Source organism: Tamandua tetradactyla, chromosome 6 (genome assembly GCF_023851605.1).
Source record: "Tamandua tetradactyla isolate mTamTet1 chromosome 6, mTamTet1.pri, whole genome shotgun sequence".
NCBI lineage: Eukaryota > Metazoa > Chordata > Mammalia > Pilosa > Myrmecophagidae > Tamandua > Tamandua tetradactyla.
Genome location: NC_135332.1, coordinates 33792597 through 34080954, shown reverse-complemented (window position 1 = coordinate 34080954; position 288358 = coordinate 33792597). Strand labels below are relative to the sequence as shown.

The 288358-nt window shown below is 37.0% G+C and overlaps 1 long non-coding RNA gene across 1 annotated transcript; it reads left to right on the top strand.

Moving 5' to 3' along the window:
• Positions 1-146772: 146772 nt before the first annotated feature.
• Positions 146773-287972, top strand: LOC143685943 (uncharacterized). The gene is made up of 3 exons (XR_013176809.1): positions 146773-146910; positions 147504-147544; positions 287790-287972. It is a non-coding gene; the product is annotated as an uncharacterized LOC143685943 (long non-coding RNA).
• Positions 287973-288358: the final 386 nt, after the last annotated feature.

Below are 288358 nucleotides of genomic sequence, written 5' to 3'. Positions count from 1 at the left end.
TGCATCATATCTCTGTAAAAATAATCTAATAAAATTGTTTCCACCCTACAATATTGAATCAGGATTAAAAGAAATGGCTGCAAAGTAATTTGGGCAGTGAATAAAAAGTATTTGCAAAGTCCCCTTGGGGGGCTGGGGGGAAAGGAGGAAATATACAATGTCTCCATTTGAAGAATTCCTAATATTTTTGCAAGCAATAGGGACAAACAAATCAGTAAACTGAGCCCTCAGTCTTGGGATGTGCCCTATGAAACTTATTTCTGCAAAGTATAGGCTAAGCCTACTTATAATTAGGCCTAAGAGTCACCCCCAGAGAACCTCTTTTTTATTTTTTTTGCTCAGATATGGCCTTTCTCTCTAAGCCATCTCAGCAGGGGCACTCACTGCTTTCCTGTCTATGTGGGGAGGTAAGTGGATAAAAAAGGATGGCCCAGCTATATGCTATCCACAAGAGACTCACTTTAAAGTCAAAGATACAATAGGTTGATGGTGAAAGGATGGAAAAAAAAAAATGAAATTCAAGTAGTAACCAAAAGGGAGGTAAGGTGGATATTCTAATATTGGATAAAATAGATTTTAAGTCAAAAACAGCTATAAGAAACAAAGATGGTCATTATAAACTGATAAAAAGGATAATTCAACAGAAAGGCATAACAATTATTAATACATATGCACTGAGCATCAGAGTCCCCAAATATATGAAACATATTTTCAGAGATAAATTGTAAATCTCCCAGGGGTGTAAATCTCCCTGGCAACATGAGATATAACTCCCAGGATGAGCTGGGAGCCAGCATCATGGGGTTGAGAAAGACTTCCTTACCAAAAGGGGGAAAAGAGAAATGAGACAAAATAAAGTTTCAGTGGCTAAAAGATTTCAAACAGAGTCAAGACGTTATCCTGGAAGTTATTCTTATGCGTTATATAGATATCCCTTTTCAGTTTATGGTGTATTGGGGTGGCTAGAGGGAAGTACCTGAAACTGTTGAGCTGTGTTCCAGTAGCCTTGATTATTGAAGATGATTGTATAATGATATAGCTTTTACAATGTGACTGTGATTGTGAAAGTTTGTCTGATGCTCCTTTTATCCAGGGTATAGACAGATAAGTTTTAAAAAAATGGATAAAAGTAAATAAATAATGGGAGGATAAGGGTAAAATAAATTGAGTACATTGAAATACTAATGGTCAATGAGAAGAAGTTGTAAGGGGTATGCAATGTATGAGTTTTTTCTTTTTTCTTTTTATTTTCTTTTGCTGGAGTGATACAAATGTTCTAAAAATGATCATGGTGATGCATACACTGCTATGTGATGATATTGTGAACCATAGATTGGACACCATATATGAACTGTATATGTGTGTAAAGATTTGTCAATAAAAATATTAAGAAAAAGAAGAAAAAATGGCTGCTCCCACAAGATTGGATCAGAATTAAGACATGGCTTATCTGCAGTACATAACACTTTCAAACTGGCACATGAGGTGTTCTATTCAATATTGTGAGTGTTGTATTGATGTCTCCTACTATTAATGTAGAGTCATCAATTTATCTCTGAAAATATGTTTCATATATTTGGGGACTCTGATGCTCAGTGCATATGTATTAATAATTGTTATGCCTTTCTGTTGAATTATCCCTTTTATCAGTTTATAATGACCATCTTTGTTTCTTATAGCTGTTTTTGACTTAAAATCTATTTTATCCAATATTAGAATATCCACCTTACCTCCCTTTTGGTTACTACTTGAATTTCGTTTTTTTTCCCATCCTTTCACCATCAACCTATTGTATCTTTGACTTTAAAGTGAGTCTCTTGTGGATAGCATATAGCTGGGCCATTCTTTTTTATCCATTCTATCAATCTCTGCCTTTAGGCTAGAGAATTATCATTATAGTTAATGTAGCACTTTCTTCTTCAATTGTGTTATTTAACCTTTGTGTGTCTTATGCACTTTTTTGCCCCTAAATCCTTCTGTTAATGACAATCTTTATATTTATTTGTTTTGTGTGTGTGTGTGTGTGTGTTGTACCATATTGAGTGCCTTATGTTTTCTATCTGGATATATTTTTCATCTGTTTTCCTTGAGGTAACCATGAGGGTAAAATTTAACATTCGAAATATATGCCAATTGTGTTTGATTTGATACCAACTTAACTTCAATAGCATGCATGTATTCTTTTCCTGTACCACTTTATCCTCTCATCATTTTTTGTACTTGTTGCCACTTATATCTTTGTACATTGATGTCCCAAAACATAGATTTATGATAATTTTTATGCATTTGCATTTTACCACAGGTAGGAAGTAAGAAGTCGAGTTACATGCCAAACAATAAACTTCAATAATATTGGCATTTATAATTACCCAAATGTTATCTTTTCTCCCAGTCTTTATTTCTTTATGCCATTTTGAACCACTGTCTAGTGTTATCTCCTTTCAGTCTGAAGAACTACCTTTATCCTTAATTGTAGGGCAGATCTAGTGCTGATTAACTCCATCAGCTTTTGTTTATCAAGACTGTCTTAATATCTCCCTAATTTTTGAAAGAAAGTCTCCCTGAATATAACATTCTTGGCTAATGTTTGTTTTCTTTCAGTGATTTAAGTATTTCACCCACTGCCTTCTTGACTCAAAGGTTTCTGATGAGAAACTGGCACTCAACCTAATTGGGATCCCCTTGTATGTAACACATTACTTTTCCCTTGCAGCTTGTAGAACTCTCTTTGCATCTGATGGTGTAATCCATATATGATGGGCTGTATTTATCTGCCGCGTCCTCTTTTTCCTCCCCGGTTTGACACAGTTCCCTGGAAGGAAGGGCGGTGGCAAGGCCTTCAACGCCCCAAAAGAGGACGAGGCATAAAATGGTGTAATAGAAAAATACTGGGATTAACAACACTAATTGTGTGTTTCTTGTTGCTGGATGTGCTCCAAGCATTATATCAAAACGAATCAGAAAGCAAAAGAATTGGAAAAAATGATACAAATTGTACAAATTGCAAAACCTTGTTAATGGCTGTTTGGAAAAAATTAGTTTGGGACGCCCCCATTAAGCAAGTCATGCTGCAGATACAGCAGGCAGAAGTGCTTTTAGAACAAGTCACAGAAAAGTACCCCATAGAAAGTAAACACTTACAATTTAAAAACCCTGCATTGAGCCATCCTGGAAATTTACTCCCCCACCACGGCACTGGTCCATTGCTATAAAACAATAAAAAATCTAAGCAAACAATGTAACCTTTTAATCAAAACAAGCTAACCTTTAACCAGATTAAAATAGGTCTTGACATATTGCCTCACCTGTAGAATAATAGGAAAAGAAAGTCTAAACTGGGGCGGGCCGCGGTGGCTCAGCGGGCAAAGTGCTTGCCTGCTATGCCGGAGGACCTCGGTTCGATTCCCGGCCCCAGCCCATGTAACAAAAACAAAGAAACAAATTACAATAAAACAAGAAAATGTTTAAAGATGTTTCCCTTTCTTCCTTCCTTCCTTCCTTCTCTCTGTCTTAAAAAAAAAAAAAAAAAGAAAGTCTAAACTCAGAAAACTGCAAACACAATGTCTGTGGTTTAAGCCAATATCTTGCTGCTATTAAAATCTTGTGTAAGTGTTCCTAAGAAAATCAAAACGTGTACTTTCGCTTTGCTTCCCTGAACCTGTAACTTTACCTAAAACATAAGCCATGACACAACCATGATTCTGTGATACCTGTTTCCTTGCCAAAAATAAGGGTATAAAATCAGTTAAGCAAAAATAAACCTAAGCAACTCTTCTCAGAAAAAAATTCTCTAAGCTGTCTCTTGGTGTTCTTCTCGCGCCGACGACCCTCCACACCTTCAAGCCCGTTCCCTCTGCTGCGGCTGGACCGCGGCATTTATCATTGTGTATATATTGTTTGGTGTTCTTAGGAAATCTTGCATGTGCATATTCACATGTTTTGCTAAGTTGAGGAAGTTCTCTGTCATTATTTATTTGAATATTCCTTCTCTCTCTTTTTCTCTTTCTTTTCCTTCTTGGACTCCTGTGTGTATGGGGTTTTCTTGTCTATGTCCCAGAGGGACCTTAGGCTATTTTTGCTTTTTATATTTCTTTTTTCTTTCTGCTCCTCACCCTGATTCACTTCAGGTGTCTTATCTTCAAGTTCATTCATTCTTTCTTCCACCAGCTCCAATCTGCTCTTGAAGCCCTCCCATGCACTTTTCATTTCAATTGTTAAGGTTTTCAACCCCAGTAGTTCTGTGTGCTTCCTTTTTTTAAAATTTCAGACTCTTTACTAAGACTTTCATATTGCTTATTCATCATTTTCCTGATATCCTTTGCTTGTTTCTCCACCATCTATTTCATCTCCTTGAGCATTTTTTGATATGTCCACCTTCTCATCTTCTTCGTTGGTGTCTTCTGTATTTTTATCTTCCTCTGTTGGATGGGCTATTAGTTCCTGTCTCTTTGTCTTGTAGTCTTTTCTGGCAAACTGTACACTTGAACATTTTTAAATGTAATGCTGGGATTTATGCCCTGAGATGTCTGTTTCTTGGTTTTGTAAACAGCTGATGATAAGAAAGAGATTTCCTTGAGCTTCAGCCCTCCTATCAGGAAGGTCTGCCAAAGGGGAATGCAGTATGCAGGGTTTTCCCTCTCCTCTGTCTTGTCCTAGGATTTTGCTTCTAAAATTTTTTTGAGATCCACCATCTCTCAGGAGACAGACTTCCCTTTCCCAGGTGTTTGATTCTGGCAGACTTTTATCCCAGACTGTCCATCTCTATAGTCTTTTATATTCCTTTGTTGTCACAAGCTACTTTTGCCTGGAGGACAAATTCTAGGAGGAGGACACACTTTAGAGAACTTTTGTCTCAAGTCAGTCTTTCCCAACCAAAGCAGGATCAGGGACGCACAAGGAGGTGCAGACTGGCTCCAGTGTACACTGTGGAGATCAGGAAGGCCACAAAGAAATTTTACCACGGCTCCCCAAAACTGAGGTTTCCTGAACTGCCCAGAAAATGCAGCCCTTCAACTAGTTGTTGGCTGTAAGTCAGAGTAAGAGCAGCATCTTTAAGTGTCTACCTCCACCACCCCCAATACAAAGGGTTGAAACAATGGCTGGCTGCTGCCACCTTTGTCCGGATGGGTTGAACCAATAGCTGCTCTTAGAGCTGGGTCCCGAGTTATCCGAATTTGCTAATCAAAAGCCATGATCAGTGATCAGCCACAAACACTCTGTTCTTAGGGAATAGGGTTGTAGTTTCCTTTCCATCACCAGCAAGATAGCCAGGGGCTGGACTCCATGGTGGCCTGCTGCAAGAATGGGAAATAGGTGCCAGGAGCCACCACAGGAAGACAGCAATTTTCTGTTCTTTGCCATAATTTATCAGCCTCTTCCTTCTTCTCTTCCCTGGTTGCTGTACATCCAGAGTGTCAGAATAGTTGCTACAAGTAGTTCCTGATTGTTTAACAATTGTTTTGGTGGAAGTTATGAGTCCTGGAGATCTCTCCTCAGCCATCTGGCCACAATTCCTTTTTTTTTCCCCTATGGCTTTGAGTAAAAGTTGCATTCCTCATAATAGGCCAAATGGCTGTATTTCACCTGACCCCTTCTGCTCCTCTTCTCCCTTCATTCATTCTTGTCCAGCCATGTTGGCCTCTTCACTCTTCTAGGAAAATAAATGGCATGTTTCTCCGTGAGGCCTTCACACTTGTGATTGTCTCATTTGGGACACTTTCCAGCTTAAGTTGTTTTTAATTCCCTCACATTTTCCAAGTCTTTATTCAAAGGAATAAACTCAAGGAAGCATATCCTGACCACTCTTGTTAATATTTTCTATGTTATTCTTCATTTCCCTGCTGAATGGGGGAAACTGTGGGTTTGATAGAATTTGTGGGGAAATAAGCACTTCAACTTTTACATAATTAACTTTTCTACCAGTTACCAAATAGTTGAGTACTCAGTTGTATTTACAAATCTGGGGTCAAGAGAAGTCAATCTGGGTTTATAAATTTGGGAGTCGTGGGCCTAGAGGTATATTTACAGCCACTGTATGCCTGAGGTTACTGAGAGAGTGTACACAGAGAGGAGAAGGAAACCAAGAACTGAACACTGAGTACCCAATTTCAAGAGGTTGGCAGAAGGGAAAAAGTCATTAAAGAAAAATGAGAAGGATGAACTAGAGAGACAGGAGAATAGCCAGGGCATTGTGCTGTCATAAAGGCTGGGATACCATAATATATGGAGGAGATAATGATAAGCTATATCAAATACTACTTATAGTTATTATGACCTTATGAATGCCAAACTGGGGCATTGTGAAAGCAAGAGTAATCCCCATATTGGACAACGACTGTAGAATAGGATTCTGTTGGGAAACCAAGGCCATATGGTCATGCTTTAATAAGTAAAGTAAGATGAAGACTGAGAAATGACCAGTGGGTATAGCAATGTGGAGGTGGCTGTGGCAGTACAGACAAGAACAACTTTGGAAGCTGTAGAGGTAGAAAGAATATTGGAAATGGGTTTAAAAAAGACTAGGACAAGATAAAATATAATTGAATAGCTCCATGCATTTCCCCCCCCCAAAAAAAACAAACAAAAATTCAGCAAATGTCGTTGTAATAAAGGGATTCTCACATGGAAAATAATGAAATATGACTCTGCCATACAGCATACAAAATATATACACATGTATAGTTGAATATGTAGCTGTGTATATAGTTGAATTTGAGTGCTATTCAAATTTCTTTACAAATTACCTATTTTGAAGGTTAACTTTTAAATTTTTTAGTCTGTTACAGAACAGTGCTTCTGTAACGTACGATAAAATAAATAAAATTAGTAGAAATAAATGAAATAAAACCAAATACATGCAAAAATACAAGAACTATTTTATTGTTATCTGATTCTACTGATATATGAAATTATTCTGTGTGCTTACTCTCAATTTATATTTATCTCAGCATAGACTAGTACTCACAGTTCAGAGACTAGAACCGGTCTAAAGGCTACATACCAAGTGGAACACTGATACAAACAAATCTTTTGGGAGACAGAGAAAACTAAATCCAATTATTGTATTTTATAGCTGAGGATTGCTATCTTGAAATAGTGTCTATTTTTCTTTTTTATATTTTCCTAAAATTTTTAGAGATAATTAAATATGATCTTAATATATATGATTTTGTATTTTTGGACAGTGTATATCCTTGATGAAAATAGGGACACCTTGAATCAAATATATAGTGGCCACAGTTGGTCCTCCGCCCAAGGGCCCTTGGGTTCCTCTTGCTATTTCTTTGCGCCTACCTTCAGCATTGATATAAATTTGCTTTTAAAACTCTGTACCGCAAACCATTTGTAAGATACTGTGCTTTGGCTACTGGAACTACTTTGCCCACAAAAGGCCTGGAAAATTGTTAAATCCTAAAGTGCAGGTGTAAAAGTATGAAATGAAAGCCCAGACCCTTTGCTTCCAGTAGGAACATTCTGAAATACAATTCACTGCTGACCTCTCACTGGGAGCAGGCAAAGGGTGGGACTTTTCCTGGAATCTCACGCTTAGCTTCTTCCCTTCCCTACCTTGTGTTTTCTGTTTTAATTTTTTTGGGGGGTGGGGCATTTCTAAAAGAACCACTTACATGTGAATCCTCATCTCAGAGTCTACTTGTGGGGAATCTGACAATACATAAGTAAGCTACTATGATTTCATTATAGGGTCTAAACAATATATATATATATTATATATCTAATATAATCAATTCTTAAATCTCTTTAATAAAATATGAACTACATAGACATGCAAGGGAAGTTTTATTTATTAATAAACTTTTATAGTTTTATTTAAGGTGAAATTTTTCTTTTGAGCAAGAGGTTAGTTTTGTATTTAGAACTATAATATGGACTATAATCAATGTATTTTTTTTTGCTGTGCTGTGGATATTTTCATTGGTGTTTTGATTTTTTTTCTCCTAGTTAACAATCTTATGCACAAATATTTGCATTTCACAATATGCATACATTATTTATTTATATGCCATTATTTCAGTGAAATATATATATTATATGAACACAATCAAGTATAGCTTATAAAACCCAACATATACATGGGGGAAATAATTATGAATTACTTTTTCCCTTGGACTTTTGCAGTCAAACTAGATTCTAGTGGAAATTGAACAAAATTGAATGTAATTTACTTGATCTGCAACCAATTTAACTTTTATATAATAAGCTCAAGGCTCAAGCTGTGAATGCCTTATAGTGTTTTACTTAATGTAGCTTTAATAATATGAATTACTTCTGCCTCATTCTTAAATATGCTTACTTAGGAGCAAAAAGGTCATACACTGCTACAATGCTGGTTAATCTAAAGCACTGGACTATTATTAAAAAAATTGGATAGGAACCCATAAATTACTAGAACGTGTTATGATGTTGTTGCCATTCATTATAAATAATCTTTTACCTGGGCATTTTAAGATGTTCTTAAACATACCTTAAGAAAAAATATATTACAGTTAGTGAGAGACTTTTATAAGGTTCTAATACATCATTAAATCCATACTCTGCCAGTCTTCCCTCTGCTCTGGTACCTGTCACATACTTCTGGATGAAAACCTATATCACTTATGTCCAAAGGCCAATTATGGAGAAGGAAGCTTCTGTCTAATGCAGACTCTGTTTCTAGCTTATTGGGAAAATCACCATATAAAGTTCAGAGTGTTTCCTACTACAAAGGAATGTTTGTATGACAAAAAGGGAACTATACGGAAAAAATATATATTATTTGATAGAACCATTGAAAAAATCTAAGAAAATCATCCTTTTACTGTTTTGCGGACTTGCCATGTGTAGAATTCTCATGACTTTGCTAGGTTATGAAATTCCCAAGCATTTCAGCAATAAAGTTGTATTACACTCAACAGCTGTGGGAAAATATGCCCTAAGTTCTCTTACCATCATTAGGGTTAGGGTTAGGGTTAGGGTTGGGTTACTTCCCAACCCTAACCTGGCTCAAAAGGGAATATTAATGTTAAAATCTAGAAGTCTGGCATTTAGACCTTCTGTAATAATCAGGTAGGTTTGGGTATACGCAGAATGTAAAGAATTTGAAATATTGTAAGACACCAACCCTATAGTTTGCATAAACATCTGGGAAGGTTATAACTGCGCCTGGGCTCATAAAACTTCAGTGATTGCCAGAAAAATGCAACAGTCACATCGCAGGATACGAGTCATGTTTTTGTTGCTGTTGGTGGTATTTGTTTGCCTCTTTGTTTTTGTTTTACACTGAAATGATCACAAAAACTGGGACATTCAAACTCTTTTATAGACGGTTTAGCTTCCTGATTCCCAATGACCCTCATCAAAACAAAGGACAGGAGTGGCACTGTGCAAAGCCTGAGGAGCATTTCTTTGCTGTTCTAAATGCATTGCTAGATTCTTTTGGCCCCTTCTAGCATTCCTGAGTATTCACTGCTAAACCAGACATCCCAGGTATTTTACCAGGCCTAGGTAAAATGCTTCTCTGAATTTTCTGTTTATTCTTTATCTAGGGATTTTGATAATGAATTTGCCTAAGGACCAAAATTATAAATCCGTTTTCCCAGAACTGACAAGTTACGATTATTCACTGACACACTAACTCAAGGTGAGTAATAACTGAGTTGATTCTATGTGAGCCAGGAAGTGTGGCTCCCTGACAGGAGCTGACATAAATGTGGCTAATCTGCCCCTTCCAGAAAGAAAGCGAAGCTCCTCTGAAGATGAGAAAGTTATAAACAGTTTTCTAAAGACCAGATCTTATTTGGGCAAATAACTTAAAAGATAACCCCCTTAAGCAATAGTTAACATTACTCTGGAGGTGAATATCTTTTTAAAACTGGTGGTAGGAGTGGAGGGAATGATTGATTATGGATTACCCAAGAGACTAATGAGCCAAATAACATCCTAAAAGTGTGTTACCTACACTATCTACCTTTGTCCTAGGAAAGGTAGCCAGAGCAGTCTGAGTCATTCAGAAGTCTGAATTTTCTTTAGAACAATGGAACTAATCCCTACCACTTAGGGCAGGTATGTCCATTGGTGTTTGTTTTGGTTTCCCAGCAAGTGTGTGCCTTTCTCTCCTATATGCAACCTACTGTCTTTGATTCCTTTATTTTAGTAGCAAAAAGACACAACACTTTAACAGGTCCAATATGTTTTAAAGTGTTGAGTAAAAACATAAGCTAAAAATGACCTAATTCAGTGCCTCAGCAGTTAAAAATAGAAAGCTACACAGGCTTTAGCTTCAAATATAGCTAGAATTTTCATATCAATTACAGATTAATCTTTACATTTATGGTACATTAGGTTGTCATGATTTGTGCCATTACATTTATTTTCCATCCTTATTCTACTATTTGTGGTTTAAGCTTGTGGACTTTAAAAACTTCCACAATATTGAAATTCTTTTGCACATTTCCTATTAAAGAACACACATAGAGACCAGTACTATACTTGATGAAAGCCTACCTTTTTCTATAAATAACATTTTACTCAACTTTCATTTGTAGTTTACATAATGCAAGATTTGGGGCTGTGGGCGGGCCACAGTGGCTCAGTGGCAGAGTTCGCACCTGCCATGCCAGAAACCCTAATTCGGTTCCCATTGCCTGCCCGTGTAAAGAAAAAAAGATTTGGGGCTGTGCCACACTTTGTAGTATTACCACAAAATCATTTTAAGATTCATAAATGGGGAACATTTAGACTAGCTAAACTGAAAGATGTGCTCAATTCTTAGTGGGACAGACTAGTAAACAATAGGGATGGAGCAGAACGAAGGGTAGAAAAAATTGAATATAGTCCTCGCTCCTGAAGAAAAACATCCAATAAAACAAGTTGGAATGTACAGAGAGTAAAATTTATTTACACTTGAACCAGTAGTGGTATTAATTTGGTGGGCAGGAAGAGGTTTTTTTGTCTAGATAAACAGCACTCAAGTAAGAACAGTGGCCATACTATGATTCTGGAAATCCTCCAGGTCAGAATTCTAGCCTAGCAAACAAATGGGTTGTTAGGGAAATGGGATTGAATGCCAAGTGGCAAGGGTTTGGTGAGAGCTAAGTAGATGTCCAAGGCATTATTCAGCCAGGGTATGCTCAAGTCAGGGATCCTCATTTGCATATCCTTCCTATAATCTCAAAAACAGCCAGTGAGGAAATGGGAATTTGATTTTTTTTTTCAAAAATAACAGTCCCGGGTTCAGGTGGGTTATTTTTGCAAAGCTATTGGTAGAAAGTGTAATAAAAGGATATACTTGAGTCAAAATTGAGGAGGAAAGCTCAGTCATAGAAGGGGTACCGTGGGACAAAGCCAAGCTGTAAACTCATAATAAAATGACAAATACTAAGAGTATTTGGAACAGATGAGAAAAGAAGGTGCAGTGTAGGACACAAGAAACTAGCTCAAGATACAGACCATCATGAAGTAGGAAATTGTTGCTTTAGATCAGGCTTTTTGGTTTAAAGACTCGGAACTGGGCAGATATGAATCTTGGGTGGGTGACAGAGAATTTGATTATCGCATGAGTAAAAGTGAAATATAGTACTACAAACTAGGTGAACCTAGTAGAAGTTAAGGGAAATCACTATTTCCTGAGCAAGTGGAAGCCACAATTCACATGAGAAAAAATTTGGCAGATGCAATTCCTGTGACTTTTCCAGGTCAATTCAAAAGGACATCCATCCCAAAAGAACAAAGTAAACATTTGAGAGTATGAACCATGCAGCAAAGCTTCTTAGTTTTGAACCCTAATGCTGACAACTTCTGTGTTAATCTGGCAGGAGACTTTCGACAGTTAATTCCAGCTCTCTCCAACTGGGAGATGTGTAGAAGGTTTTTATAGAAAATGAATGGGCTACAGCTAAAGGTGAGTGGGCTCTATATCATCAGCTAATAAGGCCGGGAAATAGAGAACTGACCAAATATTGGCCAGTTATTTTCCCACAAAGATCCTATGTTCAAAGTTTCTACTAAGATATATATGTAGCTATCAGAACCATATTTCCACATTCACCCACCTCAAATCCACTGTCCAATCAATTACTCTTCTGAAATGTATCTCAAGTCTGCCCATCTTCACCACCCACATTCCCTCCGCCCTAGATGCTCCACCTTGACTTCTGCAATAGCTTCACAATTCTCTCTCCTTTCACTCTTGCCAAGTACCCTGCCCTCATAATTAATTTTGTCTATAATAGCCAGAGTGATTTTAATGGATATAAATCAAGTCATATCACTTTCCTATATACAATGTTGGCTTCCTGATGCACTCAAAAAAAGATCCTCATGACATTCTACCTAACTGGCCTCTGCTGCTCTCTTTGATGCCATCTCCTGACATTCTCCTCCTGGCTTACTGTACTTCTGCTAAATTGCCCTTTCAGTTTCTAGAAAAGGCCAAAGGTCCATCCGCATGGATGCCTCTTCCCCTAGCTCTTAGTATGGTTGACTGATTTACCTTAAGGTTTAGGCTCAGGTGCTGCTCTGTCAGGCCACTCCTGATCTCCTTCCAGTTAAGGGATTCTCTATCATATCAACCAGTGCTTCATTTATTTATAACAATCCAAATGCATCTGTTTACCTAGTTGTCTTGCATCTCCTAACAATAAAATACAAGGTCAAGGATGTTATCTCTTATCCTACTGTACTAACTCCAGTTCCTTGAGTACTGAATGAGTGAATAAAATGAATGGATGGAATGATTACAAATCTCATTTCCACTTTTAAGTTAAGAGATTCATTGTGATATTTGTTCATCCTTAAGTCTCCATTTTTCAATGTAGGCAAGCTACATTGAAAATAGTTTGATATTTTTATCTTAATTCCAAATGTCCTACAAATTAATGCCAACTAAATAGTAAAAATAGCTATGTGTTAGGCACTGCTTAACCACTTTATACATACTGGTTTATTTAGTCCTCTTTGCAACATAATAAAATAGGTGCCACTATTATCCCCATTTTAAAGATGGGAAAAAAATGAAGGACTGATTGTTTAATATAGGAATGAATTGTCAGCATTAGGGTTCAAAGCTAAGGAGCTTTGCTTCATGGTTCATATTCTCAAATTTATAATTTTTCTTCTTTTGGGTTGGATGTAAGAGGTGGAGAAAAGTAGGATACTCCAGAAGATCATAAATATAAAGAAATGCTGTGCTTACAGAAAGGAGCAGGCTGGATTTGAATTCGCCTGGAATAGTCACAGCAATTGCATTTGCTAGAGCCTTCACATGTAAAGAATTTAGATAATTCTAACTTCACGTACCTGAGATTTTCTTTTATGTAAGGAGTAGCAGACAGAACCGGTTGTGTTTATATGATACACAGATTTTTGTATTGTTCTTGGACTGTGCACTAAGATTTTGCTTTTATAATGCCTATAGTCACTTGAAAGATTCAATAAAAATATGACTTTGTGTCAGGCAATGGGATGTACTTTATTGTCTTCTTCTGAAATTATGATATTATAATACAGATTAAAATTAAAAAGGGGTAGAGAAAGGTAGGATGCTCCAGGAGACCATAAATATAAATAAATGCTATACTTACAGAAAGGACCAGGCTTGTCATTGTGTTCAGCCATATTACGGATTTTCATAGGGTCGTGGGTATCTGAGTTAATCAAGTTGTTCTCAGGACTTTGGGAGCCATTGCTTCAGCATTAAATTTACACTCATGTTAAATGCGAAGCTATGCAGAGCCAGGCATAGACAGGAATGCAGAGGTTTCTGATCTTCATTTTACTATTTCTAGGTGGTTTTTTTTTTTTTTTTTTTTACCTGTGACACTGTGAAAAGCAGCTTAACATGAAGTCTTGAACCTTTTAAAGTGTTAACTGCCTGAGATATAAAGAATCTGAAAAACGACACTGAGTCTGCCAAGGCTTTTCTTTAACACTGCATGTGGACCTGGCTAATTGCTGACTTACCTCTCCTCCGTAGGGTGAGAAAATGGGATTCATCTGGGAGGGTTCTAATAGAATTACCAGGGATGAATAGTGGGTTCTGAGGGCCAAGAAGTCCTTAACCAAGAGCTGAAGGAATAAACCCAGGTTCTATTTCTAGGGAAAGGGCGAAATCCCCAAACCAGGGAGAGTATTATGTAGAATGCTGGAGTAATACGACGGGGGGGTCTACAGTTGATGCTAGAGGGAATTTAGCTAGTTACACATCTTAAAGGGCAGGGGTATGGAGTCACTGGATGTTACTAACAGGACTTGGGTACATTGTACATTTTTTTTCCCTCTCTCCTATTTTGGTAATTCAATTTATGTTTACTTATCCGTGAATAGGACCCCTTAATTATAAATTACAACCTTATTTCCTTAGAGCGCTTTTAATAAAGATAGGAAGATAGATACAGATCATCATTCATCTTTCCTCTATTTGATTCATATCTGTTAATGTATGGACCCAAGTGGCACCCGTGATGCTGAGATGTCAGGAATCTCAGAAACTTTGTCAGGAATCATCGAAATATATTGTATATTAGACTGTGTCAGGATTCCAAAAGAAGAAAATATGATTGCTAAATTTGTCCACATAAAGAAAAAATTTGAACTGGGGGCAAAGAACACATTTCAGTCTTTCCTACTCCAGATAATTCTACCCTAAGTATTAGATTTCAGGTGTGGGTTGTTATGGTAATGGCCAGTAGCTGCAGAATGGAGAAGAAGACATCAGGAAAATGTTGCAATACAGAAGTGGTAGCTTTTCTAATGTGTCACCAATACGTGCCCCTCTGTTGCACATTATCATCGCTCTGGCATTATCACATTAACCTGTTAACATTCTAGAGCAAACACCTTCCCTGTAACAGGCAGAGGTGAGAACTGCAATCGTAATAATAAAATCAAGTTTTCAAATGGGTTAAGTGAGTTTAAAGTGAAAGGAGGCAGCTACCCAGATGCTGTCTCTATTTTAAACACCTGGGAATTTCCAAATATGGGAATGACTAGTGGACTTTTTTAACGTTAAAGTCATACGTTGCCTTTGTATAGATTAATGGCAAGGGAAAGATGTGAACATTTAAAGATTGCTTGGCTTGCTGCATTTGAAAACTCTGCCTGGTAAGGTAGTATGAAGAGGCCTAGCCTTCTTTATGGACCTGACAGAACCATTTGCTCAATCTAATTCACCAGAGCTGCTGGAGTTTCCTCAGAGTCTTTGGTTGATTTGTTTTGCTGTGATTTAACAAGGGAAATAGGACCGAAGGGGGTTTAGGACAGTGTCTGGCCCAGGCTAAGTCCGCTGTATGGTATTAGTAGTAGTAGTATTAGATTCTTCCATCTCAATTTATATGTTCAGAGAATAGGTTTAAAATCCTCATAAGCGACTTCTATTTCCAGTTTAAGTCTGGGATTGTCTGGATAAGGGCCAAGAATTCCCCAGTATTTGCCAAAGGTCACCACATTACACAAATAAATGCAGATTGACTGAAAATCCTGCATAATATGGAATCTTTGGGATATACAATGATTTATTAGTTTCCAGAAATTCCTGAAAGTCAGACAATGACTAATTATGCATAGGACATGGAATCATTCAGAGTCCTTTAATTTATAGCACCTTTCTCATGGAGGTTTCACCCTCTGTACCTATTGCTACAGAGATTTCTTGAACCATAATCAGAGAAAAGTAAGCTCGCAATAGTTTGAATTGAAGAATCCAAGAGATGCAGAAGCTAACCAGATGTTATTTAGAATTTACCAGCATTGAAAAGCAGTCCTTCCTTTTCCAGATGCCAGTTTCTGAGCCTGGGATCTCTGGGTAAGGAACGATGAAATCCACCAACACTGCTCATGGGTTCTATCCCCTTTCCTTTATTGAAAGTAAACTATTTCAGAGACAACACATGTCCCTTGACATCACCTTACAAATGGTTTTAAAAATAAGGCTATAAAATTTGTATCTAGAACTCTAATAAATCATGTAAAGCTATGTCCACATATTGAATAAATAAAGAGGTAAATGGGCCAAGAAAAGTCACCCAGTACTTCCCAAAGTGCAGTCCCTTGGATTGTCGCTGGTCTACAAACTGCTGTAGGTCTGTGATGAGATAAGTATAAAAGTTGACAGTAAGCAAGGAGAAAAGCTGTACAGCAATTGCACACTGCCGTGGTATCCCAAAGTGTTATTGTTTTCTTTGTAATTTCCTTCATTTCATTTGACCATAGTTATTGGTTTATGAGTGATTGCAAATTAAAAATTTTTTTTTTTTTTAATGAGAAGTGAAAACATAATGAAGGAAACTGAGAGTAGAATGGGGAAGGGTGGGGCAGGGTATAAGCTCAGTCATTGAGTACTAGGAAACAGTCCAGTGCCTCCTGCCACTTTGCCTGTGACCCACAATGAACTCCATGCTCTGGGCTAGCTAGGTTAGCCTGGTTGCTGGGATGGGCTGATCAATGTGGGCTGACTCCCACACTGAGATAAAACACATCTCCTAGCAAGACCGCCAGCACATTCCTTCCCCTTTTCCCCCAAGAATATGAAAACATTCACCGGAGACAGCTTGACTAGAGCACATATGCTTTATGGCGCTGCAGCACTATCTGTTCCCAGTGGGGAAGGGCAAGGTCCTCCACTGAGCCCGAGAGGTTTGCTCATACACCACCTCCCTGCATCTTCCTGCCTCAAATTGACATCTACTGGCCACAGGGAATTGACGCCCACTATTAAAGCTGATCTTGCCTTGTCCCTTCCCTGTGTGAATAAATGCTCTTTCACCCCATGCCTGTGTGATTGTGTTTTTGCTGGCAACCCTTAAACCTCAGAAGCATGCGATGGGTTGGGCCTCTTAGACTCCTGTTCCTGGGTGCAGGCATTGTTATGCTCTTTGCTACCTTCCATGTGATGAGTCTCACCTCTCGAGGTGATAAGTGGTGCCAGTCTTCTGACCAACAAGTACTGAGTCAGATTCACCTTTAGGAGAAAGCATAGGAATGCCCATGAGAAGGTGGGGCTCCTTTGATAGCCAGTCATAGGGTATTCACACCTATTTCTTAGCTTGAAATTTATGCTCAATTATGGAAATGTTGGCCCTAATATGAACCCTTCAAATGCTCCCTCCACTCTAAGCCTTTATAATTTGATCATTTTAACCCTCAGACTGTTGCTAGAGGTTTCAGCTGTACACCTGGTCCCTTTAGTGGTGACAGTAGAGCCCTTGTTTTCCTACCACACACTTCATCTGCGTCATCTGTGAACTCAAGTAGTTGAAGAAACTCACTGGAATGACATATAACCTGGTTAGTGTTGCTTTTTTTCTCTTTGGAGAGCTTTAGCTCCATTTTCCAATGTTTCTTCATTTTTCTAACTCTCACCTGCTACTATCAGTAACCTGACTTCAGCTTTTTTGTTCCTTTTCATTTCTTGAGGTTTTCAAAACCACTAGGGGCTGGTGCATTTCTTTTTTTCCATATGCTCATATACAGACCCTTGTGAATTTCTCAATTCCTGGACTTCTATAAACAAAGATTGTCCAATTTCTGGTTCCGATTGTCCTGCAAAGACACAAGAGAGTTAGGAACTATAGCTTTGAACTTTGAGAAGGTGAAAAGCTATTCATCTGTTTCCTGTAGTGTCTTGATTTTATTTTCAGGGAGCAGATTTCAAGCTGACCAAAAATTGTTCCATAATGTTTCATTTTGCTTTATGGGAGACAGCTTGTTCTATTCAAAATAGCATGCATTTTGGAGTCAGTGGATCTGGTTTCAAACTGTTCTGTGCAGCTTACCAGGTCACTAACTTTGGGCAATTTCCTCTATCTCTGAAATACAGGTTACTGTTTTTGCTTTGTTCTGTCTTTCAAATATATAAAATTGGGCTCATAATATCTGTTTTTCAAAGTTATAGTGAAGTCAGTTGGGCTCAAATGTCTATTTTTCTAGATTATAGGCAATAATTTGCTTTATAAATACCCAACGTATATGATTAATCTTTACTTAAATGTTAATTACCATAAACTGAAACATAACTTATTAGATAAATGTATATGCTTCTAAACTTCTGATTGAATAACTCTTTAGCGATGGACAGCAATAGTTGAGACAGATAAAGAAGGTTTTTCTCATGGAGGCAAGAGTTCACAGATAAAAGAAGGGCTTGTTCTCAATGTCACATGGGAATGATAGATGGACTTAGAGTGACTGTATGGTCCAAATGAAAATAAAAGTGACTGCACAGTTTTTATTCTTCTGGTTAATTCAGAAAAGCCTGGAGGAGGAACACCTGAATATATTCACTAAAATATATTCTTCATTCATTCACTAATTCATTCATTACTATTAAGTTAAACAAATTTATAAGCAGCATTACAAAGATTTTTATACCAGAATTCACCAAAACCTCTCTGAATGTCCTTTATAAAATATCACAGGAAATCTTTTATGTTGTAAACATCATTAGTGACGTAAGAATCTGTGATTTTCATTTATTGATCTTTCATAGAGTAAGTCAAGTGAAATTGGCAAAGTTAAATGGAATTTGTAGGAACATTTCCCATTTCCCCAAGTTCTCTAGTGTAAAATACCTAGTTAAAAATGTTAAATTATATCGAGGGGCAAGATTAGTTGATCTATCCAAACCTTTGTAGCGAAAATACATTCCAGTACTAAGTGTTTCTTGGTTAAAAATGGCTCGCTGGTGTAAAATAACAGTATCCATTTTTTGAGTTACTAACTTTTTTGTGTGAAATGCATGACTACACATTATTAAATGTCCCTTTATTTTATTGTCTTAAGCCGCTATAAATAGGTATTCACTTTTCGCTGTAATGAGAAAGGCTACTAATCAATAATTATCCACCTGCATTCAAAATGAGCAATCTTCAGAATTATATCTCTGTACTTGAACATTAAGACCCAGAGGCAGATATTACACTGTCTCTTATTGTTGAAAGATGCTCATAAAAACATAGGAAAGGTGAGATACATTTCCATTTTATTGGTCTTCATTATTTAATATCTGTCTACTGCAGTTTCCAAGTTCATTGAATTGAATTATTTTAGAGTATATAAAGTATATAAATTTGGAGATGGAAAATCTATTTTAGCTTCCTGTAAATAACTGCCCTGGGTGATGATACTCTTCATTTACAGGTTATGATAACTCAGATGAAAATAGTTTTTCATAGAGTTGATCAAATTTCATCTCCTCTAGACTGAATGGAAGAACTTTTAACAGTTTAAGAACACCTATAAAATGTAAAGTAAGGGACTGAAATGGGTATGTTAAGTTAGAAAGACACAGGCAACTTTTACAAACTTTGTTGTTCTTAATTTTGCCATGTTAAAGTTTTCAAACTTTAAAAAAACTTTACAAACCTTTTTTTAAAGCACAAACTTTTAAAAAATTATTAAATACAATAAGATATTCTTAATGATTTTTAAGCATTTTGGTATCAAAAAATATATTTGATAAATACAAAAATGAGGGGTAAACTTCAGATACAAATTAATTTGTTTCATAACAGAAATGTTCTTCTTTAAGTTATTCCTTCTTTTTAGTTGTAAATGTTCAAACCTACAGAGAAGTTGAAAGAATTATAAAATGAATATTTTTTTTAGTTTCACTAATTATTAATATGTTAACACATTTCCACTCAATCACTCTCTATATAAAGAAATGAAGATAACTACTTTATTTATGTCGTTTCTTTTACTTTGCTTTTGCTAAAATATTTTAAAGTGAGTTTAGACAGTATGATGTTTCATCCTTGGATAATTCAAAGTTGATAACATAAAAATAGCAACATTTTCCTATGCAACCACAATACCATTATCACCTTAAGGAAACTACTTTAATATTATCATCTAATAAACAGTACACATTAAATTTCCTGACTTGTCCCCAAAGTGACTTTTAAAACTTATTTTTGTTTGTTCAGTTGCTTTCTTACCGTGTTTGGTTTTATATTCTGAGGGCCAATCAAGGTTTATCTATTAACAGTAGAGATTCTATTTTTATGTTCCATATAATCCAATATCCATTGTGCTTTTGTTAGAACATCTTTTCAAAGAGAATAGAATGTTTCTGACCAAAACTAATAGTTGGTTAAATGGTGAAAAAAATTGATTCATTTATCCAGTTGATGATCATTATTGAAGGTCTATCATGTACTACAATATTTCTAGGCTTTAGAATAGAGTGGTGAATAAGGCAGAAAAGTCCTTGTCTATACAGAGCTTGGCTTAGGTAAAATAAGAAATATAGATGCGATGACAGATAGATGACAGATAAATATAACAGCAAATAAATCAACAAAATATAAGATATTATATATCTTATGTATATATATGTATATATAATATAAGATATTATATATACATATTATATATAATATATAAATATATTATATAGTATATATGTCTTTTATATTTTTTATATATATTTGTTTCATATAATGAAAAGTACTATGAGAGATTGAAATAGGGTAAAATGATAAAACATGCTTTTGCTCTCTGCTTTGCATAGGCGATTAGAAAAGGGTACCTTTAAGGAAGTGATATTTGAGCTAAGATCTGAGCTGGGAGTAGAGTTTTCCAAGGGAACAGCAAATGCCAAAGGGCTGAGGCAAGATGAATTTATCGTATATGCTAAGACAGGCGTGTTTATATGATACGATCCAATGGGCAATTCTCGTTGTGCCTTCTATGGGAGATATTCTACTGTGTGGAGCCTGTTATCATGATGCTCCTTTCTTTTAGAGAAAAAAACAGCACACCCTTCTCTTCGAGAGCATTGGTCTGGTGGGAATAGACCCAGAAATACTCTACAGACTCTGAAACAACTTCACACTCTACACATGTCCAGTTTCTGGCACTAAAAGATGGTAAAGTGAGAGAGAATGACCAAATATCAATACACAGAGGAGAGGAGATATTTTCTCAGAAATTAATCTGTTAACAACTCCTTTCCATTCTCTTCCTATATTTAAGGAAAAGGCAAGTAATTCTCTAGGGCAGGGATGAAATATCAGATCCAGACAAGAATTAGTGGAAGACCACGAGGGGAAATAGAATTCATGGGAAGTGGTGGAAGATACCAAAATACATCAGTTACAGGAGATAAAGGCCATGAGCCTAGACCGTCGAGAGAAATCTAACATCTCTAACAGCTATCGCGAAATCTAGGGGACACTAAATTTATAGGAAGCTATTTGAATACAGAAGTATAGCTATGAAAGTAGGGGCAATCAGCAAAGGTTTGAAAGGAGCTCAAATCTGGGAAGATAAGCTGGATCAAGAATTGGGGATTCTATTCTTCCTCATTCTTATAGGAATCCATCTTTACTTTCTGGGTCACCATATGAATTTATGACTTCAGGGCTTAAAAACCAATAGATTTGGGTTTTGCTTTTGCCTTTAACACTTACTAGCTATGGAATCATTGCCAAATAGCATGATTGCTTAAGCCTCAATTTCCTAGTCATGTCTATGCATCTACCTTCATAGAACTATTGTGAGAATAAAGCATAATAAGAGTTATAAAACATTTAGCATTGTACCTGGCTGGGCTATCAGCAAGCCCCATCCTTACCTCTATGTTCTTTATCTCTTTTTAAAATTAAATTTTAACAAATTTCCAATCTAGTTTAAGCATTATTTTAAAGATTATTTTGGAGAATTGCAATGTTCTGGCAATACTATAAAATATGATCCCCATTATTTCTTTTGAAAATCCCTTTCCATAGGAAAAAAAAACAATTTATATTACAAATATGAAGGTTTTCTAAATTTAGAAAAAGGAAAAATGTTAAAATTAAATGACAGAGATTTTGTTACAATGCATACAAATATCCTGAGGTGTGTAGAGGAACTAGGGAAAATTAAGTCAATTCTTCAGGAATAGTTCTTGACTGTAATGCTGCAAAGGAATATCTTCTACTGCAGAGCTTCTTGAGTGCTGTGGGAACCTATTATCTGAATGAAACTGCCCAAATCCAAAAGGATAGTGGTAAGAGGTATGGACATTTAAAAGAGACCTTGCTTTTAATCCTGATTCTGCTGTGTTCCTCACTGTGTGAACTTGGGGTGGCAATGAATGCCCAATGAGACAACTATCCCTCTAGATTTCAGTTTCTGCATTGGTCAAACATCATGATGGTCTAGCAAAGCCCAGAACATAAAGGCTCGAGCATCAAAACCAGTTGGAAAATATGTTTTGTTTTGCTTTGCTTTTATAGTCATAGTGTTTTAAAATTTTAAGAGTTAGCATCTTAAAATTAGTGTATATCACATAAATATCTGAATTTCTGGGTAGCCTTGAAAAATTGAATGATCTGGTAAAGTCAGGCCAATTCTCTATTTGCCAGCAATTTTTTGGAAACGGTATGTGGCCTCTAGTGCCTCCCACTCAAAATATACACAGTGTGTCTGGCCATGCAATTTGAAACTGTGACCTGAACTAAAGGATCCCTTAGTTTCTTTCAATTGTGATTTGCAGGTGCTATTAATGTCAATGGAGATATAATAGTCAAGTTAAAATAACACTAAGTTTTGCATGGTGGAAAGCGCAAGAGCTGAGAAGCCACAAGAAAGGGGACTTTTCTGCACTTTGTGTCCACCACTTTAATAATAGGTACCAACATTCAGTGAGCCTAATATCTTGAGTTAGGTAATCTGTGAAGTGCTTTACAGGCATCATCTCATTATCTGGCTTAAACATCAACAACCTACACTTTTCACATGGTGAGATGTGCTTTGGGAGGTAAAATAATTTTAGCCAGACTCATACCAGCAACAGTACAACTAGGCCTAGAACTCTGATGTCTCTTTCTCTAGTCTAGAAGTTGAACTTCTGATCAGTAATCTGTAGCATTGCTCATTTAGTACTCATGTACACTTGGGAAACTTCACTATGTTCTGCATCTCTGTTTTTTCACTTTTAGCTGGGGAGTAGTGTTGTCTACCTTATCGATTGTTTCTGAAGAGTAAATGATGCCTAATGCATGAAAAAGTCAAATAATATGAATTGGCATATAATGGAACCCAACAAATATTTATACCTAATCCCAAACTAGGTACTTCCTCAGTATCCAGACTGACTCTGGTATAGAATTGCTCTGGACTGCAAAGCGGCTAATGGTTACAGGAAAAATGCCTTAGGCTTCACTGCTGTTAGAGCAAAGAATTATTTACCGACATTAGAAAAATAGCATCAGGGGATCTGCCTAGAATGGAATGAATAAACACATTCACCATCAAGTGTCCACTTTGAGAGCAACAGTTTTGAATAAGCACCAGGTGGACGAACAGCATGTGTAAATCTGCCATCGATCCACAGACTTATTCAACTCAAAACCGAGTCTGGACACCTGAGACTCAGAGTTAGAGCACTGAAGCTATGAGAGTCAGCATTACCCTGTTTAAAAAACTGAAAAAGTGATTAGACATTGTCTAGAGATGTGAATGAAGCTTGTCTGGATAGAACTAAGATAAAACAGAATACTGGGCAAAGGGTGACATGGTTCATGCTTTCAAACTTCATCCTTTGTGTGAGATCAAAGGGAGAGATATTTATTTGGTGCAAAATTTATATTTTGGGTAGCATTATTTGATTTAACTTGTATGGTCAGTTTACTTGAGTACCATAATTACATGGAATCTTGAATAGGGCATGAGATCTTGTTGGTTGTACAGGTTAGTGTGATGCCCTGCTATATCCCAGAGTAATTTGTACAGAGAATAAAGAAGTATTACAAAGTCCCCTTGGGGGACTGGGGAGAAAGGAGGAAATATTCAATTTCCCCTTCTGAGGAATTCCTGATATTCTTGCAAGCAGTGGGGACAACCAAATCAATAGGTAAGCCCTCAGTCTTGGGATGCACTCCTATGAAGCTTATTCTTGCAAAGGAGAGGCTAAGCCTACTGATAATTATGGTCTAAGAGTCACCACCTGTGCTGGTTTGAAAGGATGTATGGACCCTAGAATAGTCAGGTTTTAATCAAAATCCCATTTCACAAAGGTAGAATAATCCCTTTTCAATACTGTATGTTTGAAACTGTAATCAGATCATCTCCCTGGAGATGTGATTTAATCAAGAGTGGTTTTTAAACTGGATTAGATGATGACATGTCCCCATCCATTTGGGTGGGTCTTGAGAAGTTTCTGTAGTCCTATAAAAGAGGAAACATTTTGGAGAATGAGAGCAATTCAGAGAGAGCCAGAAAAGAACGACATAGCCACAAGAGCCCACAAGCCAGCAACCTTTGGAGATGAAGAAGACAAATGCCTCCCTGGGAGCTTCATGAAACATGAAGCCAGGAAAGTAGGCTAGCAGATGATGCCTTGCTCACCATGTGCCCTTCCAGCCGAGAGGGAAACCATGACTGTTCACCATGTGCCTTCTTGGATGATAGAGAGAGACCCTGGACTTCATCGGCCTTCTTATTTACTGTTTGGCCCTATACAGAAAATATTCCCCAGACTTTGCTTTGGTTCAATACTATAATCTTGTTTCAATGTCATTTCTTCATCTTCCTTTTGGTAAGAAAGAGAAAATTCTGGGGCTTACAGGAGCAGAAAATAATTAGCAGAGAAACAAGGGGAGATATTCCAGGACAAAGAGGGGAGGAAATGAATGACCCAGTGACTGTCCCTACTGCCACTGGGAGCCAAACCTTGGACTCATAACAGCTTTGAAGCCATTTGCAGGAAATCTATTCCTTACAGATGGTCTGCAGGGCATGTGGCCTCACGGAGAAGCGCACAAGAGAGGACTCCCTGAATAGGATATCAGGACCTGGGTAAATCTGTTGAATTTCCAGATTCAAGCACAGCTCAGTTGTTTCAACTGACCCGATTAACAGGAAAAAGAGTTGACAAAATTGGCTTTTAACCAGAGCATAGATTTGATTGTATTAACAGAAAAGCTGATCATGGCAGCCAGGAACAAATATACCTGCCTCAAACCCTAATTTATGCTTTGATGTTAACAAAAACTGTTCTTTTTTTTTTTTCCACAAGCCATACCCAGAGATATTTCATACCTAATCATAGAAAGGTAATTTTATTGAATCTAGCTCCTTCTCAGTACTAAAATGACAGTGAACAGTATCACTGAATCTGAAGATTGAAACGGAACTAGAGTATAAACCAAAACAGGCCTCAGACTCCAGCTAAGACAAGAGCAAATGCCTTCCACTGCGCCACCACATTTTATTTTGTCTTGTTTGTTTGAAATTGCAACTCTTCTTTCTCCTGCTCCCTTTACATATTAAAAACATAAATGAGATCCAAGCTATTTTTATTTGTAAAAAATCCCGAAGTGTTTTATATCCAGAAAACCAATTTTAATCTTAATACAAAGGTGCTAAAACAAATCATAGAAGAAAAACCCAGATCAGGGTTCAGTGAACAAGGGCCCAGGGTTCAAATCCCACCTCTGTCCATTTCTATATGACCTGTGAGTTAAGAATCATTTTTAAATGGTTGAAATACAGGACTATTTCATGGCATGCGAAAATCATATGAAATTCAAGTTTCAGCATCTAAATAAACCTTTTTTGGTATATATATATATGCCTAATTATTTACTTATTGTATGTGGCTGCTTTTTTTTTTTTTTTCTTTATTTGCATGGGCAGGCACTTGGAATTGAACCCAGGTCTCCAGCATGGCAGGCAAGAACTCTGCCACTGAGCCACCATGGCCTTTCCTATATGTAACTGCTTCTAAGCCACAGTGGTAGAGTTGAGTTATTGAGTCAAAGACTATGGCCTACAAATCTGAAAATATTTGCTATATGTCCCTTTATAGAAAAAAGGTTGCAGACCTCTGGCTTAGAGTCTTATTTATGATAAATACTATTCCCACTTGTAGCCTGTTATTCTAATTTTTGCTTCTTCTCATTTAATGCCATTTATTACTTAGGGATCATGAACTAGCACACATAATTTTTTCAGGAAATGTATTTTACAATCCAAAGTCAATTATTCAACAAATACTTATTTATTCAGAAACCTTTGGTGCAATAATGAAAATAGGCTCCCTATACTGGTAACAAAATCCAATGCCTCTGAGTTTACTGGAAACAAACATTAAAAATATGTATTTCTTTTTCTTTATCTGCATTGTCAGACATAGTGCTTTGGCATGTAGGAAAAGCTTTTGAATGTTTGTGAATGAATGGCCATATGGGTACTAGCCCAAGGTAATACAGTCCAGTAGATGAAACAAACATGTAAGAAAAATTCTAACAGACTTTCCTAAGAGTCATGAAAGGATATGGAGCACAGAAGAGTGTGGTGACATCTGAGATGGACTGTGAAGAGCAGAAAGTATATAAGGACCATCTAATTGATTTTCAGAACGATGTGGGAGATGATGTAATACTGGGCTTTGGAAAGAAGAGTCTTGGGGTGTACCAAGGTTCTGGGTTGCAGAGACTAGAGACACTCATCAGGAGAGAGAACCAGCAACCAGGCACAGAAGGAAATGAATTAGCTGTGCACAGGTAATCAAAGTCAGTGAGGATATTCTGGCAAGCAGAGAATTGTCAGGGCTTCCTGGAGTTAGGTGACAGACTTTCTAGGAAGCAAGGCAGTAGCCAAAAAATCTGGCAGCAGTAAAGCACATGACAAGGTCTCAACAAAGGAGCCTGAATTTCTGAGACAGGCCTCCATCACCTCACCAATGAACCAGAATCCAGGGTCTAGCAATCATGATGATAAGAGACAGGTGTCAGTCTAGACAGACAAGATGATGTCTGGCAAGCTCAGCCAGAATACACAATTATGAGGAGTCCTGGGATAGATAAGAAGCAGAGAATATGTGACACAGGCTAGCTGCAAGGTAGACTGTGTTAGAAAAGTTCATCAATAGGAAATAGGGACTTTTCTACTACCAGCCTATGAGTCAGGCAGCAGCCTAGTCACTTAAAGGACTCACAAGATTAATACCCAACCAATAGGAACTATAGTGTCCCAAGTAAGTGACCAAGATACAGGGCAAAAAGACAAAGAGAAACATTAGAATTGAGGTTGATGGATGACGTTTGTCAAAATAGTTCAAGCACATGCCTAAATATTATACTTGGGAAACAAAGAGGGCAGTAAGAAACAAGTTTGACTTGATATACACTCATTGGGTTACTGAACTGAGAATATTGACATGTCCTTTGGCCATGGATAATGTTGATTCCAAGCCTGTCATTAGACTTAGGACACAGTTAAAACCCATGTGCCGTCATTGCAGAGGTTGTCAGCAAATTGAGATAAAAAGCTGAAGGAAATTTAAAGACTTATAAACCAAATGAAAACAATAGAAAAGTTAATAAGCTGGACAATAATTGAATTATGGCAAAAAATGTCATCAGATTGCAAAGAAGAATATGTCAAATGCAGTGATCATCATATACCATTATGAGTTGCTTCATTCAACAGAAGCCTGCTGTATTAGCTTTACGGTCCCTTCAAATTTATTTAGTAAATTGACAAATAGCAACAACAAACAAAAACTGTGTTTAAAATTTGAAAAAAAAGAATGCCCTTGTGAATAGAATTATGAAAGAGTTACCAATAGTTTTATTGGGTGCTTTTACAAAAGGAAAGAAAGGAACATACTCAGAGTTTAAAAGGAAAGAGTTACACAAAGAGTGTTTAAGAGGTCGGTCCTTGAGTGTCTTCTATTAAAAAATGCTAACAAATGATCTGGATGAAGTAATAGAATATATATATTAAAATATTTAAAATTGCTTTATATAATCTAAAGCTGGAAGGGAAAGCTAATATGATAGAAGAAAACATTAAAATAAAAACCATTAACAAGAGAAAATGACACTTGGCAGTAGCTTATGTGAAGGAGCCTTTAGGTGAGCATAAACTTAATGTAAGCTGACAACATGATGTAGTAGCTCAAAAAATGTAATGCAATTCCAGACTACAGTAACAAGAAGGTGGGGTAATAAGCCCATTGTATTTTTCAAAACGTGGAGTATCATTTCAATTCTGGGACTCATAGCATAAGCAGAAAAAAGACAAACTCAAGTCTGTCTATAATATGGCAGCAAAATGAGTGACCACTTTAAATGCTATGCATATGGGATGTAATTTGCATATCTGGTGTTCCATTCTTCATGGAAGTTCCTATTCCCCTTAGAAGTTCCTATTTCTCATTTAAGTAATGCTGGTGGGGTTCTCAGCTATGGAGTGCTGCCCCTCCCAGGTGTGGTGATTTCACCAGTGATGGCCAAGGTCTTCCTTGATTGGTTTTACTCTTGGGTACTGGAAGAAATAAGAGCTCTTTTCTTTTCCCTTTGCAGTCCATTTAAAGTACTGTCCTTATGGTTGCTAGATGGCATGTTTCTCATGGTTGATAAGCCTGCAGGAGAAAGTAGACAAGCACAGATGGAAAAGCAGCGCTGTGCAATGCTTTGCTTTCCTTCTGACAGTATTTGCTTCATGAAGTCAGATACACCTTCAGGCTTCATGAGTCTATAATTTGGCTTATTTGTGACTAATACTTTATTAATTTTTTTTGGGGGGTGCATGATCCTGGAATTGAATCTCTGCATGGAAGGCAAGCATTCTACCACTGAACTAATACTTTTTTAAAAAAATTGTTTTGCAATAACTTTTGGGGAGAATTTGTTCATATACACGGGCCTTCTATGAAGTATTTTGAGAAGGGAAAGGAGGAATGAAAAGAGACATGAAGAAAATTTCATTTGTCTTCTGTACTAGCACAAAAAACAGCAGAACCTATTTTTATATGCATGTAAATAACGTATTTGAAATTGAGGGTTTTATCAAAGGAAAGGTTTTTGCCTTTGCATGGCCCACACAAATGTTGACATTTTAGGTTTCATTTAGGATCTGTGTGGCAAAATTGTTTTAGGCAAGGGCATCTAATTGTTTATAATTTGACAGGTAATATCCTCCAATCAATAAGAACTACATGACCTTCACGAATAAGGTTTGTTTCAATGGGTTTATTTTGCCTTCAGCTTAAAATGTCCTGACTCATGTAATAGGTCATCTGAAAAACCATTAAAAAATAATAAGAAATTACAAAGGAGAACTAAGATTACTCCATTCACAGGTTTGAAGAATTGGAGTCCTGATGATGGGATAGGATTTGGAGTCCTGAGGAAGGAATAGATTTGGACTGCATCCACTGGGGGCAAGGTCAGAGTCAAAGGCTTTGAAATTCTCTTAAAGAAAGTCTTGTGTAACATATAAACTTTCTAACAGACAGACCTTACTTAACTTGAATTATTGAGACACAATTTGGATGCATGCATGCATGATATTTTTCTACCTGCTAGAGGAATCTCAACTCTTAGTATATAAGAACATATACTTCATGAGAAGGGAAACTTCATGAGACATTTGAGAGCATTAACTGTTCACTGTAGCGACACAGTATAATAGAGAAAACTTAGGCAAAAGGAAACTTGGGTTCAAGTTTTATTGCTGCCATTTCTTTACTCTGTGACTTTGGATAAGATACTAAACATTTCTAGGGTTCATATTTCTCTTGTTTTAAATCAGGAGATGATCTAGATAAAGTTTAGCATTAACTTTATAATGATTCTCCTGTGACTATCAAGAAAGGGTAAATTTTGGATAAGTAGAAGAGAATGAATAACGCATTGCAAGAGAGAAGAACTAGAAAGCTGTGAGTCTGAGTTAGGAATGCTCATGCAGTTTTAGGAGACAAAGTAAAAAGTCTAGGCTTGTGATTAGGGACAGGATTTTTCAAATTAGAAGGAAATGACTTGAACAATTATAGTGCACCCAGATTTGTAGGGCATACCAACCTAAACAGGGGCATTGATTTTTAAAGTAAGTGGAAATAGGAATCCAGTATTTTAGGACAATTGAGTGGCAATATGAAAGACAGGTTTAAGAAAAAGATGGGTCAGGAGTTCAGGGTAACTAGGAGATGTTAAGAAGTTATCCCACACTTTGTGGGAATAGGAGAGGGAGAAAATCAGAAGAAATAAGAAGGTGAGAATTTGATGACTAAATACAGAGAAGGGAATAAGCAATTACCGTGGAGGCTGGGGAAAGTGATACCATTGATAGAAACAATCAAGTTAGGAGAAAGGGGAGCTGCTTTTAGTTCGAAAATGCTAAGCATGAATATGAGTATGTGGAAAGTAATGCTCTTAAAGAACACCCAAACAGAAGTGCTTAGGAGTGAGGTGGGGCTGAAATATTGTATTTAAGTGCAAGTTTATCAGAGAAAGCTTGGGGCTGTCCTGAATAAAAATAATAAAAACGGTTGTACTCTCTGAGGAATTTAGTGTATAGGAAAAAGAAAAGAGGGAGGAAAGAATATAGGCATCTCTGCTGGACCCTTGAAATCAAATTTTTCTCTGAATAGGGGAAAAGAAACAATAAAATAAGAGGTGTTTGCTGAGTCAAGTCTCCTGCTTATTTCCTAAGTATGTGCTGGTTACAGAGTTTGATCAAAGCATTAATATGAAAGCTATAAGATCCTATCACATCATGAGAAACTCTAAACTGCCCAGGAAAGATAAGCTCCGGCTCTCGAAGGAGAACACATAGTTTCAGAGGTAGAAAGTGAAAAAGTACCAAACTTCAGAGAAGTTTAAAAAGAGAGAGAAAGACAACTGGTTCTTCTCATTACTTTTGCATTTAAGAAAATAAATCAGTGAAAAATAGAATGTTTCAGCATGGCTATCTCTTGAATGAGCAACAGCACAGATGCTGGCTTTAAACAAGAATCTTTGTTTAGATTCCATAGACTCCCACCCCTTCGTTCAATATTAAGAAATACGTTCGGCCCCCATGATTGAATCATGTCCCCCAAGAAGATGTATCCAAGTCCTAACCCATGTCTTCTGGATGCGAACTCATTTATAAATGGAGCTTTGAAGATTCTATTAACACGAGGGCAAACTGTTTGGTCTTAGTTCGATAAAACAGGAGTCCCTGGACATGGAAGTAGTAGCCAAGGAGGAGAGAGAGGAAAAGATCACCATGAGATGACAGTTGCCAGCAAGTCAGCACCAAAACTTGAGCCATAGACTTCAGAAAAGGTTTAAGTTGGGGATTGAATCATGTCCCCCCATGATTCAACATGTTTGGGTCATGTTGGGTCATGTGACCCAAAAGTCATGTTTGGGTCACATTCCCTGGTCTTCTGTATGTGAACTCACATGGAAAAAGGGCCTTTGAAGATCTTATTAAAATGTGTTCAAACTAAATAAGGGTGGTCCCTAATTCAATATGGCTGAAATCCTTATAAGCAAAGGAAATCAGACAGACAGAAGGCAAGGGGAGCAGCCAGAAGCTGGAAGTGAATGAAACCTGAAAAAGAAAGATGTCACCATGTGCATTGCCATGTGACAGCAAAGCCAAGGACCAAGGATGTCCAGCAGCTAGCCCCGGAATGCCATAGTTTTCAGGGTAAAAACATTGCCTTGCTGATGCTCTGATTTGGGGCTTCTCCTAGCCTCCAAACCATGAACATATAAAATACCTGTTATTATTCCAACCCATTGCATTGTATTTGTTTTAGCAGCTAGGAAATTAAAACAGTATGGCATGCCAATATCTTGCTTTTGGATTGTTTTGCCACAAAATGTGAGGGCCACCAAACTGTGAGATAAAACATTCCTTTTGCTTATGCCAGCCACTGTGGTATAATTAGGCTTGGCAGTCCTAGCCAACTAAGACCACCTCTCCCCCACCAGGCTGAATCCCACAATATCAAAATTCACCTGGACTGGGGATGTGTAAAAGAGAAGGTAGATTTATGAAAATTGTGTCTGAGACCAAGCAACACCTACGTAAAGCACAATAACCAGGGAAAGGTGAGAAAATTAAGTCAGGTATTCGGCTGCTCACCCTCTGTGATGCCAAGTGTCACTGACGGTGGTATAACTTAGCTGCCCACATCAATGACCAGCATCATCAAGCAGAATGAAAAGGATTACATTTTAAACAGTGTCCTAGCTTGAAGCTATTATGTAACCCAGAAAAGCGATTTCTTTTTAATCTTAATCCAGTCTTGTAGGGGGCAGGCTTATTGTATGGTGGTGTCTTTTGATTAGATTGTTTCCATGAAGATGTGACATGCCCAATTGTGGGTGTGGCCTTTTGATTAGAGATGTGACCCCGTCCATTCAAGGTAGGTCTTAATTAGTTTACTGGAGTCCTTAAAAGAGCCAACAGAGAGCAGAGAGTTCAGATGCTGGAAGAAAGCTCAGACAGACGTTTGGAGATGCAGAAGATGCAAGAAGCCCCAGGAGATGTCAGAAGCTGAGAGCAATTTGAAAGCAGAAGTCAGGAGGGAAGGATAGCAGACATAGCCATCCATGTGCCTTCCCATGTGACAGAGGAACCTGGGACAGAGAAAATGAACCTTTCTTCCAAGATGTTATCCTCTTGTTGATGCCTTAATGTGGACATTTTCACAGGCTTAGAATTATAATTTGTGACTTAATAAATCCCCTTTATAAAAGCCAACCCATTTATTGTATATTGCATACTGGCACCTTTAGCAAACCAAAACAGACCATGACCCACATGGGAAATCCTTTACATCATTTCTTTTGGGGGTTCTGAATTAAGCTTTGATCCTTATCTAAATGGTGGACAGCTTATTTCCCTCAGTAAATAAAGGTGATTGTTGCAATAATGGAGGGGGGGTTAATAATGTAAATTACTAGTGACTAGGGCTGATTACCATGATTGCCTTTACCACAAACTGTGTTCTTTGGACAAGGAAGGAATTGGGTTGAGGGAGGAAGAGTAATCAACTAATGTTTATTTTATACCTGTTGTATAAGTGCTTCTGTTTATGGTATTCTATATTAACCTCTCTCTTTACTCCCTATATAAATGTAATAGGTTGATCCTACTAATCAATAAGAATGCAGATAATTCAAGGAAAAAAATAGGCAAATAAGATTGGCAGACAACACATAATAACCATTTATGAAATAATAATAATAAGCAAAATCATCATCCTCATCATCATCAGTGAGAGTATGGGCAGAGGTGAGCTGATAAACTGACTCTCATGAAAAAACCCTTTGTTTGTAATACTTGTCAATTTCTGTGGTGTGAATACCCTCACCATTGCCAATTCCAAGCTGCAACATGAAATCACTGAAAACAGGATTGACAAAAGATGCAGAATTCGCTCTCATGAACTGGTTTGAGCCAATGCCAGTCCATCACTAGTTGTGAGGAAATGGACACCCTCAGCAAGTTTGCTAGCACATTTGTTTTGGTATGCAATTTTGTAATAATGTCAAAATTATTAAAATAAATACCATTTGATATAGCAGTTCAACATCTCTGTATCTATACATGGAAATTCTTGCCCAACAGGCTAAGGTATCAGAGGCTGTATCTATAATTATCTCTACCCAATGGAGATGTTTCTTTTGCAGCCTTGTTCATAATAATCAAGTTGCATCAATAAATAAAAGGTTATATGAACTTACATCTATACTGTGAAGAATGAAACAATCATAATTAATGAAAAACACATGGGAAAGTAAGAAAGAAGAGAGAGATTTGGAAGAATGCATACTTAATTATTTCAGGAAAGTTTTGGGGCAAGAAGATATGATGGGAAACTTTCAGATTTACTCTTCAGATTTCTGCATTATTTGATTTGTTAAAGTAAATCATTTACTTTACAATAAAAACATTTACATAAAAACATTTGCCATACCAGCTTGTGGGAAAAGTTGATTTTTAAATTTTCAGGAATTTGCAAGCCAGTAGTTACACACAGCCATTATAAAAAATAAAATTATATAACTTAGAATTAGTGCTGAAGCTGGAAGAGGTTTTAGTTTAATGAGTACAATTTATGTGAAAGTAAGAAATAGCTTAACAGTTCACATCATGTGTAATGATAAATTTACTGGCAAAAGAGCAAATTGGGAACTTGTCAAATCATTGCTGAATTGCAACCACAAGCTGGCTATAGATACAAAAGTTATTTATTTTTTTAGCCTAAGTATTTTGGGCCTAAATAGCGTAGTTCATGAAAATAGGTTTGAAAAAAACAATGAGGGTAGGAGAAAAATGGTGTAATATAAATGACAGGAAAAACCATAGTTATACATGGATACATAAGATTTATTTTTAAATTTTCCTTCACCAAACCCTGACAGAGCATGTTGGAGACAAAGCAAATGTAAGGTTTCTTCTCCTGGGTTTAAAAGCTGATAAGTGGTCTAAAATAAAGCAAGCGAAATTTAAATCCATTCAGAATTTGTGCATTTAGTACCTGCTATTTACTAGGAACTGGGTCAGGCAGTGAAGATGTGAAGATGAGAAAGATCCCAACATCACGAAAAGAAGGTTATTACTATAAAATCTGATAAATTCTGCAATACAGATGAGAACATGCTAAGTTAGTGCTAAGTGTAATTGTGTCATGGTCAGTTTCATGTGTCAACTTGGTCAAGTTGTGGTACCTGTTTGTCTGGTTGGGCAAGTGCTGGCCTGTCTGTTGCAATGATGACACTTCATAAAATTAAATCATGATCATGTCAGCTGCATCCACAGCTGATTCCATTTGTAATTAACCAAAGGGGAGTGTCTTCTGCAATGAGTGATGCCTGATCTAATTATTGGAAGTCTTGTAAGGAAGATTCAGAAGAGACAGGCTCTATTCCTGCTTTGGCTGGTGAGCCTGTCCTGTGGGGTTCGTCTAGACCCTCCATCGAAGTCATTGGCTTCACAGCCTGCCCTGCAGATTTTGGATCTGCATTCCCACAGTCACATGAGATACTTTTATAAATTTTATATTTGTGAGTGTTCCCTGTTGATTCTGTTTCTCTAGAGAACCCTAACTAATACATTTTGGTACCAGGAGTGGTTCTTAAGAAACAGAATCTTAAAAATGGGTTTTTACGAATGGTGTTCTACTCTGACTGGACTCAAAGACACTAAGGACTCTGATTCCCATAATCAGACTGCTACTCCCAATCCATGGAGTGAGTTGGCAAAAGAGATAGTCAAAATATCACCATTCAATTCTCCTAATGCTTTGCTTCTATTAAGCCAGGCTCTGGGAGATAATGTTTTTGACACCTTTACAGAGTTTTGTAGAAATAAGAGTTATAGAGATGTTGGTTGTTGTTAGATACACTGGCTACATTAAGGAGTGAAAGGGATGGGCTTAAGGCTTCAATCGAGAAGCTTAAGCACCGTCTGACAGATGTAGATGTTTCTATGAGTATCCTGAAGGAAAATTTTATTTCTTGTAGCCATAGACTTGAGATCTCTGAAAATCAGACTCAGAATCTTATTGTTAAAGTAGCAACTTTACAATGTAAACTGAAATTTCAATCTTGCATGGTGTCTGCAGTTAAAGTAAGGGCATTGATTGGAAAGGAGTGGGACCCTGAAAAATGGGATGATGACATATGGATTGATAATGATGTCGGTGGTGAGGTTGAAACCCTAGATCATGCTGAGTCTTCTCTAGATAACCCTGTAATAGTTTGCCCTGAGGACGTAACTGCCCCACCTCCAGCCTGCCTTGAGGAGTTGGCCACCCAACCTCCCCATGAAAGGATTAACCCTAGAGTGATCGTTCCTGTTTCACCAGATGAAACTGCAAATGAAGGCCCTGAAGCAAATGGCTTGGAAGATATTTCTAATTCTTTTCATGACCCACCTCTACCATTCCTCATTTCTTCCAAACCTATAACTAAAGTCCCAACAGGCCCCTAAAGGTGAGGTACAAAGTATCACACATGAGGAGGTACATTATACTCCAAAAGAACTGTGTGAGTTTTCCCATTTATATAGGCAGAAATTAGGGGAATATGTGTGGCAATGGATTTTAAGGGTGTGGGATAATGGTGTGAGGAATATAAGGCTGGATCAGGCTGAATTTATTGATATGGGCCCACTAAGCAGAGATTCTGCATTCAATGTTATAGCTTGAGCAGTTAGAAAAGGTATTAACAGTTTGGATGGTTGGTTGAAACATGGATCAAAAGGTGGCCAACATTACCTGAGGTTGAAATGCCAGAACTGCCCTGGTATAATGTAGATGAGGGGATCCAGAGGCTTAGAGAGATTGGAATGTTAGAGTGGATTTATCATGCAAAGCCTACTCTTACACCCCAAGAATTTATGGAAGATCCACCTTTACCAGAATGGTGAGAAATAAATTTGTGAGACTAGCACCATCATCCTAAAGAGCTCTGTGGTTACACTTCTCTGTAGGTCAGATATTACTGTAGGAACTGCTGTCACAGAGCTGGAATCCTTAAGCACAATGGGCATAATGGGATCCCAAGGTGGCAGAAGCCAGGTGGCAGCACTTAACTGCCAAAGACAAGGTAGACGCGGCTATTATAATAGACAGCAAACCCAAAGCAGGTGTCAAAATTATATGACACACAGAAATTTGTAACATTGGCTAGTAAATCATGGGGTACCTAGAAATACAATAGAAGGGCAGTCTACTAAATTCTTGTTCTAGCTGTATAAACAAAAGAGTTCTAGGTCAAGTGAACAGAAGTCTAACCTGAATTACAAAAACACAGAGTCATGGCTCCTTAATCAGTTTCCAGACCTGAAACAGTTTACAGACCCAGAGCCCCTTGAATGAAGGGGAGGCCAGGTCCCTTTGGAGGAGAACCCTGTTACACTGCCACAAATTTATATTGTTAATCTTCCTCCAAGCCTTCCCCAAGGAGAGTGACGGCCTTTTACCAGGGTAACTGTGTATTGGGGAAAAGGAAATGATCAGATATTATGGGGATTATTAGACACTGGTTCAGAAGTGACATTAATTCCAGGGGACCCAACATATCACTCTGGTCCACCAGTCAGAGTGGGGGCTTATGGAGGCCAGGTGATCAATGGAGTTTTAGCTCAGGTCTATCTCACAGTGGGTCCAATAGGCCCCCGGACTCATCCTATAATTATTTCCCCAGTTCCAGAATGTATAATTGGTATAGAGAAACTGGCAGAATTCCCATATTGACTCTCTAACTCATGCAGTGAGGGCTTATAATAGTGGGAAAGGCCAAGTGGAAACCACTAGAACTGCCCCTACTGAGCAAAATAGTAAATCAGAAGCAATACTGGATTTCTGGAGGGATTGCAGAGATTACTGCCACTCTTAAGGACTTGAAAGATGCAGGGGTGGTGATTCCTACCACATCCTCATTCAACTCTCCTATTTGGCCTATGCAGAAAAGAGATGGGTCTTGGAGGATGACAATGGATTATGATAAGCTCAACCAGGTGGTAACTCCAATTGCAGCTGCTGTTCCAGATGTGGTACCATTGCTTGAACAAATCAATACATCCCGTGGTACCTGGTATGCAGCTGTTGATCTGGTAAATGCTTTCTTCTCAATAGCTATTAGTAAGGACCACCAGATACAGTTTGCTTTCAGCTGGTAATGTCTGCAATATATTTTCACTGTCCTACCTCAGGGGTATATCAACTCTCCAGCCCTATGTCATAATCTTGTTCGCAGATTGTTTCTGCCTCCCACAAGACATCACACTGGTCCATTATATTGATGATATCATGTTGATTGGACCTAGTGAGCAAGAAGTAGCAACCACTCTAGATTTACTAGTAAGGCATTTGCATGATGGGAGATAAATCCAACAAAAATGCAGGGGCCTTCCACCTCAGTGAAATTTTTAGGTGTCCAGTGGTGTGGGACATGTCAAGATATCCCTTCTAAGGTGAAGGATAAGTTGCTGCATCTGGCCTCTCCTACAACCAAAAAGGAGACACAATGCCTAGTTGGTCTTTTTGGATTTTGGCAACAACATATTCTTCATTTGGGTGTGCTACTCTGGCCCATTTATTAAGTGACCAGAAAAGCTAATTTTGAGTGGGGACCTGTACAAGAGGAGGCTCTGTGACAGGTCCAGCATTCTGTACAAGCTGCTCTGCCACTTGGGCCCTATGATCCAGCAGATTCAATGGTGCTAGAAGTGTCAGTGGCAAATAGAGATGCTGTCTGGAGCCTTTCTCAGGCCCCTATAGGAGAATCACAACGCAGACCCTTAGGATTTTGGGGCAAAGCCTTACCATCTGCTGCAGATAACTACTCTCCTTTTGAGAAACAGCTTTTGGCCTACTACTGGGCCTTAGTAGAGACTGAACGCTTAACCATGGGCCACCAAGTTACCGTGAGACCTGAGTTGCCTTTCATGAGCTGGGTGTTGTCTGACCCACCAAGCCATAAAGTTGGGCATGCACAGCAGCACTCTACTGTAAAATAGAAATGGTATATACGAGATAGAGCCAGAGCAGGTCCTGAAGGCACAAGTAAGTTACATGAAGAAGTGGCACAAATGCCCATGCTCTCCACTCCTGCCACACTACCTACTCTTTCCCAGACCAGAGTTATGGCCTCTTGGAGAGTTCCTTACAGTGAATTGACTGAGGAAGAGAAAACTCGGGCCTGGTTTACAGATGGTTCAGCACGATATGCAGGTACCACCCGAAAGTGGGGTGTCCTTGAAGGACAGTGGTGAGGAGAAATCTTCCCAGTGGGCAGAATTTTGAGCAGTGCACCTGGTTGTTCATTTTGCGTGGAAAGAAAACTGCCCAGATGTGCATTTGCATACTGACTCATGGGCTGTTGCTAATGGTTTGGCTGGATGGTCAGGGACTTGGAAAGACCATAATCGGAAAATTGGTAACAAAGAAGTCTGGGGAAGAAGTATGTGGATAGACCTTTCTGAGTGGGCTAAAAACATGAAAATATTTGTATCCCATGTGAATGCACACCAGAGGGTGACTTCAGCAGTCATATAAGATGACTGGTTCTGTGGATACCAGTCAGCCTCTTTCCCCAGTAACTCCTGTCATTGCCCAATCGGCTCATGAAAAAAGTGGTCATGTAGGTAGGGATGGAGGTTATGCATGGGCTCAGCAACATGGCCTTCCACTAACCAAGGCTGACTTGGCTACAGCCATAGCTGAGTGCCCAATCTGCCAGCAGCAGAGACCCACTCTCAGCCCCCAATATGGCACCATTCCCTGAGGTGACCAGCCAGATGGTGGCAGGTTGATTACATTGGACCACTCCCTTCATGGAAGGGGCAGCAATTTGTTCTAACTGGAATGGACACATACTCTGGATATGGGTTTGCTTTCCCTGCATGCAATGCTTCTGCCAAAACTCCCATCCATGAGTTTACAGAATGCCTTATCCATCATCATGGTATTCCACATAGCATTGCTTCTGATGAAGGAACACACTTCACAGCAAATGAAGTGTGGGACTGGCATATGCTTATGGAATTCTCTGGTCTTACCATGTTCCCCAACATCCAGAAGCAGCTGGATTGATAGAACAGTGGAATGGCCTTTAGAAAACTCAATTATGGTGCCAACTAGGTGGCAATACCTTGAAAGGCTGGGGTAATGTTCTCCACAAAGCTGTATATGCTCTGAATCAGCATCTGCTGTATGATGCTGTTTCTCCTATAGCCAGGATCCATGGGTCCAGGAACCAAGAGGTAGAAATGGGAGTGGTACCACTCACCATTACCCATAGTGATCCACTAGGAAAATTTTTGCTTCCTGTCCCTGTGACCCTGAGCTTTGCTGGTTCCAAAATGGGGAGTGCTTCCTCCAGGAGAAACAACAATAATTCCATTGAACTGGAAGTTAAGACTGCCATCTGGTCACTTTGGGCTATTTATGCCTCTGGATCAACAAGCCAAGAAGGGGATTACATTATTGTGTGGGATGATTGACCCTGACTATCAGGAGGAAGTAGGACTGCAACTACATAATGGAGGTAAAGAAGAGTTTTCTTGGAATATAGGAGATCCCCTAGGGAGTCTTTTAGTACTACCATGCCCTGTGATTAAAATCAATGGAAAACTGCAACAACCCAATCTAGGCAGGACTACCAATGACTCTGAAACTTCAGGAATGAAGGTTTGGGTCACCCCACAAGGCAAAGAACCACAGCCAGTTGAAGTGCTTGCTGAGGGTAAAGGGAACATGGAATGGATAGTGGAAGAAGGTAGTGATAAATATGAACTTCGACCACGTGATCAGTTATAGAAATGAGGACTGTAATGCTGTTTTGTCCATGTTGTACTATTTAAGTTGTAAGATATCAAGTTTAAGAATGAATGTTGCCCAAGGATTGGCACCCTGTTCTGGAGAAATTTAATGTGTTTCCAGGTATATGCAGGAGAGTTGAATATTGTTAGGTAAAAGAAAAAAATGTGTGTTTCATTGTTTTTATTTGGAGACTGGGTATGGTTTAAGGTGATATATATAGCTGCCAAGTTGACAAGGGGTGGACTGTCATGGTCAGGTTCATGTGTGAACTTGGCCACGTTGTGGTACCTGTTTGTCTGGTTGGGCAAGTGCTGGCCTGTCTGTTGCAATGATGACATTTCATAGAATTAGATCATGACTACGTTGTCTGCATCCACAGCTGATTCCATTTGTAATCAACCAAAGGGGAGTGTCTTCGCAATGAGTGATGCTTAATCTAATCATGGGAAGTCTTATAAGGAAGATTCAGAAGAGACAGGCTCTATTCCTGCTTCGGCTGGTGAGCCTCTCCTGTGGAGTTCGTCCAGACCCTCCATTGAAGTCATCGGCTTCACACCCTGCCCTGCAGATTTTGGATCTGCATTCCTGCCATCACATGAGACATTTTTATAACTTTTATATTTGTGAGTGTTCCCTGTTGATTCTGTTTCTCTAGAGAACCCTGACTAATACAAACTGGAAGACTGTGTCAGCTTAAATAAAGGAGTGAAAAAAGATATGTTTTAAAAATGAAATGAGAATGTTTCAATCATATGAAAACAAAAGTACCCTTTTGTAGAGTCAGGAGAGAAAAACAGAACAATTGGTATCTACTCAATTGACAGAAAATTGTGGTTAATTCTTATTCCCATGGAAATTTTCACATAGAAAGTTTAAATGTAGGAAAACTATTCTACAACATTAACATTACGCATCCTAGATACTTACATATTTTCTTATCTATTTTTGCTGTGTCTTTTATAATTTCTAAAATTTAGCAAGCCCTTCCCTACTAGCAAATATTAAATGTTTGGCTGCTACTGAAAATGGTAAAATGCTGCATCACATATCTCTTCAAGAAAAAAGATGAGAATATGATAATTGAAAAAAGTGAAGAATTATTTCCAAGTTAAAAAACAAATCCTTGAGTGTGCCAAGTATTTGAGACTTCTAAACTATCCTCTTAATGGAGAATACATATTGATCCCAGGGAGAAAATATCAGTAATGACTTGGTGGAAACCAACAAAAAAGAACCATATGCATTCATGATTGGGGGAAAAAATTAGTGTTTCTAAATTTGAAGGAGCTGTAAGTCAACTTTTTATTCCCCTAAATTTGGGGTAGTAAGTCAACTCTTATTGTGATGCATGCCAACTTAGATGCTTTTAAATTTTAAACCAAAATAAACTCCTTGAAGATAAGTAGTAATTCTTTCTTTTTGTCTTTTAACAAAGGAACAAAGTTAATAGATAAAGTATACTGAAAGTTATTAATACGTTACATGTTTTTAATTAGCTTTGTCTTCAGAAATTATAATTAAATGCCCATATTTTTTCCATCTTTCACAATCTTTATTTCATTCTCCTCTAAATTTTCCATATGTGCCTGCATTTTTCCCATTTCTTTTTTCCTCTATCTTCTCTCTCTCTCTCAATTAAATATATTACCTTTGCAATTGTGAGTTTTCTTTACAACAGTTGAGGGTAAAGGTGTAAGTTCTTGACAAGATTTTACTGTCAGCTTCTATGAAGAAATGAAAGTGTAATATTTGTGTGTGATTGTGCTATACAGCAGCAAAAATAATTTTCTGAAAGATTTCTTCATTTTAAACTTTCATGGAAGAATAACCTTATCCATAATCTTGTGGTATTTAAAAAATATATTTACTTCTACATAAATTATAAACCCCACTGTAAAGATATACTCCCACACACATATACAAATACTATACATTCATTTACATTAACCAATTAAATTTTTACAGAAATCAATTATTTACATAAATCAATTATTTTTACAGAAAATTATTTGTTTTCTGTTTATCTATATTTTTATTGTTTCCAGCATTTCTCATTTCTTCATTTACCTCTGAGTTTCCCATCTGATGTAATTTTCCTTTATTGTATAGAATACAATTTTAACATTTTTTGAGCACATGTCTGCTGGTCACATAATCTACCTACTTGCATCTATCTTCATATTCTTTAATATGTCATAATTTTTTAGAATGTTTTTGTTTTCTAGTTGATGGTTGTTTTTTCCTCTCATTTAAAAATATTATTCCATTGTATTCTGGTTTGCTTTGTTTATGTTAAAATGTCTTATCATTGAACCCCTCAGCATATGGATCATTTATTTGACTGCTTTAAGATAATGCCTTTAGTTACACTTCTCAGATATCTGACAATCATATGCCTTGGTGTGGTTTTCTTTATGGGTAAGGTTCATTGAAATTCTTTGATTTCTGGATTTGTATACTTTCATTAAACTGGAGGGGAAATTGGCCATATTTCTTCTTCTATTTTTAAATTTTCTAACCTAATCTTCTCTTCTCTCATTTAAGGATTTTAGTTATACACATGTTAGATGATTTATCATTCTCCCTTAGGTCTGTCAGCTCTTATAAAAATTTTACTCTTTTTCCTTTCTGTGTTTAGTTGAATAGCTGTTATTGTCCTCTCTCTATTTGGGCTCTCATTGTCTATGCCACAGGCAAGTATGTACCTGCAGGCAAAAAGAAAGGGCAATTTGGGAACTCATTTAATTTGTTTATCTTCTCTCAAAGATCAGAGTCACATATTGTTTGTTTGCTAATGCCTAAAAACTCATTTCTTTTTTGCTTAGTTTTATGTTGATTTTTTCAATTTTAGAAATTCTATGTATTTCTTTTTTAAAGATTCTCTCTACTGGGATTCCCCATCTGCTTATTCATCATGCCCATATTTCCCTTAAGCCTTTAATATGTTTGTAATAGGTGATATGAAATTCTTGCCCCTAAATCCATCATCTTGTATTTTTGTCTGCTTCTAATGGCTGGTTTTTCACATCACTATGAGTTGCATTATCTTATTTATTTCCCTGCCATTTTAAATATATTATTCCAGATGCTATATTTTTAGTGTCTGGATTTTACAGTCCTTCTTGATTGAGTCCCACATGAATAGATTCTTAATTTAGTAGTGATCAACTTGATCTTTTCTTTTTTTTTTTTTTTTTTTTTTGCGTGGGCAGGCACCGGAAATTGAACCCAGATCTCCAGCATAGCAGGCAAATTCTGCCACTAAGCCACCGTCCTACCGCCCAACTTAATCACTTTTTATGCTAATTTTTATGAATTCTGAGAATCCCCTCCTGGCTAGATTAGCCCTACTACTTAGTTCAGTACTTTCTGGAATTTCCAAGGTATTAAAAAAAAGGGGGGGGGGGATTCTTTGATATGGCTAATGAAAAACGAAACGTTTTCCAGCTTTGTGAGAATTCTAGAAATTATTTTGCTTATAGCATCACAGTATTTATTGATTCCTTTGTAGTTGCTCTTTCCCCAATGGTTTCACTTATCTGATCAATCCCATAGTCTCTTTTCCACAAATGTACCCTTATGCAAATTCCAGAGCTGCTTCTCTGAACAACTTATTTTTCTGTGCTATACTGCCTGTTGTAGTTTGCAATCTGCCGGAATGTGATATACCAGAAATGGAACAGCTTTTAAATAGGAAAATTTATTAAGCTGCAAGTTTACATGCTCTAAGGACATAAAATGCCCATATTAAAACAAGGCTATGAAAATACCCAATCTAAGGCATCCAGGGAAAGATAGCTCAGTTCAAGAAGGCCAATGACATTCAGGGTTTCTCTCTCAACTGGAAAGGCACGTGCAAACATGAAAAGATATACTAGCTTTCTCTCCCAGCTTCTTGTTTCATGAAACTCCCCCAGAGTCATTTTCCTTCTTCATCTCCAAAGGTCTCTGGCTGTGTGGGCTCTAAAGCTTTTTCCAAATGGTTCCTTCTTTTAAAGGGCTCCAGTAAGCAACCCCACCTTGAATGAATGGAGACACATCATCATGGAAACAATCAAAGAGGACCCAACCAGCAATATTGAATGAATATTAAAGGACATAGCTTTTCTGGGGTATACAACAGATTTAAACTGGCACATTCCATCCTTTGCACCCCCAAAAGATAGGTTCTTTCCAGATGTGAAATACATTCTTTCCATAATAACATCAGAAAGCCTTAAACTATTTCAGCAACAATATAAATAGAAAACAAAGTCAGAAACAGTACAAAAATCTCAGCAAAGTTAGTTACAGGTATGGTCTGTCCTAAGGCAAAATTACCCTCTGGCTCTGGCCCTGTAAAACTGAGATCAGGTTATTTGCTGACAAATACAAAAGCAAGACAGTCATAGAACAAATATTCCTATTTCCAAAGAGAGAAACTGGAAGGAAAACTGGGGTCACAGGACTCTAATATTTCCAAAAACCTGCAGGGCAGAAAGTCCATTCGATTTCCAAGTCAGAGTCATTTATCTTCGGGGCTTTAGACAGCAGCACCCTTTCCAAGGTCTTACACAAAGTCCCACCCTTTCCAAGGTCTTATACAATGGCCCACCTCTCTCCAAATGCAACCTTGGGGAAACTGAGGAGACCACCTTTTTCTTGGCTCCACCCTCTCCAAGCCTCAGGGCCACACCCATGTTCTCTGCCGTCTCCAGGGCACATGCTCAATCCCTCTATGTGGTGGCAGCCAGGCTGCCAATCCCCAAGGAATGTGCTATATACTTTCCAAGGCCTGAGCTGGCATGAATGAATGCACTGCAATGTAGTGGAAGGCCCACCCTCTGCCTTCGGGGCAAAGTCACCCTCTACAAGTGCTTGGGTTGGTACACTCTCCTCCCCTGAGATTTTTTTACTTCAGACCTTCATCTCCATGGTTCTGCCTCTGAAGACATTTTTCCTTCATTTTGTCTCTTTGCAGAGACTTTTAGTCCAGACTGGCAGCAGTTGGTTCCATTTATACAGATCCCACAACACTCTTGTTGGCTTTCTATGCAATATGCTCGGATCATGCCCATCAGACAAAAGGAGTTTCCACAAATCCCTCCTAGATAACTCCATCTCCAATCTTGGCTTCTTCTGAAATGCCTGAGTGGTTCCATGTTTGGTTAAGTCCTTACATGGGGTGCTATTCTCTGGGGTCTCTCTTTCTGGAAGCCCAGAATTTTCCAGAACATCAATTTCTGGTTTCTTTGTATCCAAGAGTTCAGTTCTCAGCTTATCTCTTTCCTGTCACATTTCATTCTAAGCTGCAGAGAGAAGTCAGACTGCACTTTCCACATTTAATGTGGAAATCGCTTCTGCTAAATATCCAGATTCAAAGCTTTTAAAATCTGCCTTCCATCTTTGGAAGTCAATTTTGTCAGATTACTTGCCACTTTAAAACAAGGACCACCTACCTTCCAGTTTGCCATATCACATGCCTCATTTCCATCTAAGACCTTGTCATAGGTATCTTTAGAGTCCACATTTCTACCAGCAGTCTCTTCAAAGAACTCTAGGCCTTCTCTGTTAAGCTTCTCACAACTCTTGCAAAACTTCCCCTTATCCATTTAAAAAGCTTTTCCAGCATGTTTGGTGTATGCAAACCACAGCAGCACCCCACCTCTCCAGTACCAAAATCTGTTTTAGTTTGCAAACTGGCAGAATGCAATATATGTGAAACAGAACAAGTGTTAAAAGGGAAATTTATTAAGCAGCAAGTTTACATGCTCTAAGGCCATAAAATGTCCATATTAAAGCAAGGTTATGAAAATACCCAATCTAAGACATCCAGAGAAAGATACCATACTTTGGTTCAAGAATGCCAATGACATTCAGGGTTTCTCTCTCAACTGGAAAGGCGCATGCAAACATGGCAGGATCTACTAGCTTTCTCTCCCAGCTTCTGGTTTCATGAAACTCCCTCAGAGTCATTTTCCTTCTTAATCTTCAAAGGTCTCTGGTTGTGTGGTCTCTAAAGCATTTTCCAAAATGGTTCCCTCTTAAAGGGCTCCAGTAAGCAACCCCACCTTGAATGAGTGGAGACACTTCTCCATGGAAACAGTCAGAAAGGTCCCACCCAGCAATACTGAATGAAGGTTATAGGACATGGTTTTTCTGGGGTACACAACAGATTCAAACTGGGACACTGCCCCACAGAAATCCCAATTGATTCCATTTCCTCAAACCTAGCTTTCTGGCTCCTCATTATAGCAACTCACCACATTGTGTGTGTTTTCCTGTTCTTCATGCTGTTATCAGTAATCTAAAGGCAGAAGCCAGGGTGTGTTTTGGGTTTATGTAATTTGTTCCTCATTCCTCAGGGATTGCAGCACGTGCAATGTTAGACACTGTTGTCCAGTGTCTAAAAACTTTTATTGCCTTTATTTTAGCCAATGTTATGTCTGCTTATAGAAGAAGGGTTGGAGACAGAAGCCCCTTTCCCTCACACTTGGATGACTAATACACTGGATGTGTGCCTTTGTTTTGGAGTTGTTTTTACTGAACATTTTGAAATTATGATAGCCTTTTGTTCTTCTGACCTCAGTTGAGTATAATTTTTGCCTTTGTAGATGATTGTTTTTGTTCTTGCTGACTTTTATGAACTTTTTCTTTGGTATCTGTAGCATCCCTATGATTTGCATGTATATATATATTTTTATTGATCAAACCTTATTACACTTATTCTCCCTGAAAATTGATGCCATTTTACAATTCTGTAATATAATTGAGACATGTTTCTTATTACCTATTCTTTTTTTTTCCATTTTGGGGGCATTTCTATTATATGAATGCTAGGAAATCTTATTCTCTTGCTTAATGCTTTATTGATTCTCTTTTATATTCTGAATATTTTATCTTTCTCTCCTGAATATTGGTTAATTTCCTTAATATTTCTTTCACATCTCTAATTCTCTCAAATTATACCTAGCCTGAAGTTTACTTTGTTAATTATCTCTAAATTTATTTTAATTATACTCTCTCTCCCCATATATATATATATATACACATATCTATACATATATTATATGTATATATGTATATATATTATATATATATATGTATATATATATTACATATGTATTTGTAGTTTTTTCCTGTAAAAACCTAGTTTTTGTCATATACTTGGATTTTGATGTTTTGGATTTTATCAGTTTGCTCATTTAATTAATGACTTATTTCATATTTATTATCTGAAGTGATTCAGAACAATACTGCTACTTGTTCTGGCATCTGCCAAACCTTCTTCCTGACTGATTTCCACAGTGCACTGTGATTTTTCTTTGTGAGATAAATTTTAGTAGGCTTTTTTCCCCACACTGTAAATTTCAAAAGACCAGTATTGTAGAAGTGATCCTCCAGAACTGTTTTATTTTTGCTTTTAACAAGTCCTCTACTGTAATACCAGCCAATGATCAGTACTTATAATATTTACTTTGTGAGTACTCACATTATGTAGGTAATGTATTTTCTAAATCAACTTAATTGGAACATAATTTGCATACAGTAAACTATACCTATTTTAAGGTTATTGTTCCATTCATTTGACAAATGTTTATATCCATGCAACCAACACAAAAATCAAGATATGGAATATTTCTGTCACCCAAAAATATGCTCTGATTTCCCTTTGTGTTGATTCCTCCAAATCATCCTGACTTCTTTTTCTTACTATGTTTTAAGAGTCATCCATGATTTTGAGTGTATCCTATATAGAATTAATTTCTTTATATTCTTGAGTAGTATTTCATTTCTTAGATATACTACACTTTGATTAACAATTCACCCTTTGATAGACATTTGCCTTGTTTCCAATTTGTGTCTATAATTAGTAAAGCTCTTGTGGAGATTTATATAAGTCTTTGTATATGCATATACTTTCAGTTCCCTTGGATCAATACCCAAGTTTGAAAATTCTGGGCTTTAGGATAACTATGTGTAATTTTATTTAAAAAAAAAAAAAAGCCACATTGTTTTTCTGTTGTGGTTATATAATTTTACTTTACCATCAGAAATATTTGAGATTTCTACTTGTTTCACATCCATTTCAATGACTATGTGGTAGTATCTCATTGGGAAAATGTGCTGGTTTGAAACTTTTATGTACACCAGAAAACGAATGCCATGTTCTTTCAATCCGTTCCTGTGGGAACAGACCTATTGTGGGTGGGACCTTTTGATTAGGTTGTTTCAATTGAGATGTGACCCACCCAATTCAAGATGGGTTTTAATCCTTAATGGAGTCCTTTATCAGGATAAGAGACTGAAAAAAACCTGGAAAGCAGAGAGAGAAAAACACCCAGAGAAAGCTGAGAAAGAAAAGCCCTGGAGATGCTAAGACAGGATGCATGGAAGCTCAGAGAGGAACTGAAAACAATGAGACTAGGGAGCTAATAAACAGCAATGCCAGCCTTCTACCTTGTTGCCAGAGGAACCCTGGATGCCACGGCCTTTCTTCAGAGAAGGTATCATTCTGCTGATGCCTTAATTGAGACATGTTCATGGACTTAGACCTGTAAATTTGTAAACTAATAAATACTCATTGTAAAAGTCAGTTTTTGGTATATTGTATTCTGGCAGCTTTAGCAAACTGAAAGAGGAAATTTTTCTTTTTTAATAAAGTTAACATTTACTTACAGGAAAATTTACTCTTAGCATTTAGTTCTGTCTGTTTTGACAAGGGTGTAGAATCATAGAATTATCACCATTGGCACTACAATGAACACATAGAGTCGCTTGATAACCCCCCAAACACCCATATGATCTTTTGCTAGACCACCCTTCTCCACTTCCAGCCCCTGTCAGCTACTGATCTGTTTCCTGTTTCTAGTTTTGTCTTTTCTAAAATTATATAGTATGTAACCTTTTGAATCTGGCATCTTTCACTTAGCATATTACAGTTGAGATTCATCCATAGTATGTGTGCATTAGTGGTTACTCCTTTTCTTGGTGAGTAATATTTATTTATATGAATTTTATCAATTCACCAGATGAGGGATGTTTGCATTGATTATAATTTTTGGAGATTAATAAATAAAGATGGTCTAAATACTTACATATAGGTTTTTGTATGACCATATGTTTTTCTTTCTCTAGGGTAAATACTAGAATTGCAATGTTAGAATTGGAATTAATGAGTTATATGGCAAGCATATATTTAATTTTATAAGGAACTACCAAACTGTCTTCCAAAATGCTTTGCATTTTGCTTTCATACCAGTTAGTTTTTCCACAAACTTGTCAGCACTTTATATTGTCAGTTTTTCTGCCATTGTTTTGTTTTTAAATTTTAGCCAGTCTTATAGGTGTGTAATGGCTTCTGATTGTACTTTCAATTTGCATTTCCTTAATGACCAATTTTCTAATAATATTGAGCCATTTTTATGTGCTTATTTACCATCCATAAATTTTCCTCAGCAAAATTCTGCCAAATCTTTCGCTGGTATTTTTATTGAGTTGTTTACCTTTTTATTATTGAATGCTATTAGTTTTAAAAATATTCTGGATGGAAGTTATTTCTTGGGTAGATATGCAAATATTTTCTCCCAGTCTGTGACTTGTCGTTTAATTCATTTAACATTGTCTTTTGAAGATTAGAAATTATTTTCTTCTTCACAGGTTATATACCCCATGATACATTTGGCAAATTGCTATTTAGCAGCCAGACATGCAAGGAGGACCTCTATGCAAATCTCTGGAACTCTTTTTCTGCATAACTCCCTCTTCTATTCCGCAAATTCTAGTCATCTCCACCTTCAAGCACTCTTGATTTCTGTCTCTTCAACTAAACCAGATTGTTGTGATCTGCTTGGGATCACCCTTCATTCACTGCTGCTGAAAAGGGCTTCTAGGCAGAAAACTGGGGTCATTATAGGGGTCACCCTATAATTTCCCTTAGTAATTACACTTGTATGCTACCTATTATCCAATGTTTGAATATAGTTGTTTCATACATTTTATCCAGTTTTAAAGCTGTTGTAGCTGAAGGGTAAATTCAGTCTATTACTACGTCATGGTCACAAGCGGAAATCTCAATTACGTGAGTTTGTTTCGTGTTATGTATTTCTGCTTGGTGTTGTGACTTTTTGCAGACTTTTTTACACCAACATCCAAAGGTTTATCATTTTCCTGGAATTAGATGGAACTTCTCTATTTCTTCTGTCTTCAGGAATGTAAAATATTTGAAGTCCCAGCCAAATTAGAATCTAATTTTCTAGGTCTTATCTATTATATTCAGTCTGCCATTAAAACAACAGATTGCTAGAAGGTATGACCTATTTAATTGTTGAATCATCCCATAACGTTCTTGCTTTCCATAAAGAGCACAGATGATCATCATGCTCTTTCTGTCTCTCTTTGTAAACTCTTGGAGTTACTTCTGTAGGGAGGCAGGTCCTTTGCCAGATATAATTTTTAACAAAATCATTATCACTACCTTTATTATACCTTCCTCCCACCAGAAGCATCAGCACTAGCTGGCAGATTTCCACTCTTGAGATATCTGGAACTGTAACCCATGGGCCCCTATCCAAACTCAGTGACACTAGCGACAGCTCTGTAGCTTCCCTTCCTCAGACGGCTGAATTTCGTTCCCATGGTATCCCTCATCTAAGTGTCTAAGTGTTAATAATTCTAACCTCTTCTTTTTTGTTGCCTCAACTAAAAGAACCACTTTCACTTTTTAAGTTGCTATCCCCCTCATGTGTTAATGTTCCCTTTCAGTTATCTAGTTAAATTTCTTATTTTGGCTTTTCTTTGTTCAAATAATTTGTGTTTTTTCTCCTGACTGATAGAGAGATTGGAACCAGCAGTGGTTCCAGGAAACCGACTCTCAAAAAGGAGGTTTGAGATGTTTGGTCTTGTCCTTGGGCTTGAGCACAGTGCTGTATGTCTCGCCAATTGGAAATGGAGCGTTCCCAATCTGGGACATGCTGTGACAACACAGCTAATCATCACCTGTTGTACATTGTGAGAACATGTTGCTGAAAAAGTGCTTTGAGGCTGAAGTAACTGCTATATTTAACTGTTACGGTGATAATTATGAGTACAAGCATTTTGATTTGGAATGGAATCTTCTGAGTGCTCTAGAGTACTTATGATGCTGGATAGCACTGGGCGTTGTCTGAGCAATCGAGACCTCAACCAAGGGGTGGTACCATCGAGGGTTCTTCAACTCAGTCACAGTAAAGAATTCAAGGAGTAGTCAGTATGTACATTCAGTCCAAACTCAATGCCGGAGAATCCCAGGAGTCCTAGGCTGGATGGTACAGAGCTCCCGGAATTCTCAGCTGTGTGCTGAAGAGCCATTGGAATTCTCAGAGAAGTTTACACCACAACCATGGACTGACACAGTGAAGGTCCTTCACTCAGCCACAGTAAAGAACTCAAGGACTAATCACTGTATACAGCCAAAGAATCTAAGGACTAGCCAGTGTGTACAGCTCCACAACTTTAATCGGTAATGAAAGTACATGCTCAAAAGAAGATGAGCATGGGCATTCTTCAGAGTAGAAGAGGTCAGGATCCTTGAATTATAAGGTCTTGGGGAGGCCCTTCCCCCTCTGGGTATGCTAATGAAGGATTGATGAGTTACAGTTTTCATTGGTTCTTTTCTGGTGCAGACCTGAGCAAGAGCTAGGTGTGTGGGGGCTAGATGTGCATGCCCAAAGGAACTTTTTTTATGGGGCCACTTCTCCTTCCCTCCTCCCCTATCCAACCAACCTCAGTTACAGAAAGAAAAATGAGAAGCTGATGTGTTTAAACTCTCAGCTGAAGTCACAGTCAGAAAACCTGAAAGTGTTTTTAAGAGCCCTATAAAATCTCTTTGTTCTTGTTTAAATAGGCTGATATTGTTTAAAATCAAACACAAAGTTTAATTGTGCAGGGTAAAGAATTATGTCAATTGAATGCAAGCTTTACCAAGTCACTCATGTGAAAGAGCATTGAGTAGGAAAAAGAAGCTGAGAATCTCAACCCTTAAGCCTTCCTTGCCAGTGGGAGCAGCCTTCTCCTGTTAGGAGACTTTAAAACCTGGGACATCAGAAAAATAGTACATCAGAAACAACTTTGAATGACATTGTACATTCTTTTTCTCAAAATGACAAACCAAGATGTGATAGCAATGTTCTTCATGGTTGGGCATGCTCTTTTATTAAGTGTTAATCCTAGGTTTAGAAATCCAAAATAGGAAGGTGTCAAGACCAGTGTATAATTGGAAAAACTCTAAAATGTGTCACATTTGAGGAGTTTAGATTTCTGTGTTCTACCTTAGTTATTATGGGTTACTGGCATAGCATTTGGGAAAATAATCTTAGCTTTTAGGAAGTAAAGGATCATGGCAGACAAAATTTCTCTTATTTCTCCTGTCTCATCACATAATCTATCTAACCTCATGATTTTCTTGACTAGTTGTTCTGTTTCCTGCTAAATCACTAAATCTATGCCATTGCTATAAGTGAGGGGTTAGGATTTAATGAATGGTTATGACTACTGAATCATTATGTAATTTTTTTTCTTTCTGAATATTAGACAGAGAGGAAATACCTGAAAACTCTGAACTGTGATAAAGCTGCCCTGATCTCTGATGTGATGATTGTAATAATCCTTATCGTATGCCTTTGTGACTGTAAAAGCTAGTACTTCTTTTATCCTTTTTTGTTTTCAACTTTAAAAACTTTATAAGGGCAAAAGCCCTAATGCTAATGAAGGAACATCAACCATTAACTGGTTCTAGTGCAGTTTCATTCCTTTATGTTAGTAAATTAGTTCTGCCTATACCTGCTATTGAGATAACTCTGTCTCCCTTTCTGCTTACACTTGCTATTGAAATCCTAATAACTTCATCTCTCCTTGTTAGAATCTATAAAATCCTTGAACTCCCTAGACATGGGAGACAGATTTTTAGGCCATTAGGCCATCTGACCTCTTGCTTCACACCTAGCAATAAACTCTTCTCTCTTTGAAACCCAGGCATCGTAGGAATTGGTCATTTGAGCACATCGGGCAGGAAATCAGCCATCTTTGTCCGGTAACACTGCCATCTCGGGTGCAGCTGCAGTGCATTTTCCGGGTCTGTTGCAGTTAAATACATAATCATGACTCTTTCCTTGCCCCTTCTTCAATGAAGAACCCAAAGACAGTGTGCTGGTATGAATCTACTATGTACCCCAGAAAAGCCATGCTTTTCTAATGCATTCTTATGGGGGCGACCTATTATGGGTGGGACTTTTTTATTAGGTTGTTTCCATGGAGGTGTGACCCACCCAATTCAAGGTGAGTCTTAATTCTTTCTTGGAACCCATTATGGGAGAAAAGCTCAAAAGAAAATGTTCCAGAGAGAAGCAAGCAGGGCCCATAGGATCTGAGAGAGCTGTTTAAAATCAAAAGCAGGAGAGGAGAGCAGATGTCACCATGTGCCTTCCCATGTGACAGAAGAACCCCATATGCCAACTGTCTTTCCTCAGAGAAGGTATCTTCCCCTTGATGCCTTAATTTGGATGTTTTAATGGTCTTAGAATTGTACATTTGTAACCTAAGAAGTCCTCTTTGTAAAAACCAACCCATTTCTGGCATATTGCAGTCCAGTAGCTTTAGCAAAGCAAAACAGAATGTCTGCTTTTTACGAACAAAGACTTATTTTATTTAATGTTCTTGAGGTAATTGGGGAAAAGTACAAAGAGACTACATATTAGACTCAGGAGACTAAAATTCAAAACTCAGTCTTACCCACCTCTTTGTCAATAAAAAATTCTTCTCCAAAATTTTTATATGAATATTATCACTATCTACCCACAGTATTACTCTGAATAATAAATGAGTTACCTCATATAACAGTAAGTGACCCAAATGCTGACACATAGTAAGTTATTAATGAATTAATTATTAATTAAAATGGGGTATAGATGAGTTTGTCATTATGGGTAAGACAATCACTGTCCTGTGAAGCTCATTCTAAAATAAACAAGTTGCTATTTAATATGACAAATACCATAAAGCTATTGAATTATTCATAATACTAGATGATTTATAATCAATTAACAATATTTACTCAATGTATCTTGCCTGTTATATACTCTGAAGAATAAGAGGATATGGAAGGGGCATTTATAAATAAATAGGGGTTATTATAATCCTTGATTTCAAGAATCTTATAATCTATCATTTTTATATGGGAGTAATTTCCCATTCCCTCCCCCAGCTTACTGTCAGCACTTTGAGGGTAGAAGCTTTGTAAATAAGATTTAGCATGTAAGCCATCTCTTGTAAATATTAGGATTTCAGTAAATATTCTGTAAAAAAATTAATAACTCCAGTAAAATGTAATGAATTTTTTTTTTTACCTTGAGGTCAACTTGTTTAAAAAAAAAAAAAAGGTAGAGCAACCACTCTAATTATAATAGGGGAAAGATTATTTGGGGGAATCTAGTGCCTGAACAAGAAAATTGTTCAGTCTCTTGAATGGGAGAAGGTAAAGTCCTAAGGTACTCAGAGATGAGGTAAAAGGATCAGCTTTATAGAATTCAAATTCAAATGGCCAAGAGTTATGAGAAGAGCCCAAGAACAAAGGACTTTCTATTTATTCACATTCATGGCAAGTTTTAATCCATTATTATGCCTGATTTTATGCCACCAATGTGATTTTAGAGAGTCTGGACAGGGATCACAGAACTTTGAAATGTCTTAGTTTGTGATAAGAAATCAGAGATTCTGGCATCAAATGATGTCACCATTTAAAATACTGAATAGTTGTTTTAAACAAAAATAGTGGGATGATTTTTTGTGAATGTCTGACCTAATTCCTCCAAGGACAGAATCTTTCTTGTTAAAATAATAGTGTAGCTTGTTTTATTGATCAACAAAATGGGTCAAATAAAATTTTTGCTGTGACAAATGTACTTAACCCTGCAAATCAATAGAAAATACACACTAGTGCTAAATATTTATCTTTTCAGCTAACTTCTCTTTTCATTTTCAGAAATCAAAAGCATTAAAATTATCATTTAAATCCAGATATTTCAATATGATTACTATAAATTAGTTTGCATAAGCCTATAAATCTGAGTATAAAAGAAACACTTGATAAACTCCAATCAAGAGAAGATCAATGATGAGAGGTGAATATTTTCTTATCAAAGCTGTTAAAAACACTAATCTGAATGACTGAATTAATAGCTTTGAAAACAGTGCATTCAGTAGTCTACCAGTCAAAACAGTTCTGTGTGTACTCAGTGCTGGAAGAGAGATTAGTTAATAATGAATTAAAAGCTAATATATACAATTCTATCATTTTAGAAATGCTAAGTGGTTTTCATATTTGAAAAACCATGCATAACAATAGCATACATTAATATCAAATGTGTAATTTTAATGCAGTTTGCAAAATATTGTTACCTGGATAAAAATTCTAAAAATGTTTTTAAAATTAATCTGGTATTAATATACCAGTAAAATCTTCATCTCCCTTCAAAACAATTTTTAGTCCTGTTGTTCCAGGTCGTTAGTACTCTATACTCATATAAAAATAAAGTAATAATTTAATTTTAAGAAATTATATGAAGACTTATTTTCCAATAATTTATCCTCCCTCCATACTGGTAAATGCCCATTGGACTCAATGACTTTTCATATCTCTCTGTAGTTACATGTCTGAAAACTAAGGCAAGAGAAACACAATCAACATTTGAGAAGAATGAAATAATTCATTCATAACCCATATGTAAAATTGACTCAATTTGAGTGGAAAATTCAGGAAAAAATCATGATAGTTATGGAGGGTATTTTTGTTTCCTAGCTGCTAGAATGCAATATATCATAAATGGAGCAGCTTTTCAAAACGAGCAAATTTGAAGTTGTAAATTTGCAGTTCTAAGGTCATGAGAATGTCCAAATTAAAGCAAGTCTATAAAAATGTCCAAATTAAGGCACTGACGAGAGGTTACCGTCACTCAAGAAAGGCCGGTATAGTTCAGGGTTTCTCTAGCAACTAGAGGCACATGGTGAACATGGTGATGTCTGCTAGCTTTCTCTCTAGGCTTCTTGTTTCATCTCTAAAGGTCTTCTTCATCTCTAAAGATCGCTGGTTGGTAGACTCTGTGCTCTGGTTCTCTCCTCATTTTAACAAAGGGAACTCTTTCCAAAATACTTCCTCGGTTAAAGGGTTCCAGTAAACTCATCAAGACCTACATGGAATGAGTGGAATTACATCCCTCTATTCAAAGTTAATACCCACAATTGGATGAGTCATATTTCCATGGAAACAATCAAAAAGCTCCCAGCCAGCAATATTAAATGAGGATTAAAGGACATGGCTTTCCTGGGGTCCACGACAGATTCAAACCACACAGTAGGCTATTTTGAAAATGTACCCTTCTTGGGAAATGGGAGAAATATTTACTTAGCTTACTTAGAGAGATAACTGTTTCATAAAATACTCATAAATTAATAGACAATGGAATAAAGTTAGAACTAATCTTCTCAATTTATAGACTAACTAGTGGTAGGACCTTGGGGAAGTTGCTTTAACTATCTGGGCTCAGTTTTCTTATTTGTAAAAAAGGGAAAAATAATCATACCACAGAGCTGTTATCAGAGATAAATGAGTCAATATCTGTAAAGCACTCGAGTGCCTTCCACATAGGGAACATAAATTTACACGTGTTAAATAAAAACGTAAAGACCCAGAGATTGAATAAATAAAAATAGGATGGAGATAACAACGGAATGTTTAGGGACTAGCCCAACAGCATATGATTTGTGATGAGAGGCCATCACGGAACCTCTCCCAAGTTTAATAGCAAGATGAGCCTCTTAATTACTCCCAGCTAATTAAATTGATGAGAAAAAATAAGAAAAAAAAGTGGCTAAATAAAGTAAGATATAAGGATTAAATTGCCCATAACTGATCCCTGCCGCCTCTTCTCCCAGAATTGTGTTGATCTCCTATAGAACAGATAATTTTAGGACATGGGATCTGCTCAATGGAAGCCAGATATAGCAACGTGCTTAAGGCGGTATCCTGGTGGAATACTGAAGCAGTAGATCAGATCTGGAAGCCACATCATATAGACATAGCTGCATGTCCTAGACTCTTGACCATGGCAGGGATGGGATTGGTACTCCAACTAAGGGTTGGCAGCTATGGTTCTGCTATTTCATACTGCTATACCCACAAGGCTTGAATCCAAGCTACTGACCATGCTGAGTGAGGTGGAACTGCGCTTCCTCAATCAAGCAGATTAACAGCTCCACAAGTCAACAGCCAGAGGCCATGACCCAAACTCTGATACTCCATCTTGCTAAATTCCCATGTTCTGCCATAGAATGCAGTGATCTATGGAGCAACCACACACCAGCTACAGCCCTTGTTTCTGTGAATTTTTACTTTAAGCATTTGCTATCTGATAATTCAATCTTGTTTGCTTGAAAAAGGTTTTAAGCAAATCCAAAGCCTGACTCACTGGCCTCCTTCACATTTTCAAAAGCTTTAATGAAATGTGTAGAATGTAAACTCTCACACAATGCTGAAGTCAGAATATTGTAGGCCACTACCCATGTTCAAACGTGAGTAAAAACTCGGAATGTGGTAGTACTAAGAGCAAAGTGACAGTCCCAAGAAGATGGATTCAGTCACGATGGTTAGAATATCAGAGGAGTTTTAATTCCATTAGTGAATGAATAGAGGTGATGGAAGGAAAGAAAAAAGGAAGGCAGGGAGAAATCCTACTGACTTCCTCTGGGTTGGCGTGACTCTAAATTAGGGCATAAGTGATGAAGAAATGATATCCTTGTGCTGCTTGCAACTTTAGTACTTGATAAAGTAGTATAATTGGAAGGAATGTCAATACAGAGGATTGAACAACTCCTTAAGAATGAAGTCCTGGACCTTCTAGTCTATAAGAGTTTATTTATTCACTCATTTATCTGTTCAAAAAATATTTTCTGAAGATATATGATGCCTTTGGTGATCTTGGCATTATTGAAGAAACCAAAAATTCCCTTCCTTATATAACTTTTATTTTAGTGAGGATATGCAAATGATGATTCCATTTTTATTTATATTTATGTATATGTGTATATGTGGTATACTGACATATGTTTATGTGTGTCTTTATACACACACACATACACAAACACATCAACTGTATCATATGTCAGGTGGTAATAAAGGATAAGAGAAAAACAAAGCTAGATAAAGTAATAGAAAATGTCACAGTATTTCAGAAGAAGTCCTCTGAAATTGCTAATTTTGAGCAGAGGTTCAAAAGAAGAGATAACTGGGAGCAGAATGTCCTAAGTAGGTGCAAAGACTCTGGGACAGGAGAGTAAATGCTGCGTGAACAGAAAGTAAGTGAGGACATAGATGTCATAGTTAGCCAGGAGTAAGGTAAAGGTGTGCTAAGAATTTCCTTTTCCATGCTGTGTAATAAGGGCAACAACTGAAAGATTTTCAATGAGAATTGATGTGATATAACTGACTGCATTTTTTAAAAGACCATTCAATAGTCTGTGGAGAGAACAGATTAAAAGATGCTGGTAAAATAGTTCAAATTAATGTTGACCTGGGCCACAAGGGGGAGCACTGAAGATTGTGAGCAGTCATCAATTCTGAATATAATTTCTAAAATACAGCTAACAGGATTTGCTGCTGGATTAATAAGGTCATCCTAAAAAGAGTTTTCGGTACAATGATGCTCTGCTCTTGTAAATGTGAATGACAAATTTAACCTTCAATATGAATATACAAATTAATGCTTGTTATTAGACTGAATAAGAAATTACATATTAATAAGAAATTACACATCAGATTAGTTATCTGTGACCAGAGTGTTTAGTCCAAGTTTCAGAAATTTCATAGAATGCTAAAATAGTGAAATGAAAAAGGGCATATAACACCATAGGAGAAAGAAGAAAAAGAAATATATGAAGAGTCCCTTCCTACCTATTAGCATATTAAAGTAAATTTTATGAAAAATAATCTGTCAAAATAAAGAAAGGTGAAAAAATATAGTAGAAAAAATGGATTCTGTATTAACATTGCTATTTAAATGGTGAACAGGTAAATTATTTTCAAGGAGGGATGGATTTTTATGATTTAGAATGGGCAATATGGACCTTAGAAAACCTTCTCAAGTATGAAGAACCAAGAACACTGAAAACAAACAAACAAACAAATAAAAAACTGGTCTCTTCTTTAGATCACTGACAGAACTCTCCAATAAAATAGCAGATTTATTACTTTCCAACAAATGCTTGGCAGGTACATCAAAGTGAATAGGTGCTGTGATTCCCCTTCCTTTGTAAGAAGATTGAATTAAATGGGGTCTGTTCAGAAAATTCATAGATTGGTAACCTTGAGGTCAATCAAGCAGGATATGGTAAAAAAATAAGCCAATAATGAAATGTTAATGTTCACCCACAATTATTATCTTCTGGATTACCCATATAAAAATAGCCTCTTTTAGTGAGTACCTGTTCACTTATTCTAGCAACACACAAAATCTTAAACTGAACTAGTGTGTACATGGGGCAGTACATGTACAAAGATGATTAAAACAAGATGCCTGTAGTGGAAGAGTAAATAATTCATTAAAATACAAAATGGAAAATTTTGTATTGAAGCTATTAAGTACCCCCAGAAAAGCCATATCCTCTGATCCTCATTCAAAATTGCCAGATGGGATCTTTCTGATTATTTCTATTGAGATGTGACCCATCCAATTGTGGGTGTTAACTTTTAATTAGAGGAGATATATCTCCACCCATTCGAGGTGAGGTTGCTTACTGGAGCCCTTTAAGAGGGAACCATTTTGCAAAAAGCTTTAGAGCCATCAGAGCCAATAGAGCCCACACAGCTAGACACCTTTGGGGATTCATAAAGAAAACACCCCCCAGGAAGTGTTGAAGGAGCCTGGAGAGAAAGCTAGCAGACATCACCATGTGCCTTTCCAGCTGAGAGAGAAACCCTGAACATCATCGGCCTTCTTGAGCCAGGGTATCTTTCACTGGATGTTTTAATTTGGACATTTTTACAGGCTTGCCTTAATTTGGACATTTTCAAGGCCAAAAACTAAAGTTTATAGTTTAGAACTATAAACTTGCAACTTAATAAATTCCCCTGTATGAAAGCCATTCTGTTTCTGGTATATTGCATTCTGGCAACTTTTGCAAACTCAAACAGTACTGTTCACATTTTTCACATATTTCAGTTCTAACCTCTAGCCACTTTGTAATTTCTAATTTATTTTGAAATTACCAGAACCCATTTGACTTTCTTTGGCCAATGAAGTGTATTTGAAGTGATTTGTCCTACTTCTGGGCAGAAATTCTAAGAGACAATCCAGAAAGACAATCCACATTAAAAGTTGTGGATGTCACACACTAAAATTGTTGTGTGAAAATAATAATCAAAGGGGGCACTGCTGTTCACTCTCAGTTGGAAAATAGATGCTCATTGTTCATGATGTCCCTTTGGCATTAAAGCATAATATGATAGATGTTCACATAGTTAATTATTTCACTACAGCATCAACATTTAAAATACAGTTTTTGAAGCAATTAATTCAGAATGAATTAATGTTTGGCAAGATTGTGATAAAAAAAATGCCAACAGCTTTTAATATGAAAATCTAACTGGTCCCAGCACAGGTAGGCTCCCCTATGATATGAATATCCTGTATTTTTTATCTTTCTCATTTGTGTCATTGTCACTAATGTTATAAAAAGCAAGGAGCATTTTTTCAGCAAAGGCAAAATAAAACAAACAAACAAAAAACACCTTATTTGCCTAACTCACCTAACTGAAATTGATGTTGCTTATATTTCCAAAGCAATTTTTTAAATATCTCTGTGCAAAAGAGCTTTATATCTGGATCATAATATGCTTGTCTACATTAAATACATCTCTGGAATGCATCTTATTTATACCTTACCATTTGTCATCACAGTATCACATTTGATCTGTCCTCCCTCCAACACATTCTTCTTTATATTGCCAGCTATTGTAAATGTAAACAGAGAGCTCCAAACACGTTAGTCATTTATTTTTAAATCATGAATTCCATGCCCTTGTCAGTAGGATAAACTGAATAGTGAGTCACAGACACTATAGTTGATTCTTGTTTATCATAGTATTGTATTTTATAGAGTTCACTAAATTTGTGGATACTGAGCAATTGCTCCTATGAAAAATACAAGATTAGGTTCCTGTGAACCTCTGGTCACAACATTTTCATCCACTGATTAACACATCACTTATTTGTTAATGTCTAAAGACACTTTATTTAGTATACATTTTTTTTCATTATTCAATATATATTAAAGGTCAACAGTGATATAGCGCACGCCTAAATGAAGCTTAACTAATGCAACTATGTTCTCCATAAGTTACATCATCACAGCCATCTTGTGCTTAGGAATACTAGAAAGCACTTTATTACTAGGCTTAGCACGTGTTTTAAACATAGACATCACCAACAAAAAAATGCAAAAATGTGAAAACCACAACTCTAAGACTACCATAACAAGAAAACTTGTTTAGAGTATGAGAACTAAAACAAGAAAGCAGAGTATCGCTTTATTCGACCTCAGCTGGAAACATTCATTTAGGAGGCATTTTTTTTTCAACTTTTTATTAAATGACAGAAGTTATAGCAAGGGTGTGTGCATATAAGTATTTATGTAGTGTAATACTACTGGACCATTTAGCCACTTGTTCTTTGCACTGGCTACAGGATTCAGCTGTCTGGCTCGTTGCTCTGAATTGGCCCAGGTATTCTGCTATTTTGCAGAGTTCTTCTTTGCCTCTGTGAGCTACCCCAAGTGGGAGGCAAAATTTTTTTGGTTACTTTGTGCATGTTAGCAAATTATCACAGAAGTGCCACTAATATTGATTCTGAGATTACAAATAAGTTTCAGTGATTTGGTGAATTTGCAAATACAGAATCTGTGAATAATGAGGACAATATTTTCATTCTGGCACTAACATAACTATCTAATTTTAGCTCCAGTTTCCTTCTTTTCCCTCATCTATGTTTTAAGTACATTCAAGAGTTTCCATTTTTGGATTCCCTGAAGTATTATTTTTTCATATAAACATTCTTTCCTGTGACGTGAATGCTTTTATTCATTCCCTCTTTAATTAATTCACTTTTCAAGATCCAGCTCAAATATCATTTCCTCTCTGAATCTTACCTCTACCTCCCTAAAGCAGTTTAGTTCCTTTCTCCCCTGTGTTCCAACAGTTCTGCGTAATTTAACATCTACTAAAATCTGTCATACTAACTACAGCTTCATATTGACTACCTTCCATTCTCTCTTTTTCACTAATCTACGATCACCCCAACACTGCCCACATCCTATTCTCCATTGTATTGCCAGTGTCTTGCCATTTTGTGGCTTATACTCATTCTTATAACAATGTTTTTTGGACAGCTTAATAAATACTCCCAAGCCATTTATTTCATCTCAGCCCATTATTGACTTTCATCCAAACATCTGCCATTTGGGACTAACTGAATGTTACTCTATTTGTCTTTGTGACATTGATATGGTCATCAAAGGAGTAGACAGGAAGACACAGGACTCTAATAACACAATAACACAAGCCAGATTACACTCCCCCTAGATAACTGATCCCTGGCTCACCAAAAGGGTACTATGTGAGTGAAAGTATGTCCAATGTAAATTTCACATTTTTAGTTTGTGAACCAGACTGTCACCTTATGCATATATATTTTTTCTTCTCAGCATATGTTGTAAACTAATTTTGATATATTAACATATTGCTTTTGATCAATTGCCAGCTAACTGTAAAGGGGTGGTTTAGCTTACTAAAGCTGTTGATGCAATATACCAGAAATGAATCAGCATATATAAAGGGGGTTTAGTTCTAAGGCCATAAAAATGTGCAAACTAAGGCATCCAGAGAAATGCACCTTGAATCTGAAGAATGGGCTGGATGCCATCCAGGTGTCCTCTGTCACATGGGAAGGCACATGGTTGGCATCTGCTGGTCTGTTCTTAGCTTCTTTGGTGAAAAGCTCTGGATTCTGGATTGCTTCGCATCTGAGGAGAAAGCACATGGCAGCATCTGCTGGGCTCCTTTCCCAATTTCTGGTTTCAAATGGCTCTCACAGGTCTTGTGTGCCCTTCTGGTGTTTTCCTCTGTATCTCCAAATGCCCATGTCTAGGCATCTGTTATGTATCAGCACCTCAAGCATCTCCAAATGTCTGCATATGTGTAGCTCTGAACTGTCTCTCACTCAGTGAGCTCTTTTAAGACCCACTTTGAATGGGCAGAGTCACATCTCCAGCTAATCAAAAGGTCACACCCACAATGGGGTGTGTCACATCTTCCTGAAAACAACCTAATCAAAGGTTTGGCCCTACGGCCCTAAACAATAGGTCAGCCTACTAGATTAGGAAAAAGAACACGGCTTTTCTGGGGTACATAATAGTTTCAAACCAGCACAAAGGGATAGAAATTATTTTGAATGGAGCATGGTTATTATTATTCTATAAATGTTTTAGAAAGTATTAACATGAAGTGAATATTGATAGAAAGGCTGTATACATTTTTGCCAATTAATATATTTGTAATACCAACTAGAAGTGACATAAAATAAGCTATCAATATTGAATAAATGTTTTACCAACATACATTATAAATTTTAAGTGACTGGCATGAAATGCACATCAATCATGGTACCTATTAGTAGTTTTAGATGGCTTTTTAAGAAGCCATTAAAATTTTGATGACTTAGGTATCCAGTAAAAGACTTTAGAGAAAGCCATCCATTAGGCTATTCTAAATTTAACTAAAATAGAGCAAATTCTATAATTATAGATGCTTATGCACACACAAACACAGACTGAAAAGAATTTTCAGGTGAAAAAATCTGTGAAATAGGCACCTCACAAGGATGTAAGAAAATCCGATAGACCCTATTCCCTGTCTTCTGTTTTATCATTCTTATCATTTGATCAATATCCATATTTATTAAATCTTTTCTATTCTTTTTCCTTTGTTACAGTATAAACAAGCTGAAGTTTTTTGTTTTGTTTTGCTTTGTTGTTCCACTCTTGTCATATTATAAGCTCTCCGGGAACGGAAGTCCATTAACATAAATTTAGAATTTCCTCAAATCTTGCCAGGGGTATAACCAAAGCAAATTCCTAAACCTCTCATTAAACCTCAGTTTCTTCATCTATGGAATGGAATATGAGCCCTTATTATAGCAATCATTCAATAAACAAATGAATGATTATCTCATTTTCTCTTTTTCATTGCTTTGTAGTCTAAATCAAGTCTCTAAGACAGAATCATTCCCAAACTGAGCACAATTTTATACCTGATATCTTTCTATGGCATGACAAGGTGGGGTTAATTTGTATCTTTAACATTTTGCTCATGTTAGGGATTGTTTAAGCAAAGAGGATTAATCATTTACATGCTAGGGCTGTGTTGTGCATCACATTAGCCATATGTGGCTGTTGAGGATGTGAAATAATGCTAGTTCAAGTGAGATACACTGTGAATATATAATATGCACAAGACTTCAAAGACTTATGAGGAGAACAGGAATATACTATATCTCTTTGGGGGGGGGGGGGCGGGTTCATGATCTTGGAATCGAAACCCCCCGGTCTCCCATGTGGAAGGCAAGCATTCTACCACTGAACCACCCGTGCACCCTATATCTCATTTTTTTGATAATATGTTGGATATGTTGTGTTAAATCAAATATCTTATTAAAATTAATTTCATCTGTTCCTTTTAGCTTTTTAAAATATGCACTTTATAGAAAACTGAAAATTGCATGCGTGCCTAGTATGATATTTGAATTGGGCTGCTCTGGAGCCTCTAGGACAGGTAGACTAGAGGATGAACTGCAATCATGTGTTTGTTTGGAAACTTAAAAGCTCATCAAATCCAACCACCAATGTTTTCCTGAACTTAGTTCTTCATGACTACAATCTAGAAGGAGGTTAGGGCAGGATCTTCATGAATTCCTGAAGGAAGTGTGAGATGGTGATTTGAGAGATTCTTAAAGCAAAGACAGAACAAACTATTGTTGCAAGGTTGGACTGAGCCAGGCTGAACTATGGTGCAGGAAGCCACTTTGTGAAACAGGTGGTGAAGGAATAGAAAAACCAAGCAGCCAAATGTAAAGACTCTGAAGGGGGAACATACCCAAAAGAAGAAGGAATGGACAGAAAGGGTTGAAATTGGTTTGCTTCTGGAAAACTTGCCATCTCATGACTCGGGTCAATTCATCCCTTTTAGAGGCCATTTGACATATTCCAGAGCATAGCTTAAAGGTACAGACTCTCTCCTATCCATCTAATGAACTATATAATGCAAATAATAAAATCAAATATTGATTTAATATGAATAGGAACTAGTATTTATTAAGTACTTATGTATCAAGCATTCATCTGAAGTTCTTCACATTTATAACATCATATACACCTCAGCATCCCTTTGATGTAGGTGTTATTATTCAATATTATGTCGTCGATCCATATGAGGCTTAATAGTGTTAAATGATCCATTGAAGTTCGCAAAGCTGGCAAGAGTGTGTGTTACAAAACAAAGGAGGTTGGAAGAATTGTGATGCAAATTCAGACTCTGATACCAAAGCCCAAATTCTTCAGCATAAAATGATGCTAAATTTTAAAATATATAGGACAGAATATCCAGCTAATGCTTGAAAAATTCTAATTAGAGGCAACTCAGTACTTCTTAGTGCGCTCTTTTAATCTTTCTTTTTAAAATTTTTATTAGAAAAAGCACAACCATATGCAAAATTAAAAAATCAAAACAAACCCTTATGAACCTTTTACCCAGTTTCAACCACTGTCCCCATTTGCCATAATTGTTTCTTGAATTCCCATTGTTTTTGCTTATGCATTTTTTTATCTTTCTTTTTTTTACTTTTTTTATTATTAATTAAAAACAATTAACAAAACATTTAGAAATCATTCCATTCTACATGTACAATCAGTAATTCTTAATATCATCACATAGTTGCATATTCATCATTTTATGTACATTTGCATCGATTTAGAAAAAGGAATAAAAAGACGACAGAATAAGAATTAAAACGATAATAGAGAGAAAAAAAAAAACCTATACCTCACATGCAGCTTCATTCAATGTTTCAACATAATTGCATTACAATTAGGTAGTATTGTGCTGTCCATTTCTGAGTTTTTATATCCAGTCCTGTTGCACAGTTTGTATCCCTTCAGCTCCAATTACCCCTTCCCTTTTTTTTTAATTAACAGAAAAAAGAAATTAACCCAACATTTAGAAATCATACCATTCTACATATGCAATCAGTAATTCTTAACAGCATCATATAGATGCATGATCATCATTTCTTAGTACATTTGCATCGGTTTAGAAGAACTAGCAACACAACCGAAAAAGATATAGAATGTTAATATAGAGAAAAAAATAAAAGTAATAATAATAGTAAAAAAAAAAAGAAAACCTATAGCTCAGATGTAGCTTCATTCAGTGTTTTAACATGATTACTTTACAATTAGGTATTATTGTGCTGTCCATTTTTGAGTTTTTGTATCTAGTCCTGTTGCACAGTCTGTATCCCTTCAGCTCCAATTACCCATTATCTTACCCTGTTTCTACCTCCTGCTGGACTGTGTTACCAATGACATATTCCACATTTATTCTCGAATGTCGGTTCACATCAGTGGAACCATACAGTATTTGTCTTTAGTTTTTGGCTAGACTCACTCAGCATAATGTTCTCTAGGTCCATCTATGTTATTACATGCTTCATAAGTTTATCCTGTCTTAAAGCTGCATAATATTCCATCGTATGTATATACCACAGTTTGTTTAGCCACTCTTCTGTTGATGGAGATTTTGGCTGTTTCCATCTCTTTGCAATTGTAAATAACGCTGCTATAAACATTAGTGTGCAAATGTCCGTTTGTGTCTTTGCCCTTAAGTCCTTTGAGTAGATTCCCAGCAATGGTATTGCTGGGTCGTATGGCAATTCTATATTCAGCTTTTTGAGGAACCGCCAAACTGCCTTCCACAGTGGTTGCACCATTTGACATTCCCACCAACAGTGGATAAGTGTGCCTCTTTCTCCGCATCCTCTCCAGCACTTGTCATTTTCTGTTTTGTTGATAATGGCCATTCTGGTGGGTGTGAGATGATATCTCATTGTGGTTTTGATTTGCATTTCTCTAATGGCCAGGGACATTGAGCATCTCTTCATGTGCCTTTTGGCAATTTGTATTTCCTCTTCTGGTAGGTGTCTGTTCAAGTCTTTTTCCCATTTTGTAATTGGGTTGGCTGTCTTTTTGTTGTTGAGTTGAACAATCTCTTTATAAATTCTGGATACTAGACCTTTATCTGATATGTCGTTTCCAAATATTGTCTCCCATTGTGTAGGCTGTCTTTCTACTTTCTTGATGAAGTTCTTTGATGCACAAAAGTGTTTAATTTTGAGGAGCTCCCATTTATTTATTTCCTTCTTCAGTGCTCTTGCTTTAGGTTTAAGGTCCATAAAAACCACCTCCAGTAGTAAGATTCATAAGATATCTCCCAACATTTTCCTCTAACTGTTTTATGGTCTTAGACCTAATGTCTTGATCTTTGATCCATTTTTTGAGATAACTTTTGTATAGGGTGTGAGACATGGGTCTTCTTTCATTCTTTTGCATATGGATATCCAGTTCTCTAGGCACCATTTATTGAAGAGACTGTTCTGTCCCAGGTGAGTTGGCTGACTGCCTTATCAAAGATCAAATGTCCATAGATGAGAGGGTCTATATCTGAGCACTCTATTCGATTTCATTGGTCGATATATCTATCTTTATGCCAATACCATGCTGTTTTGACCACTGTGGCTTCATAATATGCCTTAAAGTCCAGCATCGCGAGACCTCCAGCTTCGTTTTTTTTCCTCAAGATGTTTTTAGCAATTCGGGGCAACCTGCCCTTCCAGATAAATTTGCTTATTGGTTTTTCTATTTCTGAAAAATAAGTTGTTGGGATTTTGATTGGTATTGCATTGAATCTGTAAATCAATTTAGGTAGGATTGACATCTTAACTATATTTAGTCTTCCAATCCATGAACACGGTATGCCCTTCCATCTGTTTAGGTCTTCTGTGATTTCTTTTAACAGTTTTTTGTAGTTTTCTTTATATATGTTTTTTGTCTCTTAAGTTAAATTTATTCCTAGGTATTTTATTCTTTTAGTTGCAATTGTAAATGAGATTCGTTTCTTGATTTCCCCCTCCGCTTGTTCATTACAAGTGTATAGAAATGCTACAGATTTTTGAATGTTGATCTTGTAACCTGCTACTTTGCTGTACTCATTTATTAGCTCTAGTAGTTTTGTTGTGGATTTTTCCGGGATTTCGATGTATAGTATCATATCGTCTGCAAACAGTGATAGTTTTACTTCTTCCTTTCCAATTTTGATGCCTTGTATTTCTTTTTCTTGTCTAATTGCTCTGGCTAGAACCTCCAACACAATGTTGAATAATAGTGGTGATAGTGGACATCCTTGTGTTGTTCCTGATCTTAGGGGGAAAGTTTTCAATTTTTCCCCATTGAGGATGATATTAGCTGTGGGTTTTTCATATATTCCCTCTATCATTTTAAGGAAGTTCCCTTGTATTCCTATCCTTTGAAGTGTTTTCAACAGGAAAGGATGTTGAATCTTGTCAAATGCCTTCTCTGCATCAATTGAGATGATCATGTGATTTTTCTGCTTTGATTTGTTGATATGGTGTATTACATTAATTGATTTTCTTATGTTGAACCATCCTTGCATACCTGGGATGAATCCTACTTGGTCATGATGTATAATTCTTTTAATGTGTTGTTGGATACGATTTGCTAGAATTTTATTGAGGATTTTTTCATCTATATTCATTAGAGAGATTGGCCTGTAGTTTTCTTTTTTTGTAATATCTTTGCCTGGTTTGGGTATGAGGGTGATGTTGGCTTCATAGAATGAATTAGGCAGTTTTCCCTCCACTTCGATTTTTTTGAAGAGTTTGAAGAGAATTGGTACTAATTCTTTCTGGAACGTTTGGTAGAATTCACATGTGAAGCCGTCTGGTCCTGGACTTTTCTTTTTAGGAAGCTTTTGAATGACTAATTCAATTTCTTTACTTGTGATTGGTTTGTTGAGGTCATCTATTTCTTCTTGAGTCAAAGTTGGTTGTTCATGTCTTTCCAGGAACCCGTCCATTTCATCTAAATTGTTGTATTTATTAGCATAAAGTTGTTCATAGTATCCTGTTATTACCTCCTTTATTTCTGTGAGGTCAGTAGTTATGTCTCCTCTTCCATTTCTGATCTTATTTATTTGCATCCTCTCTCTTCTTCTTTTTGTCAATCTTGCTAAGGGCCCATCAATCTTATTGATTTTCTCATAGAACCAACTTCTGGTCTTATTGATTTTCTCTATTGTTTTCATGTTTTCAATTTCATTTATTTCTGCTCTGATCTTTGTTATTTCTTTCCTTTTGCTTGCTTTGGGATTAGTTTGCTTTTCTTTCTCCAGTTCTTCCAAATGAACAGTTAATTCCTGCATTTTTGCCTTTTCTTCCTTTCTGATATAGGCATTTAGGGCAATAAATTTCCCTCTTAGCACTGCCTTTGCTGCATCCCATAAGTTTTGATATGTTGTGTTTTCATTTTCATTCGCCTCGAGGTATTTACTAATTCTCTTGCATTTCTTCTTTGACCCACTCGTTGTTTAAGAGTGTGTTGTTGAGCCTCCACGTATTTGTGTATTTTCTGGAACTCCGCCTATTATTGATTTCCAACTTCATTCCTTTATGATCCGAGAAAGTGTTGTGTATGATTTCAATCTTTTTAAATTTGTTAAGACTTGCTTTGTGACCCAGCATATGGTCTATCTTTGAGAACGATCCATGAGCACTTGAGAAAAAGGTGTATCCTGGTGTTGTGGGATGTAATGTCCTATAAATGTCTGTTAAGTCTAACTCATTTATAGTAATATTCAGATTCTCTATCTTTATTGATCCTCTGTCTAGATGTTCTGTCCATTGATGAGAGTGGGGAATTGAAGTCTCCAACTATTATGGTATATGTGTCTATTTCCCTTTTCAGTGTTTGCAGTGTATTCCTCACGTATTTTGAGGCATTCTGGTTCGGTGCGTAAATATTTATGATTGTTATGTCTTCTTGTTTAATTGATCCTTTTATTAGTATATAGTGTCCTTCTTTGTCTCATTTAACTGTTTTACATTTGAAGTCTAACTTGTTGGATATTAGTATAGCTACTCCTGCTATTTTCTGGTTGCTATTTGCATGAAATATCTTTTCCCAACCTTTCACTTTCAACCTATGTTTATCTTTGGGTCTAAGATGTGTTTCTGGTAGACAGCATATAGAAGGATCCTGTTTTTTAATCCATTCTGCCAATCTATGTCTTTTGATTGGGGAATTCAGTCCATTAACATTACGTGTTATTACTGTTTGGATAATATTTTCCTCTACCATTTTGCCTTTTGTATTATATATATCATATCTGATTTTCCTTCTTTCTACACTCTTCTCCATACCTCTCTCTTCTGTCTTTTCGTTTCTGACTCTAGTGTTCCCTTTAGTATTTCTTGCAGAGCTGGTCTCTTGGTCACAAATTCTCTCAGTGACTTTTTGTCTGAGAATGTTTTAATTTCTCCCTCATTTTTGAAGGACAATTTTGCTGGATATAGGAGTCTTGGTTGGCAGTTTTTCTCTTTTAGTAATTTAAATATATCATCCCACTGTCTTCTAGCCTCCATGGTTTCTGCTGAGAAATCTACACATGTTCTTATTGGGTTTCCCTTGTATGTGATGGATTGTTTTTCTCTTGCTGCTTTCAAGAGCCTCTCTTTCTCTTTGACCTCTGACATTCTAACTAGTAAGTGTCTTGGAGAACGCCTATTTGGGTCTAATCTCTTTGGGGTGCGCTGCACTTCTTGGACCTGTAATTTTAGGTCTTTCATAAGAGTTGGGAAATTTTCAGTGATAATTTCTTCCATTAGTTTTTCTCCTCCTTTTCCCTTCTCTTCTCCTTCTGGGACACCCACAACACGTATATTTGTGCGGTTCATATTGTCCTTGAGTTCCCTGATACCCTGTTCAAATTTTTCCATTCTTTTCCCTATAGTTTCTGTTTGTTTTTGGAATTCAGATGTTCCATCCTCCAAATCACTAATTCTATCTTCTGTCTCTTTGAATCTATCATTGTAGGTATCCATTGTTTTTTCCATCTTTTCTACTTTGTCCTTCACTTCCATAAGTTCTGTGATTTGTTTTTTCAGTTTTTCTATTTCTTCTTTATGTCCAGCCCATGTCTTCTTCATGTCCTCCCTCAATTTATCGATTTTGTTTTTGAAGAGGTTTTCCATTTCTGTTCGTATATTCAGCATTAGTTGTCTCAGCTCCTGTATCTCATTTGAACTATTGGTTTGTTCCTTTGACTGGGCCATATTTTCAACTTTTTGAGCGTGATCCGTTATCTTCTGCTGGCGTCTGCGCATTTAGACAGATTTCCCTGGATGTTGGATCCAAAAGTTTGGAAGATTTTTCTGTGAAATCTCTGGGTTCTGTTTTTCTTATCCTGCCCAGTAGGTGGCGCTCGTGGCACACGTTTGTCTGCGGGTCCCACCAGTGAAAGGTGCTGTGGTTTTTAACTTTGGAAAACTCTCGCCGTCCGGGAGGTTCGCTAACTGAAGCGGCTTGGAAGAGTGCCAGCCGGCCCGGGGTCCGAACGCGGGGAGGGTCGCTGGCCGCCGCAGCCCGGGAAAGCGTCCGTCCGAATTTCCTAGTCGGCCCGGGGCGCCAAGCGTGACAGGAGGGCACCAGCCGCAGCGGCCCACCCGGGAGAGTGCACGTTCCCGGGGAGGCACGGGTTTGGAAGGGCCCCCCCCCCCCGTCACCGTTCTCCGCAGCCTGGGGATTTCCGATCCAATTCTCTCAGTTGGTCTGGGGGGCCACGCGTGGTGTGGGCGCCAGCCGCCGCGGTTTGAGGGGACCGCCTGTCCAATTCTCCCAGCCGGCCCGGGGAGGGGGAAGGGAGTGACTCCGGCCGCTTGCCACCCCGCCCGGTGAAGCCCATGCCCCTCGGCGATCTCACCAGAGCGGGTTCTCTCAGCCAGCCAGCCGTTCCAGGATGGGGTACGCTGTCTTTTTTATCTCTGTCGTGGCTTTGGGAGCTGTTCTGTATCATTTCTACTCCCCTAGTAGCTGTCCTGGAGGAGAAACTAAGATCCGCGCATCTTACTAAGCCGCCATCTTCTCCGGAAGTCCTGCTTATGCATTTTAAAGGAAAACCTAGACTACACATCATGTCATTTCTGAAACATTTCATTATACATATAAAACCACTGTAATTTATCCTTACATAACCATGTCTTCATTCTGCCTTAGCTGCTATCACAAATACCAAACAATGGGTTGATTTAAATCATAAGCATTTATTGAGTCATAGTTTCAGAGGCCAAATATCAAGATATTAGCAAAGTTGGCTTCCCCTGGAAAACTGTAATGATCTGGTGCTGCCTTGCCACAGTCCTTCGGGTTCCTTGTTTTGTATCTCTGTTTTAGGTGACATGGCCCTATCTTCTCCTTTCTCTTCCAGGTTCCCTTGACGTCAAGTTCTGTCTCCCCATTGCAGCTTTCTCTGACTCTGGCTTCCAGTTTCTTTCTCTTTATAAAGCATCCAGTAATTTGGATTAAGACCCAAACTCATTCAGTTGGACAATACCTTCATTTAAGATGACATATTCGAAAGGTCCTATTTACAAGGGGTTCACACCCAAAGGAATGTGGGTTAAAAGTAAGAACATGTCTAAATTGGAGTATATAATCAATTGACCACAAACCACAATGGCATTATTATACCTAACAAAAGTAGTAACAGTCTCTTAAAATCATCAATTATTAGTCCATACTTAAATATCCCTGTGACTACCTAGAAATATCTTTTCATGTTTGGTTTGTTTGAATCAGGATTGAGTTAAGTTCTAATCATTGTATTTGGTTGTTATATGTCCAACATCTCTTCAGGCACCTTTTAATCTAGACCAGCACTTTCTCTTTGATTGTTCTGTTTTGTTTCATTATGCCATGCACTTGCCAAAAATAATTTGGCAGTTGTTGTGCAGAATGGCCTACATTCTAGAATTGGCTGGTTGCTTCCTTCTAATGTTCAATTTGCTTCACTATTCCCTGTATCTCCTGAGCAGAGGAAATTAAATCTGAAGACTTGATTAGATTTAAGTGAATTTTTTCCTTTGGCCTAAATCAGTAGTCTGTGCATCTCCTTCTACCTCACATGAAAAGATTTATAAGGATTTTTATTGTCTCAGCTTTCTTGACTTAAAAGTGAACAAAGGGTTTGGGTTTGGACCACCTAGTCCCTTCATTGTTAATTTCCAAGTCATCTCTTTGCTTATTGATTTTACCATCTCAATCAATCAAAAATGACTCAAGAAAACCGAGCCACCTTATCAATTGTGGTATTAATGAGCTTATAGGAATCCGATCTACACAAAGGAGGGTGGAGATTGAAAGGTGAAAATCTGGAAGAGTGGTATTGGGGATCAGAGAAATAATTTTTAGTCAATCCACCAGAAATGCTGAAGCAGGAATATTAGAGAAGACTGGTTTGGGCAGCTGCCAAAGTTTGATGAAAAGGGGAGCTTAGAGAAAGGTTTTTGGAATATCAGGGAAACTGCCCCTCTGTAGCCTGCTGCTGCCACCGCTATGGCTCTACTGCCCAGTACCTTTTGGTGAGGCTGGAGCCACTGCTACCAGCAGATCCAGTAACTAGATAGAGGCACTGGATGCAGAAAGGAGAAGGATGAGGACGTGTGTGATCTTGCATCTGTCTGTCACCATGTCCAACTACATTGACCCTTTGAAATTATTAATTTTGCTTCATGTTCTTATTCTACATTTTGAGAAAACTATTTTAATTTGATGCTAATGTGAACTCATGCAGGGAAAATAATTCTAGTAAGCATAATTCTTAGCCTTAGCCATGATGATATAACATCAATTAAGGGTTGCAAAAATTATGATCTTCAAATTCTGTAAGTCGACATTCTAATCCTGTATTTTCTTGTCCACTTATTAGTTAAAATTCCTTTTTATAAAACTTCCTCATTTACTAGACCTATTCAGTAACCTAGAAACATATACCAGAGAAGCAGAATAAATATTAATTCCCATTAATTATAAATTTTCAGGCGATGAGTTGTCTTAGCAACATTCAGTAGTATCTCATAAGTGAGATATTTTTGTTCTTCACTTGCATTTTTGTGCTCTCCATCTCTTCCTTTTCCTCCTTTTGGGGTGGAGGGAGTTTATCATTTTGAGTATCTGGCTTTTCCTATATTATCTGTGCTTAATTGTAACCTTTATTTGTTATAATATCATATTGTCCCACATTTGTCCAGTGTTTCCCCTTTGCAATTATGCACTTAATGTGCAACCTGTACTTTCTCCTGGTTCTCAAATTTGCCTTCCCAGGTAACTACTCTGCATATGATTCTCTCTTATGGAGGTCATTCTTCACTCACCACACCCTTTCTCCCTCCCACCCTCCCTACCTCCCTACCTTCCTTCCTTCCTTCCATCTTTGACATTACCTGCTATTATGCAGGACCTATTGCTAGTGGGTATTTAAGCCAAGTCCGCCCATATCCTGAGAACCCTGGGAAATTCCTTTCTAACTACTCATGTCGTTCTTTCAATATTTTATTTACTCTGTTTTAGGAAAGAAATTTTTTTTTTTTAATTACAAAGTTCTGATGCCACCATATTCTTTTTGTAGGAATTCCCCCTGAAACTTTGGAGAGTTTTAACCCACCAGGGTTTTCATTATGTTTATCAGAAATCTATGCCCTTTAAGATTCCACCTAAGGTTATCAGTCTTAGTTCTCTAATTCTGGACCCTTAAGAGAGTAAGTTTAATTTCTTATGTGGAAGACATGTCTTCAGAAGTCAGCCCAAGATTGACCATGTCTCCATACAGTCATTTTTCCAGCTCAGAAATCTCTAATTTCCTTTAAACATCTTTACACATCTAATAAAATAGTTGTGGACTAACCTACAAGCTCAAATTTGGAACTTTGCAATAGCAAGGCAGACACGTAAAATTCAATTTTTATTGAAACCTTGAATTCCTAGTGGAAAGAATGATGATGGTAGGCTGATGATTATACCCAGGAAAATGTAAGTAAATAAGGTTAGAAAAGGGTGATTAGTGTGTGTGTGGGGAGGGGGCAGTGGCAGAATGAGTGTCTTAGTTTCCAGGCTGCTAAAACAAATACCATACAATAGGTTGACACAACAACAGGAATTTATTGGCTCATGATTTTAAAGCCAGAAGTCTAAAATGGAGATATAAGCAAAGACTGTTCTGAGGCTGGCTGCCAGATGGCACTCCTTAGGTCCTTGGCTTTCTGTCACATGGCAATGGCCTTTCCTTTCTCTTTTGGACTCCCTTGACTTCTGGATTCTAGTCCCTGGTGGCTCTCTCCCTGTCATGTTCCCTGAAAGACCTACAGTAATAGGTTTAGGATCCATCCCTATTCAGTTGGCCACACCTTAATTAAAAGTAATATCTTCCAGAGATCCTATTTACAAGAATGGATTAAGATTGTGTTTTTCTTGAGAACGTATTTCAACTTACCTACCATAATGAGCTAATAACAAATCTTTTACAATAATCTGGCAAGTAGTTAATGAGCCAGTACCCTCTTGAACAATATGGGCAGTAACCTGAGCACCAGTTTAGTTAATGTATTAGCATTCTTTAGAGAAACAAAACCCACAGATTATATATGTATGTATGTGTGCGCATGTATCCATAAAGAGATTTTAATTTTAATATGCATATATTATATATATATGTACATACACGTGTATGTATGTATATAAGAGATTTGAAGGAACTGGCTTATGTGATTGTGGGGATTGGCAAGTCTGAAATCCAGAAGGCAGACTGACAGGCTGGAAATTCTGGTAAGAGTGATGTCGCAGTCTTGAGTCCAAAATCCACAGGGTAAGCCAGCTGGAAACTCAGAGAGGAGTAGACAGTATAATCACGAGGCAGAACTCCTTGCAGTTAAGGTCCCCAACTGATTCCATGAGACCCAACCATGTTATTAAGGGTCATCTCCTTTATTTAAAGTCAACTAATTTTGGATGCTGATCACATCTACAAAATACTTCCACACTGGTCACTGTTTGAACAAACAAATGGACACCATAATCTACTTAAATTAACACTTAACAGCAAGGAAGGACTTGTTCTAAATTTGTTATTAAGTCCTTCTAATGTTCTTGGGGGAGTTTATTCCATGATTTTCAAAGAGGAAAATCAAAATGGAAAAAGGATAATGGCCTTTGAGAAGCTTGTAAAGGCACAATCAGTGGTGGGAAATTCCTCTACTTTACTCCAAAAAAATTCCTCTTCTTTTTTGATCCTCGGTGTCGGGGGCTAACCAACATAGACAAAAAAAGCTTATGACAAAAAATTCAGCAGAAATGGTGAAAATACAAAGAAACAATCACTGTCAATATGATAAAATTGAAAAAGGGGCATTGAGTTACCACCACAGTAGTAAGAGAGTATTAGTTTTGTGATCCAGCAAACCCCAAGGCTGCTAAAGAAATTCATGATTCTTGGGGCCTAGCCACCTTAAAGATTTACAGATTGGATGCAATATTGTAAATGCAGCACAGCTGCCCAGGACCATCCACATTTCCAAGCAAGCATTTTGAACTTCCTCACCATGGTTCCCAGGTTTGCTCCTATCTTCCTAACATGAGTGCCAAGAACTGAATTCAGCACTCTTGGGTGCTCTCTGGTGAATATGGAGTTAAGTTGGACTTACATAATGAGGCCATCGGCTTTAGTCATGCTACTTTGGGTGAGTTTTCTTTTTCCTTCTTTGAAACTCTTTAGTCTCCCTATACTATGATAATCTCTATCCTTTCAGGAATGAAAACTAAAGTGCAATTGTTCTACATAGGTTTTCAAATCTTTTCAACAGAACTCTATGCCTCTGATTTTAAATACTGCATGAGAAATCATTTTGGCAAATGATATTAGGTATTTTTAGGAAAAAAAAACTGACAATTGCTTCTCCTTAGAATTTTAGTAATAGCTCTCATTACCCTCATCAAGCTTTATTGAACTTGAAATCTTGTAAATATTTATTATTATTAGTTATGATGATGCTATTGCTATTTGGATTAAGCTTGAATAATGTTAATTGATAAAAAATAATTCCAAGTGATTTTAGTTAATCGCTTTTATTTTGAATTAAAGTAACCATGTGTTCTACCTCTTAAATCCAGAGACATTGTTTGACAATGCCATATGGGCATATTTGTGTATATGTGTGATTTAAGAATTTTCACAAATGACATGAAATATATGTAAAAACAAATGAACTTTTACTGATATATTCAACATTCCATTTATACTGACAAGAGTAAAGAAAAATATTTTATGAAAATTAAAAACTCCTTCAGTGTTATTGACCATCAATGATGACAATTATCATCACCAATGTTACCACTTTTAATCAGGATTTTAAAACTATGATCAACCAAAAATGTCTTCCTTTTGACTCTCAGTATTCTGGCCATGAAAGCATCTGTTTCCGACCTCCAAAATTTGCTGTCGAAAATATTAGTGATTGATATTTTATGGGAATATTTTAAGGGCATATTCATATAATTTTCACAGCAATAATGGAAAATTTCTCTTTTAGCACCTATAAATTTCATACGATTAAACCTGATTTTGTCCAATTTATGTTGAAACAAATAATTTGGGAGGCTAGAAGCCAAATTTTGAGATTTTTCTTCTTCTAGTCAAAAATAAAGAAAAAAAAAGACAGATATCTAGATAGATTATTAGATATAAATTGTACTAAGAGAGTTTCAATTACTTTAAATTGAGCACTTAGGGCATCTCATTGTTACATACAATTAATACAAGTTTACCTGTGGAGACAGATGGCTTTCAAAATTCAAAATGTAATGGTTCTTGTAAAAACAAAATAAGGGATATGAAGGCATATACCAAATATTAGGCAATACCCCTTTGAACTGGGGTAGCAACCCATCAACAAATGGTTATTTCTGCAATGAGAATCATGAATATTGACACAAAGCAGAATAAGTGGAAACAAAACAAAATGCAGGAAAAAGCCTTATTTTAGCTGAGGTTGCAAAATCAATTTTTGCTAATTTAAGGGAAAAACACTTTGTTTGGAGATAGTAAATTGTTTATATCCATTTTATAAAGTTAATTAAAAAATTTTGAATCATTAATGGTCACGTTTTTCTAAATATTATGAAAGCAGGATACTTTTTTACTGCTTCCAGTTTAATGAATACTCTATCACATTCTGACAAGAAGTCATCTCACTTTCTGAAATATATCCAGCTATAGGTAATTCATCAGCCATTCCTAGAACTACCTTAAAGTGATATGGGAGGCAGAACGGTTTGCATTAAAGACAGAGACCCAGAGAAAATGGTCTTGGTTGGCTCTACAAGCCACCTCTTGTAGCTCCTTGGGTTTGTTCATCCCCTCCTCCTCTCTAAGTGTGTTCTCAGGACCAACAATATTTGCATCACCTGGGGGCCTCTTAGAAATGCAGAATTTTAGTTCCTATTCCAGATTAACTAAACCAGAGTCCTCATTTTAAAAAGATCTTCCAGGGATTTTCAGCATATTCATTGATGACAATGGTCAACCAGATCTCTGGGAAGCCAAAAGTCTTAGCTGCTTCTGCATGTTATGGACAAATGTGGGTCCGCTGCCCAACATGCACAGGAATCAATTCTGTAACACCCAGGTTTCAAAGAGGGAATGAAGTTTATTGCAGGGCTGCCTTTAAGGATACAGGAGCAAAGCATGCTCAGCTCTGTCTCCTAAAGTCAAAAGAGTTTAGGGTTTCATGGAATGTAGACAAAGTGAGGTGAAGATAGTGACACGGGCAGATAATAATTGATTGGTTATGGTTAATCGGAAATTTGTAAGCTCACTTGACCATAAAATCTGGAGTAAGCATTAGGTTACAGTTTACAATAGGATTTTCAATCATCAATTAACATAGAAGTGAACATGGGTCTATGAAGTTCTTCGAAGAGCTGGGCTATGCATTAGGTTACAGTTACAGCAGTGTTTTAAATAGTTTAATTAGCACAGGACAACAAATAAAGAGACTAAACTAAACAAATGGACAATAAGATCTGAGAAAAAGTCTATTGGGGCAAATAGATAGTTACAGGTTACAGCAGTGTTGTAAAACATAAGATAAACAAGTAAGGGAGTGGAAGCAAACTAAAATTACATTTACAATTAAAACCTCGTAGTCACTAATTATGATCTACAGGGAAACAGAGGTTTTCCAAGGACCCAGTGGAGGGGGCGCAGAGGGAAATGGATTCATTTGCGACAACAGCAGCTAAACAATTATATTACATACTCTTATCCTATTCTTGAAATTGTTTGGGAATTGCAATCTTGATTTACTCATTTTGGTTAATGTTTGTATTTTAGGGAAACTTTTACTCAAATGATAAAATATTACTGGTGCATGATAAAATATTACTGGTGCAGTAACCAAGAAATCAGGATTTAAGGGATGATTTTGATTACTGAATCATCAATGAGATATTCCTTTATGCTTTCTGGTATATTGGAGTAGACAAAGGGAAATTCTTGAAATCTCCAAATTATAATCCAGCTGCCTTGATCTCTGATAATGATTGTATAGCCCTTATCTTCTGCCCCTGTGATTGCAAAAACCTTGTGACTAATCTTCATTTATCCACAGTTTTTCAATTTCAGAGTCTTGTAATCACTGAAGGCAGACCTTAATGCTTATTAATGAAGGGTCTTGGGTCAACCCAGAACTAACCCACCCCAAATCTGAAGTTATCTTGATGACTGAGACTGTATCTTACCAAAGTGGGTCCACCTGACATGTACAGAAGCTTAGAAACTTTAACCTACAAGTCACCTATACCTCATTCCACCTTTTTCTCTCATAGATTCTGTGACTAAGCATGTAATCAGTCTGTGCAGGCTCAATAATCAGATGACCTCTAAATACATCATCTGGGGCCACTGTGCTTATTATCCTAAATCTTGCCCATCTTTTCTCTAATAAAACTCTCTGAATTACTATAGTTAGGGGAAACATATTTGGGGCCACTAGGCCATCTGCTCTTCTACTATGCACCTAGTAATAAACTCTTTCTCTCTTTGAAACCCTGGTGTCTCAGGAATTAGTTACTGAGCTTGTCCGGCAGAAGAATTCACAGCCTTTGTTCAGTAACAAAGTTTTAACTCCTCATCTTCTGTTTAGACTTCTGGGTGGTTTCCCTGGGATTAGGACCTATACCTGAAAACTGCATACAGAGGGACATGGTCTAAATGGTCCATGACTTTGGTTTTGCAGACCTTTATGGAGAATGGGACTATTATAATATTTTCTGAGTGTCCAAAAGAGGGGGACAGATGGGTGTACGTGTATTTTGTTCTTAAGTAGATAACATTAGCTGTAAAAATTGCATTTGCATATAAAACTACTATCTCAGAAAGAACTTTGGATCTAAGATTCATGGAGGGAAATAGTTTTGTAAGATGCTGGAAGCATTGTAATTCCTTCTCCTTTATTATTTTGGTTATTTCTTGGGTTTATTCCCCATTCTTCTCCTTCACCAGAAGGACCTTGGAGCTTGTCTTCAGGGGCAGCTAAGAAAGTAGGAGCTAGAGATATCACATTCTGCTTTAGAGCCAGGTTTTGAGGAGACACAATCACAAGAGCCCTAGGCTGGGAGATAAACAATTAGAGTCTCTGCTACCTGCAGCAAGAGAGAAAACAGACATGATAAAAAAAAGCCCTAAACCATAATGATGAAAGAGGTAAGGTGGGGTTCCCTGAGACATGTTATGTTTCTAAATAAATGTTTCAATATTTTTTAAAAAGGTAGATTGTTTGAAAACCTTAAAAGACAATGTGTTCCAGGTGAATACCAAGTGGAATGAGTAAACAGGTAACAATATTGGGATGTAAGGGAGAAGAACACAGCTTAATTTAGCTACTCTATCACAAACTGATGAGAAAAGAAATAAACGGAAGGAATTCAGATTCACTTTATGTTGAATTTTATCTCTTACTATGAGGATTTATTACAAAAATCTGAGAACTGTAGGATCCTGTTTACCTGTATCCTGAGAATGTGTCAAAATTTATAATAATTTTTAATGTCAAAATGCATTTTCACTGATAATTAAAGCAAACTGCCTTGAAAAGGGGGAAAAGTCTGACTTTTTTCTACATCTTCTTGAATATTCAGGAGTCACAGAAATGCCCGTATTTGTTTCTGCACAGAAATACCTTCAGAAGTGTTCTCCTAACACAAGAGGAAAAGTAAAGTGATCATTAAGTGTTTCTTCACGGCTGTGAAAAGTGTGCAACTCAGAATCATTTTTTAATATTATTTGTCTTATTAGGGGTTTGCTAATTTTATTATACCTTTAAAGAATTCAATTTAACTTAATAACCTATTTAATTAATAAATATAGAAGCCATGGCAATTCTTATTAAATAATTTTTTAATTGCTTTATCTCAATTTGATAAAATTTTTCACTCTTAGCATGCTCAAGTTTGTATAAATATAAATTAATTTTCCATGGGCTCCTGTCAGTACTAGATACTGTGTTCAATTTCACTATAAAATAGTCTTATAAATCAGCTCTTAGAAGGCTCAAGTTGGGACAGCCAAAGACCAAAGAACACACTGGGCACAGAGTCAGTCATGAGTTTTATTAGGACTTATAAACAGGAAAGTTTCTGGTGAGGAATGTCCAAAAAATGGAAATAATGCCTCAAAGGCAGGGATGTAAGCTGTTTACGACAAGGACATTCCATAGGGTATGTGAACATAGTTTCAGTAGGATCTCATGACATAGGGGTCTGAAGATTTGTAATCAACCTATGAGGGGAAAAGAGTTTTAATGCTTTACATGATAAGTGGTTTACGATACCATCTGCACATTCTTTGAAGAGGTCCATTGACCTTTAACTTCTGCCCTGGTTATGTAAACCCCTACGTGTAGCAACTTACATATGGAGGGGGAGCCCAGGCCCTGGGTCTCCACAAATACTCTTAACTCCACAGAAGTATAAAAATCCTTAAGAAGGGTCACTGTGGGTTGTGTCCTCAACCAATTGTTAGAAAATGCTGGATGGCTTTGTAGCATAGTGAAAAACATGGCTGGTTTTGACTGCAATTCTTGGGATGTCATCTCTGAATCTTTAGAACTCCTGTAATAGGAGTTCCTTGTTTATGGTGAGCCCAAGAGCACACTTGATGGTAAACTAACGAGATGGAAAAGTGGGGCCAGATGCACCTGCAGTCTTTTGAGGGGGACTGGCCACACCAGAAAGGCCAACTATGTGATCAGGAGGTTGGGGCTTTGATCAACATCATATCAGCCCCACCTCTCTGGCCTTTGGGACGGGAGGTAAACTGCAGATTCAGTCCACCAAGTGGATATTAAGTCTATCAAACATGCCAACTTAATAAGTCTTCATATATACTCAGGACACTTGAAGCCCAATTGGGCTTCCATAATTTAGAAGGTACATCACTGTGCTGGGAGGGTGGCACATTCTGACTCCATGTGGAGAGGACATGGAGGCTTGCATTTGAGATCCTCCTAGATGACAAAGGATGAAACTGTTACATGACATGGACTTATTAATGCATTGGTTACATATATGAAATGGTATTAAATTAATATTGATATTAAATACATTAGTAATTAACATTGCATTAAATTAGTAATGATATTAAATAAATGTTATTAGGGGAATACAGAGCCAAGAAAATCAATATGGTTTCAATAAAAACAGGCTCTCAAGAGCCATGCATTGTGAGCACTGATAGTGTTGCTACTTTTTTCTAGCAGTGGGAGGTAGGAAAATAGACAGGAGCAGCACATTTGACCAATAAAACCACCTGAAGAGTTGATTCTTGGACAGAAAAAGAGAATGCCTGGAGACTAAAACAAATCTTCATAAACCCTGATGGGACAATAAACAAATGCATAAGTATCTCTTCTTTGCCAATTATGCTAAATCTATGTTAACAAACACTATACTTCACATGGGCCCATGCATTTCATAATATATTTTCTAAACAAGTTATTTATATAGACACAACCTCTGCAAAGAGCATTTGTCTGGGACTTTCCACACTTTAGCGGCAGCCCTGGTCTTCAATATGCAGTCATTGAGGGTAGACAAATTAAATAGCTATAATCCAATGTGTTATGCAGTACAACTCACTATAAATACTATAGAAAAGGGCATAAATTGCTATGAGACATGATGAAGGAATAACTTTGTGCTAGGCCAGATAAAGTGGAAAAAAAGGTGTGATACTTGAGTATATCCATGAAATATTACCTGATATGAAGACTGCTTCTTAAATGACACTTATTAAAGGATTTTTGAAGTTTGGGGTGAAAAGGTAAAGCTTGAATCAGGTCTTGAATGGCAATTTTTTCTCTGAGAATATTGTCAAGATTTTTATCACTTTGAAAATAAAACAAAGGCTGGGGTTAATATGGTGAGAATATTTTGATTCAAACTCTTTGGCGCATCAAAGGCAAAGATAATTTTCTACTGGCCAAACCCTCTCAGAAGAAAGTTCTGAATTTTTAAATGTTCCCTAAATAAGATCAATTAGTTGATTCAAGAATAACCTGATTACCACTATTCAAAAAAAGTCTTAGAAGAAATAATCTATTAAGGAAAAAACTATCCTTTTGATTTTACAGCTTGTAGGAGGAAGAGAAACCTTATTAATGCTCTAATAGATACGGCTTAGTATCAGTCCTCTAAAGTGGAGTCCCAGTGTATCTTATGTTTGAACGCAGTACAAGGCTCTGGGCAAACCAGCTTCAGTTCACATTGTACAATTTACATGTCCGTTTTCACATGAATCAAATGCACGACTATTGAAAATTACTTAATCGCTTAGTGCCTCATTTATAAAATGGGTACATGAATAGTTACTGCATTGAATCATCACAATGATTAGTACCTGTAAATTATTTGGATTAGTTCCTGGCACGTAACAAATGCATAAATCAGTGGCATTTATTATTGCTGTTATTACTGTTATTATTATCCCTGAGAACTATAATTATCCAATAAAGTAGCTGAGTCATAGGACAACAGAAGGCATTAATGCTGTCATCAACATAAGCCACATACTTCACATGGGGATGAATTCCAAAATGTCTATTATCTTTAACATCTGGGTTCCAAAAGAAAAATTTGGCCGGCAGTAGAGTGAAAGGGCTGAGTGTAGGTGGGAAATTGAGCCATTACAAAATTTTCCTTTTTTATCTATGCACTAATGAATATGCTTCTTCCCTTTAAAATCCTCATACCACACATAAAATCAATTCAGATGGACTGTAAATTTAAATGTGAAAAGTGAAACAATATAGTTTCAAGAAGAAAATATGGTAAAATATCTAAATGAAAAAGTTTTCTTATGGGACACAAAAGCACACACTAACAGAATGGATACAGTAATATATGTATGTATTTATGTACCTGTATACATATATATATACACAATATACACATGCATATAAATATATATATGAGTAAATTAAGAATTAATATTCATCAAGTGGTATCTTTAAGAAAGTAAAAGAAAAGACACAGGATGAGATAATATATTTGTAATATGTGTATATGACAAATGACTCACATCCAGAAAATAATGTTTTTACTAATCAGTAAGAAAAGGCAGAAAAACTTACAGGAAAATGGGGGAGGAAATAAGGTAAATGTCACAAAGAAGGGTATATATAAATTGTTAATAAAGGTAAAAAGGTATTCAGAGTAAAGGAGATGTCACCCCACACCCATCTGAGTCGTAGAAATAAAATAAAATAAAAACTAACAAATACTAGCTGCTGACAAAGACATAAAATAACTAAAACACTTGCATACTGCTGCTGTAGTTTTATATTTGTGTAACTACTCTAGAAATCTGTTTGACAGTTTCTTCTGAAGCCAAATAGATGTCTACACTATGACCCAGTAGCTCCTAATTACATACCCAACAAGAATGCATTGATATGCTCAAAAAAAGACACGCACAAATGTTACAGCAGCACCATTTGTAATAGTCAAAAAGTTACCTAAATATAAATCATCAGTATATCCCTGCAAAATAATCTAGAAACAGTAGTTCCTACTATATGATCTCATTCATATAAATTTCAAAAAGAAAAAGGCAAAAACAAGCTATGATGTTTTAATTCAGGATAGTGATTATCTTTGGAATAAGGATGAGGAGAGATTCTCAGCTGTTGTACTGTCTATTTCTTGACCTCAGTGCTGATTACACACTTGTGCTAACTCTGAGAACAACCATTTGGTTCTACACTTTTGTGTACCTTTCTGTATTATGTTATATTCAACAACAAGTTAATTTTAAAAATCTCTTGTGTTGAAGAGGGCTTTATTCTTTATTCAGTGGAACACTGTGGATTGGCTAGAGATAGCAGGCATACCCTGTCTTTAAATTACCAAATACTATTTTGCAAGGGAGAGAAAGTATTTCAGTTTGTCAGAGGAAGCACCAAGGGCCAAGCTTGATGGGAGCAGTGGTGAGCATCAGGGAACAGCAGAATTCCTGGTACATAAGGACTCGAGAAAGTTTGAGAATGAATGTCTAGGGATGATAAACAGCATGAGGTTTCCAAGCACAAATACATAAAGCACATGGGAAGAACTGAGGACAAATTAGACTTAAAGGATCATCTAGACTCAAGCTGTAAAGGGAAATATAAAATGAATTTGATCATGACTTTAAGATGCCAACAAGAGAATGATTATTTAAACCTTTACTGAAAACTCATTCATTCCAAAAATTACAAAAAGATGAAGTCTTTTTTGTTAGTGAGGAATTGAGTTATGAGTATTTAATAGATAAACATGAATAAGCTGTGATTTTTAATGTGATAACTTCCTAGCCCAAATAAACTTTACAATGGAAGAGGCCTAGCCCAAGTCCTTGTTTTATATGAGGAAATAATACATAAAAGAAATCTGACTCAAAAAATACTTACTGAGAACTTAATATGCCTAGGAAGCCATCTATGAAATTTTATATTCTCATTTAATCATCATAATAATCCCTGGTGTAGCTAATTGTGGACCAATTTTTAGATATTTGAGCCTCTGTTTCTTTTAGTAATATGTTCATGCTCACAGAACTAGTTGGTCCTCAAACCAAGAACAAGATCTAAGTATATTATTCTCAGCATAATGTGCTTCTATTAATGTGCATGAATATATAGTAACGGTGAAGGATTCATAAAATTCAGCCTCATATAAGGGTCAGCTTTTCCATAACTAGGCAGTAGGGAGAACTTTCTAACATGACTCAAAGTTGATAAGCCAAAATAAAATAGCATAGATAATTAATTGCACAAACATAAAAAAGAAAAATAAACTGCACAGCAGAAACCTCAAGCAAAGTGAATAAAATTAACAACTGCAGAAAATATTTGTAATCATTATTCTAACTATATTAATATTTACATTTTAAAAGCTTTTAAAAAATAGAGAAGAAAAATACCAACCATGTTAGAGAAAACTGCAAGAAATACTAACATGAATCTTGAGAGAAAAAAGGGTAAATGAAACTTAAACATTTGAAAGATGCTAAGGTTTCTTATAAGATAAATGCCAATTAAAACATCTCTGCAATACTGTTTCTCATACATGAAATTGGCAAAAAATCAAAAGTTTGAGAATTGATTCTGTTGACTAAGCTGTGAGAAAACAAACACCCTCGGATATTGCTAGTGGGAATGCAAAATGTTACACTCCTTGAATGGGCATTAGTAGTAGCTATAGAAAAATTATATGGACAAAATAATGTAATATATTGTGCCAGTTTGAAACTGTAGTGTACCTCAGAAAAACTATGTTCTTCAATAGTCATTCAGTATTCAGTATTGCTGGGTGGGATCTTTTTTATTGTTTCCGTGGAGATGTGACTCACCCAACTGAGGTGGTAACCTTTTGATTAGATGATTTCCTTGGAGATATGTCTCCACCAATTCAAGGTGGGGTTGCTTACTGGAGCCCTTCAAGAGGTAACCATTTTGGAAAAAGCTTTAGTGCTGACAGAGCCTGCATAGATGAAATCTTTGTGATGAAGAAGGAAAATGCTTCCAGGGAAGCTTTATGAAATGAGGAGCGAAAGCTAGCAGACGTCACCATGTGACTTTCCAGTTGAGAGAGGTGTCCAGAAGCCAAAGACATCAGCAGATGCCAGCCACATGTCTTCACAGCTGACAGAGGTGTCCAGACAGCATCAGGCTTTCTTGAGCGAATGTAATCCCTTGTTAGTGCCTTAATTTGGACATTTTCATGGCCTTACAACTGTAACTTCCAATTTAAAAAATTCCCCTCTTTAAAAGATATTATGTTTCTGCTGTATTGCATTCTGGGAAACTTAACAAATAAAATAGATTTATTCATAAGGCAATTCAGCAAATGAATAGTTATAACAGCAAAATATTGAAAAAAACCACAAATATACACTAATAGGGGACTCATTAAATAAACTATGAAATATTCATACAATGCAGTCATTGAGACCGATCAAAAGTGGTAGGTGTGCCAAATGACCAATTTCTGAGACACTGGAGCTTCAAAGAAAGAAAGAGATTATTGCTAGGAACAAAGCAGGAGATTAGGTGGCCTACTGGCCTGAAAATCTGCATCTCTGAACTTCAGTAACTGTGATGGTTTTATAGTACCAAACGACGTATAGGTTTTAGGATAATGAGCACAATGGCTCAAGATGATGAGGTTAAAGATGCTCTAATTATTGAGCATGAGCAGATTGATGGCTTAGTCACAGAAGGTACATAAGAAAATGGTGACCTTAATATGATGGTGGGCATGATTTTTAATAACATATAGAGTTATAGGTCACTTATAGGTTAATGTTTAAACTACTGTGCATATAAAGTGGGCCAGTTTTGGTTAGATCCCATTCCTTCTGCCAATATACCCTTGGACTTGGGGTGGGTTAGCTCTGGGCTGACTCAAGTCCCTTTATTAATAAACATTAGGGGCTGTCTTTAGTGATCTAAGACTCTAAAGTTGAAAAACAGTATAAGGGGGTATAATTGAGGGTCAGTCATTGCATCTATATGTAAAAAACACCATTTTTAACGTATAGATGCCAGGGGCTACAAGACAAAAGGACAGTGAAAGAAATTAAACTTCTCTCAGAATATATGTTGTTATATAAGTTATTTGGAACCAGATATATTTTAAATAATTTAAAAATAAAATTAACTTTTGAAAAATCCCTAAGAACACAGAAGCCAAATGAAATGATTTAGCTAATTGTGAATTGAATTGATGTTATATCCATAAGAGAAGAAGAATTTTGAGTGACTCTTAGAACACCATAATTTGACTATGTATACCTAATAAGGAATATCCTTAGTGGAACATGCCCTAAGGACACAAAGAAATGCAAAAAATATGGAAAACTTTCACCCATATTGTTGATGGTGGTGTTATTTTTATTCTGAGATATTGTGTGTATGTTGTAGGATAAAGGAAATAGTTAATTCTTTCTTCGCATTTGAGAACTGTGATTTTTGACATAAAGAGAGGAAATGTGGATGTAAGATTGAAAAGTTTAAGTGACAATGCTAGAAATAATCCTAGAAACCTAGAAATTGAAAGTATCTATATGAATTTATGATGCATTTTATTTGGAAACACATACACAAATCTCCTACCACTGCCCACTGAAAAGTCTTAGGAACAAGGAGCAAGCTAGTGACAATAAGTAACCATAGTACTCAGCTTTTATCTCAAAATATAATTTCCCACTAAAAGGAACCAGGAATCCATGGAAACATGTAACTTCAGGTCAGAAGCAAGGAAATTTTAATGTAAACATGGAACACCTTGTTATACCGAAATAAGGGGCCTTTCAAATACCATTTTTGTAGAGTTAAAAGGATTCAGGAACTATTTAGAATCTCCCACTGACAAAAGTTGGAATATTTCAATTATCAATATATTTTAATTAACTGCACTGGACTGAAACATATAAACTGTGTTTACATTCTTGAGCAAATAATGATATTGTTCCAATCCAGCTCATGAAGCGCTCAGGTCAGTGTAGCCCTGGGACCAAAAAACGGCAAGGCAGAGAGTTGGGCATGGATTTTATTGGGACTTATGAATAGGAGAAGATCTTTCCCTGTGGCGGCCATCTGGAAAAGGGAAATCAATACTCCTGAAAATGGAGGTCTGTGCTCTCCAAAAGGGGCAAGGAGTGCAAGGGACAGCTTTTAAGGGTTTAGGATAAAGACATTGCATAGGGTGGGAGGACAGAACTTAGCAGGGTCTCATGATGGGTTTAGAGGTTTTTTATCAACAATGATCAGTGGAGGAGAGTTTAAATGCTTACTTTACAGTACCATCTGCGCATTCTTTCCCCCACCTGAGGTCTGATAACCTTTAACTTTTGTCCTGGTCATTGTAGGTAGCTAAACTCAGTAACTTATTCTCAGTATGGAGGGGTGGCCTGGGCTCTGGGTCTCCACACAGCAAGCTACATTGACCAGAGGACAAGCATTGCATCCATATTCCACAAGGACCTAGAGACAACAGAACACTAGGAGTTCCCCACACAGAGGTAACAACCCCACAAAGCATGCCGACATGGCCAAGAAAGGGAATTAAACCACTTAGTCAAGGGGTCTACTGATAATTGATTGGTATTATGTATGTGCTCTTGCATATAATTCAAAACTTGTGAAGCATTTTCTGAATGTTTAGGAATATATATATGTAGCACTACATTTTAATTAAGGCACAGGGGCCGCCTTGTACCACGGTGAGTATACCTAAGGCTATTCTATTTTGCAAAACAACTTTTCTAAGCTGTGTTGGTTTCTTCATTTAGAAAGGTTATAACTATTTTGGAATCATTAAGTACTTGGGCAATGTGATTGGCTAAAGCTACCACATGTTTTTTACTAACTATTGTAGCTCCACCTGGGGCAAGAATGTCTAAAGGATAATACCACCAGGCAGTATGTTTTATTCCATATATAGCTCTAACCATTTCCAAATTATAAGGACTATGGGGTAAGCAGGAATGTAGGTCTTTCCCCAGATACAACATCCTGTCTAGTTATAGGGTGCATAGGACCAAACATAATTGCCCACAGGCCCATAAAAATCCCTTAGGGGAAGGATATGCCCCATGTGGGTTGAAGATATTTTGCCAGTGGAAAAGACTATTGTTTTGTAGTTTAACAATAAAATTACACAATTCGGGGAGTAGTCACCCCACATCATAAATTCCATCAAGTCATTCCATACAGCAGGGGCAACATGGTCTACTGTTTCAGCTTCTGCCATCAGCCACCCTAAACTATCATACATAGCATACCCCAGTTAAGTTCAGGGCTTGTTCACCTGTTCTTGTACAAAAAAAAAAAGGAGATATAAGCCCTGATCTCATTATAGGATGGTAGTTAGATTTCAGTCTTAAATGAGAAGATTCTTTTCCAGATTTTCTGATGCATTGAATTGTCAGGCCAACAGTATATTCTATGCAGTCCAATTTGCAGGGGTCACAGTCCAAGGGAAGCTGATAGCACTTGAAATCTGTGCAAACCCAACACTGGGTTTGATTGTGGGCCTGAGTTATCACTGAAGCCCACTGTAGGAAGGTGTTTGCTTAAGTGCTACAGGTGAAAATAAAGATGTTTACGGGGAGCAATAAGGGGTAATTCTGGCTGATTTAACAATATACATGCCAGCAAAATGAGGTACCAGGCAGAGCAGCATTATGGGGATATTTAAAACACCAGATATTCTCCTACAAATCTTGAGAGTCCTCCACCATTACATTAATTGGCAATCTGAGCATAAAAATGGTCTCCAATCTGAGCATAAGGTTCCCTTGAGAATAGGAGGAGGCCTGGATTGGTGATAAAAATTTTAACAGGCATTTTTTTGTATAAATGATGGTTGGATTATAATATTTTGGGTTTAAGAGTCTCAACTAGTGCAGATGCATAGGACCAGAACCAAGGGAAGGACCTCATTTTCCCTGTTTTGTATGGTTTGAGGCATGCAACAACAAATTATTATCATTTTTCCTTTTGGATGCAAAGTGGCTGGCCCTTTAATTTGTATTCTCAGGGTATGCATGGGTCCTTCCATTAGCATTTCAATGGAGACAGGTGTGGCAGCCTGCAGCCATTGCATACAAGTGAGTTAAGGCCTTTTAATCCACTGCTGCAAGACCCTTTTATCATCTTTTAACTGTTCCTTTAACAAACCATTCATTATTTCAATAAGGAGGGCCTGCACCTGTGGGATTGTAGAGCAGATGGAACGACCAAATGATGTCCTGATCCATGGCGCAGGATTGGGCTATTTGCCCAGTGAAAGCACCCATACAGAGTGCTTACTTTCTCCAAACATTGGATGGTGGCCTGTTGGTTCACCTTCCCCATAGAAAAGCTCACAATAATCCTGTGGCTGTGTTCATGGCAGTAAAAGCATACCTTACTACCTCTGAGAGCAGAAGAGGACTGATGTAATCTACTTGCCAGTGAGTCACTGGGATTTGTGACTGGCCAATGTGCCCCATCTGGTGTGGTAGCCTACATAGTTGACACAGGGAGCATGAAGGGCACTCTTTAGTGATATCCACTAGCTGCTAGCATGTGACTGGCAGTGGAACTGCTGGGCCAAATGCCCCAGGGTTTGATACCTGTGGTGCCTGCTTTTCCAATGAAGCCATTCCACTACTTCTCTGGTTTCAGCTGTGCTGTCCATACCCATGCAAGTGCATCTGCTTCCACATCCCCAGGTAAAATACTGGGAGTGTGGGCCGGGACCCAATGGTCAGTTACCTTTCATTGTTGGCAGGCATCCCAGATGATTTCCATCATTCTTGTCCCCAGAAGGGTAAAGCAATGACCATCCATTGCTCCTGCTTCCAGGTTGCCATCCAGTTTGTAAGGCCTTTCTAAACAGCCCAGCTGTTAGTACAGATAGTTAGCATGTCTCCTGGCTCATGTACTTTTACTGTGCATACTGCTCTTAACTCAGCCCATTGACTGTGTTGCATAGCAGCAGCCTCCCACTACATCATGTCAGTGCTGGGTTGTACTGCCACAGCTGTCCATGTAGGAGGCTGCCCACTTGTGGACCCATCAGTGTACCAAGCAGACTCAGGAATGGTACCTGTGCCTTCTATAGTGGGCAGTTCAACAGTTGATTCAGGTGGAGTGACTTTAACTATCGCATCTTTATATAGGACACTGATCTGAAAATCTCATGCATTTCTGCACTCAGAGGGCTGGTATTGAGAATGTTACACTGTAGCAGGCAGGCTTTCCATTTGGTTAGTGTGCTCAGTTGGGCACTGCCAGAGTGTGGCTTAGCAGTTATTCTAGTTATTCTCCGCTGAATAGGGATGAAGTCGGTTATTCACCCCTGAATAGGTATGGCTGTTTTCAAGGTGACTGGGCATCTTTGCATCAATTCTTCCATTTGTAATAAGGCATTATATACAACATATAATTGCTTTTCCTGAAGTCTGTATCTCAGGTCTACCCTTTTCTATCATTGTGACCCAAAGCCAAGTTGCATTCATTTAGAATATTGCCTCTGCCACAGGCCCTACCTAAAGCCAATATCAGTACTTGCTACATCCAATTTACAGGGCATGTCTGAATCTATGCCCCCCAGTGTTTGTGCCTGTGCTAGTGCCCTTTTTGCCTTTTCAAAACCAGCTTGATGGGAGGTATCACATTCCCAGGGATGGCCTTTACTAATTAAAACTTACAAAGGCTTTACCATTTTGGCTAAATGAGGAACAAAATGTTTCCAATACCCCCCCCAACCCAAGAAAGCCATTAGTTGTTTTGGTGTTTGTGGCATGGGGAAATTTTGCACCTTATAAATTACAGCAAAAGTTACAGTTTTTGTCTTACCTGACCGTACAATACCCATGAATTTGACAGATTAATAAGGGTACTGTAGCTTGTCACAATTGACTACCAATCCTCAACTCTCAAGGTGAGATAGTAATGAGCCTGAGGCTTCTATTAATTCTTAAAGAGAGTTACTGGTTAATATGACATCACCAAAATAGTGAAATAGAGTTTGACTTGAGGGACTTTTCCATTTAGCCAAATCCTTTGCCATGAGGCCATGGCAGATAGTCAGACTGTGTACATGACCTTAGGGCTGGCAGTAAAAGCCCATTGTTGGCCTTCCCAAGTGAAGGCAAGTGCAGGCTGGCTTTATTTTTCTAGGGAGATACTAAATGAAGCATTAACAATCAAGTACTGATACAAAATGATATTGACATAACTTGATACAAATCTCTTGTAATAAACCAACAATGTTCAGAACTACAGGATACAATGGTGGTGTTACTTTGTTTAACTCCCAATAATCTACTGCCATATGCCACATTCCATCAGAGTTTTGTACTAGCCATACAGTACTATTGAAATGACTATGGGTGGGTATTATTATCCCTAACCACTCCAACTCTTTGATAGTGGTTGAGGTTTTGTGGTTCCCTCCCAGAAGTTTAGAGTATTTTGTAGCCATGGCTCTGAGTCAGGGGTAATTTTTACAGGGTTTTGCCTGCCCCTTTAAGACCACTTTGATCACTCTACACTGGAGCCAGAATTCCCCTATAGTGGTCTGCAACATGGCACTTGGTAGAATATCAATTCCTAAAATGTACTCTTGAATAGGGGAAATATATAATGTATACACTTGGGTGTGTGTACCATTTTGAAACTATTGTGTACCCCAGGAAATCCACATTCTTTAAACCTGATTTAATGTTGTAGGGTAGGATCTTTTTGATTAAGTTATTTCCATGGAGATGTGACACAGCCAATTGTGGGGGACATTTTGATTAAGAGCTTTCCATAGAGATGTGTCTCCATCCATTCAAAGTGGGCCTTAATCCACTTACTGGAGTTGTTTAAGAGGGAACCATTTTAGAAAATGCTTCAGAGCCAACACAGACAGAGACATTTGGAGATGCAGAAAGAAAATGCCCAGGGAAGCTGCTTGAAATGAGAATTCAAAGGACCAGCAGATGCCAGCCACACACCTTCCCAACTGACAGCATCAGCCTTTCTTGAGCTTTCTTGAGTCAAGTTACCTTCTCTGGATGCCTTAGTTTGAACATTTTTATGGCCTTGGAACTACAAACTTGTAACTTAATAAATCCCCTTTATAAAAGCTGTTCCATTTCTGGTATATTGCATTCCAGCAGCATTAGGCAAACTAAAACAGAGACAATCTCCCATTAGTAAAGTTTGACTGTGCCACTTTGCCTGGATCACCACCCCCTTCCCCATAAGCCATCTGTAGCCAGTACTGGCCTATGGAATCAGGCTACGTTTCCATTGATTAAGGTGCATATGGCTCGTATACCTACTAGTGCTAATACTTCCTGTTGGTTAGTAGGGAACCAGTAAGTTAATTCTACATATAGCCTCCAATTCTACATATAGCCTCCAATCCCCAGGGTCCCCACACATCTAGGGATCTTGATCTCTCCCCTACAGAAGAGGAAAAGATAGGGGAGTGGAGGGCTCCCAAGCTTGGGCTCTGAGCAGCAGTTCTTTCCAGATTTCCTTTCTTCTTTGGAGGCTTGGGAGCTCTCTTTAGTAAATTTCTGATCCTTAAGCAATTTGATCCATAGTTTTATCAGTATTGTATTAGGTTGCTTATCTATATCCTCTATTTCTAAGCCTGCAGCAACAAGATCTCCCTATATCTACTTGTGGTATACCGGATTAGGGTCACCATGCTCTCAGGGAGCCTTTCCCATTGCCCTTACTCCCACCCCTCTTTTTCTGCAGCCTCTCCAACTCTGATGTTGGCTATAGCCTGAGCAGCAAGGGAAATGGGCTGTCCTGCTAACAGGCTTAGGATAGATATGAGAAGCCCATAGTAATTGTTGGGGCATCGTGCAATACCGTATCTTTCATTCCTACAGTAAAATCTTCAGTGTGTGATCAATGAAAGTCACAGCATAAATTGTATGTTCCATTTCCAGCTCTCTTAAAGCATATTTTTCCAACGGGGGTATTGTGTGGTATATCACCTTTATTAGGCCATGCAGCCATACCAGTAATAACTCTTGTTTTCACATCAGCTGAGGTAGCACAGAAGCATTGTCATAGTGAAGGGTGGGTGATAATAGATTCCAGTTTACTCATCTCCATTCAAGAAAGTACTGCCCACTCTGTTCCAGTGTCCCATAACCTCTGAAACCAATTGGATAGGGACTCCTTAGGTTTTTGTCCATACCACTGCCCTAAATCATTCAATTTGACTGCAGTATAATGTCTCATAATAACATGTAATTTCTATTCAGGAGGTTGAAATTGCTGAACCCTAGGGGGTTGATCTTGTGATACCTTCCATTTCTGTTGTATTATGTGGCATACCTGTTGGGGCTGTTCATCCTTTTCTACCTCCAATCTGTCTTCCCCTTCCTTTTTTGTGGAGGAGTCTATGGGTCCCACATCTTGGAGTCCCATCTTAGAGTAGATAAAATCCTCCAAACTTAAGCCCAAGGCAATTTATGACTTCTGACTCAGCATATCTGCATGCCAGAGTCTCTAACTATCCACTCAATGCAGGTAATCAGTCAGAGAGTCCTTCATTTATGCCTGGGCAAGGATCCTATCTCTTGCAAGTTTTAATTCCTTCTCCAGATGGTAGGCTGTTGTTTTTGACATGTGTACTGCCTCTGTGGCCATATATAAGGCTCCTAAAAGGGGACAAGCTATGGCTGCCACTACTTCTTCTTCTTTTTTGCTAAAATTCCATTGTCCTGCTATTTGTCCAAAATAGTAACCCTGCCAGAGTTTTCAGAGCATCCCCATGCTCTCAGGGTAGTCCTTATTCATCCAGGAGGGCAGCCACCCCTCTCAAATTGTAGGACAATTTGAGATTTCCCACATGGACTTTCCCTTTCCAGAACTCATAACCACTAGGGCCTGTAGCTCTTTGGTCTCCCAGCTGTCCTGCCAGTTGTTCCAACCCTGTTCTTGAAGAACTCAGCCCAAGACCAAAGGACACACTAGGCAGAGTTAGACATGGATTGTACTGGGACTTATGAACAGGAGAAGATCTTTTCCAGTGGCAGACATCCAGAAAATGGAAGTCAGTGCTCTGCAAAAGGGGCAGGAACTGTAAGAGATAGCATAAAAGGGTTTAGGACAAAGACTTCCACAGGGCATGAGAACAGTTTCAGCAGGATCTTGTGAAATAGAGGCCTGGAGGTTTGTTATCAGCAGTGATAGAGAGAGGGGAGTTTTAATGCTTTGTTTATGATACCATGTGTACATCACCCCCACCCCACCTCACTGAGGAGGTCTGATGACTTTTCACTTCTGTACTCACCTAAAAATATGTCATTGTAGGTGGCTTTGTGTGGTAACTTATTCTCAGCCTGGGCCCTGGGTCTCCACAAATATATATAAAAAAAGAAAAACTAACTGCTATATCTTTGGGGGATGCTAGGAAAACTCACTATTTGAAAACTGGTAAATAAATGTTAAAAATAAAATATTTATCATGCCTTTCCTATAAAAACTATACCTCAGGGATCCAAAACTTCAAAAGGGAATATTTTTCCTTACACAACTATTTCAGTTAATATATGATGAAGGGATGATTATATAGAAAAGCACCATTTTTTAGCCCATAATGGAAAAAAATGGAGATAGGCAATAATTTTCAATAGCTGCTTATATCATGAAATGAAAGACCAGAGATGATGTCTCTTCTGATAGGAATATTCTTGCCAAAAAACAAACAAGCAAACAAACTGGAATCTGATCAAGCCTCAAGAACTAACTACCAATTTACAGGAAGTGCAGGGAACAAACAAAAATGTTAATTGACACCACAGGGAAGCAATCAGTAAAATTCAGATTTGGGGAAACTTTGTAGGACAACCCTGAGGTCTTCAAAAAATTAATTTCAAGGAAAAAAGATGGGGATGAATCCATAAATTATAACAACCAATCATAATAAATATAATTTGTTATAATTTGGTTTAACTGAATTGGGTCTCAAACATGAGTAATTTGTATCTGGGGATGGGAAGGTGTTGTGTATATGTGCACATATATATATGATAATTAGGGGAATATAAATATTTACTGGATATTTGATGATATTAGAGATTATTGTGGCTATGTTAAACACAATACTGGTTATATCCTTGGGGGTAAATATGAAATAAGATTGACCATGAGTTAATATAGGTATTGAGTACATGGAGGACCATTGTACTATTCTCTGCACTTTCACCTATATTTGAAAATTTCAATAATAAAAGGTTTAGAAAGTATATATGTGCAGCTTCATTATAAGCCTGTATGTCATGCCTCTTTCATAACACTGGTGGTGCATCTCTTACAGTATAAAGTCAAGCACTCTTCCATCAGATATCATGCAAATTGTAGTATATGACTTCCAAGTTTCTTTTCATGTGCATGGAATCATTTGCTAAATTTAAATGAGAACATCTTCAAATATAACTTCATGCACAGTGTCTTCCCTTATCTATTATTATAGGATCATCAAGCCAATTCTGTTTTATGAAATTAGAGAATAAGCCAGTCAAGGGGTCAAGCAGAAATCAATATGGGTGGCCATGACCTCAAATAAGAACGGTGGACCTGTGTAGTGAATTAATCTAAAATAGGGGCTTTTCACTGTCATAAGGCCACAGCATCTTAAACCTATCCTTAGGTCCATCAGTTACCACTGCTGACACCTGCTTATATAACACAAACAGGTTCTCCCTCTCTTTCTCACATCCTACCCAGGTTTATGCCCCCACAAAAGTCAAATACAAAGTCCCCAACCCCCTCTATTTCTTGACCAAACACTACAGCTCTATTCATGTAACATGGTAAAGTCATGGTCCCAAGTTCCACAGTAACTTTTTTGCTTCCTGCCTGCTTGGTTGAGCCCATGCTTTTGACAGTTCCTGTGTGACCCTACGAGTCCTGTCACTCCTCTCTGTTCTAGGACCTTTGAGTACTCATAAACTCTTCCTGCAGACATCTCCAGCGTCCCTTGTCCTTTCCACACCTGAGTATCAAAAGATTCTTACAACTCAGCCTACTTTTTCCATCATGAAAAAAAAAAGATTGATACCAACATGAAAGCTCTGTCTGAGTCATTCACAGGTCAGCCCTGCTTTATCTCTGCTAAGAAGCTCACTGATTTTTGGTCCTAAAGCTGTGAGTTTCAAATGAGAACTAACTGGGTAAACAACAACATAAAACCACAGCCTATCATACTATCTGGCAAACTCAAGCCTCAGATGTGTCTTCTCTTACAGGAATTACAGATGAGAGAGTTGACATTTATTATTGAAGTGATTAATTCTTTGGTGGAAATATGAAAACACCATCCTTGCTCTGTTCTGCTTCTAATTTGGAAACCTATAGAGCTCTGGATATGTTTGACATTTAATCGAAAATATAAAAGAAGATACATTTAAATAGACAGAATGACTATGGAAGATTAATTCTTATCAGGTAGTGGCCCTTTGTATCCTGGCATTAAGAGAAACTGAAAAGCATCCCCTGGGCCACCTTCATTTATGCTGAGATTTTTTGGAGTAACTAAAAATATTAAACATTTCCCCATCTCCAATTTCCATAAACTAAAGTTTTAAAATGATGTATCTGTAAAATCAGGCCTAAAGCAGCATGCCAAAGAACTTTTACCTGGATAAATGCAAAGAATTAGTTCAGACTTTGAAGAGCTATATTCTCATTCCAATTTTATCCATTTTAGGTATCTACTTAATTAAAGAGAGCTAAAAATATGTCTCTTTTGTTTATGATTTTTCTTTAAAAGGATCAAAGTTTACCTACACAATTCAATTAGAGCTAACTAACTTGCTTTTCTCCTTAAAAAAGTTTTCATTATTTTAACAGCTCTATTTGAATATGCACCAAAATGGAGCAGAAATAGACCTCTACTGATATAATGTAAGAAGCAAGTAGATTTAATATCTACCTTTATGCATTTAGGAGCGCAAATTAGATTTTCAAAACGCAGGTAGAAAGAAAAAATTTTAAAACAATTTTAAAAATGCAGGTAGAGCTTATAATTTTAAAATAGAAGGGGAAAAAGTCTACCACCATCATCATCTTCAAGGTGAGTATAGGTATGTGCGTGTGTAGGTGCTTCTGCCTAGTGTGTGAATATATCCTTGAGCAGTAAAGTAATCCTGTGGATTACCATTTGATAATTGATCACCTTTTGAGAATCCTATAAACTGATTAAAACTAATAAAGTTATTAATTCCAACTTTAGCAGATCAAAGAGGGCAAGGAGGAACCTCATAAGGATTCATTTTGTCATTTCCCACAGCTCTTCAAAGTTATCAGACCCTAATACTTGAAAAAGAAGTATTTCACAAAGGTAGTAAGAGAGATTTTGGTTTCAACTATTAGGCCACTTATTAGCTGAAATAGATAATATTATTGATTCTAGTAATTTAGCACACCTGTCTATATCTCTGTTCTTTTCCATGTGGCTTTTCAGTTCCTTCTGTTAGAGGTAGAGTATACAAACTTGTCCATTGATGTTTAATCAGTTAGGTATAGGCAAAAGTGCAGTGGGATGGTGTTAGTTTGCTAGCTGCCAGAATGTAATTTACCAGAAACTAAATGGCTTTTAAAAAGGGGAATTTAATAAGTTGCAAGTTTACAGTTCTAAGGCCAAGAAAACATCCCAATTAAAATAAGTCTATAGAAATGTCCAATCTAAGGCATCCAGGGAAAGATATCTTGGTTCAAGAAGGCCAATGAAGTTTCTTTCTCAAGTGGAAGGGCACATGGCGAACACAGTCAGAGTCTCTGTCTCACCTGGAAAGGCACATGGTGAACATGGTCAGGGTTCCTCTCTCGTCTGGAAGGGCATATGGTGAACATGACGTCATCTGCTAGCTTCCCCTCCTGGCTTCCTGTTCCATGAAGTTCCCTAGGAGACATTTTCCTTCTTCATCTCCAAAGGTCATTGGCTGGTAAACTCTCTGCTTCTTGTGGCTATGTTGTTCTCTGCTCTCTCAGAAATCTCTCTCATTCTCCAAAATCTTTAGAAACTAATCAAGACCCACCCAAATGGGTGGAGACACATCTCCAGCTAATCTAGTTTAACAACCACTCTTGATTAAATTACACCACTGGGGAGATGATCTAATCACAGTTTCAAGCATACAATGCTGAATAGGGATTTGAAGAAACAGCTACCTTTACAAAATGGGATTAGGATTAAAACATGGCTTTTGGGGGGTACATACATCATTTCAAATCAGCACAGATGGCTTTGGGTCCAGATCTTAAAAGTCATTGCAAGTTTGTACTCACCCCTCTTTTATGTCTGTGGTCACCATGATAAGAACATTTTCTGAGTGTGAGAGCTGAACTGGTGAAAAGAGCTAGGATGAAGATATCATAGCAGAGAATCAACCCTTCAAGGCCCTCAGGCCCCCACCTAATGATAAATCCTTGTGCACAAACATCTGCCCTCAGGCAGTTTCAACCTTGCAGCATTCCTTTGATACAACTCCCTTGCCCAAACGTTCCCTCTCCCGCAATTACAACCTTACAGAACTAAGCAGTGTTTTCACCAATGGAAGGCGCCAAACTCCTAACGACCCACCTGTGAAAAACCTGCCTAACTTTACCCTCAAATCTCTTAAAAACCCCTACTCAAATCCAGGCAGGCAAGAGTTGAATTCTTGGGTCAACTCTCCCTGTTGCTCCTCCGCTAATAAGCTTTCTTTCCCCCCACTGCTGGTGCCATGTCTCTAGCTCTGTTTCTCATCTCTAACCTCTGCCCAGCCGGGAATTTCACTGAGTAACCCCAAAGTCCCAGAAGCAGGAGCAACATATGGAGGTAAACCTATCTCAAACTCATCAAGCCCAACAAGATCATTATCAATCCTTGCCAAGTTGCAGCTTCATGAGTATTAAACGAAACAAAGCAAAAGCCTGCTGTGGTTATTATAGCATATACCACTGATTTTTGGGTTTCTGGTATGCAGCACAGAGGCAAACACTATCTAATGCAGACACTAGTTACAGAACTAAGAAAAAGTATAACTGTTTGGGTACAGAGCAGCAAAGGGGGAGAAAACCTATCGGGGTGTTGTAGTTGGTTAAAGCTGCCAGAATGCAATATACCAGAAATGGAATGAATGTTAAAAAGGGAATGCATTAAGTCTCAAGTTTACAGTTCTAAGACCATAAAAATGCCCTAACTAAGGCATTCTGAAAAAGATAGCTTGACTCAAGAAAGGCTAATATGTCCACGACTTCTGTCAGCAAGGAAGACACATGGGTGGCATCTGCTGATCCTTTGGTTTCTGGTTTCAGACAGCTTTTCTGAGGATGTTTTCTTTCTGCATCTCCAAACATCTGAGACTTGTGTTGGCTCTGAAGCAACTGTTCTCCAAGCATCTGCATCTGATATTTCCCCTTTTAAAGGACTCCAGTAAGCCAATCAAGGCATGCCTTGAGTGGGTAGAGTCATATCTCCATGTAATCAAAAGCCTGCCTCCACAACTGGGTGGGCCATGTCTCCATGGAAACAATCCAAAGTTTCCACCCTAAACAATAGGCCTGGCCCCACCAGATTAGATTAGGAAAGAAAACATAACAATTTCAAACCAGTATACTTGGGCTGGAAACAAATTTACTTTGTTATCTCAATTTCCACAGTGGAAAAATCAGAACAAAACTGTGCCTAACTCATAGAGACAATATAAGAATTTAATGGGATAATATGTCTCAAGTGTTTAACCAGTTTGGTAAATACAAATTACATTCAACAAATATTATGTGTGGACTTTTTAATTATTACAGTGGACAATTGGAGCCTTGAACAGCATGCACAGGCCTCCTAAATAAATTCTCCAGGAAAGAGAGACAAAATACCATAAAATAAAGAAGGAGCAGTCCCTTGAATCTTTCCTGATCATTAGCATACCATACCCCATCAAATTATCATGGCCCAAATGTTCTCCCCAATCTATTCATTCTACTATAATAGGTATACAAGAGGTTCTTTCTAGTTAGCATCTGTTAAATGTTTATCAAATGCCAGTGAATGTGCCAAAATTTTTAAATATTAATCATCCACACCATACCCCTTACGGTAAGTATTATGTTGGATTGTGATTATCCCCAATTAATAGATGTGGAAACCATCATGCATGGCAACTCCTCATCATTTTACTCCCGGCAAAACAGTCTAAAATTTGAGCCCATCTGATTCTTAAGCTTTTGTTCTTGAACCACTATGCTCTGCTGAGTTTTCCTGGAGCACAGAGGTTCTCAATCCTGGCTGCACACAGGCATTGATTGGAGAGCTCTGAGCATGTACTCACAGCCTGGCCTAGCATCTAGGGGACTCTGAATTCATGAATTGAAGCCAGAGATAAATTCTTATTTCAGCCACCCCAAGTAATCCTAGAATGTAGCTAGAGTGGAATACCTCTAACCCAGTGGGAAGAGCCAGCGCAGCAGGATGGATAAGAGTGTGGCTGCTGTAGTTGGGCTACACAGATTTGCATGAGAATTCTGGTATGTACAGATGCTCTTTTCTTCACTTTTCTCATCTGAGAATTGGGAATTATGATATGCAATCATAAAATTGTTTTGATGCATGTAAAGTGCTTGATACAGTATGTGGATATATTACCTGTTATATCTCCTCCATGTTTGTGAAACAAAGAAACAGGTTATACAAACAGAAATAACTGGGTTCAAACTGATTTATCTCCTCCTTTTGCTTAATGACACTGAGCAAATCACTTGCTTTTCTATGCCATAACTTTCCCACCTATAAAATGAGAACAGCTGAGGCTCTTCTTTCCCTCGTCCTCTCCCATCTCCACTTCCTCCCCTTCTTCTACTCCATAGCATTGTATTGCATTGCACTGTTTTTTTTTTTTTGATCCAAAAGAGACATCTGAAAATGTACTGGGGCAGTGCATCAAACATATTAGCAGCATATCCATAGTAGAGTTGCTATTTTATTTTTGAAATGTCCTGGGAAATTTGAACACTGAACTTTGAAGGCATAAAAAAAAATCCCTAGCAGCGTTAGCATTTAGAGTAATTTCTGAGTGACTCATTTCATTCTCACCATTCAAAGGACATAACTGGGTCCAAACTGAACCTGTTTATTAGGTTGGTATAAAAATTGGCTAGAAAAAAACAGCAAAGCGATCTAGGCAGGATCTAGAACTTAGGATCACTTTTAGAAAACAGAATGATAACAGATTGCCACTGAAATACAATAATTCTGTTCTTCAGGGAAGGTTTGTATTGGGCCATAGTTGTGTGGGGTTTTTTGCTTGTTTGTTTGCTGTTGTTTTTAATAAAGGAAACTATAGGAACTAATAATATTCGAGTCTGGACAACTTTCCAGCAGACATTGCTGAGATAGGTAGACCTGTGATGACTTTCATTTTTTGTGGAGGTGGAATAATTTCAATTTGGGAAATATATGCAAGTATTGAGGGTATGAATTATTTTCACATCAAATTTGGAAGACTAAATACTTCCTGCCTCTATGCAGACATTGGACCCTCTCTACTGCAACTCTGTAGGTGCCTTGGGGGAATGACTGCATGAGTGAGTCTAAAGTATATGATGCTTGGGGGCGTTCCAGCATAAACCACCCTTATCTGATTATACCCACGAGGAAGATGCCCTGAGTAATCATCTCCACTAAGAGGAGTAGGAAGAACAAGGAGAATGTCAAGCTTAGTCTCAAGAAGTGACCAGTGGCTCTATTATATTTACAACCTGGTGGATGTAGAACGGTGAACAGCAACAATGCTTTGATATGCAGCCTTTAGCTGTGACACCAAGGATTGGCCCCGGAAGCAGCAAGGGCAGTGTCCCATCAGGACATAGGAACAAAAGCAGAGCTACTTCTGAGCTCCACCTTCCAGGGACTGGAACCTTAGATGCAGAAAGGTATTCCAGCATACACTGCAGCAGATTCAAAGGGAAAGGGTATTTTCTCAGACTGCATTATCCCTGGTGATATCAGCCAGGTCCTAGCTGGGGCCAGGGTAGCATTGAAGGACTCTGTGGGGAGACCACAACGAGATTAGGACTGGTAAATCCATAGGAATCAAAGGGTATATCTGAGCTTTAGATTTATTGGCAAATCATAGGATATTCCAACCATGTGAAACACTCAAGAAGTGTATTGATCTACACAGTGCTAGCTCTGGAGACAAAATGCAATTTAGATATTTTACATAGAAAACCTTGGTGGTTATCTTGCTTACTTCAAAATCCTTAGCTCTGATGATCTTCTTGGTCCTCCCACTCAGAAATCCACACACAGCATGGCAGCACCACTTGGGTTCGTCTGAGCTGGCGTGCTCAGCTCTTTCATCCTAATCACAATTCACGTTTCCTTAGAAATTTCAGAGCCTTAAAATTTTTGCCTCAAATTCCTTTATATTTCCAAATGGTTCACATATATCTCAATTCACTTCTCCCCCTTTTTTTTTTTTTTTTTAACGTGGGCGGGCACCGGGAATCAAACCCGGGTCCTCTGGCATGGCAGGCGAGCGCTCTGCCTGCTGAGCCACCATGGCCTGCCCTTCTCCCCTCTTTTTATTCCCTATTTCCTTTTTCTTCCTTTGGCATGGCATTATGATCAAAGTAATAAATAATACATATGCAAAATGACTAGGACATTTGAGCTACTTATCAAATTTCATATCAAAATATTATAAATGTTAACTCTATATTGGGGCAAATCCTTTCCTAACTCTCTCACATAAGTTAAATATATTATTTTCCTTTAATTTTATCATTTCTCTCTCTCTCTCTAAATATATATTATATATGATATGTATATATATCATATCAGATATAATTCATGATGTTATATTATAATACAGATTGGTTTCCTATTAGACTAGAAGTTTCTAAAAAGTAGAAACTGTTTCATTTTTGTGCCCAGTGCATTTAAAACAATGAAAATAGTGAGTTTTAACAGCTGTTGAATGAAATTATATTACTTAGAATTTCTGGCTGTTCCTTTGACCAACATTAATTAATAATTATACTTTGAGTATTAGTGTGAATCCTGAGGTATAATTTGATTGCCATACAGACAGATATGATTTGAGACAAGTGGTATTCTAGAAGGCTGAAGTCAATGCAATTTGCTAATGTACTCTTCAAAATTCTATAAACTACCTTAAATTAAAAGATATCACCTAGATTATATGAAATCTGAATCAGGGGTAAATCCAAGTTTGGGGGGATCAATAGCTGTTAAAATTAAGGGGGATTTCCTTAAAAAAACACACACACATTGCAAATGTAAATTAGATGGAGGATCTTAGAAGAGGCCCATATCTGAGAGGCTCTGTGAAGCTTAGGCATTATTTTTTTATAGTAACCCCCACCTCACTGCTCTGTTATTTGTATGATTATCTTAATGGAACAAGAATAGAATGTAATTTCCTCAATTTCTCCTGAGTTCTAATATATAAAATGTGTCATGTGTGGAATGCAGGAGTATTTTTGTGTGTGTTGAGGGGCAGTGCACAGGACAGGGGGAGAGGAGTAAAAGCATCAAAAATACGTTCTGTTTTTTTTTTTCAAAATACCTTATAAAAATGCCTAAAAGGATATTGTTTCCTCAGAGCCTGGGCCAAGATAAAGCCAATTTCTTATTTATGAATGTGTCTGTTAGGTGCTAATAAAGAATGAGAACTTCATGACCCATTAGATTTTTTTATTTCTTTAAAAGCCAGGAAACTGAACTATAGATTATGTATTCAATTGCTGTAACTCTTTGCAACTTTCCAAAGTTCCTTTTTATTGTTCATCTTTCTCCATTTTAATTGTTTGGATTTTTGTCTTTTATTCCTCATTCAAAAGTTTATGTTTATGTGTGAGATACCTCAGATAACAGAGGATAAATAAAGAAGTAAAATCTGAATTATTCACCTAGAAACCTAGCAGCTGAAGGAAAGAACTAAGTAAGTGAAAATGAGTGAGATAGAAGTCTTTAGAGAGAGTAAATAAGAACAGAGCGATTGAACTTTACACCTTCATTCCTATCCCCACTCATTCAACAAAAATCAGAAATACCTTTAATCTCCCTTTTGAATGGAGAGACCTTGGGTCAGTGAGAGAGGCAGAGCATGAGGTTAGCTGCTATATTGAAATGCAATGTACCAGAAATGGAATGGCTTTTTAAAGGAAATTTATTCAGTCACAAATTTACAGTTCTAAGGCTACAAAAATATCCAAACTAAGGCATCCAGGGAAAGATATCTTGACTCAAGACAAGCCAGTGTCACATGGAAAGGCAAGTAGCTGGCATCTACTGGTCCTTATTCCTGGTTCCATTGCTTCTAGCTTCCAATGCCTTTCTATATGTCTGTGGACCTTCATTTAGCTCCTATGGGACACAACTGCAGGTTTGGGCTTGCTTAGCATCTCATGGGAAGGCATGTGGCAATGTTTGCTGGGCTTTGCCCCTGTTTAGGCATTTGCTCTCTCTGTTGGCACACCAAGCATCTCCAAACATCCGTGTCTCTGTCGGCTCTGAAGCAACTGCTCTCCAAGCATCTGCATCTAGGGTTTTTCCAAAATGTTTCTCTAACTCTAGCAAACTAATCAAGACCCACCTTGAATGGGCAGAGTCACATCACCATCTAACGAAAAGGTCACACCCACAGTTACATGTTTCACATCCCCACGAAAACAATCCAATCAAAGTTTTCCACCCTAAACAATATTCCTGGCCCTACAAGATTGGATCAGGACTAAAACATGGCTTTTCTGGGGTACATAAACTTTCAAACTGGCACAGCTACCTACTATGATTTTTGCAAGGTCAAGGCTAGCAGAAAACTGTGGCTTAGCTGGCATTTCAAGGGAAATGAAACTGAGCTCACAGGAAGCTGAAAGTATAACTGACATAGGTGAAGCTGGGATGGTCACTTGGGCTGAGAACAAGGTCCTAAGACAAAGTGGAACAGAAACCTGACTTTCTGATACCTGACACTGAAGATGCTGGAGTAGTGAAACAGAGAATAAGGAATGGAAAATGAGATGGTCTGAGAAGACCTATAGCCAAAGTTTGACACTCACTTTTCCATTTGTCCTCTGATGCATGGCCCTCTTAACAGTATTTATACTAGTGTAAGAATAAACTCAGGAAACAGTGTCCATATGGTTTTCAGAATTTATGTGCACATCATTCCTAAATGAAACTATTTTCCACATTTGTACAAGCCTGGAAATCTTTCAGAATTAGTTACCTTTTAGGTTGTCTGAGTAGCACTATATTCTTCAACTCCATCTGCTTTGAAACTCTTCCTTGATGAACCCAATGCAATTGCCAGTGCTTCACACTCACCCAGGATTCTATGTGCATTAGTGAGATTCTATTTCTAATGATTTTATATCTGCTTCACCTCCACAATTATCTTAAGTATCCCAGCAATGATTGTACCTGATTGTTGTAATTATATGAAATCTGATTCAAGGGTAGATCCAAGGTTTTACCTAATGATGCAGACCCTTTTCATTAGGTAAAAAGCTCTATATACTCAACATTGCATTTATTTTCTTTTATATGGTGTGTTAAAAATCACATTGACATTTATTTTCATTCATTACCCAGAAGAACTGTGAAATAAAGCTGTTATTTTATTATGCATTTTTTTGTTTTGTTATGAATAGCCTGATATACTGAGAGATTAAGTGACTCTTCTACTGTCACATAGCCATAAATAGATTTAAGACAGAGAGCCAGGTTTTCTCATTGCAAGTTGAGTGTTCCTTCCTTTGTACCACAGGAATTTCATCAAGTTGTTTTGACTGGAATACCTTAAAGTTTCTGACCGTTTTGAGTACTGAAAGCCTACTCTGGGAACCAGCATTGCTACCTAATCATTGATTCATTCCATCTATCCATCAAAATTATGTAATCTGTGCATGCCAAACACCATGCTGATCACTGAAAATTGGATTTAAATGCTATTTTGGTCACATATCTACATATCTGAGATTGGAGTGGATCTCACTTCCTCTAGGATAATGGCAGAAAAGTCAACTCAAATATACAGCCCTAGCACACTGGATTCTAGTAATGCAAAGCACATGGTGTACTTCTTATGTTAATGGCACTGTGTTAACCCAGCACTAAGTGAACAACACTTGGATGCACATAGCCAAGTCTGGAATCACCCTGATGCCAGCAACAGGCACAGAGAATTGGCTTGGGAGCAACAATCATCTCCTTAGCATTTCTGTGGCCGCTGTCAGCCTTGGAGACCATGCCAATCCCGACTAGTCCTGCAGCTGCCTGTGCCCGCTGTGGCTTTCTAAATGTTCATGGATTTTGCTTTTGGAGAGTGCCCAGTAACAGGTAGAATTCGGGGAAACCCAAAAGTTCAGTGGAGTAGATCCAAAGACCATTAGGCTTGGAATGTCTGATGTTAATCAGCAGATTGTGCATAAAACAATGAAGTGAGTGAGTTTGTCTTCTCTGAGAGAGAGACTCCATGAATTAGGCAAAGGGGTATAAGCAGTGGTCTATGAGAGGGTTGGGTCCATACCCTGACTGTGCCACATCAGCAAATATATTAACTTTCTCATCGTCAATGTTGTTGTTTGGGTAAATGAGTATAATCATACTTTCTCTAAAGAATAAATAGATTAGTGTGCCTGAACATGATGTACCAATAAGTGGAAGAAAATGACCAAGTTGATGAGGAGTTTGCATAACATTTTTCCATTTTACTTTAAATGGGGGACTGTGGTTATAAGGAGACAGCAGTAGAAATTAATAAGGTCTTCTCTCCTAAAAGGCATTAGAAAAACTCTGGAAGAGTCTAGACCAAAATGAAAGTAGACAATCAAAGGACCCATAGGCAGGGATATTTACTTCATGCATTATAAATATTTTGAATAGTGATATGATTGTGAATGGATTTTTACTGCATGTGTGCATGTTTTTCAAATAGAGAAAGGCAAGAGACCCTGCATGGATAGCATATGAAAAGACTCTGGATCATAATCTCTATGATTAAGTTTTGATTTTCCTTTGCTTTAAGGTCATTTAAAATGCTGAAACTGCCAGCTTCTGGCTACGAAGGAATGCTGAGGTAATAGGGTTGAAAATTGAGTAAGGGAGGAAGCTGCCTTAAAATACTATATAATAGTAAGAGTCGTAGGATGCAAGAGACACAGAGATGACAAACTTCCAGGAGGAGTTGCCTTTTTTAAAAAATTATAATACATTTACAAAATCCAAAGATTTTTATTCTTCCTAATTGAGCTGAGCTTGGCTGGTAGAAAGAAAGGTTTATCTAAGAATTACCAACCTATTCTGTTTTGTGTTCCGCTAATAAAAAGGATACTTTTTAAATTCTTACTCTATAGTTCTTCAACTGCTCTCTGTATTTGTTGAAAATGAGCTGTTTCTCACTGTCATTCCACAAATTCACTTCTATATCCCTTCCACTGTTTTTCTCCTTTCTCTAAAATGTTCCTGTTCCCTTTAATTTGGCCTACAATCATCTTCCAATTACTGGCATGAGTTCATATTTTTAAAACAATAACTCTATAAATCAAATCTCCTCCTGCCTTCCCAGCTCCAGATAATTGGAATGATTGCTTAACTGTCAGGGTTTTGCTACCAATTAGGATAGTTTTACTGCCCTAAGCATAAGATAGGGGTTTCTCTATCAATTCATTTCTGTTGGGCAAGATCTGACACCTTACAAATTACCACGGCCACTGTTAGCAGCCTTTTCATCTAACCCTTGATCAGATTCACAGATTTCTAGGAATGTTCAATAATGTTTCCCATTTCAAGCAACAGCACTTATGAAGCTAAAAATCAGCATCTTTAAACAGAGCCCGAGTTCGTTGATACTCCTTTAATGCATCTTGTGTGGGGGGGAGTAACTCTGGGTCCCTAATCCTAGAACCTACAAATGCTCTGTCTTCTAATTGCCTGGATATGTTACAGCATTCCCTTGTAATATAACAGCTTTTAAATTTGGGGAGAATTTTCCCATCTTATTAATAACATTTGGCAGAGCAAACAGGGAGCCAACCTCTCTCACAACATAGGCAATAAAAATCCATACATGGCCGTTTGCATTTATGTGCCAACAATTTCTTCTCCCTTTAATTCTATAAAAATTGTACAACCCAAAATGAATGGTGAGCTGGAACTCACCTGGCATTGCTATGTGACTTTCCAGCAGCTTCTCCTGTTTAATTTTTTTTTTTGAGTGTGTGCCTAGATTATCATTTTTTTTACGTGCATGTAGAATTTGGAGAGGATTTGAAAAACTTGACTTGCAATACATTTTCGTAGGTATTGGCAACATTTTAAAAGTATCCCATTGTTTAATGCTCTAATCATCAAGGAATGGACATCTTCCTTTTTATCTCTAGCATTTATTATAAGCAATAAAAAATTAATGTACTTACCATTTGGTAATTCCCGCCTGTGTTCTGTGCCAAATGTGAGCTGGGGAAGAAATGAATGAAATACTGGTCCTGCTCCACTGTACTCTCTTTTCTTAGCAAATGGCACCACCATCAACAAAACTCTGAATTACAGAAGCTCTCATTGTTTTCTCATTTTCTATCCCACCTCCCTTGACATCTAATCATCAGCAACCTAGGACAGCTTCACATACATAACATGTTCTGAAAGCAACTATTTTTTCCATTTCTACTGTCATCAAAATAGTCCAAATCTGGGTTAGATTCCCAGCGTATGCACCAAAAAAAATAATAACAATAGTAACAGTAGTCCAAATCACCATTATTGCCCCCAGAAATGCTACATGGACCTTGCACTGGTTTCCCTGCTTGCTCTTCTGTCTCCCTGAAATTCATTCTTCAATAATATTCCACAGTCTTATAGAACCTCACTATTCTAATTTTGACTGTGAGCCCGTAGCACTGGAATCACCTGAAAGGTTATTAGAAATGCAAAATTCTGGGCATCGCCACAGACCTGAATCAGAATTTGCATTTTAACAAGATCCCAGTGGATCTGTGTACACAGTAAATTTGAGAGTCGCCAATCAAGACCCTAAATCAATTTGACTGCACTTTAGATTAAAAGTCTTCAATATCTCTTCATTTCACCTAGAATAAAGCTGATAAATGCTAACTCTTTATTAGGTTTCTTGAATTCCATGCATCCTAACCTTTGCTTTACCCTCTTGTTCCTTTCTCCCCTACACCTACACATATATTACTCATCTGTTTTCCCTGCAGTTACTGTAGGGCTAACATTTAACCTCCTAAGTATATAATAATCATATTTGGTTTGATATCAACTTAACTTCAATAGCATGCACATATACTTTTCCTATAAACCTGTCCTATAAAGCTGTCCCCCATCTTTTCTTCTCTGTAACAAGTGTTACCAGTTATTTTTGGACACTGCATGTCCAAAAACATAGAGCTATTATTACCATTTATGCATTTGCACTTCAGCACCTGTGGGAAGTAGGAAGTTGAGTTACATGCCAAACAATCTGATATAATAATATTGAAAATTATAATTACATAAATGGTTACTTGTTCTGCAGCTCTTTATTTCTTTGCACTGCTTTGAAATACTGCCTAATGTCCTTTCACTTCAGTCTGAAGAACTCCTTTTAGGGGTGCTTATAGGGCAGGTTTAGTTGTGATGAACTCCCTCGGCTCTTGTTTATCTTGTTTATCAGAAAATGTCTTCACTTCTCTCTCAGTTTTGAAAGAAAGTCTTGCTGGGTATAAAATTCTTGGATGACACTTGTTTTCTTTCAACATTTTAAGTATTTCAATCCACTGCCTTCTTATCTCCATGGTTTCTGATGAGAAATTGACACTCAGTCTTACTGGGATTCCCTTGTATAAAAGCATTGCTTTTCGCTTGCAACTTTCAGTAATTCTTTCCTCGTTTTCTGCATTTGATAGTATAATCGATGTATGATGGGGTATATTTTTCCTCCATGTTTTTCCTGTTTGGTGTTCTCTGAGACTCTTGGGTGTGCATATTTATGTGTTTTGCTAAGTTTGGAAATTCTCGGTCATTATGTATTTGAATATTCCTTCTTCCCATTTTGATTATATTGGTGTGTTTAATAGTGTCCCAGAGGTCTCAGGTTATTTTTGCTTTAGCTGTTTCCTTTTTTCTTTATGCTACTCAGCCTGACTCATTGCAAGTGTCATGTTTTCAAGTTCACTGAATCCTTCTTCTGGCAGCTCCCTTCTGCTCATGAAACCCTCCTGGGCGTTTTAAACTCAGTTATTATGGTCTTCAACTCCAGTAGTTTTGTTTGGTTCCTTTTTAACATTTCTTATCTCCTTACTTGGACTCTCATATTGTTCATTCATTGTTTCCCTGATATCCAATAGTTCTTTCTTTGTTCTTTCCTTCATCTCCCGAAGTGTTTTGTTGTTCTTTTTGCTTTTTAAATTTTTATTAATAAAATAAATCAACATACAACATGAACATTCTTAACATATGAAAATTGTATGCTCATTGACCATGATCATTTCCCACAACATTTACATCATTCCAGGAAAAGAAATAAAAAGAAAAAACTCATACATACCATACCCTTTACCTCCCTGTCATTGACCACTAATAGTTCCCTCTACCCAATTTATTTTAACATTGTTCCCCCTATTATTTATTTATTTATTAACCCATATTTTTTACTCATCTGTCCATACCATTGATAAAAGGAGCATCAGAACAAAGTTTTCACAATCACACAGGTACTTGCAAAAGCTATATCATTATGCAATCATCTTAAAGAAACATGGCTACTGGAGCACAGCTGTACAGTTTCAGACACGTCCTCTAGCCTCTCTAATACACCTTAAACTAAAAAGGGGTTATCTATATAATGCGTAAGAATAACCTCCAGGATAACATCTAGACTCTGTTTGAAACTCTCAGTCACTGACAATTTATTTTGTTTCATTTCTCTCTTCCCCCTTTAAGTCAAGAAGTTTTTCTCAATCCCTTGATGCTGAGTCCCAGCTCATTCTAGGATTTATGTCCCACACTGCCAGGGAGGTTTACACTCCTGGAAGTCATGTCCCCTGTAGAGAGGGGGAGGCAGTGAGTTTGCTTGCTGTGTTGACTGAGAGAGAGGCCACATCTGAGCTACAAAAGAAGTTCTCTGGGGGTGACTCTTAGGTCTAATTTTAAGTAGGCTTAGCCTGTCCTTTGTGGGGATATGTTTCATATGAACAAACCCCAAGACTGAGGGTTCAGCCTATTGATTTTGTTGTCCTCACTGCTTGTGAGAATATGAGGCCTTCTCCCTATGGGGACGTTGAATTTTCCTCTTTCTCACCATTCCCCCAAGGGGATTTTACAAATACTTTTCTACTCAGTGTTCCTGAAGCATTTTTGAGATCATTTTTGTAGAAGGCCTTGTCCAGTGTGTCCACATTCTCATCTTCTCATTGTTTTTTTCTGTATTTGTATCCTCTGCCTTTGGATGGACCATCATTTCCTATTTTTTTGTTTGTCTTATAATCTTTTGTTACACACTGTGCAGTTTAATATTTTACAATGTAAACTCTGGGATTCACTCTGTGGCATGTATGTTTCCTCATTTTGTAAGTAGCTGGTGATAAGACAGAGGTTTTTGTGAATTTCAGCCCTTCCGTCCGGAAGGTCTTCCCAAAGTGGAAGCACCATGCAGGATTTTCCCTGCCTTACTGGGCCTCTGTTTTTTCTTGGACTTTTAATTATTAGTTGGCATTCCCCTGTTTATAAGTGTTTAGTTGTCCCTTCTATTTCTCAGGTGGCAAACCTCCCTCTTCCTTATCTCTGAAGTTGGCAGACCTAGTTCCAAACTGCTGCCTCTGAAGTGTTTTGTGCTCCTTTCATGGATTGTCTCACACACTTTTGCCTGGAAAGAAAATTCTGGAGAGGACTTTCCCAATATGGTTTTTCCGAACCAAAACAGGGACAGGGACCCACAAAGGGGCTCAGACTGGCTCCAAAGTGCCCTGTGGAGGGGATTAGGAAGGGTCTCAAAATCTTCCCCAACAGCCCCCCAACATTGAGATTTCCTGGTCTGCCCAGCAAATACAGCCCCTCAGCAAATGTTACCCTGCACCCCTGGGGATGTGCTATGTCTGTAAACCCCACCACATTTATCCCTGTCTGGGGAGTATTGAAAAAGTGGCTGGTACCATGTTTGTCTGGGGCAGGGTTGAATAAATGGCTGCCACTGCCTTTGCCTGGGGCACGTTGAAATGGTAACTGCCCTCAGAGATGGGTCCTCGGGGTCCAAATTCACTAATCAAAAGCTGTGATCATGATCAGCTATGTATAGCCCCATTCTTGGGAAAGAGGATTTTTAGGTCTCTTGCTGTCACCAACAGCTCGCTAGGGACCAGGCCCCATGGCAGTCTGTCACAAGTGTACGAGGTGGGTGCTGGAAGCTGTGCCCAAAGAGCAATTTTCAGTTCTTTACTGTAATTTATCAGCCTCTTCCTCTAGCTCTTCCCTCAACGCTGTACAGTGTTCTTTTTCCCCTGGAATTTCAAAAGAGTTGTTTCAGACAGTTCCTGCCTGTTTAATAGTTATTTTAGTGGAATGACTGAGTCCTAGAGCTCCCTATTCTGCCGTCTTCCCCAGAACTCTCCATTCCGATATTTTTGGCAAAGAAGAAAGTTAGCTGGATGCAATTCACATTTCATTGTAACATGCATTGTTTGACTGTAGAAGAAAAATACTTTGTGAGTTACGCTTCTGAGTCACTTACGTTTTAGCCTGTCAACATTCCTGCCTCTTATTGCAATAGGTTTTATAGATAAGAAGAAAATAGACCTTAGTTTCCTGTTGGTAAGAGTTTATTGGAATCTTTATATAGAAGAATTAATGATGGGGCCAGAGCTTGCCTATAGAAGCCTTCCCTTAAGTATGCTAGTTGCCTGGAGAGGGAAGAAAAGACATCAATGATTTATGTAAGTGGCCAGTTACTGGCAGAGATAGTGTTCCAGCAGTCCAAATCCTTGTCACTGGTGAATGAAACATTGTGATAATGCCCTGGAAGTCACCCAGGATAATGGTATTAGGTCACTTGAGATGCTTTAGCTAGCCACGTCCGAAACAAATGGGTAATCAATTAAGCAATCCCTTAATTTGTGAATGGCAGTGTCTGATCAAAGACACTAGAAGTTTCTTAGACTTTAAGCTGAGAATGGAACATAAATATTTACATACCCATTTTAATGTTGATTACAAAAAAGTAGATCATTAGGCTCTTCCGTTCCACCAGCTCTCAGCAAAACACAATGTGAAGGCAATGGGGTTATTAGAATAAGACAGACAAATAGCCTGCATCTGAGCACTAGCTCTGGGAAATATTAAAAGTGTGGATTTAGACCAAATGGTAATGATCTCTGAGTCTTTACTTCCTTATTTGTATATAATATAGATAAAGGTGTCAGCCATTATTCTATATGCATGTGTGTATTATATGTTCACATGGAGGAGGAGGTTGAATGCTAGTGAGAGAGGGTATAGAAGAGGTAACAAATAAGTCATACATGTTTTAAACATTGCTAAGGAAAAGAAATTCAAATGAACTTAATACTAGTATGGTAGATAAAATAACAGATACAAAACTAGTAAATAAGATGTAAAAATAGCCATATGAGGGCAGGCCATGATGGCACAGTGGCAACATTCTCACCTGTCATGCCAGGGACCTGGCTTCGGTTCCTGGTGCCTGCCCATGTATTAAAAAAAATAGCCATGTGATTATTAATATTATTAAAGTGTAGATTGTGCAAAATTTTTCTCATGGTTGAAATTTTCCGAATAAAGGAGTAAATAGCTGTTTAACCTATGTGGGATGTCTCTTAGCTCCTCTGAGACTACACATGAAATTAAGTAAGGTAGTACACAGAAAGAACAGAGCTAGCACTTGACACAGAATTTGACAAATATTAGCAATTGCTATTATTATTTTCAATATTTCTCAATATTTTGTTTCATTTCTTGGGACACTATCATTTAGATCCTTGAAATTCTGACATTCTATGAATGTTTTGCTCCTTATCATTTTAAACCACACAACAAAGTTTTTCTTTTTCTCTTTCAATTAAGTGAAGCTTCAATAATCAGCAATCCACACTACTTAAAGTTTATGAATATCACATGGGATGGCTAGTCACAATCTTTTTCTTCTTGTTTAGTTTTTTTTTCTTTTAATTTTTAACCACTATTTAGTGGTTAAAAATAGTGATAAGAAAGTAAAGAGGAAATTAAACCAACCTTTACTGAGTCATCACCAATGACAAATACTATGCAGTCATATTCCAATCTCAAAACTCCTTATGGAAAGTATTATTACATCCATTTAGAAAAAAGATGAAAGAGTGAGGCTAGAAAAATCCAGTGTATCTAAACAAGTAGAATCAGTAAGTTATTTGAATTTGATTTAAAAATTAAGTTCATCTGATTCCAAGTTAATAGAACCCACATCCCTCCCCCAATTTTCTAAGTTTTCCCACAGCCAACCAGGATGTCAGGGACACTGAAACACCATTCAAGACCAAGCCCATTTGTAAGTCTAGAACTAAAGCCAAGAACTAATTTACAAAGGAGTGTTATACCCAATTCACCTCTAGGCTCCACTATCAATTACAGTTGCCACTTATCTCTTATTCCCTGCTCTTTTGTTTTTCCATGCACCACCTCTGGTTTCTCTGCACCCAACACCTGCACACATAGTTTTCTCTGTTTACTGGTGGTCCTGACAAACATACGTATTATGACTCCCTGTGTACTACAATTTAACATGAAGCACTATAGCAGGTATGTGTTTGTCCTCATTCAGGTTAAAAGTGTCAGTAGTATCACTACAGAATGGGGAAGACAGTGTGCATTTAGGAACAATTTGTGCATAAATAAAAGACTGTTCAATAAGAGGCAATGACATGAGTTGTAGACCAAAAATGCACTGCAATCCTAGGTCCAATAATACTAGAGTGCTGAGAATGATATTGCTCTTGTGCTCTGCATAGATCAAAAAAACACTAAGTTCTCAGCATCCCATTTGAAAGTGAAAATAGATAAAATGACATTTGTTCAGAGGATAAAGCCTTTAGTGGTGACTATTTTGAAAGTCATGTCAGATACAGAAATGGGCTGTACAGCTGGAAGGAAAGGTGGCACCCATGCAATATCGAACACTGGAACTCCCTGTTTGGGCTACTGACCTGCCCCCATTCCCCAGCGCACATGTATGATTCATTTCTTCACCTGATTATTACCTGACTCAAGACACACATTGCCTTCTCCCTGAAGTCTTCCTTACCTCCCCCAGTCAGAAATACATTAACACATAATAAATGATTATGGAATATATGAATGGATGGTTGCAAATAAAGTGCATGTCCTATGGACTTAAATAGGCCCGGGCTCAAGTCCTTACCTATGGCTCCTCCATATATAAGCTCCATGATTATAGAGCTTCTTTCTTTATCTACAAAATTGGGATAATAATATTTTCTAGCTCATAGGATTGCTATAAGAATTGTGTGGAATGTTTTATACACAATGATTAGCATAGTGTCTGGCACCCGGTTAATATGCAATAAATTGCATTAAATGCTATTAATATTTAGTTCATTGCATTAAAATCCAAAAAGTTTCCTGAGAAATACTAGATATAAAAGAATAAGCAAATATTCTTATATTGCTCATTTTTCTTATAGCTTTAAGTACTTTCACTTAAAAGCTGCCTTCAGGGTAAACTAAGATGTTCAAATACTAGATGAGCTAGACAGCAAACTATTAAGGATCTATAATGCAGTGCTTTTTCAAATGTTTGATATTGGTGATATTTAAGTGCCATTATCAGATTCCCCTATGGAAGACTGTTGCCACTGATTTTATAATGTTTGGTATTACTCATTACATTAAAGGGAATATATTTAAACATAAGAAGTTGAATGCATAACATGATGGAGAAAACTTTAAAATGCAGAATTTAGCTTGGCCTCCCAAGGCCTTTTTTCCCCCACCTAACCTCTGGAATGTGTGGAACATTTTCCACATGTGGCCTAGAATGAGAGCAGAAATTTTAAGGGAGTGCTGTGAGGGAGAAAAGAGGAAGCTCTGACTTAGGACTTTATATAACTGACAATCAATCCAGCGCAATGCTTCCAATTCTCCTGTCACTAACTAAAATGTCTGAATTGTCAGCCTCCTGAGAAACCCTGTATAATTTAGGGCATCTATTGTAATGGTTCTTCTGGTAGCTATTGAAGGCACTAAAAGACTTTCAACATCAGCACAGCAAATAAAATTTGTGTTCAAGTCGGTGTTATAAAGAATGATATGATGTATGGGTTAGTATGGGGCAGTTAGGGGTAGATGTAGAATATGACACTAATGCTTTAAGTGACTACTGAGCTCCTTTGCAAAATTTGGCCATCTTTCATCCACATAAATGAACTTAGTAGCCTATATGTATGTGTCAAAGCTGGCATTTACTGAACCCTCATCTATAAGAAAGTTGAAACTAAGTGAAATGCAGCTTTTAGCTAAACTGGCTATCTGAGGAATCATGGACATTCTTTGATGTTAACTACGAGGAAAGCCAGAAAGACTTAGGTTGGAATCCTTCCTTTGCATGGATATATGACCTGGGGCACATGGTTTCACCACTTACTCGTTACTTCAGTTTCCACATCTGTCGTGAGAGGCTTTAGTGTAAAGAGACTGCAGGTCTGAGCTTTGGTATGAGACTTTCAGGGTTTGAATCGCAGCTGCCCTGCATATTAATTTCTAAAAGTGGTCAACAAATGTTTATTTTGTCAATGAGTAGATGAATCATGATTAGAACCATACATAGGCATGAAGACTTCATCATACTTTTGGATTTGAGAGGCTGTACGTATGGGGTGATTAAAGGTTGTATAGCTCCCCCAACCCTGCTCAATATTCTTAATGATCCTGACTCAAACTCTGATTAGAATAGGGGTTTGAGGTGGAGGAAGGAATAACTTTAGAAGAGACGTTTTGCCGCATTCAGTAAATCTTCATCATGAAACTTCCTTAATTATTGCACATTAGACATGTCATTTTTCCTTTTAGATGGATTTTAGCTTACTGCCCAGCACCTCTGGCCAGAAATGTAAGCCTTGTAACAGACTTTTTTTCTTGTTTTTTACCTCTGTGTCTACTTTACAAGAGTCAGTGAGAAACAGAGAACTGATATAATTTTCATGTATTCTGGGAAAAAACAATATTTTCTTAAGTTTCCCATAAAAATTATCCCATTCAATATAAATTCTTAAAATAGGTGAAATTTCAATTAAGGGGTCCTTTTTTATTGGGTGGATTCCAATGATGAGTTACTGCAAGTAGAAACATAACTTAGTAAATTCATTCTATGTAAATAAATACTCTTGACAGTTTTGCAGGAATAAAGCATCAGTTGTTCATTGTTAAATACCTGATATTTTATTGCCAGACAGATATGGTGTCTGAAGTATTGGAAAATTTGTGACGTTTTGATAAAAGCTAGCCAGCAGGGTATTAGCTGGTCTGTAAGTAATGAGTGAGCTGGAGAACAGGGCTTTGGTGAATGACACAGGACGAACGATGGCATTGGTGAACTTGAACCACTCATTCCAGCAGCAGATTCTGAGCTGTCCAGATATAGATGATGTATCAGTCCCTGTAGCAGTTTCAACAAGAGCATGTCTTGAAGATTGAAGCAATTTGCCGACTTTTCCCATACTTAGTTTTGAGTTATTATAGGGTGTTTGGTTTGGTCAAATTCCATGAATAGTGATTGGCATTTCCCATTCCAAAGCAGTTCCAAAACATCAAGAGAACTAATGGCACCATGGACTTTTGGAAGACCATTCTCTCCCTTGGATAAGACTAGAGTGAGAGTAACGGGCCAATAAAGAAATATAATGCTATTCTGTATGGTTTAAGACCTATATTGCCACCACTCCAAGCTAGTTTCATAGTCATCTTTTGATCTGGATTTGGGAAGAAAAAAGTTATTTCATTTATTCACTTTTGGCAGACAGAGTTTTAGAGTCCTTGTAAGGGTCAGCTCCTTCTCAGCTATGGAATTTTTCTTTAAATGTGAACAAAAGTCATAGGAATACTCTAATCAACATCTCTGTTATAATAGTTACAATAATGTGTCATCTCTACAGCCTCTTTAAATAAAGCTCACAACATCTGATTCTGTCCCTTTTATCATGAAGACTAATATTCTTCATGTAGAAAAATATTTGGCAGGAGCATACAACTACCAGTACTATGAAGAAAAATTTGATTTGAGGAAAAAATATTTCTGATCCCCAAGTATTTAAAGATCAGATCACTAAATATCAGGTCATACAGGTAACCCTGTACATAAGCAGTGTGTGATCAAAGGAAAGCTAGAAGCCTTCCTGCCAATCCAATGCCTACACGCCTTTTCTCGCATCTTCCTGCACCATACTTAATATGGGTAGCATTTGAGGTGTTCCTTTGAGGTTGAAATATCACCTCCAGAAATCTCTGCTTAAATATATACACATTACCTATTAAGGTAAAGGTGAAGGTGATCTTTATCTCATTTATTATCTTAAATAGGAATTATTTTGTTTTATTACTATCATTTTTATAAGTTAATGTAGTATTATATAAGGGCAACAGGATAGCTAATTTTCATAGAGGTAAAGTAATAAACAAAAACAATAAAAGCTGGAGCATGATGTACATACATGGCAGGTGGTGGTGACCCTCTCTTCTACTGTTGGGATCCACGTAGTTACCTGAAGACTCCAAGGAGATGGTGGATGGGATGGGAAATGAGTGCTGCGTATTTTTCAGGTACCTCTGGGGTTGTTTTGAGACCTCATAATACAGCACATTAGGTATTTTCATGGCATAGAACTTAAGGATAGTACTCTAATGGGCGCTCAGCTTAATAAGATTCTAATGCTGTTGTTTGAATATTATGATATTGTCTTGTTTAAAATGTAATATTCATTCCCTTGATTCAATTTCTTTTCCCTGAATGTTTGTTTTCCAAGATGTTATAAGATGAAACTAAGCAGCTTCAATGGTTTTTCCTCTACACTTTTATCAGTGTAGAGGAATAGGGGGACAACAAATGAAGAGATCTTAGGTTTATAAAGGGCCGAATGAGCTAGACATTATGCTAGATATTTTACACACACATATCATCTCGTTGCAGGTTACATCTCTTCTTCAAAGTAAATACAACTATCTTTCTCTTACAGATGAGGAAACTGAAGCTTGGAGATGTTGAATAACTTGCTTAAACCATATAGCTCATAACGGGAAAGCCTTAAAATCAAATTCCAGAGCGTGTAGTTTCAAAATCTTGCCCATTGCATTATGCTGAAAGAATAGTGTCCTCAGAAGTTGTCGACCTTAAACCCCTCCTCAGGGAACAATTTTCTTAAATACTAGTACCTGTCAGTTTTCCCAGAGAATGCTCGTTTAACTCGAAGAAACAAACTGAAACAAAGTGGTCTCCTTTCTGCTAACTCTTATGAAAAGTTTCAGAGGATGGTATTTTCAAAGCATGGCGTGGGTACTATGTTGTTCTGATGAAGCCACGGGACTGAGGAAAATAGAATCCCTCTCAGACTATTAGAGTAAATCAGAGTATCAGCTGCCCATACTGGGAGTGAACATTTGAGAGAGGAACGGTAGTCTATCTGAGGCAGAGTGGAGGTCAGGTCTACTTGGAATGCATCAAAACAGGATATTGGCAATTACCCATTGTTCTCAGAGATGGAATAGGCCTTGGAAGAGTTTTGTTTGGTTTGACTGCAAAGTCAAGCAACTTTCCATTCAGATAACTGTGTTAGGTATATTTGGACTAGATTTAGTGTAAGGCTACTGTGAAAATTTGTAAATCTTGAAATATCATCTGAGGATGCATTGCACAAATGATCCTATCACAGCATATTTCTCAGAGAGTTATATTAACATGCAAACCACCTGGGGAATCCTGTTAAATTGTAGGTTCTGATTCAGGAGATCTGGAGTGGGGCCTGGGACTCTGCATTTCTAACAAACTCCCAGGTGATGCCAATGGTTCTGGCTTTGAGTATGAAACTTCAAGGTTATTCTGAAAATGTTCCTGCTTTTTGTTGCTGTGAAGGTGTTGTGGAAACATTTTAACCAAAAGAAACCATTTAGCATTAATTTTAGAATATCAGCTTTTTCTGTAATATCCAGAAAAGACTCCTGCCCACTCCTGAGCCATTTGGGTTTTGTTCCTTGTGACCTATGTCAGGTTATTGAACCTCTAAGGTTGCAATTTGTATTTGCCTTGTAACTTTATTCTTTCCCCATGCGTCACACTCCTGATACATCATACCAATATCTAGTTCGCCTGGCCATTGGTGTCTAATCACTTCCATCATACTTTCTCTAGAGAGGAGCCCATTCAGAAACCCCCCTCCTTTACTTCTCTGGCGTTTAGAAAGGATCACTTGTCCAATTTCTCAGAAAGCAACAAAAGATTTAACAACAACAACAAAAAAACCCAGCAGTGTCAAAAGTTTCAAAAATTGTATACGAAGCCATTGAGAAATATGGACAACTGTCTGGATACAAAATGTATAAGTGACTAGATACATAAAGGAAGTTTTGTCTATAATACTTATCTATCTCTTCCAATTGGACATTAAGCAGCTTGAAAGAAGGGGCTGGGTGTTTTTCATCTTAATAGCCAACACAAGTTCTGAGACGATTGGAAATAGGAGTATTCAGCATACATTTTTTCCCATACTTTTTAAAAAATATTTTTGTGTATTAAAATATTATATACTTTATATATTAGATATATAATATATTAAGATTTATTCACATATCATATATATATACAATCAAATGGTTCATAGTATCATCCTGCAGCATGTTTTTGAATGACTAAAAGGAAAAATAAATGGTAACTTAGGTTTGAATTTTGACCCAAAGTCCTTATCTAACAAAGCAGTAATGTTAATCTTCAAAATAGAGTTCTTATTCATGTTAAGTGATACAGTAGATGTTATACTTATATAAAACTTTAAACCACCCTGAATATGCAAGCACATTTTTATTGTAACTATTATTAACTATAATACTAGTGTTTCTCAAGAGGTGGAGGGTTAGAAATGGAAAATAGACAAATTGTTTTCAAAACTCAGGAAAGACCTCCCTTAGCTGTCGAAATTCCATTCATACTGCTTGCCATTTGAAAGGCAACAACTAGAACTTGCTATACTTTATTTAAGGCTTTGTCCTTTGAAACCTCACTTTTCCTTATAGGAGAGGATCTCATTAAGTGTCATCAGTAGGCTGACATATATCTGATTCTCCTGGACAGTCTCACTTTATGACTCCTCTCTTAGCATCCCATTTGGTTAATGTCTGCATTCAACTCCAGAAGGACTCTAATTTAGATGATAAATTATATAGTCACCCTCCTTATTAGATATATTTACAACTCACTGTGAAAGAATTAGTTTCATCTTTTGTCTGAGTAACTGAACCTTGAATGGAGAGGTGGAACCAGGGCAGAAAAGAACATTCTGATGGGCCTGATGTGATGAGGTAGAGAGTGTGAGGATTATGTAATCTGAAAAAAAAATGGAGAGAATATAGGATTGACAATGGAAAAATTGTTTTAGCAATAGATTCTGGGAGCTGTGTATACCCACTTGGCCTTCCTCAATTTTTGGCTGAGACCACTTTGTTGCTAAGTATCTAGGGCAGAAGGTGGCTATTTGCTTCAGATCAGTGAGAGGGGGTATTTATTTAGAAAGGTTTAGAAATCAATATGTCCCTGAGGTTTGCCATTGGAGTCATTCAATACCCAAAACAGATCATTGCAGCATTAACTTGCTTATACAATTTGGAGCAGAGACCAAACACAGAATGATTGATTTTAAAGGAAAATAAAGTCAAAGGGATATGACATTATTCTTTAGGAAATAGCTCTCTAGAGCTAAGAAACAGAGTCCATATATTGTGAAGTGTAATGAAGTACCTAAATACATACACACCTATCTCTTTTAAAATGCTCCAACTTTTAAAGGAACAGATGGTAGAAAATCCTTCATCATCATCATTTATCCACTTAACCAACTAGACCAGGATAGGTGAAATCCACATTTTGTTGGTATTGGCAGGTATTATCAGATTTTTAATTCAAGCTTGACAGTCTGCCCCATTGTTTTGTAATGGGCTGCAGAATATACCACAAGAATTTATCAATACTTTCTGCCCTTTGAGAGAGATTCTTCTCATATTTTCAATTTAATATTCATTCTTTTCTATAAAAGGACTGACAGTTTCAAATCTAGAATTAGAAAATTCAAGACAACCAGCCTCTGATGAATATCTGATTCAGAATTTATAAGGCCTAAAAAGTTATACATCAGATTATCTATGCTTGTCTGAAGAAATTGAACATATGTTACTAATTCCTTAAGTTCAACTTCTGATTGAAACATTAGGCCTATGATAAGGTACTTCCAGCAAATGAAGGCTCTTAATGGTTGACTTACCAATGGTCATTCCCTTCAGAAGCAGTCATCCAGAAGAATTTCTCCTTGGAGCTCAGAATGCATCATCCCTTCTCTAGAGATATCGTGTCTAGTTTCTGAAAGTAGGCTTTAGGGGAATGTGGTAAGAGTACATTCAGATGAGATTTTTGAATTGTAGAAAAAATCCAAAAATGTGTTTTTAGTGAGTGTTTCAAAGAAAACTTATTTTGAAATAATTTTAGATTTATAGAAGAGTTCTAAAATTAATACAGAGAGTTCTGAGAACCCTTCATCCAGCTTAGTACCTAACTACAGTGCCCACCTAAAGTAGAGACTTTATTCAGATTTTATCAGATTTTCCATGAACGCCCTTTATGTGTTCCAAAACTTTATCCAGGGTACTACATTGTATTTAGTCACCATTTCTCCTCACTTTCTTCTGGACTGGAACAGTTTCTCAGTCTTTCCTTGTTTTTCCTGACCTTGACTCTTTTAAGAATACCGGTCAAGTATTTTGTAGAATGACTCTCAATTTGGGTCTGTCTGAAATTTTCTCATGATTTTACTGGCCTTATGGTTTGGGGGGAAGAATACCACAGAGGTGAAGTGCCCTTCTCATAAAACCGTATCAAAGACTCAGATATCAACATGACATTACCGGTGATGTTAACCTTGATCACCTGGCTAAGGTGGTATCTTCCAGTCTTCTCTTCTTTTCATGTTCTGTTCATTAGAAGTGAATCACTAAGTTCAGTCCATACCTTAACGAACACTTTTTAACTCAAAGGCAGATTTCCTAGCTTGGGTCTTCATTGTGGTCACTGCCATGGATGTCAAATCTGTGGGGAAAATCTGACAGGAGTCTCTTTGAAAGAGTCCTTAAGGGAATTTGATTTCTTTAACTTAATCCCCAACTGACAATTGTCTGAGTCTTAAAAAAGTAAAGAAAACTCTAAGCAAAAAATGGAAAATGGTGGTTTACTAAAACTGTTTGTAAGACATTGGAAAACAAGAGGCTCTGCTTTACCATCTAGTTTTTCCTGTAATACAAAAAAGAAAGGAAAAAGAATCTCCCCTTCTACAACAAATCTGTGGGCAACTTCAGGGAATCCAGTGCACCAGTGGCAGCGGGCACCTGCAGAACCACACAGACTCTGGCCAGGGAAGATGGCAGCAGTACCGAATGGGAGCATAGCACCCAAAGGACATCTGCTATGTTGGGGTGATGATGGGGGAAGATTGAACAGAATGAAATAGAAGGAATTTTCAGGGTTTATTATTTGGGGGGGGCAAGGAATGAATGAAAGAGGAGAAATTACTTGGTCAATGGAAGACATATCAAGAGAGAATGAAACTGTGGGCCCTTCATGGTAATAATTTGAAAACTTCTAGATGCTTCCAGCATCAATGAGAAGAAAGGGGCAAGGGAGAGCAGAGTGGATATGGAAGTAATTGGAATTGTTCATTAGTAGATATGGGCAAGAGATTCTAATTAAATCAACTATCCAATGAATATGAGGCAACTTCATTTGGAATTTTATATTAGTGTGTGTGTGTCCTTGTTAAAAATCAAACTTTCACTTTCCTATACCTCATAAACTTTTCCAGTAGGAAATAGTGACCTTCCAATTAAGCATATATTCATGGACTGAAGAAAGTTCAAATATTTACCTGTAGCAAGCATATATTCATGGACTGAAGAAAGTTCAATTTTTTACCTGCAGCAAGCCATTTTACCGAGTTTCTAAAGCTCCTACTTTAAAACCACAGTCTATCAGAATGAGAATGGGAAATATTTAAATTAGAGACATATTTGGATGGATTTTACTTTTTATCCAATAAGCAAACATTATGAATAGATTTAGAAAAAATAAATGCAAAAACTAAAATTGTTTAACTAGATCCAAATATATCAGCAAAAGAAATGGATGTCAGCTTTTGATCTCAGAACAAAATGAAATTTAGGATTTCAATGACTCCTACCTGGTTAAAAGGATATCCAACTAAGCTAACAAATGACAGCCTTTGATCAAGAATTTTCAAAATGTGCAAGTCCTAACTTTCACGGTATTACCTCCAATCCAACAAGTCCTTAGGCAGGGCTCTGACCCTCCCACTCCCTCTTCAGTTTAAATAGCTATGGAATTATCCATTTTATATATTGATTTTCTGTAATTTTTTTCTTTCAAGAAAGATTTATGTAGTTTTAAAAAGTCTGGATATCTATGTTTCATACTGTTCCTCAAAGTGAATGTTTTGTCCATTCTTCATTCCCAATTCCACTAACAGACCTATACTGGATTGTTAAGAATAGAATATTACCAAGAATACCAATGGAAAGAGCTACTAAAATTGGCATATATTTTCCCTTTGAAGCCTCACAACAACTATAGAGTACAAATTGTGTCTCGGTAAGTGGATTATAAAAATGTGGCTGAGAACATTTATTTAACTTGTTAAGTTCTCACAACTAGAAAGGGGCAGAGCCAGAAGGCAGTGATCTACCTGACACCAGGCTGGGCAGAATGCTGGTGTGTGCATTTTATTGGCTTCAATCATCCAGCAACTTTTTTCACTTAATAAAATTCTATTTTTCAAAACAATAATGATACCATACATTTCTTCTGGACCATGAGTATATTTTTAGCTCAACTCTTCCCCTTCAATAAGTGGTGCAAAATTTTCAACTAATCATCCTACTGCCTTATCTAATAATGATTAGCTTTATCGTGGATTTTACCTACACTTATACAAAGGAGCCTCCTATATGTTAAAATGTACTAACTCATGATTAATATTCCTTTTTACAAGCATGATATTCTGAAGGGGTTGGAAAGAATTTTCTTGAAATATAATTTCAGAGGAAACTGCATATGCTGGTGCTGTGATATCTAGGACCTAAAACAGACCAGAAAAAAAAAATAACAACAAAATAAAATAAAACTTGTAGGTTTTCTGCAGGGGTTATATAGCAATACCTTCCATTTTAGAAGAGTTTAATGTTAATAAGTTTCATTTATTGAATATTAACATTGGGCCAGACACTTTTGGGTGTGTTACATGTATCATCTCATTTCATCTTATAGCAATTTGATGTTGTTATAAATTGCTATGCCTATTTCCCCCATCTACCTATTCTACATTAAAGTGTTCATGACCTTCTCTTTATTTCCATTATTCATTCTTTCCTAGTAAAAGTTCCTTAATCTACATTCTAAAGTAGCATATTTTGTACATATATTCTAAAATTAGCCTCTACTGTGGCACTTGCCACATAGTAATACGGTCAAAAGAGCAATATACAATGCCTGTCTTCCTTGCTACTCCATAAACTCACAGAAGGACACCATCATATTCAGTTGATGATATGGTTGAGAATTCGGGGACATAAAATAAAGGCATATATGGAAATGAGGGAACATACCTTTTATTTGGTTTCTATAATGTGGTTCTAGGTGCTTTATGCTCCCTTTGTTAATGCTTATAGCATTCTGAGAAGATAAATGAAAGTAATCTCATTTTATCGATGAGGATGCTGAAACCAAGAGATGTCAAGCTACTTTTCCCAAGTTACATAAATATGGTTATATTTGAACCTTATCAGCCAGGCAACTATATCCTTTCTCCTTTCATATTTCATACTACTCATTAAACAATTCATAATGAACTAAATTTTGCTTGACAAAGATGTTGTAACTCCAAGTCCAGTGTTTTGTTTGTTTGTTTTGTTTTACTGTATTGGATTTATTTGTAGTTTTGTATTGATTGTTTTTAGCAAAAGAGAAGGATGTATTAGACAACCTCTGCAGCCCCAAAGAGATCCACTGAAATAAATTCAGGTTATTGCTTCAGAAAATTTATCTAGTACTTGTGGCAAATGTAGAAATGCTCACACTCTATTCCACATGTGCCCATGATGGAATTCCCCAGTTCCCTCTAACTTTTTCTGGCATGTGGCTGTGAGTAGGATCAATGTATATTGCCTCTGGCTAAAGATTATAAGAACAATGTAAGAAACTTCTCTTCCTGTACCTCAGCAACATTGCAAATGATGGTGTATCCACCTGCCTGGATCTCTGAAGGACTAAGTGGAACAAGCACTCTACAGGTATGAATTGGACATAATAGCATGCATAATAAATAAACTTTATTTGTGAAGTCACTGGTGTTTGGGGCTAATTTGTTATCTCAGCACAACTCAGCCTATCCTGGCTAAGACAGTAGCAATTGCAAGTGATAATTTGGTATCTTTTAAATGCAGTGTGTGTATCTACAATGCAAAATGTTCATGTGTATATAAATACTGCATGCAACTCTTTCCAAAGAATAAGAGATGCCAGACAGCTGCTATCTATGGTATTATGTGATGGTTTTTGGCCATAACATATATCTGCCTTATTCTGACATTCTGCAACATAAGACCTGGTCAATGCATAGAGTTGTTTGTAACACAGATTACAGTAGCTGGATTTTACCTATTATGGTATTGGATCTCAAGTAAATGTGTTCCCAGAAGAAATTGGTTCAATAACTCTTTTGTTAAAGAATTGCAGTTGATTATGGAAGTCAAGATGTGAGTTATGATTACTTATAGGTAACAGGTATCTGGAAGTCTGCATTATTTAAATCTTTTCACTCATGCATCTAATTTAATCAAATATACATTTCAATGTTTTTATGTAACATCTGACAGTATTTTCTTGGTACTGCAACATGTTTGGGTTTCGGTGATTTAGTTCAATTCAACGAACATTATGGGAGTATCTACTCTGTATTGGGAATATTACTATGGATATGATATGATAAATTAATGATTCTCTGTTGCCCTCTAAGATCTTGTAGTTTAGAAGAACAGAGGAGTGATGCAGTAGAAAATAATTTCAATTCAGTATTTTACAGTGCATGGGGAGTATACGCAAAGAAAAACATCACTCAGCCTGTTTGGGGAGTGAGTAAAAGAAAACGTCATTGACCAGGAGAATGGCACCTGTGCTATGAAAGATCAGTAAGAATTAGAAAGGCAGCCAAGGGTAATAGGAAGTTTAAATAGAGAGAACAATTTGGGCATTAGCAGGGAGATTTAACATAATATCCTGTTCTTACTCTAAGGAATTCGATATTGTCGAAATATGACATGTAAGGCATGGACTATGAAGAGATAGGATTAGAGAGGGGTCCTGACATCCTGGAATCATGAGGGGTCATGAAAGTTTCCTGAAAATGGATATAGACTGACCAAATATATATTTTAGGTTGATTACTCTGGTGACAACGAGGACGAGTCATTGCAGGGCATGTTTTCTTAAAAAAATAGTTTGAGGAGAGATTTAAAAAGAGCTTGGTGAAATCTATGAATAAAAGTATTCATAGAGAGGTCCAAGATGGCGGCTTAGTAAGGTACGTGCGTCTTAGTTCCTCCTCCTCCAAAGCAACTACTAGGTGAACTGAAACAGTGCAGAACAGCTCCCGGGGCTACGGCAGGGAATGGACACACTGCGTACCCCAGTCTGGACTGGCTAGTCTGACTGCGAGACTCGGCTGCGGTGAGATCCCCGAGTGGCGCACGATTTCCCGAGCAGCGGCAGCTGCGGCGGTCTGAGCTACTCCCTCCCTCCTTCCCGGGCCGGCTGAGAGTCTCGGAGAGGCAAGTTTCCCAAGCCAAGGTGGCTGGCACCCCTCTTTTGCGGGCGGCTTTGAGTCCGCGGCTACGAGTCTCGGATCAGAGGGCTATCCAAGCCGCGGTGCCCCCCCCCCCCCACCGCGGGCAGCTTCTTGGTCCGGTGGGGAATTCCCCAGGCCTCAGCGGCCAGTGAATGATGCCCCTCCCCTGTGGGCAACTTCCTGGTCTGGTGGCGAATTCCCCGGGCCCACTGCGGCCGGCGACCAGCCACAGGATCCCCTCAAGCCACGGCAGCTGATGCCCTTACCACGCGCGGCCCCTGAAACAACGGAGAGAATTGAATCGGAAATCACCAGGCCGCGGAGATCGGTGACTGGGGGGATCCATTCCAAACACTTGAGACAAATGTGTGCCATGAGCGCCACCTACTGGGCAGGATAAGAAAAACAGAACCCAGAGATTTCACAGAAAAATCTTACAACCTTGTTGGGTCCGACACCCAGGGAAATCTGACTAAATGCCCAGACGCCAGCAGCAGAAGATAACTGTCCACGCTCAGAAGAATGAGAATATGGCCCAGTCAAAGGAACAAACCAATAGTTCAAATGAGATACAAGAGCTGAGACAACTAATGCTGAATATACGAACAGAAATGGAAAACCTCTTCAAAAATGAAATCGATAAATTGAGGGAGGACATGAAGAAGACATGGGCTGAACATAAAGAAGAAATAGAAAAACTGAAAAGACAAATCACAGAAATTATGGAAGTGAAGGATAAAGAAGAAAAGATGGAAAAAACAATGGATACCTACAATGATAGATTTAAAGAGACAGAAGATAGAATTAGTGATTTGGAGGATGGAACATCTGAATTCCAAAAAGAAACAGAAACTATCGGGAAAAGAATGGAAAAATTTGAACAGGGTATCAGGGAACTCAAGGACAATATGAACCGCACAAATATATGTGTTGTGGGTGTCCCAGAAGGAGAAGAGAAGGGAAAAGGAGGAGAAAAACTAATGGAAGAAATTATCACTGAAAATTTCCCAACTCTTATGAAAGACCTAAAATTACAGATCCAAGAAGTGCAGCGCACCCCAAAGAGATTAGACCCAAATAGGCGTTCCCCAAGATACTTACTAGTTAGAATGTCAGAGGTCAAAGAGAAAGAGAGGATCTTGAAAGCAGCAAGAGAAAAACAATCCATCACATACAAGGGAACCCCAATAAGACTATGTGTAGATTTCTCAGCAGAAACCATGGAAGCTAGAAGACAATGGGATGATATATTTAAATTACTAAAAGAGAAAAACTGCCAACCAAGACTCCTATATCCAGCAAAATTGTCCTTCAAAAATGAGGGAGAAATTAAAGCATTCTCAGACAAAAAGTCACTGAGAGAATTTGTGACCAAGAGACCAGCTCTGCAAGAAATACTAAAGGGAGCACTAGAGTCAGATACAAAAAGACAGAAGAGAGAGGTATGGAGAAGAGTGTAGAAAGAAGGAAAATCAGATATGATATATATAATACAAAAGGCAAAATGGTAGAGGAAAATATTACCCAAACAGTAATAACACTAAATGTCAATGGATTGAATTCCCCAATCAAAAGACATAGAATGGCAGAATGGATTAAAAAACAGGATCCTTCTATATGCTGTCTACCAGAAACACATCTTAGAGCCAAAGATAAACATAGGTTGAAAGTGAAAGGTTGGAAAAAGATATTTCATGCAAATAACAACCAGAAAAGAGCAGGAGTGGCTATACTAATATCCAACAAATTAGACTTCAAATGTAAAACAGTTAAAAGAGACAAAGAAGGACACTATATACTAATAAAAGGAACAATTAAACAAGAAGACATAACAATCATAAATATTTATGCACCGAACCAGAATGCCCCAAAATACGTGAGGAATACACTGCAAACACTGAAAAGGGAAATAGACTCATATACCATAATAGTTGGAGACTTCAATTCACCACTCTCATCAATGGACAGAACATCTAGACAGAGGATCAATAAAGAGAATCTGAATATTACTGTAAATGAGCTAGACTTAACAGACATTTATAGGACATTACATCCCACAACAGCAGGATACACCTTTTTCTCAAGTGCTCATGGACCATTCTCAAAGATAGACCATATGCTGGGTCACAAAGCAAGTCTTAACAAATTTAAAAAGATTGAAATCATACACAACACTTTCTCGGATCATAAAGGAATGAAGTTGGAAATCAATAATAGGCGGAGTGCCAGAAAATTCACAAATACGTGGAGGCTCAACAACACACTCCTAAACAACGAGTGGGACAAAGAAGAAATTGCTAGAGAAATTAGCAAATACCTCGAGGTGAATGAAAATGAAAACACAACATATCAAAACTTATGGGACGCAGCAAAGGCAGTGCTAAGAGGGAAATTTATTGCTCTAAATGCCTATATCAGAAAAGAAGAAAAGGCAAAAATTCAGGAATTAACTATCCATTTGGAAGAACTGGAGAAAGAACAGCAAGCTAACCCTAAAGCAAGCAAAAGGAAAGAAATAACAAAGATTAGAGCACAAATAAATGAAATTGAAAATGTGAAAACAATAGAGAAAATCAATAAGGCCAGAAGTTGGTTCTATGAGAAAATCAATAAGATTGATGGGCCCTTATCAAGATTGACAAAAAGAAGAAGAGAGAGGATGCAAATAAATAAGATCAGAAATGGAAGAGGAGACATAACTACTGACCTCACAGAAATAAAGGAGGTAATAACAGGATACTATGAACAACTTTACGCTAATAAATACAACAATTTAGAGGAAATGGACGGGTTCCTGGAAAGACATGAACAACCAACTTTGACTCAAGAAGACATAGATGACCTCAACAAACCAATCACAAGTAAAGAAATAGAATCAGTCATTCAAAAGCTTCCTAAAAAGAAAAGTCCAGGACCACACGGCCTCACATCTGAATTCTATCAAACATTCCAGAAAGAATTAGTACCAACGCTCCTCAAACTCTTCAAAAAATCGAAGTGGAGGGAAAACTACCTAATTCATTCTATGAAGCCAACATCACCCTCATACCCAAACCAGGCAAAGGTATTACAAAAAAAGAAAACTGCAGGCCAATCTCTCTAATGAATATAGATGCAAAAATCCTCAATAAAATTCTAGCAAATCGTATCCAACAACACATTAAAAGAATTATACATCATGACCAAGTAGGATTCATCCCAGGTATGCAAGGATGGTTCAACATAAGAAAATCAATTAATGTAATACACCATATCAACAAATCAAAGCAGAAAAATCACATGATCATCTCAATTGATGCAGAGAAGGCATTTGACAAGATTCAACATCCTTTCCTGTTGAAAACACTTCAAAGGATAGGAATACAAGGGAACTTCCTTATAATGATAGAGGGAATATATGAAAAACCCACAGCTAATATCATCCTCAATGGGGAAAAATTGAAAACTTTCCCCCTAAGATCAGGAACAAGACAAGGATGTCCACTATCACCACTATTATTCAACATTGTGTTGGAGGTTCTAGCCAGAGAAATTAGACAAGAAAAAGAAATACAAGGCATCAAAATTGGAAAGGAAGAAGTAAAACTATCACTGTTTGCAGACGATATGATACTATACATCAAAAACCCGGGAAAATCCACAACAAAACTACTAGAGCTAATAAATGAGTACAGCAAAGTAGCAGGTTACAAGATCAACATTCAAAAATCTGTAGCATTTCTATACACTAGCAACGAACAAGCGGAGGGGGAAATCAAGAAACGAATCCCATTTACAATTGCAACTAAAAGAATAAAATACCTAGGAATAAATTTAACTAAAGAGACAAAAAACCTATATAAAGAAAACTACAAAAAACTGCTAAAGGAAATCACAGAAGACCTAAATAGATGGAAGGGCATACCGTGTTCATGGATTGGAAGACTAAATATAGTTAAGATGTCAATCCTACCTAAATTGATTTATAGATTCAATGCAATACCAATCAAAATCCCAACAACTTATTTTTCAGAAATAGAAAAACCAATAAGCAAATTTATCTGGAAGGGCAGGGTGCCCCAAATTGCTAAAAAGATCTTGAGGAAAAAAAACGAAGCTGGAGGTCTCACACTGCCTGACTTTAAGGCATATTATGAAGCCACAGTGATCAAAACAGCATGGTATTGGCATAAAGATAGATATATCGACCAATGGAATCGAATAGAGGGCTCAGATATAGACCTTCTCATCTATGGACATTTGATCTTTGATAAGGCAGTCAAGCCAACTCACCTGGGACAGAACAGTCTCTTCAATAAATGGTGCCTAGAGAACTGGATATCCATATGCAAAAGAATGAAAGAAGACCCATATCTCACACCCTACACAAAAGTTAACTCAAAATGGATCAAAGATCTAAACATTAGGTCTAAGACCATAAAACAGTTAGAGGAAAATGTAGGGAGATATCTTATGAATCTTACAACTGGAGGCGGTTTTATGGACCTTAAACCTAAAGCAAGAGCACTGAAGAAGGAAATAAATAAATGGGAACTCCTCAAAATTAAACACTTTTGTGCATCAAAGAACTTCATCAAGAAAGTAGAAAGACAGCCTACACAATGGGAATCAATATTTGGAAACAACATATCAGATAAAGGTCTAGTATCCAGAATTTATAAAGAGATTGTTCAACTCAACAACAAAAAGACAGCCAACCCAATTACAAAATGGGAAAAAGACTTGAATAGACACCTCTCAGAGGAGGCAATACAAATGGCCAAAAGGCACATGAAGAGATGCTCAATGTCCCTGGCCATTAGAGAAATGCAAATCAAAACCACAATGAGATATCATCTCACACCCACCAGAATGGCCATTATCAACAAAACAGAAAATGACAAGTGCTGGAGAGGATGTGGAGAAAGAGGCACACTTATCCACTGTTGGTGGGAATGTCAAATGGTGCAACCACTGTGGAAGGCAGTTTGGCGGTTCCTCAAAAAGCTGAATATAGAATTGCCATACGACCCAGCAATACCATTGCTGGGAATCTACTCAAAGGATTTAAGGGCAAAAACTCAAACGGACATTTGCACACCAATGTTTATAGCAGCGTTATTTACAATTGCAAAGAGATGGAAACAGCCAAAATGTCCATCAACAGACGAGTGGCTAAACAAACTGTGGTATATACATACGATGGAATATTATGCAGCTTTAAGGCAGGATAAACTTATGAAGCATGTAATAACATGGATGGACCTAGAGAACATTATGCTGAGTGTGTCTAGCCAAAAACTAAAAGACAAATACTGTATCGTCCCAATGATGTGAATCGACACTCGAGAATAAACTTGGAATATGTCATTGGTAACAGAGTTCAGCAGGAGTTAGAAACAGGGTAAGATAATGGGTAATTGGAGCTGATGGGATACAGACTGTGCAATAGGACTAGATATAAAAACTCAAAAATGGACAGCACAATAATACCTAATTGTAAAGTAATCATGTTAAAACACTGAATGAAGCTGCATCTGAGCTATAGGTTTTTGTTTGTTTTGTTTTGTTCTTACTATTATTATTTTTATTTTTTTTCTCTATATTAACATTCTATATCTTTTTCGGTTATATTGCTAGTTCTTCTAAACCGATGCAAATGTACTAAGAAACGATGATCATGCATCTATGTGATGATGTTAAGAATTACTGATTGCATATATAGAATGGTATGATTTCTAAAAAAAAAAAAAAAATGGACAGCACAATACTACCTAATTGTACTGTAATTATGTTAAAACACTGAATGAAGCTGCATCTGAGCTATAGTTTTTTTTTCTTATATATTTTTGTATTTTTTATTTGTATTTTTATTTTTTCTCTATATTATCATTTTATTTCTTTTTCTGTTGTCTTGCTATTTCTTTTTCTAAATCGATGCATATGTACTAAGAAATGATGATCATACATCTATGTGATGATATTAAGAATTACTGATTGCATATGTAGAATGGAATGATTTCTAAAAAAAAAAAAGTATTCATAGATCTATTTATACCACCTTTAGGTTTGTTTCATGACTTAGTGAAAGCCTGTGCTTTTTTCAGGATAGACTCATCAGGGAGATATTATAATAACAAGCAACTCAAATTATCTCAATTACTTTTAATTCTAAGAATTTATAACGTCTTTTTATATGCATATGCAAATATTTGATAAACCAAAACTGATGAGGGGGGTTTGACGATGTCAACACAGGAAAAGCGATAAAGTAAAATCCTGTGAATATGATTATTGTAGAAGCCAAGCTGAATGATTCAGTCTCCTAACATTTTTCCTTAGCTCTTTTTTTTTAGGTTGAGTTATTAATCTTCTCCTGCTTTTCTAGCTAAAATGCATCATATGGGTACAAATGTCCACATATAAAAATGTTTTATGAATGAATAACTCATAGAAAATGACACATTTCATAGTGTACTCTTTAATATAAGTTAACATGCAATTAGTAAATGACTTCTCTGAAGGCAAGAATATATGACATGTAATGAAGGACTTAAAGGAAAGATAATACAAATTGATTGAAGGACGGGCACTCTTATTTTCTGAAGCATTTTCTATAGAAGGCAATGGAACAAAAGATGACACCCAAAACTTGGAGGATGTAAACATAATATATGTTGCGGTTTAAATGGAAGATATGATCTAAGAAAGTATATGGGGTAGATGATAACAGAGGGTCTATCCCTCTGCATTTTCATTGTGACAAAGACTGGCTGGCTGTTTCCAACCCCATTTCCTGTTTCCCTTTGGTACAAACTAGGTAATTTTTCTTAGCCTCTCACACAGTTTTGTCCAATTGAAACTGATATTTGTCACTTCCATTCTTGGCCCATTAATAAACAAACAGACAAAACAGAAATACAAACAAAGCAAAACTCTCCCATGTTATCCTTCAGGCCCTCTTATCACATCTTCTAGATGAATGCAAAGATCCAGTGAAAATTGCTGAAGGCTTAGATGGCATGCAAACAACTACGTAAAATGAGGCTGAGCCATCTGCTGCTCATGCTATTGGATTTCACATAACCAAGAAATTAATTTCAATTGGATTAATTCATTAAAATGTGAGGATTGGTTTATTAACACAGCTAGTGTTATAAACCTTGAATAATATAGTTAACCCCATAAGAACGGATCCAATTCTAATATATATAAGATATCAATGAGAACCTACCATAAATTATTCATTGATATGAAGAGGATATTCTTGTATATTTTAGTACATTTTCTCTCTGAAAATAGATATTTGTTGGAAGACAAAGTGTATTAAGATATTTATTTGGAGAGCATGGACTAAGAATGAGAAAGGATGAAAGAATAGAAGTAAAGGAACTGAAGGATAAATACAAGGGCTTAGTGGATGTGGAAGAGGCATAATTACTAAGAGAGTACCAAAAAAGATTCAAGGAAAGAGACTTTCATTTTAAAATAAATTGTAATCAATCACCCTTCACAACAAATTAACACTAATGAAAGTCACAATATTGAATGCCCAAAAGAGAGTAAGGAACACATGGACTCAGCAAAAACGTGTAAGTATCCATGAGAGCAAACAAAGAAATGAGGGCAAGAAGGCAGGACACCAGATAGAATGGAGATGCTATGATTAAGTACAGACACTGCGTATATAATACCAAGATAGTCATAATTGAACTTTGCTTCTATTTTTATTTATTCTCATAAATGCTTTTTTTTTTTTTTTTTGCATGGGCAGGCACTGGGAATCAAACCTGGGTCTCTGGCATGGCAGGCGAGAACTCTGCCTGCTGAGCTACCGTGGCCCACCCTGCATTGTACTTTAACAGTCATAAAATTTATAAAGCTAAACTCATGCTTCATCATTTGTTACTATTTTCCTATACTTTCCCTCATTTCTATGATATTTATGACAGTAATAGACAATTCCCCCCCAGATGGTGTGGGGAGGATATTCCCCTACCATGATGTCCCCCTTCAATGTCCTTATTGTAACTGCCTAAACAAGAGTAGGAAGGTAGTTTCAGCAGGTGTGTAGAGAGATGAATTCATCAGTGCAATCAGGTGTAGATAAAACAAGCAGAACATGGTGATTAATTGCTGTGGCTGGTCTAGGGGAGAAGGAATTTGAGTTTATGTTCAGAATTTGATTTGGGTAACTGGATGCTTGGTGTTATAATCTATTGGCTTGGGGAGCATAGAAGGAGGAGGAATTTTCATGAGGAAGATAATTTCACGTGGAGACAGAATTAAGTTTCATTACTTGTGGAGAAAGTCCAATGATGATGCCCAGAAGACAATTAAAAATGGATATGACACTTAGGAGGGAAAAGTCTGGGCTGAAAATATGTCTTTATAGGCCATAAAAATATAGGTGACAAGTGTAGCAATGGGAACTTTTACCAGCTAGAAATAATGTGAGAATTATAGCAAAAATGTGCCTAAGAGAATACCACCATTTAAAACATAAGAAGAGCAAGCAGAGAACTGCTATGAAAACTGAAGGAAAAAAAAAAACCTTACAAATAAACAGAAGCTACTATTTGAAAGCATCAAAGAGGAACCAAGGAAGACGGGATTTGAGGGGACCAAAATAGGCATTTGTTGATTCCCAGAGTAGGGAAGAGTGGTCAAACAAAACCCAGCAGCTTAAACCCAGGGCTTGCAACAGTTTCATCAAACTGAGATACAGACATTAAAGTTCAAACCTGCAAAGCTGAGATCCTAGAGAGGAAAACATTGCCCAACCTTTCCGTCTGAGCTGTTCAACCAAACCCAAGCTGTGCATATGTAGAATAAAACCAGACCAAGCTGACGGAACTAGCTTGGTGGCTAAAGAATGGAAAAGAAATTTTAGGGGTCTTCTAGTGCCTGGGAAACAAAGTTAGAGATCCAGAATAAACAGGATGGAGGAAACTTGATAAAAACGACAACAACATAAAACAGGCTTTTGGTGGAGACTCAGGAGTGAAATACCAGGAATAGGGCTACACCTTAGAAGTAAGAGCAAATCTGAAATAAATCAGTTTACCATCCTGGAAATACAGCCTCCTGTAGGTCAGGGTGATCTGCCCACATTCCATCGAAACTGTATCTGTCTTTCAGAATTGAGAAAAAGAGAAAATATCATCATCTTCTACAATTATCCATACTCAATGACTGATGTTCAAAAATATTCCCAGGCATGCCAAGAAAGGATGAAAAGATGCCTCCCATCCCCCAAAATAAAATAAAATAAAATAAATAAGATACAATAATAATAAAACTTGATCCAGATATTGGAATTACTGGTCAGGACTAGAAATTCTCTATAAAAACAGAGAGAAACAACAGATTATTTAAGAAAGCAGGGAAAACTATGAATGATTTTACTAGAGCATAGAAATTGATAAAAAGGGATCTTTAAACATTCATATCAATCACTTATTTTAAATCCATATTAAACACAGAAGAAAAGTGGATCAGTGAAGTGAAAGACAGGACAGTAGAAAACATGCAGATCGTAGCACAGAGAAGGAAATAGACTAAAGATTCCAAGGCACAAGGTGGCATCTAATGTCCATGCAGCTGGGGACCCACGTGAATTAGAGAAAGAAATTGAGATGGTTGCAATTTTTGAAGAAATACTGGCTAGGAGTTTTTTAAACATAATAAAAATATATCAATCCACAGATTGAAGCCAGCAAACCATAAGCAGTATACATGTCAAGAAAACCACACCTTCGCACATTATGCGTTTGTTTAAAAAAATACAAAAACAAAAACAGAAAATCGAAGGAATAGGAGACGCTAACAGTGTGGTAATAGAAATCAGAATAGTAATCAGCTTGATGGGATACTTTTTCTTTTGTTTTTGGCATGGGCAGGCTCCGGGAATCAAACCCGGGTTTCTGGCATGGCAGGCGAGAACTCTACCACTGAGCCACCATTGCCTGCCCTTGATGGGATGCTTTTGATGCATTGGGCACAAAGCAAGATTCTGGCATGTTTGTAATAGCCTACTCTTTGTTGATGGAGGTTGTTGTTAAACTGAATGTTCACTTTATAAAGTTCCACCTAATTACACTTATGATTTGTGCAGAGTTATACTTCAATGAAAATATACTTTTATACCTCAAAGTAAAGTTTATTTATAGCAAAATTCATAAGCTTTTAGTTTTGAAATCTGACAGGATGATTTTAGAGTTTAGAGAAATTTAAAGGGCTAAGGGCGACCAAAACACATTTGAATAATAAAGAAAAAAAGTTGGGAGATTTGTTCCACTAGTTATATCAAGTCTTTATTTATAAACTTCCGGTAAATTATTGTGCAAGGGCAAACAAAGAAATCAAAAGAACAGAATAAAGGCCTTGAAAAAGACATATGCGCACATTGGCACTAGATGTCTAATAAAAGTGGCATGACAAAACAGCTTGGAAGCCCTTCAAAATAAAATGCTAGGGACCATACTATATCCATATGGAAGAAAATGAAATTGGTGCTATCTTATAGTATAAGCAAGATTTAATTTTTGGTGTTAGCAAATCAAATTGTAAAAGGAAAAAAATGCTTAAGCATCTTGAAGTTAATATAAAGGATATTTTTATACCTCCATGTAGAAAGCCCTCTTAAACAGGAAAGAAAATACACAAAATGAAATATTTTTGATCATATTAAAAATTTTAAGTTATCTTTATAAAAACTTGCCACTAAGATACACAGCAGGCAATGTATCACAGAACGGTAGAAGATGTTTGTGCTAAATATAACCCACAAAAGACTTGTGTTCAAAATATAAAGAGATCTCTTACATAACAATAAGAAAAACATAAACACCCTCATAGTAAAATGGACTAGATATTTGTCGCAAAAGAGAAAATACAAGTGGCCAATGAATGTAAGTGCTCAACCTCCCTAGCAAACAAAGAAATGGAAATTAAAAACCACTGTACCCCATAGAAATGACTGAAAACAAAAAGTCAATATTAGGTGCTGTGAATCCATGGAGTAATGATAAGCCCCTTACAATACTGAAAGGAGTACAACTTTGTACAGCTGCTTTAGAAAATCATTATATATTACCAACCAAAATTGATTAAAATCCTTCCCACAGTCCCAGCAATTCCATTACTCAGTATGTACCTAAAATAAAGCATACACGCACCAAAACATAAGGACTAAGAATGTTCATCAGAGCACATTCATGGTAACCCCAAACTGGAAACAACCCACATATCTCTCCAGAATAGAACATATATATAAATTGTGCTATATGTACACAATTGAACACTGTATAGTAAATGAACAAAAAGTATGAATTTTACAAACATAATGTTATGTGAAAGAAGCTAGACAAAGGAATAGTGTATGATCGCATTTATATGCAATTTAGAAAACAAGCAAACTCTAGCATTTAGGGATTTGTGCTTATGTGGTAAAACTGAATTAATGCATATAGCTCAGGCCTTGGGCTTCCTTTGGAGGAAAGGGAAGGTTTAGTGATGGGGAGAGGCATGAGAGAGGGTCCTGGAAACTGGCAATATTCTATTGACCTGTGTGATGGTTACATGCGTGTAGACTTTGTGGTAAATTATTAAAATGCACATAGTTGTGTGTGTGTGTGTGTGTGTGTGTGTGTGTATGTTTTTTCTGCATGTATGTTATGTTTGTAACATAGTTAAATAAGTGAAAATCAAAAAGAAATAAAATGAGTTAATATATGTGGAAATTGCCTTAAGAATTATAAAATCTACACAGGTGTAAAATTTTTCTACTCATCAATGTTATTAGTTTCAAGAAGCTTATTATCACCAGATAAACATTTTCATAAATATACTTATTAGATAACTGTACATAATGAACAATAATGCCTTTATACCCACACAATTTTTAATTTTTGTTTTTGTTTTTGCACCAATAGTGTAGTTAAGTGGTGTAAGCTCTTACAGGGAGCCCTGGTATGGCCACATATTTGCTGTTTTGACCATAACAAAGTCAAACTGCTTGTACCCCTTATTCTTCACCTGTTAAATCAGCTTGTAACACATATTCAACTCACTCTGGAGATGCATTTAAGAGTACACAATTTTCATAACAAATCCTGAAATATGTTGGAGCCACCAAAAAAAATCAGCTGCATATATCAATGACAAGTATTAGCCTGCTCTGCAAAGGAATTACTGAAACTTACACTGGGACTTACAAGAAATAAACACACCCATTTGAAAAGACAAAATTGTAGCTATTAAATTATGAGACACTGGCTGTGGTGCATTCCCAACAGCAATATGAGAAGAATTTTTCATTTAATTATTTCCAGGGGTGGCAGTAGACCAAACTGGGCCTACACAGACTCTGAAGCTCCTAGAAACTATTCGTTGTGATTCATATAAGCTGACACGTATTTTACCTTAAAATATGTCTTAAACATTCCCCCAAAAAGGTATCAGGCAATTTACAATAAAACATATACCCAAGCTATCACCAAGGTGAAAGAGAGTAACCATTTAGAAGGAGCATGTAAACTGTTGAAAATGGCTACGATAATTACTGCAATTAAAGAGTAAATGTTCAGCTGTTTTAATGGGTGTCTGTAAGAACATCTGTTTCCCAAAGTTCTCATGTGATTGCTAAGGATACTGTCAAGGTAGTCTATAACCAGTTACAGTACTCTCTATAAAATAGGTTAGAGTCAAGGACTAACAGACTGGGCGGGAGGACCTGACTCGTTGTTCCAGCTATTGTCAGTAAGTGGTTCTGTAACACTGAACAAATCATATCATCTTTCTGGACCACAGTTTGCTATTTGGTCCAAAGAGCTTATGTGGCATGATATCTACTTAAATTCTTCTCATCCCTGATAATCTATGATTTGATTGGTATGTATCAGGAGTTAGCAAACAGTTTTGTAAAGTTCCAGGGAGTAAATATTTTTGCTTTGTGGACCATATAGTCTCTGCTGCAGCTACTCAGCTTGGGGATTGTAGCAGGTAAATAGCCATAGACAATATATCAACTAATAGGCATGGCTGTATTCCAGTAAAATGTTCTTTACAAAGCAGGCTATGGGCTGGATTTGAGAAGTTGGCCAACTTCTCATAGATGCTGTCACATTACTACTCCTTATTTTGATTCTTTATTGGGTCAAAATCAGGTATGGACATAAACTTGAATAGAGTAGTGAATTAAATGAACTCACAAACAATGCTAACTTGGGAGATTGTAAAGAATCTATGTTTGTTTTCCTTGATCATTTATGTTCATTGAGATACCATCTGTGTACAGGGAAGAGATGACAGAGAATCTGGCAACATGGTCTTTATTTTATTCTATAGCTTCAGTTATACACGGTGACTGGAACAAAGCAAAGTTAAGTGGCTTGAGGATGCATCTGTAAAATAAGATCAATATAGGCAACCCACATCAGTAAATCAGGCTCCCCAAATCAGTTTTCCTGAAAAGCAAGTTACATTATGACCATTTAAGATTGACTATGGAAGGAGGAGGGGTTCTTCAATGTAAGGATATTATGTTATTTGTGTTTTGTTTTGTTTTTGTATGCTGCATGGCAGGAGTCACATTTCACTCTTTTTCCATGTGAAGTATTCCATTATTGCAGCCCCATTTGTTGAATTTTTTTTGTTTGTTTTTGGGAAGGGCATGGGCCAGGAATCAAACCCAGGTCTCCTGCATGGCAGGTGAGAATTCTACCACTGAACAACCCTTGCACTCCTGTCATTTGGTTTTTATTTTCCTTTCTTTTCCATGCCTATTTCTTTCTGGCTTCCATACTATGGATTGTCTAAGAAATTGCTATGAGTAAATAGTTTGGGAGTACTCTTGTGGGAATTTTCCACATTAGAAAACTTAGCAAAGATGTCTAAAATTTATGTTTAGAGTTTATACTCTGTCAAATCTCAAGAGTTAATACAGAAACATCATAAATCCATATTGCATAGGCTTAACTGTTTGCTAATCTATAGCATTGCTGTCTTTGAAACACTCCATTATTATAATTTTATCTGCAGTGTGTTGCTTTGGTTATTCAAACAAACTGCTAAAATAATGGTTTAGGAAATAATTAGTAATCTTTGTTCAGTAAGTTAGATCAAAGCATCCTAAGACAGATGAATAAACTATAGTATAATTTCAATAGTTAATGTCAGTAAAGATATTTCAAATAGTGAATAAGATATAAGCACTCGTTAAGGCTTTTCTACAGTATGTCCAAAGGGTTTTGCATTTTACATACCAAATTCTGATTAAAGAGGGTGGATTATAGATTACATACTTAAGGTCATTTGATTACAATTACCAAATGATTTTCACACGTATCACCCATTGGCTTTTCAAGATTTCCCCCAAAATGTAAGAGTATGACTTTGTAAGGATTGCTTCTCTCAGATAATGCAGTCCTTCCTTTTAAGATTCAGGATGTTTTAGTCTTTATGGTATTCTGTAGGCAGCCCCATTAGTCTGTGTGCTTCCCTGTAACACTCACTTATTCTATCGTACATAATTTATACTGTTGTTAAGTATTTATTGACTGATATTCCTTTTTGCTATTGAAGATTTATAGCACTAACACTCAGGAGTTCAGCATCCTCAGAGTGATAGTAAAGAATAAAGTTAATGCACTAGAAAATTTTACAAGAAATATACATCACTTCTGCACAATCACTATTTGGGGGATTCTTCTTTTATTAAGTCCTGTCTTATAAAATTCTCTTTGAAGACTGTTTCATGCAAAGGCTGATTCCCAGAAGTTATCTTTTTGATATAAGATGAGACAGTTTACATTTAGTCCTTCCCCCATCTTCTCTGCCCTTTGAGTATTTAGATTTGCATTCCTTGTGACCACTTTCATCCAGTCTGTGTAATCACTCATTTCTCAGTATGGCATGTAGGACCTGCAATTAGCATGGAAAAAATGGATTGATGGAGTCCTTGCACAAAGGGACTTGTAAGCAAGTTCAAAACAGCAGTATGCTTCAAACGGAAACATCCTTTCAAATGTGATCGTATGAACAGTGATTGCATCAAGCCAAACACCATAAGGTATGATTTGGATAAGAAATGAGCAGTTTAACAAATAATCTTGAATTGGAACAAGTTGGGTATTTTGCTTAATAACTATCAGTGTTTCAAATAAGTGTATGACAGTATGCAAATAGACCAAACTAGGACATACATTCAGCTGATACTGAAATGCAAAGACCAAGACATAACCATTGACGCTGCTTGCTCAGTTAAAGAAAATCATCATAATAATTAGTAGTCATAGTAACTCTGACATTCATTGTGATTACTAAGTGCCAGATTTTTCATATATTTAATTTAATTGCATTCTTATTATAACAACCCATTGCTGTTATAAAAAGTATATATTTTTTCTCATAGGTGGAAGAAATAGTCTTATACTGGATAAGTAATTTGTTCAAGGTCATGGTGGTAGTAAGATGCAGGGGTGGAATTTGAACATAGGACATTTGGTATTGCAAATCTATATTCTTGATTGCTAAAAGTGAACAAAATGGAGAAGTATAAAACTCTAGAATTTAAGAGTTAGAGGTAGTGTGACCATGCTTAGCTTTCCTGTGACTGTTGCATTTTTTGGCCTCCTTTCCTAGTGTAGTTAGTAATAGCGCTTACTTTTACTCTCAAAAACTTCACCATTGGGCAATAAATTATATGATCACCCTAGACATATGTATCCTTCAAGAGCATTTTGTGTAAAGGTTTAGCAAACCAATTTTACTTGTAAAATTCAGTCTTAAAAAGATGATGATTTGTCTGTGATCTCATGATTAGTTATTGGCAGCACTGTAAATAAAACAAAGAAGTAGAAAAATTGTCCTTTGCCATCCAGCAAGTCAGAAGATTTCTAAGAAGGCAAGATATAAGTGAAGTGCATCACATGGAGAATCACCTGATAGAGTGAGAGATTATTGTTGAAGAAGACACAACATAGTTAGCAGGAAGAAATGTAGTCATGGAGTGAGAACAGCACTCCACTGGTATTGTCAAGAAAACTTAGTATGCTGTTTGAAACTGTTGTGTACTCAGAAAAGTCATGTTCTTTAATCCTCATTCAATATTGCTGGGTGGAATCTTTTTATTGTCTCCAGGGAGATATGACCCATCCAATTGTGGGTGGTACCTTTTGATTAGGAGGTTCCCATGGAGATGTGTCTCTACCATTCCAAGGTGGGGTTACTTCGTGAATCCCTTTAAAAGGGAACCATTTTGGAAAAACCTTCAGAGCCAAAAGAGCCCACACAGCCAAAGACCCCAGCAGACACCAACCATGTGTCTTCTCAGCTGAGAGAGGTATTCTGGATGGCATCAGCCTTTCTTGGGTGAAGGTAATCTCTTGTTGGTACCTTGATTTGGACATTTTTATAGCCCTAGAAGTGTAAATTTGCAACTTGATATATTCCCTGTTTCAAAGCCATTTCATTTCTGGTATATTGCATTCTGGCAACTTTAGCAAACCAATATACTTGGAACAACAAATTTCTTGTGTATGGGGACTGGGTGTAATCATTGTAGTACCTGCATTTCAAGGAATTTAATCACCCCGTCCTCTTAGTATGTGTGAGAAATATTCTAAAAGGCAACCATCAAAGAGGCACTAACTTCAAGATTACATTTAATGTTGAAATAGCATTATGGTTGTTCCTATATTAATCACTAAGTTCTTTGTGGCCAACGATCATAGCCAAATCTACATTGGATCTACTAAGTTACCTAGAGTGGACATGGATCTATTTTAAGAAAAATTAAGACATACAGCATGCTAAATTAAGGAAGAGACACATTTTATGGGATACTATCTAGTGCTAGGATGCAAGTGGGTCCCAGGAGCCAAGAAGAAAATGATGTCTAAGCATACGAAAATCTAAGATTAGGCCATGCTTATTGTCTGTTAAATATTGCTTTTTTTTTTTCTACATAGGCAGGTACCAGGAATCGAAACTGGGTCCTCTGACATGGCAGGTGAGCATTCTTGCCTGCTGAGCGACCATGGCCCACTCTGTTAAATAATATTTCTGAGATTTTTTTCAATAAGGTTGAACTCTACCCAGCAATAAATAGCATAATAGTGGAAACTCAGCTTGACTAAAAGGATGACAATGTTAAAACAACATCTAATCTAGAGGCAATATTGCAAGACAGGAGGGGTTTCTGAGTTGGCCCCAGCTGGATTTAAATATCAACTCTTCCCTGTGGCTTACTAACTGTATCAGGCAATTGAAGAAACTCTCTAAGCCTCATGGTCTATAGATTTAGATGGTACATCCTAGTGAAAATCTCATAGAACTGTTGTGAAGATTGAGATAATATATACAGAATCTATCTGTAGTGCCTAGTCTAGCATGCAAGAAATGAATGAATGGTGGCATTTTTTAAATGCCATCCATACCAAGAACAAAGCTTCCTATAGATGCAACTGAGAATCTTATAGGAAAAACAAAATTAAAATGTAGCTGGGAACCTAATAATTTGCTCTACAGTAAGCCAAAATGTGGTAGATATAAATAAGAAAAACAAAAGAAATCCTTAACATTCATGCTAAAATCCAGTTTCAGAGAAAGAAAAATTGTATGATAAATAACAGCTTTTAATAAACAAAGGTGTACTTACCAGCTTTGGGGGGAAATGGTGCAGTAATCAGAAACTACACTTATTTGGGGTAAAGTATGAAAAATCCTTTAATATATAGGCAGACTTGTACATAGCTCGACATATTTTCAAATAACTGCAAAAGAAAAAGGTTACCTTAATAAGTGAAATTTAAATCCTGAGCCTACCTCTTTGAGTGCCTATCTGTGCTTGGAAAGGAGTAAGAGAGGTGTCCAATTTACCTGCTCAGTTTCACAAAGGCCAAAGGCTGGCTGCCTTTTGATACAGTATAGGAAATTGGAAGTCAGAGAGCTGCAGTCAGCTGGAATAGCAAGGTCAAATTGGGTGTGTCTTTAATCTACAGGGCTAATTATGGAAAGTTAAAAAATAAGGAGTGGCAAAGAAGCAGGCAAGCAAGAGATGTCCCCCAGAAAGTCCAGATGTGGCCCACTGATACCTATTATGAAATTGTATAAATCCCCAGTATTAGGTTGCATGGCCAAGATGATTCTATTTCAAGTAACTGGAAAAAAACATTTTTATACTATTCATATCTCAGTTTTCTCATCTGTAAAAGAGAAAGAATGTTAACTGCCTTGTCTCTACCAAGTGGAAATTGAGATATGATGGATTTGAAAGTGAGTTCAATTGGAATCAAGTAAAAAGTTATCCAGTGGTCTTCAAACTTGAGTGAGAAAGATAATTTTTGAAAGAAAAAAATTGAAAATTGTATCTACAGCTATTTATAATTCATCCTTTCATATATATATAGTTTGTATGTTTTAGAATATACCTAATATAGCAGTGCAATAGTACATGTACATAATTTATTCAAAAATGCACATATGTTTTAGAGACACATACTAAAAAAATTTTAATGATAGTAGTATGTGTTCAAAATCCACAGCTATGGATGTTATTGAATTTCACCACCTAGTTACCACCATAATTGCAAGTACCTTGAATAATTCAGAAATTTGTATGTTTTCTTACAAAGGTTTAGAAGTATTTTACTTCTATAGAATGGAGGGGGAAATCCTCCATTCACTTCAGTGATATTTCTCAAACTTCTACCCTAATACACTGTCATAAAGCCTCAGTGGTACCCATGATGATTTCACACTATGCGACATCAGATTACTCTGACAATCAGCCTGCCAAACTCAGTCGACTCACTTTTCTCCCATCGCTGAATGTGGAACACACTTATATAGACCTGGCTATATAATTCCTTTGTTTCCTTCATTTGTCCCCAACCTGCATGACACGCATGCAGCCATTCCTTCTTTCCTTCCTGAAGTCGAGCTCCTTCTGATTCCATTATTATCAAAACACTTAAATTATTATTTATATGTGTGCATGGCTCAGAGAGCACAGCTGATGCCCAATATCTTCCCGTGATTCCCGCAGGACCGTATCGTCTTCCAGCAGAGAAGACAATGTTCCATGTAGAGGATAGCTCCAAAGATTGCTAAAACAAAAGCTAGTCAGAGAAGTACAATAAAAATTATATTTATAGCACAGGCCCCAGTATTAAACCCAGCAGTGAACAAAAATCAGTCGGTATTGGATTTCTCAGCTTGTGATAGTGGATGCTTCAGACAAAAGGGGAGCGAAAAACAAGGGATTTTATAATCCCTCACTTCTGCTTGACAATTGCGCCGTTAACAGGAGTAATGAAAAGGGATATAGGTGGGGTGGACATACAGCAATATCTGAAATTTCAAGCTTATGGGATTGCAAGTTCTGGTCTATAGCTGTGTCTGTGACTGATAGATCTTTCCTGTGGCAGCTGATCTTGCTACTGTCTTTCTGAAAGAAGAGTGTCCCCGGGGAAGGCTCATCCAACACTGGTATTATAATACTGCAAGCTGCCAGAGTGCCTGCATGTCCTGTCAGCCTGGCCTCTGCTGACTTGGCTGCACCTGGTACAGATTTCTGCAGGGAGGGGTTAACATGAGGCTCTGCTCTGTTTTATGTGGGGCAGGGCATCTCCCAGCTGTTCTTCCTCTCAAACAAAAAAGGGACAGTCCATTCCCAAAAGGGGACTGTTTTTAGCCAGGCCATATGTAGGGCATGCATTTTGTTCTCTCCATCACTTTAGAATAGGAGGGTTGCACACCTTAATTAGATGGGTAACCAGTCGCTCTTCACAACAGAGGGAAAAGACACTGGTGGAGAAAGGTCACATTTTAGAACTGAGTAAATCCATGTTTGAATTCTCTCTGTTACCCAAGGAAAACCACAATGCTGCCAGTTCTCAATTTATTTACTCTAAAAACAGTGATTCTAATACCTACCTCAAATAGTCATTTTTAATAACATTTTACTAGCTAAGCCTGAATAAGGTGTGGAAGGAAAATGTTAGGGAAACACTGTTAGCAAAAAAAAGATCTATATGAAGAGTCTTGTCAGAATGTGGTGCCTATTTCCTAATAAAAAGTGACTAGAGACAATTTTATCAGCCTTTAAGTTGGTACGTTTAATAACTTTGGCTAACACACCAAAATATTCTGTGGCGCTCTGTGGAATTACTGATATTTGACACTGTTTGGCTGACACAAGCCAAATCGTATGATTTGACTTAGTGACAGGAAGAACATTATCACACACCAATTCTTTTTTGGAAATTTCTTCAAAAATACAAAAAAAAAAAAAAAACCCAGTCATATAAATTTGCCTGCCTCCATTCTAGTATGTCAATTTCTTAAAATAGTTTAGAGGCAAAATTTACCCCAAGAAAACAGCATGTGTTATTTTAAAATGCTGTTGAACTACCATATCCTGGTAATAAAACATGAATGATCTATTTCATACTCCAAGTGTCTTAATGTTTAAAAAAATCTTATACCATTTGCCACATTCCATGTGAAAAATTCTTCTAATCCAAACAGTGTTGCAAATATGGGCTTAATTTAAACGATTTCTAATTTGATATTAAATGAAAAGACATTAATAGCACTATATCAAAGTTTTTCCTTCTTGGTTTATGGTTTTCCCCATTTATCACTTGATTCATGAACAAACTCTGATTAAAAAGCATAAGAACCACCAACGATTATCCTTAGATTTTAGTTACAAAACAAGTGAGTGGTTTCCTACAGAATCCACCTCAAACATGTGTAAGGTTTATCTACAGTTGAAGGTTTTCCAAGCCTTAGAAATAAACACAGATGCAGAGTTTGCATTACTCATACTCTACCACCAAATTCAGAGGTAAAAGATATTGAAAATACTTGAACATAGGAAAATGCAGGTTAAAAATGGTGAAAACTAAAGCATTGGCCCTCATGTCACTGAGAGAGCTCTGTGATTCAGTTTTTCATCAAAGGAAAGGGCTAACAGGGCTCATCTCAAAGGGCATCGCTATTGTGATGAGCGCATGAAAGAAAATCTTTTGTGTATTTCCTGTGCTAAAGAGGATGAAAAGTTCCATATGCGTAACATGATGTGAAATGATACTTTTTCCCATTACTTCAGAATTTCTTCTGAAGTTCTGAAGCTGAAGGCAATGTATAGGTAATAACCCCCCTTCCATTTATAAATAAATGTGCTCTACACAAAAGAGCAGAAACAGACCTTCAATCAGTAGTCACGTAATTATTTGAAGAGTGAGATTTTGAAGAGGAATTCATTCAAGCATGAGAATTTATAGGAGTTGAAAACCTGTGTCCTATTCTCTCCTCTAACCAAGTATGGGATGTTTCCCACTCTCACCCCTAGCTAGGGGAGGGAGTTCCAAAAGGAACATCCATTGAGGTGGGTGTTTGCAAAAAAGGAAAATCATGTCTTATTCCACAACTGCCCAATTGTGAGCTCTGGTGGCACTAAGGGTCTGAAACACAGCTCAGTGAGGGAGGTCCTAGGACAAATTAACATATTCTCCCAGAATTTAGGGGAACATTTGGTCAAAGAGATAGGGAAAATGGCTGCTTCTCACCTGGAAAATAGGAAGCTGGGTAGAGTAATCACATGGCAAGGGCAAGGAGAGAGGAGAGTAGCTGAAGCAAGTGGAGAAGAACTTTTGGTGGGAGAGGGATGCACAATGTTTACCATAGACCAAGGAGACACTGAAGAAGTAGCTGTGTGAGATCTTTTGTAGAGGACCTCAACAGGAGAGCTGCTTGCTCGAGTGAAAGAACCCCAGCAGAGAGCAGCCGGAGAAGGATTTCCAGTGTGGAAGATCAGAGGGTATTGTGAAATGAAACGGATGGATGGAATCAGGAAGAAGATGTTCATACTTTTGGGGAAGGATGCAGTGTGAGTGAGGATGGAGTCTCTAGAGAATCCTCCAGCCCCCCTGGGGAAGAGTTAACAATGAGGTCAACAAATAGCAGGATGATCAAGCAGTGTCTGTCAACTAACAAATCTTGTTGACCCTTTTTCCTCGGCCCCCTTTCTCTTCTTTCCAACTCTAATGTCGCCTTAAGCAGGAAGGAGGAAGTGAAGAGTGAAAAACAAATCTCATTTTCTTACTGCACCCACCCAAGCCAAGGCTCTGGTTTGGGCTGAGGGGATGTAAGGGTCACTGAATTGGATGAAAACATGGAAGTGGTGATTTAGTGTAATTTAGACTGGATTTAAAAACCTAAAATTGTGCCTGTTCTTCTATTCAAAAGGGATTAAACAGTCAAGAGATCCTCCAAAAATGTTGAGAGACAAAAAAAAGGGGTTCAATATTGCATATTTGAAAGTAGTGGTAGGAAAAAATATAGCTATTATTCTGAGTATACTTTAACCAACTCTGTCCAATCCCTTTTCTTTCTTTCCCTTTCTTTCTTTCTCTCTCTCCCTGCCTCCCTCCCTTTCTTTCTTCCTCCCTTCCTTTCTTCCTTCCTTCCTTCCTTCCTTCCTTTCTTTCTTCTCTCTCATCAAGTCATCTATTTTGAGAAAGAAAATAAATTAAATTTTATTATTGTGCATGTTTAATATTTTAATGTACTGCCTTATCTGCTGCTGCTTCTTTGTATCAGCACCTTAATTTTCATGGAGAAGCATGCTTTGTCTACTCACTGTCCATTTAGTTTGCAAATATTGGATGCCTTCCAATTCCAAGGTTCGTCTGTGTCCCAGACCTAGCCTTTCAGAATATTCCCTATATTTTCATCCCTGGTCATTGTTTAGCAATAGGCAGGTGACCCAAGCCAGAGCAATCATAATCAATATGAATGAGTTCTAAGAATTTGGAAAAATTGGACACTTGTCCACTGGGACTTGGAAGCAAAAAGAATGTCAGTGTACAGCTACTGAGGAGTAACTTGTGACCACATGAAGGTAGCCTACCTTTGGATGTCACCAAAACTATGGAATGCAGAAGAATTGGCAAAAGACAAATTCTTGCTGACTGATGGGCTGTTTGAGCACCTGGATTTAGTTGTGTATGAAATAAAAAATAACCTTTAGTTTTAAGACAAATGAGCTGAAAATTCCGTTTTTATTCAAGTTAGCTTGCGTTACTTTTATACCCACTTGCACTTGAGTTTTGAGGAATAACCTCCCTAAAAGTTGAGTGTTGCACGTGAACATGTTTGATAGTTGCAAAGAGAGAATGTTACATAATGGTAGCATTAGAAATGTAATTGGAGGTGGGTGCTTAATCAGCGAAAGTTCATTCCAATTAAATAGGCATCATATTCTCAGCCTTTTGAAATAATTTGTTTGATCTATTACACATGTACTTTGCATGTATGACTATTTCTAACTTTCCTGTCTTCAGTGTATTCATTAAAAATGTGCAATTTGTTTAAGGATCTGTTTGCTGGATTACCATACATTTCAGTTCATAAGAAAATTTGTTCTTACAGTTGTTAAATATTTTACAGACGTAGTGTCAAAATATAGTGAATCTAACCAATTTGAATTTGATTTCCTGACTTTGTCTAGATTATTTGTATGCTTTCAAAAACAAGAAAATCAATACTCAACATAAACCAATCTATAAGAGTTTGGTTTTGCTTTGCCTGGCAATGTAGCATTGCTGGTGGGAAAATAAGCATACTGTGAGAGTGAAGAAGGAGGCATTCAACAATTTTGTCAAGTTGAGCATAAAATTCATAAATCCTCTTGCCGTTGGAGCTTAATTTGGAACATGAAATTCTCTGGCTTTTCCCTCACACCCACTGATTTAAAAATAGGAAATAAAATGCAGGAATGTTTAACAAGGTAGTCTCTGCTGGTTTTTAATTTTGTGATCCCATTATAGAAATATTACTAATCAAAATACAGAAAATATAATATAGAAATGTTGATCACCCATCAACCAAATTATGGCTAGTATTTAGGGAGTATTTATTTTGTGTCAGGGACTATTCTACATGCTTCATATGTATTAACTCATTTATTACAAAATAGCAGTCATGATATAAGTCCTGATATTATCCCCCATTTTACAGAGTTTAGGAAATTGAGAAAAAGAGACATCATGCACTTTACTTAAGTAAATTAAGTAGTAAATCTAGAATCTCAGCTAGGATATGTTGTCGCTTAGATTCCAAAGTCCAAATTCCATAACTACTGTTTTGTTTTCTACTAATCCAACCTTCTCCAAAAATTAAATATCATTAATATTTTGATTTGTCAGGTCCTTCTAATATATATTTCCTTTGTAAGAATTATGACTGAATCATATATACTCCTTCTTAGCGTACTTAATATTACTTTATAAGCATTTTCAGTTATTGAACAGTCTGTAAACATTTGAATGACTACATTATCCTCAAATGACTTGATGAGCCAATTAATTTAACTATTGCCATATCTTGGGACAAAAAATTATTTCAAAATTTTCACAATTAAAACAACACTGCTGGGCGGGCCGCGGTGGCTCAGCGGGCAAAGTGCTTGCCTGCCATGCCGGAGGACCTCGGTTCGATTCCCGGCCCCAGCCCATGTAAAAAACAAACAAACAAACAAAATACAATAAAACAAGAAAATGTTTAAAGATGTTTCCCTTTCTTCCTCCCTTCCTTCCTTCTCTCTGTCTTTCCTTCCCTTCCTCTCTAAAAAAAAAAAAAAAAAAAAAAAACAACACTGCTACAATCAGCATTTTTTGGCATGGAGTTATTTCTTCATTTCACCTTATTCCTTCAGAACAGATTCCCAGATTGAGACCTGCCAGATCAAAGTATGAATACTGATTTGAATTATATACTGTCAAAATGTTGGTTTCAAAGGAGTTGTACTAATTTACACTTTAACAATCTGCTGACATTTTCTTTTAATATTATAGTTCAAGGAAAATATAATCTAAACTCTTCTATAGAACTTTTAAAATAATTATTGGAGGTAATATTGATTTAATGATTTGTTTCAAAGACTAGAGATGGCTAGCTTTCTATGAATGTCTTCTGAAATTATTACTGTATCTGATTGATTCAAACAATGCTAAATAAAAAGTGGTTTTGTAACTCAAAACTATTTATATCCTTAACTCATGTCCCATAATTTCACCTATTATAGAATAACTAAAGAAACAAATAAGCCCCAACCCAATCTACTCCCTACAGTTAAATGATCCTGACTCTGTTGGTCAATTATTTCTTTTAAAACCAAGTTGGATTGAATTTTACAGAATTATGTTATTATTTGTGAATTGTATATTTGATTCTTTTTTTTTTTTTTTGCATGGGCAGGTACTGGGAATCGAACTTGGGTCTCTGGCATGGCAGGCAAGAACTCTGCCTGCTGAGCCACTGCGGCCCACCTGTATTTGGTTCCTTTTTTATTAGAGCAGTTGTATGCTTACAGAAAAATCATACGGAAAGTATGAAGATTTTACTATATGCCCTCCATACGCAAATTCCCCTATTATTTCTCAATTCCCTATCATTAATATTTTATATTCATATGGGGTCTTTGTTACAATTGATGAAGCAATATTGTTATAATTATGTTATTAACTATAGTCCACTTACATATTTACATTAGGATTCACCCTATGAGTAGTACAGTTCAATGTTTTTTTGTGTCTATTTTCATTTGGTTCCTTTTGAGCCTGATATATTAGTGACCCATTCGTATTTTTGCAACGCTTGCTCTTCTCATTTTTCATCTGTGTTCATTTGTCCTCTTGAAAGTTAATATATGAATGGATATTGCTTTACCAAAAGGAAGGTTAGATCTATATATTGTTAAATGTCTTGGAACAAGCATCCAAATATTTAAACAGAGTTCGTGTGTACTATATAAGAGGTCCCCAAAATATGGGATGTGTATCTAATGATGGCATTTAATTTGATTTTACTGATAAAATTATTTCTTTTACATTTTTATTTAAATCCTTCTGTTCATGTTAAAGAGGAGGTTTTAGTGAATTGTTAATACATCGTTAACACCTCTCTAACACTTGTTAACCACACTTTTTTTCATAAATGAAAAATTAGCTTCAGGCTGAAAGAGTAGTGCATATATCGCAGAATCCAGGTAAAATATATTTATTTTCTAATTTCTTTCCTATTTGCTGCAAATATTATTTGTTTTTCATTTGTTTGATAGTGACATAATTAAGATTTTCTTGCCAAATATTTCTTACTGAAGGTAGGTGATTTTAGAAGAAATAGTAAATAAATACTATTACAGAGATTAAATAAATATGACAAAAAGTCATAATAGTGCTAACCATATAGCTTAGTTTTGAAGAACAATTGCACTAGAATATATTAATCCATTGTGTGAAGACTCAGTTTAACACTTTTCTATCCTAGAAAACTGTATAGATCAAATGCTTTATCCAATACCTCTATATTTAGGATGTACCTAAATGCAATTTTATTTCTGAAGATTGCTAAGGTTAAATTCAGGGAGTTGTGTACAATTTCTGCTTTTTGTGTCCTCACTATACAGGGGTCCCTGTGTGTGGTTTAATTGTTCTATGACACTTGTCCATTATCTGCACCTTTATGGTTGGCTCACTCTTAGGGAAGGTAAAGTGCTAATCGTTCCATCACTCTTGTAATCACCACCTCTGCTACTGACAGCATTTGCGCTCTAAACCTTTCTCTCTGCATTCCTTTTTACATGCCAGTGTGAAGTCCATCAAATTGTTCCTTACCTTCTGTGGTTTTAACAAATGAATAACAGTTTAGTGCACTTTGGTATACAGATACAAGAAAGCAAGTTTATTACTCAATTGCTCTCTCTCCCTTATTTTATTTAACCAAATGAAATATAGGCAACAAACTAGAGGTCAGAAAAATATAGAAAATACTGGAATACTTTGAAGTATTAAAGTCATTTAATGATCAATGAAAAATGCCCTTCAAAGAGTAAGCAATTGTTGGTAACAAGCAAAATAGCATTTAAAGTAGTACCCTTTCCTATCATTCATGCAATAAAGACAAATAAAAGGTTATTTAGAAAATGATATGGTGAGAGAAAACATGCTACTTATGAAAACATTGCCATGAAGAGAATTTCTTTGACTTTGTAGTTGATTTCCTTGTTGTAGATAAACTTCAAATGCACAGTATATTCCTACTCTCTGTCATTAAAAAAAAAAAAAAAGGCATGCAGAGAAGTTTAAAATAAAACCCATAATGAAGAGAAAAGTTATTCAATAAATGCTGATTCAGGAATGATAGATGAGAGAATCAAAAGGCAAGAGCATTAAAAGTTCTATTTACAGTAGTTTAGAAAAAAGACAACATATTTAGTAGAGAATACAAGACTAAAGAAGACCATAAACAAAGTTCTGGAGATAAAATCTAAAATTTCTGAAATGAAAAGTGCAGTGGGTAGGATGAATAGCACATTAGACATTGCAGAATAAAAGATTAGTGAAGTTGAAGACCAAGTAATCGAAACTGTCCAAAATGGATGACAAAGAGAATAAAGCATTTGAAAAACAGAGCACCAGTAATTTAAAATCTTTTAAAAATAGAGCAACTTGAACTGATGGCCAACTTCAAGAAACCTAATATATGTATATCTGATGCCATCTGGTATCATATAGCTATATATATACGTGTATATATATATATATATATGACATAATATTCCTTATATTGTATGTCTGTGGGTGATGAATTCTTTAGATTTGTACATATGAAAAATTCATTATTGTGTCTTTTTGGAAAGTATCATCTTGCCGTATATAGAATTCTAGGTATACAGCTGTTTTCCTTCAGCATTTTAAAGATGTTGCTCTACTTTCTTCTATCTTGCATTATTTCAGACAAGAGATTTGCTATCATGCTTATTCTTCTTACTTTGTAAGTAATATACCTTTTTTCCAACAGCTGCTTTTAAGATTTTCTCTTTAATCCATCTGATCATGATGTAATTTGATATAGTCTTCATCCTGTTTGTCAATCTTGGATTAAGCTTCTTCAATTTTAGTATTCATTGTCCTCAGAAAATTTGGAAATTATATAGCCATTAATTTTTCAAATATTTTTCATCCTTCCCTCTTTCCCCTCTCTTTAATAGAGTGCATTTATGCCCAGCATTGGCTTCTTGAAGTTAGTTCATTTCAGTAATCTAATTAAATGTAAGTGGTCTGAAACTCCCAATTAAAAGGCAGAGATGATTTAATTCTATAAAAATTCAAAATTCAACTATATGCTGTTAATAAGAAAAGTACTTTACATATAAAGACACTAATTGGTTTTAAAAATGGGAAAATCAATATTATACTAAAATTGATTAATAAAAAGCTGTAGTGGCTGTATTAATATCAGACAAAGTGGATTTTGTGCAAAGAATATCATCAGGGATGGAATGGTCATTTAATATATGAATAAAGGGATCAATTCATCAAGAAGACATAATACCTGTAAATGTCAATGCAGCTAATCATAGAGGTTCAAAGATATGAAATAGAAAATTACAAGAAGAAATAAACAAATCCATAGTTATTGCCAACAATTTCAACAGGTGTCTCTGAATAATTGATAAAATAAGTAAATAGAAAATAATAAGCATATAGAAAAATCAAACAGCACTATCAACCGATATAATCTAGTGAACTTTGCAGAAAACTCCATGCCAAATAGCAGGATACACATTCATTTCAAATGCATGCATAACTTTTACCAAGGCCGGCTATCAGGAAATCTTATGTGTAAAAAGCCAAAACAAACTGAATAAAAAGAAAAATGTTCGTGAAATGACGTTACCAGATTTTAAACTTACTATAAAACTACATTATTCAAGACACTGTGGTACTGATGTAAAGATAAGGTTATATATCAATGGCAGAGTGGAAGTTCAGGAATAGAGCAACATGTATATTATGGTCAACTGATAAATTTGACAAAGTCATGAATGCAATTCAGTAGAAAAAGGATAGTATTTTTTCATAAATTGGTGTTAGAGCAATTGAATATCCTTCTGAAAAAAAAATTGGATCCATATCTCAAGTGATACACCTAAATTATCCCCAAATGGATTAGAAACTTAAAAGTAAATCCAAACCCCATAAAATTTCAGGAACACACAGAAATTTTTGCGATCTTGGGTTTGGCAAAGAATGTTTAGATACAACACTGAAAGCATAATCTATAAAGAAAAATTGATAAATTTGACTACATCAAAATTAAGAACATCTGTTATTGGAAACATATTAGTAACATAATGAAAATACAAGCCAAAGACATGGAGGAAACATTTGTCAACGACATGCCTGATTAAGGAAATGCATGCTGAGTATATAACATGCTCACAAAACTTGATAATAAGAATACAAGCAATACCATCAAAAAGGCCAAAGGTCTGAGCAGGTAGGTCACCAAATAAGATATATGGATGGAAAATAAGCATGTGCTTAAAAGTTCTCGGCCTCATTAGTGGTTGGGCAAATTCAAATTCAAACCCACCCAAAGAAAGATTAAAATTAAAACACATAATAATACCAAGGGTTAATAAAGTATAACTAAAGTATTCATGCACTGGTTTGGGGAATATAAAAGAAACTTTGGGAAACAATTTGGCAGTTTCCTAAAAAATTATACATAAACGTGACACATGACCCAACGAGTCCACTCTTTGGTATTATTTACGAAGTGAAACAAAAGCATGCATTTATACAAAATCTTGTACACAAATGCATAGCAGCTTTATTTATAATAGCCAAAACCTGGAAACAACTCAAATGCCTATCAATAGGTGAATGGATATATATACAAATATTGTGGTATATTCATGAATAGATTCTGCTCAACAATAAAAAAATAATGAACATGATACATGTGACTACATGAATTAATCTTAAAAGGTATCACACTGTATGTATATCATTTACTGTATATGAAATTCTAGAAAACTATAATCTATAATGACAGAAAGCTGAATAATGGTTTCCTAGGGAGGAGCAAAAAGGAGAGATTACAAAGGAGAAAGAGAAAACATTTTGTAGCGATGTGCATATTCATTTTCTTGATATGGTGATTGTTTGAAGGGTATATACGCACATTAAAACTTTTCAAATTGTATACTTTAAATATAAGTTTAGTACTTGTCAGTCATGCCACAACAAAGCTGTTAACATTATTTTGTTTGGACAACTAGTAAACATTAATTATGCAATAATTCCCTTAATTTCTCACTAAAATTTAATGGCTTGAGGTAATAAGAGTACATACTTTTAATTTGAATTAATATTAAAAGAAAAGAAAACATGGGTTTAATAAAAGTACTTTGGATTAGACCGAGAAAGTTTGGAAAACTGGCAGATAAATCAAGGCAAGTTTTAGCCAATTCTTGGAGACAGAATCATGTTGGCAAATACTAAGTAGGCACTATCATAAGAACTGGTTTTCTGCACTTGCCAACACCATGGTATCTGTATTTGAAAGGAAAAGGCAAAGATTATGCTGGTTCCTTAACATCTAATTACAAGCCTAATGAGAAACAGATGTGCACATTTTATAGCTTGCACAGAGCAGGACAGATCTCTAACATAGATATAGAAAGATCACAGCCTAAACTGTTCAGATTTTTGTCCTCAGAAAATATTTCCATTTTTTTGCACAATTTTCTTTGCTGGTTTCTGGTTTCACTTCTGCATTTTTTTCAGATAAAATGACCAGTGACTGTTCATAAATAGGAAGTGAAAGCATCAAATTCATTTATTCAGATTATATTTAATGTCTCAAGTCAAAATAATTATATCAGGAAGAATGCTAAGTTTCATCAAGTAAACAATAGTTATTTTAATATTATACATTAATGCTATATGTAGACACTGAATGAAATATGTGGGATATGAACAAAGGAAAAGGGTTCATCAAATAAACAATAGTTATTTTAACATTTGTTCTAGTTTGCTAGCTGCCGGAATGCAACACACCAGAGATGGATTGGCTTTTAATAAAAGGGGATTTATTTAGTTGGTTCTTCAGAGGAAAGGCAGCTAACTTTCCACTGAGGTTCCTTCTTACGTGGAAGGCACAGGATGCTCTCCTGGTCTTCTCTCCAGGCCCCTGGGTTCTGACAACTTTCCCCGGGTGACTTCTTTCTGCATCTCCAAAGGCCTGGGCTGAGCTGCAAGTGCTGAGATGAGGAATGCCAAGCTGCTAGGCTGTGCTACATTGCGTTCTCTCATTTAAGCACCAGCCAATTAAGTCAAACGTCACTCATTGCAGCAGACACGCCTCCTAGCTGACTGCAGATGTAATTGGCAACAGATGAGGTTCACGTACAGCTGGCTTATGTCCGCAGCAACAAGACTAGGTATGCTCACCTGGCCAAGTTGACAACTGAATCTAACTACCACAACATTATACATTAATGCTACATGTAGACACTGAACAAGATATGTGGGATATGAACAAAGAAAAAGGGTATCGATCCTACCCAAATACAGCACAGTAAAATATTCGCTTAGAAGAGTACAGAAAAGTTCCAGAGATTAAAAATTATGTGTGTCCTCATTAAGAATTTGTAAGAAGCATGGTTTACTGGATAAAATCCCAGGCTTTGAATACCAAACAGTTTTTAATACTCAGTCTTCTCCACTCTCTGGCTGAGCATTTTTTGATAAATTGCTTAACCTCTTAGAATCCCTGGATCCAGGTCGGTGAAAAGAAAGTATAAATACATGTATATGAGTTGTTAGAAAATGAAATGAGACAATAATAAATATCCATAGCTTGCAAAGAGAACAGCTCATAATGTATACTTTATGTGTCGCCATATTTCACTTTAAAGACAGATAATTTAGTAAGTAGGGGTTGGAGGTCTTGCATACAGTGGAGAAAAAGGGGGGGGGACTGTCTACACCACATAGGCTTAGGATGACTATATGTGTCATTTAAGCATCATTTAAGTGTCAACTTAAATGGAAGCTTTATGTAGAAAATGAAAAAGATAGTTTTGGAAAAAATGCAGAAAGCTTGGCATAGCAGAAATATAACAGCATCATCTTGTTAAAGACCGGTCTCTTCTTAGTTTCTCTGCAATAATGCTTTCAAACATGTCAAGTCTCATTCAGAGTGAACTAGGGCATGTATGTGATGGAGCTTATGTACCTGTAATTGGAAGAATGCTGTCGTGATGCTGTTTATAACATTTTTGTTATAAACAAAATTATTAATTATATATGTTAACAATATAATGTAATAAGCATTTGTTAATTGTATATATATATATGAGCCTATATTATTAACTTTCTCCATACTATGATTTATAGAAAGAGTCTACTATCCTATTTTGGACCCATCAATTATTTAATATATAAACACTTGTTGCATTTAGATGGTTTCCAAATTTTTCTTTCTCATTTCTGGTGAGTACTTCAGCTGACCTCAGAGATAATTTTTGGCACAATTTCCTGATTATCTAAGAGTTAATTGCTCAGTCAGAGGAATGCATATTTTTAAAGGCATTGGATACACACTGCAAAATTGCTTTACAAGAGGTTTTATCATTTTATATTCCCTTTACTAGTGTATGAGTTCCATAGTTCCCAATTGACCTCCTTTGTTGGTGTTATCTTATTATGTTTTCTCAATTTTATCAGGCAAATAAAATTTCCATTTAAAAAGTATAATCATCATCAAAATAAAAGTAAAGGCATATTTGCATATAGCAATACCATTCTGTTCTTCAAGATTTTCATTCCATTGTGTTAGCTTTTATTTTCTGTATTTGGAGCTATATGTTCACCAATTTAGAGTATATGTATATTTTCATAGCTACATTGCCTCATATTGGAATTGAAATATAGACATGTAAGTTTACTTGTTCAGATTTTTTCCTTCATATATTGAAAAGATATGTGAATAATATATAGATAGATAGATATGTGAATAATATATTGTGTTATTTCGGTGTAGGTATTTAACTCATGTTAGCAAATAATCCTGGCTAGGGACTGACATATATAACTGTGTGCAAACTGGAGAGCATGACAGAGGTAACTATCATCAATGTCATTGAAGAAAATCTTAGTTCGTGCCATGCATAATTTCTCATTACACAAAAGGGATTTGTCATAATGTTAGGCAGAATATGAATAAAGTTTATATTCAAATTATGATTTTTATAACAAACCAACAGGATTACTTATAAATTGAGGAAATACAGTTCAAATTATGATTTTTATAACAAACCAACAGGATTACTTATAAATTGAGGAAATACAGTTCAAATTATGATTTTTATAACAAACCAACAGGATTACTTATAAATTGAGGAAATACAGTTAGAAAGCTACACTCACACAAATAGAAATAATATATATAGAACTCCTACAATTTAAAAAGGTGCATTGAATCCATAATATAGGGCTCAGGCTATGGCATATCACTAATTCAGAGCAATGTTTTGAGTGACTACAATACGTTATTATTGTGGATGTAGAAATAATAATCATGATACTATTAAAATAATAATGGCAAAAGATATTTGTGTATAGTCATTCGATGTAACAGTATAATTATGAAAAAGATGAAAATGAAAGCAATCTAAGTTTCTATCAATAGACGAATGATTATATACAACTTAAAGAGAATGAAGACCAATATGCATGGAAATTGGAAGATCTCCAGTATCTATTATGTTAAAAATAGCATGTTCATGATGCTATCTATATGAGGATACCATTTTTTTAAAAAAGGATATGAGTATATTTATGTTATATGGTGTGCGTGTGCTTCTATCAGTTCATATATATGTAACAATGATTGCAGTCTATAAGGACACAAACCAAAGTATTGTGTGGTTTTCTTTGAGTGAAAAAGAGAGAAATGGGGAAGAGAAGATGGAGTTCATGTTTGACTTATACACTGTGGACAATGAACATATAACATTATTTGCATTGTTTATAAATTTTATATTAAAAATTCTATTGGGAAAATAGTTACTGTACCCTTTGATTTTAAAATTATTATCGAAACCATCAGCATGGCTTTAAAGGCTTTTTCTAATCTAACCTCTGCCTTGTTTTCAGCCTTATATTCTCTGAATGTTCTGCCTTACTTTCTTTATTTTAGAACTCACTCTGTTTATTTACTTTAGGAAAATATCAAAGCCTGCACTTTTATTTATAGATGTATTATTGACGATTGTTTGAAACCTATAGTCGCTTTTATTAATATGTGTAAGTATATATATATTGACTGATTGATTGATAGTCTTCACTACTCAATGGTTGGCATTTGTTTCTCAGATTCTTATCACATACAGTACAGCTAATCAACTACTATTTTTTAAATGACAAACTTCACAAAAATGTACATACATACTTAAAATAGTTATATAATTTTATCAAAGGGTAAAAGACAACTTTAATAATAAGTTTTCCATAATCTTGAAGGAAAGATGCAATTATTTAAAGATGGTGATTCACTCCAAATATCTGTTTGTATATTTTGGATACATAACTTTAATATAATGTCAATCAATATCTGTAGTGGATTTTTTAACATGAAATTTAATTTCTATCCAGTGGACTTGGATGAATTAACTGGTAAAATCACTGAGTTCTTTGATATAGAGAAGTTATAAATTGGGTGTTCTTGCTTTATCAGATATTTATACATACTATGAAACTACCAACAGTAAAATGGAGATATTAGAAAAATTGAGAGCAAATAGATATACTAGAGGAAAAAGAAAGAACTTCAAGTATTAAGCAATAGTGGTATTTCATAGATAATATTATGCGCTATAAATTTTCACAATTACAATAGTAAATTATTTCAGAAAAAAATAAAGTCAGATTTTGCATAACAAATATTGCATGTCTAACTGAACTCCAAAATAAAATATAAAAATGAAATGATAATGTTGCCATATTTCTTCATATCTCTGGATATTTGCATTTCTGTACCATGATACGCATGCATGCATGGATACATCCTCATATAGATAGCATGCATGTATGCATATCATGGTACAGAAAGACTTTACAAATCGAAAGCAAGGGAGAAAACCATGTATTTGCATATAAAAGTTTTTTAGTCCAAAATGAGTTAATGCAAATATTGTTACAGTGTAACAAGAACTCAGCAACTATTAAATCTAATATATAAAGAGCACCTGATATAAATACAAAAAAATAAATATCCATATTAGAAAGAGAAAATAATAGGGCAAATAAGATAAAAAGGAAATTTGCCAAATGAGAAGTAAAAATTGCCCAATAAAAATTCCGTAAAATAATAAAGCACAATGGTAACTAACTATGAAAATATTAAGACATTAGATAGCAGAACCAGTTGTCACCTTTCAAAACTATTTTTGAAATGATGCCTAGTGTTAAAGAGGCTGTAGAATGCGGGCTCTCATACACTGTGGCATTGGTATAATAGGGCAATATGCATCATATAATATATTTCACAACTCAAAAAATACTTATGCCTTTTTGACAAATAATTCTTTTTTTAACTTTTATGTAAAAAAGTTGTTCATCACATTTATTTTATGAATTATCTGAAATAAACAATATGTCTAACAATAAGGAATTGTTTAAATTAATTACATCATAACATATGATGCATTGATAGACAAATAGAGATAATTCTTTAACAGGATATGTGATAAAAGGACAAAATTGATTTATTATTATTAATTTTAAAATAAACAGCATAAGCGTATGTGCTGGTTTGAATGGATTTGTGTACCCTAGAAAATCCATGTTTAATCCTAATCAGTTTTGTGGGAGCAACCGTTTCTTCTAATCCCTATTCAGTACTATAGGTTGGAAGCTTGATTAGGTTATCTCCATGGAGATGTGCCTCAATCAATTGTGGGTAATAAACTTGATTAGATGGAGATGTGTTGCCACCCATTCCAGGTGGGTCTTGATTACTTTACTGGAATCCTTTAAAAGAGGAAGCATTTTGGAAAAGGCTGGCGATTCTGAAAGAGCAGAGAATGATGAAATAATGATAAAGCTATGACGCCACCAGATACTTTTGGAGATGAAGAAGGAATATGTCCCCAGAGAGGCTTCATGAAACAGGAAGCCTGGAGAGAAAGCTAGCACACATCACTGTGTTCACCATGTGCCTTTCCAGGTGAGAGAGAAACCCTGAACATCATCGGCCTGCTTGGCCCAAGGTATCTTTCCCTGGATGCCTTAGATCAGACATTTCTATAGACTCGCTTTAATCTGGACATTTCCATGGCCTTAGAACTGTTAACTAGCACCTTATTAAATTCCCCTTTTTAAAAGCTGTTCCATTTTTGGTATATTGCATTCCGGCAGCTAGCAAACTAGAGCAGTATATATTACTATAATCACAGGTTTTGGAAACATTATTTGAAGACGCCAGAAAAATAAAAACAATGGTCATTCTTAGCAAGCTTTTTGGGTGAATTTTATGTAGCTTTGTGCTTTCTTCTTTATTATGCAAAAATTCTACAATAACCTTGCATTAATTTTATGAAAAATATAGAACAAATGAAAGCTACTCTCTTAATACAAATTTTTGCTCAACATTCTTCTTGCTTCTCCTTTTGTTTACTGGGGGGATTTTAGTAGATAGTGTGTTTTTAATTTAATGTAGTAAGATACACTATGCATGCACGTGTCTTGGGATATTTCATTTTATGATTTTCACCCATGTGGATATTATTTCCTTGTTAAGTGCCTTCACTAAAATAACAGTGAGCAAATATACTGAAAAATGTCCTCCCTAAGTATACAGATGAGGCCATAGAAAGAAGCTACTGGGCAGAAAAGCTCAATTTGGGAATTTTGCTTTTAGGTCTCTAGCTTCCCATTCAAAGATTCAGTGAGATTGGAAACCAGACATTCTATGATTCCCCAAAGGAAACAGCATAGTTTCTTCCTACAGTAAGGCTTTTATACTATAGAAAGAAAAGAATGGATTTATGTACCCTAGAAAATCCATGTGAGAACAGTATTTGACTGCCTATCTACTGGTTGCGCTATGGAGTAACTCTGCCACAGGAGGCAAGTTAGTGGGACTTGCTGAGACTCGGTTTTCTCATCTGAAAGCAAATGCACACACTGATTCTGAATTTGAATAATTTTGCAAAGATTAAACGGTTGGAAGCACTGGGATTCCTATTGTGTTTAATTATGATAGGAATTATGATATGGCTTCTTTCAATAAGCCTGGAACTACATAAAACACTGTGTTGTTAGCAGTTACATGGTTAACTCTTGTGGTCCAGCCACATAGTAAACACATGGATGTAAATTCATAAAGCTGATTTCCTATAATGCCATGTGGAAACATTCTCATGACTTTAAAGATCCACTTGTACGTGGCATTAAAACCGAGGTTCGGATTTTAATATATCTCCTGAGACTCTTCTTCATTAACAATTAAATTAGTAGTTTGCATTAGACATTCCTAAATATGTTTGCTCAACAAATTTGTGAATGGCATGATTGGCAGTGTCCTCAGCAAAACCTTTGATTGATATTACCAACGCACTGATTTTCTTTTATCTAACTCAATAACTTTTTGTTTACAGAGTGCTCATTTTTGTTTTTCTGTTTTTGTTTTGTGATGGAAAATGGAATTTAAAGAATATGGTGACAAGCCTGTCTGGCAAATATATGGGTGTGTGTGTGTGCACATTTTTTCAATCCTTTTTGGTACTCGATATCATTATCTATTATCACAGTCCAAGGAGTAAATTGGCATAAGTTTTCAACAAAATGCATATTAGCTCCTATGTGTTCCATTCCCTTGTGTGGTCAAGACTCAGTGATAACCCTAGTCTGAAAAAGGACAAAACAACTAGTGAACCATAAAACTACTTCTCTTCTTTACATTCATCAATGTGACTGGTTTGAAATGGGCCATATTGAAAGGCTCACACTGTTCTGCTTGCAGTTAGCATGTGCATCAAAATGCTGGCCAGCTGGCCTAGGAAACCTGATATGGAGAGCTGCATATCTGAGCCCTTCCCCAGAAGTAGGATGCAAAGTGTGTTTATACATGCATGGGGGCAGAGTAATGAGAGGCAGACATTTGGAGCCAATCATTCTTTAAAGATCACATTCATTCATTCATTCACCATGAAGAGCACCTAGTAAGTGCTAGACACCATAGGAGGCTTTCTTAGTAATATAATTAACTGTCCTTTCAAAAGATAACTGGACCTTTGTTCACTAAACTTTGGGCCTAATGATCTCAGATGGTCCATGAAATGGATTTTTGCTGACCTGGATCACGATTTTACCTTCATAGATGGGAAGAAATAGGTTAAAAAGAAAACAGGAAGCAATTTCTTAAAATTCTTCTATGAAAGGGATATTTTAGATATATATCCTACATATTAGGAAAAGTTTTCTGAGCTTTGCATCCTCCATCTGGACTGAGTCTGTCACATAAATACAGATGCTAAAAGGAGGACTTTTCTTGATCCCAGGCTGTCATTATTGTAACTAAGGAAAGCCCTCAAGCTCCCTGGGTTACCTCAGCTCTGAGGGACATCTGTTTGATTCAGACCTAGTACACAAACCACAGCTCTGTTAGGAGGTTTTTGGAATTGCTGTGATTGAAATCAATTGGGTGTTTGAATATGTGAATAAGGGTTCACTCTTTTTTTGATAGAAAGAGGCAGATCTTTAGTCTGATTAGAGGCATGTGTTGGAAGACATATTTTGTGACACAAAGGTCCTGGATCGGCAGGAGATTTTGAAAGACACGTCCTCCCTGATATATCTCACATATGTAGAGCTCTTTTTCCTCGTTGTTCATTTTTTTAATTCCCCCTTCCTTTTCTAAAGTTTATCAGGGTTAAAACAGGAGAATATGTTGTGGATGCAAATCCTTGAGGAATGGTAGATCGTGAATGCAATGAAAGAGTGGAGGCTGTCAGGGCTTCCATCTGACATCCAAGCCACTTGCAAACTGAATCTACTCTAGTTCCTTACATTGCATCTCTTGCGAAGTGTTGCATCATTTTAAGGGTCACAGAGTCTCTTTTAGCTGCCGTTATATTTTTGATATAGGCAAAAGCAATTACTTAGTCACATGCTTCTCTTTTTACTCTTTCTCACAATTTAATAGGTAATATGAAATGCCAAACCACAACTAATTGAAAAGTGATTTTGGAATCAATTGAACAGTCCACTCAATTGAGAAGAACACTTGGAGAAGTTTCAGTGCAAGACTCTGTTAGCACTGAAAGTCTGTTAAATTCCTAAGGTCAGGGCCTAAAGTACTAATTTGTAGAAACCTGGCAACCCAAAGAAAAAAAATTTGCCAATTTAGCTATTAAACATGGAGGGATCCCTCTACTGTGAGAACCCTAAGTCCAGTGTAACCATAAGGTAAAATAAATTATACTTTCAGATATATGGCTAAAGAAAAATTACTGTCTTATCCTTTTCATCCCTTACCTATGAATTTTATGACCCTCACATATCAGACCCTAGGTTTCATGTAAAAACCCTAAGGTGTGGGTACAGGTATCATTCTAAATTAACAGATGAGGAAAAATGAAGAAAGCAATGTGACTAGGGCTCAAATCTAGATATAATAGGCTGGGATTACTAATTATATTAGCTGTCCTTTGTTGAGAATTGATTGATTCTCATCCAGAGTATTTTATATTATCTCATTTAATGCTAACCTAGCCTTTTAATGTAGTTACGATTACTTCCCATATTTTCTAGATGATAAAACTGAGGCTTAAAGAAAGAAATTCATTCCCCCAACATCACACTACGAGTGAAGGGTACAACAAATCTCTTAATTGGCTTTTGATTCTGCATCCTTCATTCTCATCCATAAATTGTGCCATCCCCACTCCTTCATCTCTACTTGAAAATAGAGTTCACGTTCTCTGCTATTATTAATAGAATGGGAATGTGAACACTGGGAAGTGATAAGTAAGTTTAAGTGGACAACAGGGCATTAGTATTGTAATTCAGTTTTGCGCAAACCAGGAAAGTGAATCAGATTCCCCATAGTAAGTGGGGCTCCTTTCTTTCTGTTAGGGTACAGAGAGTGACCTGTGGTTAAAGTAGGATATTTTCTGATGACCAAGGTTATTGTTAAGGCCAGAGCTGATATATGCCAAGAGTACCAGGGATGATCTGATAATGTTGTATTAACTGATCTTTTAGACGATAACTTGAGAAATTTTCTACTAGTCTTTAAAAATGGATAATCTTCCACCACTGACAACAACAGCGTGAAAAAAAATTACCATCAAAGCAGAAACTTCTCTTGATGTAGAGCAGACAGTTTTTAATTGGAATAAAATTAAATAATATGAGGGAGAAGGCTTGTCTCTTTGTAGTTGAATATGTAAGACAGTTACGTTATGATATACAATTTTTGTCCAAACTGCTTAAAAGCACCAAGAACCTATTTGGAAAATAGAAAATGAAAGCAGGATTTACTTCATACATTGAATACATGTGATTTTGATAATGCTAAACTCTGAAAGATTACACCCCCATACCACAACCCCAGCAAGGTCCCTTTCCCAGAAGCAGAAGTAAACAAAACTCGAATTTATCATGATTACATTTCCACAATCTACTATGTAATATCACACAGTTTTAATGAAATTATCCAGATGAAAGAGTGGTTGCATGAAACTTCCTGACCTGGTGACATGGATAGCTTGAATCAGATGAAATCTCTTCAAGTATTTATTGAATGGTATTTACTATTCCAGCAGAACTGAGTAGTCAAGTGACTGTGCAGAAATGAACTTGGCAGACTGTTGGGGATCTGTAGATAATTTTAAGTTGATGAGAGGTTGATTGAAAATAATCAATTTAGGTACAACTTGCTGTCGAAAGAGCCTTGACCCATGAACCAAAGTTTACAAAACAACAGAAAGCATAGAAATCTCAATGCACCAAGACAATGCAATAAAGAAATACTGAGTTTAATGTAACAGAAAAATAACATATTGATTGGGTACTGGATTTGTACCAGGTACAGTGCTGTTGTTTTCTGTACACTCACGCAATCTCACAACATCCCTATGAGGTAGGGAGCACCATAGAGCTCATTGTGCAGAAAGTCAGTGCTAACTTTCCCAGAGTCACACAGCCAGTGAGTGGCACAGTCAAGATTGACTCCAGGTATTCTTGCTCAAGAGCCAACAGTCTTAATCCAGTACTCTGATTTGACTCTTTTTTTCTCTCTTTTTTGGAAAACAATCAGAGAAAGAAATGTTCTGTTAGCTCTAAGATGCAATACCTCTAATTCAATTAATGGATGCTACAAAATCTTCTGTAACCAAAAGCTATGTTGAAACTAAATGAATGTGCTACAGAGACAAAAATTAGTAGTGGGTTATTCTACTCTGGTCATATTACAGGTGCCAAAATAAACATGTTAAAATATACTTTCCCCTTTGTCATAGGTTGCCGTGGCTGCTGTAACAAAATAACTTGAACTGCTTGGCTTAAATAATAGGGATTTATTGCTTAAATTTGGAGACTGGAAGTCCAAAATCAAAGTATTGGCAGATCATGCCTTCTCTGAAGCCTGTAATATTTTAGAGGTGGCCTTTTGGCAATCAACTTCTGCCTCTGTTACCTCATGATTTGTCTCTTTCTGTCACCTCCTGTAGCTGCTACTTCTGTGTCCAAATTTCCTTTGCTTATAGGACTCCAGTCATACTGGATTAAGGCCCATGTTATCCAGTGGGGCCAAATCTTGATGGAATCTTTGGAGGTCCTATTTACAAATGAGCTCACACTCGCAGGAACTTGGATGAGGATTTGAATATGTCTTTGTGGGGGATATGATTCAATCTACCACATCCTATGAAAGAGAGAGAGGTTTGTGTGATACTCTTAAAAGTTCTGAGAAGGAGGCAAATTAAAGTTGCATGTTTAGTCAACTGAGTAAGACATCTGCTTAGAAGGTATATAGTGTCAGGACAGTTGCTTAACCTTTCTAAACCTATTTCCTATCGGCACACCAAAAAAGTAACTCCTGCTCTAATCTGTCTGACAATGTCAGGGTGATAGAAATGTCTGTGAAAGGAAGTTCTGCTATTGGCAATAGTGGAATTCGGCCCTGCTCTCCCACTGGAAACAATGAGAACATTTGAATTTTTAAAATCTGCTCAAAAGCATCTGAGCTCTAATAAGACAATGAGGAATGACTGGAAAGGATGCTGCAGATTAGGATATCTAGAGAAGTAAACTCAACGTTTGAAGGCACTTTTCCCCTGGGCCACCTGCATATAGTGGGGGGTACAGCTGAGTAGCTGAGCAGAGCTTTGGATGGACCTTTGATGTACGGTGTTAATACTGGAGTTCAGGCCCTCTGAGACTTTGGTTAGAAACTCTCACGTTTACACCCCAGGAATTAAGGTGAAGCAAGATTGGACTGTCCTTCATAGGAACTGAGGCTCAGATTAGATAAAGGAAATCTGGGATTGCCAATGTACCAAAGGCAGCATTGTGGTTGGGAGAGAACACAGTGGGGCTTCTACAGTGCTGGAAACACATTAATTCTTGATCTGGGTGGTGTTTACAATGGCTATTGACTTTGTGACAGTTTATTGATCTTTACACTTATAATTTGCATGGTTTTCTCTACATGTTTTATAGTTCAATAAAAATGTCTTTAAAACATTTATTTTAAGCACAATAGCTTGCATTATTCTCTGGTATATTAGAAGCTTTTTTTTTTTTAAATCTCTGTGGTATTTTCAGGATTTTTCTCCATAGTATGTTTTGATATATCTGCAAATGTTAGATAAAACAAAGAATGATGTATAAATAAACAAACAGAATAAGTAAATTTTCAGGTTCTTTCCTGAATATCCAGGGTTATATAATCCGGGGCTGAGGGTATCTATTCTTAGCCAGAGTTGCATAATAAGCAGCCACAGCATTCACTGATGCCAAAGGAGAAAGCAGTAGATTGAGGATCATACACATAGCTGCCAAGTATTAAATTTTGTATATTAAAACAACAACACCACCCAGGGAACAGTCCCTGGAGCATTGAAATCACTCTATTTCCAGGAACATCTCCATTTCCAAGATTTCTCAATAACCTGTCTTTCTCCTGGAGTGTCACATCCTGTGTGCATATCCAGCTATCCAAAAATCTGATTGGTTATAATCCAGTAAGGTGAAAGTCCCTTGCCTAGGTGTTTGGAATACAACACCACCATCATCTTATTGTTCTTTGAAAATCTCCATCTCTCTGCTGTTTTTTTATAATCAGATGCAGCAGAGACAAAAGCCACCAACCTCCTCCAAAGGACTTAGTGTAAAGTAGAAAGGAAATAACCAGAGATCCTTACAGTTATAAAGAGCCCAGTGATAAGGGAGCCTTCTCTTGTCCATACTCTCAAGAAACTGCTACTTTTATTCAATTGAAGCTGTCATTTTCTTCCCCAGGCAATTGTAAGGCAATGTTCTCTAATGCTTTAAGCATGCTCTTTGGAAGTCCAAATATCAACTCTGCCAGTTATACCACTTTGAGCCACAGGCAAGCCACATCATTTAACTTCACTTACCTAGTCTGTTAAATAGAAATCATAGCAGCTACTTCCCAGGATTACTGATAAAAGAGTGAACGGCACACATTGTAGTGCCAGGAACATGAAAAATCTCAGCAAATGTCTCTGCTTTCTCTCTTTGGCCTATGGTTTCTTGTGTGTGCTTACCATTGACTGTATTGCCATATTCCAAAGCAAACAATTGATCCAGTAAATGCAGATTTTGAATTATGCTAAAACCCTTCCTCATGTTACATTTTGAACCAAATGGAACACTTGATATTATGAAATTGGGTCTGGGTGTGCTATAGGAAAATACAAGGTTGTAACTATATATCAAAGTTAGTCATGAATGAATATGTCCCTGTAATGATTTATTTCTATCTGTATCCCTATTAACTTATCAGAGTTCCTTGGACAGAGATGACTATAAATCACCATGTTAAAGGAAGGGTGTAAGCAATGGATCAATCACTGTCACTGATTAAATCTATCAACGTGTTGTTAAATGAATCAAGAAATAGTAAATAAACTCAGAGACTTTGAAGATTGTATGAGTATGTCCCCTTGTGAATCTCTCTCCCTTCCCCTCTCCCTCCTTTTATTCCCTGTACATGCATTATTTTCAAGGTCATAGATGAAGGATATTTTCAAATGTATAAAAAGTATACTTATAAACAATCCAAGTGAAACACATATTTAAAAATAAATATTAGCAACAGATCATTCAATATGTGGCTCACTCCAGGCTCAGCACCTGAAATAGGATCTGTTCTATTCTATTTGACAATGATGTACAGTCCCTTTCCCCTTCCTTTAACTCATTTCCTATGAAAGTGCTGATCTTCATCCAAAAGGAGAGTTCGGTTCTGCTTACTAAGCATGGGTATCAACAGCCACCTTTGATATGTTTTTGCCCAATTGCTTTCAGCTGTAATACTGCCATAAATATATCCCAAAACACTTTTCTCCATAGGAAACTATGGATTAATAATTAGTGAGTTACACCTGTTCCATCTGTCACATCAGAGTCGTTATTTTCATATTAGGAATCTACCGACAGATTGCAGAACTCACACACACACACACACGCACACACACACACATATGACTCAGTTAAATCCTTCACTAACCAGGAAGGGCTGTATCTAATATTTGTGGGATGTCGCTTAAGAAAAACAGGGGGAGAAGAAATCAATGCCTGTTTGTTCAATAACAGGGCAAAAGAGAAAAGAATGTGTTTGCAAATAGCAGGTGAGACGTTCAATTTGAAAAGCAATCAGGGTATCAGTTGTTTGCCTTCAAGGGCAGACCTCATAGCAACATACCAATAAAGGGAGGGGATCCAAATGGAGCTCTTATTTATTTTGAGATGTATGCATTTTCAAACACAGACATTCCTGACACTCCTACTTATATTCCGATTCTGAAAACTTTGATTCTTAGCAATTGCCTAGATTTGTTGTTTATGTAATATATCTTAGGACAGATTTCAAAATTACTCCAAAGCAAAGAAATATGACTTTTAAAATGTGGGCATAGGTGGCCATCACATAGCACTTGCACTTAGCACTGCAGTTCAATAAATTTATTGAGTTCCTACCCTTTGCCAGGCATGGCAGCAGGCACTAAGGATGTGGAGATATTCTGCTCTTGAGGAATAACAGTGGTGCATTCTTAGAAGCTAAAACTGAATATGGGGTACAACACAAAAAATATATATTCTCATCCACAGTATCAGGAATTGCATACATTCCTAACTTAATAAAAGCACAAGCTTATCTAAGAGCAATGAACGTGAAAACAAAAATAGGCTAAACTGCATTTAGCACAGTATTGATTTTTCATTGGAGACACATGAATCATATAAGCAGCACAGAAGCAATGAGTTAATTTAGTGAAGAGAAGGATGTGTGTGTATTTTCCAGGCCTTTTATAACAGTAACAAAATATCTGGTAGGTTCAGATTAAAAGGTGTGGGTTGGACACTGATTTCTTTCCTACAGCATCGGAAGAACATTATTTCCAACACTGTTTACCAAAGGCAGCCTCTGGTTTCCTCTATTCAAAAGAGGTAACCGTGTGATTTGAACCCAGAAATTGTGAAAGTGTTTCCTATTATTTCCGCTTAGTGAACAGCATCCTAGCACAACACATTGTACATGTTTGTGTCTAATAAATATTTTGCAATGGGATTTATTCTGAAAACCACTCTCCAATTTCTTACATGTCCCTACAGTGTTATGTAGAGACTGAATGCTTATAAATATGACTTGGACATAAATATTCTGTGTACCAATAAAGATAACACACATGCACAAAGCATTCTTTCCAGACAGATTATGAGAGGAAATAAATGCAAAGAAAACAGAAAGAAAAGATAAGGAGATTTCAGGTCTTGATAGTTTATACCAGTGGGAAGTCCTGGAAAGAAACCAAAAGCAGAGAATAGGGGTACTCGAGAAGAGTTCAATAAAGAATTATTTACCAAGATGTGGACAAAGTTAGAAACAACAACAACAACAAGAGTCTGCGCTAACCATGAGGAGGAAGGGGAGTGGTGGAGATTATTACCAGCCTCAGACCTGAAGGGGCCAGGGGAGTATGGATTCCTTTAAGGGAGGACCACCTGACAGGAGTTGTGGCCTTCAAAAGAGACACACAACCAATTTCTATCTACCCAGTAGGGAATTATCAGGGAGATTAGGCCCCTTTCTCACTCTCCTTCTTCCCTTGAGATCCTCCTGATATCTTACAAGGGCTGAACTCAACAAAGAGGCAGAAGGAAGGGATCTCAGTGATACAATTGATACGTCTGAGCCTTTTAAGGCCAGAGAAGGGTGGAGAAGGTTTTATCTGGAGAGACAAACAAAAAACATCCAGCACAGTCCACCTTTTGCCCTTTAGCATCCACTCTTTTCTTTTGTCCAGATGAGGGTACCCAAAGTCTTTTTAGCTACTGTAGCATCACAGAGTGATGCCAAATCATTCTTACCTCTAAATGAAACCTACAAAGTTTAAAATAGGTTAATAGGAGAAGAGAGGGAAACAATGACATTCATCTAAACTATAGTAATTACAGTCTCTAATTCTATAGCTGTTGTTAATTTTAATTTTATAATCAGGCGTCCTTCCACCACTCATTCCATGTACTAGAGACTGTGTGTGGTTAGTAAAGCCTGAAATATTTCCAGAGGAAGCTTGGCTGGTGCCTGAACCCGGTTCATAATAGTAAGCATACATTATGGAAAAGAAACTGTTAGAACTAGTGACTAGATAAGGTTATCATTTAATAAAGAAAATTAAAAAAAAAAAAAGAAACACTGTAGAATGGTGACTAATAGATTAAGAATAAAAATCTCTAGAGCAGATACAATTAGTAAGTTATAAACCATAAGACACTATAAACCCAGATACTCTATACAATGGAAATGTATGAAAATTATTCTGGTTGCCAGCTACTACAAGTAAACATACTTTCTGCAATAGTTATTCCATGAAGCTTTTAATGTTATTTATAACTGGCTTTTTAATAAAAGCTAAAGATGGAGGATACGTGATTGATCTGTGGCAATTAATTCATGAAATCCAGAGATACCTTAAGCAAACTCACCTCGAAGCAGGATTATGCCTACACTGATAAATACTAAGAGCTTGAAATTCTACCCACAGGCCACCCTGTTTCAAACTCATTTTGTAAAAACATAACAAGCAGATTGACAGTGTTCTATGAAGTCCACAGCCTTCACATCCTTGGTCAGCCACTGTCTGACCCGCTGTCAGGAATGTGTCTGTGACCTTGGTCTATGACCACAAATTGGAGCAAGGCACACGTGGCTAGCAGAACATTGATGCTAAAGATCTACACTAATACCCATCATCTTGATTACATTGCCACCAACCCATCTTCTGACAATCTGGGCTTTAGATAGCGTGGGTGTGGGTAAAAATATGATTAATAGATTAAAAATTAAATTTCTTCATGTAAATGAAGAAATTATTTCACAAAAATCAGATTCTGTGTAGCATGACTGATCCCCTGAATCTATGAGAGTCAAAAGCCAGGCAATGCTATTTGTAGGTCGGTGCTGGACCTACTTGCGACATCATAGCCATTCCTAAGCAATCTCCCTTTCCACAATTTTGCACAAAGTATAACGTTACCCGAATCTCCTGCCACCTTTATAGAGTTAGAATTCAGGTTAAAGGTTGCATAGTAAAAGCATTTAAAAAAAAATTCCGCCCCTGCCATGTGGCAGACCTGGGTTCAATTCTCGGTCCATGCACTTCTCAAAAAACAAACAAACAAACAAACAAACAAAATCAACAAATGGTACTGGAATGATGGGATACTCACATGGAAAAAGAAGGAAATGTGACCCCCTCTCCCCTATATAGCATACAAAAAAATAAAATAAAAACTCCACCCCTTCTCAAAACTCTCCAATAATCAACTCAAACTGCAAAATAATTTTAATTTTTTTCCACCTTAAATGAAATAAAAGTGCACTAAGATCATAAACCACAAGCTTCATGCTATGCCTAGAAATAGCTTAAGGTTTGGAATGAGATAAAAGAAGATACTGAAAGCAAAACCAGGTCTCCTTGAACCTGAGTGGAATACATATTTCCCCAAAGGAAATGTCAGGCCCTGAATGTCATCGCCATTGATCTCTGATTCTGGCATAGAAAGCAAAGGCTTTGAGAACAGAATGCCTCTGTAGTGACCAGGCTGAGCCACAGGATATGAATGCATGTGGAGTTGTAGGTGAAACCAAATGAACACTCTAGTTTTATTGCCACAACTTAAACTCATAGACAAGAAATCCTGCTCACATTTGAAATGGGATGAAGAAAGGAAGGCAAGGAATCATTAGATCACAGTGCTAAGAGCCACGACATCAAAGACTTTTCTGAAGTACACTTAACCTCTTGCTAAAAGGTACCAGAATAGAGAAGCATGGAGCTGGGGCAAAGAAATAGCAAGTCTTTGTTAGGAGGCTGAAGATAGTAAACCTAAGGTGAAGTCTAAGAACATAGAGTTATCTTGCATTTAATTTACCACTCGAGCCTTCTTCAAGTCATCAGTCCCATTCAACAGTGGGGAAAAGGAAATAGTAAGGAAGGAATGAGCATGGAACTTATTCATTTACTTAACTGCAAAACAATAAAAGAAAGACACTTAGGATAAAGTAAAATAAAGTACGTAAACCATAAGAAAAACGTTCCAAGTAAACAAGAAGTTTAGGTTTAAACTTTTAGAGACAACAAAACCTCTCCAAAACACAAACCACAAACGAAGAAATTATAAGATAAATAAGGAGATAAAAGTGAATAAAAATTCATTAAATAGGAGAGAAAGGATAACTATATTGTATAGATTAAAACCACACTAAATGTACTGTAAGTAGTGATTGAAAAGAGTTAAGATATAGTATATAGGCTTGAAAGAAACTATGCAAATAAAAAATACAAAAGTATAAAAATGATCATAGATATTATTATAGGTATGAAAGACCAAGTAGATACAATACACTTGTATTTAGTGCTCCTGAAAAAGAAAAAAAGAAAAAGTGGATAAGAAAATTAAAGATACAATTGAAGAAAAATTTTCTGAACCATAGGAACACTTGAATCTGTAAATTGAATGGGAAAATTATATCCCAGAAGAAATTCATACAAAATGATACATACCAAAGCTTTTCCTCATAAGATTGCTCATTCTTGGGGATAAATAATGCCACCTAAAGAAGAGGAATGTTCATTGCAAAAGAGAAGAGAGTCAGATTATTTTCAGACTTTACCACAAATGTAAAATAAATCCTATAGTCACTAGGGAAAGTGTGAACCCAAATACATTTACCTATTATAGCATTTCAAAAACAGATAATGGAATTTTCAAGCATTCAAGATTATAAGAAATAAGGTATCTATAAACCATTCTTGAATAAATAACTAAATGGAAAAAAAAAGCCACAACAATCAAACCAATATTTGAATTGCACTGAAGAACTCAGAAATAAATAAGTTTTGAATAGAAGGCCTGGTGGTGGGCAGGATCCATTAAAATGCAAAATCAAAACTAAGTAACAGTGACATCTAGAAAACCAGAACAAAAATCAGACATTGGGCAGCAGGATGTGTGGGACTATTATCTCCATGAGAATGAAATGAATGAGGTGAGCCCTATGATTGCCCCAGATTACTTGCTAGTGCCAATTACTAGGCCACAACACAGGGGAAGGAAACCTAAGGAGAACCTAGCATCTTGCTATCTAAGGACATAAAGATTGGATGCAGGGAGTTAGAGCAATGCTGAGGCAGCTATAGAGTTTTAAAGATATGCAGCTCATCTCCAAATTCATATGGAATTGTTAATAACCCTGAATAGCCACAACAATTTGAAAAAGAGAACAATATTGGAGGACTCACATCCCCCAGTTTCAAAACTTACCACAAAGTACAATTATCAAACTGTGTGGTACTGGCAATGGGATACTTATAGAGACCAATGAAATAGGACTGAAGGTCCAGTAATAGATGCAAAAATCTATGGGCAATTGATTTGTTTACAGGGTTCCAAATGCATATAATGGGGAAAGAATTGTCTCCTCAACACAGTGTGGGGAAAACTGAATTTCCATGTGCAAAAGACTGTAGATAACAAAAAATCTCAGAATTTAACAAGGACCCAAACATAAGCTAAAACCATGAAATTTTTATAGAAGATAACATTGGAACAAATCTTCATGACTTTAAGTTTGACAATGGATTCCTAGGTAATAAGCAGATGGGAAGAAGCTCACCATCATTACCTATTAGGGAAATGCAATGAGATATTACTTCATATCCACAGGATAGCTGTTATTAAATGGAAAATGACATCATTGGGAAGGATACAGAACTATTGTGAACCTTTACATTGTTGGTGGAAATGTATAATAATGTAGTCACTATGGAAAGAAGAATTTTTTCCTCAAAAAGTTGCATGTAAAATACATATGACCTAATCATTCTGGTCTTAGGTGAATACCCAAAGAAACTGTAACCAGGGACTCAGGTCCTTGTATATCAATGATGATAACAGCACCAGAGCCAAAAGGTAGAAACAACCTAAGTGACTATGAAGAGATGAATGGATAAGCAAAACATGGTACATAACCACAGTGAAATATTATTTGGTCATAAGAAGGAGTGAAATTATAAATATGCTGAAAAATTAATGAACCTTGAAAACCACTGTGCTGAATGAAATAATCAAGACACATAGGGACAAATACTGTGTGATTTCACCACATGAAATATCTAGAAATAGCAAATTCATAAAGATAAAAAGATTAGAGCTTACTGGAAGTGAAAAGGAGGAGTTGTTGCTTGGTGAATATAGTGTATTTGTAAATTTTGTAAATTTTTGAATGAAATTAAAAAACAAAAAACAGCAAGAGTGATTACACACCTCTTAGAGGGTCTCGCAGGAGTGAAAATAATGATAGTCAATATTATCAAATGTTTAAACAATTCTAAATTCCCTTCTCACTAAAATACATTCTTATGATGGAGTATTGATATTGAAAAGGAATCATAATATAGTCATTCAAAATTAGCAGAAATGCAAGACTATTTTTCAGTGTCTGAGAGTATCTAAAGGAAAACACTTTTAGTTAGTAGAATGCTAAGCCATGATAAACTTATAAATTGTGGCAGATATTTAATTGCAACACTGTCACTTGTGAGCAATCCAGCTAAGTGTGAAGAAGGGTAAAAAAAAAACACATACACACACAATAAAAATAGGCAAACAAACAAACTAAAATTCTCCCTAAGGAGATTCTTAAGAAGAATATTGGATGCCCTTATCAAGTCTTCCAGCCCAAAACGAGATCCCAGTGACTGAGCTCAGTGATAAACAGTGGCATGAAGGAGTCAACAGGTAGAACAAATTAATGACCAAAACCCCACATTAAAGTGGAGATAAGTAGACACAATTCAGTCAGATCTAGGATCTTGCCCTATAAGGAATATATGCATTTCATCTGAAATAAGAAATTTTAAAGCTCAAACAGTTACCCTTTAAGAACATCAACCTCTGCAAGTTTCCTCAAACTTCCCAAGAAATCACTTGCTCCTGCTAGTTGGCTGTAGATGGCTACAGTCCTTTACTTTTATCATCAAAATGACTGCACGGATATCAACAGGTTTCAAATAACATAAATCCAACAAAATGTCCAATCATCTCCTATGAATTATAACAACAGATTGTAACAGCATTGAAATATAAACCTAATTCTGGGTCAGCATGAAAGTGCATATATAGCTTCTATTTCTACATGCCGGTGACAAAGTACCGACATTCAAAATGAAAAAAAAGAAGAAGAAATAGCATCTAGGATGAGTTTCGTTGTGGCTTCTGAACTCCTTGGCATTTTGCTAAGTACATGTAAGAATATTTATATTCTGTTTGAAAAACACAAATTCATTCATATTTTTGGAGATAGTATAATTTTATCCATGGATTAATGCAAATCATCAGAGATCCATGGACAGCACTATTGAATTGTTTTTAATGAATTGCCTTCAGCGTTATCCTATGTTTAACAACATTACAAGAAGGAACTATAAAGATTGTTGTGCTAGATTGAATTCTGTACCTCGATTTTGGCATGTTCTTAATCTTAATCTGCATCCATAATATACGAACCCATTGTAAACAGGATTTCTTGAAGATGTAATTTTAGTTAAGGTGTGGCCCAAATGAATGAGGTTCAGCCTTAATCCAAAAACCCAGAGTTCTTTGTCAACAGAAGAAATTCAGACATAGGGAGAAAAAACAAAAAGCCAAAGGGCAGTGCAGGAAGCAAGAAGTCATGTGATGAGAAAATAAGGAACCAAGGATTATCAGCAGCCAGTACTAAAGGGCTACTTTTGGAAAAAAGCAAAGCTTTGCTCATATCTCAATTTTGGACTTCTCCTTGTCTCAAAAACCATGATCTAATAAATTCCAATCATTAAAGCCAATCCATTGTGTGGTATTTGCCATAGCAGCCTGGCAAACTCATTCAATTGATTATGGATCCTGGCAGGGAACAGATAGCGAACATAAAGGGGTAATGGAAGAGAGTTTGATAAAGGAATGATTAAATGGGGGCAGGGTTAAGAGAACCAGCAAAGGATGCAGAAGCACCTCTGGACCTGAAGAAGCAAGGGAAGAGAAACAAGGTTACCAGAGTAGAGTGAGAGCTGTGGACATACTGCATGAGGTAGAGGAATGTATCTTCTTTAAATCCACTGACCCTCAAGAAGTTAGCAGATTGAGTAAATATTCTGAACTCTCTCCTCCTGTTGCTGGTTTCTCCTGTTGTTGATTTCTCCCAGAGGGCAAAGTATCCCAGGGGAGGCAGTCCAAAGAAGCCAGTCTCCAAAGGCATGGAGCAGGTAAAAAAGAGAGTGAGAAGGGATACGGAGAGCTCCATTGTTTATTCTATTTAATAAAATAAAGTTGCAAATACTGCTCATTGCGTTGGTATAGTATTATCTTTTTGAGAGTCATTGGGGAGGAATTTCCTGTAGGTCTTATTACTAGGAATAACTGTTCATCTTATATTTCTGCGTATGTAGAAATCACTGTGCGGTAGTTATCTAGTTAATTATATTTCCTTTTTTTGTTTTGGCTTACAGGAAACGAAAAGTTATGTCCCAGGTCTAGCATAATATGAAAGGTCCTTATGGCACCAAAGAGCTACAAAACATTGTCCTTTATTTCATTTTTTTTATTAATTAACGGAAAAAAAGAAATTAACCCAACATTTAGAAATCATACCATTCTACATATGCAATCAGTAATTCTTAATATCATCACATAGATGCATGATCATCGTTTCTTAGTACATTTGCATCAGTTTAGAAGAACTAGCACCACAACAGAAAAAGATATAGAATGTTAATATAGAGAAAAAAAATAAAAGTAATAATAATAGTAAAAAACAAACAAACAAAAAAAAAAAACAAAAACCTATAGCTCAGATGCAGCTTCATTCAGTGTTTTAACATGATTACTTTACAATTAGGTATTATTGCGCTGTCCATTTTTGAGTTTTTGTATCTAGTCCAGTTACACAGTCTGTATCCCTTCAGCTCCAATTACCCATTATCTTACCCTGTTTCTAACTCCTGCTGGACTCTGTTACCAGTGACATATTCCAAGTTTATTCTTGAATGTCGGTTCACATCAGTGGGACCATACAGTATTTGTCCTTTAGTTTTTGGCTAGACTCACTCAGTATAATGTTCTCTAGGTCCATCCATGTTATTACATGCTTCATAAGTTTATCTTGTCTTAAAGCTGCATAATATTCCATCGTATGTATATACCACAGTTTGTTCAGCCACTCGTCTGTTGATGGACATTTTGGCTGTTTCCATCTCTTTGCAATTGTACATAACGCTGCTATAAACACTGGTGTGCAAATGTCCGTTTGTGTCTTTGCCCTTAAGTCCTCTGAGTAGATACCTAGCAATGGTATTGCTGGGTTGTATGGCAATTCTATATTCAGTTTTTTGAGGAACCGCCAAACTGCCTTCCACAGTGGTTGCACCATTTGACATTCCCACCAACAGTGGATAAGTGTGCCTCTTTCTCTGCAACCTCTCCAGCACTTGTCATTTTCTGTTTTGTTGATAATGGACATTCTGGTGGGAGTGAGATGATATCTCATTGCAGTTTTGATTTGGCCAGGGACATTGAGCATCTCTTCATGTGCCTTTTGGCCATTTGTATTTCCTCTTCTGATAGGTGTCTGTTCAAGTCTTTTTCGCATTTTGTAAATGGTTTGGCTGTCTTTTTGTTGTTGAGTTGAACAATCTCTTTATAAATTCTGGATACTAGACCTTTATCTGATATGTCATTTCCAAATATTGTCTCCCATTGTGTAGGCTGTCTTTCTACTTTCTTGATGAAGTTCTTTGATGCAAAAAAGTGTTTAATTTTGAGGAGTTCCCATTTATTTATTTCCTTCTTCAGTGTTCTTGCTTTAGGTTTAAGGTCCATAAAACCGCCTCCAATTGTAAGTTTCATAAGATATCTCCCTACATTTTCCTCTAATTGTTTTATGGTCTTAGGCCTAATGTTTAGATCTTTGATCCATTTTGAGTTAACTTTTGTATAGGGTGTGAGATATAGGTCTTCTTTCATTCTTTTGCATATGGATATCCAGTTCTCTAGGCACCATTTATTGAAGAGACTGCTCTGTCCCAGGTGAGTTGGCTTGACTGCCTTATCAAAGATCAAATGTCCATAGATGAGAGGGTCTATATCTGAGCACTCTATTCGATTCCATTGGTCGATATATCTATCTTTATGCCAATACCATGCTGTTTTGACCACTGTGGCTTCATAATATGCCTTAAATTCAGGAAGTGCAAGACCTCCAGCTTCGTTTTTTTTCCTCAAGATGTTTTTAGCAATTCGGGGCACCCTGCCCTTCCAGATAAATTTGCTTATTGGTTTTTCTATTTCTGAAAAATAAGTTGTTGGGATTTTGATTGGTATTGCATTGAACCTGTAAATCAATTTAGGTAGGATTGACCTCTTAACTATATTTAGTCTTCCAATCCATGAACACGGTATGCCCTTCCATCTATTTAGGTCTTCTGTGATTTCTTTTAACAGTTTTTGTAGTTTTCTTTATATATGTTTTTTGTCTCTTTAGTTAAATTTATTCCTAGGTATTTCATTCTGTTAGTTGCAATTGTAAATGGGATTCGTTTCTTGATTTCCCCCTCCGCTTGTTCATTGCTAGTGTATAGAAATGCTACAGATTTTTGAATGTTGATCTTGTAACCTGCTACTTTGCTGTACTCATTTATTAGCTCTAGTAGATTTGCTGTGGATTTTTCCGGGTTTTCGATGTATAGTATCATATCGTCTGCAAACAGTGATAGTTTTACTTCTTCCTTTCCAATTTTGATGCCTTATATTTCTTTTTCTTGTCTAATTGCTCTGGCTAGAACCTCCAACACAATGTTGAATAATAGTGGTGATAGTGGACATCCTTGTCTTGTTCCTGATCTTAGGGGGAAAGTTTTCAATTTTTCCCCATTGAGGATGATATTAGCTGTGGGTTTTTCATGTATTCCCTCTATCATTTTAAGGAAGTTCCCTTGTATTCCTATCCTTTGAAGTGTTTTCAACAGGAAAGGATGTTGAATCTTGTCAAATGCCTTCTCTGCATCAATTGAGATGATCATGTGATTTTTCTGCTTTGATTTGTTGATATGGTGTATTACATTAATTGATTTTCTTATGTTGAACCATCCTTGCATACCTGGGATGAATCCTACTTGGTCATGATGTATAATTCTTTTAATGTGTTGTTGGATATGATTTGCTAGAATTTTATTGAGGATTTTTGCATCTGTATTCATTAGAGAGATTGGTCTGTAGTTTTCTTTTTTTGTAATATCTTTGCCTGGTTTTGGTATGAGGGTGATGTTGGCTTCATAGAATGAATTAGGTAGTTTTCCCTCCACTTCAATTTTTTTGAAGAGTTTGAGGAGAGTTAGTACTAATTCTTTCTGGAATGTTTGATAGAATTCAGATGTGAAGCCGTTTGGTCCTGGAATTTTCTTTTTAGGAAGCTTTTGAATGACTAATTCAATTTCTTTACTTGTGATTGGTTTGTTGAGGTCATCTATGTCTTCTTGAGTCAAAGTTGTTTGTTCATGTCTTTCTAGGAACCCATCCATTTCATCTAAATTGTTGTATTTATTAGCGTAAAGTTGTTCATAGTATCCTGTTATTACCTCCTTTATTTCTATGAGGTCAGTAGTTATGTCTCCTCTTCCATTTCTGATCTTATTTATTTGCATCCTCTCTCTTCTTCTTTTTGTCAATCTTGCTAAGGGCCCATCAATCTTATTGATTTTCTCATAGAACCAACTTCTGGTCTTATTGATTTTCTCTATTGTTTTCATGTTTTCAATTTCATTTATTTCTGCTCTAATCTTTGTTATTTCTTTCCTTTTGCTTGCTTTGGGATTAGTTTGCTGTTCTTTCTCTAGTTCTTCCAAGTGGACAGTTAATTCCTGCATTTTTGCCTTTTTTTCTTTTCTGATATAGGCATTTAGGGCAATAAATTTCCCTCTTAGCACTGCCTTTGCTGCATCCCATAAGTTTTGATATGTTGTGTTTTCATTTTCATTCGCCTTGAGGTATTTGCTAATTTCTCTTGCAATTTCTTCTTTATCCACTCGTTGTTTAAGAGTGTGTTGTTGAGCCTCCATGTATTTGTGAATTTTCTGGCACTCGGCCTATTATTGATTTCCAACTTTATTCCTTTATGTTCCGAGAAAGTGTTGTGTAAGATTTCAATCTTTTTAAATTTGTTAAGACTTGCTTTGTGACCCAGCATATGGTCTATCTTTGAGAATGATCCATGAGCACTTGAGAAAAAGGTGTATCCTGCTGTTGTGGGAAGTAATGTCCTATAAATGTCTGTTAAGTCTAGCTCATTTATAGTAATATTCAGATTCTCTTTGTCGTTATTGATCCTCTGTCTAGATGGTCTGTCCATTGATGAGAGTGGGGAATTGAAGTCTCCAACTATTATGGTATATGAGTCTATTTCCCTTTTCAGTGTTTGCAGTGTATTCCTCACGTATTTTGGGACATTCTGGTTCGGTGCATAAATATTTATGATTGTTATGTCTTCTTGTTTAATTGTTCCTTTTATTAGTATATAGTGTCCTTCTTTGTCTCTTTTAACTGCTTTACATTTGAAGTCTAATTTGTTGGATATTAGTGTAGCCACTCCTGCTCTTTTCTGGTTGTTATTTGCATGAAATATCTTTTCCCAACCTTTCACTTTCAACCTATGTTTAATCTTTGGGTCTAAGATGTGTTTCCTGTAGACAGCATATAGAAGGATCCTGTTTTTAAATCCGTTCTGCCAGTCTATGTCTTTTGATTGGGGAATTCAGTCCATTGACATTTAGTGTTATTACTGTTTGGATAATATTTTCCTCTAACATTTTGCCTTTTGTATTATATATATCATATCTGATTTTCCTTCTTTCAACACTCTTCTCCATACCTCTCTCTTCTGTCTTTTTGTATCTGACTCTAGTGCTCCCTTTAGTATTTCTTGCAGAGCTGGTCTCTTGGTCACAAATTCTCTCAGTGACTTTTTGTCTGAGAATGTTTTAATTTCTCCCTCATTTTTGAAGGACAATTTTGCTGGATATAGGAGTCTTGGTTGGCAGTTTTTCTCTTTTAGTAATTTAAATATATTATCCCACTGTCTTCTAGCTTCCATGGTTTCTGCTGAGAAATCTACACATAGTCTTATTGGGTTTCCCTTGTATGTGATGGATTGTTTTTCTCTTGCTGCTTTCAAGATCCTCTCTTTCTCTTTGACCTCTGACATTCTAACTAGTAAGTGTCTTGGAGAACGCCTATTTGGGTCTAATCTCTTTGGGGTGCGCTGCACTTCTTGGATCTGTAATTTTAGGTTGTCATAAGAGTTGGGAAATTTTCAGTGATAATTTCTTCCGTTAGTTTTTCTCATCCTTTTCCCTTCTCTTCTCCTTCTGGAACACCCACAACACGTATATTTGTGCAGTTCATATTGTCCTTGAGTTCCCTGATACCCTGTTCAAATTTTTCCATTCTTTTCCCGATAGTTTCTGTTTCTTTTTGGAATTCAGATATTCCATCCTCCAAATCACTAATTCTATCTTCTGTCTCTTTAAATCTGTCATTGTAGGTATCCATTGTTTTTCCATCTTTTCTTCTGTATCCTTCACTTCCATAAGTTCTGTGATTTGTTTTTTCAGTTTTTCTATTTCTTGTTTTTGTTCAGCCCATGTCTTCTTCATGTCCTCCTCAATTTATCAATTTCATTTTTGAAGAGGTTTTCCATTTCTGTTCATATATTCAGCATTAGTTGTCTTAGCTCCTGTATCTCATTTGAACTATCGGTTTGTTCCTTTGACTTGGCCATATTCTCAATCTTCTGAGCATGGACAATTATCTTCTGCTGCTGGCGTCTGGGCATTTAGTCAGATTTCCCTGGGTGTTGTACCCAACAGGTTGGAAGATTTTTCTGTGAAATCTCTGGGTTCTGTTTTTCTTATCCTGCCCAGTAGGTGGCGCTCGTGGCACACGTTTGTGTCATGTGTTTGGAAGGGATCCCCCCGGTCACCGTTCTCCATGGCCTGGGGATTTCCGATCCCATTCTCTCAGTTGGTCCAGGGGGCCGTGCGTGGTGGGAGCGCCAGCCGCCGTGGCTTGAGGGGACCCTGTGGCTCCTTTATTAATGCCCCTATTGGTGCTTGGTTGGACCCAGTCCCTGCCACTGTCGAAGATTCCCTGCTCTCCCTGGAGGGCTGCCGGTCGCGGCCGCCACGGCCCAGGGAACTCGCCACCGGACCAGGAAGCCGCCTGTGGGGGAGGGGCACCGGTCGCCAGCCACCGCGGCCTGGGGAACTCGCCACCGGACCAGGACGCCACCCGCGGGGGAGGGGCACCAGTTGCTGGCCAGCGCGGCTTGGGTAGCCCTCTGATCCGAGACTCGTAGCCAGTCCAGGAAGCCGCCCACAAAAGAGGGGCGCCGGCCGCCGCGGGTTGGGAAACTTGCCTCTCCGAGACTTTCAGCTGGCCCAGGAAGGAGGGAGGGAGGAGCTCCAACCGCCAGCTGCCGCGGCTCGGGGAAGCGCACGCCGCTCGGGGATCTCACCGCAGCAGAGTCTCGCAGTCAGTCTAGCCAGTCCAGGCTGGGGTACGCTGTGTGTCCATTCCCTGCCGTGGCCCCGGGAGCTGTTCTGCACTGTTTCTGTTCACCTAGTAGTTGCTCTGGAGGAGGAACTAAGACGCACGTACCTTACTAAGCTGCCATCTTGGCCCCACCTCTCCTATTTCATTTTTAATTATCACACTTGAATTTTCTCATAAGTTCTCTCTTATTTTAATGTGATGTATAGATGGTGTAAGTCACCTAAAGGTCTATTTTGAAATAAGATGAGATATATAAAAATAGAATATGTGGGGAGTTTGAATTTGGTTTAATACACAACTAGGAAATACAGGGTACTTTGAAGTGAGACTGATGGAATGTGCTGAAATTTTTAACTTAAAAATAATCAATTAGAATTTTTATTCAACATGTTTAAAAGACAACATTTTAACTTTTAATTATGTATTTCATGGAAGTTTTCAGTGGTTATCCACAACCAATTTAAAAAGCAGATTAAGAACTTAGTAAAGAAAAAATATAGTCCGATGTTTCTGAACTTTTTAAACTGAGAAAAACAATAGAAGAAATGTATCTGAAGCAAGAGTAATTTTGATTAGACATCAGGAAGATATTCTTTACTATGAGGGAAATTCTTATGAGAGAGGCTGAACAGAGACCAAATTAAATATGAAATTCCGGAAGAAAAATAATGAGATATATGGTTGGAATCTTTTTTTAAACTGGATTATTTTAATTACATTTTAATAATTTTAATTGGCAAAATAATATGGAAATGTAATAAACTTTTAAATAGTTTCTTACTTTAAGAAAGAAAAGTGTGCTGGATTCCACTGTCATATCTGATGGTGAATTTAGGGCTTTCCTACCTCATTTTCTGTTACAGCACATCAATAGCATAAATCATTATACCTAAATTAAGAGTTCAAAGATACCAAGAGAAGAGTTTCATGTAAAATTGTCAATTTATTTAGGATGATGTTATTTCAAGAAATGAATCCTATACAGCAATAAAATATTTGTTTTCTTGGGACACTAGAGGACTGGTTTCCTCTAAAAGTCAAGTAGCCCTGTAGAAAATCCTAGAATGCCTACATCTGTGTTACAACATCAGGATTTTAGTATTTTTTCTATTAGTGTTAAATCGTAAACTTCCCTGATTGCATGTTTGTATGTATACTTCACGTGGAGATACATATATATTATGTTCAGGTGTGGAGAGCCGCCTCCCGGGTCGGGCCTAGTGGACACGCCGCAGCCTGCCCTAGAGTTCCCCCCGCCCATCGAGTGAGCCAAGATGGCGCCCGCATCCTGCCTCCGCGTATGACGTACGCGCCCGCCTGCCCTGTCTACCAATCACCCTTGTATACGTGGCGTTAGCCCATTGGGTCTGGATTTTGTATATAAAGGCGTTACCCGGACGGGGAGGGGAATAACCCACAAGGAGCCGTACCTGACGGCCGCATAGAGGTTGTTCCCCCGTGGGGTGTCTTCCCCCGCGTGGAGCCAGTATTAGAGAAAGCTTGCTTAACCCCAGTAAAGATCTGTACTCACAACCGCTGCGTGTTCCGGACTCGTGTCTTCACCAAGGTTAGTCTGTCTGCGTCTATCTCTCTCTCTCTCTCTCTCCGGCCCGGCTCTCGCCGGTTGGGCCTCCTGGTGTGTCGGTCTGCCGAACAGCTGAGGCGTCGTGCGGTCCCGAGGCCAGTTCCTTTTCTTTCTGGGTCAGCGTTTCCTTTCGGAGCGCAGCGCCTCTACCTGTGTCCTCCGCGCGGCTCGCCGCCCTGGGGCCCATGGTGGGTCCTGCCGGACGTCTGCAGGCGGGGTCGGGCCGGAGACCCGCTGCCTGGAGCGGACTGGAGGCCGCCGGGTGGGAGGAGCGCGGCGCCTGGGCCCGTCGACCCGGGAGCTCTTCGTTGCACCAGCGAGGCAAGGCACGGGATGGCAGCCAGGCCCTGAGCTGAGTGAGAAGTCGCGGACAAGTGGTGGCCCGTACGGGGAATCTCTTCGCTCGACCTGCTGGTGAGGACGCGCTTCTGGAGTTCACGGTAGTCTTTTCGCGCCTGATCACCGCGGAAAGGTGAGTGCCGCTTGTTACGCGAGAGCTAAGGGCCGTGGGTTTTCAGGTAGCCCCGGTGACTCGGGAGAGCTCCCCGAGTGGTTAGAAGACAGCGCCGACTGCAATCATGGGGCAGTCAGAAAGTTCGCCTCTGTTAGCTCCGCTAAGAACCCTCTTGAAACAGCGGGGTATCTCAGTTAAGAAACGTTCCCTCCTACAAAAATCTTTCTAACCTGTCTTTGCCTTTTCAGTACAATTGCAGTGACCCAGGGAGAAAACCATGACACGTTCCTCTGGGGCCTGTGGCATCATCCTCCGACGCTGGCCCCATTCTCTGCTGGGTCTCCCGCCTCTCCTGTGCTCTTCACTCGTACTCAGTCTTTAAGTCTCTATCATTTGCCGTTGACTTCAAATATTTCATCTATGACCTTTAATGAATCCTTCCCCCTTACTGACGATACGCTGATCCTTTCCTTTGCTAATCTCTCTGTGAGTAATTGTTCCTGCCAAGACAACACAAGCAATGTCTGTGCAACCGGTTGCGATCAGGTGACTTATGGAGTCTTGCTGGAATTCCTTAACACCTCAGACAGTTTGCAACAGTCCTGTGAGGGATTGCTTAGTAAGAATCAAACAAAAAGATGCCTCAAGTTTTCTGGTTTTAGACCAACAGTCTGCAACTGTTCTCGAGATCCAGATGCCCCGCAGCCTCCTCTCCCCTCCTGCGGGCATGATCTGCCCAAGGTAATTACTATGCAGGAGTTCTTCTGGCACCGCGGTATGTCCGTGATACGGCCGTTTCTATTGAGTGAGGATTGGTGGCTCTGGTCGGTGCGCCCTCACTTGCGTAATTTTACTGCAATAAACAAAGCACCTAACGGAAGTGAGTGGAGCACCTTAAACCAATGTCGAGAACCACTGGTCAACCCTTTAACCTCTCGTGTCCAAACCTTTGCTCAGCACATGACCTGTAACCCCTTAGGGGCATGCTTAGATTTGCGCTATTTTATGCTCCTAAACAGCACCCTGTCCAACACCTCATCAGAGGCCGGACATAACAGTACCAACTGCTCCCTCTCGGCAGTTGAGGGAACACACGATAATACTAATTGTTCTTTTCAGCTGCACCGGGAGGTTTGTGCGCTCCCCCCTTTTGCCTTCCTAGCCTCTTCGAAAGCAGATTTCAACTGTTCCGTTGATCCCTGCGTCCTGTCCGAGTGTTAGAACGGGTTCCCTCCCTATGCCATTCTAGTGTACCGCCCCAGCTATGTGTGGATTCCCATCAATACGACTGACTGGGTAGGCCCTGTCAGTCAAGTTGTGTCGATAAATGCATTTCCATTCTCTAGTCACAGGTCACCAAGAAGCATAAAAAGTTGGCTGAGGAACACCATCGGGATGACAGCCTTCTTGTTTGTCCCGGCGGTGGGACAAGCGGTGCTTCAGGCCTGGACAACAGATCAGCTCACCCTAACGATGGAGACAGTCAATACCTTGGCCAACATTACCCGAGACGTGCTACTACATCACAGTCGAATGCTGGACTTAAATTCCCAAGCTATTCTAAAGCTCCAGCAGGAGATAGAAGAACTTGGACAAGAAGTAGATGGACTCTGGAGAGTACTTCAACAAACATGTGACACCCGATGGCTCTTCATGATTGGCTCAAAAACACCTACCTCCCAAACTTTACCAATCTTTCCCGACAGGTGGAATCAGGACTTCAGGAACTAGGGAATGTCAAATTAACCCCTGTTAGCTTTGATTTCTCCTCTATAGCTACGACTGTAAAAAGCTTATGGGACCAGGTCACCTCATGGTTCTCCTGGCCCAACTTGACCACTTGGATTCTTTTTGCTGTGGGGTTGTTAGTGGGATTGCTCATTGTTAAGTGCTTGTTAGAACGTCTATTCCGGACGCAGCAGCAATTGCGTGTCGCTACGATGCTAGCTATGTCACTCGCCCCTGAAGAGACTGGCAACAACCGCAACGCTGCCCGGCCGCTCAGGGCGGGACACTCGAAAGCAAAAGCTGCAGCGAAGCCCATGGCTATGTCCCGGGTATAAAAGGCGGCACCAGTAGTCACAATTTTGGTCATAAGCGGATCTCTAGGCAGAGTCACGGTCCTGGCCAGGCTAGACTCAAGCCATTGCACAGAGATGCTTAATGACACCCTCGACTCTGGTTGCCGCTCTCCTAACCCCCTCTCAACCCAGTTGTGAGGCGAAGCACTGCAGGGAGAGTCACGTGGTTTCCAGCTCACGGGCTCTCCGGTCTCTATATGAGGTGAGCATTCTGGTCGGTGCCAGAGGTTCAGCCGCAAGATGGCTGGAGCCTAGTCCAGACTCCCCAAAGCACCAAATCATGTAGTGGACCTCTCAGGCTCATGGAAGCACACTCATCAATGGAGACACTGGGTCAAAATGAATAAAAAAGGGGGAGATGTGGAGAGCCGCCTCCCGGGTCGGGCCTAGTGGACACGCCGCAGCCTGCCCTAGAGTTCCCCCCGCCCATCGAGTGAGCCAAGATGGCGCCCGCATCCTGCCTCCGCGTATGACGTACGCGCCCGCCTGCCCTGTCTACCAATCACCCTTGTATACGTGGCGTTAGCCCATTGGGTCTGGATTTTGTATATAAAGGCGTTACCCGGACGGGGAGGGGAATAACCCACAAGGAGCCATACCTGATGGCCGCATAGAGGTTGTTCCCCCGTGGGGTGTCTTCCCCCGCGTGGAGCCAGTATTAGAGAAAGCTTGCTTAACCCCAGTAAAGATCTGTACTCACAACCGCTGCGTGTTCCGGACTCGTGTCTTCACCAAGGTTAGTCTGTCTGCGTCTATCTCTCTCTCTCTCTCTCTCCGGCCCGGCTCTCGCCGGTTGGGCCTCCTGGTGTGTCGGTCTGCCGAACAGCTGAGGCGTCGTGCGGTCCCGAGGCCAGTTCCTTTTCTTTCTGGGTCAGCGTTTCCTTTCGGAGCGCAGCGCCTCTACCTGTGTCCTCCGCGCGGCTCGCCGCCCTGGGGCCCATGGTGGGTCCTGCCGGACGTCTGCAGGCGGGGTCGGGCCGGAGACCCGCTGCCTGGAGCGGACTGGAGGCCACCGGGCGGGAGGAGCGCGGCGCCTGGGCCCGTCGACCCGGGAGCTCTTCGTTGCACCAGCGAGGCAAGGCACGGGACGGCAGCCAGGCCCTGAGCTGAGTGAGAAGTCGCGGACATTCAGGTGTTTTCTTTTAAGCTAGAAAAGCCAGAAAAGATAAAGTCAGAAAAGTTTCTAAAACTTCAAACTGTATAGCAATAAAAAAATCTTTCACATAATCTAGGCAATTTAAGATTTAGTAACAGAGATATTAAGATAAATTCTAATGGCATCACTAACCATCCTAGCTCTGTTGCTTAGTCGTATTGAAACAAGTTTTGGTGGGATTGAAAAGAAAACTTAGATATGTGCCTGGTATGCATTGATCAGAAAGAAGCATTTGGAACTTCTGTTGCTGCTGCTGCTGCTATTACCCAGGAAATCTCAGATACTCATGTTCATGGATGTGGATAGAGAGTCTATCTTAAGCTCTAATTCATAGCAAGATCACCCCCCTCCCACCAGAAGGAATCTGAAACCTAATACAGAGAATTGGCAAAATCAGAAAAGTAGCAACTCTACAGAATTATGCTTTACTGTGTCTGATTTCCACATGAAGACATTTTCTAGAAGAGAGGCTTTAAAGTCAAATTAGTCTGCATTAGACTATTATCCTCAATACTAAGTTTCAGATGATTCACTTAAAATAGATATTTGCTTTCTAATCTTTTCACATGAGTTTTAAATTACAAAACAGGCAATATACTTTGTACCACTTTTTCAAATGAACATCATTCATTGATTTACTCATTCATCTATTCATTTCATAGGCAATTAATGACAATCTGTGATGCAAAAGTCATCAAGACAGTGAAGTATTAGTGTAAGCATATACCAGTAGATCACTGGACTATGTAAATCCAGATATACAAATGCATATAGTCAGTCAATTGATTTCACTAAAGGAACCAGAAAAAATTCAATAGATAAAGACAGGAAGGTTCCAGTAAATGGTGTTTTGACCCCTCCCTCACACCATACACACACACACACACACACACACACACACACAATTTGAGATTGATCTTACATCTAAATGTAAGCCCTAAAATCATAAAGTTTCTAGAAGAATATGTAGGGGAATATATTCTTGAGTTCAGGGTGGTCAGAGGCTTCATAGACAAAGCAGAAAAAGCAATAACTATATTTAAAAAATGAAAAACTTCTGCTCTTCAGAGGACCATTAAGGAAATGAAAAGGCATGGAAAAACTGGGGTAAAATATTTATGATAGATATATCTAACAAAGAATAGGCATCCAAAATAAATAATGAAGTCTTACAAATCAATTTTAAAGACATACAACGATAAAAAAACAAAAGACTTTAATGGACACTTCACAAATGAAAATAAAGGAATAGCTAAAATCACATAAAATGATATTGAAAAACTGTTTTTTTTTATTAATTAAAAAAAGAATTAACAAAACAATTAGAAATCATTCCAATCTACATGTACAATCAGTAATTCTTAATAACATCACATAGTTGCATATTCATCATTTCTTAGTACATTTGCATCGATTTAGAAAAAGAAATAAAAAGACAACAGAATAAGAATTAAAACAATAATAGAAAGAAAAAAAACAAAAACAAAAAACCTATACCTCACATGCAGCTTCATTCAGTGTTTTAACATAATTGCATTACAATTGGGTAGTATTGTGCTGTCCATTTCTGAGTTTTTATATCCAGTCCCGTTGTACAGTCTGTATCCCTTCATCTCCAATTATCCCTTCTCTTTTTTCTTTTTTTTTTTTTAATTAACGGAAAAAAAGAAATTAACCCAACATTTAGAGATCATACCATTCTACACATGCAATCATTAATTCTTAACATCATCACATAGATGCATGATCATCATTTCTTAGTACATTTGCATTGGTTTAGAAGAACTAGCAACATAACCGAAAAAGATATAGAATGTTAATATAGAGAAAAAAATAAAAGTAATAATAGTAAAATCAAAACAAAACAAAACAAAAACCTATAGCTCAGATGCAGCTTCATTCAGTGTTTTAACATGATTACTTTACAATTAGGTATTATTGTGCTGTCCATTTTTGAGTTTTTGTATCTAGTCCTGTTGCACAGTCTGTATCCCTTCAGCTTCAATTACCCATTGTCTTACCCTGTTTCTAACTCCTGCTGAACTCTGTTACCAATGACATATTTCAAGTTTATTCTCGAATGACCGTTCACATCAGTGGGACCATACAGTATTTGTCCTTTAGTTTTTGGCTGGATTCACTCAGCATAATATTCTCTAGGTCCATCCATGTTATTACATGGTTCATAAGTTTATCTTGTCTTAAAGCTGCATAATATTCCATCGTATGTATATACCACAGTTTGTTTAGCCACTCTTCTGTTGATGGAGATTTTGGCTGTTTCCATCTCTTTGCAATTGTAAATAATGCTGCTATAAACATTGGTGTGCAAATGTCCGTTTGTGTCTTTGCCCTTAAGTCCTTTGAGTAGATACCTAGCAATGGTATTGCTGGGTCGTATGGCAATTCTATATTCAGCTTTTTGAGGAACCGCCAAACTGCCTTCCACAGTGGTTGCACCCTTTGACATTCCCACCAACAGTGGATAAGTGTGCCTCTTTCTCCGCATCCTCTCCAGCACTTGTCATTTTCTGTTTTGTTGATAATGGCCATTCTGGTGGGTGTGAGATGATATCTCATTGTGGTTTTGATTTGCATTTCTCTAATGGCCAGGGACATTGAGCATCTCTTCATGTGCCTCTTGGCCATCCGTATTTCCTCTTCTGAGAGGTGTCTGTTCAAGTCTTTTTCCCATTTTGTAATTGGGTTGGCTGTCTTTTTGTTGTTGAGATGAACAATCTCTTTATAAATTCTGGATACTAGACCTTTATCTGATATATCATTTCCAAATATTGTCTCCCATTGTGAAGGCTGTCTTTCTACTTTCTTGATGAAGTTCTTTGATGCACAAAAGTGTTTAATTTTGAGGAGTTCCCATTTATTTATTTCCTTCTTCAGTGCTCTTGCTTTAGGTTTAAGGTCCATAAAACCGCCTCCAGTTGTAAGATTCATAAGATATCTCCCTACATTTTCCTCTAACTGTTTTATGGTCTTAGACCTAATGTTTAGATCTTTGATCCATTTTGAGTTAACTTTTGTATAGGGTGTGAGAGATGGGTCTTCTTTCATTCTTTTGCATATGGATATCCAGTTCTCTAGGCACCATTTATTGAAGAGACTGCTCTGTCCCAGGTGAGTTGGCTTGACTGCCTTATCAAAGATCAAATGTCCATAGATGAGAGGGTCTATATCTGAGCACTCTATTCGATTCCATTGGTTGATATATCTATCTTTATGCCAATACCATGCTGTTTTGACCACTGTGGCTTCATAATATGCCTTAAAGTCAGGCAGCGCGAGACCTCCAGCTTCGTTTTTTTTCCTCAAGATGTTTTTAGCAATTCAGGGCACCCTGCCCTTCCAGATAAATTTGCTTATTGGTTTTTCTATTTCTGAAAAATAAGTTGTTGGGATTTTGATTGGTATTGCATTGAATCTGTAAATCAATTTAGGTAGGATTGACCTCTTAACTATATTTAGTCTTCCAAACCATGAACACGGTATGCCCTTCCATCTATTTAGGTCTTCTGTGATTTCTTTTAGCAGTTTTTTGTAGTTTTCTTTATATAGGTTTTTTGTCTCTTTAGTTAAATTTATTCCTAGGTATTTTATTCTTTTAGTTGCAATTGTAAATGGGATTCGTTTCTTGATTTCCCCCTCAGCTTGTTCATTACTAGTGTATAGAAATGCTACAGATTTTTGAATGTTGATCTTGTAACCTGCTACTTTGCTGTACTCATTTATTAGCTCTAGTAGTTTTGTTGTGGATTTTTCCGGGTTTTCGACGTATAGTATCATATCGTCTGCAAACAGTGATAGTTTTACTTCTTCCTTTCCAATTTTGATGCCTTGTATTTCTTTTTCTTGTCTAATTGCTCTGGCTAGAACCTCCAACACAATGTTGAATAATAGTGGTGATAGTGGACATCCTTGTCTTGTTCCTGATCTTAGGGGGAAAGTTTTCAATTTTTCCCCATTGAGGATGATATTAGCTGTGGGTTTTTCATATATTCCCTCTATCATTTTAAGGAAGTTCCCTTGTATTCCTATCCTTTGAAGTGTTTTCAACAGGAAAGGATGTTGAATCTTGTCGAATGCCTTCTCTGCATCAATTGAGATGATCATGTGATTTTTCTGCTTTGATTTGTTGATATGGTGTATTACATTAATTGATTTTCTTATGTTGAACCATCCTTGCATACCTGGGATGAATCCTACTTGGTCATGATGTATAATTCTTTTAATGTGTTGTTGGATACGATTTGCTAGAATTTTATTGAGGATTTTTGCATCTGTATTCATTAGAGAGATTGGTCTGTAGTTTTCTTTTTTTGTAATATCTTTGCCTGGTTTTGGTATGAGGGTGATGTTGGCTTCATAGAATGAATTAGGTAGTTTTCCCTCCACTTCGATTTTTTTGAAGAGTTTGAAGAGAATTGGTACTAATTCTTTCTGGAACGTTTGGTAGAATTCACATGTGAAGCCATCTGGTCCTGGACTTTTCTTTTTAGGAAGCTTTTGAATGACTAATTCAATTTCTTTACTTGTGATTGGTTTGTTGAGGTCATCTATGTCTTCTTGAGTCAAAGTTGGTTGTTCATGTCTTTCCAGGAACCCGTCCATTTCCTCTAAATTGTTGTATTTATTAGCGTAAAGTTGTTCATAGTATCCTGTTATTACCTCCTTTATTTCTGTGAGGTCAGTAGTTATGTCTCCTCTTCCATTTCTGATCTTATTTATTTGCATCCTCTCTCTTCTTCTTTTTGTCAATCTTGCTAAGGGCCCATCAATCTTATTGATTTTCTCATAGAACCAACTTCTGGCCTTATTGATTTTCTCTATTGTTTTCATGTTTTCAATTTCATTTATTTGTGCTCTAATCTTTGTTATTTCTTTCCTTTTGCTTGCTTTGGGGTTAGCTTGCTGTTCTTTCTCCAGTTCTTCCAAATGGATAGTTAATTCCTGAATTTTTGCCTTTTCTTCTTTTCTGATATAGGCATTTAGAGCAATAAATTTCCCTCTTAGCACTGCCTTTGCTGCGTCCCATAAGTTTTGATATGTTGTGTTTTCATTTTCATTCGCCTCGAGGTATTTGCTAATTTCTCTTGCAATTTCTTCTTTGACCCAGTCGTTGTTTAGGAGTGTGTTGTTGAGCCTCCACGTATTTGTGAATTTTCTGGCACTCTGCCTATTGTTGATTTCCAACATCATTCCTTTATGGTCCGAGAAAGTGTTGTGTAAGATTTCAATCTTTTTAAATTTGTTAAGACTTGCTTTGTGACCCAGCATATGGTCTATCTTTGAGAATGATCCATGAGCACTTGAGAAAAAGGTGTATCCTGCTGTTGTGTGATGTAATGTCCTATAAATGTCTATTAAGTCTAGTTCATTTATAGTAATATTCAGATTCTCTATTTCTTTGTTGATCCTCTGTCTAGATGTTCTGTCCCTTGATGAGAGTGGTGAGTTGAAGTCTCCAACTATTATGGTATATGAGTCTATTTCCCTTTTCAGTGTTTGCAGTATATTCCTCGCGTATTTTGGGGCATTCTGATTCGGTGCGTAAATATTTATGATTGTTATGTCTTCTTGTTTAATTGTTCCTTTTATTAGTATATAGTGTCTTTCTTTGTCTCTTTTAACTGTTTTACATTTGAAGTCTAATTTGTTGGATATTAGTGTAGCCACTCCTGCTCTTTTCTGGTTGTTATTTGCATGAAATATCTTTTCCCAACCTTTCACTTTCAACCTATGTTTATCTTTGGGTCTAAGATGTGTTTCCTGTAGACAGCATATAGAAGGATCCTGTTTTTTAATCCATTCTGCCAATCTATGTCTTTTGATTGGGGAATTCAGTCCATTGACATTTAGTGTTATTACTGTTTGGATAATATTTTCCTCTAACATTTTGCCTTTTGTATTATATATATCATATCTGATTTTCCTTTTTTCTACACTCTTTTCCATATCTCTCTCTTCTGTCTTTTTGTATCTGACTCTAGTGCTCCCTTTAGTATTTCTTGCAGAGCTGGTCTCTTGGTCACAAATTCTTTCAGTGACTTTTTGTCTGAGAATGTTTTAATTTCTCCCTCATTTTTGAAGGATAATTTTGCTGGTTATAGGAGTCTTGGTTGGCAGTTTTTCTCTTTTAGTATTTTAAAGATATCATCCCACTGTCTTCTAGCTTCCATGGTTTCTGCTGAGAAATCTACACAAAGTCTTATTGGGTTTCCCTTGTATGTAATGGATTGTTTTTCTCTTGCTGCTTTCAAGATCTTCTCTTTCTCTTTGACCTCTGACATTCTAACTAGTAAGTGTTTTGGAGAACGCCTATTTGGGTCTAATCTCTTTGGGGTGCGCTGCACTTCTTGGATCTGTAATTTTAGGTCTTTCATAAGAGTTGGGAAATTTTCAGTGATAATTTCTTCCATTAGTTTTTCTCCTCCTTTTCCCTTCTCTTCTCCTTCTGGGACACCCACCACATGTATATTTGTGCGGTTCATATTGTCCTTGAGTTCCCTGATACCCTGTTCAAATTTTTCCATTCTTTTCCCTATAGTTTCTGTTTCTTTTTGGAATTCAGATGTTCCATCCTCCAAATCACTAATTCTATCTTCTGTCTCTTTAAATCTCTCATTGTAGCTATCCATTATTTTTTCTATGTTTGCTACTTTATCCTTCACTTCCATAAGTTCTGCGATTTGTTTTTTCAGTTTTTCTATTTCTTCTTTATGTTCAGCCCATGTCCTCTTCATGTCCTCCCTCAATTTATCGATTTCATTTTTGAGGAGGTTTTCCATTTCTGTTCGTATATTCAGCATTAGTTGTCTCAGCTCTTGTGTCTCATTTGAGCTATTGGTTTGTTCCTTTGACTGAGCCATATTCTCAATCTTTTGAGCGTGGACAGTTATCTTCTGCTGCTGGCGTCTGGGCATTTATTCAGATTTCTCTTGGTGTTGGACCCAGCAAGGTTGTAATATTTTTCTGTGAAATCTCTGGGTTCTGTTTTTCTTATCCTGCCCAGTAGGTGGCGCTCGTGGCACACGTTTGTCTGCGGGTCCCACCAGTAAAAGGTGCTGTGGGACCTTAAACTTTGGAAAACTCTCACCGTCCTGGGGGTTCGCTAGCCGAAGCGGCTTGAGCCGGCCGGGGTCCGAACGCAGGGAGGGTTGCTGGTCGCCGCAGCCAGGGAAAGAGCCCGTCCGAATTTCCTAGTCGGCCCTGGGCAACAAGCGTGGCGGGAGGGCGCCAGCAGCAGCAGCCCGCCCAGGAGAGTGCACGTTCCCCGGGAGTCACGGGTTTGGAAGGGGCCTCCCCCACCCGTCACCGTTCTCCGTGGCCTGGGGGTTTCCGATCCAATTTTCTCAGTTGGTCCGGGGGCTGCGCGTGGTGTGGGCGCCAGCCGCGGCGGTTTCAGGGGACCGCCTCTCCAATTCTCCCAGCCGGCCCAGGAAGGGGGAAGGGAGTAACTCCGGCCGCTTGCCACCCCGCCCGGTAAGGCCCGCGCGCCTCGGCGATCTCACCCGAGCTGCTTCTCTCAGCCAGCCAGCCGTTCCAGGATGGGGTACGCTGTCTTTTTTATCTCTGTTGTGGCTTTGGGCGCTTTCTGTAGCGTTTCTACACCCCTAGTAGGTGTCCTGGAGAAGAAACTAAGATCCGTGCGTCTTACTAAGCCGCCATCTTCCAGGAAGTGAAAAACTGTTTTTAATAAAAACATTTTTAATAAAATTAAACATGCCCTGGAAAAAAAAAAAAAAAACCTGTACCATGACTTAGAAATTCTATTCCTAGGAATTTATCCAGGAAAGATGATAATTAATGTATTTCCCCAAAACAGATTTGTACTAGAAAAGTCATAACAGACTTATACATAATGGCCAAAACAGCTATACTGTTCATAAATAGAACAAATAAACACATTATAGTATAATAATATAATGGAATATACTCAGCAGTGAAAAGAATAGATTACCCATGCATACAAAAACGTAAATAAATTGCAAAAAATAATGCTGATCCAAAAATAGCCTTATGCAAAAGAGTGCATGCTGTATAATTCCATTAATGTCAAGTTTTAGAATAGACACAGCTGATCTATGATTATAGGAATTAGATTGAGAATGGTTCTGGCTAGGCTGGGGGCAGAATGAGTAAAGGGGCACAAGGAAACATTCTAGATTATAGAAATATTCTAAATCACCGTTGAGGTCATATTTAGAGCAAAATACACATTAGTAATAGCTTAGTATACTCCGCACTTAGAAACGAACATTTTATCATATGTGAATTCAATAAAAAGTTGAGGAGTAAAATATGAAAAAAAAAAGAAGGGAAAAACATGATGGGGATCCTCAACTAAATATATAGAGAGAAATTTCTCAACCAGGTATCCAGACCCTCAACCCCTTGGACTAAAGTACATTCAAAAGAATGGTTGTGAGTCATTTTTGTTAGTCACTCTTGGAGGTCAACTTTGAATAGCATCTTTTAATTTATTGTAACAAACATTTACTATGTTTGTGTCGGGCTTCCATGAGACAGAGGTCACATGCTCGCTGCAGAGATATAGCAAAGCTGTCTCTGTGGGAAAAGACAACTGATGTTCTGAAAAGACTAAAGTGTTGCAAAGCTGCTGGAGTCTGGGTGGAAGGAGGTTAGGAATCGTGTAACTTTTGACTCATCTGGTCACAAGGAAGCAGATGGTTCAGCTCCTACCTCCTCCTCCCCAATTCTTTAGTTACATTTTTTACTTTCTTTACTTTGCATCCCTATAAAATAAACAGTGCTGAACCCCTTGGGGAATTTGAGTCTCCATCCAGCTCAGAGTCCCTCCGGGAAAGGCACTGAAGGATATTGGTGAAACAGATAAAAGAAAATTTCCTCTCAGGTAATTTGTCTAATAGGATTTGAAAGACTCCTAGGAGAACCATTACAGGGGCAATTTAAAAACTATTAAAACATTAGCTAGGACAGTAGCAATGCTATAAACATATAGTACTCCTGCACCCGGCACAGTGTCTGAGACACTGGGGTGGATGACTTGAGAAAATAAGGCAAAATTTGAAAAAGGAAAAAAAAGAAAGAAAAGAAAACTGAGCTTCATCCCTACTATTTTTATCCTTTAGTGAAGCAACCTGTTCAAAAGCTAATTGTTACAATAAGACAGCTATGAGGCCACAGCCAACACAAATTGCTGTTCTTGGAACTGTTTGTTTAAAACTGGGTAAGTGGATCCTGGGAAAGAAGCACTGAACTTCCTGTCCCTCTAGGTAAATGCTAATTGTTCAGTGTTTTCCTCTGGTAGACTGTGATCTATTATTTACTTTCTAGATAAAGACACAAAACACATACAATGATGATAATTAACAATGCCTCCAGCAGAGTGTAGTAGTTGAGAGCCCTTGGAATCTCTTCCACTTTCCAACTGTGATCAAATTTAATTCCTCTTTGCCTTAGCTTTCTCACCCCAAAATGGGAAAACAATATACACGTCCTAGGGTATTCATGAGAATGAAGTATGTTCTTCATGTAAACCATTTAGAAATTGCTTAGCATATAATAAATACTCAATGCATGTTGATTATTATTACTAAAATAATTGTAAAACCCTTTGCTTACTGCATGACACTTGGTGACTGCCTAATAAAAAATGCTTATAATAATAATTATTCTAAGTTCCATTTTAATTAATAGTGATTAATATTACTTTAACATCATCACTGTCTATTATACCTGGCATAAACATGTCCTTTGCATTGAATGAGCAAACACAAACACCAAGAAATAAATTGAAATTTCTTTTGACTTTTTGATTTTACCCTGGCTATTTGATCAGATGATGAGAGTCTGGCAGAAATTACTGATCCTCGCAGAATGCATGAAATGTGAGTATTAGGATTGTCTCCGACTCCTTTGCTATATGGGAATCTGAAATTATGGATAAGATCATGGCCGGGGATGTTGTGAAATACTATTTCATAGAAAAACTAGGGTAGAAAGACAAGCACTAGAAGGAAATAAAATTGATCTGAGATACCACCACCCCCAACACAGTACCACCATACTGTATTCAGTACGTGCAATTAGCATTTTCATTTAATATCTATGTATTTACTTCTCTAATTTTTCAGTCTCGTACTGGTGTTCTTTCACAAGTTTTTTTCTTTTCTCTTTTAAACATACCATAAACTTTCAAGGTATTTTCATAGGCATAAAATGCTATGCAAACTTATGAACACTTGAGTGTTAGTGGATGCACAGAAACATGGAATTTTCCCAAGAATAAAGAGGAAATTTAGTGGATAAAAAGTACTAGTAAGTGACTACAGGGCAGAAAATTCTGTGAGGGAATGACGATTCTCTCTCTTAAAAGCTGAATGGCTGGCATAAAAATGTACATATTTTTAAGCTCACTATTGTTTCCTCTTCTATAAAATAAGCAATTAATTAATTCCTAACAAAAAAATTGTTAGGAGTTTAAATAATGTAATAAAATTTGTGGCTCAGAACCATACCCATAGAAAATAATGATTCTTTGCCTATGCACAGCTGCCAGATCTTAAGGTATAGTATGGAAATTTCTGCATCACTGACCACTTTGGAATGGTCACTAGGTACTTTTCATTAATGAATGCAAAGATAAATATTAATAACTTGTTTTTTGTGATTACTTGATTTTTTTGATCTATTAGCTACAGCCCCCTATTCCCCATTACCTCTATTTTCACACCATCGTTTTCTGGGCACTAACCTTGGAAGAAGGATGTGAGAAAATGTATCATAAAAATGCCCAGTAGGCTCTAATTCTGGCTAGCAAATGTTTAAGCATTTCGAAAACAGAGAGTACACAAAGGCTTGGGAAGAACGTTTTTTAAAGATATCTTTTCCATAATCCTTCACCAAATCTTTCCCATTTATTGTCCAGGTTAAAGAAAGGATTTCTTTAGTCTAGGGTAAGGGTGAAGAAATGGAGGAGAGATAAGTTGAGTTTTGTGGGTCCAAAAATGGAGCAAGAATCTAGAAAGATTCAGGTGTCTTAAGAAACAGAGAAGATTTAGGGCCTCCTTTGTGAATCCTGGTCTTCCCAAGGTAGGCAGAAAGATCTCAGAGTGGGAAAGTTTCTTGGTATATCTAGAAAGATAAGTTTGTATACAGTCTCAGAGATTCTTTGAAGCCAGATTTATATAGAAAAAGAGACAACTCAGTGGAGATATGCATGGTCCTGAATTGATAGATATCTCAGTGGACACCTAACTTAGAAGATCATTTGAGGACAAGATGGATCCTCTAATCCCTGAGAAACTTGATCCCACTCGAGCTTCCTCTCCCAGAACTTACACGCATGGAGGGAAAGGGAAAGCAAGATGAAGTTACTAAGATAACATTTTGCTACCACAGTTCAATGAGGACTTGAAATAGAGTTAAAGATAAATTTCTTGCCCTTCAGAATCTGTGGACTGAGATTTATAACTACCAATTTTCTTAATCTGCAAAGAGAAAACAATGAATTTTGTCTTTAAGATATTTGTGTCTCCAATCTTCTGTTATATTTTATCCTATTCACTCCCTTTCCATAGATTTAAGACTCATAAGGAATCATTGTCTTTTTAGTGTCTTGGAGAGATGGGTAAATCAGCTATGTTTAGTTGGAAGTTAATGGTGTTGATTTTTAGCTTCAAAGGTCTAATTTTCTTCAACTTTTCCCTTATAAGTTTCATTATGATTTTTAAAGCATATACACTTAATGAAAAACCTAATGTTAAGTAGTGTCCTCCTGTTTGTTAAAGAAAGTATTATTGCTTCACCATCTCCCTCCCTGCCCAACATTTTTTAACTAGAGAACTGAAGGGAGGTTGGAGGAAAGAAGGAAATGGGTCCAAGAACGGACGTTTTTTTGTTGTTGTTGTAGCTTGCTCTGAGCTGTCTTGATTAGAGGCAAATGATGATACAGCAGGGCAAAAAAAGCTCTGGCTTAAAGCAAACTTATGGTGGGCCACAGTGGCTCAGCAGGTAGAGTTCTCACCTGTCAGAGACCCGGGTTCAATTCCCAATGCCTGTCCATGTGAAAAAATAAATAAATAAAAGTGAACATATGAGGCTCCTCTCCCCTCTTTGTCTGCCAGCCAGCCACGCGGCGCCCACACCCCACAGAAGCCGACCCGCCCGCCCTCCTCTCCCCTCTTTGTCCGCCGGCCCGCCGCACAGTGCCCACGCCCCGCAGCAGCCGACCCGCCCGCCCTCCTCTCCCCTCTTCCGCCTTCACTGGCTCCTCTGCCACCGGCCTCGACAGCCTTGCCACCCTCACCTTTCCTCCTCCAGAACAGCTACTGGGGGAGTGGAGACAATACAGAGCAGCTCCCGGAACCACGACGGAGATCAAAGGGACGGCGTACCCCATCCTGGAACGGCTGACTGTCTGGGAGAACCAGCTCCGGTGAGATCACTGAGGGGCGCGGGTTTTCCTGGGTGGGGCGGCAAGCGGCTGGAGTCCCTCCCTTCCTCCTTCCCAGGCCAGCTGGCAGAATTGGACAGGCGGTCCCCTCAAGCCACGGCGGCTGGCGCCCCCACCACACGAGGCCCCCCGGACCAACTGAGAGAGTTGGGTCAGAAATCCCCAGACTGCAGAGAACAGTGACCAGGGGGTCCCTTCCAAACACGTGACTCCCCAGTCCGGCTGGGAACAGTGCACTCTCCTGGGTTGCGACAGCTGGCGCCCTCCCGCCACGCTTGGCGCTCCGGGCTGACTAATTCAGGTAATTAGGTAATTCGGCCGGGCGCTCTCCCGTGCTGCGGCGGCCGGCGACCCTCCCCGCGGTTGGAACCCCGGGCCAGCTGGCACTCTTCCAAGACGCTTCGGCTGCCGAACCTCCCCTACGGCGAGAATTTTCCAGAGTTAAAGGACCCACAGCAACTTTCACTGGTGGAACCCGTAGACAAACGTCTGCCACGAGCGCCACCTACTGGGCATGATAAGAAAAACAGAACCCAGAGATTTCACAGAAAAATCTTTCAACCTGTGGGATCCAACACCCAGGGAAATCTGACTAAATGCCCAGACGCCAGCAGAAGATAACGGATCACGCTCAGAAAATTGAAAATATGGCCCAGTCAAAGGAACAAACCGATAGTTCAAATGAGATACAGGAGCTAAGACAACTAATGCTGAATATATGAACAGAAATGGAAAACCTCTTCAAAAACGAAATCGATAAATTGAGGGAGGACATGAAGAAGACATGGGCTGATCAAAAAGAAGAAATAGAAAAACTGAAAAAACAAATCACAGAGCTTATGGAAGTGAAGGATAAAGTAGAAAAGATGGAAAAAACAATGGATACCTACAATGATAGATTTAAAGAGACAGAAGATAGAATTAGTGATTTGGAGGATGGAACATCTGAATTCCAAAAAGAAACAGAAACTATCTGGAAAAGAATGGAAAAATTTGAACAGGGTATCAGGGAACTCAAGGAAAATGTGAACCGCACAAATATACGTGTTGTGGGTGTCCGAGAAGGAGAAGAGAAGGGAAAATGAGGAGAAAAACTAATGGAAGAAATTATCACTGAAAATTTCCCAACTCTTATGAAAGACCTAAAATTACAGATCCAAGAAGTGCAGCGCACCCCAAAGAGATTAGACCCAAATAGGTGTTCCCCAAGACACTTACTAGTTAGAATGTCAGAGGTCAAAGAGAAAGAGAGGATCTTGAAAGCAGCGAGAGAGAAGCAATCCATCACATACAAGGGAAACCCAATAAGACTATGTGTAGATTTCTCAGCAGAAACCATGGAAGCTAGAAGACAGTGGGATGATATATTTAAGTTACTAAAAGAGAAAAACTGCCAACCAAGACTCCTATATCCAGCAAAATTGTCCTTCAAAAATGAGGGAGAAATTAAAACATTCTCAGACAAAAAGTCACTGAGAGAATTTGTGACCAAGAGACCAGCTCTGCAAGAAATACTAAAGGGAGCATTAGAGTCAGATACAAAAAGACAGAAGAAAGAGGCATGGAGAAGAGTGCAGAAAGAAGGAAAGTAAGATATGATATATATAATACAAAAGGCAAAATAGTAGAGGAAAATATTATCCAAACAGTAATAACTCTAAATGTTAATGGACTGAATTCCCCAATCAAAAGACATAGACTGGCAGAATGGATTAAAAAACAGGGTCCTTCTATATGCTGTCTACAGGAAACACATCTTAGACCCAAAGATAAACATAGGTTGAAAGTGAAAGGTTGGGAAAAGATATTTCATGCAAATAACAACCAGAAAAGAGCAGGAGTGGCTATACTAATATCCAACAAATTAGACTTCAAATGTAAAGCAGTTAAAAGAGACAAAGAAGAACACTATATACTAATAAAAGGAACAATTAAACAAGAAGACATAACAATCATAAATATTTACACACTGAACCAGAATGCCCCAAAATACGTGAGGAATACACTGCAAACACTGAAAAGGGAAATAGACTCATATACCATAATAATTGGAGACTTCAATTCACCACTCTCATCAACGGACAGAACATCTAGACAGAGGATCAATCAAGAAATAGAGAATCTGAATATTACTATAAATGAGCTAGACTTAACAGACATTTATAGGACATTACATCCCACAACAGCAGGATACACCTTTTTCTCAAGTGCTCATGGATCATTCTCAAAGATAGACCATATGCTGGGTCACAAAGCAAGTCTTAACAAATTTAAAAAGATTGAAATCCTACACAACCCTTTCTCGGATCATAAAGGAATGAAGTTGGAAATCAATAATAGGTGGAGGGCCAGAAAATTCACAAATACATGGAGGCTCAACAACACACTCTTAAACAACAAGTGGGTCAAGGAAGAAATTGCAAGAGAAATTAGTAAATACCTCGAGGCGAATGAAAATGAAGACACAACATATCAAAACTTATGGGATGCAGCAAAGGCAGTGCTAAGAGGGAAATTTATTGCCCTAAATGCCTTTATCAGAAAAGAAGAGAAGGCAAAAAAGCAGGAATTAACTGTCCACTTGGAAGAACTGGAGACAGAACAGCAAACTAATCCCAAAGCAAGCAAAAGGAAAGAAATAACAAAGATTAGAGCAGAAATAAATGAAATTGAAAACATGAAAACAATAGAGAAAATCAATAAGACTAGAAGTTGGTTCTATGAGAAAATAAATAAGATTGATGGGCCCTTAGCACGATTGACAAAAAGAAGAAGAGAGAGAATGCAAATAATAAGATCAGAAATGGAAGAGGAGACATAACTACTGACCTCACAGAAATAAAGGAGGTAATAACAGGATACTATGAACAACTTTACGCTAATAAATACAACAATTTAGAGGAAATGGACGGGTTCCTGGAAAGACATGAACAACCAACTTTGACTCAAGAAGACATAGATGACCTCAACAAACCAATCACAAGTAAAGAGATCAAATTAGTCATTCAAAAGCTCCCTAAAACGAAAAGTCCAGGACCAGACGGCTTCACATGTGAATTCTACCAAACATTCCAGAAAGAATTAGTACCAACTCTCCTCAAACTCTTCAAAAAAATTGAAGTGGAGGGAAAACTACCTAATTCATTCTATGAAGCCAACATCACCCTCACACCAAAACCAGGCAAAGATATTACAAAAAAAGAAAACTACAGACCAATCTCTCTAATGAATACAGATGCAAAAATCCTCAATAAAATTCTAGCAAATCATATCCAACAACACATTAAAAGAATTATACATCATGACCAAGTAGGATTCATCCCAGGTATGCAAGGATGGTTCAACATAAGAAAATCAATTAATGTAATACACCATATCAACAAATCAAAGCAGATAAATCACATGATCATCTCAATTGATGCAGAGAAGGCATTTGACAAGATTCAACATCCTTTCCTGTTGAAAACACTTCAAAGGATAGGAATACAAGGGAACTTCCTTAAAATGATAGAGGGAATATATGAAAAACCCACAGCTAATATCATCCTCAATGGGGAAAAATTGAAAACTTTCCCCCTAAGATCAGGAACAAGACAAGGTTGTCCACTATCACCACTATTATTCAACATTGTGTTGGAAGTTCTAGCCAGAGCAATTAGACAAGAAAAAGAAATACAAGGCATCAAAATTGGAAAGGAAGAAGTAAAACTATCACTGTTTGCAGACGATATGATACTATACGTAGAAAACCCAGAAAAATCCACAACAAAACTACTACAGCTAATAAATGAGTACAGCAAAGTAGCAGGCTACAAGATCAACATTCAAAAATCTGTAGCTTTTCTATACACTAGTAATGAACAAGCTGAGGGGGAAATCAAGAAACGAATCCCATTTACAATTGCAACTAAAAGAATAAAATACCTAGGAATAAATTTAACCAAAGAGACAAAAAACCTATATAAAGAAAACTACAAAAAAGCTGCTAAAAGAAATCACAGAAGACCTAAATAGATGGAAGGGCATACCGTGTTCATGGATTGGAAAACTAAATATAATTAAGATGTCAATCCTACCTAAACTGATCTAAAGATTCAATGCAATACCAATCAAAATCCCAACAACTTATTTTTCAGAATTAGAAAAACCAATAAGCAAATTTATCTGGAAGGGCAGATTGCCCCAAATTGCTAAAAACCTCTTGAGGAAAAAAAACGAAGCTGGAGTTCTTGTACTGCCTGACTTTAAGGCATATTATGAAGCCACAGTGGTCAAAACAGCATGGTATTGGCATAAAGATAGATATATCGACCAATGGAATCGAATAGAGTGCTCATATATAGACCCTCTCATCTATGGACATTTGATCTTTGATAAGGCAGTCAAGCCAACTCACCTGAGACAGAACAGTCTCTTCAATAAATGGTGCCTAGAGAACTGGATATCCATATGCAAAAGAATGAAAGAAGACCCATATCTCACACCCTACACAAAAGTTAACTCAAAATGGATCAAAGATCTAAACATTAGGTCTAAGACCATAAAACAGTTAGAGGAAAATGTAGGGAGATATCTTATGAATCTTACAACTGGAGGTGGTTTTATGGACCTTAAACCTAAAGCAAGAGCACTGAAGAAAGAAATAAATAAATGGGAGCTCCTCAAAATTAAACACTTTTGTGCATCGAAGAACTTCATCAAGAAAGTAGAAAGACAGCCTACACAATGGGAGATAATATTTGGAAATGACATATCAGATAAAGGTCTAGTATCCAGAATTTATAAAGAGATTGTTCAACTCAACAACAAAAAGACAGCCAACCCAATTACAAAATGGGAAAAAGACTTGAACAGACACCTACCAGAAGAGGAAATACAGATGGCCAAGAGGCACATGAAGAGATGCTCCATGTCCCTGGCCATTAGAGAAATGCAAATCAAAACCGCAATGAGATATCATCTCACACCCACCAGAATGTCCATTATCAACAAAACAGAAAATGACAAGTGCTGGAGAGGATGCGGAGAAAGAGGCACACTTATCCACTGCTGGTGGGAATGTCAAATGGTGCAACCACTGTGGAAGGCAGTTTGGTGGTTCCTCAAAAAGCTGAATATAGAATTGCCATATGACCCAGCAATACCATTTCTAGGTATCTACTCAAAGGACTTAAGGGCTAAGACACAAACGGACATTTGCACACCAATGTTTATAGCAGCGTTATTTACAATTGCAAAGAGATGGAAACAGCCAAAATGTCCATCAACAAAAGAATGGCTAAACAAACTGTGGTATATTCATACGATGGAATATTATGCAGCTTTAAGACAAGATAAACTTATGAAACATGTAATAACATAGATGGACCTAGAGAATATTATGCTGAGTGAGTCCAGCCAAAAACTAAAGGACAAATACTGTATGATCCCACTGATGTGAACGGACATTCGAGAATAAACTTGAAATATGTCATTGGTAACAGAGTCCAGCAGGAGTTAGAAACAGGGTAAGACAATGGGTAATTGAAGCTGAAGGGATACAGACTGCGCAACAGAACTAGATACAAAAACTCAAAAATGGACAGCACAATAATATCTAATTGTAAAGTAATCATGTTAAAACACTGAATGAATCTGCATCTGAGCTATAGGGTTTTTTTTGTTTTGTTTTTTTGTTGTTTGTTTATTTGTTTGTTTGTTTGTGTTTTTTTTTACTATTATTACTACTTTTATTTCTTTTCTCTATATTAACATTTTATATCTTTTTCTGTTGTGTTGCTAGTTCCTCTAAACCGATGCAAATGTACTAAGAAATGATGATCATGCATCTATGTGATGATGTTAAGAATTACTGAGTGCATATGTAGAATGGTATGATTTCTAAATGTTGTGTTAATTTCTTTTTTTTTCTTTCCGTTAATAAAAAAAATTTAATAGGAAGATAATTCTTAAAGTAAGTTTTTATAAATCTATTTCAATTTTTGAGATGTCATGTTTGGATAAGATAGTGATTGTTTTAAGCAAATCTTACTGAGGAGAAGGTTTTAAAATGGTTCAAAATAATGCATAATAACAAGGAATTTTATTGTACATTACCTGGAGTGTGTTCTTTATAGAATAAGAAGCTAGAGGTTGGATTGTGAAAATCTAGTGATAAATGCAATCGTCTATTTAGAGAGAAAGTACTAACCTCCTATGTGACCTCTAAGTTGACAACTGGGGAGATTCTTCAGCTAATTTAGGCAAAGGGGTAAAAGTAATGTTTTTTTTTTTCTTTTGAGGAACTTCTTGTACTCACTCTCTACACTCCCTGTGATAGAAAATACTACTGTAATTGTCACAAAACAATATGGAACCCCTTATCAAATAAACAAAATCCTGTCCAAAAAAAAAAAAAAGTGAACATATGAGAAGCTGGGGCTCTCTGAGGTGATGGCTGTCCTGGAGGTTGTTCATGCTAGAGTTCTCTAGTCAGTTGCTAGTACTTTTTATCCACTAAATTTGGATAAATATGGATGGGGATGTGATGGCAATCCTGGGTGTTGGGTCCTTTGCCAGGGAGGAAGTTCTATACTTCCTGTCATCCCTTTGGCTACCCTTCCCTTCTATTTTGGCCCTCTCTATTCTTATTTAATCCCTCATAACATCAAATTTTTATACATTTCTAACCATTATTTTGGATGATTTTATAGATGTGAGTTTATAATTCATAAAAAAAGTCTTTATTTATAACCTTAAAAGCAATCCATATTTCCAGGTAATATTTCCATCGCAATCCCAAACCAGAGCAGTAGTGTTAACAAAATGCTATGGGCATGACATGAGGTCTCCAATGAGTAAAAATGTTCCCCTGAGCAAAGATATGATTGTATAACCTGCTGTCTTTCCTTAATATATAATAAGCCTGTACTTGCATTATTAAAAATAATGCTATTTTATGAGAGTCATGTTAGCTATTTGTTAATATACACATTAAAACTAGATAATTTCTCTAATATTAGAAATTTGGTTTTTAAAATTCTACAGTATTATAAAGGATATTGTGGTAAACAACCTTAGGACTAAATATTTTTCACATTCATGATTAAGTTTTTGAAGTAAACTCAATAGTTTTGATATGTGTTACTAAAACATGTATGGACCATGCATAAACATGTACAGAAAATGCATAAATATGTATGGGCCAGCCTCACTGCCTGCTGAGCCATAAACATGCACGGACCATGCATAAGCATTTACAGACCATACATAAACATGCACAGGTCATGCATAAACATGTAAAGACCATGCATAAACATGCACAGGACATGCATAAACACATACAGGCCATGCATAAACATGTACAGGACATGCATAAACATGCACAGATCATGCATAAACATGCCCTCCTCACTGAAATCTTCACAGACATAGATGTTAATTCAGCTCTACAATCTTTGCCAGTGTGATGGTGGCGGGGATGGGGGGAGTCTATGTTGTTTCAGTTTGGATGGGGGGGCTCCTCGTGTGCTGGGATTAGGACACAAAATGATTGAAGTGTCTCTTCAAAACTAAGTGGTTAGAGTGGTGATTAGCAGCAGTTCTCCAAAAGAAAATGGGTGTTTCTATCAAAAGAATTTGGAATGAGGGAAAGAGTAATCGACAGAAAAGAACAACAGATGGTTACTTAGAGTTCGTTTTAAAATCTCACAGTGCAACTAAATCTTTTCCAGTCTTTCTTTTCCTTGTTTATGGTTATCTTGACTTCTTCCATGTGTTGATTTTTATGACTTAATTTTGAATGCCTTATGAATGCCTCAGAATAAATAATGTTAGTAAATTTTAGATGAATTAAGAGATAACTGAAAACTATACACCAATGAGCTTTTCCTTGCAGGGATACAATATCTCTGTTCACATCTTCAGATCTCCCTTGTGTCATTCAAGTGAGTTGGGTGGTGTCAGGTGGACCATGCATGTGTAGGTTAACCATTGTACCAGGTTTTTTGTTGTTGTTTGTTTTTACATGGGAGGAACTGGGAAAAGAACCAGGGTCTCTGGCATGGCAGGCAAGAACTCTGCCTGCTGAGCCACTGTGGCCCACCACCCTGAGGTAGTGATTTTGTAGTAACACATCTGCTTAATATTCCCTGTGTGTTGATGATGTCCCAGGTACACTCTGAGCACTTTACCTGTATTATTTTATTTAATGTTTACAACAGTCTTGTGAGTTAAGTATGCACTGTATGGAACCCATTTAGATACTATGAAGCTAAGTCTCAGATAAACTAAAGAATGAATGCAAGACCATGCATTAGGTATATGGTGCATCCAGGATTTAACACTAGTTCTGTCTCCAGATCATATTATTTTTATCATTATACTATTCTGTCTTGTTGAAGAAAATATATATATTAGTATATGTATATACACATATAAAATGCTTTTTGTGTGTGTGTGTGTGGGGGGGGTGCATGGTCCGGGAATCGAACCTGGGTCTCCTGCATGCAAGGCAAGCATTCTATCCCTGAATCACCCAGTGTTTTGAATCAACACACTATGAAGTTGTCCATGAGATAATCCTAACACACTAGCCCATACTACATTGTGAAAGCAGTTTGAAGACACTGTTTTAAAAATACTTAGTCTGACAAATTTATATGTAAGGCTAACCTTGTATACATAACAGACAGTTGCAGGAAAACACTTTACCATTTCACACCCTGAGTAATTTGAGGAAAAATCAAATGATTGCATTTACCGTACTTATCTAAATGATATAAGTGGAAATTCCCATAGATATGTATTTGAAAACAACCAAAACAACTCTAAAACCAGAAATGGTCCAGAATGGCCTAAGAGTTCTACCCTGTAGTTCACTCATCATGAATGGGCTCCCATTGTCTTTAAACTCTGGAGGAACACCCTTTACAGGCTTATTATGTCACTGCATTTCCCAGTTGGACAGAAGGAAGGGGAAACCTGAGATTATTTTGTATTTATAATTCTTACTTCATTAATAAGTTGTGTGACTGCCAAAAATCCAGTCAACTACACTGTTTGTAAGTTTCCACAACTTTTTCTCAAACTGAGATGGTAATACCAAAGTCCTTTGTGTGGCTGTGAGTGATATGTTCCTATTATGCTTTGGATTATTTGTCAGGTCTCTCTGAGCCGCATTCCTATGGGTTGGACAGATGGCAACGATCTCGTGTTAGGATGATATATATCTTAATGGTTTGCCTAGAGCCTTGAAGTGACTTCATGTGAATCTAGCACAAAAGCAGAATGATTGTGTCTGGTTTGTTAATGCCCAACAAATGTAAATAAAAAGTAATTCCCAAGTTGTTGAAAGAATTACTTGACTCTCTGGCTCATACTACATTTGAACTCTTAGAATTATTATTGAGAAAATTCAGTTCACAGTATATGAGTTTCAGGGGTAATATGTGCCTAGGGGCCATCAATATGATGAGTATTTCCCTCCAAATCACAGAACCAAGGAGGTAAGGTAAAAATACCTACCTAGGAAGCAACTTTATACGACTTGCAGTAATGCAATCATTAACTGTCCATCATATCTTTTGCTATCAGATTTTAACATCTGTCCAGCTATTGGGTAGGAATTAGTCAACAATAACTGAAATGTAATGCACATTTCTGTATGGGACATGCAGGGTACAAATGAATTTGAACAGAACAGAACTATACCAGTCTATGCTACAAAATGGCTTATCCCATAATGAGTACATATAAGATATTAAGGAAGTAATTAATCATGGGCTAAAAGAAAGAATTGAAAGTCATATCCTTTACCTGTGAGATACAATGAGATCACAGGTCTCAGAGTTTTACACCTGGAGCATTGTCTTTATCATACTCAGCATCCTAGGAAATAGAAGGCTTGGTACAGTTTGACAAGGAGAATATTATCTTAAAAGTTACCTTAATATCAAATAAACTTATTATTTTGTATTATTCTGTACAAATGACTGGGAAGTTACCCTTCACTTGAAAGCAAAGTGGAAGAGTCAGAGATTAATGAGTGAAAGCTAATTAAAGAAGTAATTGCTTTTGATTATGTGCCCTTCATAGGGAAATAAAGCTAAAGTTCACGGCTTGATCAAGTAAAACTGCACAACTGAAAGGTAAGGAGAACAATGAAATGACAAATATTTTTAAATGCATTCTGCTTACTAGAAAAATAAAATGTATTCTGGACTTCAATGAAGCCTAATTAAGGTTGATTTTGGCTGAGCGTCACTATTGTCACAACTACTGTTACTTATTAGTCTTTCTCTGGGGTCCAGATATCTCTTTACAGCTTGGGAGATCTCTGACTCAAAATATCGCAGAGGATAGTAATGAGATAAGGTTTCTAAGAAATTTTATTTTTTTATTTTTTTATTAATCAAAAAAAAGAAAAGAAATTAACACAACATTTAGAAATCATTCCATTCTACACATGCACTCAGTAATTCTTAGTATCATCACATAGATGTATGATCATCATTTCTTAGTACATTTGCATCGACTTAGGAAAAGAACTAGCAAAACAGCAGAAAAAGATATAGAATGTTAATATAGAGAAGAGAATTAAAATAATAATACTAATAAAAGATATATATATATAAAAAGGAAAAAGAAAAAAAACAAAAACAAAAGATACAAACACACAAACAAACAAACAAAATACCATATTTCAGGTGCAGCTTCATTCAGTGTTCCAACCTAGTTACATTACACTTAGGTATTATTGTGCTGTCCATTTTTGAGTTTTTGTATCTAGTCCTGTTGCACAGTCTGTATCCCTTCAGCTCCAATTACCCATTATCTTACCCTGTTTCTAACTCCTGCTGGTCTCTGTTACCAATGATATATTCCAAGCTGATTCTCGAATGTCGGTTCACATCAGTGGGACCATACAGTATTTGTCCTTTAGTTTTGGGCTAGACTCACTCAGCATAATGTTCTCTAGGCCCATCCATGTTATTACATGCTTCATAAGTTTAGTCTGTCTTAAAGCTGCATAATATTCCATCATAGGTATACGCCACAGTTTGTTTAGCCACTCGTCTGTTGATGGACATTTTGACTGTTTCCATCTCTTTGCAATTGTAGATAATGCTGCTATAAACACTGGTGTGCAAATGTCCGTCTGTGTCTTTGCCCTTAAGTCCTTTGAGTAGATACCTAGCAGTGGTATTGCTGGGTCGTAATCCATTCTGCCATTCTATGTCTTTTTTTTTTTTTTTTTTTTATTAATTAAAAAAAGAATTAACAAAACAATTAGAAATCATTTCAATGTACATGTACAATCAGTAATTCTTAATAACATCACATAGTTGCATATTCATCATTTCTTAGTACATTTGCATCGATTTAGAAAAAGAAATAAAAAGACAACAGAATAAGAATTAAAACAATAGAAAGAAAAAAAAAAACAAAAAAAAACAAAAACAAAAAACCTATACCTCACATGCAGCTTCATTCAGTGTTTTAACATAATTGCATTACAATTGGGTAGTATTGTGCTGTCCATTTCTGAGTTTTTATATCCAGTCCCGTTGTACAGTCTGTATCCCTTCATCTCCAATTATCCCTTCTCTTTTTTTTTTTAATTAACAGAAAAAAAGAAATTAACCCAACATTTAGAGATCATACCATTCTACACATGCAATCATTAATTCTTAACATCATCACATAGCTGCATGATCATCATTTGTTAGTACATTTGCATTGGTTTAGAAGAACTAGCAACATAACCGAAAAAGATATAGAATGTTAATATAGAGAAAAAAATAAAAGTAATAATAGTAAAATCAAAACAAAACAACACAAAACAAAACAAAAACCTATAGCTCAGATGCAGCTTCATTCAGTGTTTTAACATGATTACTTTACAATTAGGTATTATTGTGTTGTCCATTTTTGAGTTTTTGTATCTAGTCCTGTTGCACAGTCTGTATCCCTTCAGCTTCAATTACCCATTGTCTTACCCTGTTTCTAACTCCTGCTGAACTCTGTTACCAATGACATATTTCAAGTTTATTCTCGAATGTCCGTTCACATCAGTGGGACCATACAGTATTTGTCCTTTAGTTTTTGGCTGGATTCACTCAGCATAATATTCTCTAGGTCCATCCATGTTATTACATGGTTCATAAGTTTATCTTGTCTTAAAGCTGCATAATATTCCATCGTATGTATATACCACAGTTTGTTTAGCCACTCTTCTGTTGATGGAGATTTTGGCTGTTTCCATCTCTTTGCAATTGTAAATAATGCTGCTATAAACATTGGTGTGCAAATGTCCGTTTGTGTCTTTGCCCTTAAGTCCTTTGAGTAGATACCTAGCAATGGTATTGCTGGGTCGTATGGCAATTCTATATTCAGCTTTTTGAGGAACCGCCAAACTGCCTTCCACAGTGGTTGCACCCTTTGACATTCCCACCAACAGTGGATAAGTGTGCCTCTTTCTCCGCATCCTCTCCAGCACTTGTCATTTTCTGTTTTGTTGATAATGGCCATTCTGGTGGGTGTGAGATGATATCTCATTGTGGTTTTGATTTGCATTTCTCTAATGGCCAGGGACATTGAGCATCTCTTCATGTGCCTCTTGGCCATCCGTATTTCCTCTTCTGAGAGGTGTCTGTTCAAGTCTTTTTCCCATTTTGTAATTGGGTTGGCTGTCTTTTTGTTGTTGAGATGAACAATCTCTTTATAAATTCTGGATACTAGACCTTTATCTGATATATCATTTCCAAATATTGTCTCCCATTGTGAAGGCTGTCTTTCTACTTTCTTGATGAAGTTCTTTGATGCACAAAAGTGTTTAATTTTGAGGAGTTCCCATTTATTTATTTCCTTCTTCAGTGCTCTTGCTTTAGGTTTAAGGTCCATAAAACTGCCTCCAGTTGTAAGATCCATAAGATATCTCCCTACATTTTCCTCTAACTGTTTTATGGTCTTAGACCTAATGTTTAGATCTTTGATCCATTTTGAGTTAACTTTTGTATAGGGTGTGAGAGATGGGTCTTCTTTCATTCTTTTGCATATGGATATCCAGTTCTCTAGGCACCATTTATTGAAGAGACTGCTCTGTCCCAGGTGAGTTGGCTTGACTGCCTTATCAAAGATCAAATGTCCATAGATGAGAGGGTCTATATCTGAGCACTCTATTCGATTCCATTGGTCGATATATCTATCTTTATGCCAATACCATGCTGTTTTGACCACTGTGGCTTCATAATATGCCTTAAAGTCAGGCAGCGCGAGACCTCCAGCTTCGTTTTTTTTCCTCAAGATGTTTTTAGCAATTCGGGGCACCCTGCCCTTCCAGATAAATTTGCTTATTGGTTTTTCTATTTCTGAAAAATAAGTTGTTGGGATTTTGATTGGTATTGCATTGAATCTGTAAATCAATTTAGGTAGGATTGACATCTTAACTATATTTAGTCTTCCAATCCATGAGCACGGTATGCCCTTCCATCTATTTAGGTCTTCTGTGATTTCTTTTAGCAGTTTTTTTGTAGTTTTCTTTATATAGGTTTTTTGTCTCTTTAGTTAAATTTATTCCTAGGTATTTTATTCTTTTAGTTGCAATTGTGAATGGGATTCGTTTCTTGATTTCCCCCTCAGCTTGTTCCTTACTAGTGTATAGAAACGCTACAGATTTTTGAATGTTGATCTTGTAACCTGCTACTTTGCTGTACTCATTTATTAGCTCTAGTAGTTTTGTTGTGGATTTTTCCGGGTTTTCGACGTATAGTATCATATCGTCTGCAAACAGTGATAGTTTTACTTCTTCCTTTCCAATTTTGATGCCTTGTATTTCTTTTTCTTGTCTAATTGCTCTGGCTAGAACCTCCAACACAATGTTGAATAATAGTGGTGATAGTGGGCATCCTTGTCTTGTTCCTGATCTTAGGGGGAAAGTTTTCAATTTTTCCCCATTGAGGATGATATTAGCTGTGGGTTTTTCATATATTCCCTCTATCATTTTAAGGAAGTTCCCTTGTATTCCTATCTTTTGAAGTGTTTTCAACAGGAAAGGATGTTGAATCTTGTCGAATGCCTTCTCTGCATCAATTGAGATGATCATGTGATTTTTCTGCTTTGATTTGTTGATATGGTGTATTACATTAATTGATTTTCTTATGTTGAACCATCCTTGCATACCTGGGATGAATCCTACTTGGTCATGATGTATAATTCTTTTAATGTGTTGTTGGATACGATTTGCTAGAATTTTATTGAGGATTTTTGCATCTGTATTCATTAGAGAGATTGGTCTGTAGTTTTCTTTTTTTGTAATATCTTTGCCTGGTTTTGGTATGAGGGTGATGTTGGCTTCATAGAATGAATTATGTAGTTTTCCCTCCACTTCGATTTTTTTGAAGAGTTTGAAGAGAATTGGTACTAATTCTTTCTGGAACGTTTGGTAGAATTCACATGTGAAGCCATCTGGTCCTGGACTTTTCTTTTTAGGAAACTTTTGAATGACTAATTCAATTTCCTTACTTGTGATTGGTTTGTTGAGGTCATCTATGTCTTCTTGAGTCAAAGTTGGTTGTTCATGTCTTTCCAGGAACCCGTCCATTTCCTCTAAATTGTTGTATTTATTAGCGTAAAGTTGTTCATAGTATCCTGTTATTACCTCCTTTATTTCTGTGAGGTCAGTAGTTATGTCTCCTCTTCCATTTCTGATCTTATTTATTTGCATCCTCTCTCTTCTTCTTTTTGTCAATCTTGCTAAGGGCCCATCAATCTTATTGATTTTCTCATAGAACCAACTTCTGGCCTTATTGATTTTCTCTATTGTTTTCATGTTTTCAATTTCATTTATTTCTGCTCTAATCTTTGTTATTTCTTTCTTTTTGCTTGCTTTGGGGTTAGCTTGCTGTTCTTTCTCCAGTTCTTCCAAATGGATAGTTAATTCCTGAATTTTTGCCTTTTCTTCTTTTCTGATATAGGCATTTAGAGCAATAAATTTCCCTCTTAGCACTGCCTTTGCTGCGTCCCATAAGTTTTGATATGTTGTGTTTTCATTTTCATTCGCCTCGAGGTATTTGCTAATTTCTCTTGCAATTTCTTCTTTGACCCAGTCGTTGTTTAGGAGTGTGTTGTTGAGCCTCCACGTATTTGTGAATTTTCTGGCACTCTGCCTATTATTGATTTCCAACATCATTCCTTTATGGTCCGAGAAAGTGTTGTGTAAGATTTCAATCTTTTTAAATTTGTTAAGACTTGCTTTGTGACCCAGCATATGGTCTATCTTTGAGAATGATCCATGAGCACTTGAGAAAAAGGTGTATCCTGCTGTTGTGGGATGTAATGTCCTATAAATGTCTATTAAGTCTAGTTCATTTATAGTAATATTCAGATTCTCTATTTCTTTGTTGATCCTCTGTCTAGATGTTCTGTCCCTTGATGAGAGTGGTGAGTTGAAGTCTCCAACTATTATGGTATATGAGTCTATTTCCCTTTTCAGTGTTTGCAGTATATTCCTCACGTATTTTGGGGCATTCTGATTCGGTGCGTAAATATTTATGATTGTTATGTCTTCTTGTTTAATTGTTCCTTTTATTAGTATATAGTGTCCTTCTTTGTCTCTTTTAACTGTTTTACATTTGAAGTCTAATTTGTTGGATATTAGTATAGCCACTCCTGCTCTTTTCTGGTTGTTGTTTGCATGAAATATCTTTTCCCAACCTTTCACTTTCAACCTATGTTTATCTTTGGGTCTAAGATGTGTTTCCTGTAGACAGCATATAGAAGGATCCTGTTTTTTAATCCATTCTGCCAATCTATGTCTTTTGATTGGGGAATTCAGTCCATTGACATTTAGTGTTATTACTGTTTGGATAATATTTTCCTCTAACATTTTGCCTTTTGTATTATATATATCATATCTGATTTTCCTTCTTTCTACACTCTTTTCCATATCTCTCTCTTCTGTCTTTTTGTATCTGACTCTAGTGCTCCCTTTAGTATTTCTTGCAGAGCTGGTCTCTTGGTCACAAATTCTTTCAGTGACTTTTTGTCTGAGAATGTTTTAATTTCTCCCTCATTTTTGAAGGACAATTTTGCTGGATATAGGAGTCTTGGTTGGCAGTTTTTCTCTTTTAGTATTTTAAATATATCATCCCACTGTCTTCTAGCTTCCATGGTTTCTGCTGAGAAATCTACACAAAGTCTTATTGGGTTTCCCTTGTATGTAATGGATTGTTTTTCTCTTGCTGCTTTCAAGATCTTCTCTTTCTCTTTGACCTCTGACATTCTAACTAGTAAGTGTCTTGGAGAACGCCTATTTGGGTCTAATCTCTTTGGGGTGCGCTGCACTTCTTGGATCTGTAATTTTAGGTCTTTCATAAGAGTTGGGAAATTTTCAGTGATAATTTCTTCCATTAGTTTTTCTCCTCCTTTTCCCTTCTCTCCTCCTTCTGGGACACCCACAACACGTATATTTGTGCGGTTCATATTGTCCTTGAGTTCCCTGATACCCTGTTCAAATTTCTCCATTCTTTTCCTGATAGTTTCTGTTCCTTTTGGAATTCAGATGTTCCATCCTCCAAATCACTAATTCTATCTTCTGTCTCTTTAAATCTATCATTGTAGGTATCCATTGTTTTTTCCATCTTTTCTACTTTATCCTTCACTTCCATAAGCTCTGTGATTTGTTTTTTCAGTTTTTCTATTTCTTCTTTATGTTCAGCCCATGTCCTCTTCATGTCCTCCCTCAATTTATCGATTTCATTTTTGAAGAGGTTTTCCATTTCTGTTCGTATATTCAGGATTAGTTGTCTCAGCTCTTGTGTCTCATTTGAGCTATTGGTTTGTTCCTTTGACTGGGCCATATTCTCAATCTTTTGAGCGTGGACAGTTATCTTCTGCTGCTGGCGTCTGGGCATTTATTCAGATTTCTCTTGGTGTTGGACCCAGCAAGGTTGTAATATTTTTCTGTGAAATCTCTGGGTTCTGTTTTTCTTATCCTGCCCAGTAGGTGGTGCTCGTGGCACACGTTTGTCTGCGGGTCCCACCAGTAAAAGGTGCTGTGGGACCTTAAACTTTGGAAAACTCTCGCCGTCCGGGGGGTTCGCTAGCCGAAACGGCTTGAGCCGGCCCGGGGTCCAAACGCAGGGAGGGTTGCTGGTCGCCGCAGCCAGGGAAAGAGCCCGTCCAAATTTCCTAGTCAGCCCTGGGCAACAAGCGTGGCGGGAGGGCGCCAGCGGTAGCGGCCCGCCCGAGAGAGTGCACGTTCCCCGGGAGTCACGGGTTTGGAAGGGGCCTCCCCCACCCGTCACCGTTCTCCGCGGCCTGGGGGTTTCCGATCCAATTCTCTCAGTTGGTCCGGGGGCTGCGCGTGGTGTGGGCGCCAGCCGTCTTTGTTTCAGGGGACCGCCTCTCCAGTTCTCCCAGCCGGCCCGGGAAGGGGGAAGGGAGTAACTCCGGCCGCTTGCCACCCCCGCCCGGTAAGGCCCCGCGCGCCTCGGCGATCTCACCCGAGCTGCTTCTCTCAGCCAGCCAGCCGTTCCAGGATGGGGTACGCTGTCTTTTTTATCTCTGTTGTGGCTTTGGGCGCTTTCTGTATCGTTTCTACTCCCCTAGTAGGTGTCCTGGAGAAGAAACTAAGATCCGCGCGTCTTACTAAGCCGCCATCTTCCAGGAAGTCCCTCTAGTGGTCCCATTCTATGTCTTTTGATTGGGAGATTCAGTCCATTAACTTTTAGTGTTATTACTGTTTGGATAATATTTTCCTCTACCATTTTGGCTTTTGTATTATATATATCATATCTGATTTTCCTTCTTTCTACACTTTACTCCATACCTCTCTCTTCTGTCTTTTCGTATCTGACTCTAGTGCTCCCTTTAGTATTTCTTGCAGAGCTGGTCTCTTGGTCACAAATTCTCTCAGTGACTTTTTGTCTATAAATGTTTTAATTTCTCCTTCATTTTTGAAGGACAATTTTGCTGGATATAGGAGTCTTGGTTGGCAGTTTTTCTCTTTTAGTAATTTAAATATATCATCCCACTGTCTTCTAGCTTCCATGGTTTCTGCTGAGAAATTTACACATAGTCTTTTTGGGTTTCCCTTGTATGTGACAGATTGTTTTTCTCTTGATGCTTTCAAGATCCTCTCTTTCTCTTTGAGCTCTGACATTCTAACTAGTAAATGTCTTGGAGAACGCCTATTTGGGTCTATTCTCTTTGGGGTGCGCTGCACTTCTTGGATCTGTATATTTAGGTCTTTCATAAGAGTTGGGAAATTTTCAGTGATAATTTCTTCCATTAGTTTTTCTCCTCCTTTTCCCTTCTCTTCTCCTTCTGGGACCCCCACAACACATATATTTGTGTGCTTCATATTGTCATTCAGTTCCCTGATTCCCTGCTCAAGTTTTTCCATTCTTTTCCCTATAGTTTCTGTTTCTTTTTGGAATTCAGATGTTCCATCCTCCAGTTCACTAATTGTAGCTTCTGTCTCTTTAGATCTACCATTGTAGGTATCCATTGTTTTTTCCATTTTTTCTTCTTTGTCCTTCACTCCCATAAGTTCTGTGATTTGTTTTTTCAGATTTTCTATTTCTTCTTTTTGTTCAGCCCATGTCTTCTTCATGTCCTCCCTCAATTTATTGATTTGGTTTTTGAAGAGTTTTTCCATTTCTGTTCGTATATTCAGCATTAGTTGTTTCAGCTCCTGTATCTCATTTGAACTATTGGTTTGTTCCTTCGACTGGGCCATATCTTCAATTTTCCGAGCGTCATCCATTATTTTCTGCTGGTGTCTGGGCATTTGATCAGATTTCCCTGGGTGTGGGACCAGCTGGTTGAAAGGTTTTTCTGTGAAATCTCTGGGCTCTGTTTTTCTTTTCCTGCCCAGTAGGTGGTGCTCGTGGCGCTCGTCTGTCTGCGGGGCCCACCAGTAAAAGATGCTGTGGCTTCTTTAACTCGCCAATCCGAATCTCGCAGTCGGCCCGGGTAACCGCGTGTGGAGGTGGGGGTCGCTGGCCACCGCGGCTTGGGGGAGTGCCGGTCCAAATTGCCCAGCTGGCCCAAAACGCCAAGCGTGACGGGAGGGCCCCGCTATCCAACGTTCCCAGTCAGACTGGGGAGCCACGTGCGTGGAGGGGACCCCAGTCACCAGCCGCCCTGGCCGGGAAAACGTGCGCCCCTCGGGTATCTCACCGCAGCGGATTCTCCCTGCCCATTCAGCCGTTCCAGAGTGGGGTATGCTGTCTTTTTGGTCTCTGTCATGACTCCGGGAGCTGTTTCGTATTGTTTCTGTTTCTTTAGTTGCTTTTCTGGAGGAGGAACTAAGACCCGCACGTCTTACTAAGCTGCCATCTTCTCCGGAAGTCCCTAAGAAATTTTGAGAATTTCCCAAACACTAATGAAAATTGCACAGTTTTACAGGATCAGGCTGTACAGATTAAAACATTGGGTTCCTTTGCTTTGGGGCAAAATTATGCCTGCTCACTGTGGGAAAACTGGCTATTGCAAACTGTTGTGTTTTATGTTTTCTATTAATAAAAGAGAAAAACAAATTAAATGTTCTTTAAGCAATACAGCTTTAAAGTCAAGATTGTTTTTCTAAAGAAGAGGGCTGTTCATGAGTAGAATAGCAAAGGGAAACTTTGAGAGTGAGAATATCTGTGGAATTCTCTAAAATGTCTTGTTCAAGTTTTACGTAACCCCAATTCTTCCATCTGCTTGCCGTCTTCTGGTTCCATTCATGCTACAGAGTGTTTGCTTGTACTATTTACATGAGTGAGATTTTAATAAGTAGGGATTAAATAATGAATAGTTTTGATGAAGCAAATATTGTCAGGATAATTGCTCTGCTGTTGTATAAGTAGACCTGTAGTACTAAATTATTTGGACAGCTTTGCTTGACTCAAATAAGTCACCCAGTACATTATTCTATGTAGTCTGTGCCTTATAGTTCTGTAAAGAAGTTTACAACAGGAAAAAGAGAAATAACAAACTCAAAGTTACCATGCACAGGAATATCTGGTCATTTCCTAAGAAGTTATTCAGAAGTTCTCATTGGTTGTCTTTTAGAAATAACTGGAGTGAAGATCTTTTTGTAGTCACTCTTCCCACTTCTTCCCAGACTGGGCACTCTCACCAAAAAGTCGTGACTTTAGCACAGAGCTTTACTTGGCCCTCTTCACTCTATCAATGTGTTTAACCAGAGTAAGGGATGAAAAACCAAATTAAAGTACCAAACACAAAGAAAACAAAAACAATACAAGAATAATAATAATTATTTTACCGCTGACAACTAATTCTTGTAAAGATCATTTTGAAAAGTTCAGTGCTCTTTCACAATGTGTTATCTTCCTGTCTTTTTATTTGTAGTCAGTGGAGACAGTTTTGTTCTGATCTTGACAGTCCCACTACTCTACACTTAAGGTTTCTCTGCCATAGTGTCTGATCTGGCCTGTGACTCAGTCATAAGGTTCATTAACTGTTGATTAAGTCGATTACCAATGATTCATCTTCTGTTATTTCATTAGGCTCACCTGCCAGGCCACTGAGATTTATTTGCTGTTGTCTTGATATTCACTTGTGAAGTTTCTGGTCTCCAGCTTCCAGAAGTGCTTTGTAAGTTCACTTCCTTTTCCTTTTTGTCCTTTTGCTCAGCCGAGAGTCCTGTTGGAATTTTCCTATTTTTTGCAACAGAACATCACCAGCTACACTTTCTTTTTAATTTGCAGTAGCTCCACCGAAGAGGAGGTGTTTTTCCCACATAATTTCTTTGCTAGGGTAGGACAAGTTTTGTTTTGTTTGTCCTTAACTGCAATTCTTTGGTGCAAGTTTCTTCGGAGGTTCTGTGTCAAAGAGATCAAATAATTCGTAAAGCATGCATCACTTCAAAAATCACAGCTCAGTTTTGGACTCAAACATGCTCTTTTACAGCAAGTGGTTAAGTTGGAAACACTCAACTCACCCGTAATCAAGCCAAGGAATTGCAGATAATCTGCCCCCCACCTCCCACTCCCCACTACACACACACACACACACACACACACACACACACACACAATGAGCCAGCAAGTAAGAAGTTAAGAAAATTTCTAACTGCTTTGTCTTTCTGATATAGCACTCTGCTACTGAAGGTAAAAGAAAGGCTGATGTAGAGTCTTTTATAATTCAGCTTTCCTACCCTGAAGTTATGAGAGTTTCTTTTATTTATTTATGATATACAATAGTTATCCTAGAAATAAATGTAAATAGGACATCATGATCTTGGTTAGAAAAATCACCAAGAAAGAAATGGGGGGATTGAAATCTCATAACTTTTTAAACAGAAGAGTAAAATACAAGGGCAAGGTCATTTCCAATGTCCAGGATAAGACGAAAGCTCTCCACGGTTAGAACAATGGAGAAGGATACTCAAGGCAGTAGAGAGACATTTGTGTGAGAAGTAGGGGCTCAATGATGAATAAAGAGATGAGGGATGAGGCAAAGGCATTAAGACACAGAAGAAAGAGTGAGGAATTCAACTTTATTTGCTACAAATAAGGAATCTTCTTGGCCTCTCTATGTTCATTCTCCATTAAGCAACTCTAGATCAGAGCTTAAGATATTATCTTTGAAATAAATGAGACTTATTCTGAAGTTTCACTAGAAAGAATTTAATTTCAATTTATTGTATATACTTTTAAAAAATAGATTTAGTGGGGCACTGCAAATTTTAGTAATTGCATAATAAGTTCCCTAGCCTATTTCAAATTCAATATACAGTATTTCTGGAAAATGTTAAGTATAATAATTAAACTGCCCATATATTCCCATTTAATGTTTGTAATAACCAAAAGAAAATTAATGCAAGAAAAGAATTATAGATAGATAATACTACTTTTCTTCTTAAGACATCTCTCTAAGAGAGATACTCTGGGCACCAGCTATAAATTACTATACCTGTGTAAAGTGTTATAAAAATAAAAACTAGAGGGGAGCAAATGGAGATTTGTGCCACATAGACAGTACTACAGAAATAAATAACTCTCACAATGGGGACATTCCCATTTAGACCAAATCATTCCAAGCTATTTTTTTTTTCTTTATTTGATACAGCAATGTTATCATGACCTTCATCCATACTATGGAAGGGTGGTAATATTTTCATTTATATCTTTGCTCCATGGGGATAAATGACTCTAACCTTGAAATCTCAGTCCCTATGTGAAAAATAACTTTATAAATACTTCAAACACTTACATTTGTAGCAACAAATGGTCCAATATGAATACAAAATAGCATTCTCCATCAAACACAGCTATTCATAACTTGAACCCAGAAGATAAGAGTCCCTTTAAGCACACAGTTGGCTGTCAATTCTCAGAAATATATTACATATAACTGCTGAAAATTAGTGCATGTAATGGGTCCTCCAATAGCCTGCATAAAGTGAATGGTTGGTTATATTCTTCAAAGGTTATAAGCACTATGATTACAGATATTTCTTATCAGGTTGTGGCTAACTTCAACTTGGGATTTTATAGCTGTTTACTGGCAACCATAAGTATTTATTGATTCAGCTCTAAGCTTTCCTATACTTGGTATTATCAATAGTAATGCAAATCTTTTCAAAACCATCGGATTTATTCATTTACATATTCATTTCATAAGCATTCAATGAACTACTATTATTTCTAAGACACTCTTTTATATCCTGGAGATAAGTAAACTATAGCTAATATCCTCTGCCCTGCAAGGGCATATGTTCAAATAAGGGAAACAAGCATGTGAGAATAAATTTTAATTCAAAGCAGCATGTCTGTTATGAGAACATATTGCTAGAACTAAAATATTGTGTGTGTGCGTGTGCATGTGTGTGTGTGTGTATACAGTGATAGTCTGTAAATACATTGTCTTAATTTGGATTGCTCCAAAAACATTTTCTTTTGGAGCAGGGATTGGGTTCAATTAACCAGTTAAGGAGGTACTCATGGAAGCCTTCTGAAAGACTGGCTTATATAGTAACTGTCTCCAGAGATCCACTAAAACAGTGGATCACAAACTTTATGGTGTATCAGACTTATCTAGAGGGCTTACTACAGCACAGATGCCTGGGTTTCAAACCCAGAGTTTAGGAAGGTTTGGAATATGGGCTGAGGATTTATATTTTCTCAAATTCCTTGCTAATGCTGCTGGTGCAGTGACCACACTTTGAGAACTACTGGCCTCACAGGGGTAAGCAGGGCACGATGGCATGTGCTAAATGCATATATGTTCAAATACATTTGAAGTTTTTTTCTGATCCAAACATCACAATTTTTTCATGTATTCAACCATTTATTTTATCACATCAACCGAATATAGTTTGATATAGTTTGATAGGTATAGTTTACTTATCTCCAGGATATAAAAGAGTGTCTTAGAAATAATAGTAGTTCATTGAATGCTTATGAAATGAATATGCAAATGAATAAATCCGATGGTTTTGAAAAGATTTGTATTACTATTGATAATACCAAGTATAGGAAAGCTTAGAGCTGAATCAATAAATACTTATGGTTGCCAGTAAACAGCTATAAAATCCCAAGTTGAAGTTAGCCACAACCTGATAAGAAATATCTGTAATCATAGTGCTTACAACCTTTGAAGAATATAACCAACCATTCACTTTATGCAGGCTATTGGAGGGACCCATTACATGCACTAAGTGAGTTTTAGCCAGGCCTGAAGTTGGAAAAATCTTGCCCTGTCATTAACTAATTATTAACTTCATGACTAAATCCTATTGGTTAAGTGGAAAATATTTGGCTGATACAAAGCAATCATATTTTATTTTATTTTTTCTGGAATGCACATAGCAACAAACTAAATGTCTATCTTTAATTTGAAAAGAGCAGGGTGCAAAGGTTATGTTTATGGCACCATAAATGTCCTCTTTATGGTAGCTCAAATAGAAATAGCTTTTGGCTGCTTCTCTAGATCTGGACATGACAGCAAAAGGGTGTGTGCACATGCATGTTTTCTAATGCTATATACATGTGTAGCACCAACAACTATTTCTGTTTATAAATATTTGATGAAATTCTTCCATAATAATAATAATAATATAAATAATTTTATAGAGCCAACTATTTTCCCTGAGTTCATGGAGTTGAAATGAAAACATACGTCCCCTGAAACAGTTTGGTTTTAGAAAAAAAGCATTTCGTGGAGAAATCTTTTCACTCTGGCTCTCACTTGTGCCTGTACTACAGGTAAGAAAGCCATTTATAGAGGGACATTTATACAACAAAGTGAATATTTGTACTTATGTGGGGAGCATAGTAACAAAGAAATGCATTTAACTGCAGGATGCTATTTGTTTCCACAGAATACCCATGCAATTTTCTATTCTGAGCAAACATTTAAATCCACATAAAAAAGGCCCTCTATTTTCCAAACACATTGAATGAAATAATGCAAATTGTCTGAAAAGAGATGAATTCTACTAGTGCATATACCTGGGCCTTAAAAGGCATCAGACTCAGGAAAGCTGAATAGATAATCTTAGCTGCTTGATAATTTGCGCATTCTAATATGTAATACTACATGGTATCAATCTTAAATGACTAAGTCTCCCTGTTCACTGGATATTTAATTATTTCAACAAAATTAATATAGGAATAACATATACTAACTAAAACATTTGAGCAAGAATGTTCTGACTCTAAACATCAATGTGTTTTATCCCGTAAAGTCCACAGGCTAAGAAGCTAAAAAGTAAAATCAAATTTTCTCTTGCAATTAGGTGTTTAAATAATGTGATTTAAGTAGTCAACCTAAAAATTAATCCAATGCTTCTTCAGGGCCACCATTTTAAATTGACATATTAAATATAACTTTCCACTACAAATCAAATTTTTAAATCTATTTCTTGCTTACATGACTATATCTCCTTCTTTTTGGTGAATCTCCAGGTATTTCAACATTCTGGTTTCCAACCATTTGTCATACTCCAATTTAATCTTATGCTTCAAAACCTGGTATTCTTGAAGAGAAGTCTTTGTGATTTTCCAGGTCTTCTCTGGTTTTACCAGGTTTTTTTATTAAGCCAGGTTTTTAAAAGCAACATGTGTAGATAACTTTGCTGATCCTTCATTTAATGTTGAGGACTTACAGCCAGAAAAGGGAGAAAGAAAAAGAAAAGAAAAGAAAAAAAAGAGGCAGATCTTGTGATTTAACAGATAGACTCATCCAGCAATCACCAAACCCTTACTCTATCCCCGGGGCTGTGAGGGCTCCTTCTCTCTGTGTTTATCTCATTTCATCCAGGGAGCAGCACTTGTTTGTTGTTATCTTCACATAGTATATCCCATTAAATGTGTTCATGACTGTTTCAAACTGTTTCCTTTCCCCAAAATGCTCTCTTTCCACACACTGCATTTCCACTCGCAGGCCTTTTTGCCCAACAAAATACATTCACTCTTCAAAGCCTATCTCTTCTTTATAAAACTTTCTTAATTCTCTACTTCCCAGTGCGGATCTCTCCTTCCCTCTGTGTTCACCGTACTTTATTAAAAGGTTCAAATGTGTGTTGCCGCACTGCGTCACTTTGACTATAGTGCATAGTGCATGTACTCGACATACCTATATGCTGCCTATAAGCTGCCAGAAAAATGCCTAAAACTATCCCTATCTCTTAATAGCTAATAGGGTACTGAAGAGTTTTCACGTACCGCCAACTTCTTTGTAATTCAGTTCTGCTCAGTTTAACCACTATTTACTGAGTACCTGCTATTGCGTCAGGAATCAGTATGATCCCTAATGATTCAAGGATGGATTAGTATTGAGGATTTAGAGCAGGATGACATATATTTATATTGATTATTTCAATACCATAGAAATAAGGTGGTGTTTTCTGTGCAAGAAATGTATATATTGTGACACAAGAAAAGAAGGCAGACCATGGATTGAAAAGATACTTAGATCTTTCTCAGATCTAAGTATCAGGAGGGCTAGGGAGGAAAAAGGGGTTGCACCTGGTAGAGTGTGTGACTAGGCCTAGAAACTCTTCTCCACTGCAGAGAGCATGTGTGTATGTGTGTGTGTGCATGTCTACTAAAAGAGCTGTGTACTGAGGTTGCATGGAGATTTTATAGTTCCAGACAAACATTATCCAAATGATTAACTACTGCCTGGTTAGTGATATAACGGTGGCCTTGGGCCGTTGAAATGCTTTTATCCAGTTGAGAGTCATCATTTTAGGTGGTCATATTGCCAAGTGTCAGGAGCAATGCCACCGGAAGACTGACTTGGTCTGTCCACCAGTGGGCAGAGAGAAAAGTACTGGGTGGCCAGACTATCTGTGCACTGGACAGCAGGGTTAAATATCTTTCAAGAGCAAACCTATGCCGTGGTTCTTACTTGCCCCATTTTCCAGTGCTGCTTTCTCATGGTAAGGATGATGAAGTCTACTTTGATTGAATAAGTACCCTGCAGCTTGGGAGGTAGGAAGTTTTATGATAGGCAAAAGGTAGGAAGGATCAGTTCATTTAAACTGGGAAAAGTTCAAATTAATTAGTAGTAAAGTAGGAAAAGGCAGTTTTATAATGTTATCAGTGATTCAGTCAAACTTGTAATTTTAAAATATGTCAAAGCCTTGCCCAATGCTATTCCAAAATCCTGAGTCAAATGAATAAATTTTAAGGGCCTTTAAAAAAGTAATCCTTCGTATAGAACAGTAATATTCATGCCTGAGTATTCCTAGTATTTCCATTTCTGAATTCCAAGGTGGGCTCAGCTTTGCTTCCTCTATTTCTTACTCTTCTTACCTCCTGCTACTGTACAGAAGTTTTCTGTCAATGGCAAACTTTGCTTCCGGATGTTATTTTTTAATGAAAAATTGAGAAAATAGGAAAAAGAAATCAAATTGTAGTTTAGTAGGAGGAAGAAAGTGTGATAACATTCAGTGAGGGTTTTGATCAGGAGGCTGTACAAATGCAAGAACTAAATGCAAGAATAAAGGGATTTAAATAGGGACTACATCATCTCATTAGCTGTGGTTGAGAAACACACAAAAAACTCGTTTTCTGAAATTTACATCTCAATTTCTGGATTATTTTTCTTCAACTGCAGCAGTGCTTTGAGACTATAGGTCCTGGGTTCAAGAGAATCGTATGTTTATTTTATTTCCCTAGATGTTGCATATGGATTAAATGGCCTCATTCAATCACCATGCTATTGTGACTGTCAGTTTCATAGTAAGTTAGAGGGACTTCGGAAAGATGTCTCTGCAAAGAGAATGGGGCAAAAGTTTTGTTTACCTGTAAAGTGAATTTGACACCTATGAAATTACAGAATTTTTTCTCCCACAAACTCATATGTATTACTAGCACTCTTGGAATTCTAAAACTGAAAGCTAACTAGAAGTATGGCATTACTGAGAGCATGTTCAGTGATCAGTGTATTTATAGCTGATTTAAAAAATTTGAACATTGTATATATCATGAATACCTAGAAAAGGTGAATTCAGAGAGATGATGGGAAGTATGTCCTGTTCTAGCTACTAAAATTACCATATTCAGCAAAAATTTAATTTAAATTGTTAAATATCCAATTAAAATATAATATTATTCATATTTAAGTTCTTTGTTGAGAATTTTGTCTATTTATTTAATAATAATTTTTTTTGCTTATTTACCTATTTATTTATTTTTTATTTTTTTACATGGGCAGGCACTAGGAATCCAACCTCTCTCTCCAGCCTGGCAGGTGAGAACTCTGCCACTGAGCCACTGTGGCCTGTCCACCTATTTGTTTTTAAACAATCCTTTAATTCACTTTTAGTTTGACCTCTAGGAATATATGGGTTATTCATGTTTGTTTCCTCAACCATTATTACTTCAAGGCAGGGATGGTGTCATATCTACCTTTGTGTCCCCAGTGTCTATCAGTGCTTGGCATTGCAAATATTTGAGAATCTATTTGTCTTATAATTGAAAGAATAAATGAATAAATACTAGTTGCACTTTGCAAAGGAAGTGCGTGGTAACACCTGAGTAGATTTGTGTGCGGCCTTCCTTCAGGCCACAACATCTTGTGCATGGATTTCCTAACAAGAGGTGTGGTACTGAAAGAAGAACCTGTTGATCTGCGATTGATGAAAGATTTTGGAACTTATCTCTTCCAACAATATCAGTTCAGATGTTACAAGGCTGATGCCTGAAATTATAAGTCAGGGAGACAATAAAGAGAATTTTCTGAATTGGATTTGGTAACTCACATTAGGATCCTGACCAATGAGGTATCAGAGACCTGAAAGCTAGAGGAACCACCCCTGAACTGAGCTTCTCACATGACCAACACCTTTTTCTAGTGGAAAAAGCCATAATAGTCTACAAACTCGAAGGTCCCCTGGAGTTGGAAGGCTGGCTTTACTAGACCGTTCTTGCAAAAATTGGTGTCTAAATCCAGACTGTTGAAACCCAAGGAGTCTGTGGTTTTTTTTTTTTTAACTATAAAAGCCGTCTTTTATGCTTATTTTGTGTTAAGGGATAGCAACAAGAAAAAGCAGGGGTTCTCCCCTTTCCTGGATTATTTACCCAAAGTGTGAACACTAGAGTACTCTGTGCCCTATCATTTTTCTCCAGAGCTGCAGAGGCATATGGGGGAGCACTTGCCCTTTCTGTGTTGCTGCTGACTTCAAAGAGTTCTTCAATAAAGTCTACTCCTTATGCTACACCTTGTGACATTGTGAAACATTGGCTAAGTTTCTAAGTCTTTTTTCAAGATAGCTGGTTACTTAAAACAGACCCAAGTTGCATGATAAAGTTATCCCTTAGCCATAAGCACTGTCATTGTACTTTCCACTGTATAGGATTATGAGTGGGGAGGATCTATGTAGAGAGCTACCTTTAAAAATAAAAGTCCTTCTGGGAGAAGTTGCTACCTTACTCTGAATGTGTCTTTAAAATCATTCTTTTCCTGTATGGGAGGGCAAATCAACCCACAAGAGGACATTCACAATGTGTTATCTAATCACTATTATCTAATTGTGTCATTGTCATAATACTTCATGATAGGTAGTCCCAACTCAAGGAGCTAGGTAAATTGATCAGTGTCACAAAATTAGGATTTGATCTTGAATCTATCTGACTTTGACTTTGATCTTCTCACTTACTAATGAATAACACTGAGACAAGTTTCTACAGATGATCATTACCGAAAGTATGATAAATGGTTCTTACTGGTTCAGGGATGTTTGCTCTGGGAACAAGGATTTGTCTTTCCTTTTCATTAGAATTGGGAATGGAACATGGTAGTAGGTACTCATTAGATATCTGTTCAGTCAATAAGTACATGTGTAATATGATTCATGAAACCTGAACTGTAGACTACCTTCACACTAGTAGATATTTCAGTGATCCAATGAAGATAGTGAGTTTCTCAGAATTTGGTCAGGGAAGTAATGTGGAATAGCAGACAGAATGTATAGAAAGACATTTTCAAGTTCTTTTCAAAGCTTTAATGGTTAGGTGACCTACAGCAGGTTTTTAAAACTTTTTTCTTCATGGGACTTCATATGCCTGGTTGGAACTGTGTGTATAGGTCTTCAATGTGCACCCAAATTACATGGGGATCTTGTTAAACTGCAGATACTGTTCAGGAGCTCTGGTGGATCAGGGGGTGCTTTGAGGTTCTCCATTTTTAACCAACTTTTGATTGATGCTAAGGCTGCTGAGTTTTAGACCACTTTTTATAGCAAGGGGCAGAATTTCTTATCCTCAGCACTATTGACATTTCGAACCAGGTAATTCTTTGTTGTGTGGGCCTGTCCTATGCATTGTAGGATGGTTACCACCATCCCTGGCCTCACTCATTAGATGCCAATAGTATCCCTTCCTCCCCCACCAGTCAAGACAATCACAAATGGTTTCAGACTCTGTCACATGTCCGTGGGGGACAAAATCACCCCTGCTGAGAACTTCTGGAACTATGTGAACCACCTTAGACAATGGAGATATGCAACAACATAAATCATGAAATCTCAGTAGCTTCACACAACTGATAAATTGAAATAATCCATTATTTCTCACAATACCGTGTGAAATGGATCACATAGCTCACCTACTCTAGGAATCCAGACTCTGCAGATTGGAGTCCTTCATTTCTAGCTATGGGTATGGAAGAGAGAGAAAAGTGTTCAGAGGAACTCATGTAATATTTTAGACTCCAGACCTGGAAGTGGCATATATCACCCAGATTCACATTCCATAGGCCAGATTTCAGTCACAAAAATATGTCCTAACTGCAAGGGAGGCTGGAAAATACATAATGGCCATATGCTTAGAAAGGCAATATGAGAATAGGGGCATTGAGCCAGTCTCTGCCATGGGCCTGTTGAAGGGACTGAGTGAGTCAACTAACAGTTCCTGACATTTAACATACCTCAGATGAAAATTTCTACCTTTCTTTTCACCCTATCTTAGTTTCCTAGGCTCTTAAAGCAATATCATGAAATGGGTTTGGCTTAAATAATGGGAATTTATTCACTTACAATTAGAGTCCAGGAAAATGTCCAAATCAAGGCATTTATCAAGGCAATGCTTTCTTCCTGAAGACCACATGGCAAGACACAAGGTAACGTCTGCTGGTCTCTCACTTCTTTTCTGGGTTTTGTTGCTTTCAGCTTCTTGCTTCTGTGGCCTTCTCCCTCTTTGTCTGAATTTCATTGCCTTATAAAGGACTCTAGTAATATGATTAAAATTCAGATTGAGATGGGTCACACCTTTACTGTAGTAATCTCATCAAAAATTCCTACTTACAATGGGGTCACACCTACAGGAATGGATTAAATGTAAGAACATGTTTTTCTGGAGTACATATGCTTTGAACCTTCACACATCCTATCTTCTGTTTTGACTTGGAAGTGAGCAACAAGTTTAGAATGATGGTCATCTCCAGGATAATAGTATCCTCTAGAATAGGGATCACAACTACTGCCCATAGGCTAAGTCTGGCCTACTGACTGATTTGTAAATAAATTTTATTGGAAGACAGCCATGGTCATTAGTTTGCTCTTTTTGCATTACAATAGCAGAGTTGGGTAGTTCCAATAAAGACTGGGTGGACTGCAAATTTGAAAATATTTATTATTTGGCCCTTAAGAGAAAGTTTTTTTCAACTGCTGTTCTCAAAACACAAAAATGCTTATTTTTTTAAGCAGGATGCTTATTTAACCTGCCAAGACAGAGTTTCACAGCCGTCCTCTGGGTATAATTTGATAGATGCATATTCATGAACATTTCCTTTGGGTTGGTCCCAAGGAGAGCGGCTGGATTCTTTCACTTTTCAAATGAGTCATGGCTTCCACAATTTGAGCATTATGCAACCTCTTCAAAAATAGTGGGAGTAACTGTGAACCCCAGGTGCCTGAGAGCATTGAATATACTTACTTTTTAAAAAAATTTTTTTTCCAGGCACAGAGAATTTACATGCCTAATTATGACTGACAATCACTAATCACAGGAGGAAAATGGATCCCTCATGGCTGCCATGCGGGGTACATAACCTAGTTGTTTATACTGATGACTGGTAATATACATTTGTGCAAGGTCATATAGGAACCAGATTCTATTAAAAAACACACACACACAGAACAAAGATAACTTTAACTGGAAAGCATATAGGCATGGATTTTTCTCTGAGTGGTGATGAAAGATAGCCTTGGGTTATGAAGTAAACTTTTATATAAATTATGTGGGTTAGTTGCACTTGGTTGCCACTTATAGAACAAATGTGCAGCCTAAAATATATTGCCTTCTAGTGAGACCTCTATAGACATCATCAGCACAGGTGATCTATATTAATACATACTTCACACATTTTTATCTTTGATTTGAAGCAATAACCTATATTAGGATAGACCAGATCAAGATTTGTTAACCTCAGCACTATTGACATTTTGGATCAAGTAATTATTTGCTTGTGGGTGAGGTAGGGTGAGGGGGAAGCTGTCCTGAGCATTGGAGACTGACTGGCAGCATCCCTCGTTTTTACCTACCAGACCCCTTTCCTGGTTGTGACAAACAAAATTGTCCCCAAACATTGTCACATTTTCCCCTGGGGAATAATCACCCTCTGGCTGAGAACCACTGGGCTCTATTATGCCACAATATGAAGTGATTCCACAATTTCAGTGGCTTATCACCCCAAATTTTTACTTTTAGCAAAAACAAATCTACTGAGCAATATTCAGGACACTCGTTCTTTATGTGGTGATCAGTATTCTGAATTACTTTGATTATATGGTATTTCCAACCAACACATGTTTGTAAGGTCAACATGTAAAGCAAATGGAGAGTGTAAACCAGAGTACAAGTTCTCAAATATTTGTGCCCAGATGTGACACATCCACTTCTGTTTGTCTTTCATCAAAAAAACAATTATATGACTATGTCTTCAAATGCATAAGAACTAAAATCTGTATGAGAAGATTAACCTGTTGAGTGGGTGTATGTTTAGCACAAGTATTATCTGTACATCTCCAGTGTTCTAGTTTGCTAGCTGCCTGAATGCAATACACCAGAAACAGAATGGCTTTTAAAAGGGGGAATTTAATAAGTTGCTATTTACAGTTCTAAGGCTGAGAAAATATCCCAATTAAAACAAGTCTATAGAAATGATGTCCAATTTAAGGCATCCAGGGAAAGATACCTTCATTCAAGAAGGCTGATAAAGTTCACTGTTTCTCTATCAGCTAGAAGGGCACATGGCGGTGTCTGCTGGCTTTCTTGTGGCTACAAAAGGGACTCTCTCCAAAATGTTTCCTCTTTTTTTTTTTTTTTAATGTTTCCTCTTTTAAAGGATTCCAGTAAGCAACTCCACCTTCAATGGGTAGAGACATACCTCCTTGGAAATCTTCTAATCAAAAGTTAGCACCCACAATTGGGTGGGTCACATCTCGATGGGAACAATCAAAATGCTCCCACCCAGCAATACTGAATGAGGATTAAAGGACTTGGCTTTTCTGGGGTCTACCACAGATTCAAACCAGCACATCCAACTTCTTCCATGAACTTCAATGAACTCAAGGGTAGAGAGGCAGAAGAGTATCATTATTTAGAACATGGACTCTGGAACCAAAGTGCTTGATGCTGAACCTTAGCTCTATAGATGTCTTCTTAGACAAGACAACCTTGCAAGTCTTGGTTTGCTTCTCCATAAAACAAGGGCTAAAAAAGTACCTATCTCATAGGAACACTGCAAGAATTCCATTTGTTAGCATTTTTAATGCTCTTAGGAAAATGATTAGAACATAAAACACTCTTTCTAAGTGTGTTTAAATAAATAGAAAAATGTATAGAGAGAATTATAGGATATATTTTCTATAAAAAAATATTGAGGCCATAAAAAGTACACACAGTAGTATGCATTGAGATTAAGTTACTGACTCTCAAATATGATACTTCCCTGTCTGTTCATTAGAAATATATTGCATAAATAAAAATGTCTAGAAGGGCTTATTTCCCTGTATAAATGTGGAGCTGCTTACCAAGTTCAGGAAAATGAATCTGTAAATATTGCACAGTATTAGAAGTTACATTTTAAAAGAATCTAGGCAAATGAGATAGCAATACGCTCACTGCGTGATCATCAGATCCCCATGACAACTTTTAAACATTGACTAGAAATGGAAATACATTGTCTTCCTTTGCTTAATATTAAAACATCATTAGAATTTTTTCCTTAAGCTAGTATTCAATACTACTCTAAGTGTCTACCTATTTAAAATATGAACATAGTAAATTCCAAGTTTTTCATTCTGCAGTAACATTTGTCCAACATTTCCTTTCAAGTAAACATACTAATGTTCTCTTAACATTCAAAGACAGTGCATTCCTCACTGCCATCATTTTGTCACTGGTAAGGGACCAAGGCCAGCACCACTGACAAAAATAATCGATATCAGGTTTTTCTCTTGTGGCGTTTATATTTACTTCAGAAGGCATTTATGGAATAGTTTCAATTTTAGGTGCATAAAAATAAATGTGTTGCCATATGCCCGATATTTGTGACATGATGTCTTGAATTTCCCAGTCTCACCCCCACATGATTAAACTCACTTGTACATTGACTTCCATCTTGTCTATCATTTAGTTTTTGTGTCATCCTTACAACAAAATGTCCTGCCAAGATTTTCTGATCTTCTTGACTTTCTTTTGTCCCTTAATTCTTTCATTGTTAATAGTCACAGAAACCTTCACGTAAGCAAATTTCCCATTGTTATCCATGGTAGGTTGGATTACATACCCCAGGGTGGGGGTAAAAACATGCTCTTAGTCTTAATCCCATTCCTTAGGGTATGACCCATTTTTTTTTTAATGGGATCTTTGGAGGATGATGTCTTTAATTGCAGTGTTGCCATCTGAATCAGGATGGGTCTTAATTCTAATACTGAAGGCCTATAAAAGTGAAAGCCATAGGGAGGAGTCAGGAGCTGGAAATAAGCTGGGACCTGGAAGAGAAAGGAGAGAACATTACCCTGTGATGTGAAAACCAAGGAAGCCTTGAGTTGCTGGCCAGCCAGAATGCAACCAACCTTGGAAGGAAGCAAGTCTCCCAGTATCTGAAATCATGAGAACACAAATTCCTGTTGTTAAGCCAACTCATTGTGTGGTATTTGTCACAGCAGCTGGGAAACTAAGGTATTGCCCAGCTTCCAGGGATCTTATCTACATTGATCTTCCCAAGCTTAGAAGAGAGGGTCCAGAAACAGCAGATGACTTCTCTCACTAGACCTTGTTTTTAAAATGTGTATCAAGGAACACTGTGTTAGAACCATGCAACAGGTTTGTTGAAAATGTATGTTTCTAAGATTCAGTCCAGAATTGGTGACTAAGAATCTCTGAGGATGAAGCTAAGAATCTGTATTGTTTTAAAAATCCCCAGATGATTTCCACATATACCAAATCACTATAGCCAAATCCCTATAAGAAATTTCTTCAAAAATTTGTTTTTGGAATAAGAAAAAGTAAGCAAGATAAATTGCTAGAACCATCTAATTGTCATCATGCATATGAAATCACGATCCCATTCCCTTTACCAAATTGCATACATATGTCTTTTACAATGATTAGTCAAAGTTTAGGTCATGATTTAAACTGCTCAATTCTTTCACTGGGACAAAAAATATTGTTAGTAGAAAAATAGCAGATAAATATACTTAGGAATAAGTACACCAATAATGTATCTGTTATTGTGTAAATGGAGTTTTTAGTATATCTCCCTCTTCCCTGGGGCTTTATTTTTATCAAAATTTCAGAAATATTTCTAAATAATAGATTATAAGCACTTGGAGAGCAAAGACAGTGCTTCCTTCCATCAGTAAAATGTCGTATGTAAAGAAATGCCCCGAATTCTTGTTAAACATTAATGGTGATAAATAAACTCTTCTTAAACAGTCCTACTCCAGACCATTGTTACCAGAATTTTCTTTTGAAATGATTATCTTAACCCATTTATGTATACATATGTATAATTGACAAAGAGAGTTTTTATTGCCCAACTTGTATTTGATATTATGACTGGACTTACTTTTCTTTTAATAGTGAGGCACCTGATTTATGAATAGTTAAGTTATAAAATGTAAATACTTTAGAATAGGACTAATTACCACTTTCAAGCTCAGCTTCACCAAGTAAATTTGAACAAAGGTATTAGGTTATGACTTTTCTCAATATTGAAACATTCTTTCACAATCAACCTTACTTTCTGTCAGCTTAATGAACATTGCTCATAAGAAACAGTGAAGACATTATTAGAAGTAGGAAAATGAGATTATAAATGAACTTTTTCCTTGCAATTTGAAGACATACATCCCTGGCAATCTCCCTGGAAATTTATATTCTTAAGTGTTTTATCCCCAATGGTATATGGCATCAATCATTTGCTCTCTAAAAATCCCTTGTGGGATTTAGGTGCCAATAATATCTTAGATACTAAGGATATTACTTAAACCTTCATGGGTCTTTCACTAATATCCCATATTAACAGAAGTGATTATCCTAAAAACACATTAATTATAGATATCAAATTAAAATATTTGAAGGATAGACTCTGTTTTGCAAAAGAAACTATACAAACATTCCAAGCCAAAATTCATTGTAGGGCCTATCAGTATGTGAGAAAATGTAGGGTGTCAGAGATTTCTCTTTGGGGCCAAGAGCCTCTATCTGAGTATTTCCCTAAGGAACAGGTCTGGCTTATCCCCACCCCTGCCAGAAATACTACTTTATTTTTGGTCGCAGCTACCAGAACATCCAAATATGATTTATAACAGAGACAGGTACACTGTAAGGACCTAATAAATGTTAGCTTGACAGTGTTATTTTTTTAAAATTATTTTTATTTTTCACATGGGCAAGCACTGGGAATCAAACCCGGGTCTCCAGCATGGCAGGCAAGAATTCTGCCACTGAGCCACTGTCGCACTGCCCAGTTGGCATTACTTTTATTGTTGCTAAATACTCTGCCTTTCAAGAATAAAAAAGGGCCATGATAGCTTTGAAACAGAATTAACATCAGCCATATACCTTGTAATCTAAGCACCTACACTCTACCCTGTGTTAACTGACTATCTCACATTTAAACATATGCCCGTATGTACATACAAATTGGGGCCAGTTCTCAAAATTGTAGAAGAAATAATTATCTAGGGGATGTGATCAAGACATCAATTAAAGATTTTTTTGTGTGTCCAGATACATTCATACAGCTAGCTGTAAGTTAAAAATTTCCACCATTACTTTGATTAAGGAACTGTATCACAGTATTCTTTATTAAAACTCAACTATGATAGGTAGAATGCATAATATATGCTCAGAAGATGGGCTGTTAGAATTTGAAATCTTAGGCAATTTGGCTTCCTATTATGTCTACTTTGTTCTGTATATATTTACTGTCACTACCTTGGTTGGACTCTTCCTTCTAGCCAGGATTTCAACAATGAGTTTTTCCTGGTCTCTATGACTCCATTCTTTCCTTTCACAATCCTTTCCTCTATATTGCTAAGGGATCTCTGCACTTAATATTTCCCTGAAGTCCTTAGTAAGAAGCCCCAGCTTAGTAAATCTTAGAAGGCCTTCTATAATCTGATCCATGCCCAACTGTGGCCAAATTGCTCAATCCCTCGTAATCCATCTGCAAACAAACCCCCTATTCCCATAAACACACATTGTGTATCTTGGCCACACCAAGCCTTTTGCAGTTCCCTAAAAGTATACTTTGCTTTTCCATGCCTCCATGTTATGTTTATCTGCACTTCTTATCCCTGAAACCTTATTTTTTCTCATCTTTGGTGAATGTTAGCTTGTCTTTTGACACTCAAGAGGCATCACTGTAAAACTTGTCTTGATTTAAGCAGAGTGAATTAGGTACCCTGATCAGTAAGTTTTTAGGGCCCATAGAAAACTCTAACAAAATTTTTCACACTGTTTTGAAAGGCTTGGTACCCTTGTCTCTCATCCACAAGATTATAGGTTTTGTGAATGTGAAGAATGAATGTTGTGTCTGTGTCTGCAGTGGTTAGCACCACACCTCCCAAACAATACCAACTCAACAAATGCTTTCTGAGTGAGTGAATATGAGAATACTGATTCTTAGGGGATGGGAAGTGTGGCAGGTGGAGGGATGCTGTGCTGACACAGCAGAATTTGCCAATGTGGTGTCTTTTATTTCTTCTCGGAACAGTTAAGATATCATGACAAATGTTTCCTGGTGCTTAAGTCACATATAAATGTGCAATCTACCTCTTTTTCAAAGCTTTCTTTCCTGTCTTAAACCATTTTATAGTCTCTACAAGACATATAGTTGCCATGTGTCCCCTTGGTTTAATGATAATTATGAATGTAAAGAATTATGTATGAGATATGATTAGTCTGTTAACCTAGAATTTCTGAAACTGTTTTCTGTGACTTGTTAGCTGTGATGTTAAAGGATATGTTGCAGGCCCTTGAAGACAGGTAGGAACCTGCACTTGGCATTTGCCTTGGACTGACCTTGATTGGAAGTCTCTGAAGGAGAGCACCAGTCAGAGCAAAGCGAAATGCAAAGCCTGGGAAAAGTGATTTTTTTTTTGCTTTGATTTCCTAGGTTTTATTTGCTCCTATATTCAAGAAAATCTCTGCATATCACTAGCTGGATAGGAACTCAAGAAATAGATATCTTGGAGAATAAATCCCAGAATTAGCATTTTAACATATTAAAATGTAGAGTGTGCCACAAAATATTACAAGACAAAGAAACAGTAAATGATGGCCCACCCAAGGGAAGAGGATTAAAAAAAAACGATAAATGAAGACCAGACTGTGAACATACCAGACAAAGACTGAAAAAAAAGATCAATATGCTCAAGGAGATAAAGGAAAATACAGAGAAGGAATGAAAGGATATCAATAAAACAGTGTGAGAATCTCAACAAATAGAAATTTTTAAAAGGAAGCAACAGAATTATTAAAATTGAAGACCATGATAGCTGAAATGAAAAATTCCCAGGAGGATTTCAACAACAGATTGGAGCTGGCAGAAGGAATGATCAGTTAACTAAATCACAAGACAATTGATATTTAATTGGGCTGAGGAGCAGAAGAAAAACAAATTCAAAAAAGTGAAAATAGCCTAAGAGACCTGTGAAAAACCATCAAGCACACGAATAAATGTATTATGAGAGTAGGAGATGAAAGAGAGAAAAGGTAGGGGGAAATAACAAACAAAACATATGAAAATATAGCCAAAAAGAAATGATAAGGGGCTCAACATAGTGCAACACAACAAAATCAAATAAATATGAAAGTAGACATTAACAGAAGAATTAAAGGACAAAAAAGGTATGAGACATACAACAATAAATGGTAGAGGAAAGTCTTGTATTATCAGTAGTGACTTTAAATGTAAATGGATGAAACTCTCTAGTCAAAAGGCAGAGATTGGCACAATGTATGGAAGAGTGTATAAATATCCTATTTATAAGTGCCTCACCTTAAATTCAAAGACATAAGTAGGTTGAGAATGAAAGGATGGGAAAAAATATACCATGCAAATAGTAATCAAAAGAGAGCTGAGGTAAAATTGGATAAAATAGACTTTATCAATTATAGGCTTAAATAAGCTTTAAGTAAAAAATTGTTACAAGGTAGAATATAGGTTACGAGGGGACAGGGTGGGGATAAGGATTGGGAAGTTAAGACTTCAGATATACACGGTTCCTATTTAGAATGATGGAATTGTTTTGGTAATGGGTGGGGGTGAAGGTAGCACAACATTGTGAATGCAATCATTTGAATATGATAAAAAGGGGAAATGTTAGATTGTATATGTGTTAACAGAATAAATTTAAAAAAAAATCCATGGAAATATACTACACAATTAACCCTAAGTTAAGCCATGGACTTTAAATAATAATACAATTATAAAAATAGGCTATCATCAATTGTAAGACATACCCCGCACATATATCAGGTGTTGGTGATAAGGTGGTTATGGGAATCCTGTATTTTAAGCATGATTGTTCTGTAAACCCATAACTTCTCTAATAAAGAAGAAAATAATTGTTGCAAAGGAAAAAGAAGCTGTTATCCATTATATACTGATAAATGGTCAACTCAACAAGAAGATATAACAAGTATAAGTATATATTCACCCAATAGCAAAGCCCCAAAATATATGAAAAAATATCGACAGATTTGAAGGAAGAAATAGCCAGTTCTACTTTAACAGTAGGACATTTTAATACAACATTTCCAATAATGGATAAAACATCTAGACAGATCAATAAGGAAACAGAAGACTTGAACAATACGCAAAGCCAGTTTAGACCTAAGAGACAATATATAGCATATTTTACCCAACAGCAGCAAAATGCACATTCTTCTCTAGTACACATGGATCATTCCCCCAGGATAGACAATATCTTAGGTCACAAAATAAGAAAAATTAAAAAAAATTGAAATTACACAATGTATCCTCTCTGAACACGATGGTGTGAAGCTAGAAATCAATAATAGAGGGAGAAATGGAAAATCCAGAAATATATGGAAATTAAACAGTGTACTCTTAAACAACCAATGTGTTAAAGAGAAAATCACAGGGGAAATTAAGAAATATCTTGAGTGAATGAAAATGAAAACACAATGTACCGAAACTTACGGCATGCAGCACTTCTTCAGTTTTTAGTGTTGATATTTGCAAAGTAAATATATTTTAAGCCAGCAGCTTATCCTTCTGAACTTGAATCTCTTGCCTTAACTACCTTGGTGGAGGAAGACATGGTCTTGAGTAGAAGTCATGGAGGACATGGTTGAAGCTGTTATCCATCTTCCTAATTTGTGATATGGGCAGTAGGTGTACCCTTTCCACACAATGCTTTGTTTTTATTTGTTTGTTTTTAATGAAGCAGGATATGACCTGACTCATCAGTTTTTTTTAAAATGTAATTTTATTGAGACATAGTCACACACCATACAAAACATCCAAAGTACACAGTCAAAGCTTCACAGTATCATCACATAGTTGTGCATTAATCACCATGGTCATTTTCAGAACATTTACATTACTCCAGAAAAAAGGAAATAAAAACAAAAAAGAAAACCCCAAATATCCCACTCCCCTTACCCCATCCCTTCTATTGACCACTAGTCCACCCCTTTTGGACTGTACCCAATTTTAAGACTTACAATAAAGATAGTTTAACTAAGGCAATATAGTATTGTCAGATTTTGCAGAGTATATATATATATATATGTATACACACACAAAGCATCCAGAAGCAGACCCATATAAACACAGGCAACTAACTTTTTTTTTTTCAATCATTATTAAAGACCAGGGCAACTGGACTACAGTTCAACAACTTCAGATATTTCCTTCTAGCTATTCTAATACATTATACACTAAAATGAAATATCTACATAAGTAGTCACAATCATATGTTAAAAATCCTAATTTCTCAGTTACACCTCCTCCCTCTCATTTGATTTCCCTCCCAATCTTCAAGGATATCTGAGCAATGACCATTTTAATTTCTTAATGCTGTAAAGGGGCATTGACCTTATTGGGTAGAGAAATTAAACTGGTTGATATTCTTGGAGAGACTGGTACTTCTGGGTATCAGGATTTACCTGCCCTAGGATGACTCTGGGGGGGCCTTAAGTTTCTGAAAAAAATAAACTTACTAAAGAAAAACTTTTCTAGAGACTTAGATAGAGCCCAGGGCACTCCCCAAGATTCTCAGGATTGCTGTTGGTTGGGCATGGCATACTGTGGTAGATTGAAATATCTGGCTAAAGCTTGAGTAAGAGTAACCTCCCAAATGACCTCTTGGCTCTATTTGAAATCTCTTAGCCAATGTAACTTAACTTTTTTCCATTTATTTTCCCCCTTTTTGTCAAGAAGGCATTCTCAAACCCACAATACTAGGGCCAGGCTCATCCCTAGGAATCATGTCCCACGTTGCCAGGGAGACTTTTACCCCTTGGGGTCATGTCCCATGTACGGGGGAGGATAGTGAGTTTATTTGCAAAGTTGGCTTAAAGAGAGAGGTCACATTTAACTCACCAGATTTTGGTGGAGATAACCTGAGGTCTGCTAGGATTATGTGGTAATGTACCTAGTCAGTGCCTGAAATGTTTTAGGCACTTCATAGTCAGTTAGTCCATCAGTGAGTCAGCAAATCGGTAGATGGTCCATCCATTCAAAGATCTACAGGGAGATCTTGTTTAACTCTTCCTACAAGTTAAAAGAGCTTGTTTAACTCTTCCTACAAGTTTTCTGTCTCTTTTGCACTATAATGGGTCTAAAAAGAGCCCACCATTTCCATCCACCATTTTATTTAATGATGATCAAATTCTTATCACTATTTCTCTTTCACCCATCTTTTTGAAAAGAAATTCTTCCATTTCATTAAAAAACACTGATGGGTAAACTTGATTATATAATTTGGCTTTCTATAAAGCTTTACCCTTTAAAGAAACTTTGGAGACTTGGATATTTTCAGAATAAAAGCGAAGATAAACCTATATTTTAAAGGAATTCCCTTTTCCCTTAAGTTTCTTGCTCATGGTATTTTGAATAGAATTAGCTGAACAATGCAATACTTGTTTACATGGCTATTCAGTGTTTTTCACACAAGGAAAAGGATGTTGTAGTGGTCAAGTAATATTCATCCTTTGAGCATGCTTTGACATCATTGGAGATATTTTACATCAGTGCCTCATTTGAATTCTACCAAAAGTACTTTGAAGTAGGTATTATCAATCTTTAGTTTACTAATGAGTTAGTGAAACATTTGAGGTTCTGAGTGTTCAAATAGTTTGCCAATATCACACAGCTAGTGAACGGCAGAGCTGGAATACACTTTTAGACCACTTCTATCTGATTCAAAATTCATCTCCTTTACATTCTACCACACTGAACCAAGAGGCAAACTGCATGCATAATTCAACCTTTGCCGACTTTAATTGCGACTAATGAATCTGACCAGAAGTTACAATGAAATGTTTCTGCAACTTTCCTGCAGTCTAAACAAAAGACAAAATCAAGAAGGAAAAGAATCACAAAAATTGGGAGCAAAATGAGGTTTTGAAGGGAAAATAAGAGAACTGTATTGAGAAGCACAATAGAACATGTGATTATAATATCACATACAAGAAACTCCTTTCACTAGTTAGCTTTTCTGACAATACATCATTCCAACCCTCTGTGCTTTTACCTGCATTGTACATATTGTGCTTGATTCCTTGATCTTTCCACAAGCTGTACTATGTCGTGTACAAATTCCAAATGCATGCAGCTTACTTACAGTTCATCAAGTTTTTAATACCTCGGCCTAGTGTAATTATTTCATTGAGTATATTAAAATATAGACCTTTCCAAGATGATAGCTTTATAGTCTGATTAATATCTTACATTGAATATTGCATCATATTGAATTTGGAGAATTTTTTTAACTTAAAAAAAAAATCACTGAATTTTATGTTTGAGTTTGGTCATAGTATATAGCCCGTTGCAGTTTATTGTCTTGGAGATGGTCTCAGGGTACAATGCAAAATGAAGGAATGATTGTTTATAAAATAAATCACAGCCACTCTCATGCTAAAAGAAGAGCTTTCAATAACACCTAGAAGAAACTTAGTATGACATAAAATCCAAGTGACCTTTATTTTTATAATATATTCTGAACTTTACTTCCATGGAAACAAGATGGAAACTATAGCAGGGGATTTGATGGAGTTGGGAAAATGAGGGGTAGGAAAGAAGCCTTTACTGCAGGTCCTTCATGAAGCCTGAAGCTATATGAGGCCGATAAACCCAGTGTTGTGCACAGATAATCATTGACACCTTAGGTTTAGTACTGTCCCTTATACATCAATACTATACCATGCTTTATGTCCCTGTTTACTCAAATTATTTTCAAAAGTAAAAGCTTCTCTTGACGTCTATTAAAGCCTGAAATCTCCCAAATTCTCATCTCCATATATTCCTTCTATTTCATTTACTAACCCATGCTTCCCTTCCCTCCAAAAGTCTCTTATTTGAATCTTTGTAACTCTTACCCAATGATCACTAACTTCCTTATTCCACATTCTCTTTTTCAAAGGTTCCCTCCATCTCTTTGACCTAACCTAAACCTAGATACCTTGAAGATACCACTTTTCTTCCTTGATAAGAGGTCAGATTTTTTCTCACATTTCATTAATCTCTAGGCCCTAAAATGAGGTTAGAATCCTCTAAGTTCCTAGTTTCTTCTTCTAGACATTTAAATCCTCTCACCTTGGGAAAATCCTTTGCTCCTTAGAGGTGCATGTAACTATGCACCACTTACCTATTTGTAGCAATCATCGACAAACCTGCTTATACCTCCTCATTTATTAAGGACTTTAGAATTTAGCTCACAGTCAGTATGTCCTTTCCAACATCCATCATTATTCTACATGTCTTTGATGGGAACCCAGTACCCAGATTCTAGTTTCTTGATGCTCTCTCCAATTACATTTTCTTCTACCTCACTGACTTCTAATGTTGTTCTATAGATCTTGTCACCATGAGAAACTTCTCCTCTGAAGCCATGAAGTCAAACACCAAGTGCCTAATCACAACCTTTATCCTAACTCAGTTGCACAAGCAATAATCATTCCATCTCTGAGGGTATACCCTGCCATTTTCTCTGAATTCTTTAGCTCTTACCTGCATTTTTTTTTCTTTTGTGCTTGTTTTAGAAGCTGTGACCGAATATTATAATCACCTCATTGTAAATAATTTCACCTCCCACGTCATTCTCATATTTCTTTGAAATTGTTTTTCAGAGCATCACGCTCAAATAAACTTGACCACCTACATCTATGAAGCTAGATATTGTGAAAAAATTTTTAAACTGATCATAAATTCAGGCACTTACATTTTATAGTGATTATTCGATACCTCCTACCATTTTCTTCCCCATCTTATTTGGAGCAAATGAGAACACCACCCCCATCCTCCCAGATCAATGAAATGATATCATTCCAAAAACAAGAGGAAAGAGAGGCCAGAGACCATGTACAAAATTTCAAGCTTAATTGAAAACATCTTTACGGAAGATAAGAGTAGCTAATTCTGAACATATGTTAGACTTTGGGGTTGTATTGAGGACATGTTTGAGTGCAAATATCATGAATCTCAATGGCAATCTCTACATACATGATTTTTCTTTTCTGACATCAAGGCAATGTGAGTGTGGGGGTAGGGAAAGAATACTGATATAGGGTTGAAAATTGATCTTGATCTAAAAATTTTTACTGGAGCTTCTGAGGAAAGAGGAGTAAGTTTAAAGTCTGGCAATACTGGCAGAAGGTAGTTGAAGAAATGGACTTTATCTTTAGACTGGTCAGGGAGGAATATGAAGATAAAAGATTTCTCTCACAGACTGGGCGAAAATAGCAGAGTTAATGGACTAGCATTCTCAGTGAGCTGAAGAACAGGTATAGTGAAAACAATAGAAACAATGCCAGAATGATTGGAGCTGATAGTAAGAAAGGGCATTACAGAGGAAAAGGTGTCTTCATCTTAAAGGAAGGTTTCTATGATGGGAACATTCAGTGGAAATGTTGAAGGTATATGGGGTTAGGTTTACAACCGAATGGTGACTCCTGGTTTTACCACCGATCGGTGGCTCCAAAGGGCCACAATGAGAATATTTGGAAGGAAAAGAAAAAGAACTATTAAAATTCAGGTGAGAAAGAAGTATAGAGCAGTACAGGAACTATCAAACAAAGGGAGATGGATGTGCAAAGGACCTTAAAATGTGGAACATGAATAAGCATAGATGAACCATGTCAAGGTATGAACAATTGATCAGAATGATGAAATGGTAAAAACTAATTATTTCCAACCTTTGATTTGTGAACCTTAGAATGGAGTGAAACATTTGATGTCTTCTAATATCAAGTGCTTATATTACACTTGATTCTATGGTAATTTTGCTTTAAATTTCTGACCTATCACAATAAAATATTGCCCTTATTGGACAAAACCTTCTTGAATTTTATACCATCTCTCTTGCACTAAGTCATCTGAAATCAAATTGGTCAAAAATAAACCTTTCCAATCATCAATATGCCCAATATGCTCTAAAACTGTTATGATATTTTATAACTGTTCCATGGTTTTGAAAATCAAATTACATTCTTTCTAAATCATCTGCTTTTTATTTTAAATTTATTTTAGTTGGCAGTGACTTCTTTTTACCTATATTGTAGCAATTACTTGACTGAGCAATAAATGTATATTCAATTTATTTAATAATGCATTTATGTTATATTTCAATTGCTTTGATAAAACTCCTTTATATAGAAAGCATAAATAAGTTGAGAGAAAATATCTTTTCTATGGATAGGAAGACTCAATACCAGAAAGATGGTAGTCAACCTCAAATTAATCTACGATTGCAGCAATTGAGTTAAGAATCCTGACAGAGATTAGAAAAACAACAACAATAACTTGACAAGCTAATCCTAAAATGTGCTCATAAAAGTAAAAGCCAAGAATCAACAAGATCCTTGTGAAGAATAAGGAGAGAGACTTTCCTTATTAAGCATTAATTGTTGTAAGAATGTTAAAGGAATAAAAAATAAAGCCTCAATATATAAATAGAAAGAGTCCCAAGAGAAATAAAAAAGTGGGAGAGTGAGTTTAGCAACAGGCCACATAGGTGTGGGTATGAGAGCTTTGTAACTAATAGGGTTTTTTTGTTATATCACAAAAAGTATAAAAATTATAACAAAAGGTTTTATAAATGACTGAATTTGAAATTCATATTTCTGCATGACAACACCATAAAGTGAAGAGAGATGATGCTAACTACTAACATACAACTAGCAAATTATTTGTTAACAGAATTAATAAAGATAAGCAAAAAAAGAAATGACCCTGTAGAAACTGTTCACATATATAAATAGATAATTCATCTAGAAAGAATATTACATTTCTAAGAAGCAAATGGAAAGATACTTAACCGCTCTCTTAATCAGGAAAGTGCAAACTAAAATAACATTTTGCCATTTCATATTCATGATATTGTTGAAAATTAATATATCTGATAAGTATTAGCAATAATAAGTGGAAATCAGAATGGTTACATAATGCTGATGGGATATTGATACTCAATTTAGGAGCCCAATCAAGTTTTACCTGCAGAAGGAATATATGCAAACTTTATGATAAGCAATTCTATTTCTTTCTGCTTTTCCTAGAAACTTTCTTGAGAATGAGTCCAAGGATGTTTATTGTAGTACTGTTTAAAGGCAAGACATCAATGATGATGTATCTTCTTCAGTAAGGAAATGGATATGTATACTATGTTTTCTTTGTAATAGAACACTTTTCAGCTATTCAGATATTAGCTCTATGTATAAATATGGGAAATAAAAAATCTACTTCTAATGGAAAAGAAGTTTGATAAATAAGAATAGTATTATATCATTTACATAAAGTTTAACATATTCAAGAGTAGGTACCATATATTCACATATACACAGGAAGCAAAAGCATAAAAATGTAAATGGTCACATATATGAATGTCAAATTAGCAGTTATTTGAGGTAGACAAGGTTTAAGAAATGGATTTTGGAGCAAGACTTTGGCTTTATCTATAAAATATTGCATTTTTAAATAACAAGTGAGATTAGAAATTAATAAGGAAAATTATGTCTTTAGTATTGCTGGTGGTTAAATATGTATCTGTTATATTTTCTATTTGTTAGAGATGTTTCTTAATTTAAAAAATAAAATTTGGCAAAATAAGAATCCTAAAAAAATACAGTAAACTATGTCTCCCAGCTAGCTAATACAGACCTGATATGTCTGAATTAAAAGAATAAGTGACTTTTCATCCCAGTGATTGACAAGAGCAGCACTAACTTTTAACCACTTCTCCATATACCAAAGTGGAAGAAGTCAGGGAAAACAACAGCATGGCTTTGGTTAAAGTTCTGCAAAGAAAATTCAGAAGTGTACCTCACTTCCCTTCATGAATTTATAGAGTAAGTATGATGATTAAATGAATTAGTATCTCTAGAGTACTTAAAACAGCAGCTGGCATAATAAACACTAAATAAAGTTGGCTATTATTACCATTTTAATACTAGAGAGAGATCATAGAAGTGAGCACGTCTCAAAATTTCTAAGGACAAGTCAAAAATAGCATAGTTAATTTAAGAACTGAGGTTATTAGCTGCATAACTCAGATATAAGAAAACTGCACCTATATGTCATTTAGTCTGCATATCTCAAGCAAAGAATTTTGATGACAAGACACATGCATATATTGTATTCTAAATAATTGAAAGCCATTGGCATTAGCAATTATTCAGGTTCAGATCACTTTTACGATTACTGTGTATATTTTCCTTCAGTCCTGGCAAGATGCAGATATCACTAGGCTTACATAATGGAAAAAGTATGAACATTGGAGCTGATCATTCCAGCGTTCAACTTGGGGTCCAACTTTTTTTAGAAGTGAAATGATATTGAAAAAATTTTTAAAGCTTAAATAATCTGGCTATGCCAGTTTGAAGCTGTTGTGTACACCAGAAAAGCTATGTTCTTTAATCCTCATTCAGTATTGTAAGGTGGAAACCCTTTTGATTTGATCACCTCCAGTGAGATCCAACACATCCAGGTGTGGATGTGACCTTTTGATTAGATGGAGATGTGACTCAACCCATTCAAGGTGGGTCTTGATTAGTTATAGAGTCCTTTAAAAGGGGAAACATTTTAAAGAAACTTCAGATGCAGATGCTTGGAGAACAGTTGCTTCAGAGCTGACAGAGACATGGATATTTGGAGATGCTTAGCATGCCGACAGAGCTGATGCATACACAGGGACAGAGCCCAGCAGATGTCACCATGTGCCTCTCCATGAGATGCTAAGCAAGCCAGAACCCAGAGTTTTGTCCCAAGGCAACTAAGTAAAAGCCCACAGATGCTTAAAGAGGAGAGCACTGGCATCAGAAGCTGGAAGCAATGGAACTGGGAGCAAGGACCAGCAGATGCCAGCCATGTGCCTTCCCAGATCAGCCTTCATTAAGCCAGGTTATCTTAGTCTGGATGTCTTAATTTGGACATATTTATGGCCTTAGAACTGTAAATTTGTAACATTAAATTCCCTTTTAAAAAGCCATTCCATTTCTGGTATATTACATTCTGACAGCTTTAGGAAATTAATCCATGTGGCTTCAGAAAATTCAACTTGTAAAAAAATAATACTGAAGAAGTCAGAGTATTGTGGGAAGATGGTGGAGTACGGAGCTCCAGGATTCAGTCCTTCCACCAAAACAACAATTAAATAGGCAGGAACTGTCTGAACAATTATTTTTGAAAAACCAAAGAATATTGTAGAGTATCCAGGAAAGATAGGAGGAAAAGGCTGATAAATTACAGTAAAGAACAGTAAATTCCTCTGTGTATTCCTCTCTCTGCTAACAGGGCCCATTTCCCCTTGGCCTTGAAGTCCAGCCCCTGGCTAGCTGATGTTTCAAACTACGCTGGACTGGGGCAGTGGCAGTGGAGTTTCAAAGGCACTGCTCTTCCTTAGGACAGCAAGTGACAGTTGGCAGAAAAGCTGCATTATCTGGGCATGCCAGAAAAGCTCAACTTTGGGGACCCATCAGAGAAGCTCCTGGTGCCCTTACTGAGCCCTTCCCTAGGGCTCTATGGAGATGGTCTGTGCTCCTTTAATGGGTCTCTGGTACTGATTTGGCTGGAAAAGATGGACTTGAGTAATTCCTCTCTGTTGTGCCATCTTCCTAGAATTTCTCCTCCAGACAAAAGTAGCTTTAGACAAAAAGAGTGTAAAAAACTATAGTTTTACAATCTGGGACAAAGATCTGCTGGCTTCAAACATCTGGGAAACAGAATTCTGTCTCCCGGGAAACAAAGGGGACAACCAAACTCCTAACTCCAGAACAACAAGCAAGCAAAAGCCCAGGACAAAAAAAAAAAGGCCAAGATAGACAAGGAAAACCCTGCACTCTGCATTCACTTCAGGCAGAATTTCCTAATAGTTGGAATGAAGCTCAAGAAAATATCCGTCTTATTACTAGCTGGTTACAAAGCCAAAAGCCAGACATCTCAGAGAATAAATCCCAGACTTAACATTTTAAATAAAAATATATACTGTGTTCAACAAAAGACATATAACAGGAAATGATGTCCATCCAAAGGAAGAGGATAAAATTCCAAAAAACACCAGTGAGGAAGTTGAGAATGTAGACATACAAAAACAAAATCTTAAAAAAAAAGTTCTTAAAAATGCTCAAGGAGTCAACACAGTAACATAAACAGCTACTGAAAACCTCTCTTGAGAGATTAATAGAAATGAAAAGGACAAGTCTCATTTGTTCAGAGCTCTGGAGGAAGGCATCCACTGGTGAAGGATTCCACAAATGCTGAATCAAAGAAAGAGAACAATATCAGGTCCCAGACTGGCTAGTCCTCTCCCCTCCCTCTCACTTGGTCCCATGTAGTTAAGTCCCAGAGACAACAGCCTGGATCCCTCCCACCTTCCACCTGGGGTACAGACTATGAAGTCTCTCACAGCAGTGACTTAGGTGCTCACTTAGACTGGACACAGAGACCCAAGCCCACAGGGATCCATGGCAGGATTTAAGCTGCTGGAGAAGATGGAATATAAAAAAAAGCAACAAGGAGAAGTATCCAAAATGGAGGCTTAGGGAGGGAATGGCAGAATATATTTCCCCAAAGCAATGAGTAGCCAGGAAAAATCAACTATTTGGGGACCCAAGGGATAGGAGAAGCATTTCATCCTTCATTGAAGGATGAGGGGTCTGAAAAAAATGTGGACAGAAATGTGTTTCCAGTCCTGGTGCCCATTTCTTGAAGAAAATAAAAGCTGGGGGCCAGTTCCTTGCCTGGGGAGAGGGCTGCAGACTAGGGTAGCTGGGAGAATCCTCTGCTGCAAGTAACTGGAGGACACAGATTCACATTGAGCCAGATTATGGTTGGTGAAATTAGGGTACAGGGACACTGCAGTTTCAGTTCCTACTGGTTACCTGCTGCCGAGTCACCAAGAGATAAATGGCTTCTGAGAGTAAGTCATCGAACACCACCATCTGCTGGGCAGGCTGAAAAGTGCAGGTGAAACGTGCAGGGCTTTTCAGAGGCTCTCCAGAACCTATCCCAGGTCCACAAAAGTTGGTTTACACACCCTGCAGAAGTACCCAGCCCTGTTTTAGCTGAGAAATACTGGTGATCCAAATAAGCAGTGCCTTAATACAAACTCCAGAAACATTAAATCCTAGATATGAGATGATAACCAACCTTCAGAATAGACCCATCAAGATAATCAGATACCATATATCAGCAAAAACTCACAAGGCATGCATATTAAAACTCAAGTTTATGAAGAGGTACCATCAGTGAAAGGAACAAATCAAAAAGTTAGAGGGGACACAGAATCTGGATCAACTAATCAAAGATGTGCAAACAACTCTCTTGAATCAATTCAAAGAACTGAAGGAAAATGTGTGTAAAGAGATAAAGGATATTAAGAAGATACTAGGAGAGCATAAAGAAGAATTTGACAGAACACATTATGAAATAAAAGATACTGTAGATGAAATGAAAAGTATACTGGAGATACACAACAGCAGATTTGCAGAGGCAGAGGTAAGAATCAGCTAGAGAACAGAGCAACTGAATTTGAACAGACAAAAGAACAAATGGAGGGGGAAAAATGAGATAATTTGAGCATGGTCTCAGGGAACTTATTAATAAAACAAAGCAGACAAACATACACATCATGAGTGTCCCAGAAGGAGAAGAGAAAGGAAAGGGGCCAGGAAGAATGTCAGAAGAAATGATGGCTGAAAATCTTTCAACCTTATAAATGACATAAAAATGCAAACTGAAGAGGTTCAATGTAATCCAAACAGAACAGATACAAATAGACCCAAAAAGACCCATAGTAATCAGACCGTCAAATGCTGAAGAGAAGGAAAAAATTGTGAAAGCAGCAAGAGAAAAGTGACTCACTGCATATAAGGGAAGCCAAATAAGACTAAGTGTAGTGGCACAATATATTTAAGATCCTGAATGAGAATAATGGCCAGCCAAGAATTCTCTATCCAGCAAAGCAGTACTTCAAAAATGAGGGAGAGGTTAAAACATTCACAGATAATCAGAAACTGAGAGAGTTTATTAACAAGAGACCAGCCCTAGAAGAACTACTAAATGGAGTGTTTAGAGATAGGAGAGAGAGATCTGGAAGAGGGTACAAATGGAAGAGTATTAATAAGGGTAACTAAAAGGATAAAAAGAGAGAGAGAAAATGGATCTGACAAATAAAAACCAAATGATAAGATCATTAAATTAAGAACTGCCCTTATAGTAATAACTTTGAATGTTAATGTATTAAACTCCCCGATCAAAAGATATAGATTGGCAGAATGGATCTAAAAATATGATACATCTATATGCTATTATAAGAGTCTCATGTTAGACCCAAGATACAAATAGGTTGAAGGTGAAAGGATGGAAAATGATATTCTATGCAATCAGTAACAACAACAACAACAACAAGCTGGGGTAGCTATACTAATATCAGACAAAATAGACTTTGAATGCACAAATGTTATAAGAGATAAGGAAGGACACTTAATAAAAGGGGCAAGTCACTAAGAAAAAGTAACAAACATAAATATCTACACTCCTGACCAAGGAACCCCAAAGTACATGAGGCAAACAATGACAAAACTAAAAGGAGTAATAAATAACTCTACCATAATAGTGGGAGATTTCAACACACTGCTCTCTCCAGTGGATAAATAGCATCTAAACAGAGGATCAATAAGGAAACATAGGTGCTAAATAACTTGAACTAACAGTTATTCAGATGCTACTGAACTAGAACTAACAGGCATATATAGAACCTTGCACTCCAAAATAGCAGAATACACATTCTTCTCAAGTGCTCATGGAATATTCTCCAGGATACACCACATGCTGAGGCATAAAACTTGTCTTAATAATTTAAAAATATTGAAATTATACAAAGCACTTTCTCTGACCATAATGGAATGAAACTGGAAATCAATATCAAATGGAGAACCAGAAAAAAAAAAAAAAACCCACAAATATATGGTGGTTAATCAATAAACTCTTAAATAATCAATGGGTCAAAGAAGAAATTGCAAGAGAAATCATTAAATATCTTGAGATGAAGGAAAACAAGAACACAAGGTACCTATGGGATGCAGCAAAAGTAGCACTGAGAGGGAAATGTATAGCCCTAAATGCTTACATTAAAAAGGAAGAAAGAGCTAAAACCAATGACCTAACTGAGCAACTGGAGAAAGAACAACAAACTAATCCCAAAACAAGCAGAAGGAAATAAGTAATAGAGAATAGAGCAGAAATTTATAAGATGGAGAATAAAAAAAAAAACAAAAACACCCAGAGAATCCATAAAACCAAAAGTTGGTTCTTTGAAAAGAGCAATAAAATTGACAAGCACTTAGCTAGACTGAGAAAGACAAAAAGAGAAAAGCTGCAAATAAATGAAATCAGAAGTGGGAGGGGCATTACCACAGACCCTAAAGAAATACAAAAAAATCCTAAGAGGTTTCTAAGAACAACAGTATAAAAGTTACATCTCAGACAACTTAGATAAAATGAACAAAATCCTAGAAATACACGAACCTCCATTGACTCAAGAAGAAATAAAAGGCCTCAGTGAACCAATCACAAGCAAAGAGATTCAATAAGTCATCAAAAACCTACCAATGAAGAAAAGGCCAGAATCATATGGCTTCACAGGTGAATTCTACCAAGCATTTCAAGAAGAATTAACACCATTTCCAAAAAAAATTTGAAGAAGAGGGAACACTACCTAACTCATTATATGAAGTCAAGATTACCCTTATACTAAACCAGATAAAGATATTACAAGAGAAGGAAAAGATGCAAAAATCTTCAACAAATACTTACAAATCAAATTCAAAAGCATGTTAAAAGAATTATGCACCAGTCACTATAGAAGACTGTTTGGTGGTTCCTTAGGAAACTAAATATCGAGCTGCCCTATGACCTAACAATAGCACTACTTGGTATATACGCAGAAGAGCTGAAAGCAATGACACAAACAGACAATTGCACACCAATGTTCATAGCAGCATTATTCACAATCTCCAAAAGATGGAAATAAGCCAAATGCCTATCAACAGATGAGTGGATCAACAAAACGGGGTATATACATACAATGGAAAATTATGCAGCAGTAAGACAAAATGACGTCCTGGAGCACATGACAAGATGGATGAGTCTTGAAGACATAATGCTGAGTGAAATTAACCAGACACAAAAGGACAGATACTATATGATTCCACTTTTATGGCAAACATAAAGGTATAATCAGAGGCTTATAATACAGAATACAGGGATTTAGAGATACATAGAAGCTAGAGATGAGTGAACCGTTAGATAATGAGGTTGAACTCCAATGTAAGGGAATAGATGGGAGTGAAGGTGATTCTCTAATGGGTCTAGACGTAATATTACCGTATTGAAGATGCACAAGATTGAAGGGGGTTGTATAGACCTACGTGTCCCACTGACTCACATTAGAAATGTGAATGGGTTATTGTAAGAATTACTTCAAAGATATGATTGTTGTTTAAAGAGTGTTTAAGTCCAGGGTACAGGGGGAAACTGTTATTGTGTGCTATGAGCTGTGCTCAAAAGGAAACCATCGGCACTACCACAATAACAGCAGAGGTAAATAAGGGGGTGAAGGACAAGAGTTAAGAGGAGGTTTAGATCGCCTATTTTGTGAGGATGTGTTTATTGGTTTTCTATCTCTTGGGAACAATGAAATTATCTAAAATTGAGAATGTTGATGGACTGTGGACTTTGGGCTGTCTATATGATGCCCAAATAATGCAGGTGGCTGAAGGCTGCACTGATGGAGAAGTAGAATGGTGAATGATGGTGTATACTTATGAACAAAGGCTGTGCTGCTACAAAAAGGAGCAATGTCACGAGGCATGCACCGATGTGAATGAACATGTGGGGCATTTGGTGAGACAAGATAAGTCAGAAACAAAAAAAAAAACAACAGTGGTATGGTTACCTTTAGAAATTGCTTATAAGAAAACAGGGACCTAAAGTGTAAGCTTTTGGAACAGACACATTAAGTCTGGAGTGGTGATTATTATTTCTGGATTTTGAGAGGCTGTTTTATATATATAACCTGATATTTAGAGATAAGAATGAAGCCAAACAGGTTGAGGTTAAACTAATTCAGAACATAGGGGTAAGGAAGACAGTGTCTATATTTTAGAAGCGCACATACTCTTTGAGACCAATGGAAGAAAGGTTTATTTGATCAGGAACTGAAATTTTCTGCAGTACATAATCTAATTCAACCTATCTGTATAGCTCTTTGGAAGAACTGAAACACAGAGAGCACAGAATGAGAAGTCCTTTAATCCTGATTAGATTATTGTGATGCCTGGAAACATTCTAGAGTATATTAACCAGATAATCAAAAAAGAATTGGCAAAGTCCCCTGAGTGCTGGGAGAAAGAATATGGAACTATTAAATCTTACCATCAGGGAATCCCCTGATACTGTGTCAAACTTTAGGGACACCCAAATCAATAGGCCATGCCCTCGATCATGAGGCTTACTCTTATGAAGCTTATGTAGGTAGCATAGAAGCTTAGACTACCTATACGCATGCCTAAAAGTTACTTCTGGAGGACCTCTGTTGTTGCTCAGATGTGGCCTCAGTCTGTCTAAGCTCAACTCTGCAAGTGAAATCATTGCCCTCCCCATTACATGGGACATGACATCCAGGGGTGAAATTCTCCCTGGGAACGTGGGAGAGGACTCCCAGGGATGAATCCAGAACTGGCACTGTGGGATCAACAATTACATCCTGACCAAATGAGGAAAAAGAAGTGTAATTAATAAAGTATCAGTAGCAGAGTTCAAATAGGGTCGAGAGGCTACTTTGGAGGTTGCTTTAATGCAAGCTGCAGGTAAACCTTGCTACCTATCATAACCTGCCAACCCTCAGCCAGGACCATTCCAGCCAATCCTAAAGGCCCGTAGGGCAATTTATAAGATTATACAAGTGTTCCAGGCACTAGAGTAACTTTCCAGAAACCTACAACCTCCAGATGGGTTGCTGGTCCAGATAAGTCCTGAAACCTAGCCCAGCCTCTCCAGGACATCAGATAGTTCCATCTCCCTACCCCATATTAGTGACAGACCCTTCCAATATAAAAATTTTAGAATTGCCATAGCTCAAACAACCCCAATGAGAGGTATAGAAAGATCAAAGGTGATGATAGAATTATACATAGAAGATAGGACTTAACAAATGAATATGAATGCTGAATCATTACATCGATATCTCTTTTAGACTCCAGTATTTTAAAGCAGCTAGAAGTAAAAACCTAAAATTGTAAATTGTAACCATGTCAAAGTCTGAAATATGTTCTACAACTAATTGTGGTGCTGTGCTTGGAAATTTATAGCTTTTTTGTATATATGTTATTGTTCACAAAAAAAAGAAGGAAAAAAAAAAGTCATTTGTGATAATAAAAAAGTATTTAAGCCCCCAGCCTCCTATATTCTGAAGCAGCTAGAAGGAAAAACATGAGAGGATCATACAGTAGCCCATGACAGACTCTGGGATCTATCCTGTAACCACTTTTTGAAGAGTGCTCTGAAAATTACTGCTTTTTTATTTCTTTGCTTTGTATATATGGTATACTACACAATTTTAAAAGTTTAAAAAATAAAAGGAAGGCATTCCATAAAAAAATTCACATATTTTCATGAAAGTTAATAATCTTTGGAGAATTGTTTAAAGAAACATAGACAAAACTATATTTTCTATTTATGTACTCCAAACATACATGCTAAGATTTCAAGCTGTGAAAAAAAAAAAGAATTATGCACCATGACCAAGTGGGTTTTATCCCAGGTATACAAGGGCAGTTCAATACTAGAAAATCAATTAATGTAATACACCACATTAACAAATCAAAAAGGAAAAATCACATAAGCATTTTGACTGATGCAGAAAAGACACTTGACAAAAAACTCACTATCCTTTCACGATAAAAACACTTCAAAAAGTAAGAATCAAAGGAAACTTCCTCAACATGATAGAGGGCATATTTTTAAAAACCCACAGCTAACATCATACTCAATGGTGAGAGACTGAAAGTTTTCCCTCTAAGATTGAGAACAAGATAAAAATGCCCACTGTCACCACTGCTATTCAACATTGTGCTATAAGTTCTAGCTAAAACAGTTAGGCAAGAAAAAGAAATAAAATGTACCTAAATAGGAAAGGAAGAAGTAAAACTGTCACTGTTTGCAGATGACATGATCCCTCATTTAGAAAATCCTGAAAAAATGACAACAAAGCTACTTGAGCTAATAAACAAGTTCAGCAAAGTGGCAGAATACAAGATCAGCATGCAAAAATCAGTGGTGTTTCTATATGCTAGTAATGCACTATCTGAAGAGGTAATGGAGGAAAAACTCTATTTACAATAGCAACTAAAAATTCAGATATCTTGGAATAAACTTAAACAAGGATGTAAAGGACTTCTACACAGCAAACTATAAAACATGGCTAAAAGAAATCAAAGAAGACCTGAGTAAATGGAAAGGCATTCAATGTTCATGGACTGGAAGGAAAATGTCATTAAGATGTCAGTTCTGCACAGCATAATCTACAGAGTTAATGTAATCCCAATCAAAATTCCAACAGACTATTTTGAAGAATTGAAAAGCTAATTATCAGTTACATTTTTAAGAGTAAGCAGCTTCAAATGAGCTAAAAACATCTAGAAAAAGAAAAGTAAAGTGGGGGATATGACACCCCCTGACATTAAAGCATATTATAAAGCACAGTGGTTAAAACAACATGGCACTGGCATAAACATAGACATATTGATCAATGGAATTGAATGGAGAGTCCAGGAAGAGATCCTCAGATCTATGGTTAATTGATTTTGACAAGGCCCCAAAGTCCACTCAACTGGTACAGAACAGTCTCTTCAATAAATAGTATTGGGAGAATTGGATATCCATAACCAAAAGAAAGAAAGAGACCCCTATCTCACATCTTATTCAAAATCTAACTCAAAATGGATCAAAGATGTAAATATAAGAACCAATACCGTAAAACTCCTAGAAGAAAGTGTAACATTTCCAAGATCTAGTGATAGGTGGTTTTTCTTAGACTTTATACCCAACCCAAAGCACAAGCAAGAAAAAGAAAAATAGATAAAGGGAAAATCCTCAAAATTGAATGCTTCAGTGCTTCAGTGAACTTTGTCAAAAGGGTGAAAAGGCATCCAACTCAATGGGAGAAACTAATTTGAAAATCACATATCTGATAAGGGTTTGATATTCAAAATATATAAAGAAATCCTACAACTCAAAAACAATAAAACAAACAACACAGTTTAAAAAATGGACAAAAAAACATGAATAGATATTTTTCTGAAGAGGAAATACAGATGACTAAAAAGTACATGGAAAGATGCTCAGCTTCACTAGCTATTAGGGAAATGCAAATAAAACCATAATGAGATATTATCTCATCCTATTAGAATGGTCCCTATTCAACAAACAGGAAACTACAGGTGTTGGAAAGGATGTGGAGAAATTGGAACACTTAATCACTACTGATGGGAAGCTAAAATGGTACAGCTGCTGTGAAGGATGGTTTGGTTTTCCTTCAGGAGGCTAAATATAGAGTTGCCTTATGACCTGCCAATCCTGCAACTTGTTATATACCCAGATGATCTGAAAGCAGGGACATAAACAGACATCGGCACACTGATGTTCTTAGCAGCATTATTCACAATTGCCAAAAGATGGAAACAGCCCAAGTGTCCATGAACAGATGAATGGATAAAGAAAATGTGGTGTGTATACATATATATATATATATATATATATATATATATATACACACACACATATATATATGGAATATTATTCAGTGGTAAGAAGTAAAGAAGTCCTGAAACACACAACAATGTGGATGAACCTTGAGGACATTATGTTGAATGAAATCAGTCAGACACAAATGGACAAATCTTGTATGATTTCACTGATTTGAAACAATCAGAATAAGCAAACTAGTAGAGTTGAAATCTAGAATATAGGTAACTGGGAGCAGGGTAGGGTTAGGAAATGGAGAATCAAGGCTTAATATGTGCAGGGTTCCTATTTGGAATGATGGAAAAGTTTAGGTAATGGATATGATGGAGATGGTAGCACAACATTGTGAATGCAATCAATAGCATATATGAATATGATTAAAAGGGGAAATGTTAGATTGTATATATGGTAACAGAAAAAAAATTTTTAATCCATGAAAAATTACTCTACACCAACAGGAAACCCTAAGTTGGATCATAGGCTTTAATTATTAGTGCCATTATAAAAATATGCTTTCATTAATTGTGACAAATGTTCCACACCATTGCAAGGTGTTGTTGGTGGCTTGGTGTATAGAAATCCTGTATTTTATGTATGATTGTTCTGTAAACTCACAATTTCTCTAATTAAAAAAAAATGTATCATTGCCAATTTCCCAAGGTGGATACATATCCTTTTAATCCATTTCTCAGAAAAGAAAAAAAAAATTGATATTGTTTATCAGGAGTGATCTTATATTAATAGCTTAATAAAGTAACATCAGCTGCCTTTCCTCTATCTGTTTCATTTCCTTTCTGACCCCCCATTTCATTGCTGGGATATAAATTAGAAGAAATTAGCCTTAAGATTTTTTTACCTTAAATACAAATTAAAACATGTGAGGTGTTATACATTTGGGCTCTTAGACAGGCAATTTAAGTGTAAGTTTTATGAAAAATGAAAGAGGTGTCATGAGAAATCAGTGAAGACTTAAGAACCAATGTAATAGCCTAATCATATGTTTGTTTTCTCTAACCTCAAAGCCTTGAAATATTACTTAAACTTTCTTTTATTAAAAAGAAATGTTCTAGATAAATGTGCAGGCAGCATAGTGTTCTCAGATGAACCTGTGTTCTGACAAAAATGATTAATTAGTTAATGGCTGTGGCTAATTTCACTTTAGGACAATTTTAAAATACAATTTTGCAAAGAACATGCAGGCTTACTGCTACCTCAAAAATCATAAAATCTTAATTGTGGAAGGAAATTTAAAGGATATCTAAAGTCTTAGGTGACACAATGCATCTCTCTGTAAGGTGACAGTGCATAATATGGCGGAATTCAGTAGCTTACTATTGCCCTGATATTATCCTATGATATTGACCTATACTACATTCATCTAGCAGAACATTTAATAAAACCTGAAGGGAGTCAGTCCTGTTTTTGGTGGCCTATGCAAGCTGGTGGAGACCATTGTTTCCCATTAGAAGAGTGTATCACTTATATATTTTATATTTCTTTCTAAAAGTTGTCCAGCCCTATTCATTAAGACAAACTCCTCTTTCACGTAACAATAAAATATATTTTTTCAGAATTTTATCTTGTACTCCAAACCCACAGTTCCTTTAGTCATTTATTGCATGATGTAAAGTTCTCATCATGAAAATTGCTCTCCATGGAAAGTTAATTGAGAAAAGTCCCCTCTTAATTCACAGAAAACATACAAGTCATCAGAAGACATTTCATCTCACTACAAAGTGTGCAAGTATCCTCATCTTTTCCCCTCCATTTAAATAAATCATGTATCCTTGTTTTTTTCTAAGACCATTTCCTCCATCTGTGCTCTGTATCCCATATCCTTTCACTTTTTCAGGGAACACATTTGATAGACTATCCTTTCTTCCTCGTTTAATCTTAGCATTTCCTTCCTGAATTGCCATAGCCCATCAACAATTAAACATGCTTATGTAAATTACCTCTGATCAGTAAGATCATACAATATTTGGCCTTTCATGTCTGGTTTATTTCACTCCAACTCTAACAATGATGTTAATTAATATTGCAATTATTAAAATGTGCTAACAATTGTAATAAATGTTCCACATCAATGCAAGGTGTTAATAATAGGGTGGAATACAGGATTCTTGTATTTTATGCATGATTGTCTGTAAACCAATAGCCACTCTAAATAAGAAAACAAAAGAAAGAAAAAAACATGCTCAAGTTTCCCATACTAAAAAACAAAACAAAACCCTCCCTTAGATCCATGTCCAGCCATTACCCCAGCTCTTCCTCCCACTAAACCTTCTTGAACAAGTTGGTCATTCTATCTCCAGTTTCTTACTGTCTTTTCACACTTTTAAAACTCTCTACTCCATCTTCTAACTGTGTCTATCCTTTCAAACAGCTGAATTCTACTTGCTGTTCCCTATACAAAATGTATTTTTGTTTGTTTTGTTTTGTTTCATTTTTGTTCTTATCTGCCAAGACCCATCAACAGCAAGTGACACTGTTTTAAGCACACCCTCACTGTCACTACACTCCCTTGGCTTCCATGATTACACCATCTTGGTTTTCATCATGAATCTTTGACCACCTTCAGTCTTCTCTGTTGTTCCTCCTCTCCTTGCTCATTATGACTGCTGGGCATTTTGCAGTGGTCTAATTTAGACCCTATTCTCAATCTGTATCATAATATTTCTTGGAGCCTCCATCTGTCTGTCTCCATTGACATTATTATTTCTTGCCTAAGAATATACATCAAAGGTTCCCCAGATTATAAATTTCATGAGAGAAATGAACTTTTTTCTCTTCTTCTGTCCTATTTCCATAGCTCCATCATTGTACCTGGGATGTGATAGGTCCTTTTTAATTGTGTGTTGATTTAAGGAGTAAATGAGAAAATGAATGAATGGATGGATTATCTCTTGACCAATCTCCATATGCCTACTCCTCCTGCTAAAACTCTTCCTGTAATGCATATGGGAACTTAATGATATGAATATGACTCTATCATATGTATTACCTGTCAATGGCTTATAATTGCTCTTGGAATAATATCTACAATTAAAGGCCTGTCAGGATCAATCCCCTATCTTATTCTCCAACTTCTTCTTTTATCACTTTCTTCCTTGTCCTTCACATTTAAACTATTTTAGACTTCTTGAAATTTCTTCTTCCTTTTTTCTGACTAATCCTCTTACGTTCTTTAAAGTCTTAACATACGTGATATTTCTTCAAGGAGGACTTCTTTAAATTCCTAGACTGGGCAAATCTCCTTAGGATAATCTTGTGAAGCCTCAACTTGCCTTAACTTGTCTCTTTTTAATGTTTATCATATATATATATATATATATATATATATATATATATATATATGACTTGAAACTCCATGGGGTCAGGACCATTCCCGTCTTGTTCTCTGATATAGCCCCCAGATCCTGACATATCTTGTAGATCTTCACTGGCTGAACAAAATTACAGTGAACTCCTTCTTAAAATGCACCCTTAGAAATGATAAGGATGTGGCAGAATAGAGGGGAAGTATTAATTTGCACTCAGGATGTCATCTCTTCAGAAGGGCACCCTACTTTACAATAATTGCAAATGGACAACTCCACTCTGATATCTTACATGCCTCTTGAACTTAGCATGCCCCAAATGAATCCATCATATATATCTCACCAAATAGGTCTATCTTCTTATATTCTTTATCCCATTTAGTAGAGTTATCATAAATAGAAATGTGGGAATTTTCTTTATAGTTCCTTCTTCTCATGGTCAAACATTCAAGCCAATCAATTTCACTTTTTGAACTGTACTTAGCTCCATCACCTCCTCTTCTTCATTACTAAAGCTGCCATGGTCCAGGACAGCAACAGCTCTTGACTTGTCCATGGCGATAGCATTCTCATTTGTCATTTTGCTTCACGTCTTGCAGCCACAAATGACATCCTCAAAATATCCACTCATGAGGGTGATCTTTGAATGTCTCCTTTGTAAACTCCCTCATAAATCACCTTTCCTATATTATAAAGCTTTAAAAAAACATAAATGTGTATCAACTATTATTTCAGTGCTACTTCTTACTTACGTCTGATACTGTCTTACATAAACCACATGATCTCTTTCAGAGCTATCACACACCGACATGCTCATGCTACCTTTGTCCTAGATGTGGGCCTCTGTAACTAGGTAATTGGTTCCTGGTTTCTATTTATAAATGAATTACAAGGAGCTATCTTCAGCAAAGATCCCTAGTGCTGGGAGGAATATTTTTATTGCTATAATTAAATCCTTTTCTGATAAATCTAAAATATCTATTCTTATTTAAGTGAAAGGCATTTCAAGATTATCATTCTTGGTTTTGGCATCCTCAAAATCAGGAAAAAAGATCAACTGATCACAAAGTCACATATAGAGTATTATCTAATTCCTTATTAATTAGAAAGGATTTAAAAATTCTTCTCTTAATATCTGATTTAAGATGGGTGCTGGTTACTCAATAAACCTATCATTCCTCCCTATTTCCAATAAAATATTACCAATATTTTATTGAAACAGTGGTAGAAATTTGCAAATAATAGTAAATCCAAAGTTGTGCTGGAAAACCAGGATATGTTCCATCAACAAACCAATATGAGAGAATAGTGTGGCAGTGAAATTAAAATGAAACCAAATATCCTGACCAAGGACCCTGAAATTCTAATTAAGTTAAAAACAGACTATCAAAATGGAGTGAAAATTTTTAAAAACTCTAGAATAATTTAAAGATGAGAGGAAATGGGCCTAAAGAGAACTCAACTATGGTGTAGTCAACAGAGAAATTAATTAAAGAGATGGAAATTGTTGTGTTAAGTCCCCTCATCTCAGAATGAATTGTTTGCCCCAAGGATAATTCTCAAGTACAGTCTCAACCAATTTTTAAGCTAAAAGAGATGCCCGAGACACCCACACACAGAGAAGACAATATACTTACTCATAGTTTTATAAACAGGTTCTCACCCTGATGTTTGATAGTTTAGCCTTTGCATGGATGCTACAAGCTACGCTTTCTTGCGGTTGTTTCAGAGTTGTTTTCTGTTGCTTTTACTTTTCAGAACAGATGCTCAGGGACATATCGGTATATGGAATTGGTTATTGGGTTGACATGAGGCAGGAGTGCTTAGACAGCTTCTCCTGCCAACCCAGATTCACAGATGGGAAATTAGCAACAGAGGCAAGGGAGATCACCTTAACTGATCACCTAATTTACTGAATCCATATATACAATGAGGGTGAAGTGTGGAGAATACACTGAAATGGATTCTGTGAAATGCTGAGTTTTAATTCCATTTTATATCATCACTCTGCTATATTGCTTATGGAAATACTTTAAAGCATTCATCAGGAATGAGTAAGAACCCAATAATTGGGAGGAGACTTTCAGGTAGGACAAGCCCCTTAACAATCAAACCACATTGAAACATCATACACTTGTAGTGGAAAAGAGCTAATAGTTGTCCCCAGGGGCTACCACTCATTGTTTCTCAACAAGCACTTACAAGCATATCACAATATGACCTTGATGGTGGGATGAAGAAATGAATGTGGAAATGAAAATGTGCATTTGATATAAAATAGAGAAATTTTCTAAATCAACCTATAAACAATTTGGATTAAATATGTGGGCATGGGCTTTTCTAGGTACAAATATATCAAGGGAAGAAGAAAGTAATTCTATGTCAGGATAAACTGATACACTCACCAGAATTTCTGCATTCAATGTCTTTGAAATAAAACAACAGTGAACTAAAACAGACTGTCTTGCATTTCTTAACCCAATCAGAACCAAACACTGACTCTTGCTAGGAGAAACCAGGTGAACAAGAGTATTTGAATGGTAGGGTAAGAGATTCAAAAGCCTGAAGGTAATATAAATGATGAATTGGATCTGTCAGAATACTGAGCTGTTCACCAGGTCCCCTGACCAGTTCCAGATCCTCCTTTCTCCTTGACCATTTAAAACAGATGGCTAAAATCCTTAAAATAGAATCTTCTTGGTTGCCATGTATGGGCCAGGAATGTCTACGAGAGACTTTGATTTCTATTCTCAGTTGAGTGAAATGAGGCAGGGGTTTTACCCCCAAGAGCTAGATGATAGATTAAAAAAAAATAGTGCAGTCATTATAAATTGATATCATGGGCATGATGATCGGGGTTTAGAGAAATGTCTAGCATCAAGAGATCTCTTTTGTTAACCAGGCCAGAGAACAAAGGGCTGACTTGAGTGACCAATCTGCCTAGTCAGGCCCCTGTCCTGATTCCTCCACCTGATTTCAAGCAAATCCCAGAGCCTTTCAGACTTCCTCAGCAACACCCAGGGCCATTCACTTGGGTATCTCTTCAGAGAAAGGAAACTACCCAAGCCTTCTGTAAGTTTTGAATTCTAGCAATGGAAAAACACTGAATACCAGAGACTCAAACTACCATGGCAACATATTACTCAGAATAGAAGTTTAGAGGGACTTGGTGAGAAATGCAATTTTGACCTGCTCTCACCTTCTGATAGACTCACAGGGGCCAGTGCTGCTGATCACTTCCCCAGTTCCTGTAACAAGAAAGACTTCACAACTGGCAGAAACCTCATTCCAAGAATTTAACATAGGGATTAATTCAGCAATGAGGACAAGTTGTAGTCTTTGGAGTTACTCTTCCTGCTAAGATAGCAAATCAAAAGAAATATTTCAACTTTGATGAAATTTCAGTTATTTTGGATGATTTGACTGATGTAGATGTGGCAATTCCAAATACATTCCCTTTTATTTTTTTAATTTTGCCAGTGCATATGATTGACAGTTCTTAAAATGATAGGATTATGGAAATCTTAATCAGGTGTTGACTTCAATTGGAACGAATATTCCATTTTGATCACCTTAACAGAGCAAATAATAAAACCCCTGATATTTAAGATGAAATTATTGGTGTGGTACGTGAATTTTTCTCCAAATCTTAAAGTTCGTTTTCACAAAGTGAGAACAGCAGGACGCTGTTAAAATCCTGACTCAGGGATATACCAATTATCATCCTTTTTTGTCACAACCTAGTCAACAGGGACTTTGACTATCTCATCACCCCCAGGAGAACCTTCATTCTACTATATTAAAACAAATCATATTGTTAAGATCTAGAGAGTAGGAAGTACACATACCTTAGATGTCATGGTGAGATATGTAGATATAGACTCTACATTGAAAATATACACATGAACCACCTCAGGGAATTTGCTGCATTTCCAGAGTTCTAAAACATGTTGGGAAATGTCCTCAAAAGTGAAGGATGGGGCGGTGCATTGGTGGCTCAGTGGCAGAATTCTTACCTGTCGCGCCAGAGACCTGGGTTTGATTCCCGGAGCCTGCCCAGGCCAAAAGAAAAAACCAAAAACGTGAAGGATGGCACATTGTGGGATATTGTACTTTGTTCCTCTTTTCATTAAGAATAAGACTTAGGCCTATATGGAAATCTTTGGATTTTGAAGGCAGCACTGACCAGTGGTCTTGAATACTATTTTTATTTTTTGTTCATGTACCCTTGATAAATTCAAATATTTCGTCATAAGTTTAGAAGTTGCCAAGTATTAAATTCTCATAAATGTTATATATTGACAATTTAAAAATAAAACTGTTATTTTATTCTTTTTAGATGTGTTCCAAGGAATTAAAACATCATAGTGACTTGGTACCCAACTTCAGCCAATATTAAAATACATGAACAAGGTCTGCTTCAACTGCCATAAATTTTACCTTTCCTTATCCTCCTTGAACATGTATTTGCACTCTGCTTCTCTTACAGAATTGAATCCTAATACATATTTTATGCTTGAAACATTTTATAGATCATACTATTATATTTCTCTGCTATAAAAATATTTTACTAAAATTTATTTTTTTAATTTCCTATGAGCATTAGGCTATAAATGTTAAATAATTCTTTCTATATTGAGTTATAATAATTATAACTAAATAAATAATTGAACAAAATGGCACAAGTATATTAGAGATTTTAAAAAATTATTAAATATTTAATGTGTAATTTTATTAAAAATTGACCTCTTAATGAAGTAAATAGGCTTTTTTCAAGGTACTTAAGTATCTGTGGAAAATAATACTTGAGTAAAAAATGTTTTTTGTTTGTTTTTTACTCTTTCTGAAATACAAGCTTCCAAAACCAAAAAGACTAAATAGTGGTATGCTATTAATAATTATTCCTAATTATCCGGCAGTGGGCAACTCAATTAAGTCCTCCTTCAATTTTGTTAATAATGAGGAATTTGAAGCCCCCTCTCTTGCTCATTTTTTTTTAATTCAGACATTATAATAACTCATTTTCTAAATTTAGGAGAGAAATACAAAGAAGGCTTTACTAAGACTTATAAAATGGTCCTTCATTACACCTTTGTCTCTTTCATCTAGAGGCACCTGATTCAATATAATGTAGTTAGAAAGAATTGAGAAAATTTCAAAACGTTTACAACAAAATATTACTGATAATTTCATAAGTATATTTCATAAATATACTTTCATCAAAACTCTGATGCTTCATTCTTAGTTCATACAGTTTATGGAAACAGTCTTCATAAAACAGATATGTAATTATTTCTTTAGCCCTGCCTACAGGCTAATGTACCAATTAGCTGAGTAACCCCTCTGATTAATTGGTGCCTATGTGATACTAAATACTATGCCTCATTTACCTAATCATCAAACCAGCACACACTATCAGTCATACCCAAACTAACATATTAGATAAGACCATGTTGCTTCTCTGAGAGAGATGGAGAGAGGCAGAGAAAGGAAAAAGAGGAGGAGGAGGAATACGAAAAAGAAGGAGAGGAAGGAAAAATAGAAAGAGAAGACGGGAAAGAAGTGGAGAAGATGAAGAGAAGATATTGAGAATAGTAGGATAGGTGAAGGGAAGGAAAGAAAAGAATGAAGAGAAAGAGGAGTTAGGAAATATAGATTCACTTTGAGTTTGGCATCCAGATTAAATGTTACCTTCAATATTTCTTAATAATGCTTTCTTTGCTTTGATCACACAGTATTCTCTCCCATGAAGATGCATTTTTAGGCCATTGTTTGGAGAAGGAAAATTTTGAGGTTGTTAAGCTAAAACAGTCATCATTATTTGTATGTGAATTCAGAAAATAAAGCATGACAAAATACCCCATTTATGATGCTGTACATAGATTTTAGCAGAAATATGTACAAGGGAACCTTCTTGATACCTTGATAAAAAATTATTTTCCAAGTACAGTAACTTTTGTTTTATGTTATCTTTTGTTTAATGTTTCCAAAATATGAATATTTCCAAAATAATCCATTAAACAAAAGATAAAAACATTTTTTGTTTAATGTTTCCAAAATAATGAACCATAGTAAGCTTCAGGATGAGTGAGAGATGTGTCTTATTTTGTAAAGTGGAAAAAGGATTCTCATAAAAATGGAAATGGGGAGTATGAGCAAGAGGACCTGACCGATGCCTCAACAGTAGATGTATTTTGGCAGATCCAGTTTTATTTTTGCAATTGGCAGATACAATTTTTTAAAGAGCCTTATGGATAGTGAAGATCTAGAATTATTTCTAATTAATTAATTAATAATTTTTTTTCCTATGGCCATATACCCCTTGGTAAGAAATGTTTGTCACAATGGAAAATTCGTATTTTGAGGACACTATATGCTCCAAGTTATCATTTTCCATACTTGCTGCTTCTCCTCAACTTATATTTTGGCTCCTCCTCCTCTCCTGCTATTCACTTCTAAATGTTGTAATTATCATCTTTTTGACCTGGGTTCTATTCACTATCTATATTCTCTCTCTATGAGGTTACATCCAGTTAAAGGTTTAAAATATTATCTATATGCCAATAATATCCTAACATATATCCTCAGATCTGGTCTCTGCAGTAAGCTCCAAAATCTTTTATATCCACGTGCCTACTTTGCCTTTCCATTTGCTGGTTAGTAAGCATTTCAAAATCAACACGTTCATAATGAAACTCAGATCTCTTTTCAACCCAAGCCTCTTCCTCCCCCATGTCATTGTCATCACAGTTTCATCGAAACTCTAAGAGTTTCCTTAATTCCTTTCTTTTCCTGACCTCCAAAATGCAATGTATTAGCAAGCCTTAATGACTCTATTTCAAAATATATCTCTGGCATTTTCCCCATCTTCACTCCTATCTTCTTAGCCCAACACACTGTCACCTCTCACAGCCTCCTATCTGGATCTGCTTCCACTCTTGTCTCCCTACTACCTATCCTTAGCCAGAGTGATCTTTTCTTAAAAAAGCATGATCAGGTCATGAAAATTCCTTGCTTAGAACCTTCTAATGTTCTTCATCATACTTTAATATGAAATACAAAACTCTAATAGAAACCTCCAAGTCCCTACATGACCTAGCTTCTGCCCTCCTTGCTAGTCTAATATCAGCATTCTCACTCTCGTTCTAGACATTCTGTCTACATATACTTTCTGTTCTTTATACACATCAAGCTCATTCCACTCTTAGAATTCACACTTGCTGGTTCCTATGCCTGAATGACTCCAAATGGTCCCTTCCCATCCCCCACATTTTCATTTTCTATTCTCCAACTTTACTTTTCCTTATATATCAGAGAGTGGGTTATGTTTCATAGGTATCATCTCCAGAATCGTGAATTTGTTTTGTCTTTTTGCTCACTGATGTTTCCCCAGTACTTATAGAACCTGGTATACAGTTTGGTATATGATAGCTATTTTTGGAATAAATTTGATGAACTAATGAATGAATTTGTTTAGCTGTGTAATCTATCCTCCACTAGATGTAAAATGGAAGGGACTTTTGTCTATTTTGTATATATATCCTTAGCTCTCAGAGCAGTACTTGGCACCATTAAAGGAATAAATAAATAGGAATAATCATCATAACTTTTAATATTTATAAAGTCCAGGCAATGTTCTAAGTGAATTACCTTATTTCATCTTTACAACATTGTAAGATAGGTCCAAAGGTCCAATCCCCATAGGCAGATGAGAAAATAGGGTTATGGTGTTAGTAAGTGTTTGAAGAGCAAATTGAACTCAGAGCTGTCTTTATTCCATAATCAAGCTTTTAAGAACTTTCTAACATAATAAAGTTTAAGTGTTGGTGATTGGTTGTTTAGTTTTAGGGAGATCATGCTGGTGGGAGAAAGAATAGACTGTGGGGGTGGTAATACAAGGTGTCAGAAATACCAGTTAGGAGGCTATTACAGTAGCCCAAGCAACAGAAAATGAGACTGAAATGAGGTAATATTCTCTCCTGATGGAAATGCATTCAGCCTAATAGCACCCTCAAAAACTCAAGAGTGTCAAGTTTATGTTATCAATTGATCACTCATCTGTTGCTCTTAGACGTAGTCTGGGCCACTGTTCAATCAAAATTCTATTTCTCTATTACGTGAAATCTTATCCATCTCCACAGGTGGAAACATGACATCTCTATGGGCAATGCCAAACCCATCATCTCTAAGGTATCATTCTTTTATTGCAATGTTTAAAGATTTATTTAGCCTTCACAACTGCTTTTGCCCTCTTCCTTTCATGAAGACTAGGTGCTGTTTTTAGTGCCCAGTCAACATAATTCAATTTTGATTCAACTCTCCTCACTATCAAATACCAAAAATAAAACTAAACATCCAAACAAAAGAGAACATACTTCCTCCTGAAATAATCACCAACCAGGCTCAGATGCTAGTCTCAGTAATTCTCTCTCCTTTTCCTATTTTGACTTGTCTGAACCTATATTCCAGTTATTGTAGAAAATCATTCATTACCCATTAGGGAATTTTTAGCTGGCCCATAATGAATAGAACTTTCCTGTAATGCAACACTAAACTCAAATCTAATAAAAATTGGCGGGCCGCGGTGGCTCAGCGGGCAAAGTGCTTGCCTGCTATGCCGGAGGACCTCGGTTCGATTCCCGGCCCCAGCCCATGTAACAAAAAACGGAAAAACAAAATACAATAAAACAAGAAAATGTTTAAAGATGTTTCCCTTTCTTCCTTCCTTCCTTCCTTCTATCCTTCCTTCCTTCTCTCTGTCTTTCCTTTAAAAAAAAAAATAAAAAAAAAATAAAAAAAAAAAATTATTTCCAGGACTTGCTTGGATTATCTCCAACTCCCTTTAGGAAAGAATGCTTAGTTTTCACATCATCAACCTGATCAGAAAGACAAACCCTGGATTAAAACTACAGATATTTATCATTGGTGCTCCATTGTTATAGTTGTCTAATTATAGATTCCAATAAGCATTTGTCTATTTGTATATTTGTATTACCCACTGTGGCAGATTGAATTAAGTATCCCAGAAAAACATGTTCTTAATCTTAATCCTATTACTAGAGACCTTAAAGAAAAACCACAGAGAGACAACCACAAAGACTAGAAACCAGGAGTCAATGGAATCCAGAAGAGAAAGAAGAAACCACCATGTGATGTAAAAGAAGTTATGCCAAAGATCACTGGCAGCCAACCCCAGAATACAGTCATTGGGGAGAAAGCATTGCTTTACTGATACCTCAATTTTGGACTTCTCCTGGCCTCAAAACAATGGGCTAACAATTTCCCATGGTTTAAGCCAACCCATTGTATGGTATTTCTTTTAGCAGCCAGGAAACTAAAGTATCCATTTTTATCATATTGTCACATTGATTGCACTTTAATTATGGCCCCTTACAAACAAGAAATGAAGTTTATTTATTATAGAATCACATGCTAATATAATAGTTAAATATCCTAACTAGGATCATAGTCGAAACATATAAAAGCCCAGGACAAAATGCTTTAATTGAATCACAAAGCAGGAAAGCTGTAATCCTATAAATCAGTCTAAGGAATGTGACATGCTGAGAATGCGTTTCTGGAACTTTTTAATTGCATTACACAGCAGGCATCATAAGTCTATAAAATGGGATGTATTTCTTATAAGCAATCATGTTGTATTATTTAAAATGCCATGCTGGTAATACTAGGTTTTGATCTCTATAGTCCCTACAAATCCTTAAGGCTTGTAAAAATGTCTATGTAAGCAAAAGGACAAACAGTTATCACCATTGGGTAAAGTGTGTTGCTAAGTTCAAGGGCCCAAATTCAGTGGAAAGATGTGTTTTAGAGCAAGACAGAACTGTGTCCAAACCTCAGTCTGTTACTTTCTAGCACGTGTCATTGGACATTATTTTCCCTGTTCAGTTAGAACCAACCCTAGAATTTTCATATAAGTGGTACATGAGATAACAATCTGGTAGAAAGGAAAAACTAAGGAATTGCCTTAAAGCTATCTTTGCATGGCAAATGTGTATGTTTTTTACTTACATTATAGGTTCATTTTGTACATCTTGATGGAAAATACGATATGTTAGATATAGTTGAATCATTCAGTTTTTCAGCCATCTTTAGCTCTAAAGGTTTTACCACCCAGAGAAGGGAGATTGTAGTAGGAGTTATATTAAATAATATGCTCTGTACCTGTCATAGTATATAAGATCAGCAAAGTGTTGCCTCTTTCCCTTCTCCTCCTCCTCTTCTCTCATAGTCCTCAGTTCAGGCACCAGGTGAGTCCATCACATTAGCTCTCTCCCCTGCCCGAGCACATATTGCTTTGTCCACCATCCATGTTGGAACTCATGACGCTAGTCACCAAGGCAATGTGATCACGGTGAGAGGATGGATTCCTTACTCCATTGATAAAACTATTAAGGATTGTGGACCTTGGGCAGAAATTCTTAAGTAAAGAATATCACATTTATGGAGTCCATATTAAAGTTTTTTTCTCATATTGCTAATAATTTGGAAAATTAAATACAGGGCAAAAATCCCAAAGCAGTACCTAGATTTATCATTTTCATTCATTTGCGCCAATAAGCTAAGAGCTTCTTTGTTCAAACGTTGAATGGTATTGACAACGTTTTCTGATACCCTAATAGCTATAACCAAAGGTCAATACTGAATAGGCCCTTTTAGAGTAACTTCCTCCTGGACTGCTTCATAATGAAACAATGACCTTTAAATGCATGACTCATCTGTGAGTTCCAAAGCCAATAAACTTTCTTTCTAGTGGAATTGATCAAAATTCCTTGGCCATCGCTTCAGACAATGCTTATCAAAGTTTTGGCATCATTTGAAAATGGCAAATGAATTCAGACTGCTTTTGTCACAATAACATATGTCATGCATGTATATACAACTACATATGCAAATATACATATTGATATCTTACGGATGTAAATACATATATATATATCTCTTATGGACAAAATATACAAAAATCTTTCTAATGAAACTTATGGCCACTAATGAGTAGAATTAATGCCATCCTCACTTTCTTCTAAAGCACACTTTTCTCTCCATTTCTCTTAGAGATCTTCTTGTCCTGTTTTATATCCACCTTCAACACCATTGCCCCCTGGATATTTCCTCTGTTAATTTTGCTCTTTCTCATACCAGATAGAATTCGACTCTCCTTCCTCTATGCTCCCACAAAGATCTGCAATTGCAGTTACAGTACTTATCACATCGTACTTTAATTGCTTACAGATCCTTCCTCCCAAGGGTTATGTTCTCTTGAAAGGGGCCATTTGATCACTATGCATTTGTTTACTGTATTCTAGGGATAAGGCATTCTGTTAGGCACTGATCCCTGTATTCACATATCTTAGAGCCTCATGGAAGAGAAAAATGTTAATTAAATTATCACATATTCATGATAAAAGTACAACTCCAATTAGTGCCACTGCTATAGAAAGAGATTTTTTATGAATACATAAAAAAGATAAATTAAACCTAGTTACAAGTATCATGGAAGACTTCTCTGGATAAGAGACAACTGAGTAGAAATGTGAAGGGTTGGTGGGCTTTAGACAGGTTAAGAGGAAGGAGAGGCTTGTTTTATGGGCCTAGAAGTCTTATTTAATTGTATTGTTTAGTGATATAAAATGCATACATGCATACACAGATACACACCCATATACAGACATATACATGCATGCATCCAAACTTACATACAAATATACACATACTATATCACAGGGTTATGCATGAATAACTTGACTCAAGTATTTTGAAATATAGAGTATGCAGGAGATACATATGTGCTTGGCCCTTCTCTGTTTGCCTACGTCTGTACTGAATAGCTCTAGTGAAGCTTGGCCTCTTCCCACCTCAAGCACACATCTCTTTATTTCTGGACACCAGGGTTTTCCTTAGTTACCAGGAATTTGACAAACACAGGTAGAGAAACATTGGAAGTTCTGAATTGAATGCCACCCCCAAAATCAACCCTTACCAAAGGAGTGACAGGAGCTGGTAGCTGCTTCCCCAGCACTTGGTAGGATAGTTCTGAGGCACGTTCTACCCAGTTGCTCAGAGAGTCCCCATGCAATTGTGCCTACCTGCTTATTCAGCATCCTTTACTGTCTTCACCCTTTCTAATACTGCTATCCCCACTCCCCTACATGTGCTCTCTGGGATGTCCTGCCAGATGAACAACCTGTGCACCTTGGGGTTTGCTTTGGGGGGACCCAAACGAAGACAAGGAGATGACCACAATTCAGGGCACATCAGCAAATACAAATGTTTGTCACACACACACTGCAAACATTATTTTTACTACCTTGAGCATTGGCAGCACTATAATCGCAACTAGTATTAATCATTGATTAACTTTTGCACAGGGATTTATCTTCATTGCCATGTTAATCTGGCAAATTGCCTTTTCCTTCACAGCCTAGTCAGTGTTTTTCTCTGTCCTCTGATCAACTCTGAGCCATCAGGTATGGGTAGCTGCCTTGAACTGTGCTTCCCAGGCTGTCCTTGGCATAGGCCAGGTGGAACCTGAGCTGGGTTGGGCAAAGAAAGAACGGGCTGTAAGACACCGAGTGGTTTTCAGAAGAGAGTTTTCTTTTATCTGAAGCCATTATGTGTGATTTCGCTGGCGAGGTTTACCATAGGTGGCTTTGTTCCCCCAGACTATGATTCTGGCAGTGGCAAAGTGGAATTAGTACAGATCATAATAGGCCTTTTTTTTCTGGGAGATGAGGGACAGGAAGGACTAAATTCCTGATATAATATCATTCCTCCCTGACATGATGAGAGTAAGCTCTAACTGCTTAGGAGACATTAGCAATTTTTCCTGTGAGTTCCTCCCCAGCTCCCCCCGAAAAAGGAAAACATATACCCAAATTTGCACTCTGAGAAGTTTATGTCTAGTAAGTTAAAGTTAATTAATTTTTCCTTTTCATGTAATCAAATTCACCATTCTTTGAGTGCCTGTTCTGTGCTAATCACTGTGCATGAGGCTTTTCCTAGTTATTTCATTTAATTATACTTTAGCTATATGATAGAGGCAACCCCATGCAACATTACAGATGGAGAAACCAAGCCTCAAAAAGTTGGATTGCTATAGCAGCTGGCAATAACAACGTCATTGTAAACCTAGGGCTCTTTCTAGCGCTTCATGATACATTAGATTTCAAGAGATGTGGTCTGATGAAAAATCAATATCCAACACAGTTAAATTCTCCCTGATACAGGCTCTTGGAAAATTGTGTCTCTTCTTAATTATTCTCTTTATATTCTGTTAGAGATAATAACTCTTAAAATGGCATCTTGCACAAGGATGATGTAGTAAAACAAATGATGTAATTTATTCTCTCATGTTCTTAACGTAGAACGTAGCAGCGTTGAATTTTACTAATGTAAAACCTACAATTTTTGCTATGAGAGTTAGTCACAGCAACAAGTACTGCTTAACCATAATATGTGAATATCAATTCCCAAATTATACAGACCTTCATACAGATAAATATATTTTTGTTCTTCCTCCTCATTCTTTTCCCCCAAACAGTTTCAGTAGGTTCAGAAGGTAATAATTGTGTCTAAATATCGTGATATGACTAGATTTATAATTAAGTACTAAATTATAGTTACATAAAATATATAACATCTTGTTTATTGAGATTCGTGCAGTGTGCTCTGTAGAATTTCATGGCATTAGGACCCCAAGACAATAATATGTTATTCAGAATACCACTGTGTTCATTTGCTCAAATATACAGCATTTTCTAGAACTCAAATTTGACATTTATTTTCCTGCATTTAGTTTGAAATATGCAAGATCTCTGAGCAGAGTATGTGAAATCCAATCTTAGAGATTCCTTTTCCTTACAGTTTTATTAATGTTTAAAGTGTGTATTAAAGCTTCCCAGAAATCTATTTTTAAAGCCTTCAATTCTTCTTTCATTACAGAAATAGGCAGCAGATTGCTGCACAAAGACCAAAATTAGAGTACTTTTGCTTGTTAGTAGAAGTGCAAGAGAAGTTTACTAACTTGTTCTTGTTAACCCTTACCGCCATTAGGAAGAAAAATCCTGGGGATAATTAAGAGAACTGGTTAATGAGTATGATCTGCCAATAAATTAAGGCCTGAAATAGCCAATTATCAGGCACAAGTCTATTTGGGAAATTGCATTTCTTTATTTCAGGATATAACATTTGGCAAGTGAAAAAGCTAAACCGTATTATGTATCTTTGTGAAAGGGATTTACTACCAAAAAGAATCAGTTCCAGATGGCTAGGCATTTTTGATATGTCCTTGAAGGTTTATCCATTGCTTTATTGGAAGAGCATGTTAGTTTTTAGCATCTAATTTTTAAATGGATGGCTAAAGAAGCTTTATGAGGAGGAGAACCTAGTAATACAAGAGACATTGTTTTGAATATCAAGGAAATTTCTAACACCAATAGAATTTTTAGTTAGTTACAAGTTTGCTGCATATTACAAAACCTTATAGGTTCACAAACTTGAGTCTTTAAGTTAAATTTTCAAAGTAGCTCAGCTTAGCTGAAATGTCCAGGACCCTTTGAGAACTTGTAATTTGATAAACTAAGCGATAAGGGCACAGTAGAGAAAATCTTTGATTCTCAGTAAGAAAGCCCTGAGTTCTAGTTTCATCTTGTTTACTAGAGATAGCACCTAAATCAAATCACTTATTCTATGCCTCAGTTGTCTTATCTGTGAGGTGGTGGAAATGATAGTACCTAATTCACGGGCTATTGTGAGAATAAAATAAGACAATGAACATAAAGTGCTTAGCACACAGTACCCTCTCAGTTGCAATTATTATTTTAACTCTTTATCATAATATTATCCTGGGGCAAGGAAGAGGTAGGGAGGTTGAGGACTGGTTCTTTCTCCAAGAGGTTCAAAAGGCCACGAACCAACAAATAACAGATACTCCTCTAATAGAGGGAAACAGTCCAATTTCCTAATGGTAAACTATAAACAAAAACAAATTTTTCAGCCATTTCAAATATAATGATCAATTGACTCAAGTGAAATGTTCAAATATTTACTTATAATGTGGCATTTACCAGTTGGCCTATGTATCCATTTATTAAAATCACATTTAACATATGTCAGTTTTTATTTATCACTCTCTTTTTTTTCCCAGTTTCACGTTTATCTTCAGTATGAAGGCTGTTGACACCACTATTATTATACTTTGAGTCATCTGACCAGTCTCTGGGGCACTATTTCCTCAACTGCACCCTATGTAGTTTGAGATATGGCACTTTTTTTTTAAACTTTTTTTAATTGTATAATATAACATATATCCAAAGCAAAGAAAGAAAAAAGCAATAATTTTCAGTTCACTCTTCAACAAGTAGTTACAGGACAGATCCCAGGGTTTGTCATGGGCTACCATACCATCACTTCAGATTTTTCCTTCTAGCTGCCCAGAATATAGGAGGCTAGAAGGAATACGTTTTTTTTTTTTTATCATCACAATTAACTTTTTTTTTCCTTTTTCATGACAAATGACATATATACAAAAAAGCAGTAAATTTTAAAGCACAGCACCACAATTAGTTGTGGAACAGATTCAGAATTTGGTATGGGTTATAATTCCACAATTTTAGGTTTTTACTTCTAGCTGCTCTAAGATACTGGAAACTAAAAGAAATATCAATTTAATGATTCAGCAATCATATTAGTTTGCTAAACCCTACCTTCTCTGTATAACTCCATCATCACCTTTGATTTTTCTAACCCACTCTTTAAGGGTATTTAGGCTATGCCCATTCTAACTTTTGCATGTTGGAAGGGACTGTCAATAATACAAGGTAAGATAGAACTAGCTGATGTTCTGGAGAGGCAGACCCTTCAAGGTTTCAGGGCTTCTCTGGTCCAGGAACCCATCTGAAGGTTGTAGGTTTCTGGAAAGTTACTCTAGTGCATGGAACCTTTGTAGAATCTTATAGATTGACCTAGGTGTTCTTTAGGATGAGCTGGAATGGTTTGGGTTGGGATTTGGCAAGTTATGATAGGTAGCAGTTTCTAACTGAAGCTTGCATAAGAGTGGCCTCCAGATTAGCCTTTTGACTCTATTTGAAATTTCTCGCCACTGATGCTTTATTAGTTACACTTTTTTCCCCCCGTTTGGTCAGGATGGAATTGTTGATCCCACGGTGCCAGAGCTAGACTCATCCCTGGGAGTCATCTCCCATCTTGCCAGGGAGATTTGCAGATATAGCACTCTTTAATACTATGATGAGACTATCCCTGGACAATTTATCTCAAATCATAATAGCACATTTACATTCTGTTAGGAATTTGTGGGTTTCCTCTGTCATGTATGTAGGTTTATATTTGTGATCATCAAATATAACCAATTACCTTGTTCCCTTTAAAGCAATGTTTTTCATGTGTGTTTTACAGTCTTGAGTGAGGTGTTTTGGGATAATCAGTTAAGTACTAAGAGATCAAGGAAGACTTCCCAGTGGAGGCAACATCTGAATTAAACTCTAAAAATGTGCATGTTTAGCAGAGAATGGTGACTTTAGTCCCCCAGGTACATTAATGAAAGGGAGACTAGCCAACGGACTATTGCACTAACCTAGGAGTGAACTGGGCAGAAAAGTTAAATCAAGTAGTCACATCAAAGAGTGAATCAAATAAACTGCATCAAAGAGAAAATGCAGTGGCTGATAGAATATAGGAGATGAAGGAAAGGTCATTACAGTCAAAAATTATTTGTGAAATGAATGAAGAAAAGATAAAAAATAAGTTTAAAGTTTCAAGACAGAAATGACACCCACTGCCAAAAGGCATTTATTCAGTGCTCCACTTTTTGGGAGATGAAATTCAAGATGCTATATTATCCAGAACAAATTTCCAGGGGGGTATTGGAAATAGGGAATTGGAGAATAAGAATAGTTAGGCATTCTGGATGGAAATTTAGATATGGGAATATTCTATGTGTGGAACATGTGCAAAAAAATTTTAGCTTGGCTAAGATTAATCTGTCTATATAATGTAGGGGTTAGATGCAGCTTTTTATTCTTTTTATGCTTGAATGATTGCACTACACTTATAGGAAACATCTATAGTACAATGAAAAGAACACTGGACTTGAAGTCAGGGAAAACTGATTTCATATCTTAGATCCCTCAGATATTAGTTATGTGACCTTTAGCAAGCTATTTAATTCTTCAGTCAATTTCTCTATTTATCGAACATAAAAATACCATCTCTTTCACAGGGTGATGTGAGAATTAGATGAGATCATATACCCAAATTACATAGCAAAGTGTAATAGCAAATAGCAAATTTGCCACATAGTAGATATTCAGTTAATGTTTCCGGAATCTTAATCTACAAGAAAAAAAAATTGTGAGAAATATCTGATTTTCCCCTGAAGGTCACTTTTTTTAACCACAGAAACCTAATTATAGCCAATGTAAGTGAGAAGAGAAAAGGGAAATATCAAGGACAGTAGAAGCATCTGGTCTGAATCAGAAGGTGCTCTGTGAATTTTATTGGATATTGTGATTACTGCATGAAACTACGGTTACGTCATGGTTATGCCTTCGCAGCCCTCCTTTTCTTGGTTACAGACATTGCTCCCTTTACCCATTGGATGGGACAGGATTCATGTTTGCCCAATTGTATACTTTCCTTTAATTTTTTGAAAGGTGCTAGATGAAAAGGCGGGTTTATTTTCTAATTGCTGAACTGGAAATATGTAAACCATTAGAAAAATGAAGCATTGCCTTGTCTGTGGAGATGTTCAAGAGTGGGATATTCTAGCAGTTTTGTAGTCTGAAAGAGGAAAGTGGAAAACGTTTGGCATTATCTGGGTTACAGGGGTAGATGTGGCATAAGAGGCCATTACCAGAGACACCTACAAAGTGCTTTGGGTGAGACCTCAAGCAGAAAGAGGGTAAGAGGCCTAAAGAGGAATTGATAAGATGATGGATACTCATAGTCCAGAACTGTGTCTAGATTCTCAGCACAAGGGAGCCAAGCAGGCTTGTTTGATAAACCAATCAGAGCACTAATGCTCGGAGTTCTGCCATGAGGGGCTGGCTTGGGATATTATTATTCCAGAAATGTCCTAAAGAGGCAGAGGTACTCAGTGAAAGATTTGCACATACCAAAGCCAACATTCAAGCAGCTTTACCTGGGACAGAGGGTAAGAGAAAAAAATGGGAATTCCTGGCGGATAGAGACCTGAACAGGAGGGCTTGTGGACAGCAGCTCCATGGGGGCTACTTTCAGCTGTGGAAAGAAAGAGAAGAGCTGTTCCCTGTAGCTCACAGGAACAGAGCTTCTCCAGGATTCAATCATGTCAGTCAAGTTTGTTGTTGGAACAGCTGAGTCAGAATCTCCTCTGGTGACTGTTGGGTCCAATCCCAACCTAGAAATGTGCATCTTGACAAATTCCGCAGGTAAATTTTAGGCGCACGGAAGTTTGATGACTCTTGTTTTATTGTTGCAGATAAAGGAAATGACCTGAGGGATAACTGGCAGGATATGTCCCTAATCTCTCCTCGTTTCTTCAAAAAAAGAGTGGGAGTTGGCATTCTCATCAGAAGCAAATTCAGAAATTGTTTCTGTAAAGGGTTTGCCGAAGTATTGTGCCCTCTGAAGAAGCATGGAACTTCCAGGGGATCAACTTGCTTTCTTCATTTGCCTTCATTTTCCTCATTCTGATCTAGCAACAAAAGTTGTCTTATTCTAGTTTCTTACCACTTCAGCCTAATTGGAATTGAGTGTCATACTTTTCTCAGATGAGCCTGGTCTACTGTCATTTATTTACACCTCAGAGGAATTATTACGTACCGTTCAACAGGCGACCTCAGGTTTTATCCACATGGACTCACTTTTAGCGATCAAAGCTCTGCTTGTTCTGGTACTTAATCTTCCCCTCTGTTTCTGCCCAGACCGGCACGTGATTCATTCCTCCTCTGTCATTCAGGAATAGTAGCCAGTCTAAGTGACATCCACCCCAGTCCCTAATTCTCCCTGCTCTGACAAGCTTTTCATAATAGTTCCCCCTTGCTCCAC